This window comes from Triturus cristatus, chromosome 6 (genome assembly GCF_964204655.1).
Source record: "Triturus cristatus chromosome 6, aTriCri1.1, whole genome shotgun sequence".
Taxonomy (NCBI): Eukaryota; Metazoa; Chordata; class Amphibia; order Caudata; family Salamandridae; genus Triturus; species Triturus cristatus.
In genome coordinates, this window is record NC_140589.1 from 1,321,998,425 (window position 1) to 1,322,286,782 (window position 288,358).

Here is a 288,358-nt window from a genome sequence, read left to right on the forward strand (position 1 = left end):
GGTGCAAAGAGGAACATTGCCCAAGCCTGGGGGGCCTCGGCTCTGCCTACTCTGGAAGCATGGAAGTCGGATATGGACTGGTGCATGTTCAGTGAAAAAACTGTATTCGTCGCTCAGGGCTGCCCCAAAAAGTGGTCCAAGTTGTGGGGACCCTGGAACTCATATAGAGGGGACATTTGTACTCCACCACAGCAACTTGCCCTAGACGAACGTCTCTCTCCTTGATTTGTCCTAACTATGTACACTGTGGGTAATCAATGTCAGAAACGGCCGTGCCTCAGCAGAAATTGTATTGATGCAATGTATATTTGTAAGCCGATGACTGTTAATAAAAAGATTTATTAAATCTATATTAAGGTCTTATTCCAACCATTAGCGTACCTTCCGTAAACGGTATAGTTTGAAGCAGATGAACCCTCAGAAGTTGATTTAGTTCACATCCTTTTGTTCCATCAGGATCAGTTTCTGTTGGGGCTTACAGTATTGACATTTACAATCTAGTGGTTGGCTATCAAAGCATTCAGAACCCCTTGGGGAATACCTCTTGGATAAGGGAGGTGTAGTCCAACGGTTATATAGGGGTTTTGTAATATTCAGCCACTTGCAGAGCCTTTGCATCCTTCCTGGGATCTACTTCTGGTGGTAGGCACTGTAAAAGATCTACACTTTGAACTTCTAGTTTTAGTAAATAAGAATCTGATATTGAAGTCTTTTTTTCTGGTAGCAATACCATCTGCCAGAAGGCCCGGCGAGATGGGGTCCTTATTCTGAAGCATCCATTTTTTTGGAGTGCTTGAGGATAGGATCATCCTGCGTACAAGATCCTCCTTTCCTACCAAATAAATTCTACAATTTACAAACAGTATAAATTGGTTCTTCTGGTATTTTTTCCTTCACCTTCGAATTTGGAAGCCATGATCTTGAATGGCTTGGATGGGAGAAGGATCATTCTCAGTAACTGGAGAATTTCCTCTTTTAGGGTGTCTTCTTCCTTATTCATAATTTTTGGGCGAGCTAAAAAGGAGCTATGCCATCAGTACACCTTTACAAGATGAGTTTTATCATTGATTGCCTTAGTATACAAAATGACGGGAGTTCCTTCTCCTTTGAGAGTTCTAAGCACATCAAGTAGGGGTATGTCAAAGCAAATTAATCAGGGCTATTTAATGAAGTAAAACGAGGGAGTGGACTCAGAATAATGCAATTGCCTGTTAGTAATTGAAGCAATCACAATTCACAAAGGTAAACTTACACTTTTGTGTAAGTTTATTATCTTTTTGGTATTTGCGAAATACAAATGTAATTTTACTTCTAGTAATTTTACAACCGTGGAGACTCCATAGACAGCGCTGAGAACTTTGTACATAACAAGATAGGTAAGGCCTATCTTTTTATGTGTGGAGGCTCTGCCACAAGTGCATAGTCTCCACAGCCATAAAATGACAATTAGTAAAATTAAACTTGTAGTTTATGATGGAGAACGGATAGCTGCACCTCAGTCTCTTAACAAAATCATCAAATATATTTTCCCATCGGTCAAATGGACCTTTGTTAGTTGATTTGAAGCGTAGTAAGGGATCTAACAATAGTAATACATTTCCAGTTCTGTGGTGTCAATGTGACCTCACAATAAAGACCAAAGAGCAAATAATTCAACCATGAAGATTTATTTTAGAGCATTAATCCAGCCAGTATATCTGTAAAGTAAGAACAAGTTCAGAAGGTATAACAGCAAGTATGAAGACTAAAATGTGCCAATAAATGAAGTCATCATCATCATCATCATCTTCATAACTTTATTGTCGATTACCAAGATCTTAAAAAGTACATCACAAATGTTACATATATTACAACTGCAGAAGTAGATTTTGATAGAAATTGATCTTGGTAAAAAAAGGAGACAAAGAATCAATCAACAATAAAGGTACTTCATTCTATTGGAATACAGTTTAAAAAGCCATGTCTAGATAAAAGCCATAAAAGCAGATCATATAATTAATATCAAAATTAAAATTTAGTGCGAGCTAAAAATTAGGTATATAACATGAGACACTTTCGTATACAGATCCTAAAAGTTTGATAAATTGTAATTCACAGTAGATACTGTGAATTAGGCATATTACACATGTCACTTTGACCGTCTAATCGATACAGTCAGCAGGAATTTGGCCAAGCCAAATGCCACAGTTCTGCTCGTATTAGTTCTGAGAATCCTGAAAACGTCTAGGTAGTGGCCAGGACCACTAAGCCTACACAAGGAAATAATCCACTAGGCCCTCAGGTTCTCATAATGTGGGCAAAAGAATAACCGATGGACTGAGGATTTGGGACTTCCTCAACATGTAGGACAGATGGCATCAGAAGTGGTATTATTTCGCCATTTACTACAGATCAGATTGGTTGGAAGAGTCTTCTGCCTAAATTGGAGAAACAACTTCCGTGCCAGTGACGGAACAATGTCATCTAGGGTATCTTCAAAAATAGGAAAAGGTTTAAAATCTGTGAATTGGCCGGTGAGTGTGCACATAGGGTTGATTGCAGCAAAATCACAATAGATTGCCCTGTCCCTCCTCTCCCCACCTAACGTGGGCCTTGTTTGATAATGGGGTAGCATCAAAATGTCCAATAGGCTGGGAGGGATACCCATCTCTGTCAACACCTTCCAAAGTTTGCCTTGTGGAACCAAAACTAAGGCGGTGCGCAGATCGACGAACGCCACATACAGCTTCCCCCTTTAACTTGAACTTCTTTCCAAAAGATACAGAGGAAACGGAAGACCTGAATGAACTCTTCCAATCATCGTAGGTAAAGCAAGATAGTGCCGGCGTATTTCTCGCCATAGCGGAACACTCACCTCACTCTTCTGTAGCACTACGATAAGATCCCTCACGGCTTACCGGCTCACCGGCTCATCGGCTTACCTGCAGAAGAATGGTGGAGGGACTGGACACAGATGCAGCCCAGTCAAGTATACCTGAGTTTTGTGCGTCTTCCTGACGGCAAGTGGAGGCGATCAACAGGCCTGGAATACTCGCACACGAGGCCTCGGGGTCGTGCGCTGTGATTATTGTGGCAAAAAGACGGAGACCTGGCCTGAATAGCGTACTGGCCGGAAGGCTCACCCGATCTTTGCACAACACCTTGAGATTGTGGGCGAGTCTCGCAGCTTCTGTCAGCTACATCCTTGCTCGGAGGACAAGAGCTGCTACAACTGACATCAGCAGGATACCTGGAGGCAAAGGAATGCCTCCAAAAACATTGAGGCAAGTAAAAGCAACTTTGGGGTTGAATCTAGCCCAGCTACAGGGACCGAGACAGAAGTCCCAACCAGAAAATCCCGACGCTATCGCAGGTAAGCCCAGTGAGTCTCATACCTTAAAAAAACAACAGAATAATATGGTGGCTGGGAAGCGGAGGAATATAGTGGAACGGGGGCAAACTGGGGACAAGAAAATAACCGCACCGAAAATTGCAGAGGATCTACGGGCAATATCGGATGTAGATAATGTAACCACCATCCCTTTCCCTCCCCAACCGTCCATTACAGACTTATTTAAGGCAAAGGAGGGACTAGGTGGTCAGACGTCCAGCGAGTCTCTAAATAAAACTGACTTTGTGACATTTGAGGCAAACCCAAGCAAAAATGCTAGTGACATTATTGGAGCACAAAGGGAGGAGGTTTTTGAAGGAAACTAAACTACATATAGTGGGCCGGATAATGAAATGTTATTAAGGAATACCTCAAGGATGCCCCCTCAAACTGGGGTCGGGGATCAGGTAACAGCAGTCAATCCAGAAAGTACCCCGAGAAGTGGACCGCAGGGTGGCACCAGAGTTGAACTTCACAGCACGGCAGACTCGCAACTTCATGAGCAGTTTCTTCAGCCTGTAGGCTCTTACAGTACAGGTTCTGATGTTTTACTAGGAGCAGATATCATATCTCATGGTACAGATAAATTGTTTTCTCTTACGGAGAACTCGCATTCAGGGATGTCTGAGTCAGGACATAGTGATACAGAGGACAGCGTATCAGCCTCTGGCCTCTGCTGAAGAAACTGTTCTCGGACCTGACAGTCCTCAAGAACTTCAGACTCATCTCCCTCCTCCCCTTCCCAGCCAAGGTCATTGATAAGGCCATCCATGCCCAACTGTCTGAGTTCATCAAAGTGAACCACATCCTGGACACCTCCCAATCCATTTCCAAAGCAACCACAGCACAGAGACCACACTCCTCGACCAGGGCGAGACCACAGCCCTCATCCTACTAGACCTCTTGGTCGCCTGCGACACCATCTCCCTCCGCACCCTAATCACGAGACTCTATGACGCCGGCTTCCATGACAAGGCTCTGGACTGCATCCAGTCCTTCCTCACCTGCCTGAACCAGTGAGTCAGACTACCACAGTTCCTCACAGAACTCACAGAGATCAGCTGTGGTGTCCCACGGTTCGTCGCAGAGCCCCACCCCCTTCAGCGTATACATGGCCACCCTCGCAGTCATCGTCAGAAGCAACAGACTTAACATTGTCTCATAGTCCGATGACACCCAGCTGACCTTCTTCACCAATGAACCCGCAACCCCCAGAACCAACTTCCACAGTAGAATAGAGGCCGTTGCTACCTTTATGAAAGACAGCTGCCTCAAGCTGACTCAAAAAAGACCAAAGTACTCATCCGGGGACCCACCCCGTCAGCTTGGGACAACTCCTGGTGGCCAGCTGCTCTGGGATCTTCTTCCACCCCCACGGACCATGCATGCAACCTCGGCATCATACTAGACTCATCGCTGCGACACCATCTCCCTCCGCACCCTAATCACGAGACTCTATGACGCCGGCTTCCATGACAAGGCTCTGGACTGCATCCAGTCCTTCCTCACCTGCCTGAACCAGTGAGTCAGACTACCACAGTTCTTCACAGAACTCACAGAGATCAGCTGTGGTGTCCCACGGTTCGTCGCAGAGCCCCACCCCCTTCAGCGTATACATGGCCACCCTCGCAGTCATCGTCAGAAGCAACAGACTTAACATTGTCTCATAGTCCGATGACACCCAGCTGACCTTCTTCTTCACCAATGAACCCGCAACCCCCAGAACCAACTTCCACAGTAGAATAGAGGCCGTTGCTACCTTTATGAAAGACAGCTGCCTCAAGCTGACTCAAAAAAGACCAAAGTACTCATCCGGGGACCCACCCCGTCAGCTTGGGACAACTCCTGGTGGCCAGCTGCTCTGGGATCTTCTTCCACCCCCACGGACCATGCATGCAACCTCGGCATCATACTAGACTCATCGCTCACCATGAACCGCCAAATCAATGCAGTTTCCTCAGCCTGCTTCTTCATGCTCCACCTTCTTCGAAAGACATTCAGATTGATCCCCACAGGATCCAGAAAGACGGTCACCCATGCACTCATCACCAGCAGACTCAACTACGGCAACGCACTCTATGCCGGCATCCCCCAGAAACAGCTCAAGAAACTACAGAATGTCCAAGACGCCCAAGCCAGACTGGTACTCGACATCCCCTGCCTCAGCCACATCACGCAACACCTCTGACAACTCCACTGGCTCCCAGTCAACAAAAGAATCAATTTCAAGCTTCTTACTCATGCCTACAAAGCTCTACACGAGGAAGGACCAGCATACCTAACATTCCATGTACCCGCCAAACAACTCCGATCCTCCCAACTCGCATTTGCCTCTGTCCTCATGATCCACAAGACCAGAACCGGAGGAAGGTCATTCTCCTACCTTGCCGCCAAGACCTGGAACACCCTTCCCCTCCACCTCAGGCAATCCGCTTCCCTGAACCAATTCAGGAAGGACCTCAAGACCTGGCTCCTTCAATGTTCCTCCACCCAGACCAACCAGCAGCCCCCTTCCCCTAGAGCCTTGAGCCCCACACGGTGAGTAGCTGCGCTATGCAAAACCCTGATTGATTGACTGATTGATTGATTGAACTTGTCCTTGAAGATGACCATGTGCAATGAGCTTTTGAATTGTGTTGAGTTCTGTATGGAATTTAAACAATAAACCATGCCATTTATACAGATTTAAAATATTTAATTTAGTTGTGCGATACCTTAAGATAAGAATTTGCTTTTCCTCCAATGTTTCATGTTTTCTTTTCTTTTTTTAAAATTCTCTTTATTTTGATTACAAGAAAACCAAAATGCCCAGTACAATGGGCACATATATCTCATCGTTCACGGGTAAGATACAAGCAATACTAGAGTCAGCAGTATGGCATACACAATCAAGGAACCAAAACCAAGAGACATCTGATTGCAACAGCTTACCATTACTGTTCAAAGCGCACATCTTAAACAACTCCACTACCCTCTCTCACTCTCCCACTGTCATTTCTTTTACTTTTTTAAACTATGCCTTACAAACCAGCAGCTGCAAAGCCAGTCGCTGAATACTCACTTTATAAAAGCGAGACCTATTAGCTTTGTGTAATCATTACGAGGCAGCAAATAAGGCTCATACAACTAAGTGGTGCCAGATGCTGGCTGTGCTGAGTTTGTTCTATCTATGTAGTACATATTTGTAAAACTTTTTTAAAAATGTCAAACTTAGTCTTAAGGGCTCCACTTTATTTTGCTTAATCAGGCCCTACAAAAAGTCTGACATGCCTGGGATAGATACAACACCTGGTGGAGGTACTTTGCTAGCTTGGTTTAGGAAAGAGTAGTACACTTGAAGTAGCCGTGCACTGCACAGAGCCACACAAACTAATGGTAGCCACCTTCTGTTTTGCTAGCACAGTTTGTACACTTGATATGTCATATTAGAAAGAACTATTCCCAGCTTTTTGGCTGTCATTCCACTTACTGGATCTGGCAAATCCTAGGCACAATATTTTAACCAAAAGTGTTCTTCAAAAGCATACACAATTTCATCAGCTTCCCCTGTTATTCAAATACTTTGTCAGTACGTATATGTACAGTGCACAACTAGTTTAGGCAGCGTTAAATAGGATCAAGTAATACACCAAATTGAATCTGCAGTAGGAATTACATGTAGACAGCAACAAACGTTTTTATTTTTTAATATGGTTTTTGACGTTATTTCTATTTTACAATATACATTTGGCTGCCTTATTTTTATTATGTAATAAGCATCTTGGCAGTGGTGTTATTTATCTGTGCAGCATGCTTCTGCGCGAAGAAAGGCTCTGTTGCTGGAAAAGAAAAAGATACACATACATAAATAAAAATTTCTGTTGGGGGTTAAAGAAAAATGGAAAACATTTTTACATTTATAGGTAACTTGAACCCTAGACATAAGATAATCATGATCAAACAGCAATAGTGATTCATGAACTGCATTGAACAATTACATTACTTATATTTCAATACATGCAAGGGTTAGAACTAATTTGGCTTTCAGTACACCTCCTTCACAAGTAAAAACAGGATACGTGTTAACATTTGTCTTGAATTCTTATGATCGTTATGAGGGCTCAGTTGCACAATAACTCAGGACCAAAGTTTACGCTATTACAGTGTAGACCCTGAACAGCAGAGCTCCCCAGGCTTCCGAGCTCCTTGTCAAGTTTCCCCTATCCATGCATAACTAACTGCTATGGTGTAGGTTTTCAACTTTCCATTCTGGGATTTGTAGTTCTTGTTTATGATTGGCTTTTTGATTTGATATTTTATAGAGCACAAATGCCCAAGGGCGTCTAGGCACTGTGCGGGAAAAAAGGTTTGCCATGCATATCAGAGACCGTGGCTTCAGTTGTAAAACAGCCAGGTTTTTAGTGATTTTCTAAAGGAGACTAATGTGGGGCTGAGTTTGATGTCCATAGGGTGACAGGTCCATAGTTTCCCTGTGCTCAGAACAAAGCTTCTGCCTCCCCATCTAGCTTTATTGTATTTGGGGGTTTGGAGGTGTTTGCTCTGTGATGATCTTAAGTTTCTGGATGGATGGTACCAGGTGAAGTGTTATTTCAGGAACAAGGGACCGGTCCCGTGCAAAGCTTTGTAAGCCAGGCATAAGGATTTATCCACATAAAACCAGGAGTACACTTCTCAGAAGTCAAAGACTTAAGCCTATACAGGAGTAGCTAGTCAAGCCTGAACCAAGGATGCTTGGCAGTTACAAGGAAATGGCAGGGTGTTAAGGGCCTGAAAAGTTTGGGATGGGTGGAGATACTTGATCTCATGATTCAGCAGCTTACTTTTCTAATCTCAGAAAGTGCTAAAGATTCAGGGGCATATTATCAAGAAACAGTGTTAAAATTATCGCCGCTTTAGCTAAAGCGGCGATAATGTGCTTGATAATATGCCATTGGGAATTCCCATAGAAGCCCATGTTCTGGTGTCAACATGGGCTTCTATTGGAATTCTCTGCGGCATTATCAAGCCCATTATCACTGCTTTAGTGGCAGTTTTCTGCCGCTAAAGCGGCGATAATTTTAACGCCGTGCTTGATAATATGCCCCTCAGTGCCTTACCACCAAAATTTGCACTGGTGAAAACTTATTCCACACAACTTTTCTCTTTGTGAAGATCATATGTTCTCACTACTTTTTAAGTGAACAATATCGCAGTATGTTTGAGACAAAACCATTTTCCTCTGTAGTTTATTGCACGAGTATTAAAGATAGTGTAAAAATAGGTTTAAAAAAAAAAAAGCCAATTATGGATTAAGATTAGTTGAACTTTCTGTGGTCCTTTTTAAATATTGTATAAATAATACATATGTAAAATAAGTTTTCACAATCCATCTATAATATGGATACAAGCATCAACATGCCCTGCAAAGTCAATAGGTCTGTCTATCATGTGGAAAGGAGGGAAAGAAGAGGAAGAAGTGGGCGCTGGTAGGCGAGGACTCTGATGTAAAGATGAGCTAACTAGACAGGGCTTGGAAGAATGGAGGAGAGTGGTGAGAACAGCGGGTAACGGGATTGTCATGGAGCCATTTTAGTTTAGAGATTAGACACTTAAATTCTGTAGGGGGAGGAGCAGGTAGTGTGAGATGAGGATGGATATGGGACAAGCATTTTGAAGGACAACAAACCATGCAGGTGGGGGTCAAAAGTCAACCATGTGCCTCACACCCCTCCATTGATATTCCCTGTTGCTTACCCTTTCTCTCTCAGAAACGTAATAGATCTGGTTTAAAAGTACAGGGCTGCTCCTCTGGAACTTCCCAGATGTGCCATGCCATAGTGAGTGCTGTGAAGACACAAAAAGAGAATGAGGAAACACTCAGTCAAAGTATTGTGCCACTGTCAATAAGCACATTGCCCACTCCAAAATACCACTTTCTTTTCTCTAGTCTACATGGTTTGCTCTGTATAAGCTGTAGAAGAATTGGAGGCTCCCGTAGACTCTCTTTTGTCATGTTGTTTGCAGAACCCACTTTAGATTGTATGTAGTGAAGTAAACCTGTACAATGCCAGTTGATTTTCCAGCACATAAGCATTCCTATGACTGCTTAATTGGGTAGGAAAAAGGAACAAATGATGGGCAGAAAGCTGGACAATGCAGGCATTCACCCCATCACAAAGATCTGGGTTAAATCCATTGTTCTTTTGCTCACCACGCCAACCCAGTTTGGACCAGCCATGTGGGTAGGCCAGTTGTTAGAAATTAAAGGGATGAAAGATACCATTGCTAGACAAGCTGTCACCAACCAATTACATGCTCACATTGTAACTTATGACACCCTAGACACTAATAAATCACAAATCCCAAACTTTTCTTCCTTACAGGCAATGAAAGCCCCACTCTAAAGCAATTGCCATTTTTTCTTGGGTGTTTACACCTTTTTCCATTGATTTTTCACCATTAGAAATGATCATTCTGATGCAAGAGCGATATTATCTTACATAGTTCATATGTAATCACACTAACAAGGAAAATTAAAACTCATTCAGTAACAGGGGACTCATTAATGCACCACCCTCTGCAACAAAATATGACGGCAAAAGCTGACAACCTTTCCCATTATTTAAAATTAATAAGGAATGAATTTTTCCATAACAATACATCGGAATTCTGCTTAAAACATGAAACAGCAACCACAGCAGTGAATATCTGTGTCAACTTGTGAGATTCAGCTAAGGCTTCCAAAACAAGTTGATTCTTTTCAACCACTCTGGCTCATCTTTCTACACTATCACTGGTCTGTTGCACACATCATTGACCACTCCGCTGCATGGACTTAAAAAACATAGCCTTACCTTCCACATGATGACAAGTAGATTTACTTGCAGGTCACAGGAAACAATTCATCCATGGCTCCAAAACAGAAATCCTGGTGCTGAGACACCACTCCCTTACAAATACTGGCACTCTGACATGCCCAACCGTCTTTGGGGACATTGTTCCATAAAAACCAAAGTCAGATTAATTGTTTTTGTATAGCTACAACCCCCAGTCTCAACTGACAGAAGCAGTGGTCAATGTCCCTTGCTACTAAATATAGCTCCTCAAAAAAATCTTGCCTCACATCACAAAACATACCACCCCTGGAGGTAGGAACATCAGTAAATGTTACTACGACAATTCCCTTTACATCACTCCTACTGCCAAACCAAAGTACTATGAACAACTGAAACTTGCCGTTCATCGTTCACCATTCACACTTTTGTCCACATAGAAAAGCATAGATCAATCACTCCTCAATAAAATAGTCTGACTTTGTCTAACCTTCAACTGCCATTAAGGTTCAACACCCTTATATCTACAGAATAAAATCATGTGCCACCAGCTTACCATCTAAGATTCAAAGAAATCAATCTTCTAATGGACACTGGAACCAATGGTAGAAAACACTTCAGAGTCACTAGCTTTCAATTAATTTTGCAATATCCTCCTTCCACACACTCATAATACCACTAGTAACATGACCTTCGGGATTCAAAACTCACCTTGATCAATTATTGCTTTCACAACCACTTATCAATACAATTTAAAACAATAAGAATGTTATGCAATAACAGTCATCCCATAAGACATGTCTTGCGGAAGCCTAGAAACAGTTGACATGAAGTGAGTGCTTAACTAAACAAATAAACATAAAAGTTTCTCACGAATCATGGTGTGAGAATTAAGGGGTTATCTTGGACTTGGTGGATGGAGATGACATTGGTCTGAGTTAGATAAAATAGGAATGTAGGGTCAGATTTATCAAGGCTTTGTGTGAGTACAAAGTCAAAAAAAGAGATGCACACCGGTGTAAAGTCATGATAAAGCATTACATTTCAGTGCAAACATTTATTTGTGTGGAAGGTTGACTAAAAATAATGCAAAGTAGCTTTTTGTGTTACTTTGCATTACTTTGCGTCAAGGGGTGTTTCATGGATTGTACATGGTTGTTCCCATGTAATTACCCTAGGAATTTAGCACAGAGCCCCATCTATTAACAGTTGTAGGCATGAGTTTGCACCAAACAAATACGCCTCCACAAGGAAGGCACAAAGTAGGAGAACATCTTTTTTCTCCAAACTGTTCTATCATTGCATGTGTGTATAGAACACATACAAAGTGGCAACGTTTAAAAGTAAGTCTAAGCAAAGGATTTTGTTCTGGAGGATTATCATTTCTGTACAAACCCCTCTGGTTGAAATGTTTCTGCATGGTGCTCGGCAACCTTAAAGAGAACGAGCATTTGGGAAGATGGCAGCAGTGCATTATCTTTGTCGATATGGCACTGCCCAGCTCTCTTCCTTCCACTCAACACACCACATAAACTTTGCTTGCCCCTTAGAGCTTAATGGGAATTTCAATGTTGCAGAGAAAATAATAGTTTAGAGATGTAATCATTTGGAAAGGTATAAAAGATTGCAGAAGATTTTAAGACAATTTACTGATAAAGAATTGTAACAACATGCACTGGGAGGGGAGAAAGGAAACACTCACACATGGACCTGTCCACTGATCACTTACCCTCTGCCTTCCTGAAGTGTGATTTATAAGGCGACACACCAGTGTGATGCTGCTCTCTTGTGTTTCATCTGAGGTGCGTGTGTCTGGCAACTGTAAAGATTCCAAAAAAAAGTGTCAGGCAAGACCACTGCCAACAGCCACAACAGAACCCTTTATTCTTACATGCTTGTAGTCCTTCTATTGTCATGTAATCGACTTTTGAAATAACGACCTATATATATATATCGGGACCAAAACACATTTTTGCCACTATCAGAAATGAATGAAATATATCATAGAAAAACTAATTTAGTGTCGTAAAGCAGTTTTCTGATCATAGGGCTGATGCTTTAAGGCAGGACAAGAAAGCTTTAGAATGACCACCTATTGAACAAAGCCTGAACATGGCATGTTTGATGTGTCTTGGGAGTGGTCAAGCAAAATATGTCTTTGCTATTTATGGGGAAAACTCAGACATCGTTTCCTTCTGTGCAGAAAACCATAAAGAAGATGCAGGAGTTAAGATGAAAATATACAAAAGAGGTGGTTTCTGGCCGTTTGCAATCATGCATAAAGATGAAGCACCCAGGGTGGGCTAGGAGGGATGGAGGTGACATCAATGTGGCAACTGTAGGTGGCTAAGGTTGTCCAAGGATTTCGACTCTGATCTGAGTGCCTAAGACAGGCTTCTTTGATCACTTATGGAAAGAAAATGGGATGAGGGATGATGGTGTTTTAGAACATTCAATGGTGAAGAATTAAAAAAAACTATTGATCTAGGCCATTCCATTTCAGCTAGCATGGAAACATTAAAAAACAAGCTAATTCCCTATCCACTGATTACCTCTCACTTATTCTTTGACTTTCACTATCATAAAGTGCAAAGCTTGTGAGGCCAGATGTATGACAATTCCATTTTGCAAATCGAAAATTGCGATATTTAGCAACTCGCAATTTGCGACTTGCAAAATGGAATGTACAGCAATGTCTGAGACACTGTTTTCAATTCTCAAATGGGTCGCAAGGGACTTGCCTTATTAATATTCAAGAGGCAGGTCACAATTTGCGACCCATCGGGAATGGCCTGCAAACACAGGGATTTTGGCCTGTTGGTGACAGCAGACTTCAGTGTCTGTGTTTGATTTTTCAATAAAGCAAATTCAGCCCATTTTGGGAGTGGCTTACCACCTGCTTGAAGTAGGCGGTAAGCTACGAGTGTTTTGCAACCACAAATGCCGTCGTAAAACAATATTACATACCATTCTGACTTACTACTAGGAAGGGACACCCTTGGCATGCCCCTTGCTAATAGCAACTCGAAAACACTATTTTGCGGGTCACTGACTCGCAAAAAAGCATTTGTACATACCACCACACTTTCTTGCGGTCACAAACGGGCCAATTTCACGTTTGCAACCCTTAAAACCATCTGGCCTCTGGTCTATTCCACTGCAAGTGCAGCAGGATTGGGTTCTTGCTGTGAAAACACACAAAAAAGCATTAGCCAAGATTCAGTTCAAGGGCAATTTCCTCTATCCACACACATACATTCTCCCTCTCTCCACATGGGAATACATTTTGCTTTTCACTGGTGTGCAGCCTACAGGTGACCGTCTAAGTGGGAAGACAGCTCATGTTTAAGTGTGACCACTTTGTGAGATGATCGATGATTACTTCTAGCAAATGTGGTACAGTGCCTAAAATTTTTTTGGGATTATGTGTAGCCTAATTTATTTATTTACTTAGTGTGAACAGATTAAAAATGGAAATTAGATTGTTGTTATGTGAGAAGAAACATTTCAGGGAAAGGTAACATGAGCAACCATTTATCCAGACATAAAGGGAAAGACAAAGGAGGGTGGTCCTGATCAGCAATAATCATGCAGTAAAGCCATACGCCTCAGTTATAGTGCAGCTGAGGAACTGGCGCAGATAAGAAATGTGGTCTGGGGCTACATGGCCCAGCAGCAGAAGAAGTCCAGCTACCCAACCCCTCAGTATTACTTTTACCAGGTAAAGTGCTCCCTTCTTTGCCCTGTGTTCCATCATGCACTGATTGGGTGCAGCCTTCTCCTATTTTAACACCACGACTTCTCCTAAGTTCAAATTCCTCCACCCAGATGTCACCATACAATTGGGTTCCCACTTCATCGTAGCCTACCCATGCCCCTGCACACTGCCACAATCAACCCCAGACTTACGTATACCACTCATATGGCACTGGCCTCTTCATCCATTCATATTGATGTACTTTCATCTTGCCACCTATTCATGGACTCAGTTACTCTACAACCACCCAAGCACTAGCTCCTTGATGTAGGCACCATTTATGTTTAATAATCAGCAGTCAAACTTTTTGCAGTTATTTTTTTAAACATAGAGGGACAGCTTCCTCTTCTGTCCCTGTTTAAAAACCACTAACTTCACTGATGTGCATACCCCTCAGTGCCCTTACATACTCAGAGCATTTAAGGCTTTTGTACTCTTAGTATGTAACAGTGGCACCAAATGGTAGGTACTGCAGTGCATTTGGTATTTGGTAGCTCTATTTCTTAGTGCAAAATGCACTCTCGCATCCATTTTGGTTGAGGGGTTGCATTTAGCAATAAGAAAATAGCAGCAAATGCACACTCCAATCCACCACTGAATTCCACAGAATTTTACTGTAATCACGCGGAATCAAATTCTGCCAGCTCTGCCCGCACAATACATAACTGCCTGACTAAAAAATTTGGCTTTGCAACTTCTCCATAAGGAAGACTGGCAGGCTCGGCAGAGTGTGCTACACTTAGCTAACTTGGAAGGTATGAAGGCAATAGCTAGAAAATATGGAAATTACAAAGAATTGTTTTTGATTTTTTTAGCTGGTGTGCGTGTCTTTTTCTCTTTAGATTTATAATTTCCTGGGGTACATAAACAAGGATCTAGAGTAAAGAAGTAATGATCCATGTGTTAGAAGACACCTGACTATTTTGGAATAGAAAACCAGTGATTACTTCTAGCAAATTTGGCAGAGTCTAAAAAGAATATTTTGAGGAATGTGCAGCCTAATTAATATGTTTACTGTGAATAGGTTTTAGAATAGAAAAAAGACTGATGGTATGTGAGAAGCCCATTTAGCCAGAAATAAAGGTAAAGACAAGGAAAGGGTTCGTGGGTAGCGAGGATCATGCTGTGAAGACAAAAAGCCTAGGTCTTTGGAGGAATGGGTAACATCAACGTATTGAAGGCAAGTTAGAAAGAGGGGTGCTGAGGGTGTATTATGCAGCTTTTTCCTCTACAGATTTGTGATGTTACACTATCTTCATCCACATTTAGATGGCCTACAGGAAACTCAGCTCTTGAATAAACAGGCCTTTGTTCCGGATGATTTCTGGTATCAAGTCGTATTCACAGCTTGTTTCATTTCTCTCAGAGAGGGATTGCCGTACTGGTTCAGAATAAGAGCTAGACACTCATCAACCACGGTATAGATGTCGGTGGATGAAAGCTCATAGCAACAGTCAAGAGGGGCCAATTATGCATTATGCCATGTGTATTATATACGGCCAACACTGATGATCCTGTGGTCTTTAATAGTCTGCTTTCTGAGCTACATCAATGGTCGGAACCATTGATTATTTGCTGGGTCCTTAATCCATTGATAGACCCCTATTTTAGTAGTCGAGGGTTAAAATCTACTTCGAGAACTTCCTAAAGCTCAAAGGAAATGGCTAGGGCTGCTTTGTTGCAGGTAATGGAATATTATGCTCTGGTGGATGTCTGGTGATATTGTCAGATGACAGAACATGGGTTTACATATTTTTCAGCCGCTCGTAAATCTTTTTCTCGAATAGATAGGTTCCTTGCTAGCCACACTCTTATGTCCCATCTTGGGGCCTGATTATGAGATTGGCAGTGCACCGCACCGCCAAACCTGTGGTCAGGCTGCCCGCCAGATTACGAGTATTTCTTTGTCTGGCGGGCTTTTATTTGACATTCTCACAGAAGTGCCTCAGAAAATGGGCACCACAATTGGAACCCCAAAAACAGTTCCTGCATGGTATGGCATGTAATCACCATGCTGTGCAGGAACTGGGGTGCGTGCACACAGGGAGGCACATGTAGTGCCCTATGCATGCACCCCATGGCTCTGAGGCACAAGGGAGCCCTATGTGGGGCCCCCTTTGTTTCCTTTCCACTACGTTTTTCAAGGAGGAGCAACCACCATGAGAAATGCAGCAGAGAGGAAACTTGCAATATGCTTGGCGAACCACAGCGGTTCCATGAAACATATTGTGGCCTCAAGACCACCGCACCACCACCAGGGAACAGCGGTTCCCCAGACGCTGCTGAGGGGCATTGGCGGTCCGACCATCCCAATTGTAATAGAGCGATCAGAAGACTGCTGCACCCTCGCGAGTCTGGCGGTCTGTGGACCACCATACTCTTAATAAGCCCTGTTAGAAATGGGGGTCTCTAGTTGGCAATGGTTTGCACCTTTGTCCAAGTAGGGACCCTTCTTCCTAGTCAGGATAAGGAAGTTACAATCCTAAAATAACCCCTGCTCACCCCCTTGGTAGCTTAGCACGAGCAGTCAGGCTTATCTTAGAGGCAGTGTGTAAAGCATTTGCACATAACCAACAGTAATACAGTGTGAGCATCACAAAAAGGACACCACACCAGTTTAGAAAAATATCCAATATATTGATATACTTAGGACAAGACCTAAAACGCTAAAAATCCACAATACAGTACTTCAATCTTATCTTATCAAAATAACCTTGAAAAACAGTTCCTTGAAATTGATAGCTCCCTCTGGGGCTATCACGGCGTCATGAACAAACAAATCCAAACAGTTCTGGATGACCGCAGCGTCGCGGACCAACTACGGTGTCAGGCAAAACAGTACCTTTAGAAATGGAGGGCATCGGCGACCTCTCGTTGAGCTCTGAAAGCAGGGCGTCAGCAGGCGTCGGTTCTGCAGGTCAGTGCAGGAGTCGTCGGGCCCTTGAAGTCACACGCGTTGCAGATCGAACTCCTCATGGTTGAAGTCAGGAGCGTTGGCAGGCGTCGGGTTCTGCAGTGCGAAGTGCAGCGGTATGGCGTGCGATGCCCTCAGGGCGCGGTGCGAGCAGCGGCTCGTGGTGGCATCAGATGGCGTGGTTGGTGAGACCAGGGTCATGGTGCGAAATGATGCGGTGCTCGTCGTGGTGCTGGCAGGTCACGGTGCAAGCAGTGTCGTCGTCGCTGCTGAAGAGCTGTCGTCGGCTGACAAACTGGAGTCGATGGCATCGGCGTCGGTAGGCCAAGGCTGCTGTGCAGGATGAGGTTGGTGCGTCATGTAACTTTACGAGCGGTCCCATCGAACCGCGGTGCAGGCAGCAGCGTCGATTGCGGCATGGAGGGGCGGTGTCAGGGATACCAAGGCAATGTCGTGAAGCGAGACAATACGGAGTGCGGTGCCCACAGGTCGCGGTGCGAGCAGCGGTTCCGTGGTGGTGTCAACAGATGTCATCGGTGAGACCAGGGCCACTGTGCCGTGTTGCGGCAGTGCCCTCTGCAGTGCCTTCAGTACACTGAGTCGGCAGCGGCATCGTAGACAGCGTCAGGTTGCTTTTATCTTCTGTTGCAGCACAAAACACACAGTCCCCACTGCTGAGGGCATAAGAACTTGAAGTATTTGCTGTTCCTGAGACTTCTTGAACAGGGGCAAGCTCTATCTCAAGCCCTTGGAGAAACTCATAAAAATAGATTGCAGAAAGTTCAGTCCAGTCCTTTCACTGCCCAAGACAGAAGCAGCCACTGCAGGCCAACACAGCAAAGCCCACAGCAAAGTGGTAGTTCCTACTCACAGCTTCTCCAGCTCTTCTTCTTGTCAGTCTTCTTGGTCCAAAAGAGTTCTAAAGTTCAGGGGTTTGGGCCCCACTTTTTATAGCCCAAAATCCTGTGTCCTCACAGGCAGAGAGTGTCTGTGCCCAGCCAGAACCAGTTCTGTCCTCTCTGGTGCAGCTTTCTGGCAGGAGGTAGAGACAGCATTGTCAAAGGCAGACCAGGCCCATTCAGGTGAAAGGAAATCTCCCCCCCTACTCTAAATGCAGTCCAGGTCTATTCAGCCCTTTCCTGACCAGCCTAGACTATCTGGAGCCACTGCTGCACCCCAGCCCCTGTCATCCAAAACCCAGAAAGTCAATCCACAAACCCAGCAGAGGCCTACTGGATGGCTGAGCAAGAAAATACCTACTTTCTAAAAGTGGTATTTTCAAACCCAAAATGTAAAAATCACCTTCACTAAAAGATGCATTTTTAGGTTCTGAGTTCAGGTATACTAAACTTTATTTTTCCACCTAGTTCCCAGGGCCAGTTATGTTTATAAGATGTTGTACACAAACTCCCCATTCTGTCCTATGGGAACAGGTAGCCTTGCAATAGTGAAAAACGAAATTGGCAGTAATTCACTATGAGGACATGCCACACTCACCAGGGCATGTCCTATCTTTCACATACACTGCACCCTGCCCACAGGGGTACCTTGGGCCTATCATAGGGGCGACTGACGTGTAAGAAAAGGAAAGGTTACGGCCTGGCAAGTGGGTGCACTTGCCAAGACGACATGGCAGTGCCAGACTGCACACAGGCTCTGCAATTTACGGGCTGTTCGTGTAGGTGGCACAATCCAGTGCTGCAGCCCACTAACAGCATTTGATTTACAGGCCCTGGTCCACTCAGTGCACTTTACTAGGGACTGACACATAAATCAAATAGGCTAATCACGGAAACACCAATCCATAACAGATTTTACCACAGGAGCACTTGCACTTTACTACTGATCAGCAGTGAGAAAAGTGTGCAGAGACACTAAGCCAGCAAAAACAGAGTCAAAACCGGGAGGACAGAAAGCAAAAACTCAGGGGAAACACACCAAAAGATGCCAAGTCTAACCAGCCCCTTAGTAGCTCCTTGAACCCTAGGGTTATATCGGATCACAATTCTTTTCCCCATCACTCTTTTGTCCATCCTGACAAATCGGACATAAGCAAATGTAAGCATGTCCAGCATAGGAAATTGGACATGGAAGATATAAGTTGGTGAGCTTTGCTGTCATTCCTAAATGTGCTCCTTAGTGTAGACCAGTTGATGCCATTATTTTGATGGTCAGTGTTGGAAGCTTCAAAGTTAGTGACACCCAGTTAGCCATTAGTGTTGCCATAATTCATTATAGAAGGAAGATAATGAATTCCTCATCTATTTATTTGAACAAATTTCAGTATCTAGTGGTTGAGAAATAAAAATAGCATTGTAATCTATTTTGAAATTCTGTAAAAATGCATCCTGACATATAAAATGAAATGCTAAAATGGACATTTATGGCGCATGTGTTGGAAGATTATGATTGGCTCATATTGTATTTTTAGAGAAACAAGGAAAGTTGAAATTACTCCTTATAGCCTGCCAGTTATGACAGATCATCTGACCAAATTTAAATCTAATCATGTTGAAGTATTTTAGAGAATAAAATTGAAATATATTGCTTTTGTTTACGATGGATCAGTTGCTTTTCATAGTTAATCAGACTTGGATTACATACAACTGATGTGGTATCACCAGTAATCAGACAGAATACAGATGTGCTGCCCAAAAAAGAAGCACTGTAGACTGGTCATCCTAGGCCTCTCTGCCCTTTGCCTCTTTGCCCTTAGAGGATATGTTTTTTCACATGAGAATCTTATATATTTATTTTGAGTTAAAATTGTTAATTCATTCTTGTTTTTTAATTTATGAAGAGCAAGCATCTTGCCACTCTTCTGCATATGCATAGAAAAGATGTGAATGGCTATCCTGCTACAGGAGTGTTCGCTCATCAAAGCATCTCATTATTTCTGCGTATCTCTAAATTGTTGTGGCAGCACTTGACTTCGTGAATGTTTAGCTTGAAGATATTTTACCATAGCGGAGCTCAGCATCCTGAATTGCATAATCTAAATTGGAAGATTTTCCTTCAGATTTCAGCTCTAAATGTGTCTCACACAAATTACATGTAACAGAAATATACATCCATGGAGGATAAAGGAAACACAAAAATATATGATTAATCCCCCCCACTGATATTCCCTCTTATGTACCCAGTCTCCCTCAGCATTGTACAGTATGACACTGAACATCACCGAGCTGCTCCCCTGTGTAATTCTGTCTTGGAATGGCCAGACTGATAGCTCTAAATACACAGAAAAGAGAGCCAGGCACAACCCAGTACAAGACCCACCTTCATTAACCTCCATCTCTGCCCTCCACAAATGATTCCTCTCCTATCACTAGACCACACTTCCCAAATCACTCAGCTTAAGTAAGGAATGGCTACATAATAATCAAAGAAGTCTTAATGACATTATGTGGAATAGCAGAGAGAATAGCATTTACCTGGAATGCTATTGGCATCAGTAATTGTTATAGATTCACTCACTTTGAATAGATCTTAACATTAGAAGAGAATCCCATATCATCCACATATAACACACCAATGTTGACCTTTGCACTTCAAAGCAGTACCTTCAAGGGGGATGTTACTGAAGCTACAAGATGCAAAACATTCAGAGGGCACAAGGTTATCACTTTGCAGCCATAACTTCAGTTCTGCAATATTCAGAGGTCCCCTCTTCTCTCTACACACTGGCATGTATCAGAACCCCAGTACAATTACTGTGATCCTTAAGGATTCTTAATGGAGATGCATTAGATGGAGAGGCCATTGAAGGCAGTTCAAATAGACCAATAAGTCTATGGAGAAAGTGATCAGGTATTACTCCTGGTCAAATCTTTCTTTTGACCCATGAATTCAACCAATTCACTGAGGTAGATTCAAGTATTTTGCAGAGAGATGCAAGGTATGCTGGAGGGAATGAGGGGTTTTGCTTATTGTTTCATAGTTTAGTGAACCAATTTTTGTCAGTCTTTTACAAGACCCTAATATACAGAATAGATTTGACAAAATCAAATGTGGTGCTGAACAGTTCTAGAACCTTCAAAGGACTATTGTACTTTCTATGTCAGTAGGGCAATGCTACATTGTTGGAGAAAGGCGCCCACAAGTGGACAGTAAGTATGGCCTGTTAGTTAAAAAAAACAGGAGTTATATGGTTTCTACTTGTTTTCCTGGTGGATTTCATTGTATTTTAATGTGTGCATGTGTGTGAGTGTGCATGCTTGTGTATGAATGCTGGGTATTCTTGACTTATTGAGAAGTGCCATGGTCTGATGGGTCTGCCATAGAAAATGAAACTGGAATGTGGCTGAGAGGGATTGGCTAAACATGTTCTTTAGGATATTCTTCAATATTTCGATTTTATGTTTGTTAAGATGTCTATTATGTAGATGCTAAAGGTAGGACTAGGACTTTCCAGGAATTGCTATGTGAACAGAGTATCCTAGAGGGTACGGATATTACCAGGACAAACATGGCATTCCATTTGTCCCCTTATATGTGATGTCACTAGGGACAGGAATGTTTAAAACAGCAAGCATGGAGGTCAAGGCAAAACAGAAATCTTAGAAGCTTATCATATCCAACGCAAATTTCTATTGTTTGGGGCACTGCTGCAGGTGATACGAAAATAAATATGTTGTTAATCAATCTAGCCAATTATTATGTTTCAAGTAGAAAGTACTGCTAGGTCAATGAAAAAACATTTGTTTAAAAAGTGTGTCTTAAGATAAGTGAGCATGAATCGCAATGAGTGACTTTTGGTCAAGACATTATTAGAAAGGCAAGGAAGAGGTGAATGTTAGTTGTCATGCTGAACAACTACACTAGAGGCCATGTCTTCATCGTTAGCTTGAGAGGACAAGGAAACATTCAAGACATGGTTCCAATTCAATTACTAGCATCCTCTCCCATCTACTATTTCTCTCCCAGCAGCATGATGTATGAGTGTAACCATATGGGTGCTCCCATGTAGCATTACACCTGTGGCAGGCCAAATGGGTAGCTGCGAAAGATACCAAAAAAAGGCATTAAGCAAAAAAGACTTCAGAAGCTGACTGCACTAAACATTATTACAACCCCTTTCCTCTCAGATCAGTCTATAGACCCCAATCTTGGATAATTAGAAAGATAATCACAGGGCGTTAGAAAAGTTTTTTTTAAAGCCTGTTTTGTGATTTGTCTAGAAAAGGCAGCTTTTATAATTTCCTGTAGTTTGAATTTGCACAAATATCAGGAAAAGACTACAACCTATCTCTAGCTCGAGATATATCTAAATTTACCCCCTCTCTCTCTTTTTATATATATGAATATATATATATACATACTCATATACATAGCACACAATGCAGTCACCATTATGTAGTTATGGTGTAGCCAAATGCTCCATTGAAAAGGCTTTTTCAGATTTCACCAAGAACTTGGACCCTGCAACAAATCTGGCAAGATACAGTCCACCATGCCAAACAGTGTTTTACTAAAATTCCTTATGCATAATCAAGCATTACTTTTTATTTCACTGCAGGCAACTAAACAGTATAAGTCAATATTTTACTTACTATTGCCAATAAACATTTGTTTGTTTGAAATCTATCTTTTTTTGAAAAGTTTATTACCCCCAAAGTAAATATGTAAAATAAAAAATACATAAAAGGTAACACGTAAAATGGTCCGATATGCTATAGAGAGGTTCTGGTGACGTCATATGCCAAGAAGGGTGGGAGGCCAAGTGTTTTGCAAACATCAAACAATGAGTTTTTGTCTGAAATAGGAATGCCACTCCCCATTGGACTGACAAACGTGTTGTCCCTGTTATGTCAAAAATGCTGTCACTATTTACAAACAAGCATTTGCAAGGCAATAGTTCTCACCTATGGAAGGGTGTCTTTTGCATGGGTAAAGCACTGCAGGTAGACAGCAGGATCAGTATAGCTGTGCAGTGGGCAGAGGGATTAAATGGCATCGGTGTTAGTGAAAAGACCTGGGAAACCCCACAGAGAAAGGGATGGGATCATCTGATAAAAAATATGAAAATATGTGACTAGCGATTTCATCTCACAGGTATTAGGTTTGGGACAGTCGGTCACATGTCAGGCGAGGTAATGGCTTGTTCAAAAATCTCATCATTGCCTTCCATAGTCAATTTCTGGAGGCAGCACATCGTGTGAGTATAAAGGCGTAAGCGCAACAAGTAATGGCTGGATAGAACACAATGAGTCCAGTATGTTGGGGACAATCAAAATGCAATAAAAATATAATAATAACGAAAACATGGAAGACCTAAGCCCTCGCGCTCCATGAGCTGCCGTCTCCGCACCCACATGTAGTGGGTGCGGAGATAAAGGAATCCCTGCTGGATACGGTGCGTCTACTGCTCATCTCCGCCATGAATCACCGGCGCGCGCTCCTGTAGGCACTTGTACGTTCTACGGTGCCTGCCGCCAAGTTGCCTGTGCTTTAAGTTGATGAACACATTACTCTGGAGTAATTGATTGCAACCTTGGCCAGGAGTAGCCCCTCTCACCCTTATCTCTTCAACACCCCCAGCAAGCAGCGCATTAATCACCAGACGAGCACAGCTGACTGCTTCCAAGCCGGGCCTCGGGATGCTGATATGGGAGCCTCGGACAGCAGCGCCCCCTGCCACCTGAGCGCGCAGCCTTCTTCAAAGGAGGAACGTGCCAGCTTCCGGGTGAGGAGCAGGCAGCAGCTGCATGAACACCCCCTCAGACACAGGCATGGCATGTGAGCACACAAGTGTTTACACAATTTTCCACATCAATCCCACATTGTTGAGCTTTTGTTCGTACTGACTTTTTTGTTGTTGCAGCATTTCAAGTCTGGGAATATTCACCCTCCTTTCCACTGAAACACGGCCTCACACCGGCCACTACGCCTGCTTGGACTTGAGCTGGGAGTTCTGCACAGCCCGGGGGTTGCGGAAAAGCTGGATGATGCACAGGTTGAGCACCCGGTTCTGCAGCAGCGGGAGTAGCACCCCGTCATCCATAATCCACACGTCCTTAATGACCACGACCGGGTAGCGGCGACACTCAGCCTCCAGCTCCTGCAGGGGGCGGGGTGGGCAAGCCCGCCGGCACTCCGCACCGTCCAGCAACCCCAGCTGGGCGCGGGGCTGACTGGCATGCGAGCGTGCACATGGGCTGTCTGGGCGGGGCGCAAGCTGACAGAGATGCCGTGAGCGTGCAGGCTGCACATCGGCTGTCCAGCCCGAAGCTACACCGTGAGCGTGCACATCGGCTATCTGGGCCGAAGCTCAAACAGATGCCGTGAGCGTGCACATCGGCTGTCTGGGAAAGTGCACATCTCCTGTCCCCCTTCCAAACTCAAGTCGACAACAATAGATCTCGCTAGCGAGCAGCTGCTCTGCGTCGCTAGGCGAGACGTAAAAACAAAAACAAATTATGAGGCGACTGCAGGGCAAAAATGGTGTACTTTTATTTTGTAATGGATTGTGAACAGTACAACTGTCAAATGAGGTTTTAGTTTGTAAATGGTGATGTGGATGTACACATTCTGCAGATCTAGCAAGTAATAATAAATATAATCTCTGTTTCATTGGCAGAATAGTTGCAAGCTCACCTTGAAAAGTGGTTTTGATTTGATAAATATGTTTACTCTGCGTAGGTGCAGAAAAGGGATGTGAAGGGCGTATGGGATTGTCTGGAGGAGTGAAAGAAATGATGAGAGGCAGACTGTTTTGCAAATTGTGCATTGTAACTATTCATTTATGTAAATAATTGACTAATCCTTGCAAAAACAGCATTCATTTACCATTGATAAACCTTCAGAAAAAGTAATTACAAAACCCATAGACCATTAAGATTTGGATGCTGTAAAGAAGAGATTAAACAGTTTTGCTTTAGACGGGGGGATAGGGCAAGGTATGAGATTGGCTGTGTAGGCCATCCACCATTGCCAGAATCCAAGTAGATAAAATGTACTGGGACAAAGAAAATACTCAAAAACATGGTGGCCTGTGAAATCCTGTTTCACTTACTCTTTCGCCAGTGTAAATTAGCAAGCTGTTGTCCTGCCTCATCATCGCCTCTGTGGTGGGCCAGCGTGGCTGCTGAAGTGGTAAAAGATGGCATGAGGCAAAACGTACTCCAAGGCCCACTTCCATTATCCACACAACACCATGTCCATAATAAAAAACCTTCATCAAAGTGTTTAGCAGTGCCTGCGTTTAAGAAGGTGATCAAATGCACCTTTAAATGCTAAGTTTATCTACCTGATGCAATCTCATGAATTTTATGAGAAGCATGTGCATATTAATGTAGAAATATGGATGTGGTTAAAACTAGAGAACCAAAAAATATTTAATGTGTATGAAGATCTATACCTATTGAACTATTTACACTTTATTTGTAGGTTGAGTAGGTAAGGGGGAAGTGCCTGAAAATGAAAAAGGGGGATACTGCAAGAAGAGTGACCTCTAATCCAGACATAAGGGGAAGAAGAGGAAAGGGGGAAGAATTTGCCAGAAAAGAAGCTTAGGGGACTAGTGAAGTGGGCTTAATGACAGTGCAACAAGTGGAGATACTAAGAAGATGGTGTAAGGTTTAGAGGTATTATTGGTTGTTGAAAAATGCTAGGAAAAGGCTTGTTTAGAGACTGGCGGGTTAGTTATGGATTGGGAACAGGGTGTGGGAAATAAAAGTTAAAGTGGATCCAATGTTAGAGAACATGCATGATGGGCAACTGAAAGACCCAAATACCTGGCTCCTATTCCTCCATTAAAATACTTTTTCACTTACCAATACTCTTCCAGCAATATGATGTGGGATGCTCAAAATCAATGAAAAACTCCTCTGTCTCATGCGGTGTCTAGAAAGGCATTCAGGAAGCTGTAAGGAATCCAAAAACGACTTCAGCAAAGATATAGGCCAACTCTATCCTCCACTAATAAGGCTCACATTCCTGCTCTGCCCACAACTTTGTATGTGACGATATCAAATTATTAATATTGTCCTACCATTTAATAACAAAAACATTAACCAAAATATTGAAAATGTAAGTATATATAAATAAGTATAGTATTCTAAATGCACAGTAACAGTGCTTGATTATATATATTTATTATGTGTATATCATCAAATTATAAACACATACACATCAGTCAGTCAGTCAGTGAAATCACTTTATTCGATTCTTATGTAATAAGATTCTAAAAATACAGATGTACAGAAAAGAAGAAACAATCATCATTATGTTAGAAAAAAAGAATAGCAGTTAAAAACATCCATTAAAACATCCATCATTGTGCCAAATGTTGAAAAAGACAAATAAAAATATCCTTTTAAAACAGAATAAAACATACAATACATACATAAGTATTGTGCAAACGCCTGGTCTTCCAGGAAAGAAGTTACAAAAGATGCCATTGAGTAACAAACAATGGGATCAGGCAGTGATTGTAGAAAATACATTCCTGAGCGGCATTGTGTAAAATTAAAATGAGTGGCAATATGAATCTCTTACGGTGTTACACGTAAAACATTGCATAAGAAAAAGATATGCAAATTTGATTGGGTGAAAACTCCGTCACATGGGCAAGGAGGAAGATCATGTATTGAGAAAATTCCTGATGGATAGGTTAACATAAAAGGGATCAAATTCAGACGAAACGTTAGTAAAATAAACCTATGGTGAGGGTTGGTCACAGTAAGTAAGTATGAGGCTGTCCCTTCCTGGTCAATCGGTCATCCAGATAGGATATTCACTGATGCTTTTAAACAGTTAGTTTTAAATCTCTCAGTTGCCCTTTGTTTAAAAAATGGTAGAGCAATTGATTGGTGAGACAAATAAGTGCTTCAAAGGTTTGCTTGGAATTTATAATTTATTAAGAAGATTGCGGTGTCTTTTATATTGAGAGTGTGTATGGCTAGCTCAACTGGTAATCTTGCAATCAAAAAACAAAGAAGCAGAAGTGATTCACATAAAATCTTCCTCATACATTTTGGCTATGTGTATATGTTAGTATTTCATAAACTACGCTGTCTTGATAAATATACATTGTAAATAGTCATCTGTTTAAAGAATCAATTAGTAGCCTTTATTAACCTCGATGAAACAGCATTCATTTGAAGTTAACAAACCTTTGGAAACTTTATTGTCAAAACTCAAATAACATAAAGATGTAATCACTGTTGGGTAACTCCATTGAAGGACGAGGCAGTAAGATAAGACAACGTACGACCGAGCAGATTGTGTAGCTGGTTCTAGAGAGGAACAGGTGGTAAGAAATGACTGGTTTTGTCGACAACACATTGATAGAAAACAAAAGATCAAATGTACTGAGGCAAAGGAAATACTCAAACACATGGTGAAGGAAATACTCAAACACATGGTGTCTTTTTTTTTTTTTTTTTTTTATTTTTATTTTTTTTTTTTTTTTTTTATTGAACAGGCTGGTGAGTACGACATACAGTAATACATGTATTTGTTCACAAAGGGGGAGGAAAAAGAAGGGATAATAAAAAATAAAAAAGAACGAAAAGAGAAAAGAAAAAAAAAAAAAAATCCAGACAAGTAAGCAAGATTAAGCTCAGAGAAAGAGCAACACTATTCCATGAATTCACCCCAATTCTTTTCAAATTTCATCAAGGAGCGAGTCCCCCTAAGATTAGCTAATGAAGCCTCCATTGAGTAAATCTCGGTTACTAATGTCCACCAATCCCACACCGATGGTGGGTCAGGGCAGATCCAGTCTCTGGCGAGAGTTAGTTTAGCACAAGACATGAGGATTGAAGCCAGAGCATCCTGAGAGAAAGGGGTGGGATTGATATCTAATAAGACAAAGGAGGCAGAGAGTAAGGGGAGCTGAATTGACCTAATTTCAAGAACTTTGCGAATGTCTGACCAGTAATCCTTAAGAGTGGGACAAGAGAACAGCATATGTACCAAATCAACTGCGTGGGCCGAACATTTAGGGCATTTGGTATGGTCGTTCGTAGCGTTGTTGGGGGACCACCTGGAGATGATTTCTGGTGTATAATATAGCATGCAAGTCGTTCTAAATTGCTGTAGCCTCAGGCTGGAAGAGTGAACACTACTGTTAATATTAGATAGGGAACGTTCTATATCTTTCGAAGTGACATTTATGTCTAAGACCCTGCTCCATTTGGCGGCTAATTTAGAGCAATCATTTTGTTTGAAGTTGGTTAGAAAACTATAAGTATTACTTATTGCTGATTTGGTTGTTGAGGAGTAGAAGTGGGTCCAGATATCGGAGTCTGTAGTCTCGGATATTCGTTTTTTGTTCACCAGGTAGTCGTGTATCTGTCTGTGCTTATATCTCATAGATTCCGAGAGGCCATAAAGCAGTTTAAGTGTATTAAAGTCCAGAAAACCTTGCATGCCATATAGGTCCCCTAAGAGCCTAATGCCCCGTCTTGACCAGCTTTGAGCACTATGTTCATTGAAAATTTCCGGGAGACCCGGGTTCCCCCACAACAATAGTTTTGAGTGGTAAAAAGTAGTTTTACAAAAAATAAGTATGTTAGCCCATATCTTTGCAATGTCTCTTGCGGTCTTGAATTTTACTCTTTTAAAGTAGTTGGGGTCGTTCACTCGTAATAAGAACAAGTTAGCGTCTTGCTTTAGCATAAAGGAGTGAAAAAAAGATGTTCCACCTTGGTTTAATAACGAACGAAAGCGGAAAACAAAAGCAGACCAAAAATATAATTTAAAATCGGGAAAATTAAGCCCTCCCACGTTTATGTTGTTTTTCAAAGAATTCAGTGACCTCGTCGCTTTTTTGTAGCCCCATATAAAGCTACTGAATGCGCCGTCTAGTTGTTTAAAAAACAGGTTGTTTAGGGCCAACGGAATAGAGCGAAATAAGTACATGAATTTGGGTAAAACCTTCATCTTGATTAAGTTGATTCTGCCGATGATATTCAGTGGTAGTCTGTGCCATTTTTTTAATAGTGAAATGGTAGATTTAACTAGTTCATTATAATTAATGTTGTTAATTTCTTGAATTTTGGCCGTTAACTTAACACCTAAGTAAGTGGCACTTTTACAGATCTCCGGAACTGGGACGGCGGGAGTATAGTTGGTTATGATTTGGGTCTTCTGTATGTTGAGCCTATAGCCAGAGACAATCCCAAATTTTTCGGCCTCAGAAACTATGCCTTGTAGTGCTGCCACAATATCCTGTGAGTAGACCGCGATATCGTCGGCATATGCAGTTATTTTTAGTGTTTGGTTGCCAGACCTGAAAGGAATAATTTGGGTTTGTAACTGAAGAGCGTGCAGGAATGGTTCCAGTGAGAGGGCAAATAGAAGAGGCGAGAGAGGGCAACCCTGGCGAGTGCCTCGTAGAATTGGAAACTCTTTGGATGACAAGCCCCCATAAGATGTATAAGCTATTGGGTTGTCATACAAAGCCTGTATAGCTCGTAAGAAATGCCCCCTCAAAGCCCAGCTTAGATAGGACACACCAGAGGTAGTCCCAGCCCACTCGGTCAAAAGCCTTCTCGGCATCTAATAAGATCATGCCGAGTGGGGTGGATTCTGTCTCTGCTACATCAAATGCCGTGATAGCCATATTTACGTGTGCTGTTGTGTCCCTCCCTATTATAAACCCGTGTTGTTGGGGGTTAACAATTAAGGGCAGGAAGGGAGACAGTCTTATAGCTAGTATTTTAGCGAATATTTTAGCATCGGTATTGATCAAAGATATAGGTCGATATGACCCTCTCTCCTCTTTTGGTTTGTTCTTCTTCGGAAAAAATATTATTTTTGCCCTATTCCATGATTTTGGTGCCTTTCCATTGCGCCCAACCGCTTGTATAACCTCCAGTAGCAAAGGCCCCAATTCAACTATGCAAATTTTGTAAATCTCCAAAGGGATTGTATCCTCCCCTGCAGCCTTCCCTGCTGGTAGTAGTTCTATTGCCTGATGTAATTCAGCTCCTGTGATAATATCTGACATCGATTCTTGCATAGTGTTAGACTCTGGATTGGTTAAGAATTTATCAACATAGTCCTGGTTTACTTCTAATTTGGGAGTGCTTTCTGGAGTATATAGTGTGCTGTAGTAGTCCGCGAATTGTTCTACTATTTCTCTCTGTTGGTTGAAAATGTTACCATTACTGCCCCGGATACTTGTGATCCGTGTATGGGCTCTATCCTCAGCAACCTTGTAGGCGAGAATTTTGCCAATCTTGTCTCCGCTTTCATATTGTGAGATCTTGTATTTATGAATGTTTGCGCTGCTCTTTTGGATGAATTTCTTTTTAGCCTCATTCTTAAGTGAGCAGAGTTTGAGGCTGATCTCTGTAATCCCAGGTAGATTTAATCGGAGTGCAGAAGCCAAGGTTGCTTCTTGGGATGCAATTTCGGAAATAATCTGTGCCTTATGCTCTCTGTGTTCAGTGTTTTTCCTGATTACATAAGCTTGGGTGAAGCCCCTAATAGCCGCTTTGCATGCGTCCCAGACTATGAAACAAAAGGTAGTCTCGATGTTAATATGGAGAAATTCGGTCAGATGTAATTTAAGCTGTGACACATATTGTGCGTCTGAGAGCAAGTGCCTGGGAAAGGAAAAAGGTCTAGGAGGAACCCTGATGTGTGGTATTGTGATTGCTAGGATTATTGCGTTGTGGTCTGATGAAATTCGAGGGCATAGGATCATCATGCTTTATTTTAGTAGATTGTCGCTAATTAGTGCCATATCCAGCCTAGAGCAAGATCTATGTGGTGCCGAATAGTAAGTGTATCCTGGTGTATTCGGATGTAAATATCGCCAAGCATCCTTAATGTTGTGGATGCGACAGATATCGTGTATGGATGACCTGGTTTTGTGCATCCTGTGAAAGCTTCCTGAATAGGTTGTATCTATTTTGTAATTCATTATGCAATTAAAGTCCCCCATAATAATGGGTTCTCCGTCCCAACCCAGGAGTTTTATGTTCAGTAAATCAAAGATGCTTGGATCATCCGTGTTAGAACCATATACTACACAAAGAACATACGTATAGTTATCGAAGCGGAGTTGGACCATCGCCAGTCTTCCATCTTGACTGTGAAAGGTCTGCAGTGTTTCAGATTTGAATCTTTTGTCTGTGAGAATAGCCACACCTCTTGTAGAGAGCCCAAAGGTGGAACAGACCAGAATTTGGTAGCCCAGTTGTTTAAGTAGTTTTTTGTCTTTGCCGGCAATGTGTGTTTCTGAGAGTAAGATAAAATGAGGGTTGTGTAGCTTAAGTTCTTCTGAGATTAGCATTCTCTTGTTCTTGCTGTTGAGCCCTGCTACGTTCCAAGCCATTATCTTTATTTCATGCATTGGTGAATAATTGATTTTTTCAGCCTAAAAACGGGCACCGTTAAGTATGTGTTATTGCTCAAATATGAGGTCGTATATAGAGACCGAAAAGACGGCACTGATTTATCCTCAAAGCATTTTTCCTCAGCAGCCTGAAACATATTTTTATTAGTTTTAACCCACCCAAACCCCCCCACCACCCACCCCACCCTGATTCTCACCCCCAAGGGGGAAGAACCGCCCTTGAGTAACAGCTGCCGCTGGTAGGGCAGCGCACAAAGCAGAACAACCAAGAATGCCCCCCCCCCCACAATCCCTCTCCCCCAATGCTCGCAATAAGGCCTAACGAATCTCTACAGAAAAACGGTCCTACAAAAAAAAAAAAGAAAAGAAAGATTTTTGCTAAGACATTGCTCAGACATTGTAAGATCTAAATCGTGCCAAAACTAGAGATGTATGCTTCCGCTTCTTTGGCGTCATTGAAAAATTGAGTACGACCATTTTTAATGACCTTAAGACGGGCCGGCTCCTGCAGAAAAGCCTGGCCCCCGCCAGATTTAATGGGGTCTATCAGTTTGATTGAAACCAAAGTACTGAGAGAAAGGAAATACTCAAACACATGGTAAAGGAAATGCTCAAACACATGGTGAAGGAAATGCTCAAACACATGGTGAAGGAAATACTCAAACACATGGTGAAGGAAATACTCAAACACATGGTGAAGGAAATGCTCAAACACATGGTTGCCTTTGATGTCCTGTCTCACCCTTTCGCCAGAATAAGGTAGGAGGCTTCGGTTCTCTCTCATTATTGTGTCTGTGGGGAACCACTGTGGCTGCTGTAAAGGTAAAAATTGCATTAGACAAAACATACTTTCAGGCCCACTTTCACTTTCCACACCAAACTCTCCCTCCAGGACCACAATGAAAGACTCTCATTAAACTTTTCAGTGGTACCCAACTTTAAGTAGGACCATGATCACAGAGGGTGTGTTGCCAGCAACCTAGTGTCTAGTAAATCATGTGAAGTAGGAGATGACAATATTATTTAGCTGTAAAGTCATATCTTCAGCCATGGTACCCTTCGGGTTTTAGAGGCTTTAAAGATCTCTAGTGTCAGAGCAGTGTATTTGGCTAGTTTGCCTATAGACATTCCGAAAGTATAAATAGACTGACTGAAGTATTTTTCTTTCAGACAAATAATGCACACAAATATGTTTAAAGTGAATTACAGCGAGGATACATGTTCACCTTGTTAGGATGTAAGGGAGTGGACAGGCTCATATCCAGTGGAAAGAGGTGGATCCTAGTGAAACATACTAATTCAAAACAACAAACATAAATTTGTAAGATTAATGAAAGTCATATAATTTTGCAGAGAAAGGTGAAGATTATTTTGACGAGCAAAGTGGGGCACGTTTTCCTGAACATTATCCTGGCTATGCAGTGTGTGCTATTTATTGGTACTACCTTCATGCATCTTTGTTCTTTTTTGGAATTGCACTCTGATCTCACTGCCCATATGCATGTGTTCACTAATGACTAAGAGTGTCCTAAGAGTTCTCATCTAGAGCTGAATGTAAGGTATTATCCACTATTGTCCACTTCAAAGTTTGTTAACATTGGTTATACCATCTGCTGAGAGCATAACACAATAATTGACTACTATGTATGTGAGGGGATAAGAAAAGGAGAAAGGCAAATTAAGAGCTTTTACTACTGAAAATGTGGAGAATACATCCACTGTAACAATAACTGAATATGGAAATCTTGAGGATTTGATACCATGCATAGAAAATATATTTTTGGTAGAGGAGCAGCTTGTGTAGCTAGTTATAGAGAGGGACAGGTGGCAAGAAATTATTGGTTTTGTCTACAACACATTGATAGAAACAAAAGATCAAATGTACTGAGGCAAAGGAAATACTCAAACACATGGTGAAGGAAATTCTCAAACACATGGTGGCCTTTGATATCCTGTCTCACCCTTTCGCCAGAATAAGATAGGAGGCTTCGGCTCTCTCTCATTATTGCGTCTGTGGGGAACCACTGTGGCTGCTGTAAAGGTAAAAAGTGCATTAGACAAAACATACTTTCAGGCCCACTTTCACTTTCCACACCAAACTCTCCTTGCATGACCACAATGAAAGACTCTCATCAAACTTTTCAGTGGTACGCAACTTTAAGTAGGACCATGATCACACAGAGTGTGTTTGCCCGCAACCGAGAGGCCATTAGAATGTCGGGCGGATCGCCACTGCCCGCATGGCGGTAGCAATCCGCCCGACATTCTTTCCCGCCCTCATGCCATTCTCACCCCGCCATATTACTATGGCGGGAGGGACCCCGGCGGATGGAAGGACCGTCCACCGGTTTTCCGACGGTAGGCAATCCGCCCAATTGCCTACTGGGTGGAAAAGCTGTTAATATGGTGGCGGTGTCTGGTAGACACCACCATCCACCGCCATCAATATTAGAATGCAGGCGGGGACATGCCTTTCTGTGGTGGCAATTCCGCCACAGAAAGGCATACGGTCTTCAACATTGGGGGCCCGTAGAGGGCCCCCAGGGATTCTGGGGGGTGGGGGTGCACATGGGGGGTACCCCCTGCATTTCAATGTACAGCATGACAGGCACCACGCGGTGCCTGTCACGTTGTGCATTGACAGGCACAACTTGCTTTTGTGGCATTGCGGTGGGCGGTGCTTTCAGCACTGCCCGCCACAATGTTACAAATGCGGGATGCGCCCGCCAGTGTGGCAGGCGCATCCTAATTGTAGTTGCGGGACTGCCGCATGCATTGCGGGTGGTCCCGTTTCCCGGGGGTATGGCGGGCGGACAAAGTCCTCCTGCAATACTAATGACCCCTTTAGTGTCTAGTAAATCATGTGAAGTAGGAAATGACAATATTATTTAGCTGTAAAGTCATATCTTCAGCCATGGTACCCTTCGGATTTTAAAGGCTTTAAAGATCTCCAGTGTCAGAGCTATAGATATTCCACGAGTATAAATAGACTGACTGCATTAAGTATTTTTCTATCAGACAAATAATACACACAAATATGTTTAAAGTAAATAACAGCGAGGATACATGTCCACCTTGTTAGGATGTAAGGGAGTGGACAGGTTCATATCCAGTTGAAAGAGGTGGATCATTGTGAAATATACTAATTCAAAACAACAACCGTAAATTTGTAAGATTAATTAAAGTCACATAATTTTGCAGAGAAAGGTAAAGATTATTTTGACGTGCAAAGTGAGGCACGTTTTCCTAAACATTAGCCTGGCTATGCAGTGTGTGCAATTTATTGGTACTACCTTCATGCATCTTTATTCTTTTTTGGAATTGCACTCTGATCTCACTGCCCATATGCATGTGTTCATTAATGACTAAGAGTGTCCTAAGAGTTCTCATCTAGAGCTGAATGTAAGGTATTATCCACTATTGCCCACTTCAAAGTTTGTTAACATTAGTTATACCATCTGCTGAGACCATAACCCAATAATTGACTACTATGTATGTGAGGGGATAAGAAAAGGAGAACATGCATTAAGAGCTTTTACTACTGAAAATGTGGAGAATACATCTATTAGCACCCCTATAGGAAGGCCAAAAAGCCAATTGCAACTGCTGGCTTCCAGATCTTCCCTAAACCTGGAACACAGGCAAATAGGAATGCTTAGTGTGACCATTCTACTGCCTTAGACTAGCTGGGCCAGTTTCAGCATTCCAGAGAGAATTCTAATAATTATATTAATCAAAAAAGTGTCCATCCACTGTAACAATAACTGAATATGGAAATCTTGAGAAATTGATACCATGCATAGAAAATATATTTTTGGTAGAGGAGCAGCTTGTGTAGCTAGTTATAGAGAGGGACAGGTGGCAAGAAATGATTGGTTTTGTCTACAACACATTGATAGAAACAAAAGATCAAATGTACTGAGGCAAAGGAAATACTCAAACACATGGTGAAGGAAATGCTCAAACACATGGTGGCCTTTGATATCCTGTCTCACCCTTTCGCCAGAATAAGGTAGGAGGCTTCGGCTCTCTCTCATTATTGCGTCTGTGGGGAACCACTGTGGCTGCTGTAAAGGTAAAAAGTGCATTAGACAAAACATACTTTCAGGCCCACTTTCACTTTCCACACCAAACTCTCCTTGCATGACCACAATGAAAGACTCTCATCAAACTTTTCAGTGGTACTCAACTTTAAGTAGGACCATGATCACACAGAGTGTGTTTGCCCGCAACCGAGAGGCCATTAGAATGTCGGGCGGATCGCCACTGCCCGCATGGCGGTGGCGATATGCCCGACATTCTTTCCCGCCCACATGCCATTCTGCCCCCGCCATATTACTATGGCGGACGGAACCCCGGCGGACGGAAAGACTGTCCGCCGGTTTTCCGCCGGTAGGCAATCCGCCCAATTGCCTACCGGGCGGAAAAGCTGTTAATATGGTAGCGGTGTCTGGTAGACACCGCCATCCACCGCCATCGATATTAGAATGCAGGCGGGGACATGCCTTTCCGTGGCGGCAATGCCGCCACGGAAAGGCATGCGGTCTTCAACATTGGGTCCCGTAGCGGGCCCCCAGGGATTCTGGGGGGTGGGGGGTGAACATGGGGAGTACCTATGGTACCCCTTGCATTTCAATGTACAGCATGGCAGGCACCATGCGGTGCCCGTCACGTTGTGCATTGAAAGGCACAACTTGCTTTTGTGGCATTGCAGTGGGCGGTGCTTTCAGCACTGCCCGCCGCAATGTTACAAATGCGGGATGCGCCCGCCAGTGTGGTGTGCGAATCCTAATTGTAGTTGCAGGATCGCCACATGCATTGCGGGCGGTCCCGTTTCCCGGGGGTATGGCGGGCAGACAAAGTCCACCCGCAATACTAATGACCCCCCTAGTGTCTAGTAAATCATGTGAAGTAGGAAATGACAATATTATTTAGCTGTAAAGTCATATCTTCAGCCATGGTACCCTTCGGATTTTAAAGGCTTTAAAGATCTCCAGTGTCAGAGCAGTGTATTTGGCTAGTTTGCCTATAGACATTCCACGAGTATAAATAGACTGACTGCATTAAGTATTTTTCTGTCAGACAAATAATACACGCAAATATGTTTAAAGTAAATAACAGCGAGGATACATGTCCACCTTGTTAGGATGTAAGGGAGTGGACAGGTTCATATCCAGTGGAAAGAGGTGGATCATAGTAAAATATACTAATTCAAAACAACAAATGTAAATTTGTAAGATTAATTAAAGTCACGTATTTTTGCAGAGAAAGGTAAAGATTATTTTGACGTGCAAAATGAGGCACGTTTTCCTAAACATTAGCCTGGCTATGCAGTGTGTGCAATTTATTGGTATTACCTTCATGCATATTTATTCTTTTTTGTAATTGCACTCTGATCTCACTGCCCAGATGCGTGTGTTCACTAATGATTAAAAGTGTCCTAAGAGTTCTCATCTAGAACTGACTGTAAGGTATTATCCATTATTGCCCACTGCAAAGTGTGTTAACATTAGTTAATACCATCTGCTGAGAGCTGCTATTTCTTTGTCTGTTGCTGCTTATTGATTGTTGTCAAAGATCACATCTAGTCTTTAGTCATAGCGAGGGACTGCCCTTCCAATTCATAATTCAGCCTGGTAAGTTTTTAGGGAATTGAGTTTAACCTTTGTTTAATATGGTGTCAATACCTGCTTGACTTGTGTCAATACCTGCTTGAAAGAGCGTTGGTCATTTGGCTAAGTATATTTGTGTAACACGAGGGCCCAGCCTGCAACATCCGGCCACTTGGTTCCTGATCACCTTCTTCGTCTATAGTCAGATTGCTTCTATTTGAGTGCCCAGCTTTCAAGCCGTAACACCCACTTGCTCCTCAGTGCGATCACCGGCCCACAGCGATCTCACTTCTTCGCTTCCCCCTGCTTTGGGAAGGGTGCGATTGCGGAAGCTTAGGAACTGAGATGGGGCAAGTATTTGAATATGAAAGAGGACTAGACACCCTCAATTGGAGATTTGGGGCAGGTTGCCTGACAGCATTGGTGGAGTCCAAGTGCAACCCTTACAACCCAAGATCCAGGCTAATCTGGACTGGGAGGGTCTAACAACCTTGACCCAAGTCAGGGCATTCCTTGACTTGACTGTGCATTATAGGAGCTTTGTGAAGGGGGTATGGATCCATTGTGACACCCCTCACAGAACTCACCTCCAAGAAAATGCCCAAGAAAGTAAACTTGACAGTTAGCTTTCAAAAGGCTTTTGACACCCTGAAAGAGGCAATGTGCTCAGCTCCCATTCTCAAAGCTCCAGACTAAACCAAGCAGTTAATTGTGCAGACTGATGCCTCTCAGCTAGGGATAAGAGTGGTCCTATCCCAATGATGATGACCAAGACCAGCTGTGTCTTTTATAAGCAGGAGGTTACTCCCCAAGGAGCAGCTTTGGAGTGCCATTGAGAGGGAGGCCTTTCCTCTGGTTTGGTGCCTGAAGAAGTTGAATCCATACCGGTTTGGTATTCACTTCACAGTTCAAACTGACCACAGACCTCTTAAATGAGTAATGCAAATGAAAGGTGAGAATCCCAAACTTTTGTGGTGGTCCGTCTTCCTACAGGGAACTGACTTTACAGTGGAACACAGACCTGGGACTGCCTATGCCAATGCAGATGGACATTGAATGTTCTTACACTTAGACAACTAAGAGTCTCTAGGGAAAGGTTAGTCTCATCCTCTTTAATTGGGGGTGGGGGGGTTATGTAGGAAAGTGCCTCTTTTTGCATGGTTAACCCCCACTTTTTGCCTGATGTTTGGTGTTTCTTGACTAAGTGTGCCCTGGGCTCCTGCTAATCAGGTACCTAGGGCCTGTGTTCTTTCCCCAAAACTGTCAAAAAATACAACGAAGAGGGACCCTGAAAATGTAAATGGGAGGGGAAGGTAGTCAGGGAAATATCAATACAAAAAACAGGAACCCATTCCCCCCACTGACACAATATATGTAGGCAATATGTCCATAAATTGAACTGTGTCCACAGACCCAACAAAAAGAATTTTTTTAATTATTTTTCACATTTTGATTTATTTTTCTAAAATGATGCTGTACATACTACTATAGCTGTTGTAGCAAAATTGCTGCTGGTATTCAATTAATACATATACATCAGGTACATTATAAAATAGACTTTAACACAGTGGATTTTATAAAAGGAAAACAATCATGTGTGCAAACCCAACTGTAATTGAACAGCCCAACAATGTTTAAGGTTGATTCACACCAGTCAAAACATCTGCAAAAAATACAAAATTATTAAGAAAATACGACATAACCAAGACAATGAAGCGCCGACGCGCGTTTCGGAGATCCCAAGCTTGTAAATGAGCTCCTTCTTCAGGGCTCAAAATATCTTTGACAGTCTCAGTAAGGTAAACCAGATCATTTCTTTCAGAACTGAATAATGATTTACATGTCGGGTATGAAGCAACAAAGTACGTTGAGGGTCTGTGGGACACAAAACCAAAATTAGAGTTCCCCAAAACTGTACCTTTGCTCCCTCATTGGCACTCCTCTGGCCGACATAAAAGTCCCAAGTAAAAGGTTCCAGAGGCATCAAGGGCCTTGTACCCAGAGAAAGTCTGAGGCTGCAGCATATATTTTGCCACCCTCAGAGACTCCTCCCCTTACCCATAAACACTTCCAGTGCAGTCTGTGTGCCAGGGGGAGACCCTAAAACTACAAGTCATCAGGGCACACATCCCTGTGTGCCATGCCCACCAAAACACTGCCTGTGGCATAGGTTAGTCACCCCTCTAGTAGGTTTTACCGCCCTAAGGCAAGGTGCACTATGCCACAGGTGAAGGCACATTGGCATGAGCCCTGGGCCCCTACAGAACGTGTGCCATTCCCAGGTATTGTAAGTGAAGTTATGCCATTTTAGACCATGGGCTGGGAGTTTGGCACCCCAAACTCCACAGCTCCATGATTGCTTTGCAGAAGACTGAGAAGTTTGCTATCAACTATCTCAGCCCATTAAACTCACACTGATGCTAGTGTTGGATTTAATATAAAATGCACTCAGAGGGCATCTTAGAGATGCCACCCCCTAAAAAACGACCTAACTCTAGTGACCTGGCTAAGTGGTTGCTCACCCGCTGCCACCCCCAGACATGTTTCTGGACCCCTGAGTCGAGAGCCTCTCACCCTTGGGGTCCTGAAACAAAGTACATCCTGGGAGGAGGTGCCAAGCTTCCTCCCCTAGGCTGGCCAGGGTCCACGAAGGGGAAGCTTCAAAGGCTTGCTACCTTTGATAGTTGAGCCTGCCTTTTGATGCTCACAACAACTGGCCTCCACTGGTTCCAACCCCCACTTTGGGAGGGAGAATCGACAGGAAAACCAAGATAGGAGGAGAGTGTGCCTACCTTTGCCAACTCCACCCCTCAGGTGAAGGAGAAGAATGACTGAAGAGCCATGCTGAAGGAAGAAGAGGGGAACACCAACGGCCTGCCCCGACCTCGACCTGCTTCAGCTGAATCCCAGCACCAACCAGAGATCTCGCATTGAAAACCCAAATCAGCACCCTGCACCTGGCCGCCTCTGTGCTGCAGTGTGTGCACTTTGTGTGCTAACTCTGATCCCCCTTTGCCCTGAGCTTAACCCTAAGAGCTTTGCTCCCTCAACCCTGTGGCTTGCCCTAGAGTGTCCACCAACCAACAGCCACCTTGCCCCATGGCTGACCTAGTGCCGCTGAGGGTGCTCTTTGAGTGCATCCTTGACCCTGGGGAATCCCTTGTTCTGATCTCAGAAACTAAACCCTCAAGACCGATTGCTCACCTGCAAACCGATAACCACATTTTCTTCCATAGGATTGCATTGAGTGTTTTTCCTCTGAAAATGTTTTAAGTGTTGAGTTGTATTTGTATGGAAACCTAAGTCACTGTGGTTAAGGTCAAAGAGCTTTACTTACCTTTGTCTTGGAAATGTCCCAGTGTGATATCTAGGCATCCTACATTGAGTAGAAAAATTAATCTATAATGTACTCTCAAGAGTAATCTAAATATTAATCCTAAAGTAAATACAAATATCTATTGTCTTTAATTGTTTTACAAGCCTGTAACAAATTCAATTTCATCCAGCTTTCATATTTGTATCAACCTGTTTTGAAAGGTACAATTTTACTTACCTGTACCAAGTCCTGCTTGGTTCTAAAAATGAAATACAACTAAAGAAATATTTTTTATACAAACAATTGGTCTGAGTTTAGTCTTTGTGTGTGTGACATAATTTCTTGGCTGAGTGTGTAGAGTAAATGCTTAACACTACCCTCTGATAAAGTCTTACTGCTCACCCTCACTACCACAAATAGAGAGTAAGGCATTATCTATTTTTACTTCTGAAAGCCTTTGGGGGTCCACTGGACTCTGTGCACACTATACCTTACTTTGGTATAGTATATACAGAGCCAGCTTCCTACAGTAGGCAGAGTGGGTGACCCCCAGCACTCCAGTATATCTCTAAAAGCCACCATCAGGACATAGCTGCAAAAAAATAGGGCACAGCGGTCCAGGGTTTGTTCACCCCACTTGCCTAATGAGCCCACTTGAGGTGTCAGCCTCACTTCTTAGCCCAAAACATCCAATATTCTATCACCCACAAATTTCCACCAGGCCCCAGTTTTGGACATTGCCTCAGTGTGTGCATCAGGGTGCCCTTCTTGCGGTAAACCCTCAGGCATTGTTCATCTGTTGCCCGACCCATACGGAACAGACGGGTCCAAGTTTAGTATGCCCTATGCAGGAATTTCAATTGGATCAAGCAGAATTCCGCCTCCATCGCGACCTCTCTGGGATACCGACATGCCTGCCCCCATTCATCATCATCCAGTCTACCCAGATCCCACTCCCATCTTTCTCTCAAAGATTCAAGCGATGGAAGGCTTTTACTCAAGAGTGTGGAGCAGAACTGGGACACTGCATGCTCTGTCTTTGGGCACCCAGCACCCTGTATTCCATGGAAGACTCCTTTTCCACCTCCCATTTACCTAGTATGAATCGCATCTGTTGTAACTTCAGAAATTGACTGCCTGACAGCTCATATTCAGCGTGCAAATCAGTAAACGGGGTCACTGCATTTTCCCTCCATATGCCACTAAGTTTGGAGATCCCCAACACGTCCCATTTTTGATTTCCCTCTATCTCGCAGAAACCACAGAGTGGGTCTGAGGCCCAAATGGTGGCCGCTAATGTCAATCTGCCCCGCCACCCCAGTGTTACATCGCCCCCCTTCCATATGTTGACCACTGTCTCCGTGATAAACGGGATGGAGTAGCCCTCTCCCTCCGTAGAGTCAACAGAGGTATCCCTCTGGGGTCATAGCAGTATGCTCCGCCCTCAAGGAGGGTTCTTGTTGGGATAAAAAGGCCCAATCATTAACAGTCAGCAGCGGTGAGGCCCAGTAATAGAGCCAGAGGTGTGGGAGGGCAATGCCCCCCTCCATCTGGCGTCTTGTCAGTAGCAAGAGGGCGATTCTTGGTATCCCACATCCCACAGCAGCACTCTTGTGGCATTGTCCACCCTGTGGAAGATGGCATCCGGGACTGGGAAGGGGGTATTCAGCAGACTGTACAAAAAGTTGATAAATAGATCATCTTATAAAGGGCCACTCAACCCAGGAGTGAGATTCCTCCATCTCTCCACATCCCTCTGATAGGCCTCTAGGATTTTCACCAGGATTCCCTGCAGGAACAAGTTCCGGTTTGGTGTCACAAAAATACCCAAGTATCGTAACCCCTGGGACGCCCATCGGAATGGGCAATCCATAGCCCAGTATGAGTCTCCCACTTCCATAGAGAAGGCCACAAACTTTTGCCATTTAATGCAGAACACCGCATACGTACCAAATCTCGAGGATGAGGAGAATTCTCAGCACAGACCACGGCATCCGCAAGGTAGAGGAGGATATCATCAGCATATAGTGAAACATCATCCTCACAGCCCAGGTCCTTTCGGAGGTCCCATATTTGTGCATCTATTCAGATCCACGATGCCAGAGGTTCAAGAGCGACCATAAAATGGAGAGGTAAGAGCAGACAGCCCTGCTGGGTGCACCTGTATAGTCCAAAACTTTCTGTGAGGTCCCCATTGTCTAGGACTCTTGCCACCGGGTCTTTATATAGTAGGCCAACCCAGGATACGATATAGGATTCAAATCCCTAATTGCAGAGTATGGTCATGTTACGGAGTCAAAATCCTTCTCGGCTTCCAAGGTCAGAAGGACCCCTGACACTGCAGTGTGCCAAGCAGCCCATCAATATCTGCAGATTATGACTCATGGCCCTGTCTGGCATAAATTAACAAGCGAGTCAACCACCTGCCTGAGGTAGTTTGCTAGAATCTTGGTAAGGATTTCCGTTTCTATGTTAATCAATGAGATGAGCGTCTAAGAGGCACAATCATCTATGGGTTTCCTATCCCTGTGGATCAGAACAGCTGTGGCTTCTATAAGGTCATGCGGAGAGGTGTCCATCTCCTTGGCTGTGCTAACCATAGAGAGGATTGGCTTTGCCACTTTAGATGTTACATTGTTAGAAAAACCTGCAGGGAAGCAGTTAGGGATGTGAGTTTTGCTATTGCTCAGTTGGGAGATAACTGCAGCCATCTCACACTCCTTGATTTTCCCATCCAGTGCTTCCACCTTGTCAGGATAAAATAACTATTCTTAACTGCACATTTACTTAACTTGACTATATATACATCTCTGTTTTTAGCTGCTCTATCTATGGCTGCCTCATCTTCATTTCACTTCATGCCTCTTTACATCACTCTGCAGGTCTTTTCCATCTAATATTTTTCCCCTTGTTTCAGTTTCTTATTGTTCTCTTCCTCCTTTCTCCTTATCTCACTCTGAGCTAAAGTCTGATCATGAAAAAACAGAGTCTTGGGTCCCAGATATGCTGGTGATCACCACCAGCACAAATCTAGTGCTAGTACACTACACTTTAACGCATCCTTGGTATGTTGTGTGAGTGTTAATTTCTCGCCCTGCTTACCAAGTCCTTTTGTCAATTGAAGGTTCAAACTTCCTTCAGAGATTTTGTTCAGACTCAATGGTATAATATTAATGCAATACAATACCTGAACGCCTCCTGTAGGGTGACAAACTGTCTTGGTGTTTGTAGTATCTGTCATTAACCCCAGCCTCTGTGGGGTCCCTGTCTACTCACCTTGGGTGGTTCCTTGGGGTCCCAGTGATTCTACGTGCTCTAGACCTTGTCTTGATCTCAGTTGTGACTGTTATACCACTATTTTAATATATGGTTTGGTCTCCCCCTGGAGCCCACTGTGTATTGTGCTACTTACAATTGTTCTATTGATTACATAGTGTGTCCTTTGTGTTTTAGCCTCGTGTAGAGGATAGTAGAGAGTGTTATATTAATAAATACATATTTTTATATAACTACTGCGTGGTTCCCCTTCATTTATTCATTCAGGATTTGATATTCTGGTAAAACAAGCTGCTTTACATTCCTTCAAGATTAAGCCTGAAGGAGGCTCTCCACAGCTACCACTAGGATAGCTTCCATGACCTCATACATCATAAGGGTCGATTGGACTGGTGCAAGGTGCCGACTTTAATTAGTGGACCGCATATACCATGCCAACTTTTCACAGAGTTCATGTGTTTAACAAGGATGGAGTGAACCTACTTGAAATTTTGTAACTGATAATCTAGAGAGTGTACTCCCAGTTGTGAAGTTATGCTTGAATGAAAGAGTTAACAATTATGTTGTTGAGCTCAGACATTCCAAAAAGCATACCTGCTTATTCTAGCATTTTGATTTTTCTATGTTCATGACAATAGAGTACTCCAACTGTCCCACTGTATCTATTTCATAAACCCATTCCATTATTATTGGGGCCGGAGAATTTTTCTTGGCTCTTGCAATGATTTATCAGGCTACATTAATTAAAGCAAAGATGCTTCTGCCATTATTTTTAAAGCAGCATTTAATGTGTTGTCACTCATTTACCAGCACCTAAACCCAAGCACACTCTGGTCTTTTTTGTTTTTTTTAGATATTTTGATTGTGGTCGTAAGTAAGACACAAAATAACATATTACAAAACAAATCCCTCAGTTGGTGGTGCGACAGTTGTAAGACATAACAATCAAACAATCATAGAGACAATGTAGCTGGCTGCATGAAAAAAAGGAATAAGATCAAGGAAAGAAAAAACAAGGAAAGTATATACTATGGAGATGGGTGGTAATTACCTGCCTGCCAATGCACCAAACAGCCCCTAAACTGTGCCCATATCTTCCTAAGCCAAGCATGCTGGTCATCATTATCGATAATCAGGCTATCCAATAGGCCTATATTGATAAATTCATGCCACCAGAGCATAGCGTTGGGACCCTGGGCCAGCAACCAATATCAAGCCAGAATCAATCAAGCTAGAGAGATAGCACAGAAAAAAATTCCACTTAGGTGGACTGGTACACAAGGTGAATGACCCAATAGAATGAATTTAGGGTCCCACCTCATGATAGTTATGCAAAGCATATTCAGCTTAACAAATATGGTCTGCCAGTTCTGAAAAATAATAGGACAAATGACGAAGATATGAACTGACTCTGCCCAATCGCCAGAATATCGAAAACACTTTGAGTCCTGCCTCAAATTCATAATAAATAAACGATAAGGAGTCATTGATAGATTTGAAGTGATGAGTTTTAACCCAGGAGACATTCTGAACTGTATTTGATCAAATATTTTCATGTCTTATTTCATCAGGAATAACTTGGACCCCAAGATGTCGGCTTCAGTTATCAGCCAATGTCTGAAAAATATCAGGCCATTGTTTGATCTGTGCTGTCAGGATCATTTGATACACCTGACTAATACTCTTCTTAGGTGGGCACTGCCTCAAGTATTCTAAAAAGGCGTTAGCAGAACAATTAACGTCTTCCACCCTCGAAAAATACCCAAGCAAGGAAGAGAAAATCACTGTGATAGTATCTCGAAAGAGAGAAGATGGTCACCCTTAAAGAAAGAGCCTAAAGTAAGTATGCAGGATGCCTGCCAGCAGTTGATCACATTTTCGTGCAGTTAATGGGAAAAGTTAGGATTATAACTTATATAAGAATATGTGTTAAATAATGTGATCCCCGATATGTGTATTTTCGGATAAGCTTAAAGAGAGTCAAAGAACCCCCAGAGACTTAAAACGTATCTGCTTGAAATAGACAGTATCGATAATGCCAAAGTGTGGGGTGATATCGGCTACCCAAGAGAGGAATTCCGGAAACAAACCGCCTAGTCTCCATGGTTTGCACCCCAATGCTTTTACTAGTTGGGACATAAATGCTGACAGAAAGTAGATACGTAAATCTGGTAATTAAAGTCCACCCTCCAGTCGTGGTCTTTGTAACATAAGTATGTTAGCACTAGTCTTTTTATACCCCCAGATGAATTTTTGCCAGATGGCCTCTGTCTGTGTAAAAAAGTCTTTGGCTAAATACAAAGGTATGCTCGAAAAAGGTATAGGTAGCAAGGGAGAACAATCACCTTGATTAAGTTGCATTGACAGATTAGACCAATGTGAAAATGATGCCACTTACTCAATATCTCCTGCGTTCTACCGGATAGTACGCCATAATGAGATTCCCTTACATCCTCCATTTTCACAGAGACTTCGATCCCCAGGTAGGTCATCGACTTGACCAGTCACCTAATATCCCAAGAAGGGACAGTCTGGTGAGGACCAGGGACTTATTAAGGTTTAGTTGTAGCCAGAAATAACCCCACACTCATTAGCCAATTTTTCAATAGCTACCATAGAATTCTCTGAGCAGAGGTCATGATGATAATGTCGTCAGCATAGGTAAACACTTTGAGCTCCAGTTGATGGATCCGTAGCAAAGGAATATCCCTCAAGCTCTTGAGGGCTTGAATTTAAGGTTCTATATAATGTGCAAAGAGCAAAGGTGTAAGTGGATTTCCCTTTATGGGTGCCACAATTTATCTGAATTAGGTCGGTAGAAGACCCTGAACATAAGACCCTAGCCTGAAGATTCTGGTAAAGCTGTTGAATCAAAGTAATAAAGTGCCACCCAAACTCTTACACAGCCATAATGGCCCTAAGAAATGGCCATGAGCCCCAGTCGAAGGCCTTTTCAGCATCTAGCATTATTGCTCCGACCGGATTTCCCTGAGCACAGCCTGCCTCAAGAGCAGTGATAACAATATAGACATGGGTGGTGTTATCCCGCACTGGAACAAAACCACAATGATTCTCATCAACAAGATCAGAAATAACCGTAGCAAGCCTGTTTGCTAAAATCTAATTATAAATCTTGGAATCAGTCTTAATCAAAGAAATAGGCTGATATGAACCACTGAGAAAGGGATCTTTCCCTTTCTTAGGAAAGATGACAATTTTGGTCATAGTCCATGACACAGGAACCTGCCCAAGTAATTCGAAAGAGTTGAATAGATCATGGAGAAACGGCACTGCAGGATGTGACAAACTAACATAGAAATCTAATGGAAGTTGATCGGTGCCACAGGCCTTGTGTCGTGCCAGCTAGTCAATAGCATCTTAAACTCCAGAGACTGATATTTGACCTTCTAGCTTATACTATTGTGTAGTAGACAGTTTCCAGTGATGGCGGACCCAAAGAAACGGAACGATCTGGTCCGTGAAAGGGACCAATTCTTATTCATACAACTTCTGATAAAAGCTGTGGAACTTCTCTTGCATAAAGGGAGGATTGGTCACAATAGCCCCTTGAGAGTTCTTAATTCCAGAAATAGCAGATGCATTAGCTCTATCATGGACCCGGAAAGATAACACTCAGCCCATTTCTTGGATAAAGAATTGTGATCTGATATAACCCTAGGATTCAAAGACACTCTCTACAAATATGGACACCTTGAACTCACAACTTGTGCAAGTCGATAAGGTTCAGGAAAGCCTTCCAACTGTCACGGGAGCAGTCAAGACCCAGATCTCAGGACAGGAAGTTCAGATGACCATGCTCTCATCAAGGGTCTAAGATTTGGGGAATAAGTCTCACCGGAATAACCTCAGGATATTAGGGATCCCCAAGGGGTCAGAGAAACAATCCTAGAGGCTATATAGTGTTGTTGTTCCGGTAAGCCTTTCCTACACTGGGGGCTGGGACATAGACAGCTTGATTGAGAGAGCTCATCATTATCCATTCTCACATCCTCGTTATTCACGGGCCATTCTGATATATGTGGGTAACTTCCTCCTCCGTTAGGAGATAAACAGGGCAGCTCGTCCAAGATCACCAGTGAAAGCAGCTGCAGTTGACTTTTTTGTTCGATCAGATTTCTCTCGTAGACTGTAGTTCGGCGTTGGCAGCTGAGAGAGCATATCCCGCACTACAAAAGCTTAGAGCTTCGGTTTCATTACTGGAACCTGCAATCCTGTGCATCCAATATGAGGAGCAAACGCATTCATGTTTTGAACAGCCTGAGGTTGAGGAACTCTTGACCAAGTCAGTGGGGGGAAATAAGGAGACTAATGGATCTGGCTGATTCTGTTTTGTCTTTTTCTTCTTGATTCTTTTTCCTTCTCGGTTGTTATAGAGTGGTTTATTCAGTCTCTTGGGTATGCCTTCTCTCTTTTTTTTAATTTATCTTTTCTAACGGAAGCTTTAGGTCTGCAGGGTCAGCTGACACCTAGCTTTGATTTCATGAATGTTTCATGAGGGTTCTTTATTTATTGATTATGGCTGTCCTTTGGGCAGGAGTCTCGGGTGGTCTCTGGCCTGCCCTGCCCCTTTTGTTCTTTTTCCCACATCCATCCAAGGGTGCTCCAGGGGAAGGGGAGTTTATGTACTCATGTCTACTGCAGTGCTAGTGGTATTCTTTTGGCAGGGGGGTGGTCAGCCCTTTTTTCTGGCCTTGCATGGAAGGGATACGGTTGGGGGGAAGCTGTGGGTCATTTTTGTCTTTATACTGAATTTTTCTATGCAATTGTTGGTCAGGTTGCTGGAAAAAAATGAGGCCTTATGGTCGTGGACGGTAAAGTTGGGACAAGGAATGATTCTGTGCTGTTGTTCTCTTTCAGGGTGTCCTGGTTGTTCGATCAAGAATGTCCAGGTTTTCCCAGGGGTGTGGTCCTGACCAGCATCTTCATATTCTTTGGTGGAATATCAATTGAATGTAGCTATCTTATAAGTGAACATTATTTAAAGAAGTGCTACACTACCATAAACAGGCCTCTCTTCTGAATGATTTCTAGTATCAAGTACTATCCTCAGCTTATTTCACTTATCTCAGAGAGGTATTACTGGCTCAGGATCATAGCTAGACACTCATCAACCACTGTACAGATGTGAGTGGACGATAGTTCATAGCAAAAGTCAAGGGGGGACAATTACGCATTATGCCATGTGTACTCTATGGAGCCAATACTGATGATCCTGTCATCTCTACTAGTCTGCTTTCTGAGATACATCAATTGTCAGAACCATTGATTACTTGCGGGGAAATAACATCGTCCCTAACCCATGGATAGACTCCTCATTTAGTAGTTGAGGGCTAAAGTCCTGTTCGAGAACCACCTAAATTGCAGCCTCAGGATCACCGGAACACTGCCAGGGAACAGCGATTCCCTGGCGGCTGCTGCGGGGCATTGGTGGTCCGACCACCCTAATTGTAATAGGGTGGTCGAAGACTGCTGCACCCCCAGAGTCTGGTGGTCTTTAGATTGCCAGACTCTTAATAAGCCCCTTGGTATCTCCTTTATCCCTAGGGTTATATTGGATCACAATTCTTTGTCTCTTCACTCTTTTGTTAATCATGACAAATTGGGACTTTAAAAAAACTAAGCATGTCCAGCATAGGAAATTGAACATTGAAGATATACGTTGGTTAGCTTTGCTGTCATCCTAAATGTGCTAGTTTCTGTAGACCAGCTGATGCTAATATTTTGATGGTCAGTGTTGGAAACTTTAAAGTCAGTGACACCCAGTTAGCCATCAGTGTTGCCATAATTTGTTAGAGAAGGACGATAATGGATTCCTCATCTATTTGAAAAAATGTCAGTATGTGAAATTTCTTGCTTTTGTTTACGATGGATCAGTTGCTTTTCATAGTTATTCAGAGATTTTTTTGTTTACTTACAACTGATGGGGTATCACCAGTAATCAGACAGATTACCGATGTGCTGCTCAAAAAAGAAGCTCTGTAGACTGGTCATGCTAGGCCTCTTTGCCCGGCTTAGAAGACATGTTTTTTCACATGAGAATCTTATATATTTATTTTGAGTTAAAATTGTTAATTCCTGCTTGTTTTTTAATTTATTAAGAGCAAGCATCTTGCCACTCTTCGCATATGCATAGAAAAGATGTAAATGGCTATCCTGCTACAGGACCTTTCGCTCCTCAAAGCATCTCATTATTTCTGCGTATCTCTAAATTGTTATGGTAGCACTTTTCTTCGTGAATGTTTAACTTGAAAAATGTCATCATAGCGGAGCTCAGCACCCTGAATTGCATATTCTAAATTGGACAATTTTCCTTAAGATTTCAGCTTTAAATGTGTCTCAAACAAATACCATGTAACAGAAATACATCCATGGAGCATAAAGGAAACATGAATATTCCCCCCACTGATATCTCCTCTTACTTACCCAGTCTCCCTCAGCATTGTACAGTATGGCACTGAACATCACAGAGCTGCTCCACTGTATATTCCTGTCATGGAATGGCCAGACTGATAGCTGTAAATACACAAAAAAGAGAGCCAGGCACAACCCAGTACAAGGCCCACCTTCAGTAACCGCCATCTCTGCCCTCCACAAATGATCCCTCTTGTATCACTAGACCACACTTCCCAAATCTGCTTAAGTAAGGAATTGCTACACAGTCATCGAAGAAGTCTTAATGACATTATGTGGAATTGCAGATGAAATAGCATTTACCTGGAATGCTATTAGCATCAGCAATCTTTATAGATACACTCACTTTGAATAGATCTTAACATTAGAAGAGAATCCCATACCATCTAGATATAACACACCAATGTTGACATTTGCCCTTCATAGCAGTACCTTCAAGGGAGATGTTACTGAAGCTACAAGTTGAAAAACATGCAGAGGGCACAAGGTTATCACTTTGCAGCCATATCTTCAGTTCTGCAATATTCAGAGGCTCCCTCTTTCCCGTACACACTGGCATGTGTCAGAACCCCCAGTACAATTACTGTTATCCTTAAGGATTCTTAATAGAGCATTCAGTATGCTTTAGATGGAGAAGCCATTAAAGGCATTTCAAATAGACCAATAAGTCTATGGAGAAAGTGATCTTGTATTACCCTTGGTCAAATTTTTCTTTTGACCCATGAGATCCATGGCGGCAGATTCAAGTATTTTGGTATATGCCACGTATCATTCAGAGAGATGCAAGGAATGCTGGAGGAAATGAAGGGTTTTGTTTATTTCTTTATAGTTTAGTGGACCAATTTTTGTCAGCCATTTACAAGACCGTAATCTACTGAATAGATGAGCAATTCAAATGTGGTGCTGAACAGTTCAAGAACCTTCAAAGGACCATTGTACTTTCTATGTCAGTAGGGTGATGCTCCATTGTTGGAGAAAGATGCCCACAACTGGAGAATAAGTTATATATTTTCTACTTGTTTTCCTTGTGGATTTCATTGTACGTTAATGTGTGCATGTGTGTGAGTGTGCATGCTTGTGTATGAATATGTATTTTTATTTTTTGCAAATTAATTCTGCTTATTTACATTTGCCTTTTTTTGGGTTCTTTTTCAGTAGATGAAAGAAACATCCTGCCTGAATAGCAACTGGTTAAAAAAGTGTTTCTACAGCTAGAATTTATAGCATGGGGAAAAAAACAATCTGTCGGAGGCACTGGTGTTGATGATTCTTGGCAATTTGTTGCTTCCATTAGAGGATTCACATTGCCCACCCACGGTAAAATACTGTCTTTCCCATAATGGTAATATTTCTTGTCAACTTGTGGTCAGACATGGTATAATGCCATCCCCTAGTAACATGACGGCCCTGGGGCAATAAATCCTGGCATGTTTTGGGCATCCGTGATCTCTGGCAGTACGATAGTCCTTGGAGAATGCTGGGTATTCTTGACAGATTGAAAAGTGCCATGGTCTGATGGGTCTGCCATAGAAAATGACACCACAATGTGGCTGAGAGGGATTGGCTAAACATGTTCTTTAGGATATTCCTAAATATTTCTATTTTATGTTTGTTAAGATATCTATAACGTAGATGCTAAAGGTAGAACTAGGCCTTTCCAGGTATTGCCATGTTGTCAGAGTATCCTAGAGGGTAGGATATTACCAGGACAAACATGGCATCTCATTTGTCCCCTTATATGTGGTGTCACTAGGGACAGGAACGTTTAAAACAGCCAACATGGAGTTCAAGGGAAAACGAAATTCTTAGAAGCTTATCGTATCCAACACAAATTTCTATCGTTTGGGGCACTGCTGCAGGTGATATGAAAATAACTATGTTGTTGAACAATCAAGCAATCAAGCCAAATATTATGGGTCAGGTAGAAAGTACTGCAAGGTCACTGGAAAAAATGTTGTTTGAAAAATGAGTCCCATAATAAGACATTATTAGAATGACAAGGAAGAGGTGACTGTTAGGTGTCATGCTAAATAACTACACTAGAGGCCATTCCTTCATAGCTAGCATGGGAGGACAAGGGAAACATTCAAGACATGCTTCCAACTCAATTATTAGCCTCCCATCTCACCTACCATTTCTCTCCCAGCAGTATGATGTATAAGTGTAACCATTTGGATCATCCCATGTACCATTACACCTGTGGCAGGCCAACTGGGTAGCTGCGAAAGATACCAAAAATAGTCATTAGGCAAAAAAGACTTCAGAAGCTGATCGCACTAAACATTATTACAACCCCTCTCCTCTCGGATCAGTCTACAGACCCTAATCTTGGATGATCTTGGATAAGTAGAAAGATAATAACAGGACGTTAGAATAGGGAATTGTGTTTACCTGTATATATATATATATATATATATATATATATATATATATATATATATATATATATATATATATTCACTTAAAAAACCATAGGTTTCACACATGTTATAGTTAGCTGGACATTTCACTCATAAAAAACCATTGAAATTCCCACGTTATAGTTAGTTCAGATAACTATAACTCGCGCGACCGCCACTCTATCACAAGGATGATGTCATCAGTGATGTCATGAGTGATGCTACTGTCCATGTCATGAGTGATGTAATATGTGACGTCATCAGCAGTGGATTGCGGCGCGCGAGTTATAGTTATCTGAACTAACTATAAAGTGGGAATTTCAATGGTTTTTTACGAGTGAAATGTCCAGCTAACTATAACATGTGTGAAACCTATGGTTTTTTAAGTGAATATATACATATATATACACACACCTATATATATATATATTCACTGAAAAAACCATAGGTTTCACACACGTTATAGTTAGGAATTAGCATTTAAAAAACCTTGCAAATTCACTGAAAAAACACATGTTATGGTTAGCTGTACATTTCACTCGTAAAAAACCAATGAAATTCCACGTTATAGTTAGTGCAGGCAACTATAACTCACGCGACCGCAATCCTCTGCTGATGATGTCAGATATTACATCACTGATGACATATGTGTCTTTATGAAAAATAAATATTTGTAATATATGTATAGCTAAAGATACAGTATTAGCATCAACAGAGGATTGCGGTCGCGTGAGTTATAGTTGCCTGCACTAACTATAACGTGGAATTTCATTGTTTTTTTACGAGTGAAATGTAGCTGGACATTTCACTCGTAAAAGACCATTGAAATTCCCACGTTATAGTTAGTTCAGATAACTATAACTCGTGCGCCGCAATCCACTGCTGATGACGTCACATATTACATCACTCATGACATGGACAGTAGCATCACTCATGACATCACTGATGACATCATCCTTGTGATAGAGTGGCGGTCGCGCGAGTTATAGTTATCTGAACTAACTATAACGTGGGAATTTCAATGGTTTTTTACGAGTGAAATGTCCAGCTAACTATAACATGTGTGAAACCTATGGTTTTTTAAGTGAATTTGCAAGGTTTTTTAAATGCTAAGTTATGTATGTATTATATTTTTTATATATTTATTTTACAATAAGCTACCTATGTATATAGTTATAGATTGACTGTATCCTGTAATATGGAATGGCTCGTTTAAAATGGTTTTTTTTTCTTTAAGGTTTCTCAACGTGCGCGCACCGTGCGCGCACCCCGCGATTTTTGGGAAAAAAAATAAAATGTTTTTCTCACCCTTCGGGGTCCTTCAGGGACCCTCTGACAAAGGCTAGGGGGTCAGGAACTCTCTACCCTGCCCCCTTTTTACGTTCTCCATCTTTCTTTTTCACTGTCACACACAAAACACACAAAATGGCGGGCGACACTTCCTGATTTCGACCGATTTGAATGTTGACTGACATGTAACCACCAATCAGAATTACGCTCGCGCACGTTATGGTGCGCGCACGGTGCGCGCGCGGTGCGCGCACGGTGCGCGCTTATAGATATTTATGTGCTTTTAAATGCAATTTTTTCAGGAACTACTGAACAGATTGACACCATATATGCAAAAGGCACATGCCTGACCTGAGGACTACCTCTTTACCAAATTTCAAGTAATTCTGTTCAGCCGTTCGGGCTGTACCTTCGACTAAAGGTCCTATGGGAAAATGCATGGGGAAAACGCGTTTTGGGACCCCCCTTTTTTCTCAGCTCCCGCTTGACGAATCACCCCGAGACTTTCAGGGTAGGAGCTGAGCGGAGCGCCCCATTAGTTTTGAAAATTTCGCAAGGATTCGTCAACCGGCGCCAAAGTTATTCAAAATAGAATTTTCAGATTTCCTATGAAAACACGGTCCTAACTATAACTATCTACTGGCGACCGCCAGTAGATAATATATATCACCTACTGGCTGTCGCCAGTAGGTAGTTATAGTTAGTGGTAAAAAATGGCATGAGGCAAAACATACTCCAAGGCCCACTTCCATTATCCACACAACACCATGCCCAAAATGAAAAACCCACATCAAAGTGTTTAGCAGTGCCCACATTTTAGAAGGTGATCACATGCTCCTTTAAATGCCAAGTTTATCTACCTAATGCAATCTCATAAATTGTATGGGAATCATGTGCATACAAATGTAGAAATATGGATGTGGTTAAAACTAGAGAGCCCAAAAAATTCCAATGTGTATGAAGATCTATACATATTGAACTATTTACACTTTAAATTTGTAGGTTGGGTAGGTAAGGGAGGAAGTGCCAGAGAATGAAATGGGGAAGCTAAAAGAAGAGTGACGACTAATCCAGACATAAGGGAAAGAAGAGGAAAGGGGGTAGAATTTTCCAGAAAAGAAGCTTAGGGGACTAGTGAAGTGGGCTTAATGACAGTGCAAAAAGTGGAGATACTAAGAAGATGGTGTGAGGTTTAGAGGTAATATTGGTTGGTGAGAAATGCTAGGAAAATGTTTGTTTAGAGGCTGGTCAGGTTAGTTATGGATTGGGAACAGGGTGTTAGAAAAATAAAATGTATAGTGGATCCAATGTTGGAGAACATGCATGGAGGGTACTGAAAGACCCAAATACTTTTTCACTTACCCATGCTCTTCCAGCAATATGATGTGGGATGTTCAAAATCAATGAAAAACTCATCTGTCTCATGCAGTCTCTAGAAAGGCATACACGAAGCTGTAGAGAATCCAAAAATGACTTCAGCAAAGATTAAGGCCAACTCTAGCCTCCACTAATGAGGCTCACATTCCCGCTCTGCCCACAGCTTTGTATGTGAGGATATAAAATTATTAATATTGTACTACCATGTTATAAAATAAACATCACCACATATTGAGAATATAAGTATATATAAATAAGTATAGAGTTTTTATTCGGCACATCTGCAGTCCTTGAATATAAATATATGTATTATGTGTGTATCATCAAGTTATACACATTCACACAAACATTTATATATATATATATATATATATATATATATATATATATATATATATATATATATATATATATATATATATGTATATATCGATATATATATATATATATATATATATATAGATATATTTAAATATGCCTGGGTACATGGGGTACAGCGGCTAGACAAATATTCACTCAGTATGGCCCTTTCTTTTGGGTTGTGTATCCCTCTGTTCAAAATACATCTTTGGAAAACTTCCCTGGGAAATAATTAAGTCCATGTAAACCTTTTTAGTTTTGCAGGTTTTGATGAGTCAACATCACGTCTGGGGAATCCCAGAGATATGATCTAAAGAGGCTGACAGAATCTAATGTCAGGTGTTCTCTTGCACTGGAATGTTTATCTACAATGTGTGAAGTTGCAACAGTCACTAAAGTCTTCTGAGTATGATAATCTAAGAGTTTTCAAAAGACGACAGACTAGATACACACATTGCATGTTGTGCGCATGTGCATATTTTCCTAAGATGTCTCTAGTTCGCTTGTAAAGACCTTGGTAGTCCAGTGACATCTTATGATGTTTGCAGGATTCCACAAGCTCCTCGAGTGACTGGGCCTAGGTCAGCCCAGCTGTAGGACGCTTCCTATGTTCCGAGGTATATTTATCATGCATTAAAAGTTACTCTGGCAGAGTAATCTCATTCATATTGCAGCTTTGGATGCTAAGCTTCAACACTGGTATGAGCTTCTTCTCTGGTTCTTCAATGCAATCTTCATTCCCGAACTTCCTACCAATCTAGTCCATGGCACATTTTTCTGGGCTTTCAATACCATATCCTGATGTTAACATTAAGGATTCCAAAAAGTTTGGTGTTTCTGGCAGAGGCCATCGAAGTAACTGCGTGGACTTCTGAAAACATTGTATTCCAACTCTTCATCATAATTCTCCTAGACTTATTTGCAAAATATATGTAAAGGACTCCATATTTCCACTTGTGAATGACATTACGATGTGTGCCGTCATTAAATATGCATTTACAAAGAAAGGGAAAGTCCATATTTACTTTTGCACAGTTTGTACAAGCCATCAGTCTGGGTCTACTTCAATAAGAGAAAGCATGCTTTCTGGTGGTGATGAGATAAACAGTTTCAAAGGTTTGCTTAGAATTTATAAGTTATTCAGAAGATCGTTCAACCGCAGTGATTCTCAAAAAATCTTCCTCATACATTTTGGCTATGTGTATATAGTAATATATTTTTTTTCCCAACTGCTGTGATGATGTGTTGCACTCTTTGTAACTGTTTCCTTTGATATGTATTTGACACTCGGCTAACCTTGACCATCCGGAATTGTGAAGCGCTCTGATATCCCTCGGGATCATGTTCGCACTATATAAAACTTTATAAATAAATAGTAGTGTGGCATGAACTACGCTGTCTTGGGAAATATACATTGTAAATAGTCATCTATTTAAAGAATCAATTATTAGCCTTTATTAGTCTTGATGAAACAGCATTCATTTGAAATTAACAAACGTTCGGAAACTTTATTCTCAAAACTCAAAGCTGTAATCACTGTTTGGTAAAATCTTTTGAAGGATGAGGCAGTAAGATAAGAGAATGTATGACAGAGCAGCTTGTGTAGCTAGTTATAGAGAGGGACAGGTGGCAAGATATGACTGGTTTTGTCGACAACACATTGATTGAAACCAAAGTACTGAGAGAAAGGAAATACTCAAACACATGGTGAAGGAAATACTCAAACACATGGTGAAGGAAATACTCAAACACATGGTGAAGGAAAAACTCAAACACATGGTAAAGGAAATACTCAAACACATGGTGAAGGAAATACTCAAACACATGGTGAAGGAAATGCTCAAACACATGGTGGCCTTTGATGTCCTGTCTCACCCTTTCGCCAGAATAAGGTAGGAGGCTTCGGCTCTCTCTCATTATTGTGTCTGTGGGGAACCACTGTGGCTGCTGTAAAGGTAAAAAGTGCATTAGACAAAACATACTTTCAGGTCCACTTTCACTATACACACCACACTCTCCTTTCATGACCACAATGAAAGACTCTCAACAAACCATGATCACACAGAGTTTGTTGCCAGCAACCTAGTGTCTAGTAAATCATGTGAAGTAGGAGATGACAGTATTATTTAGCTGTAAAGTCATATCTTCAGCCATGGTATCCGATATAAGTTCAAAGGCTTTAAAGATCTCCAGCGTCAGGGCAGTGTATTTGGCTTGTTTGCCTATTGACATTCCATGAGTATAAATAGACTGCATGAGGTATTTTTCTGTCAGACAAATAATGCACACAAATATGTTTAAAGTGAAATAACAGCGAGGATGCATGTTCATATTGTTAGGATGTAAGGGAGTGGACAGGTTAATAGCCAATGGAAAAAGGTGGATCCTAATGAAATGCACTAATTCAAAACAACAAACGTAAACTTGTAAGATTAATGAAAGTCACATAATTTTGCAGAGAAAGGTGAAAATTATCTTGACATGTGCAGAATGAGGCACGTTTTCCTAAATATCAGCCTGGCTATTCAGTGGGTGCTATTTATTGGCACTACACTCCTGCATCTTTATACTTTTTTGTAATTGCACTCTGATCTCACTGCCCATATGCGTGTGTTCACTAATGATTAAGAGTGCCCTGAGAGTTCTCATCTAGAGCTGATTGTAAGGTATTATCCACTGTTGCCCACTGTAAAGTGTGTTAACATTAGTTAATGCAATGTGCTGAGAGCATAGCACATTAATTGACTATTGTGTATGTGAGGGGATATGACAAGGAGAGCAGGCAAATAAGAGCTTTTACCACTGAGCATGTGGGGAATTCATCTATTAGCACTAGACCTCTTCCCTCACCACTATAGGAAGGCCAAATAGCCTATTGCAACTGCTGGCTTCCACACCTTCAGTGAACATGGAACACAGGCAAATAAGAATACTTATTGTGACCATTCAACTGCCTTGGACTAGCTGATCTACTTTCAGTATTCCAGAGAGAATTATAATAATTATAATAATCAAAAAAGTGTCCATCCACTTGAACAATGGCTGAATATGAAAATCTTGACAAATTGATACCATGCATAGAAAATATATTTTTGGTGATGTTTATTCACTGACTATACTAAGTAACTAAGACAACAAATATTCATACAGGGTGTACAAAAATGTTTACTTTGATGTTCCTCATATTAGCTAGACATAGATTCCCTTCAAATGTGTTGCCACGAACAACAGGCATTCACTCCACACTGCCTCTCAGCATCAATCAATCAGTAGATTTGTAGAGCACTTCTTGTCACCTGTAAGGGTATACAGGCAATGGCAGGGTCCAGTTGAGTAGACGAATAGCCAAGTCTTCAGGGACTTTCAGAACTCTGGAACAGATGGGAATGTCCAGAGATAAAGAGGTAGCTCATTCCATGTCTTCATTGCTAGGTAAGAGAAGGAGCAACCTTTGCATTCTTCCGGTGAGGAGAGGCGATCCATCTGAGAGCAGCTCCTTAGATGCCTCTGGTGTGCAGCCTTGTGATGAGTGTGTGGTGGGAGCCGTCTCGTAGGCTGCCGAGCGGTCTTGGAGGATCAGAGCTGCAGTCTCTTCTCAGTCAAGTAGGGCTCGGATGTCGTCAGTAGCCGCCATGAGGGTTGTCATTGGTTTTGTGGTTGCTGCTGAATCCAGATTGGGTGGAGTCGAATATAAGGTTCCGTTCCAGATGTGAGGAGCATTGTTGGTTGATGGCTTTTTCTAATACTTAGGCTGGGAATGTGTGAAGGGAGATTGGTTGTCAACTGTGGATCTGCCAATGGTTTCTTTAGTAGAGGGTTAACGTTTGCATGTTTTAGTCTTTGGGAAAGGTGGCTGTGGCAATTGAGGTGTTGAATAAGGGAGCGTGTAGGTGGCTGATGTCATTACAAGACCGACGGATACCATTATGCAATCACCTTTTATTGCTGCCCCAACATTCTGCCCTTTAAAGAACAATAATACATCATAAAGCAATAGAATGGTCAGACAATATGTATGTCCAGGAGACACAGTCATCATCCTCTTTTATTCGCTGCTCCATCACAGATAAGTACTTCTGCTATTTCTTTGTCTGTTGCTACTTATTGATTGTTGTTAAAGATCATATCTAGTCTTTAGTCATAGCGTGGGATTGCTGTTCCAATTTATAGTTGGTCCTGGTAAGTTTTTAGGGAATTGAGTTTAACCTTTGTTTAATATTGTGTCATTACCTGCTTGACTTGTGTCAATACCTGCTGGAAAGACCACTGGTCCTTTGGATGGGTATATTAGTGTAACACGAGTGCCCAGCCTGCAACATCCAGCTTCTTGGTCCCCGATCGGCTTCTTCACCGATAGTCAGACTGCTTCTATTTCAGTGCGGGCTTTGAAGTGGTAACACCCACTTGCTCCTCAGTGCAATTATCGGCCCACAGCGAACTCACACCTTTGCTTTCCCCTGCTTTGGGAAGGGATGCGATTACAGTAGCTGCGGGTCTGCCATTGCATAAGTATTTGAATAGGAAAGAGGACTAGACATCCTCAATTGGAGATTTGGGGCAGGTTGCCTTGCAGCGACCCATCAGCAAGAACACATTGAACGGCAACCATGTTGAAGCTCATCTAAAAGTCCTCTTTTGTTTGACTTTTAAGTCGCTTGGCAGCACGCGCAAGCACGGCGTGTCGCCAGGTAACCACTCGTGTTTTAAGAGTATACATTATAACAAGCAATCAGCAGTGTTTTTTTGTCCTTTTTCCTGTAGTATAATTATATTGGTTTAGAGCCTCTAGAGAGCTCATTTTGTCAACCGAAGCCACAGCAGTGCCCGAGCTTCCCCTATTGGTCTGATTAAGGTAAATTTTTCTGGAAAGCTGAATGAAGTAGAGATTTTGGCTAACAACTTCTATTCATATTGACCCTAAAGGTTACATCCCTTTTATATTGCCCACAGGGTTTATATTGTTGTCAGCCTGGTTTTAACATAAGGGATTATAAAAGAGGTCTCCAACTCCCAGGTTCGCCCTACTTTTGATCTAGTGGGGGATTCGATTAAGACATTTCTGGAGGAGGAACTTAGGTCTTTGGTGAGAGAAGCAGTTGGCACTGCACTTGTAAAGAAGAAGAGGGGCACCCTTTGAGAGAAAAAGTGATTTTTCTTGTGTGAGGAGGATTCCCCTTCTACCTCTAATACCTGTAAGAGGGGTAAGGATTCCCAAAAGTGGAGGCATCTTGATCAGGCACAACTAGTGCCTATGGCGCTGGTAGCCTGGGCACTACAATAGATGAAGGAGCTGGCAGAAGCCCAAAGAGAAGAGTTCACCTTGGTAGGGCGCTGGGAAAGGTTGGCCGTGGCAGCATGCTGAAAAAGAGTGACTTTGATGGCACAAAGGAGTTGCAGGACGGACAGAATTCCTCGGTTGAGGAGGAAACTATGGAGAGTGATGACTTAGTGTGGGACGAATACGTCTTTGACCCTCAGGAATGCTCAGAGCTCTTTCAGAGCCTGGATAACGAGTTGTATCGGGCATCTACCTCTGCAGTGGTGAAGGACCCCGTTGTGGGGATATGTTTAATACTAATACAATAAAACAAAAGCAGATTGCTCAATAGTGGCCCATTAAACATGTAATCAAATTTTTGAAGCCATTAGTCAGGAAATCTTTGGATAAAGATACTCGTAATGTATTGAGGGCTGAGTTCCCCAGGACATCCACTAGAGATAAGACCTGTACTACACCGAATTTAGATCCTGAACTTATAACCTTCTTGCTCAAGTTTGGTAAGGACTACTAGAAGGGGATTGAGAAGTGCCTGAAGCAGTGTCAGGACAAAGTCCTTGATATGCTGGGACCTTTGACTCGCTCACTTAATATGGAGGTGGAGGCCGTAAGCAAGAATACAAGGGTTAATTTAACTTTTTGAAAGACTGGGACTAGCTTGCCATTTGTATGTTCAGGAACGCAAATGTGGTCCTGATTACTGAGAGGAGAAAAGTAGTCCTAATGAGGATGATCTCCAAATTAGATTATTTCTCCACCAGAAATGACATAGGGGACCCAAACAGACTTCTCTGTGAGGACAGGTTTGTCAAATCCCTAGGAAAGCATGTTTCATGCTTTACCGCCTTTAGGATGGCTCAGACCAATATAAGATGTGTATTCAACTCAAGGACTGTTTTTGGGAGGCCTGACAGGAGGGGACTAGCTGTCAGTTGTGAATCATTGAGGTCCCAATATTACCCCCAAGATACCAGAAGCTATGCAAATTAGGGTATGTGTAACCACCCCAACTGAAGCTTCTTCTCTCAGAGAGGGAGGAAATCAAGATCCTGTGGCAGAAGAGCAAGACCTTAAGGGACGGGATCTCAAGGTGCGCTTAAGTGGTTCTTCCTATGTTAAAGTTAGGGGAAGATTGAGATTCTTCACCCACAATTGAAAGAAAATAGCAGGAGACAGTTTAGTTCTAGAGACCATAGAAGGTTTCAGCCTAGATTCCTGGGGATTCCCTGTACAATGCACACAGCTACGGGATTTGGCCTCAGATGCAGAAAATATGAATTGATGGACACAGAGGTGGCAGAGATGTTAGAAAAAGGGGATTTGATTCAAGTTGTAGAATCTGAGGAGCTGGAAGGTTTCATGAGTACGGTTGTTTTTGTGAAAAAGAAGGACAAAGCGTCCTGTAATAAATGTAAGGGACCTAAACAAGTTCCTAGTCTAGAAGGTTTCTAAAACCCTGTTCTTTCACATATGGACTATTAACTTTTATATATCAGCTGTCTCCGCCGGACTTGTATTTGTTAATAATTTTGCAATCGGGAGTGACCCACTGATCAGGAGAGTTACAAAGGGCGTAAGATTAAGAAGACCCCCTAACACTTGTTCTGAATCATTATAGGACATTAGTCTAGTTTTCAGTTTATTTACTTCTTGGGCAGGTAATAATTATCTCTTTCTTGGACAGATATTTCTGAAGTTAGCAGCTTTACTTTGTCTAATTTATTTTAAAAGGATTTCTGATGTTAAATCATTAGAGACTTCAAATAGATTCCATTCTCCTGAAGGGGCACATTCTGACATTTGGAAAAGGACTAAAACAATGTCTGAAACTGTTTTTTATCCATATTTACATGAGTGGAAAAAGCTATGTGTGGTGAAATGTATGAGCTCATTTGAGAAAAAGGTGCTGGAGTTTAGGGCAGATGGTGAGAAACAGTTGTTACTGTCTTACGTCAAACCCTATAAGGCAGTCCCCACAGCTACTTTAGCTAGTTGGGTGAGAGTAGTAATGAGTGAAGAAGGAGTAGACCTTTCCAGGTTTGGTGCCTTTTCCTCGAGAGGTGCAATGGCTAGTAAGGTTTTCTGGACAGATAGCTTACTAACATATATTTTAAAAGCAGCAGATTGGTATAATGCAAGTACTTTTGCAACATTTTATTTAAGACCTCTAGAGCATGTGAGTTGTGCGCCAATGAATGGCTTTAAACTTGCAAAATGGTAACCTTCGGTGGCTAACGTTATCCCTCCCTCCTCACCCTAAGAGAAGAAAAGAAAACAAATGTTTAAAAAAAAGAATGAATAAGATAACAGTAGTTTTTAAGTTTGTTAACAGGCTTATAAAGGATAGTGTTATAGCATCAAGAGCTCATATTTCAATTTGAAGACAGCTTATTATAAAGCTTGACAGAAAATGAAGATGTTATATTGTTTTGTCACAGGTTAAAGAGGATGATGACTGTGTGCCCTGTATATATATTTTGTTTCAACATTCTATTGATTTATGATATATTATTGTTCTTTAAGTGACTGCATGTTGGGGCAGCAATAAAAGGTAGATGCATAATGTAAGCCTCCATTATCTTTAATGAAATCAAGATTCTTTTTTCATGTTAATTGGAGAATCACCATTCTGGCTTCACCTAGGTTGATGGTGTGGTGAGGGCATAAGTCAGTTGGGATCCCTGAGTGGACCAAGTTCATGATGGAGGTGTGGTCCTTTGAGGCGAGCTGTCTCCATTCAGTTAGTCGGATGTCTATGGTGGTAGTTGGGTCTTTGTGTTGCTTGAAGAAGTCAGTGGCCTTGGGCTGGGGTTTGACGTTTCTGTAAATGTTGCAAGGTCGTTTCAGAATTCCTGTGACGGGGTAATGCTGTTTGTTGCAGCTGAGGGGTTGGAGAATTCTTTCACGATGTTAAAGAGTTCTTTGCTGTTATTGGAGCTTCATTTGATGCGTGAGGCTAAGGTATATTTGTTAAATTCTCTCAACTGTCTGTAGTAGAGGTTGAGGGTTGTTTTGAATGCGGTCTTGTCAGTTGTTTTCTTGCTGGTGCACAATCTCCTTTCCAGTTGTTTACAGTGCTGTTTAGTTGTTCTTAGGTCTGCAGTGTATGTGCTACCCTGCTTAGTGGACTGTCTGTGGCTTGTTGCCAATGGGTGCAATGCTGTTAGTGCGGTTGGTGATCCAATTGTTGAAGTTTCTGATCTAGGTTGTTGGAGGACATGATGTGGGTGGATTTGAGAGTATTAATCCATGTGTCCTTTGAGACTTTGATCCAGCTGCGGGTGGGGGCATTGGGCAGACTGGGGACAGCAGTCATTGAGCTGTTGATTTTGAAGTGAATGATAGAGCGGTCACCCCAGTTCCGTAGGGTGGATGTACTTGATGCAGTCGCCGGAGGTGTAGATTGGGTCTAGTGTGAGGCCTGCAGTCTGTGTGGGGTCGTGAACGAGTTGGGTGAGTCCAATGTTGTTCATGCTGTCGAGGAGGCTGGTAGGTGTTTATATCATTGTGGTCATCGAGATGGAAGTTGAGATGAAGTTCAGATCAAAGACAAACATAAGGTCTTTTAACTGGAAATTTTATCTACCCAATACAGTCTCATGAGTATGAGGAGCATGTGCATATAAATTATAAAATATTCATCTGGTAAATTTAGTTAGCCAAAGAACATCAAACCCTCCTACAACGTCCTTGAGGGGTTTATTGCAAGGCTGACTACAAATCTAAATATTGACACTTTTGACTTGATTGTCCTTGAGATCCCTTTTTTGCTTTACCCAGTACCTATGGAATTGTCGCCTGTTCTGGGCCAATGGAGGTCTACTGAGTGTGATCTTAAGCCTTATCAGGCACCAAACTGATCAAAGGCATTGTAAGATCACCATCAGAAGCTAACACATTTATTGAACTTATTCACTCTACAATGGTAGGTACTGGATGTGAGGAATGAAATGGGAGAGCAGATTAAGAAAGTAAAAACAAAGTGATTTCTGACCGACCTAATATGTGAAAGAGGAAAAGGGTAAATCCTGCTAGGAAATCTTAGTGGCATGGTGAGGTATTATGGGCTGACAAGGAATGATAGAAAAGGGATTGTGTAGAGACTGGATTGCTTAGTTATAGATTGCAAGAAAGGGTTTGAGATGAGATTGTATTTAGGAAAGATTCAATGTAGGAGAAGTGGAAATAACATAACTACTGAAACACTCAAATACACATCTCCTTTCTATCCATCAAAATACCTTTACTCTTACCAATCTTCTCCCAACAACATGATGTGTGGGTTTGTATAACAGTGAGAAGCGTCTCTGTCTAATACTGGTTCTACTTCTAGGAGGCAATACAGGAAGCTGAAAATAATATAAAAAGGATTTCAGACAAGATCAAGGCCAAGCCCATCCTTTAGCAATGAGACCCACACTTGCTCTATGCCTACAAAAAAACACCCCTAACTTTGTTTGTCAGAATATCACATTTTAAATTTTGAGCTGCCATAATATTGTAGAAAAACATTTACATAAAATATTGATAATTAAGATTATAAACCTTAATTTAGATTACTTATTATTATTCTAATACCTACACTCCTTTATGATGTATATATTACTAAAGTACCTATACATGGAGTTGTGTTCATATGGCACTATTTTGTACACACCTACAAGTGCTTGCATCTCATCGGTATTTGGACAAAATATTGGAAACACATGTATCGTGGAACAAAATACCATAGTATCAAAAATATCAAGAATATCATGTAGCTCAGTTTCTAAGCGTAAGTAAAGTTTTACTATAGATACCTTCTCATATTTACCAAGATGATTTATATTTATTTATAGATAGATAGATAGATAGATAGATAGATAGATAGATAGATAGATAGATAGATAGATAGATAGATAGATAGATAGATAGATAGATAGATAGATAGATAGATAGATAGATAGATAGATAGATAGATAGATAGATAGATAGATAGATAGATAGATTTATCTTCAAGGTATGGAGATTTGGAGTTGGGAATAGTACATTTATAGTTACCTAGTTGCACTTACCTACTAGATAGTCTTGTCCTCGATATTGTTGGCACAATAGTCTGTCCACACGATATTTGTGTTTCTGGTATTGTCACTAATCAATCTCTTCAAATGTTCTTCCTGAAGTGACTTTTAATAGGAAGACTGTCTTGTGAAATATGCGTTGTAAATATATCTCTGTGTAAAGGATGGGTCAGTGGCTTTTACTACCCTTGCTAAAACAATATTTGAAGTTTATAAATTATTGAAATACTCAAACAGACCCTCCATAATCTTTGCAATTTGTAATAAAATCGCAAAATGTTCAGTTTTGTAAAAAGGCTGCACTTTTTACAAAAGTGCCCACTAAATTTGGGAATGTGATCTGATGGTTTTTTTGAGTGAAGAGCAGTGCTTAATTGGAGCCAGTGCTTTCCAGCGCTCAGCACCAGCACTTAATTGGTTTCCGGTGCTCGGCACCAGCACCTAATTGTGAACACCATACTTAGAGCAGTCCATCACATGGTGGCTCTGCTTATCTAATTTAGAGATGAGCAGAACAACTGTAGTTTAGGACTAAAATATACATTAAAATTGCTAATACCTCCCTCCCCAGCCATTCCTCTAGCTTTTGGGACCTGGAATAATCTGAACTGTTACATTTACATGCGAGAGAGATGGTCAGTAGTTGTTTTAGCTGCAATGACAAGGGCGATGGGTGGTGCAAGCTGCAGCGGCCTCCTGGTCAGAGCCCTGGCACTTAATATTTGACAACTTAAGCACTGGTGAAGAGGCTGGAATAAGGTTGTGAAAACGTAATTGAAAGGGTCGTGAAAACATAATTTACAGATATGTTTGCCTCTCAATTGCCAACGTTTTGGAAACTAGGACATCTTGTGGCCAGGGATGGAAATTGATTTCAAATTATCTCAATTATAAACTTCAAAGGTGAACTAGATTGTACTTTTTTTTTAAATAAAAAGGAATTGGAGGTACAAAATTAAAACGAAGGGAAAGTGAAATGAGCATGAGTCACAGGAAGAGAGTTAAGATGCTATAAGTCATGAAGCGGAGATTAACGTCTCAAGGCTCTGGACAACTTACAGTCCTCATTTAGTGGCCATGGTGAGTGAGTCTGATTTGGTTGGCCACCACTTCCTGACCTGAGTTCTAATCAGCATTAGTGTTGTTTAGTTTGCATTAACCTGCGTAGAGTAATTTCTCCAAGAGGTCCATTATTTGTAGTGTGACGTCATAAGTGTACTCATATGTTCATTCATTCTCACCCACAGCCAGGGCCATGACACAGGCCCCTACAGCCCATGTTGTGCAGGGGGCCCCAGTCCTTCTGTCTTCCTCCATTCAGCCAAAGGGCAATTAAAATCTGTGGGATAAGGGAGACTCAGGGGCCCTTCATCACATTCTGCAGGGGGCCCATCATTCTGCGTTATGCCACTGACAGGTTATAGTAGGGTCCAGTTAGTTGAATCTTTCTCATAAGCTTAGACTTTGGAATCGGGAGAGAAACATGTTCTATCCCCCATGCTAAACATCTATAGGATTCCGTTGGATGTCACCTGCTCGCGCAATCTAGTATTCAAAACTGGTTGAACTGGTTAATTGGGGAATCGCTATGGAGCAACAGCGGTGCATACATTTCATCACTTTATAACACCCATTTAAAGAAATATTAGCTTATTTGCTTAAAAAGAGAAACAAGTTAAACTACCACAACACCTCTTGTATATATTTATTACCCAAGAGAGTTCCTAATACCATCTGCTTTATACTATGTTTTCCTGATATATTAATGTTGCAAAATAAGGAATTGCCTTTTGCACAAGTCTCATTAAAGCATGAAATGTTAGTGGTATGTAAACATGTTTAGTGCTTTGAAGCTATACTATTATGACAGCGTTCTACAAATCTCCTAAAAGAATATATAAATAAATAAATACGCAAACAGAAGAGATTGTTTTCCTTAGTAGCACATCTTAAGTGGAGCAGAATTCAGTACTTACCGATTGTAATCTAGGGCCCACAGCTAATGTTGCAAACGGTGAGCAAAGGGGGGTATTATCTTATGCAGAATAGCACAATAAGGTGCTGCAAAAATGCTGACAAATTCCCAAATTTGTGCCACGAAATTTCCATATTTGTGTTCAAAATGTACTAATCCATGCCGCAATTTCCTGGGGGATCTGCTCAAAGAAGACATATGATGGATGACTAACCAAAGAACACTGTCCATGTTTTTATCCCATAGGTTTCTAGTCTGTTTAGAGCACTATCTTATTTGCATGCAATAAAAACAATTCTCCATTTCAATAATGCCTAATATTGCTTTTGATTTACTTGTCTCATACTTTTCACATTCTTCATGCAATAGGACTATAGTCTAATGAACCGTGCCCCGGCGATGACAGACAAGAGAGTTAGAGACAACTTTTCCCCTTGTGTTTCGTCAGCATGTCTTGAAGACAGGGAGCAAAAAATGCATGTGGATCATTGGACATCTCCTGAAGGTGCTAGGATGGAAAATGTACGGCCAATCTAGGAGCAATTTACTCCATGGAGCATTTTGGTCTCTTGATCTCTGCCACAATCCTTAACATATCACAGCTGATTGGCACCGGTCGCAGGATTGGATTGGAAATTCAAAGCTGCATGGGTAAAACATTTCATGCTATCACGGGTCTCTCTCCTCTTGCTCTCTTTCCTTCCATCTAATTTTTTTGTCTTCTCTGTACTCACTCACCCAAATTTCTCTCCAACTTCGTTCCATCTGTGCTCTTTCCATCGCCTCTATCTCCTTTCCTTTTCCCTTTCTCTGCTTATGACCCCTCTATAAATGCTGAAATATACCCTGAGGAGCTAGAGAGTGAAAGGCAACGTGGGCTTTCTAAGACTGGTCTCCAGTGGCTCCAGCTCCTCCTCGCTTTACCTCTACACCCACGCCGTATTATGGACATAGGCGCGAAGGGCAAAGAAGCTGTCAGGAGGCACACTGAAACTGTGCCACAAAAAGGTGGTGCACTCTCCTCTGGACCCCTCCCAGCCATGCCCTTGCAAGTGGGTGCAGTCACTCACTGCACCCACTTGCAAGGGGATCTCTACAAGAAGCTATATAATCCCTCTTAAAAGTGCAGGTGGGTTGCTACCTGCACAGTGAAACACAGAGAAACTTTCAAAAAGCCACTCTGTATTTCACTTGAATACGCTGTCCCCACAGCACCACAAGTTCTCAGCTGCCCTGAGGATAGCGGTTTCTTCATAGAAGGGCCCACTTTTCCTGTTTGCGCACGGCACACCTATTGAAAGGAAAAGTGTACCCTCTCTGTAATGGGTTCTAGGAGGGTTATTATATCTATGGCACTATGCTTCATTATCTATGAAACTGCTGATTTACATGCAATTGTATTGTTCTCAAAAAGAACATCCTTAACAGAGCTTGAAATTGGTGGTGGTGTTATTAGAGATCAGACGTCGATGACAACCCAGGCATATTAGGTTGCACTAAAAAGTTTTCCTTGGTGTTTTTCAAAATAGACAGCCATTTTTACATCGTAGATGAGGTATCCTTGACCAAACACATGCACTGTCTCTATCAAGAGGACTGTAAGCGTGAATCACCGGCCAAAAGATAGAACTTTCAATTACTGCTCTATGACCACTCTAGATCTGAGATATCCTCTGGAGTGCTCAGGGCCTGGGTGTCCAAATATGCTTTTTGTATATCTACGGTACAAATGTCTTCTCTTGATGGTAATATGGACCTCAGAGTCACCATCACCAATAGTTGCCCTTTGATGAATCTGTTCTCTTCTACCCCCATTTCGGTGAAGGTGTGAGAAATAAGGCGAGGTAGAAGAGAGAGCATGTGGGGAGGGATAACTGTACCTTTCATCCAGATATGACGGGAAAAACAGGAAAAGGCAATTGGTGTCCAACAAGAAGCAGTGGGAGGCATGCCCTAAGTATGAAGCACACCTATATGGTTAGGAAGGTTCTATGTGACACTTGCAGGGAATGTCACGTGGCAGTAGATAGGAAGATGAACTGAGAAAAGTAACGTTTTTTTTTATTTGAATTTGATTTGATAATAAAAAGGCATTGATGCCATGTTGAGGACGCATGCAAAAGATACCTTTGGAGACTAGGGTCTTTTGTGATCACGCATAAGCCAGGGACTAAGGATGACATTGAGCTTACAGTGGGTCTACTAGCAGATGACAATAGTGGCAGATTGTTCATTACTCGCATCTCCTATCCACTCACACCCCCTTCCACTTACCCTTTCAGGTTGGCCACCATAAGGTACAAGACATCTATTTTGGAATTCATCCTGTGCAGATCCCAGCGGCTTCTGTGAGGATACCAAAAGAGGGTATCAGTCAATCAGTCACGACCCTAAGATCCAATCCAGGGACCACCATATACCCACACTTCCTTCCTGAAGACAGAAAATGTATCTCTTATGCTTGTTCGAGAGTCCCATGGATACTCTGCCTGATCAGTAAGTTGATCACAGACTGCGGATATTCATCATAGTCATTAGGGATGATACATTAAATAGAAATGTTTATTATTCCAGCCCAGCTGAATATAGTTTTGTTAAGGAAGCAAAACGAACAATGATAAAGCCAATAGGTTTGGCTTGCATTTTGAATCCTGACTAAAATATTTTTTAAAAGCCTACTTTTATATATAATGGATTTATGTGATAGAGAATTCAATGTATCTGGAGGTCAGTGGGGGCTGTGCCGCTAAGGTGGAGAAGCCTCACCCCACTGCTTTTAAGCAGTGTTACTAAAGGAAAAATAAAATGATAAGTAAATGTTATTATTATTTTAATTGTTCCAGCTGCTTTGCGAGCGGGCGGGTGGGGCTGCTCTGCTGTCAGAGCAAGGCAGGGGAGGAGTGATGCGACACTGAAGTGCAAATGATGCTATGGCAGGTCCTCTGGCGCCCGGCCAAACTGTCATGCCATGCGCACATTCCATGTTTTCTGTCCAGGCTGCATTACAGCCTGGGTGCAGAACATGCCCAGGCCCCTAGTCCCCATCTAAGCGCCAAACCACGGCGCTCAGACCAATCACAACGCTGTATTGCAGTGTTGTGATTGGTCAGGGGATCCTGGGTGCTTACCAATCACAACACTGACTTGCAGCATTTTGATTGGTCAGGGGAGCCTTGGTTTGCTTCCTTGTTTCTGTTCCGACGCAGAGGAGAAACGGAGGTGGTGATAAGGTACGGTTCGGTTTTTTTATTTATATTTTTTTACATTTTCTTCCCCCCCCCATGCATGCCAGCCGCCACTTCATGAGTTTGTGTATATTTTAAAACACTCAACACTGCATAGGAAGCAGAATAATACACTAAACAACTATACCCTAAGGTGTAAGAGAAGTATTCCATTGAGTGAAGCTAACACCTGCTCTATGTATATTTTGAAGAACTGGTAATAATATGTACTTGAAACAGCTGCAGTTTTAACCCTGTCCTAATGACTCCAAGCAGCCATTTTAAAGTGCTGAAATCAAATCGAAGGGAGATAAACATGTGAAAGTAAAAACGGATTTTACAGATGTATATACACTAAAACAAATGCAGATACCATTTTTCTAAATACAATAAGGTATCTGAAGAAGGCCAGGAAACAGAGCTTTGTGTTGTCCATCATAAATCAAACCACAATATGTAAGCAGAAAATGCGGCAGTGGCAACACTTAGGCAGCATAGAGAAACAATGGCCTTGTGAGGTAAGCGGCATGTGACAATGCATCTATAAGGAGGCTGACCAGTATGAATAGCCACATTAGGGAAACGCAATAAGAACAATTGATGGACAGAATGCAGAACAATGTCATACATTCACCCCAGAACAGAGATCTGGGCCTAAATCCATCATTGTTTTGCTCACCATGTCATTCCAATTTGGACTAAGCCGTATGCAAATCAGTCTTGACCCTGCGCCCAATGGGAACAGTCCAACCCAAACTGCCAGGCCAGGTCATCCCTGGACTGGAAACAAGCATCTTAGGACCGGTTTTGGGGTTTCACCTCTCTTCAGCCATGATAGCTTGACTCCAGTGGCATGGAGAGCACGGATCCGCGTCTGGGTATACCCGTCCCACTCAGGGTGACAAATGCAAAAAGAACAATTGATGGACAGAATGCAGAACAATGCCATGCATTCACCCCATGACAGAGATCTGGGCCTAAAGCCATAATTTTTTTGCTCACCAAGCCATTTCAATTTGGACCCAGCCATATGCAAATCAGTCTTGACCCTGCGCCCATTGGGAACAGTCCAGCCCGAACTGCTAAGCTAGGTCCTCCCTGGACTGGAAACAAGCATTCCCACAGTATTGCACAGAGCCTTGTGCTGAAATGTCTTACAAATAGCGATCAGCAGTACATGAATACCCTCAGTATATTTTTGTGCGTCACAGCACAGGTTTTTTATGAGGCCATAATGATTATTTTTGTCTGATATAAACTGTAGCTGCACACTAAAATGGCTAAATACCACAAACCTAATTGCTGATGTCTCAGTGTACTGGAGTAATTGTGCCAATGTACGACATTGTTCCACAGAAATAATGCACATCTACACACAATGCCAGGGGAAATAATTTATCAAGAATAGTGTGCCAGGAGAGATGGGTGACGTCCAGGGACACAGAATACCAAAGAGGGCTTTCCCACGTTGTGTGGAAATGTAAACCTATTTTTCAATAAGAAAATGAGGGGCATATGTACTAGGCCTTATCGCCACCGGAGCGTCACTTGTTCGAATGCTCCGGTGGCCTAGCACCATTTTCCCATATTTACAAGGTGGCGCTAAGCCACTTAATCTGGCTTAATGCCACCCTGTAAATATGCCCCTTTCTGCCACAGTACTCTGCTGCAAAGGGGCATGCAATGGGTTTTGCAGTGGGCGCTGCGTATTCCACCGCAACACCCATTGCTTTTTGACACTGCCCCGATTTAAAAGGCTGAGGCAGTGCCAAAAATAAACGCCAAAGAATACCTGATCTTAGAATGACGATACGAGGAGAAAATATTAATTTCATTCATTTCTTCTTGTTTGTTGATCTTTCTATCTATGTGTCCTGCATTCTTCAGGACGCATAGAAAGAGTAAATTACCATTATTGATTGTTTATGTGCAGGATAGTTTATGTTCCTGTACATAAACTATTCCCCCTGCAGCTCAGGCACCCTTGCCGCATGGTGGCAGGGTGCCTGGTCTGGTGCTAGGCAGCTTCTCTTGCACCAGCGCTAGCGGAAACACAGGGGTGTGCCCTATTCCTGTAAATACGGCGCATCCCAGCGTTTAAAAACAGAGCGTGGCGTTGCCAAATTTGGCGTAGCAACCCACTCGGAAATCTTTTTAAATATGCCCCTGTGAATTCAAGGGGAATCTCAGGTTAACGATATAGCCACTAATGAATGAATGAATACGCCTTTTTAAAGCGCATGGCTACCAAAGGCCTCCCAGCGCTAGTGACAGTACCAATCACCCATATCTGCACTTGCTGTTATTTGCACTCCATGCAAAATAACATTTCACCAGCTACATCGCTCTCCATACACCTTTGAACAATTCATATTTTGGCTTCTTTTGGAGTTTTTTGTTGCACCCTAATTTCACATTTTTCAGCTACACGTTTATTGTAGTTACGTCAGTAACACAAAGCAACAACTGTGTACTCGTCTGATGTTGGAAAAATTGATACACAGAGACTATTATTAAACTGAGTATCTTTTCATTCTTTTTTATTCTTTTGTCACCTGTGAGCTCGGCAGGTTGTAAAAAGCGGGCCTATTAAAGTTGGGTTGGGACGATCTTGCTGTGAATTTTTCTATATTATGTTTGTACGTGAAAATAGTTGTTTTAAAAATGCAACGCGAACCGTGCATCTGTTTATATGCATTTTGCACTGTTTACAATGTATATCAATAACTCTGCATTTCTCAGAGCATAATTTACAAGTTGCCATTGAGCTGAGGTTACGCCGTTCAGTTTCTGACTTGTGCTGTCTGAAAATTATACAGAGACTTTGAAGAATTCATGGGCAATGGGCAAGTTTAAACGGTGGAAACGCATTAAAAAGGCGCTTGGTTCTGCACTGAACCCTCGCAGGCGTAAATGGAATGGCCTCAGGTTCCCTCAGGCAGCCCCTCCTGGAAAGAGGGCTCTCAAAACCCACATAATAAAGTCAGAACTTTAAATGGAGAAGTCACAGATCTGAACACTGCAAGTGTTTGCAGTGTAAAAAACGACTTTGCAAAGCAAATGAAACTGTACCCCTCAATCAACCACTCACAAGAGCTAGTGCTGATTTATGCACTCCATAATGATGGCAGCAGTAAAAGAGCAAAACAATTTCTAAAAGCAGGAAATATACACAACCACAAAATGCATTTGACTGATATCAAAACATGACAAACATTTGATCAGGCCAATACTTAAAGGAATCTCTACCACACAGGCAAAGGGCTGTCCCAGAATCCCTCTCCATTTATCATATGGTGTGTTGACATGGGGTCTTAGGTAGACAGACCGAAAAAAACATCGTTTGAGACTGTCAGTCAAAGTAATGGCCTCAATTAAGGAATGTTTCAAACTAAATATTCAATTGAATGTGGGTCTGCAGGAAATGTGAAAGAATGGCAACAATATATTTGAAAAATCCCGCAAAGGGTTTTCTCCATGCCACCCTTGCCTCCAGGAGGATCAGGAGAAAAGGCTGCTCCACATCCCTCACACTGTGGGGGTTTGAAGGGCCCTGTGTTATGCCTCTGAATTCCATTGAACCAAACAGGACTCTCAAAGCAGTAAGAGCAATAGCGCCAAATATTAAGAAATATGCCTAACCAAGTGCTGTCGTTTGGAGAGCTCAGCCCATGAATCAGATGAGCAGCCATCCTAAACCACTTTCACCTCTCATCAATATGATCTAGACCAAAAGAAGTCCAACGATGTGTCTCCTGTGCCCTATTCAATCCCATGCCACACTGGGCGATGTTGAAATTGGCTTGAGACACGCTGAGATCCCCTAGACTGAAGAATATGAATTTCAACAGCATGCATGTAAAGGTGGAATCCTGCTTCTTTCTTGTCCCTGCAGGGTACCAGAAGGCTAAGTCCCCCTCAACCTTCTCCCACCTCCACCCATTGATCCTTCATTGGTTTTGGTTCACAAAGTGGCAATGGTAGAGTTTGAAAGGCATAGCATTGTTACTCTGTTCTGCTCTCAACCAAGAAACCTGCCCTTTAATACCTGCATGGTCAAGAGAGTACTCATAAAAGCATTTCACAATCACATTCTAGAGCTTATTCCATAACATTAATACACTATAGAAACTTTGGCAAACTATTCAGTTTGTCTCTCTACATAATCTTTGTGCTAACCGGGAAATTAGCACTCTTAATAAAATAAAGTAGGCATCTTAGATCCTGATAAGCATGTTGTAAACTGCTGCCCCTTCCCCTAAATGTTAACTCGTGACAAAGGCTCTCTGGTGGACACAGCCTTATACGACTTACCTCAATACCAGGTGCTTGATCTCCTGCTTCCAGTAGTTTTCTTTGAGTTGTCTCTAGAGAAAAGCAAAAGATATTTAAAATTAGCAATTACTTTTCTGACCAGACAGTAGGCCCTTGGTCTTTCAGACTGTTTTATTGAATTATTGTCTTTGTTTTCAGATCATCACCTATTATAGGGTTTAATGCAAAACAATCTATGAACTATAAATGGAAATGTTTCTCACCTGTTCACAATAACTCTAATATTTATACTTTATAAATGTCTTCTGTGTTTACTATGAGACACAGTAGCTAGTAGGACCTTGAACTGTGCCATAGCAGTGCAACAAGATGAGAGTGGCACAGATATGCGGCATGCATGCGGAAAAGTGTCTTCTCCCTATTGCACCCTAGTCTTCTTAAAGAGATCACGGCACAATTCACAGTCAGAATATTACAAAGAGCATATTTGCTGACCAAACAAAGCTAGAGGTAGAGATCAGTAGCATGGTAAGAAACCCTCCAAATGGAAAGAAGAGGGCCAGAATGCTCACAGACAGGTGTTGGAAAAACAAGGGCACTGAGTGCTGTTCATGCCGAGAGGCTGCATCGGAAATCAGTTTGTAAACCAGAAGCCATCTTATCAGGAACATCACACCAGCGAGGGCATATCCACACATAGAAAGTTGTCTAACAGTTCTCAAAGTCGAGCACCTAAGGTACATTTTAGAGACAACCCCTCGCTAGGACAATTGGAGGTAGACCAACAGAAATGATTTAGCAACTGTTTGAACTGAAAAACATTGGGGTAATCAATTTTCTGGTATTCAAATGTTGATAATTTCCTGCCTGATAGTCTATGCTTATTCTGTGGTTTCAAAAGTTTCAAAAACATTGGACACTCAATCTGGAAAAAAGAATTCAATGATGATGAAGCCCTGTGGTGACTTGTGCGTGATATTAAATCATATTAACATAACATAAGCTAAGACTATTGCTTTATGTTCATAAATATACTGCCAAGATGCAAACCATGAGTATTTGAGATCTGTAACCAAGATGCTCTTTGGCAGGGTAGAATCTAGGCTGAAACTGAGGTGCATGTAAATAGGAACCCAAAGACTGGAGCGACGAGGCAAGAGGTAGAGAATAAAGATTGTTAAGTTAGGCTTCCTAGATATGTACCAGACTGCCAACTTAGATCAGATTAAACTCTCTAAATTCAGGCAGATAAACCATAGCAGTCCAAAGCCCCTTTCATCAGCGTTTGAGGATGTGTTCACCATCTTCACATTTGACAAAGTACTATAAAACAAAGATTTACTTGTTTGCATTGCACTGAATTTTGGCAATAGCTTTCCTGTTTAACATCAAGAACTAGTTTTGATGGAAATCATACAACTGATCAGATACAGTAAAGAGTATGGCAGTGGAGGCATTAACAGAGAATGTATGGGCATAGGCATGAGCAGAGGAGACATCAACAAATGAGGAGTCTATAAACAGCCATTGTTGGAGAGACTGCATAGCTGCATGGGCAATGTGCAGACACAAAGAAAGAAGGGATGAGAAAATAGAAGGTGTATGGACAGAGGAAGCATTTATAAGGTTCTGAGGAAAGTTATAAGTAACAGAATGAGCTTAGAGACAAGAATAAAGGTAATGCTTAGAGGATCCATGGACAGTGGAGATGCATTTATGTGACTTATCAGCAAGGCATGGGTAGAAAGGCAATAGCAGTGGTATGGGCATAGGTGGCACTAGCACGGCACAAGCAGAAGCAGCATCGTCAAAGGAGGCAATATAGAGATATGTATGGAGGGCATGTCCCAAAGCAAGGGTGAATAGTACAAGACAGTGACCAATAAACAAGTTCACTTTTTCAATTACAGTTACATTTGTAGACTAAAAATAAATGGGGTTTGAGGATTTAGGATTTACCAATCCTGCACTCACCAAGCAGGAGGAGGAGGTCATTTGCCATCTGCTTTGCTGCTCGCCCTTTGTGAGACAGAGGTTCCTGGGCAGAGATCTGCCAAAGAAAAGGAGACAAAATTTTGTGAGGGAGCGATTATTATTTATGGTCCCACATACCGTAATGTGTAGAACAAGAGGATCTCTGATACTGTAGATAACAGAGCTGTATGTAGATAAGACCTTCCTCACATCCCCAGCTCTCTTTTTAGGAGCCTAAATGCCTATTTATCATCCCAAATATTTTGGTAACTCTGGGTCTAAAGTGTTATTCGCATTCTAGGGAACACTCGTTATAGCCAGAATTTGGAGCGGGGTAACAGTCAAGAATTACAGATTGCGGCACCCGGTATCCTCAAACCAGTTTGCAGCCAGCTCATAATGAGGCCATAGTGGAAAATAGCAGGCAGTTGAGGGGCTAATGCTTAAACAAATGAGCAACCCTATCATGATGTTGGGCGATCAAAGGGTTTGTGATGTCAAATCAACTACCCCTGAGCATTTTGACACTTCGATGAGTGTCATGTGCGTGTGCCACTGTTTTTTAAAAGCTGTTTTCAATCAATTGCTGAGTGTGAGAAGTTGGCCTGGCATATGCTGGTCACTAGTTATAGTGGCCACCTTGCACCAGTCCAATTCGACTCTTATGGTAGATAGGTTTAAGACAACCTTTTAAAGAAAGCTATCCTAGTGGTAGCTGTGGAGGGCAGCCTTCAGGCTAAGTCTCAGAGGAATGTAAAGCAGCTTGTTTTACCTTATAATCTCTTGAATTACAAAATGAAAGGGCACCACACAGGAATATATATCAAACATATATGTATGTATTACTAGACACAATCTACTAATCTCTTTATGAGATTAGAAGCCAGGTACACATTCAAATGTCAATGTTTCACAATAAATTAAGCACAAATATGGCTGGAGCCCTAGGGGCGTACCAGACCATATACTAAAAAAATGGTATAAGAATGTCGACTTGCAAAATGACAAGGCCTAGGGCCTGGGGAATCGCTTGGGCTTCACTACTGCAGTGTTAGCAGGTAAGTAACAGGCCCACAGGAGACGCGTGCAGTGTGTGAACACAGCCGCGGGTTCCCAATTGATTACAATGGAGCAAGTCGCGGTTTGATTTTTAAAGTTTTAGGGTACTTCGAGGAAGTCAACAAGCAAGCCACTTACAGGGTAAGTAATTCGAGGGCCAACACACACTAGGGCACTGGAGTGCACGAGTTACCTCACCCAGGGAAGCCGGGTGCATAGGTGTCTTTTGGTGTCGGGTTGCGTCGCTGTTTTCTATGGAGACCAAAGAAGACTTGCTGCTTGCGACAACTGAAGAAGTGTCCGGTGGAATTCAAGGGTGGATTCAAGATGCAGAAGACCTGAAAATTGAAGGGACAGTGTTCAAAGTCACTTGCCAGTGACCGGTGGCCAGGAAGATGGATGACCACAGATGTTGGGTGATTTCAGGTCATCGATGGTGTTTTGACTCTTCGCTCACGAGGTCCAGGAAGGATTGATGATGACCAGCAGCTGGATTCGGAGTGTGCCATGACGTCTGCAGCTGATGACAGTGTCAGCAACCGGATTGGAGCCAACAAGCCTTGGCAACTGCAAGTCTTGTGTAGACTGAAGAAAGTCGATGGTGCAGACCAGCAAGGTCTGAGGGACTCACCCAGCAAGGGTGAGTCAGGGCAGGCCTGGAGCAACCAGAGGAGCCCTTTTAGTTGATAATAAAGTCTTCGGGGGACCCACTAGCCAACGGACAAGTGATCACAAAGACGCCTCTTCAGGAAATGCTTCACAGGAGCCCACGGTCACTCAGGACGGGGCAGGCCTCTGATTTTCGCTGCAAAACCTGCTGGAGGCTTGGGCCATAACTGGTCCAAAGTACAAGTTCGTAGAATGCCGTGAAGGGATTGCACTTGACAATAGTGCACGTATTGCTGTTGCTCGTCACTCGTGGGGTCCACTCACCACAGCTTTGCTGGGGACTCACGATGGCAGTCGAAAAGTCAGGAAATCCACTTCCAGGGCAGCAGGGACTTCGAACTCCGGCGGGAGCGGGAAAGTTTGCACCTGTTGATTAAGGTTTTTGGTGCCTGCCAAGCAGGGGAGTCACTCCTTGACTCCAAGGTAGATTCTTCTGTCTTCCAAAGGTAGTGGAATGTCAAAGGGCCAGGATTCTTCTTTGTAGAGCATCGTCCAGGGTTATCTGATTTGCAATGGCAAAGCTTGCTATCTTATAGTGAAGATAGGGGAGGGACTAGCTCTATGACCACTCCTCTAGGAGGGTCAGGGTAGGGGGTGGTTACACCCACTTCCCTTTGTCCAGTTTCGTGCCAGAGCAGGGACAGGTAGCCCCTGAACCGGTTTGAGCTGGCATATGCACAGGGGAGCCCACTGCTCCCCCAGTGCAAGATTTCAGAGGACTCTAGGAGTGCACCCACCTAGCTCCAATACACTAAATCCTGTCTGGAAGGTGGTGACACCTCCCTGTGACAGGATGCCTTTTGTTGGGCCTCCTCCACTGCGAGTTTCAGTCAGCAGCAGGAGGGCAGCCCAGTGTCTGTGCTGGTGGCATCCATTTTGTGATGCCAGGGCTCTTTCAGATTTCTGTCGTTTTAGTACAGTGGGTACATGTCGTCCCCTCTAGAAGGGTGAGATCATACTCCCACACCAGTTACTGGTGTGGGGGTATGATTCCAAGTTGTTTGACACCAAACACGACATCTTTTGATGCAGTCATTCCAAAGTTAGCATTTACCGTTGGGTTATAATGCACTTAAGAGTATATGGTTTAAACGCATCCACAAACAGCCATAGAGAATAGACTCTGGTAGCTGCAGAGGGGTCCTGCTCATGCAGAGGCACCCCCTCACATAGTAAACCAAGCACCCTGCCCTCAGGATTGATAGGGCCTGCCATAGGGGTGGCTGATAGGTTTATATATGTGTGTATGGTGAGATATAGGAACCTATACCTCAGTGAGGAGTGCTAATACTACCTCACACAGGCTGCAGTAGCAGGCCTGTGGTGTCAGATTGAGTCTGCTTCCCAGGGGTGGCATAATACATGCTTCAGCACCTGGTAGGCCTGTGAAGTACCAATGCCCTAGGTACCTAAGGTACCATATACTAGGGGCTTCAAAAGGTACCACAGTATCCAATCACTAGTGCATCTAATATGCACACTAAGTCGTTTAGAGAGAACAGAGAGACTGGGGCCCTGATTAGCAGGGACCCAGCCAGACTATAGCCAGAAACCAGTGTATACATCAGAAAAAAAGTGAGGGCAACATAAGTGCAGATCCTACTCTCCTACACAACCCCCCCCCCAAACACAGGGACATTAAACTAACCTTGACCAGTTGAGTCTTGATGTTCTAAGTGGAAATACCCTGAGAGTCCATCTGCATTGGCATGTTGGGTCCCAGGTCTATGTTCCACTGTATAGTCCATCCCCTGAAGGGAAATGGACCACCTGAGCAGTTTAGGATTTTCACCTTTCATCTGTTTGAGACATAGGAGAGGCTTGTGGTCAGTCTGAACAATGAAGTGAGTGCCAAAAAAGTATGGCCTCAACTCTTTCAGGGCCCACACCACAGCAAAGGCCTCCCTCTCTATAGCTGACCAACGTTTCTCTCTAGGGGTCAGCCTTCTGCTTATGATAAGCTACTGGCTGGTCTTGACCTTCATCAATAAGTTGAGACAGTACAACTCCCACACCCAGCTCTGAAGCATCTGTTTGAACAATGAACTTCTTTTTGTAATCTGGACTCTGCAAGATGGGGGCAGTGCACATTGCCTGCTTGAGGTCATCAAATACCTTTTGACAGCTAGCTGTCCACTGAACCTTTTTTGGCATTTTCTTAGAGGTCAGATCATTTAAGGGGGTCACTATATATCCATATCTCTTAACAAACCTCCTATAGTACCCAGTCAGGCCTAAAATGGGTCTAACCTGTGTCTGGGTTGTTGGAGCTACCCATTCCATGATGGTTTGGATTTTGCTCTGCAATGGTTGAACCTGGCCTCCACCCACAAGGTGGCCCAGGTATACAACCTGACTCTGCCCTATCTGGCACTAAGTGGCCTTGATAGTGAGGCCTGCTTTTTGCAGGGCCTCCAAAACATTCCTGAGGTGGACCAGGTGATCCTGCCAGGTGGAACTAAAGAGAGCAATATCATCAAGATATGCTGAGCAAAAAACTTCCATACCAGTCAGAACTTGATTCACCAACCTCTGAAAAGTGGCAGGTGCATTTTTCAAACCAAAGGGCATTACCACAAAGTGATAGTGCCCACCAGGGGTTGAAAATGCTGTTTTGGCCTTGGCATCATCAGCTAACTTGATTTGCCAATAGCCAGCTGTAAGGTCAAATGTACTGAGATACTTGGCTGAGGCCAAAGTGTCTATTAGTTCATCTGTCCTTGGAATTGGGTAGGCATCAGTCCTGGTGACTGCATTGAGGCCTCTGTTGTCAACACAAAACCTCATTTCTTTCTTACCACCCTGGGTATGAGGTTTTGGCACAAGGACTACTGGGCTAGCCCAAGGGCTATCTGAGGGCTCAATAACACCTAGTTCCAACATTTTCTGGACTTCAGTCCTGATACAATCCCTGACATGGTCAGGTTGCCGGTAGATTTTACTCTTTACAGGCAGACTGTCTCCAGTGTCCACCTCATGGGTGCACCAGGAAGTCTGACTTGGGGTCAGGCTAAACATATGTCTAAACTGTTGCAGAACTTGTCTGCATTCAGTTTGCTGATGATCAGTGAGGCTGCTTGCCAAAGCAACACCATCAACTGACCCATCATCAGGGTTCTGGGAGAGCAGGCCAGGGAGAGGGTCACTCTCCTCCTCCTGGTACTCATCAGTTGCCATGAGCAAGCCCATTCCAGCCCTGTCCACATATGGCTTAAGTCTGTTGACATGGAGCACCCTAAGGGGGCTCCTGGGAGTTCCAAGATCCACCAAGTAGATGACTTCTCCCTTTTTCTCAACAATTGTATGGGGGCCACTCCATTTGTCCTGGAGAGCTGCTGGGCCACAGGCTCCAACACCCACACTTTCTGGCCTGGCTGATAAACAGTCAGGACAGCCTTTTGGTCATGCCAAGCTTTTTGTAATTCTTGGCTAGCCTCAAGGTTTTTAGTTGCCTTCTTCATGTACTCTGCCATCCGGGAACGGAGACCAAGTACATAGTCCATCACATCCTGTTTGGGAGGTTTGAGAGGTAACGCCCATCCCTCCTTCACCAGACATAAGTGTCCTCTGACAGGGTGCCCAAACATAAGTTCAAAAGGGCTGTAGCCAACCCCCTTCTGTGGAAGCTCCCTGTATGCAAACAGAAGGCAGGGAAGTAAAAGGTCCCATTTTCGCCTAAGCTTTTCTGGGAAGCCTTTAATCATTCCCTTTAGGGTTTTGTTGAATCTCTCAACTAACCCATTGCATTGTGGGTGATAGGGAGTAGTGAATTTGTAGTTGACACCACACTCCTTCCACATTGCTTTTAAATATCCTGACATAAAGTTGGTATCTCTGTCAGATATGACCTCCTTAGGAAACACACTCTGGAGAAAACTTCAATGAGGGCTCTTGCTACCACAGGAGCTGTGGTAGTCTTTAGGGGTATAGCTTCTGGATACCTGGTGGCATGATCCACTACCACCAGTATAAATCTGTGCCCAGATGCTGTTGGAGGGTCAAGGGGGCCAACAATGTCATTCCCTACCCTTTCAAAGGGAACCCCCACCACAGGTAGTGGTATCAGGGGGGGCTTTGTTGTGCCACCTGACTTGCCACTGGCTTGGCAAGTGACACAGGAGCGACAAAGCTCCTTGGTGTCCTCAGACATGTGTAGCCAATGAAAATGGGGAACAAGCCTGTCCCAGGTCTTGTTTTGGCCCAAGTGTCCTGCCAATGGGATGCCATGTGCTAGGGTCAAGAGGAACCCCCTAAAATTCTGAGGTATTACCAACCTCCTGGTGGCTCCAGGGATAGGGTCTCTAGCCTCAGAATATAGGAGCCCCTCATCCCAATAAACTTAATGGGACCCACTAGCACTCCCAGCAGCCTCAGCAGCAGCTTGCTGTCTGAGGAGTTCAAGAGAGGGGCAGCACTGTTGCTCCTTACTCAGATCTTCCCTGGAAGGTCCCCCTACACCAATAACTCAACCTGATCAGGCTAAAGCTCCTCTGAGGCAGTTCCTTCTTCAGGCTCTGCATCTCCTCCCTCAGGAGGGGAATCTGAGATCTGAGACAGAGGGGAAGGCACTGCCATAACCCTACTGCTCCTCCTCTTGGGTAGCACCTGGTCCATAGTTTCAGGAACCAGAGCTGGTTCAGCTTTATGCATTTTGGCTTGTGACCTGGTCACAGCAAATACCTCTGCAGGTATGCCCAACATCTCAACATGAGTCCATAATTCTACTTCAGACCAGGCTGAAGTCTCCAGATCATTACCCAACAAACATTCGACAGGGAGGTCTGCACTGACTACTACCTTTTTGAGGTCAGTTTCCCCTCCCCAGGAGAAATTCGCAACTGCCAGACTATGGTTGGTCCTGACATTGCTTGCATTGGTCACCTGGTACATTTCCCCCAGGATGATCTGTGCAGGGTCCACTAGATCCTCTGACACCATGGTAACACTGGCACCTGTGTCACTGAATGCCAAAGCCTTTTTGCCATTTATGATAGGCTGCTGTTTGTACTTGCCCAGATTACTGGGGCTCACTAGGAAGGACAGATCAAGGTCTCCCTCACAAACTAGCAATGCCTGTGTTGGTACTCTGACTAGGCCAGAGTCCACATCAGAACCCAGGGTCAACCCTACTACACCCTTATTCTGATTATTACCTCCACCAATGACTGCACTAGGGGGAACAGTTGCCTTAGGGGCTGGAGTGGCGGTGGTTTGGTCTTTGGACTTGGTACAATCAGAAGTCCAGTGCCCTTTCTGTTTACAGAATTTGCACCAGGCATTCTTTTGGCCTTTTCCCTTTGTAGACTGTGAATCCCCACCAGATGCAGATTTTTGGGGCCCTTATGAAGACTTCTGGTCTTTTGACTTATCCCCACCTTTATCTGAGCCTTTAGGATCTTGCTTCTTAGTGTCACCCCCTTGGTTCTTGGTTTTCTGCCTCACCCTGGTTCTGACCCATTTGTCTGCCTTCTTTCCCAATTTTTGGGGAGAGGTCAGATCAGAGTCCACCAGGTACTGATGCAACAACTGGTTTTGGCAATTATTAAGGATCTGTTCTCTCATTATAAGATTATACAATCCCTTAAAATCAGTTACTCTACTACCAACCAGCCAACCTTCTAGAGCCTTGGTTGCACAATCAACAAAGTCAGTCCAATCCTGAGTCTGTGCTTTCTGGGTATCTCTGAACTTCAACCTGTACTGTTCAGTGGTTAAGCCAAACCCATCTATCAATGCACTCTTCAGGGCTTCATAGTCATTAGCATCCTCTTCTCTAACAGTGAGGAGCTTGTCTCTACCTTTATCAGAAAAGGAGAGCCACAAGATTGCTGCCCACTGTTTCTGGGGGACCTGTTGAACTTTACAGGCCCTCTCCATAGCAGTTAGTTATCCATTTGTGGATATCATCCCCACTCTGGTAGGGAGGAACAACCTTGGACAGGTTCCTATGGTCTGGAATATATTCTCTACCTTTAGGGACACTGTTGCTGCCACCAGGGGTATCTAACCCCTCTTTCTTAGAAGCTCTCTGGAGCTCAAATGCTTCTCTATCTAAGGCCAATTGCTTGGTTCTGAGGGCAAACCTAGCTTCCTCATACTGGAGCATCTTGTACCTTCTTTCAGAGGAGGACTCTCTAAGAAAGTATGAGTTCCTCTGATGGTCAGAATCCTTGTCAGAGTGATAGGAGTGGTTAGATTCCCTTGATAGGGACCTAGGCATCTTCTCTGCTCTGTCAACTCTCTTAGGGAGAATTCCTCTGTCCTGTTCAGACCTTTCTGGGTCTGGCCCTTCAATCACAGACTCCAGGTCATCTTGATTTTCATCATCAGACCCAGAGAATATGGTTGACCCACCCCCTGATCCAGATCCACTAGCTCCTATAGCTAGTCTAAGATCATCTGCTCCTAACAGATCTATCAGGTGTTGGGATGAGGGACTCCGTCCTAGCTTCAGGTGTCTTTCAACAGACATGGCCTTCAAGTCAGTGTAGGCCATGTCCTTGTACTGAGGCTGGGTGGACCAACTGGCTCCACCTTTTAAGGACTTTCTAGTGTTGTGCAGTGTTGTACTACCTACACTAGTTTGTGGCCCACTGAACCTACCTTGAGCTGTAGCAAGGGTGTGCTATCCCTTCACAAACAGCTCTAAGGTCAGTAGAACTTATTGATACTAAGCTTGACTTTATATGTACCTTGAGTACCTTTAGTGGTTTTCAGTTAGTAATTCAAATAGAGATTTTCTGGTAAACCAATGGCAAACTGTAATCCCACCGCTTCCACCAATGTGAGAAGTTGGCCTGGCATATGCTGGTCACTAGTTATAGTGGCCACCTTGCACCAGTCCAATTCGACTCTTATAGTAGATAGGTTTAAGGCAACCTTTTAAAGAAAGCTATCCTAGTAGTAGCTGTGGAGAGCAGCCTTAAGGCTAAGTCTCAGAGGAATGTAAAGCAGCTTGTTTTACCTTATAATCTCTTGAAGTACAAAATGAAAGGGCACCACACAGATATATATATCAAATATATATGTATTTATTACTAGACACACTCTACTAATCTCTTCATGAGATTACAAGCCAGGTATACATTCAAATGTCAACGTTTCACAATAAATTAAGCACAAATATGACTGGAGCCCTAGGGGCATACCAGACCATATACTAAAAAAATGGTATAAGAATGTCGACTTGCAAAATGACAAGGTCTAGGGCCTGGGGAATTGCTGGGGCTTCACTACTGTAGTGTTAGCAGGTAAGTAACAGGCCCAGGGGAGACGCGTGCAGTGTGTGAACACAGCCGCGGGTTCCCCATTGATTACAATGGAGCAAGTCGCGGTTTGATTTTTAAAGTTTTAGGGTACTTCGAGGAAGTCAACAAGCAAGCCACTTACAAGGTAAGTAATTCGAGGGCCAACACACACTAGGGCACTGGAGTGCACGAGTTACCTCACCCAGGGAAGCCGGGTGCATAGGTGTCTTTTGGTGTCGCGTCGCGTCACTGTTTTCTATGGAGACCAAAGAAGACTTGCTGCTTGTGGCGACTGAAGAAGTGTCCGGTGGAATCCAAGGGTGGATTCAAGATGCAGAAGACCTGAAAATTGACGGGACAGTGTTCAAAGTCACTTGCCAGTGACCGGTGGCCAGGAAGATGGATGACCACAGATGTCAGGTGATTTCAGGTCATCAATGGTGTTTTGACTCTTTGCTCACAAGGTCCAGGAAGGATTGACGATGACCAGCAGCTGGATTCGGAGTGTCCCACAACATCTGCAGCTGATGACGGTGTCGGCAACCGGATTGGAGCCAACAAGCCTTGGCAACTGCGTCTCGTGTAGACTGAAGTAAGTCGATGGTGCAGACCAGCAAGGTCTGAGGGACTCACCCAGCAAGGGTGAGTGAGGGCAGGCCTGGAGCAACCAGGGGAGCCCTTTTAGTTGATAAAAAAGTCTCCGGGTCCCACTAGCCAATGGGCAAGTGATTGCAAAGACGCCTCTTCAGGAAATGCTTCACAGGAGCCCACGGTCACTCAGGATGGGGTAGGCCTCTGATTTTCACTGTAAAACTTGCTGGAGGCTTGGGCCACAACTGGTCCAAAGCACAAGTTCGTAGATTGTCGTGAAGGCATTGCACTTGACAATAGTGCACGGTCCCCGGGTATTGCTGTTCCTCGTCACTCATGGGGTCCACTTGCCACAGCTTTGCTGGGGACTCACAATGGCTGTCGAAAAGTCAGGAAATCTACTTCCAGGGCAGCAGGGACTTCGAACTTTGGCGGGAGCGGGAAAGTTTGCAACCATTGATTAAGGTTTTTGGTGCCTGCCAAGCAGGGGAGTCACTCCTTGACTCCAAGGGAGATTCTTCTGTCTTCCAAAGGTAGTGGAACGTCGAAGGGCCAGGATTCTTCTTTGTAGAGCGTCATCCAGGGTTATCTGATTTGCAATGGCAAAGCTTGCTATCTTATAGTGAAGATAGGGGAGGGACTAGCTCTATGACCACTCCTCTAGGATGGTCAGGGTACAGGGTGGTTACTTCCACTTCCCTTTGTCCAGTTTAGTGCCAGAGCAGGGACAGGTAGCCCCTGAACCAGTTTCAGCTGGCATATGCACAGAGGATCCTACTGCTCCCCCAGTGCAGGACTTCAAAGCACTCTAGGAGTGCACCCACCCAGCTCCAATACACTAAATCCTGTCTGGAAGGTGGTGACACCTCTCTGTGACAGGATGCCTTTTGTTGGGCCTCCTCCACTGCGAGTTTCAGTCAGCAGCAGGAGGGCAGCCCAGTGTCTGTGCTGGTGGCATCCATTTTGTGATGCCAGGGCTCTTTCAGATTTCTGTCGTTTTAGTACAGTGGGTACATGTCGTCCCCTCTAGAAGGGTGGGATCATACTCCCACACCAGTTACTGGTGTGGGGGTATGATTCCAAGTTGTTTGACACCAAACGCTACATGTTTTGATGCAGTCATTCCAAAGTTAGCATTTACCGTTGGGTTATAATGCACTTAAGAGTATATGGTTTAATCACACCCACAAACAGCCATAGAGAATAGACTCTGGTAGCTGCAGAGGGGTCCTGCTCATGCAGAGGCACCCCCTCACATAGTAAACAGAGCACCCTGCCCTCAGGATTGATAGGGCCTGCCATAGGGGTGGCTGATAGGTTTATATGTGTGTGTATGGTGAGATATAGGAACCTATACCTCAGTGAGGAGTGCTAATACAACCTCACACAGGCTGCAGTAGCAGGCCTGTGGTGTCAGATTGAGTCTGCTTCCCAGGGGTGGCATAATAAATGCTTCAGCCCCTGGTAGGCCTGTGAAGTACCAATGCCCTAGGTACCTAAGGTACCATATACTAGGGGCTCATAAGGTCCACAGTATCCAATCACTAGTGCATCTAATATGCACACCAAGTCGTTTAGAGAGAACAGAGAGACTGGGGCCCTGATTAGCAGGGACCTAGCTAGACTATAACCAGAAACCAGTGCATACATCAGAAAAAAATTGTGGGCAACATAAGTGCAGATCCTACTCTCCTACGAGTAAATACTTTTCATGTTAAAATGCTCTGTTTATGATTGTGCTGCTGTGCAATTGCCAATGAATGGCCATATATTATGGAGGCTCCCTCCATCTCAAGAGTCGCACCTCAACAAGGCTGTGTTAGTCAGGCGCAGCCAGCACAGCTAACCACGATGGGGTGGAGAGGCGGTGGGGCAGTGGGGCGGGTGAGGGGTGAAGTGGACAGACGACTGGATAGAGAAAGTAAAACAAAAAATAAATAAAACCTCTTACCTTGCGCTCGCTGCAACGCCTCATCGCGGTGGCATTGTTTCTTTTTTTATTTTACTTTCACTATCTGTCGTCTGTCCACTTCCCCCTCACCACCGCGGTTACCCGTGCCGACCGCGTCTGGTGTCAGTACCTTTGTCACTGTAGAGCTGAGGTCAACTGGTGAGCTCTCCTGCTCTGCCCTGCTGCTGCTGACCTTCTATTCATGGAAACACCTGACTGCCCAAGGAGTTCGGACAAGCTGCACCAGTATATGAAAAAAATATTTGTACCACTTAACAGAGACTGTCCATGATCAACCTCCATGTACGGGTGGACTGAGTGCTAACTCTGCCAGGTGTGCACTCACCCTTCTGTGTAAACATATGCTTATTTCACCTCTGTAACTTTCCCTCCATCTGTCATTTCACAGTATACACTATTGTTCATCTGACTTAGCATAGAACATGGGTCAGTCTGTACCCTGAGTGACTTGAGTACCATTAGAAGTATTCCTAAGCCACATACATAGGTGATCCCCTGATAATGCTAATCTATGCAGACGTCTAACACCTTTGCTAGCAAAATTGAGCTTTTTGCCCTTCTTGGACCTAATGTTAACTTCCTCAGCAAGGGAGACGTCTAGTCATGCTATACGACATCATTATCAAGATCTTTCCTTCCTGCACACCAAGCTGTTGAGTCAGTCTCATTAGCACATTTGGGTTTGCAACTTCTATCAAAAACCTAACCCTCAACTTGTAGGCAAACCGGTTTTAGGCAAAAGCTCTCGATATGAACACTGAGAATTTTAATATTCTTGTGTTAATGCCTTTTTTAAGTTCCCCTCTGGTCATCATCTCATAGTGATTGGGATCAGATACTGATTGTGAACAGTATGGTACTGGCCATACAAATCTGGTAAGTGGATGAGTATTCAGATCCTGGCCCTTAGCACAATATTAACCCATCGCTTCTTATGAGAGCAAATCACATACCGCGAACTCTGACCAGTTTTTCCAGAAGTATCAGTACTCACAGCCCTTCTTTATGATAATATTGGTCTCTTTCCATTTAGAAACAAATAGATCTTTATTGAAAGTCAACATTTGGTTACTAACATCACAGTGACAGCAATCATTACAAAGACTGTGAAAAGTATATTATGATTATAAATTGGGTCCTCAGTGCTGCTACTTTGTAGAACATTTACAATTTGACCACAACAGATGTGCTCTTTTCAAAATCTTGAGTAATTTTAGACTTTCATCCATTAATACATTTGCCTTAGTTCACACCCTGTCGTACTCACTTAAACATAGTTGTTATTGATCTAGAGGGTGTTAGTTTCAACTCTTCAGCAGTGAAGCCAGGTGTTGACCTTCTTTACCAAGTGAATTGAGATAAAGAATATCTTTGTCTTTCCTTGGCTGTGGACAAGGGAATAATGTGCTCATTCTCCTTCTATAGACCTAGTGACTGACATTCTGAGATCCGTGCTATGATAAAAGTGGGTAATGACATCACTCACAAGCTAGGGAAATTATAGGTGATATTCTCATCACCTTTGGAGACAGCGGATTACCTTTGAAGTGTTGTACTTTAAAGACAATGAGTGATATTTTCAACACTCTGTGATGGAGATAACAGGGGACTTTTTAGTGCCCTCTCATGAGAGGTGTCAGTGAATGGGCAGGACTGGAGTCCACATCTCTACAATGTAATCAGTGTTTGTGGCCTTCACACCAACTGGTCATCTTTATTGTTCAGAAGATACTGTGATTTCATGGTAGAAGAGTCTCCTCCAAAAATTCCCTTACCATATTGTGCAGTGCTGCAAACCCTTCCGGTAAAAAAGCCTCCTTGCAAGCTTTTGTGACACCAGCTCTAAGGAAGTGTTCCAGAGGCTGAATGGAAAAGAACATGGAATTAGTACGGGGGAAGCCTTTAGAAAGAGATCCCTCAAATCACTCATCCATATGGCTTTCAATTTCATTTACCACATTCATTTCCAACTATATTAAATGATTACAGCTCATAAAATACAGATATTGACTAACTAAGCAACTCAATCACAGCCATCTGCTGACACCACTTGGTCATGGCCTCTCCTAGTGACGAATAAGCACCACTTTAGAAAGTAGAGGAAAGGATCAAGCTCCATCTTCAGGAAAGAGTTCAAGGCCGTCAAGGGGACTGAAGTAATCTAGATCCTTGTGGTGGACAGGTGATCCGCACTCACAAGAGAGTCAATGATTGACCGTCTTCGTGGGAATTTATTTGTCTCCTTGTAGGAGGACAGGAGCTTAGAGTCCTAGGTGAGTGTATTGATTAGAAACTTTATGGAAGTTTTCAAGGTCTACAGAAAAGGCTCATTGGGATCATCTGTGGAGCAGCGGTGATCAGAACTCTTAGGGGAGAGGTAATCAGTATCATCACGAAGGAAGAAGTGATCAGAAGCTTCACAAGGTAGGAGAGTATTATCTTCTGTGGCAAGTGGGGTTCAGGATCCCAAGAGATTTGATGCAAATACCCAAAGGGGGGAGGTGATCAGAATTCTCAGAGGGTAGAGTTGATATGAATCTTAAGATAGAAGTTGATGATAAGGCTGTTCCAGGGGAGGGGTGATCATAAACTGCATATGGTAAGTTTCCAAGCTTCTAGATGTTTTCTATAGGACATTTACAAGGCACATGTGAACTATAGCGATTAAGAAAACATACAAGGACAGATTTTTATAAAATGTGAAAACCTTTTTCAAAGTATATAAACCATCTCATGAAAAATAAGGTAGGTGTTGGTCCAACGTTGGCGGTTAAAGGGGAGAAGTGATCTGGATCCTTAGTAGGGGCCTGTGATTAGAATTCTTACGGGAGATATCAAGTACAATTGTACCAATAAAACTAGTTGGTTCTTGTTTCTGTCTCAATATGGGGATTATAAAAAAAGGAAAAATAGGTTATACATACAAAGTTGTGAACAAGTTTGTTTTTAACTCCTAGTGATGCAGGAAGGATAACAAAGGGAAGGAGGAAAAAACGGAATGGTCTTGATTTCAATTTTTGCCGTTTTTACACAATGATTCTCCAAAAGCATTACTTTCTTCTATGTAGTGCTGCAACAGCCACACGGGAAGGCAGTTTCTGAGAAATGTTTTGAAAATTAAAGGGTTTTAAAAATAATGCACCCGTGTAAATAATTTCTGTAATTCCATAGATTCCATCTGCACTACTGTGACTTTCATTATAAGTGGCCTATCATAATCTGGTATTTCCCTGTGAATCTGGGAAGGGCAAATAACAAGGAATCTAATTTTGCGGGCAATAATATATGAGAGTCACATTTCATTTACTGTACGTGTTTTTCCCAAGGTTTTTGATGAAACACAATAGAGCTGCCATACTCCTCCAGACCCCATAATTCCAATGAAACTAGTGCCATCAGAATTAATGGGCCACTTGTAATGAGGGCCCAACTATGATATCCCAGGTGAAAGAAAGAGAAGACCCAGAAAATTACCACTCAGATCTGTGCCCATGGTCAGATGTGTCAAAAGCTACAGAAAAATCCAGGAGATATTTGAAAGACATGCAGAGAATAGCCCCAAACACAACATTCTCTCACTAGACACCCCCTTATGATTGTGATTCTCTGCGATACATCATGGACATAATTCATACAGACATACAGTAGACATTACTATGGGGTTCATTTGCCCCAGACATACCTTTATCAGGCCAAAGGTGTTCTCTTTCGGCAGGCTTGCCTGAAGGTATAATACCTCTCGAAACACCCTTGGTAGTTCCAGGGCCAGCTGGTCTGGGGGAAGCAGAGTCACCATTGTGCCAAGTGTCAGTAGCACCTGTTCACGGATCTACAGGAAATAACACAGAAGAGGGTACATGCCTCTGACCTCAGTATTTGTGAAGCAAGGAGACACTGATTTTTATAGTATGGCAAAATTGTACTTGTGGTGGAGAGGCATGTTTATGCATTGTCCTTAAAAAAAAGTCATGTCATGAGAAAACCTGCATGTTTTTACATTGTCATAAAAAAGTCATGTCATGGGAAAACCTGTACTCATATGCCTGCATTCAGGAAGTTCTTACCACCGTCAGAAGTTAACATTTCTTTCCTAATTGGAGAAGTCACAGTTTCTTGTTTTATTTATCCCATGTTACAATCCCTTTACAGAGGAAACCAACTTGCCCCATATTCACAAGATCCATGTACTGTGATTGCATCCCATGTCCAGATTCAAAGTATTACTTTCTGGTAATGGTTAAATAGTATTGTTGACAACTTCTACACATGAAAGACAGCATACGCCTATGAGAAAATTCAGACGTGAAGGGTAGAATGGATTAACCTAAACCATTTGTACTTAGGGTTGAATTCCAATCCATCACTCTTTTGCTCAGTTTGCAGCTACAGATAAGGATCAACAGTATGCAAATCAGCCTTGGTCCTTCTACAATAGGAGCATTCCATCTCAAACTAGTACGTTTGCACTGAATGTGAGTATATGCAAATGCAGACCAATTTCTGGTTGACTGAGCCTCATTAGTGCCGTTCTGCACGAGGCCTATGGCACAATTGACTTTCCCCATCTTAATGCAGACATCATGATCAGCACTTAGGCCATCTCACTTGGAAAAACAAACAAGCATTTGCAATGCAATAGGTCTCGCATTATAAAAGTGTGAGCAGTTGGCATTGCTAATAATAATGCAACACTAGCTATTGGCATTGTAAATTATGCCATTTACTGACTGACTGACCATTTATTTATGTGTTTGTTTTATAAAATAGATAAAAAAGGCATTGTCATGAACAATGACATTAGCTGAAACTTTTGCAAATGTGAGACCTATTGCATTGCAAATGCTTGTTTCAGTACTGCAGGCTTTTTAAAGTTTTAGTCACTACTCAAAATGAAATTAATTTTATCAGCGTTGCCAGTGCTCCTTTATGTTTAATGCCCTAAATGAAACACAATGTTCTAAGCAGATTTCTAAACAGCATCTCCAGCCCCGATCACAATGTCTCACTTCATGCTGGACACTGGGCACCCTGTTTTTATGCAGCGCCAAGACGGGGTGAACTAATGCACAGACTGAGTCTGTCAGCCTCCAAGGCTCAAAGCATTCCTTGCAACAGTCTGCTGTGTCAAGGTATTGCCATGTGTTCAGCACACACTCCGCAACAGCAAGTGGTTTCAACGTTGGGGGTGACTTCCCAAACTTTCCCGAGGTTTTCATCGTGTTTGGTGACAGCGTATTTATGCTGGCACCCAAAAATCTGTTTGTGGTTGTGTGTGTGGGTGTGTGGTTGTGTGTGGGTAGTTGTGTGTGGGTGGTTGTGTATGTGTGGTTGTGTGTGTCTGGTTGTGGTTGTGTGGTTGTGGTTGTGTGGTTGTGTGTGTGTGTGGTTGTGATTGTGTGTGTGTGGGCGGGTGGGGTGTGGTTGTGTGTGTGTGGTTGTGTGTAGTTGTGGTTGTGTGTGTGGTTGTGTGGTTGTGTGTGTGGTTGTGTGGTTGTGTGTGTGTGGTTGTGTGTGTGTATGTGTGTGTGTGTGGTTTTGTGTGTGGTTGTGTGTGTGAGTAGTTGTGGTTGTGTTTGTGATTTTGTGTGTGTGTTTGTGGTCGTGTGTGTGGTTGTGTGTGTGGTTCTGTGTGTGTGTGTGGTTGTGGTTGTGTGTTGTTGTGGTTGTGGTTGTGTGTTGTGGTTGTGTGTATAGTTGTGGTTGTGTGTGGTGGTGTGTGTGGTTGTGTGTTTGTGTTATTGTGTGTGTGGTTGTGGTTGTGTGTGTGTGGTTGTAGTTGGGGGATTGGGGAGGGCAGAGGTAGGGAAGGAGAATGGAAGGAGGAAAGAAGAGGAAAGGGGATGTAAAATTAGTGAGAAGTGTGCCAGGAAGACAAAGAGAGCGATAGAGAGAGATAAAGAGAACAGGAGGTTCAGTGGGGATAGAATATGAGAGAAGAGAAAGAGAAGGGGAAGTGAAGTGAGGACAGCAGTAGGAAGGTGTCGGATTTAGGAGGGGACTAGATGGGGGCATACTAGAGGAGATGAAATGGGATCTAAAGATGATAGAAGGGGGGGAGGAGCCTAGCGCACAACCAAGATGGCCGCGTAGGTGCAAGGCTCCCGAGGACCTCCGCAAACTCCTACGTTTATCCTGCCTTCATCCTGAATCGGTTGAGGGGACTGTGTCGGTGAGCCTGAGCCGAGGTGGTACCCGTTTTCCGTTTTTGAATCGGACCCCGGGTGCCGGGGTGAGCGCCGGCCGAAGGTTGCGGCCTACTCCCCTCCTGACCCCGGATTCGAGTTTGGGGGTAACCCAGTGGCGAAGTGAACAACAACGGCGGGCTGGGCCTGGCGAGTCGCGTACCCCGCACTTTCACTTTCGCTTTTGACTCCCCCTGCCCTCCTCGCAAGTGGGATTACGGCGCTTCTTTGTGTCGGGGTGGCCTCGCTGGGAGACCCTGCCTGCCTGCCTGCGGTGGCCCGCTCTGCCGTCCTGGGGTGACCCCCGGGGCTCTCGGCCTTGATTGCTTGCTCTCCACTGCGTAGCTGGTGAGGGCGCGAGCCACACGACGATGGCCACGAAGCAGGATGGGGATCGGTTGAAGGCCAAGTCTACCCGGCGTGGCACCGCGCATCAGGCCAACATTATGGACCGCTACACCCTCCCGAAGGGGTCTCCCGGCGGATCGCACAAGTCCTCCGAGTGCCCCTCGGATGCCCCGGATTTGCCTGCGGATCTGACTTTGCAGGATGTTATGGGCGCCATTGCTGAGATGAAGACCTCAGTGGGCCAGCAATTCGACACCTTGGCACATAAACTCGACGCGGTCCTCATCGATGTCAACCTTGTTAGAGCCGATCTTTCTAAGACCAATGACCGGGTCGACTCTTTGGCCCACACCGCGTCGGGCCTCACGACTGAGGTAGTGGCCCTTCAGACGGAGGTGCATCGGCTCCGTCAGGCAAGTGCGCTCCTGGATCGGCGCCTGGAGGACTCCGAGAGCAGGGCCCGGAGGAATAATATCCGCATTATTGGAGTGCCCGAGGGACGGGAGGAGTCGGCGGCGGATCTCTTTGTGGAGGACCTGGTCTCTACCCATCTCCAGCCTAAGGGGCTGAGCAAATTCTTTGCGGTGGAGAGGGCCCATAGAGTTCCCGGAGGCAGGCCGAAGGTCGAAGCCCCTCCGCGGCCTCTTATTGCCCGTATTTTTAACTTTCGGGACAGGGATGCGATTCTGCAAGCTTCCAGGCTGCAAGGGCCGATTAAGCTGGAAAACATGGAGGTGAACTTTTATCCTGACTTCACGCAGGCGGTCCAGAAGCAGAGACTGAGTTTCCTGGCTGTCAAGCGGCGGCTTCGGGACATGAACCTAAAATATGCCATGCTCTTCCCAGCCAGGCTGCGGGTGGAGGCGGATGGTGGCACTCACTTTTTTGACCGTCCTGACATGGCCGGGGACTGGTTGGACACTTTGACTGGGGGACATGGTCGGGATGGAGGGGGGGCGACGGGAGGTGGGCGCTCACCGGACCGGGTCTGAGGTACTGATACCGTGACTCACCCCGGATGATGCCACTTTTGGCCATGCTTAGGGTCTTTTGCCTATTGTGCCTTGTTTCTCCTTCATGGGAGGTTGTGCTGGGTCATGAGGGGGTTCTCCCTCCTCCTCTAGGGGGTCTTAGTAGTTTCATTTACATAGGTGCGACAGGCACACTGCAAGTTGGGGGGGCTGTTTGGGCTCATGCAGGGGTGCAGGGAGGGGGGAGTTTTGTTGGGGCTGTTGGGTTGGGGTTGGGTATTGTTTATTTGTACCACAAGGCAGATGTATTGTTGTGCTACTTCTACAGTACTCCCTGGGGGGAGATGGCTCGACTTCGGCTATGATGGGGGGTAGGGGACTGAGTCTTTTGTCCTGGAATGTTAATGGACTGGGGGACAGGATAAAACGGGGTGTGGTCCTGCAGTTTTTAAAACGTATTTCTCCCGATATAGTATTTCTGCAGGAAACACACCTCATTGGAAACTCCTTTCGTGCTATGAATAGACGGGGGTATCGCCTTGTAGCCCACTCGGGCTTCACCTCTGGTTCGAGGGGCGTGGGAATCATGGTTAAAACTTTGCTCCCGTTGGAAATGGATGAGGTGTTCCACGATGACAGGGGACGATACACGGCTCTGGTGGGTAGATTGGAGGGTAGAGTGATTGTTTTAGTTTCTGTTTATGTCCCGCCAGGGTTGCAAACAACTACTTTCGCTGATCTGGGTCGCCTCCTCCTTGGCCTTCCGGAGGGGATTCTAGTGGTAGGGGGAGATTTTAACGCTGTAGTCTCCGGTACTGAGGATCGTCACCCTCCTAGGGATCTCCCCCGTGCCCAAGCGTGGTTGTCCGGCCTCTTGGATACATTGGGGCTGGTGGATTGTTGGCGGCTGAAACACCCTACGCAGATACAGTACACCTTTCACTCCGGGGCTCATGGCAGTCTTTCAAGGCTTGATTATGTTCTGATGCCAGCGGCACAGGCGGGGAGGGTTGGGGAGGTATGACATTTGGCGCGGGGTGTTTCGGACCACTCCCCGCTCCTGCTGCACTTCGACATTGTCCCGAGGGGGGAGGGGAGGGTGGTCCCGGTCAATCCCTGGTACCTGCGTGACCCCACAATTCGCGCAGATTTGGTTAAATCTCTTGAGCGGTATTTGAAGAAAATGTGGGGTCTGTATCGTCTGCGGTCTCTCTGTGGGAGGCATTCAAGACGGTAATCCGGGGGGAGGCCCTGTCCCTTATTTCCCATTCCCGGTGGCGCGGGCGGGAGGAGGTGACCCGTATTGAAACTGAGATAACTGAGTTGGAGGGTGATCTGGAATGTGGGGTGACGGACGACAAATTACATGCTCTCCGACTCAAGCAGGCGGACTATAAGGCCCTCGTCACGGAGGCAGCCAGGGGCCTCAGTAGAGAGCAGCATGGGAGACTGTATGATGTGGGTGATAAGGCTGGTAAATTGATTGCGTGGCTGGATAAAAAGGAGAGAGCGAGTCGAGTTGTCCCGTTGATTGAGAAATTGGATGGTGTGTGTGTCACTGATCCCGGTGAAATTGTTGATTGCTTCGCAGAATATTTCCGTGGGGTGTATTCCCCGGTATCTTCCTGCTCGGAAGAGGATTCCCATGCTCTGCTCAGGGATATTGCGCTGCCTTCCCTCTCGGAAGAGGATAAAGTGTCGTTGGACGCCGCCCCTACATCTGAGGAGATTGCCCTCGCCATACGTTCGGTCACTTCCGGCAAGGCCATGGGTCCTAATGGCCTTCCCATCGAATTGTACAAGCTGCGACCGGATACGCTGGCGCCACATCTCCGTGCTATGTTCCTCGCGGCCCGTTCGGCGGGTTCTCTCCCGCTGGACCAGCGTCTGGCCACTATCGTGGTTATTCATAAGGAGGGGAGGCCGCGGGATCGGGTCACGTCTTAAAGGCCCATTTCTCTGTTGAATGCGGAGCCCAAAATTCTCGCCAAGGTGCTGGCTAATCGGCTGGTTAGCGTGGTGTGCGATCTGATTCACCAGGACCAGTCCGGCTTTATCCCTCATCGCAACACCGCGCTTAATCTGCGGCGTTTGCATGGGGTGCTCGCGCGGGTCCCGTTCATACGAGAGCCGGCCATTTTGGCGTCCTTGGACGCCACTATGGCGTTCGACACGCTTGAGTGGCCATATATTTGGGCGATGCTGGCGAAGTTTGGTTTTGGCCCGGGATTCATTGGTTGGGTGAAACTGTTATACTCCGGACCTCTGGCGCAGGTGGTGGTGAACGGTAGAGTGTCGGCTCCGTTTGAGCTGGGCAGGGGTACGCGGCAGGGCTGCCCGCTGTCGCCGCTCCTCTTCGCGCTTGCCCTGGAGCCCCTGGCGGAGTGGCTGCGGTGGGATCCTTCCATTCGTGGTCTCCGTTGGACCCCTGAGTATGAGGATCGCGTATCCCTTTACGCAGATGATATCCTTTTATACCTTGCTTCCCCGCGTAAATCGCTGATTGTAGTAGTGGATGTTTTGCATTCCTTTGGCCGCAATTCTGGCCTAGTCATCAACTGGGCTAAATCCTGTGTGAATGTCCTCTCCGGGGAGACTCCTATCCTGCCGCGGGGCTGCCCTATCCAGGTCGCTCCCCAGGGATTTAAGTACCTGGGTATCTTTATCACCTTGGACACTGAGGCCCGATATAAACAAAATTTGCGCCCCCCCCTCCAGCGCCTGAAGGAGGACGTGGCGCGTTGGAGGCGCGCTACTTTCGCGAGGTGGAGAGTCTGCAGCGCCACCTATTCTGGGATGGGAGGCCGCGTATCGCCCTTGCGAAGCTGACACTCCCGTGGTATGACGGGGGAGTCACACTCCCAGACATCAAACGGTACTACTGGGCCTCCCAGCTGGCCGCGATAAACCACGGCCTTTACGGGCCCGCTCTAAACCCGGCCTTTGAGATGGATAAACTATTACTGCCGGGTGGTGACTATAATCGGGCGCTTTATTCTCGATCGCTCGACGCGCGTCTGACGGGCCCTACGCGGGTCATGGTACGGGTGTGGCACGCGGCAAACTTGGCGATGGGGTGGAAGGATCGATTGACCCGGGCGACGCCACTGTATGCCTCTGAGCGGCTGGGCTCCCTGTGGACCTCGAAGGGCTTTGAGAAGTGGGACATGATAGGCATTAGCAGGGTGGGCGATCTCTGGACGAGGGGGGGATTCAAAACGTTCGATGTGCTGCAGACGGAATTCCAGTTGCAGGACAGGGAGTACTTTCGATATCTGCAGGTCCGTCACGCGCTGGCCTCCGTATTCCCGGATGTTGCCTCCATCCCGGAGTACTCCCCTCTGGAAGATAGAGTGCTAGATGGGCACTTGATTTACAAAAAGCTCATCAACGATCGCTCGGGACTGTTGACTAGCCTTCGTGAGGCGTGGGTCGCCGATGGATTGGAGCTGGACGACGAGGACTGGGTGTCTGCGGTGGCCTCCCCGAAAGAGGTGGCCATACCGGCCCGCCTTCGCTTCGTCCAGCTCAAATACTCCATAGGGTCTATGTTACGGGGCCGGGTCTGATGCGTATGGGATATTCCGTGGATGGGTTGTGTAAGCGTGGGTGTGGTTCCTTAGGGATCTTCGTCCATATTTTATGGGAGTGTCCGGAGGTGGCGCGATTCTGGCGTGGTGTGCATGCGGTGTTGTAGGCGGTCACACATGTGCCGCTGCTTCCTGAGGCGAGGAGGTGTCTGCTAAATGTGTGGGAGCCGACTGATTACTCAGTGCCGCAGACGTGGTGGGTGACTCTGGGCTATATGGTGGCCAAGCGTGACATAGCGCAATTGTGGGGCTCCCAGAGGTCGCCAACGATCTCGGCATGGAAGGACAACGTGGATTGGTGTATGTTTCGGGAAAAAGTGGTGTATGTCGCGAGAGGTAAGCCTGGGAAATGGGTGAAAGTATGGGGCCCCTGGAACTCCTACCGTGGCGGAATTTGTACCCCGCCACTGACGCCTGATCTGGCACTGGCCCCGTCTTCCTAGTCTCCTTCTCTCCTTGGTTCTGGGTACTGAATCCACTTTGTTTCCGCTCCGGCCTGTCCCCCCCCGCTTTTCCTGCGGATCGGTAGGGTCCTCCCCAGGGGAGCTCATACTGCTGCTTCGACTTCTTGCTGCCTTGTGGATTTGTTTGTTATTTCTTACATAAAAATGGAACCGCCATCTGTGGGGTCCGGACGGTGTGGCCGCCAACGTTTTTTCTTTCCAACTCCTGTGATCTCTCTCACGCTGCAGCGTGTGTTTCCCACTTGTATTCTATGCTCTTATTGTTTGCTAGCGGCCGGCCCGAAGGTTGTAGGCCCATTTTTGTATCTCTTTTGACTTCTGTAATAAAGGTTTCAAAAAAAAAAAAAAAAAAGAAGATGATAGAAGGGCGGGGGGAGACGAGTGAACATCGATGGAAAAATAGGAAGATGGAGGGTTGAGACCTAAAAGGTGATAAGATGAGGCTGGATCGGGAGGGGCGAGTACAGAAAGAGCAGAAGCTGTGAAAGGAGAGAAAAGAAAATAGAAATGGAAAAGCATGTGGAGGGGGCAGGAAAGAGATGGGGAGGTGAGAGAATAAAGAGTGGGAGAGAAGGACCAGGAGAAAAAGATGGAAGGTGGAGAGAAGAGGGGGGAGTGGCTGAGATAAGGGTGAGGATGTAGGTGGAAGAAAGAAACTAAAAAGAGATTTGGAGTGGAATGAGACTAGAGGAGAGGGAGGCTGCAGAAGAGAGGGGCAAGAAATAGATAAGGAGGGCGTGGGGAAGCGAGGCCAGAGTACAGGGAGGCTGGAGAGGGGGCAAGAAAGAGATGAGGAGGGTGAGGGGGGTAGCGAGGCCAGAGGAGAGGGAGACTGGAGAGGAGGGAGGCAAGAAAGAGATGTGGAGGGGAGCGAGGCCAGAGGAGAGGGAGGCAGTAGAGGGGGCAAGAAAGAGATGGGAAGGGGGGAGGCCAGAGGGGAGGGAGGCTGGAGAGGAGAGGGGCAAGAAAGAGAGATGGGGGAAAGCGAGGCCAGAGGAGAGGGAGGCTGGAGAGGGGGCAAGAAAGAGATGGGGAGGGGGGAGGCCAGAGGGGAGGGAGGCTGGAGAGGAGAGGGGCAAGAAAGAGATATGGGGGAAGCGAGGCCAGAGGAGAGGGAGGCTGGAGAGGGGGAAAGAAAGAGATGAGGAGGGTGGGTGGGGCAGCGAGGCCAGAGGGGAGGGAGACTGGAGAGGGGCAAGAAAGAGATGGTGAGGGGGCGAGGCCAGAGGGGGGGCAGGCTGGATAGGAGGGAGGCAAGAAAGAGATGTGGAGGGCAGGGAGGGAAGTGAGGCTAGAGGAGAGGGAGGCTGGAGAGGGGGCAAGAAAGTGATGAGTAGGTTGGAGGGTAGTGAGGCCAGATGAGCTGTGAAGTATCCAGACTGTCCTGAGGGAAATAAGGTGCGAGGTCGGGGTGAGGCCAGAAAGAGTGGAGAAGGGAGGATGGAGAGGGGTGAGAGTAGATGAATATGTGGCGGAGGGGTAGAAGGACGCTGCAAGGTGAGAAAAGAACATCGGTAGATGAGGAGAGGGGTGAGGGAGAATAGAAGGAGATGAGGACAGATAAGCAGAGGGAGAGAAATTAAGGACAATGAGGCGAGAGTGGAGAAGATAACGAGATACAGATGAGATGATGGCAGTGGAGACGAAAACAATGAGATACAGATGAGAGGATGAGACGGAGGCTGGAGAAGTGAAGGGCATGGAGGATGGGAGAAGGGTGGGGGAGCAAGCATGGAAAAAGGGAGAGAAACGGCTTCCGAGGGAATAGTGGAGAGGAGAAGAGGAAGGCCGTGAGGCGTAGAGGGAAGAGGTGAAAGAATGAAATGTGGAAGCGTAATAAGGGAAGAAAAGAAACTGAGGGAGGGGCCTCAAGGGTGGGATATTGTAAGAAATGGGTGGCAAAGAGAAGTGATGAGAAGGAAGAAAGTGGAGGAGAGAACATTAAAAGAGAGTGCTGCTCTAGAGGGGACACGAGGAAAGGGAGTACAGGGCATGAAAAGGGTGTGTGCACACTTAAGAGTGTGCACCTGAAGATGCGTAAAGGTGATGAGAGGGAGCAAAGGGAGGGCTGGGGAAGTAATGATGTGAAAGAAGTGAGACGTAGGCTGAGATGGGGGTAGAGGAGTAGGTGCAATGGCATGGTATAATGAGGGGGAGTGACGTAGGAGAGAAGGAGCGTGAGAGAGAGGTTAAGAGAGGGACGTGTGGTGGTGTGCATCAGGAGGTACTGGGACAAAGGCAGTCAGAGAACGAGGGAAATGAGACAGACCACGTGTAGAAAGAGACAGCAAAGTGGGGAGGATGGTTATAGGTTTAGAGGCGGCGCAGGTAGAAATGTGGGGAAAGAGGTGAGACGCGGAAGGACTGCATGGTGCACGCGGGAAGGAGGGGAGGAACAAGGGAGGGGAAGGAAGCACACTAGGTGGAAAGGGGGCAGGAGATATAACGAAAAAGGAAGAACAAAAACAGAGATTGGATGGGCAAAGGAAGAAAGAGGCGACACGCGAACTGGAATAAATAAAACTAATAAGGAGGAAACTGGAGGAAACAAGCATTGGCCACGAAAGTCATCGCGATCACGATAGCTGCGAAAGTGATCGCGATGATGCGCTAAAACACGCAAGGAATGTGCGCGCAAGCGCGTGTGCTTGTTGCGTGCTCTAGCAAGCTGGCTAAAAAGCTGGGGGGAAAATGCTACAGCCGGCCACAGCTTGCACGCGCCCGCGCACATGCACTGCAAGCTGTAGCCGGCGGTAGCATTTTTTGAAGCCCTCACTTAAGGTCTCGCCAGACCAGCGCCCAAGCGCTGGGTCAGGCGAGACCTAAAAATTGATGAATGGAGTGCTAGCTTTAATCTGAGCCATTGGTAATTAATAGGGATTGAATTTAAGTCCAAAGTCTTTTGTTGACTTTGCTACTAAAGACAGTGACTAACCACATGGTATCAGTCTGAGCCATCTTCCGGCAGTAGCAGCCAAGACCTGTTTTATTTTTCTCAGTGAAGCACCGTAGATGCTCACTCACTGATAGCCGCATGCTTTTTATTACCACTGTTCATGCAAGAGAGGGGCATCATGATCCTCACAAGACTCCATCTTTTGTGAATCATGGTCCCTTCCTCAAAGGATTCATGGTGATAAAAGGGATATTATATTTGACACTTTTGCACATTTTTATAATGTATGTGGTAATGGTGTCTCGGTACATAACAGTAGCGTGCTTTGTCTCCCTCAAGAACCCTTTCTGACTTGAAAACTTACCTTGCATTTTTCCTTGATGTTCATGCATTGTATGTCAAGATAGGCCTTGCAGATAACATAGCCATTCAAATACTGCGGAACAAGCTTTGCTTCTGTGCTCCGGGCGAATGCCCAAGTTAAGGATTCAAAGGCTGCAGAGAAAATACAAATCAGTGCTGTCCAGTTCCCACTTATGCTATCTCTATACCTGATGCGAACCCTACTCTACTAGGAAAGCCATGGCCTAATGTCCTATAGTATACTACTAGCGAGTGCATGTCCCTGTCTTGGTTTCAGCTTCAGATGGCATGAACCTCTTATGCTGCCATCCATGAACTATGGAGAACAGAGGGGGTGATGTGCATTTAGCCTTGTATAAATTATACAGTGGGACTAGCTACTTTATCGTTAATCGAGGCCTTTATAAATACCACTACAATACAATACAGAGCAGGTAGGGATATGAGGTCAGTACTCCTTGAAGTGAAGAAAGTCACAAGGACATGCACTTTCTAAAATTTGTGTCATTTTCTTCATTCTCTACTCATGCGCCAGGAAGCTTCATTCTAAAACTCACTCTCTGATGCAACAGTAACATTAGACACACACCCCCTTAACCCTGCCAACTTCCCCTTCCCCAGAATGCATGCTTGTTTCATAAAAATAAAAGGGACGGGTGAGCAGTTTTTAATGACTTTTGACACATCTTAATACCTCAGCTGTTTCTCAAAATAGCACAGAGCATATACATTTTACATATAATGTACAGAAGCTATTCATTTTATGAAGAAAAGCTAAATCGTTTCTCAGAGATGGATTTAACACCCAGAAGATTTTGGCAAAATTCTCAGCCAAACTCTGCGGCCTTTGATTAAAATGATTCACACAATTATATAAAATTATCTCTGGTGGTTTCTAAAACATTGACAGAATTCCTGCAGTGGGTGCTCGCTCCATCCAGTTTCAGAGAAGCTTCCTAATACTAGTTTATACTTACCATGGCTGAAATACCAGCAGTGAACAAAAGTTCTTGCTTTCCTCATGATGGGTAGAAAGCGTTCAAGGATGAAACCCTCAGAGTACTTCATTATGGATACTGTGAGGGGACAACAAAAAACACAGCTCAGACTGTTGCATAATGGAGTCAAAAGCCTGTGGTGCCTGGGTGTATACAGGTACCACAGCAGAGAGTCCTGTTGTGCCCTTCAAACTGAAACATACAACAGATAGATCTTAGGAATGGGGTGCACTTTGAACTGACATGGGTGGGACTATATAAAGGCAGAGCCTTGGGGTGTACGTTGAAATGAGATGCGTGGCACAACAGAGAGAGAGTGCAGCCTTTGTGTTTCCTTCGATCTGACCAAGGTGGCACATAAAGATTTAGAAGAGTACTGTTTTTAGTTCCTTTCTGGAGACTAGCTGGGTTTCCTTGTAGAAGATTCTTGGAAATGGACAGCCAATTCCCTGAGGGTCAAAGTCTGAATGGAGGTTCTTTTCATTCTGTGATCTCACAATAGTATCTGGTTACTGGTGGTTCATGTACCAGCGGCCACACTTGTTAGAAGGGTTGCTCATGAATTCCCTGGGCCCTAAACACGGGGGCATCCGTTTCCCCAAAATTAGAGGTCACTAAGTAAAACTGAAGGGGAAGAGGAGGAGGGGCTAATGAGTATCAATGAAAACACAGAGAGAGTACCAATCACAGGGATTCAAATTCTGCTAGAAATCATATGGATGAGTAACTTAATGTAAAATGTTCAAGTGAGACCGGCAAAGAAAAGTCCTAAACGGGAAGTCTGAAGCTGAGTACCAGATTGGATCATACATTTCTGAGAAGCAGGCAGTAAGCAGGCTGGCGGCTCTACAGTCTTTATCTGCTGTTAAACTTTATGGTTCTAAGTTGAACTTCCAGAACTAATGAGGTTGAGATTTTACAGGGTGGTACTCTCCTAACCAGAGACCCATGTCTGTAGCTATCACTACCCCATTGTGCTTTGAATACAGTCTATTTTTGATTGTGTTATCATTGTACCAATAGTGTCCAACAGAACTTAATCCATATCCCACTTCACTTAGCATGGTCTTCCCTGATGGAAGGATCTTTCAAATGCCTGGCAACTTACCATGACCTTGAATGACTTGTTGTAGGCACAACGCAACATATGGATGTGGGATGGCCTCCATCTCAAAAAGAGCCAGGATGTTCCTAAGTGCCACATTGGGAAGCCAGCGAGCAAGCTCCACCATCACTCTGCAGCCGACTTTCTCCACGTCTGTGAACTCAGACAGCTGATCAAGATGATGAGAGATCAGTTAACAATGAAGACTGAGTACTTTAAAAAACAATCCCTAGTATCAAACCAGCAGACCATAATCTTTAATTCTGTAGAATGTAAAATCTAAACCAGAGGCTGGGAACATAGCTGTAGTCAAATACTAACTGCGGTGTCAAAAATCCCTTAATATGATGTGTATGACTGCAGTTGGGAGACCATGAGCTCAAGATCCATCACCAATAAACCTTGAATACAGTGCCAGAAGATAGGAGGCCTGTATAGCCCAAGGCACAATGCATGTATGTGTGTGCTGCATGGAGTAACTGCACTGCAATAGTACAATGAGTGCAGTGTGTGTCAGAAGATAGATGGCCTATGCAGACCAAAGCACATAGCATTTATGTGCATGATGCATGGTGTAACACATTGCAGGGATGAGCACTTAGGATATTTTTAATAAGATGTTTCAAAGGTGCACTCAAAGCATAACACAAAATTACTCAGCTCAATTGTTCACACATCCCTTAGTAAATGTTATAGGGCTTATTTACAAGCCCCTTGCGCCAATTTTGCGTCATTTTTAGCAAAGGAAAAGTGACATACGGGTCCCGCAAGGGGCTTGTAAATAAGGCCCTATGTGCCTGAATTCTGAGGAAGAAACATCATAAAATCTAGGAATACTATATAATCTGGTAATTTGCTTTTTTAATAATTCAGTGGGCTTCTTCTTTATGAGGGAATAAATCCTGTAAACAAAATTTAGGTGGTCAGGATCGCTACTCCTCACTACACTCCTCATCACTCCTCATCTCTCCTCACTACACCTCGAAAAGGGGATGTTTGTAAAACGAGTGATCAATGAGCCCACTGTAGCATCTGGGGTTTTGGGGGAAGGAACCTTGTCACCTGAAGGATGGCAGATATGACTTTGGGGGAAGGTATCTTGTCACCTGAAGGATGGCAAATATGACTTTGGGGGAAGGTATCTTGTCACCTGAAGGATGGCAGATATGACTTTGGGGGAAGGTGTCTTGTCACCTGAAGGATGGCAGATATGACTTGTTATTGGGTTTTTTGTTTGTCTCTTTGTAAGATTAGTCAGTTCACTTATCCTAGACAGTGAAGCTTATTATCTATAGTTTCCTAAACTAGGGAAACCTCAAAAGGGGCTGATACAGGTCTAGATGTAAGTGAACCTGCAATACATCTACCTGACCATGTCTATGCATTGCTAACTTGTTGCACGTATTGACAGACAAAACATTGACAAGTATATAAAGGTATAAATATAGATATTTCAGTTTTGTTAAACTCCATAAACACGTACCTATGACATTTGTATCTTTGCTGTACATGTATGTTGAGTTAAATCCATAATTACTAATTTACACTTCCACAATATTTGTTTTTTTTATATTTTTGCTATGATATTCTTGTAGCAAATATTTTTATAGTTAATATTGTGACATACAATCTTTTATGCAGCTAGCCTACATAAGATATATTTTATACTCTATCAATGCATTAATACATGCTCTGACCACTGAAACATGAATGCTAGCATGAATATACAGCAGTGACTTTAAACCTTAATTGAAACTAACGAGAACTGCCGCACATCCCTTATCTAGGTATTCCTAATTATGTCTAGCGCATGGTGCTCCTGTCGTGATCTAATCGCCCCTGTATCTCTGAAAAGAATGTGTAAAGTCAGAAATTTCCTGAATTTAGATGATCTGGTAGAGACTTTAACAATGTTTCCAAATGTGTTACTTAGAAGCATCTACTTCTCTAACTCCACAAAAATAATTGACACGGTGGAGAATTAATCCTGCCAATTTATATGTAGATAAACATGTGTTAGTAGTGTAGGGATCAAAACATATTCAGGAAAATCTGAGAATAGCACTTATTTCTTGCCCCTTGTGCTTCTAAGTAATTAGTGCCCAGAACGCCACAGAGACGACAACTCGCCCCTCAACACCTCTACACTCTCGCCACTGAAACGTACGCCCTTGTGAGACATGGACACCCCCACCTTCAAGATACAGGTGATCTATGAGGTAGGCAGTAATCTTAACCCTCCTTGGTTTGCAAGGCCACCAGCACAGTATATCACAATACCTATGGCACCCCTCTCCCAGAAGATCAGAAGCAGCAGTAATACAACCTGCATGCTCATAACCTGCAGATCGGCGGTCAAGCATGCAACAGAGTTGGCAGAAACAATCCTGCACTACAACATTGACATCAGATTCAATCTTCCTATCCTATCCTCAACCTTATTATTATTATGCAATCTCTAATGCATGCAGCTACCCCAGAGTGTTAACCGGCGCAGCATAGCGCACAGGTCTGATGAGATAAGCTCTAATAACCAGGATTTCAGACCCTTAAGAAAGCTCAGGAGTGAATTACAATTCCTTGAAGCTGAGGGGAGATAGCTCCACAGTTTAGGGCCTAGATTTTCAAAGGAGCGGACTTTCATGCGGATTAGACAAAACCTTGGTACAGAGAACAGTGTTTGATTTGAAGATCTTAGAGAGCGAGTTGGCTGGTAGGGTAGGAAGTAGGATCTGCTTCTTATGGTTACCCCCACTTTTTTGCTTGATGTTGCACTGCTTTGCATACTCTGAATGGGATCCTGCTAATCAGGACCCCATTTTATCTGCTTTCTCCTTTAAATTGTTATGCATGTACTTTGGTACACTCCAGATTGGATACTGGGGTACCCCTATGAGTCCCTAGTATATGGTACCCATGTACCCAGGGCATAGGTACCCCAGAGGCCTCCCATGGGCTGAGGCATGTATTATGCCACCAATGAGAGGCCATGCAAAATTGAACTACAGGTCTGCTACTGCAACCTATGTAAGCTGGTACTTGCACCACAAACTTTATATATAGGTTCACTATATCTATAGGTCACTACACTTAAAACTTATAAGTCACCCCAATAGCAGGCCTTAACAATACTGAAGGCAGGGTTCTTGGTTTTACTTGAGAGGGTGCCCTGCTTGAGCAGAGCCCCTCTACAGCCTTCGGAGACCATTCTCCCGGGTTGTCTGTGACTCAGCGGGACAGGTGCATTATAACCTTGCGGTAAATGCTATCTCGAAAATAGCATAGAAACATATCGTGTTTGGTATCAAACACCTTGGAATCATACCTTCACACCGGTAACCGGTGTGAGAGGTATGATTCCACCCTTCTGAAGCGAGCTTCGTGGGGTCACTGGTCTATATGGAGCCAGCCTTCTCAGCCCAGGCAGCAGAAAATGGATGCTGCCGACCAAAGACACATTTCTGCCCTCCTGCTGCTGAGCCAAGCTTGAGCAGAGGAAGGCAGCACAATAGGCATCCTGTCACAGGGAGGTGTGACCACCTCCCAGACAGGATTTTGTGTATTGGGACTGGGCGGGTGCACTCTGAGAGTGCCTGAAAGTCTGCACCTGGGGCACATTTGGTGTCCCTGTGCATAGTCCAGCTCAACCCAGTTCTGGGAACCGTTGGCTCCTGCTCTGGTGCAAAACTGAACAAAGGACATGGGTGTAAACACCCCTCTGTCCTGACTCTCCCCTAGGAGGGTCCCCCAAATCTCTCCAACCCTCTCTCGTGGGTACAAAAGAGCTTACCTGACTGTAGCTCTTTAGATTTTACGTGGCCAAGATTCTACAAGAAAGAAACCACTGACCTTCGACTGTCTGGACACGCTGGACTTCGCTGGACTTTGACTGGGCCCAACTTCGACTCTTTCCAAAGCTTTGTCTGTGCACTTGCTCCATACAGGCTTGGTGCAGGACCTGTGGTGCACTAAGGACAACTGCTGAATCTCCCTTGGGGTGAAGGAATCACTCCACTGCATTGGCAGGCACCTCAACGCAACTGACCAGTCTGCTGCTCCTGTGCTCTTCTGTGGACACTGAAGACTCCAGCAACACAGGAGGTGGGTTTCAAAGGTCCCTGAGGTTGATCGGCCCTGTCAGCAAGTTTGAGGTCAGTATACTTCGTGGGGACTATATACCCTGAACCCCTGTGCACAGAGTCTATTTGCAAGTGCATGTGCTTGTTGGCAATTCCTGAGCTTGTGCATTGAACTCCCTGTAGTCCTGATCCTGAGCAGTATTTCCACCAAAGAACTCCTGCCTCCTCGCACTGAGTGCTCTGTGGGCTGGTGCTTTGTAATCTTGTTCGAGGTCCCCTCGCAACTCCTGGTCATTCGGCCTGTGGGTCCTCCTGAGGATCATTTTGAATTCTGTTGGGCTTTCCTGGTTGCTCTAGATGTGCCCTGATTCCCATTGTTTGGTGAGTCCCCTGAACCTTGATGGTCCACGCCATAACCTGCTTAACCTTCTTTCGTGGGTTGCTTCTGCCAAGGCTTGTTGGTGCTCCAGCCGGACAATGACCCCTCAGCACTCGACATCCTTTGTGTAACAGCTCGCATGTGGCTCCTGGTCATCGTCAACATCTCCTGGTCCTCGTGGCTGCAGAGTCAAGCATCCCTTCTTCGCACCTGAAGCACCCGAAATTGGTGGGCATTCGTCTCCCAAGCCCCTGGTCACTCTGAAGTGACCCTGACTCTGTACCCTCTGCTTTCAGGTTCCTTTCTTCCAGAATCCCGCTGGGATTCCATCGGACCCTTTTCACCTTTACAGCAGCAGCACTTCTTTGCAGCCCTCCATTGAGAACGACGGCGGTTTCCTACACCACTCCAGACCTATGCACCCGGCTCCTCTAGGATTGGTAACTCAGGTACTACGGTATCCACGGGTGGGGTGGCTCTCCAACCTCCTAAGTTCCAATGGGGTTTCCTCGAAGTCCTCCTAGAAGGGTCCTTAAACTGTAAAATTGCAACCTCGACTGCCCCATAGAATTGTACGGAAACCACTTTGAAGAGTGTCTTATGGCAATTTTGCATGTTCATGATTTTTTTCAGTGTAATAGTTAAAGCAGGCATGATAGCCTTTTAGAGAATCCCCATACATAATCTTGCAGTCTTCTGCAAACTATTTCCTCCTCGTCTAACGCTTGGCAGCGTTTCCTTTCTGCTTTAGGTGCATCATTAAACCAAGGGGCTGGCAGGTGAATTCTGCCTACACGTATTAATAGTAGTTGGCAGATTAGAATCAATGGCCTCAGTGAGCCAGTGACACATTGGATCTTAATCTAAATAGATATGTTGTTGTAGAGTAGTTTTAGTATAAAGCAGTTGCTCATTCAGTGCAGATTAGAATCAATGGCCTCAGTGAGCCAGTGACGAATTGGATCTTAATCTAAATCGATCTGTTGTTGTAGAGTAGGTTTAGTATAAAGCAGTTGCTCATTCAGTGCAGCAATATTGAGTTTAGGCCAATTTCTGGATTCTGGTTGCAATTTTAGCCACGCTGTGGAAAGGAAAGAAAGGGGCTTGACGTAAAAGGCACAACCAAGTGGTCAGACCAGCAGAGTGGATGGGGAGGCTCTATCTCTAAGTCCTTTATATTTGAAAAAATAGGATCTAAAAGATGCCCAGCCACATGCGAGGGCAGTGAGTTAGTAAGTGCCAAATAAAGTGAATTTTAGATCCTCAATCAAAGAAGCACTTTGAGTTCTCTTTGAGCCATCTAAATGAAGATTTAGGTCCCCAAGTATCGCAACATTTTCAGTTTGCAAAATGTGGATAGCCAGTAGATGAGGTTGAGAGCCGCTCAATTTCCCAGCGTACTCCGGGGGGTGGAGAGGGTAATCATAGCTCTGGAGAACAAACATTTAGGAGTAAAAGCAAGTGTAAAGATCAAGGCCTCACAATCAGAGATCAAAAAATCTTCAATTTTACAGTGGTACTCCTTCTTAAAAATAATAGCAATGCCTCCACCTATCTGGTCTTGCCTATCTATCCTTACTAAGGAAAAATTGGCAGGTAGTGCCATAATTATATCCGGTAAAGACTCAGCATGTAGCCAAGTCTCGGTAAGAAATGGGGCATCAAGGTTGTGGGTGCAACATCACTATGACAGAAACAGATTCCTTCTCCTTCCCATCATTTGAATATCTCAGCACTAGCATAACGCCTAAAGGCAATAAAGTACCAAAATGTCAATTCCTCTACCACCCACCAGGAAACACGCATCCCCCTTCAGCGAACAACTGTTGGATCTGATAATGAATTGCTGTCTCTCCAATGCCAACAACATAATATTAGGAGACCTCGACCTCCATTGGAATGACGAGAAGGACACACTACTCCAAACTTTAAGCTAACTCTTACTCAGCAAAGATCGGATCCAATATTGCAAAGGCCAAACCCACAACAGAGGCTCAACCTTAGACTCCATCATAGCCAACAACAATTCAATAACCATTGACAACATCCTGCCAGTCGACAGGTCAGATCACCACATCACCCTGTTTCACCTGAACCAAACAGAAGCACCTCCAAACCAATCTCAGAAGTCTCTCCAATGGTCCAGAAACATCAATCAGATACCCCTTTCCGATCTGGAAGAAAGAACGATGTCACCCCTCCCCCGCAAGCTTACCATTGAAAAACTTAAAACCCGCTACAATTAGACAATGAAAGCCATCCTAGACCAAGTAGGCTCATGAAACTAAAAAGGATCAGAGAGACATCACCAAGATCCTGGTTCAATCACTGACCTCAACTCGGAAAGCAGACAACGAAGAGCTGCAGAAAAACTCTATTTCAGGATATGCAAAAATCCCATACTAACAGAGATAGCCACCTTCTTCCGTAGTATGCTTGATAAAGCAAAACACCTCCACAGAGAGCTTTTCAACATCATCAAACAGCAAACCTACCAAAGAAGCCCCTCTTGTCTCCAAAGAAAGATGCAACAACTTTGCCAAATTCTTCAACGAAAAAATCATGGAGATCGAACTCTCTCTAGGTGGCCAAACGTATATGTTCACCGGCAATCCCCCACCACATCACAGAGGTTAGCAACTCTTCTACCTACTTACCGACCTCGCCGGCAGTGGCTTCTCTACTTTTGACCACTGGACTTTACCAACACACAAGGTCCTACACAGCACCCAGGAGTTGGAAGACTTTCCACCCACTCACGGAAGAAGACATCTACAAGGTGATCGTAAAATCCAAACCTTCCTCATTCTAGGCAGACCCTCTTCCAGCCTCCCTGCCTAAAAGTCTCAACCACACTATAACCCCTCTCTGGACCAAGATAATAAACAGCTCTCTCATTAATGGGACTTTGCTTGACTGCCTCGAGGAGGGCCAAGTCACTCCTCAGCTAAAACAAAACAGGGGCAGACCCAGAGATCCTCAACAGTTTCCAACCTCCCCTTCCTGGTAAAAACTATTGAGAAGTGTGTTCTCTCCCAATTCAACCAATACATTGACAGCAACAACCTATTCGATTCCACCAAACCGAGTTTGGGAATGGATGCAGCATAGAAACAGCTATGATGAATATAACAGATGATACATATAATTCTTTGGATGCAGATAAATGTCGCCTGTTCATCCTCCGTGACCTATCAGTGGCCTTCCACACGGTCGACCACAAACTACTTTTGAACTCACTACAACAACGAATCACAGCAGATGGCATGGTTACCATCACCCAAGGCATCTCACAAGGATCTGTACTCTCACCTTCAATAGCTACATGGAGCCCCTCACCATAATACTTAAACAAACTAACATTGCCTACCACCAATATGTGGATGACACCCAATTATACCTGGAAATATGCTCTTTGGATGACGTACGCCAGCTGAACGCTACTCTTGCACAAGTGCAAAACTGGCTGACACATAGCCACCTTAACCTTAACCAAGAAAATACAGAAATTCTCCTTTTCTCCAATCACAGCCAGCTCCCCAGACATAAGAATCGCTAAATAACCTAGATGCCCTGAAATTCAAACGGACTACGGCAGACTCCACTAAATCTCTGGGGATCACCCTGGACTCAAATCTGAACATGAGCACTTACATAAAGACTACAGCAAAGGGTGCCTCTACAACCTAAAACTCCTTAACAAAATTAAGCCCTTCCTCCCACCAAATGACACATCTGCCACGGAATCAATAGTTAAAGTGGCTACCTATCGAAGCATACTGTTGCTTTAGCAATGCCTGCATGACCCATAAAGTTGTACACATTGGTAAACCAGCATACCTCGCTTCAAAACTCACAAAGGCAGGCTAAACAAGAAGTCTAAGAAGCTCCAATAAACTTCTCCTCATCCCCCTAAAAAACACAAGCAAAAAACCCTCTCTCGCTCCTTCTCAGGCAATGCCCCCAAAATCTAGAACTCTCTCCCAGTAAATATCAGAACTAACTCTTACTTTATGAGTTTCAAAAGACAACTGAAAGAATTATTGCTCATTCAGCACCTCAACAATCCAGGATAGAACCTCTAACTCACTCTGGAACTACCACTTCATTCTATCTTGTTTTTGCTCAAGGACTATTCACTGACTTGACTCTCGTCACTCTATGTATATTATACTGCTACTGACTGATAATGCCTTGACAATGATGTTAAGTGCTCTGATACCCTCAGGTCTAGCCAGCGTCATAGAAAACTCTTTAATGAATAATCTATTAGACTTGGACAGCTGTACAAACATGACATAGCTGAGTTGAATCTAGCTTGTAACAGGCTTTATGCTTTTCCCTCGTATCAGTCCACACCTGTCACAACTTGCTTCAGGCAACATACCGGCTGCTGCAGGAACTTTAAGGAGGCTTGAGAGATGGACACAATATTCTTGAAGTCAACTGTCTCACGCTGGAGGATGAGGAGAAGTATTTCCAAAACTGCCAGCCTTTGCTCCCATAGGAGCTGAGATAAGAAAGAAATGTGGTTTTAAACATGACTGCTCATAACAAGTGTAAGAAGCCCACTTCCTCAGTTCTTACCATTGCCTTCCCTTACCCTCTGCCAGTGGAGGTGGTAGGCAAAGCTGTACTCGCATGAGCAGACTTACTTTCTTAGAACACCCCAAATAGCGACAACAGGAGATGGCTGTTTTATCTGGGTAGCACGTAGCACAGACATCCAGTATTCGTAGGATTGTGGGTCTGTCCATCTCTTTCAGATACTTCATCTTTGGAACTGTGGTAAAATACAGAAAAAAAGAAACATGCTGAATTCCCCAAATAAAAGATGTTTTTATCCACCAGAATGTTTAGATCAATTTATCTCTCCAAAATGTATTTTACTTTAAGACTCTAGGGGCCTCATGTAGGTAAATAAATTTTACCGGTTCGTAAATACCGAGCCGTACCGAATCGGTAAATTAGAATCGGTAAGTTATATGTAGGTAAAAATTCGGTAACAGTTACCGATTCGGTAACATTCGGTAATTACGAATCGGAATACACCGAATCGGTAAATACCGAGGTGGAATCCACCGATTCGGTAAATACCGAGGTGGAATCCACCGATTCGGTAAATACCGAGGTGGTATTTAGCGATTCGGAAAATACCGAGGATACTACCACCTACCCTTAACCAAGTAGCCAATATCACAATCATGCCATCATAGAAGGTCTCTCAGGCTTGAATAGGGGACCCCATACCTCAAAGATCAGCTCAGTGAAATCACATCACAGGAGCATCAGGAGTCTCCTCGCAGGAAGGCTCGCCTTCGGTCTGAATAATAAACATGATGTCTGTGATATTAAAAGCACCAACTTTCAGGTATGTGCAGCTGCGCGTGTGCCATGGCTAAATCGTGGGTCGAACAACCCAGAGTGGAAAACATGCATTGTGTAAAATTCCAGACTGTGTGTCACAGCATGTACAGACCAAGGTCGCTGCGCAGTGCTTGGGATGGGAACAACATAATGCACTCGTCTGAAGGAATTTTCGAGTCATCAGTTTATTCAAGAAAGAACATGTAAACGCAGTGTCGTGTGCAAAGACACAAATATGGCTACATAACATTCAACGCGGTCATGCCAACTGAACAATGCATGTTCGTATGCAGGGAGAACTCACTACACGCCCCCTTGAGCGAAGCAATATGTAATAGGCAAGAAAAGAGAGAAAGCAGAGTTCAGTTCGGTCAGAGCAGGACAGGGCATAACCAATGCAGCGCCAAAGTCCTACAGTCCAATTAATTGCAGCATACAATTGTAAAAAACACAATGCATATATAGTAAACAACTCAAGCAGACCATCAGGAAGAGAAAAACGAGAAATAAAAGAAATGAATGTCGCGCCAGGGTGCTGTCCAGTAGCACAGGCGCAATGGACGACTATCCAGTCAATCCATGAATGTATAGGCAGCATATGTGGCCACGGCTTCCAACAGCCAATCGTTTTCAGGGCCACTAAAAGTCTCAGCCATCCAATTGAGTAAAGAAAAGGAACATACGTGTGCTCCAACCAACGGAGCCTCTAGCACAATCTGAGGGCACCCGGAATGTTCCTCCAAATAGCTCATGGACAAGAAGTCGTAGGCTGCCGCTGAGATGTCCCAATTACCCAGGATACCAAGCGCCGCTCCACACTCCATGATCCGGACACCATAACAGGACAACTCGTGAGACACTAAGGGCCGCATCAGTCGATCGAAATCCGGCACCGGAGACAGCATGTTGGTCAAGCACAAATCCAGAGGCCATTCAAAGGGACAATCCAGGCAGTGCAATACAGGTTGTACGCAGGTGAAGTAGGAATACCTGAAGGATAATCCATAAGCCAGGCTCAAAGTCGCCAATGGCAAAGTACCATAGAAGTCAAGCATCCTATCACGAAGAAGATGCAGACGGGACAGGCGCTCGTGTGGCACAGAAGGAGCAGCCATTCCGTAGTATGAAGAGTAAAAGCAGCACACCTTCCACCAGCGCCAGATGCAGCGGAACACCTCCAAAGATGCTCGGGAACAGTGAATGTAAAATGCCGAAATTACACAAATAATAGTGTGGAAGGAGGTCACGAGACCCGAGCCCCACATGTTCACACAAATTGAGCCAGGCCGGTCGTGGACGAGGCATTGATAATACATTGGATCAAAGAGCCGAAATGCAGGGGGAGGTCAGTATTCAGAAGCGCCTGTTCCTCAGTGCGCGTAGTAGCAACGTGAAGGACAAATATTTCACGAGGGAAGTCAAAGGCACCTGTTTGTGGGACAATGGCGCTCTATTCTGCTCAACTAGTTGGACTCTGCTTTCAAGGTTGGAATCGAAGGTCAGATGGAAACATCCCGCCGCCCATGCGGGGGTGGAATAAGAACAGTTTTGCAGCAGACAACTTCATGCGAGACAGTTATGTACGGGATTACCACTCACATCCCGCAGCAAACATCATTTATCATATTTAAATGAATACCGTTTGCAAGCACAGTGAAAGAAGGTGTAATCACAGGCACTGGGATGGATGTATGACGTTACAACGCATGCTATTACAACGCATACCTTTACAACGCATTTTTTACAACGCTAGTACTACTACAACGCATTACTTTACAACGAATTCTCTTACAACGCCAAACCTATATAAATACTGAAAACAGCTGTTACAACGAAGTATATTACAACGCATACCATTACAACGCGATATTTTTTTTTTTTTAATTAAAAGTACAATAAAATCTGGCACGGGATGCAGGGAAATTAGGGGTTTTAGGGTGGGGAAGTGTATTAAAACGTGGGGAATAACTGTACGTAAACCGCCTGAAACGCATTACCAAATTAATACTCGGGTATTAAAATTAATACTCGAGTATTAAAATTAATACTCAAAATTCCCCAAAAAATCCGTTTTCACACATTACTAAGCTTTTAAAAAATAACGAAACAATAAATAACAGAACAAACACATTTTTAACATGATTAGATCGCAAAGTAAGTAAACCAACTGAAACATAACACACATACACCTAGGCGCCATTTTACCCATCTCACTTGTAAAACTTGTCCTACCACAGTTTCTATGTAAACAATACCAAAAGACATGTTCCAAAATGGATGCCAAAACGGAGCAAATGAATGAAAACAATATTTGTTAAAAAGCATTTTGTAAATTATCATTTTCCACAGTAAAACAAAGCATTAAAAAAAACACATCGAACGCAGTTTTTTAAAAAATTAATAGTGACACAGAGTAAAACTTATAAATACAAGGGAGACACCATTTTGCACTCAGTTGATTATCAACTAGCAGAGAGAGCAGACGTAATAAGCTGACCCTCTGTCACCTGCACTGCGACCTCCTCAGAGAGAGCACAGAATTCACTCGTGAAAGCATAACAGCAGAACAACTACTAGTAAGTTATTAATATATTTCTAAACGTTAGTTTTTAGAAAAATATATTTTCATAACCCACAAAAAATATAATTTTAATTAATAATAAAAACTTTACAAATCTAATGTTTCAATATATTATCAACAAAATTAAACTCAAAATTAAAAGAAGTTTTTTATTTTCCACAACCAGAAAATCGGAAGATTTTGACATTCCTCATTAGCTGCACCTATTTTGGCATCCTCACCACGTTAACGATTGTCAAACTCAATTGTTCAGGTAAATGTTATTTATGTATAATGGTTTTACTTGTAAAATTTATTTTTATATAAATTTTCTAAAGTCATGTTTGGCAAAGGTGTTTTTTTTTTATTACTCAATCTCACCACATAGTAAACGAAAAATTACCATGATGCTGGAGTAACAATTTCTAATAAGACTTCAGTTAGTTACCACATCTGCAACAGCGTTTCATATTACTAGGGCAAATATTTGTATTCTAAGTCCATGAATGTTCTGCTTTTTACTAATTTAGTAACAGTTTCGAAATTACCTGTTATGTTTTAGTTGAAAAATGCATCAAATGTCTAGTATGTTTACTCTCACCAATTGTTACTCATACTCCTTTTTCATATTACCAAAGTGTGTTATTTTTTTTTTTTTTTCCTAACCAACGTTGACAAAGGAACAATTATTTTTATTTTTTTTCCACCAGAGAACATCTTTTCCCCCAAAAAATTTCAACCTCCTACAAGCATAAGGTTAAAGGGACGATAACAAAAAAACCACTGGAAAAGGTATGTAACCTTTTCCATTTTTTTAGTACTATACATTATTAATCCTTCCTTTTGCAATTATTCCTCCTCTAACGGACCAAATTTGAAAACTAATGGATAGTTTAGAGAAACAATATACTATTTCTACTCTAGGAAGGAGCAACATTAGGGATATTTCTGTGTAGTGTAGGGATACATATCTCTATTTCTACAGCAGTAAGGTGCATTGATTAGGACAGTGTCATGTAGTACTAGTTATATTGTATGTCAGTATAATTTTAAAGATACTCAGTTTCAACATTTGTAACCACCGTTAATTATTTTTTTTCCTCTTTTTTTTTTCCCAAAGAAAACAACTTTAAATCACAACTAAAATCTTGAGCCAACAAAGGAAATCATCTTCAGCCACCTCATCCAGAAAAGCGAGTTCTACGAAACAAGGTATTTATTGTCAGCACGGATTCTTAACCTTAAAAATACTACACTAACTATAACATTGCTAAAGTTTTCAAAAAAAAAAAAAATGCAGTTATGATTACATTTCCCCATTTAAGAATTATATTTTATGTCTAAAGGATGGTTTAGCATTACGGAAATTGTTATGTGCTGCAACTTATATCACATGTGCGATTTTTAAAGGAAATTTTTTAAAAACACATTTCTCAACATCATTCTGTTTCCAAATTTTTTTCTTTTTTCACTTTTCCAGACATTTATTTATCGATTCCACAACAAATCACCTTGTAAGTGTCTACACAAGCCTACACACCAATACCACTGAACAAGAGTCAGCAAGAAAAGCAATTTCAAAAGAAAAAGGTAATTTCAAGCAACATTGTAAGGTGCAGCAGATTTTAAAATGTACCATGCTTTAGAGGTAACAATTAACTATTCAAAATCCAGGAAGGTGCAGCAGTAGGGAAAGTGTTGGATAGTGTAGGGGTATCAATTTACTATTCTAACTCCAGGAAGGTGCATCAGTAGGGAAAGTGTTGGAGAGTGTAGGGGTATCAATTTACTATTCTAACTCCAGGAAGGTGCAGCAGTAGGGAAAGTGTTGGATAGTGTAGGGGTATCGATTTACTATTCTAACTCCAGGAAGGTGCATCAGTAGGGAAAATGTTGGATAGTGTAGGGGTATCAATTTACTATTCTAACTCCAGGAAGGTGCTGCAGTAGGGAAAGTGTTGGATAGTGTAGGGGTATCAATTTACTATTCTAACTCCAGGAAGGTGCATCATTAGGGAAAATGTTGGATAGTGTAGGGGTATCAATTTACTATTCTAACTCCAGGAAGGTGCAGCAGTAGGGAAAGTGTTGGATAGTGTAGGGGTATCAATTTACTATTCTAACTCCAGGAAGGTGCATCAGTAGGGAAAGTGTTGGATAGTGTAGGGGTATCAATTTACTATTCTAACTCCAGGAAGGTGCATCAGTAGGGAAAGTGTTGGATAGTGTAGGGGTATCAATTTACTATTCTAACTCCAGGAAGGTGCTGCAGTAGGGAAAGTGTTGGATAGTGTAGGGGTATCAATTTACTATTCTAACTCCAGGAAGGTGCAGCAGTAGGGAAAGTGTTGGAGAGTGTAGGGGTATCGATTTACTATTCTAACTCCAGGAAGGTGCAGCAGTAGGGAAAGTGTTGGATAGTGTAGGGGTATCGATTTACTATTCTAACTCCAGGAAGGTGCAGCAGTAGGGAAAGTGTTGGATAGTGTAGGGGTATCAATTTACTATTCTAACTCCAGGAAGGTGCATCAGTAGGGAAAGTGTTGGATAGTGTAGGGGTATCAATTTACTATTCTAACTCCAGGAAGGTGCATCAGTAGGGAAAGTGTTGGATAGTGTAGGGGTATCAATTTACTATTCTAACTCCAGGAAGGTGCTGCAGTAGGGAAAGTGTTGGATAGTGTAGGGGTATCAATTTACTATTCTAACTCCAGGAAGGTGCATCAGTAGGGAAAGTGTTGGATAGTGTAGGGGTATCAATTTACTATTCTAACTCCAGGAAGGTGCTGCAGTAGGGAAAGTGTTGGATAGTGTAGGGGTATCAATTTACTATTCTAACTCCAGGAAGGTGCTGCAGTAGGGAAAGTGTTGGATAGTGTAGGGGTATCAATTTACTATTCTAACTCCAGGAAGGTGCAGCAGTAGGGAAAGTGTTGGATAGTGTAGGGGTATCGATTTACTATTCTAACTCCAGGAAGGTGCATCAGTAGGGAAAATGTTGGATAGTGTAGGGGTATCAATTTACTATTCTAACTCCAGGAAGGTGCATCAGTAGGGAAAGTGTTGGAGAGTGTAGGGGTATCAATTTACTATTCTAACTCCAGGAAGGTGCATCAGTTGGGAAAGTGTTGGATAGTGTAGGGGTATCAATTTACTATTCTAACTCCAGGAAGGTGCTGCAGTAGGGAAAGTGTTGGATAGTGTAGGGGTATCAATTTACTATTCTAACTCCAGGAAGGTGCAGCAGTAGGGAAAGTGTTGGATAGTGTAGGGGTATCGATTTACTATTCTAACTCCAGGAAGGTGCATCAGTAGGGAAAGTGTTGGATAGTGTAGGGGTATCAATTTACTATTCTAACTCCAGGAAGGTGCTGCAGTAGGGAAAGTGTTGGATAGTGTAGGGGTATCAATTTACTATTCTAACTCCAGGAAGGTGCATCAGTAGGGAAAATGTTGGATAGTGTAGGGGTATCAATTTACTATTCTAACTCCAGGAAGGTGCAGCAGTAGGGAAAGTGTTGGATAGTGTAGGGGTATCAATTTACTATTCTAACTCCAGGAAGGTGCATCAGTAGGGAAAGTGTTGGATAGTGTAGGGGTATCAATTTACTATTCTAACTCCAGGAAGGTGAATCAGTAGGGAAAGTGTTGGATAGTGTAGGGGTATCAATTTACTATTCTAACTCCAGGAAGGTGCAGCAGTAGGGAAAGTGTTGGATAGTGCAGGGGTATCTATTTACTATTCTAACTCCAGGAAGGTGCATCAGTAGGGAAAGTGTTGGATAGTGTAGGGGTATCAATTTCCTATTCTAACTCCAAGAAGGTGCATCAGTAGGGAAAGTGTTGGATAGTGTAGGGGTAACAATTTACTATTTTTACTCCATGAAGGTGCATCAGTAGGCAAAATAATGGATAGAGTAAAAGTTATGTTGTCAAAAAATCGTAAATTATATCATGCTAATTTTTTTAACTTTTCTCCTTTTTTCAGATAATGTCTAGCCTTGGAGCAGCCAACTACCTTAAATCCAGGAAGGGCAAAAATTTGTTAAACCATGGTGGATACATATATAGTAAGGAAAGAATAAGTTTAACTAGAAATCATTGGAGGTGCGTGCAGTACTACACTACCCATTGCAGTGGCAGAGCGGTTACTGTTGATAATTTGGTTGTGAAAACCACTGAACATAACCACTCTGCCTCTGCAATGGATGTAGAAATCAGAGAGACAATAAATGAGATGAAAGCAATTGCAAGCACCTCCAATGATTCTACAGGATCAATTTTAAGGGAGGTTGCACAGCATGTCCCCAGTCATGTTGCTAGTAACATGCCTATAATACCCAATTTGAGAAGAATTATTCAGAGACAAAAGCAGGCAAGTAATATTCAATTGTCTACACCACATACATTCTCTGACATTAGAATACCTCATGATCTTTCTATTTCTTTTTCTGATGAACCTTTCCTTCTGCATGACAACGAAAACCCTCAGAAACGTATTCTAATTTTTAGTACCCCACGTAACCTTGCTAAGTTAGAAAGTAGTGAAATTTGGATGATGGATGGGACGTTTAAAAGTACACCCCATCCTTTCACTCAAATTTACACTATACATGCTAAAATTAACAATAGTTTAATTCCCTTAGTGTATAGTTTGCTACCTGATAAGACTTCTGCAACATACACTGAACTTTTATCAGTGATTAAAAGCAAAACATCTGCAAGTCCTCGAAAAATAATTATTGATTTCGAATTGAGCATGATCAATGTGATCACCAAAACGTACACGGATACCCAAATTCAGGGATGTTTCTTCCATTTTTCGCAGGCATTTTGGCGTAAACTACAGAAAACATCCCTAGTTGCAGAATATTCTCGGGATAGCAAACTACAGTTTGAACTTAAAAAATTAACTGCACTTTGTTTTGTTCCTCCCGATAGTGTGGACGAGTACTACACTGCAATTATAGAATCTGTTTATTATACGAGTAACGAGGATAAATTGGCACCCATTCTAAATTATTTTGAGGACACATGGATTGGACACCTAAGCAGATCGGGTCGCAGGAGGGAGCCACGATTCCATGTGGAGTGGTGGAACTGCTACACGAGTTGTTTAGAGGGAGAGGCCAAAACAAACAATGCCATTGAGGGGTGGCATAACTCCTTCAATCATACAATTGGAAAACCACATCCTAACTTCTACTCATTTTTGGAAACTTTGAAGAAGGAGCAAAGTTTCCAAGAAATGAGAATAGCACAAACACTCGCAGGTAGTCTAAACCCACGAGTAACAGTCAAAACAAGGGAAATGTCTGAGAGACTATTGGCAATTCTGCAACAGTTTTCGTTGTGTGTGGCTATAGACTACCTGGAAAATCTATCTAACATTCTTTCTTTTTAAAACAATGAATGTACTTACTTTCCTGCTTTGCTTTAAATTATAGTAATTTTTAAAATTCAATTGGCATACAAATTTTTTTTTTCTAATACTTTTTTCAAACAAACAAATCGGGTTTTTTTTTTTATTTAATACAAATCTTCATTTCCACCATAATAAACCAATTAGTACAAATTAACTGTTCCATCGAATTTGAACCACTTTTCATTATCGGAACTCCATTTTCTCAAATTACCGAAAAAATCCAATTTAAATCCCGTCAAAACCAATCACCAAATTTCAAACAGATGTATAATATACAAATCAAACCATATTCCGAAATGCACTTTGCAGCTGAATCATCATTTGTATTTCAGTTTTTCATTTACAAAATTTACAAGTACGCACAATTTTTGAACTTAGAAATGAAGTTCGACAGTACGTATTTTACTTCGTAAATAAACAAATCACCTGTCTGAACAGTAACTTTTAATTTTGTAAGAGTTACATACTTTTTTTAAATAACTAACTTACTTTAAGCGACCCGACATAGTCATGTATTAATGACCTTAATGTGGACATGTTTAACAACATTTAAGACATCTATTAGTTTTCCAGCAACCTCCCCTTATTCTTTCCTTAGTATATATGTATCCCTTTTAAATGTTTAATCTATAATATCAACTGAAAACATTTCCTACCTGGACGCAGATCAGCTTCCTGCTGCTTCCTCCTCCGATGCTCTGCAAAATGGCGCATTACGTCGACGCTCACGTCCTTACGTCATCGCGTGCATCTCAATTTATGGCGGACTACTTTTTTTAATTCTACTGTAAATAAATGTTAATATCTGTAAATAAAATATATATATTTTGTAATAAAAATCAAACTTACTTTGAAAAATTTATTAAAAATATGCTTATTTTTTTCTTGATTTTTAAAACAAATAAAAATGTGAAATCAAAAATTGTTTACTGTCATTATTTTAAATTAATTTTTCTAAACACCAATATTGTAATTAAATAAATGTAAATTAACTAAATATGTTCCTTACCTTGACTCTATTTTCTTTTCCCTTCAAAACTTTCTCTTACTTCACTTTCTGTACCTTCTTTTCTTGTTCCGCGGGTTGTATATTCTAAGGCTGCCAAAATAAATGAAGGACAAAGACGCTCATAGACTACAATGGAAAAGCGTGGGAATTTATTACAAAAAGTAAGTTATAAATGTTTTTTCTAATTTTAAAACTTTATTAATGATACATTTGTAAATATATTACTCTTTTAATTTTTATATTATTTTTTTTATTTTAAAAATAAAATTATATTATTTTTATAATAATTAAACAAAAAATACTCTTCCATTACTTTCAAAAAGGGCACTGTCTTTTGTACTTATAAATACTCTAGTCTTTTCATATGTGATAAAAATACTCTAGTATTTTAAATTAGGTACTCACTCATATTTATTTAAATTATAATATTAAATACTCCATTATTTTTTTTTAAAAACACATTCAATTTAGAAAAATACTCAACTCTTAAATTTGGTAATTATTAAGTATCATCTTTTAATATTTTAAAAATCTTTTAGTTTTTTAACTATCCAACAAAACATTCCTACTAAACTAAATGGCCAAGTATAAATATTAAAATACTCAAGTATTAATTTAACTGCTATCCAACCAAGCATTACTACTAGACAAAATACTCAAGCCTTAATATTTTAATTAACTACTCACTTTTTAAAAATTAATATTGCTTTATTATAAATAATTAAAATACTCAAGTATTAATTTAACTACTATACATCCAAACATTTCTACTAGACAAAATACTCTAGTATTAATATTTTGAAAAACAAATAAGTTTTGTCAAATCACAAATGCTTTTTTAAAAATAATTAAACAAGATAAATATTTATTTAAATGGAAACACAAAGAAAAATAAATGCGTTGTAATAGTATATGCGTTGTAAAAGTACTTACCATATAACATCTTGCGTTGTAAAGCCATGCATTGTAAATGAATGCGTTGTAAAGGCATTTTCACATAATGCGTTGTAAAGGTATATGCGTTGTAACAGTACTTACCATATAATGGCACGCGTTGTAAAAGCATGCGTTGTAAAAGTTTTTGCGTTGTAAAAAATGCGTTGTAATAGCATAGCGTTGTAAAAGTTGCGTTGTAAAGGTGGTTCCCCCACTGGGATACCTCGTAGGACGCACGCCGAAATCGGGGCTTGTACATTGCATGCGCCGTGTACTTGCATGTGCCCATTGTCTCATGCATGAATCCTAGGAGTGAGAGTGCTAGTGCTAATATCTATAACGGCTTAGGCCTTCTCCATGTTCGCTTGGTCAATGGCTCTCAGTCTGGAGGCCGCCTCACTGTGCGACAACTTGCAGACCTCGTTGTACATAGCATACGCGCACCTTTTGGTTCTGCCACCCACGGGACCTTTCACAATAACATTCCATTCGGTATGCACATTGATGGAGTGGGTGGACTTCCTGATCCTGTAGATGTGCTCTGTGTCAGCTGGTGGACAGAGTGGGATGTGTGTCCCATCAATGCAGCCAATGTAATGGGGGAATGAATTCCTGAAGGAACGGGACAGGCAACTCTGGGATACACCACCCACCGCAGCTGTCACCACCTGCGAAATGCCGGATGCCAGCAGATGTGGGCTGCAGAGCACCTGCACATGTGGGGGTATGGCGTGCGCCCTTCTTATTGGCTGGTCCAGGAGTGGGTGTAGGTCCCTGCTTAAGTCCATGATGGTTTCGGGGTGTAGCCTGTACCTCTCATGTATCTCTGCATCAGTCAGCTGGAATAGTGTGATGCGCTGTCTGTGGATGCGTTCCTTCCGTCGCCAAACCCTCAGTCCTGCTGCCTGTAGATGTAGGCGCATTGCAATGACGTGCATGGCTGCCAGGCTGTCCACGCTGTTGCATTTTGGGATTGCTGAGCTGCACTGCTGTTGGTTACCACCTGCTTTCAATCCGTGTTAATTACCGACTCTTATTTACCGATTTTCCTGGATTTCTTATTTACCGAGTGCTCCTACATGTCATTTTAATTATTTCCACTTCATATTTACCACTTCATGTTTACCGATTCGTTAATTATGTATTCGGTAACTATGAATCGGTATTTACCGCCTCATATTTACCGAAAAGTGGTTTTTGGACTCCTACATCTCACTTGTCTGTATACCGGTCGGTAACGGCATATTTACCGAAATTCGGCCGTTACCGACCGGTATTTCGCTACCTACATGAGGCCCTAGATCTTTAACTTAGAACCAACAAGACACAAAGAAATAATCAATTTTCAATCCGTGAAATAGCAAGAGTATGGTTTTGTCAGGAAGCCTTTGCCTTGGATCATAATCTTGCATATTTAGAAAGCCCCATGTACCTAGTAAAGATCTCTTTCTATAGTGCATCTGCCAGTGCGCTCATGCCCTGTAGGTACAACTGGATGTTGAGCAAGCACCATGTTCTTTTGTCCCGCTTGGAATCCTTTGTTTTTCACAACCAAACTACAAAATCATGACCTAATTAGAGGAAAACTAAAAGTATGTGGCTCTGATGTCCAATTATTTTTCTCTGTGCATCAGGCAATTGTTTGCCTTTCATGCCTGAGTAAACATGCCTTAAAGACTCTACATTAACTGCGTTGATGTTTACTAGATCAATACTGCGGCTTTAAGGGCTTCCAACTGCGGAGAACGGAAGGGCAGATCGATGGAGTTTACAGCTTGAAGGATAAGAGATACATTGATCTGCAATGTATAAGACATTTTACTCTACAGCCCAACAACCTGGCAGAAAGTGCTTAAGGTAAAGACATTATTTCCAATATCATAGAAGATTGAGACTTTAAACAGCTCCAACCATGTAGCTGGTAACTGAGTGGAGCATATATTCCTGATAAGTTCTGACATGTTGATACCTTAACACAGACAGGCTGGCCAAGAAGGACATCTTACAAAATGCATCATGTTGGATGGGATGTGGTTGTCTGGTATCTTGATGAATATGTTCCCAGAATATTCCCTTTATCTGCCTTATTTAAAGACACTGTAGGCTTCAGGGTATGAACACACTGTAGAATGCTTATCTAAGGTTCATCTCCATGTTGGTACAGATCTTTCGGGCCTGTGAAATCGTTTGAAAAGTAGTACCATTGCCTCATGTGCCAGAGAACCCATTTTCTATTGCAAGGTCATTGAATTGATAGGTCTCATCTTTTGAGGATTCTACTTTTGAAGCCAAAGCTCCTAAAGGCAGGGAAAGTACACAACTCAGTTTGCAGGTGGTAGACGAGGGTTATGCTGCTTCAGCAATGGCAGTGCCTTCTGAAGGTCTCTGGCTCCAAAGACAGATAGGAAATTTCAGATGGATATTATGGCCCATGAAACACACTTCTGGTTTTACATGAGGGATGGCAGCAGGCCCAGGTGCTCAATTATTTATTGCGACACAACATTGAAATTACCTGCCTCTAGGAGACACACTTATCTAAGTGTGACTCCGCCCCTATGGCAGCTAGCTGGGGTGCCCATAGATACTTCTCTAATTATAGTAGTTATGCCAGAGGCGTCGCCATCCTAATACATTAGAGGATCCCTTTCAGCCCTGGTAAAGTGATAGAAGACAGCGAGGGCCGGTTCCTCATTGTCACGGGTACACTACTGGGCCACCTTATTGCCCTCATAGGCGTCTATGGCCCAAACGCAAACACTCCTGAGTTTTTTCACTCCCTACATGTGCACTTGTTGAAATTAGAACCTAGCTGGATTATTATGGGTGGAGATTTCAATTTATTGTTAGGCCCTACACTGGACAGCACCTCCGAATCTCCTGACACCAAACCACGTTCCCGACGTGCCTTGCAGGACATTTGGCGACAACTTTCACTGATAGACAGAGAAAGAAAACATAACCCCATCACCACCTCATATACTCACTATTCTGGTTGCTATACCCAGAGAGACTACTGGTTAGTCTCTCCGGGTATAGCTGGCTGGTTCAGGACACTGGAGACACTGCCCCGGACATACTCTGACCACTCTCCGGTAGTTCTGCTGCTGGCTGTTCCCCGCCCCGGGGGCTTCGAACGGCAGTGGCGGTTTCCGAGCAGAGCACTGCAGGATGAGGTATTCAATGCTGAGGTGCGAGAGGCCATCGAGGATTACTTTGCCATAAATACTGGTTCGGTAGATACTTGGGCGGTCCTCTGGGAAGGTTTTAAGGCGTATATCAGGGGGGTTTGCATTGCCAAAAATGCGGGTGTGCTTAAAGACTTGCGTACCACACTGGCTCGCATTGAGCGGGATAAATCGACATTAGATGCTGAGCTGCTCACGAATGCCTCTGTTGAGACCGAAAATTGGCATCTGGCTCGCTTGGTAGAATTTCGAGAGGCCGCAGACAGAGAGACGTTGCACTTGGCTAAGCACCAGACTGCTAGAAGATACGGGGAAGGCGAGAGACCTGGTAGAGTTCTGGCACAAATGCTCCGCCCCCTGTACAGCAAGGCGTACATAACTGAGATATGCATCGCCTCAAACCAGCCAGTCTATTCCACCCCTGAGATTCGTGACACTTTCCTTGACTATTTCAATACCTTATATAGCTCCAGGACTAGTGGCGATCTTCGCAAGCAGGAAAACTATTTGTCAGAAATTGTTCTAGCGTACCTAGAGAAGGGTATGCAAGATTTCCTGGCATATCCGAAACGGACATTATGGGTGCCATAGACGCACTTAAGGCTGTGTTAAAGTTTGTGATTTGAACTGAGGCACATACACCTGGCTATACAATGGTTTCTCCTTTGAGAGTGGGTAGAAATGAGAGAACAGTGCAGAGGGGAGAGATGAAAAAAGGACAAAGCAGCTCATACTACCAGTAAACTTTGTTGATCATCCTACAGCCTTAGGGGCTTTATATAGACCCACATTGAGAGGTTTGTCACCACTTATGTACACAATGAGTAATCACACATACAATCAGAGGAATGAGGAGACCCAATCATGAAAGACTGCACATGTGTACTAAGGATAATATTGTATGCACTCCCTCCACTGGGATGCATCCCATGACTATTAATCAGCTATCACAAACCAGTGTCATGGCCGCGTCATAGAAACAGTAATCACCCAACAGATTCTAGCACTGTGCTGGTGAGCAACATCCAAATCCAAACACCTCTCAGCGGACTTTTGTCACAAGTCTCTTGCGTAAAAAATCATACCGGGTCAGGGAGTTTCAAACCTACCCACATGGAATCCTAGGAAAACTTCTCAAGAGAATGCCTTTGTCTGTCACCTGACAGGGAGAAGAATCCTTTTGGAGAGGTGAAGATTACAGGAGATTCCTTTTTAGAGTGGGTTGAATCACTTGACATAGGTTACCGGTTATGGTAAGTTTCCTTCAACTTGGGCCGGAGAAAATAAGTTCACTAATGTTTGGTGCCAATAAATTTCCTTTTCTTCAAAGAGTGTGCAGAGGTTCCATGTTGCAAACTGTAATTGTGTTTATTGATCTTCAGGTTCTTTTAACTAGATGCCTTATGTTGGACGTTTCTACATCATATATTGAGGGAGAGGGGGGTTTATCTACCTGAGAAGGTGTCTTAGTTATGCTAACCACTGGCATTTAGTGCCAGTGAAAGTTTCTTTTGCACTAGGTACCGGAATTGTAATGTTTGATTAAAAGTTTACTCCCTGATCGCATTGTTTTTATTGGTCATCACCAATGGATTACAGGCTTGAATATCTATTCATAGCTTATCAAAACTCAATCTAGTTTAAACTAATTCCAATGAAGAAAAAAAGATTGATCTTACTTCCATCCTGGACCATGCGGGTACAACATTGGGAAAAACAGCACCTTTTCTGAAATATTAGAGAGAAAAGTGGTTACCTTTTCATACATAGAATTAATGTTCATACATTGTTATTAATTAGCACTTGTACAGGTTTGAATCTGTTAATAGCATGACATTGCAGTGTCTTTCATTGGTCTAAACTACCAAAAGCTTATATTTCTGCACCTCATTGTTTGCTTTCAGGAGGTAGCATCTATTCTCTGCAACCAGCACTTGCTCTCGGTTAGTCTTAAGGTTAAACACAAGGCTCTCATAGGAACTATACTGCGATGTAAGCCTGGCCTCACCTAGCCTGCCCAGCCCTGAACAGTGTGCCATGTAAAGAAGGCACAAGGGCCAAGTTAGACCCCAAAATGTCAACTGCCATTAACAAGCAACAAGGCCAAGCAGAAAGCAAACCCTCACATTTCAGAGAAGTAAAGGCCCTGCCAGAATACAAATCATTAGTAACTGCACATCAACCCTGCTCATGCATACACACTCTTCCCTCTCATAAAGAAGCTACCAGATCCTGAGAGACATTCATGGGGGAGCCAAAAAGAAAACAGCCACCAAGTGAAACAAAATGTGTGCTGCACTGCACTGCAATTTGTCTCTAACAAAACACACAAGTCCTGAATTCAGTTGGTTATTGTTTTATGGTACTAAGTATGTGTAGGTGATCTAAGACTAGTTTCTTGTCAGAGTGTTCTGCATTATTGTTCAAATGCCTCCAGTAGCAAAACCAAAGTCATCTGCTTGGCATATCCAGAAAATGCTTCTACCTGTGTCTCAATATCGCGGCTATGAAATACAAAGGCATGCAGAGCTAGGCAGTGTCCCCATCGCTGCCAGTGAGAACGTGAGATAAATATGCATTATGCCATTGAGGAGGTGAAACACATTCTGCATCAAATATCTAGCTTTGTATTTTAGATCCCCATAAATCCACCAAATGATAACAAATGCAAAACAGAAAAAGAGGCCATGTCAGCCACAAACCTAACAAGATTTGACTAACAGCCATGCCTCCATCAATCAAGTACCAATTAGGATTGCCACCAAACCAGGGCAAACATGCGGATAATTTACCAAAGGACCAAAGGGAACACTGACCCTTCTCTTTCAACAATAAAGCACCTTTGTACTCTGAACAACAAATTGATACTCACCCTTAACATTTTGAAATTGGCTTAAATTAATCAGTTCGTAGATTCCTGGAGATGGCAGATGGGGCATTCAAGAACAGGAAACTGAAAACAAAAAATACAGCATGAAATAAATACAATAGTTGACAATACCTTTAGAAATACATTTGCGCATTTTGTAGGGGGCTGGTTCTGTATATACTATGCCAAAATGAGATATAGTGTGCACAGAGTCCAGTGGAACCCCAAAGGTAGGCAGAGGTAAAAGTAGATAGCACCTTACTCTCTATTTGTGGTAGTGTGGGGGAGCAGTAAGGCTTTATCAGAGAGGTAGTGTTAAGCATTTGTTGTACACACTCAATCAACAAATGATTGTCACACACTCAAAGACTGATCTCAGACCAATTTTGTTTGTATAAATATATTCTTTTAGTTATTTTGTTACTTAGAACCAAGCAAGCCTGGCACAGGTAAGTGTTTTATACTTTGCAGTAATCATACAGGTTGAATTGCTACTGTAATCAAATTAATGTATGTATATATAAACAAATGCCCTGGAGCTTTTTCAGTACGCACTCGCTGCATGCCAAACCTCTGGCTTTCACTAAATTCACTCGACCCCTGCATCGTGGTGGAAGAATGCCTTGCCTGACGCGTTTCAGGGCTTGTTGCCCCTTATTCATAGGCTGTCACGAGTCAATGGGAGGTGCTCCTTTGCACCCATTGGTTATTCGCTCTTAGTGAGCTGATCTCATTGGATGCCGCTCTGAGTGAGCTGTTCTCATAGGATGCTGGGACTTGTATTTCCCTGGAGCAATTTCAAATACCCTGCGTGGGTTCCGTTTGTACTCGCCTTTATTAAAAACCATTTCTCCATCCTTGAGTAGGATCCACGAGGCACAGGTGAGTACATTACGTATGGCATGCAGCGCTGAAAAGGTTCAAAGTAGTTTTGATCCCCAGCCTCTTCTTTCACAGTAGCGAAGATGGTGCTGTTCTGGCGCGGCCGGACTCCGCGTTGAATAGTTGAGTAAACAAATGCCCTGGAGCTTTTTCAGTACGCACTCGCTGCATGCCAAACCTCTGGCTTTCACTAAATTCACTCGACCACTGCATCGTGGTGGAAGAATGCCTTGCCTGACGCGTTTCAGGGCTTGTTGCCCCTTATTCATAGGCTGTCACGAGTCAATGGGAGGTGCTCCTTTGCACCCATTGGTTATTCGCTCTTAGTGAGCTGATCTCATTGGATGCCGCTCTGAGTGAGCTGTTCTCATAGGATGCTGGGACTTGTATTTCCCTGGAGCAATTTCAAATACCCTGCGTGGGTTCCGTTTGTACTCGCCTTTATTAAAAACCATTTCTCCATCCTTGAGTAGGATCCACGAGGCACAGGTGAGTACATTACGTATGGCATGCAGCGCTGAAAAGGTTCAAAGTAGTTTTGATCCCCAGCCTCTTCTTTCACAGTAGCGAAGATGGTGCTGTTCTGGCGCGGCCGGACTCCGCGTTGAATAGTTGAGTAAACAAATGCCCTAGAGCTTTTTCAGTACGCACTCGCTGCATGCCAAACCTCTGGCTTTCACTAAATTCACTCGACCCCAACTACTTTGAACCTTTTCAGCGCTGCATGCCATACGTAATGTACTCACCTGTGCCTCGTGGATCCTACTCAAGGATGGAGCAATGGTTTTTAATAAAGGCGAGTACAAACGGAACCCACGCAGGGTATTTGAAATTGCTCCAGGGAAATACAAGTCCCAGCATCCTATGAGAACAGCTCACTCAGAGCGGCATCCAATGAGATCAGCTCACTAAGAGCGAATAACCAATGGGTGCAAAGGAGCACCTCCCATTGACTCGTGACAGCCTATGAATAAGGGGCAACAAGCCCTGAAACGCGTCAGGCAAGGCATTCTTCCACCACGATGCAGGGGTCGAGTGAATTTAGTGAAAGCCAGAGGTTTGGCATGCAGCGAGTGCGTACTGAAAAAGCTCCAGGGCATTTGTTTACTCAACTATTCAACGCGGAGTCCGGCCGCGCCAGAACAGCACCATCTTCGCTACTGTGAAAGAAGAGGCTGGGGATCAAAACTACTTTGAACCTTTTCAGCGCTGCATGCCATACGTAATGTACTCACCTGTGCCTCGTGGATCCTACTCAAGGATGGAGCAATGGTTTTTAATAAAGGCGAGTACAAACGGAACCCACGCAGGGTATTTGAAATTGCTCCAGGGAAATACAAGTCCCAGCATCCTATGAGAACAGCTCACTCAGAGCGGCATCCAATGAGATCAGCTCACTAAGAGCGAATAACCAATGGGTGCAAAGGAGCACCTCCCATTGACTCGTGACAGCCTATGAATAAGGGGCAACAAGCCCTGAAACGCGTCAGGCAAGGCATTCTTCCACCACGATGCAGGGGTCGAGTGAATTTAGTGAAAGCCAGAGGTTTGGCATGCAGCGAGTGCGTACTGAAAAAGCTCCAGGGCATTTGTTTACTCATATATATATATATATATATATATATATATATATATATATATATATATAGCTTTTTTTTCTTTTTTTTTTCTTTTTTCTTTTTTCTTTTATCTAACAGATTGATAAATAGCCACTGGTTTATGGTTAAGAGCATATGAGATTCAGCAAGTTCAAGTGAACAGCCGTCTCTACAATATTACTTCTACTCTTGAGTATTAGCATCACGAATCGCTTATTTGATTTTAGATAAAATATCATGTGGATAGTACATTAGATAATGAATGACAAGATAACATATTGAATAAATTGATTGTTTGGTACTACACCAATTATCTAATCTCCATCTATAGAATTTCATCAGTGCTTAAAAAACACACAAAAGTAAATGCGTACTATACCATGATCTCTTTTGAATTGTATGATGGATTAATTGTATGAATCATTTCCTATACTCACATTAGGAGTTGGTAAACTGATTATAAGAACACAAATATAAAGAAACAATTAATACTGTTTAAAACTTTATTAACAAACCTAAACTGAACAAGCACATATGTTAATGTTTAAGTGTTTCTTTTATGTCAAGTGTGCACGCTGCGTCGTGCTTGTATACTGCACCTTTAAATATTTGTGAAATTCACCTAAGGTCATGTGACCAAGATCTCGGCTGAGATCGAAACGCGTTGTTTGTCTGCCAAAATAAACCCGCACTATTAAGGAATGAAGAACTGGTGTGGCTCGTCTTTTTTGCACGATTTGCAGAATTCATATTCGCATATATATATATATATAGATACATACTTTAATTTTATTACAGTAGAATCACTGGTAATGCAATGCTTTGTAATATTGTACACATACTTCTTATTGGCTTTTCAATATGATGTCAAATACATTACTTTACAGATTACTTTTCTTGCACAGTGTAGTATACCTGGATACTACACTGGAACATCTCCTGTTAACAGGTAGCTAAAAGCAATTTGGTTTTTTGGTTACAGTTTTAGAGCCTTTATAGATTTTCCAACTCCACACTTAGAATTTGTTTTCATAGAAAACAGTCAATGTTATCCTAAAGGAGAAAATAGTGTTAACGGTTCAGAAGTAAGTACTTTGTTGTGGGAGTTGGGTTTCTGTGGCTAGACTCAGGGGTCCCCCAGGGTCGAGGATGCTCTCTCAAAGCACCCTCAGTGGCACTAGGGCGGACGGGTGCAGAGTGCTGAGTCCCAATGTTATCCAACAGGGGATAGGGGGCCTCCGGTTGGTGACTGCTCATGAGTAAAGCTCCTGGACTTAAGCTCCGAGCAAATAGAGTTTAAGTTTGCCCCAAAGGTGCACCCTCAGCAGCACGAGGGCGGCCGGGTGCAGGGTGCTGGTTTGTCGTCGGGTGCCCTGTTACTTTGAATAGGGTATTCTCCAGTTTGAAAACACACTGCAGGCTCGGGGACGAGTTGCGTAACAAAACTTGAGGGGACCTCCCTGCATGTTACTGTGAGGGGCCCCCTCCGGATTAAATCAGGAGCTCTCCGCCCAGAGTTTTGTGATAAGGGGCCCCCTTGATCTTGGGGGCACCTCCTGCACCATGCCACTGCTCATGCTCCTCACTCATATTGCCTGTCCATTTACACCACACTTCTCACACTATCTGTCCACGTGCCCCAGGCTGTTCGCACTGTCAATGTACCCCAAGCTCCTCTCTCTGTCTGTCGATGTCTGTCGATGTGGCCCGGGCCGTCGCACTGTGTGTCCATGTTCCCCAAGCTGTGCTGTGCCTGCACCCCTCACTCTGTCCACGTGCTCTATACTCCTCACTGTTCATGTGCCCCGCCATGCCCCTGCACTGTCAATGTACCCTAAGCTCCCCCGCTCTCTATTAGCCCCCAGGGCACTCATATTGTGCACCCCAAGATCCTTATACTGTCTAAGATTCCCGGGCTATTCACAAAGTATTTCCATGAGCCAGTAGGTCCTCACGGGTTCTGCCCAGGTGTCTCTAGCTTAAGTGTTCCCCACACTGTCTGGCTATGTGACCCGACACAGCAGCCTAGCTATCCATGATGTCTCGCACACAATTCCCTTGTGCTCCAGGCCCCACGTGCCGTTTTCCGTGTGCTCCAGGCTCCTCTTTACACTTGCCACCTCGGGCTCTGTCCATGTCCCCAGCTCCTCACATTCTGCTTCCAGGTGTGCTAAACGTGGGCACCAGGCTCCTCGTGCTCTCTGCTCACATGCTCCCCACTCCTCCTCCCCATCTTCCCTCTAGGTGGCGAATGTCAGCTGGATTATACCACCAGGGGTTGTCCTCCCCTTGCAGTAAGGCTGTGGCCCTCCCCAGAGTGTGTGTCTCGTGTGAGAGCATTACTCTGATGCTTGTGACGTGGAGGGTGGGCCCCTCGCAGACCTGTGCTGCAGCTCGTGGCGCTGCTCTGATGAGTGCTTGTCACTTGCTGCTGCATGTGTCTAGAGTGGCCTGACTGGTGCCTTGGTGTATGCTGTTGTCACACCGGCGTGTCTCCCCCAGGCCGAGCCCATGGATAATAGAGCATAACATTCAGTGGATGCTTTATGTTTCCCACGCAAACCGCTGATGATTTATCTATCTCGGAAGGATGAAAGTCTGAACGAATCCACCAAAATTCAAACCTGTGAACAAATGGTTACACACTGTAGCCTGCAGGGTACGCTTCAATCCCCTGAGAGATCCCTCTTAAATTAAGCTCCAGCGCGAGATCGCTAAGCAGTGTCCCTCTCGATAATAGCAGGCGGTAAACAAGGAAGAATTGCACATTTTAGCTGTCATTGTTCTGGCATCCCAGAGCCAAATAACAGCCTTCACACCCATCCTACACATTTTCATTGCTATGGTGAGAAAATATGTGGAAAGGCCGTTGGTTGATTTTAGAGGCATGTTCAGTGCTACCAGTCACCCCTTCTCCTCTGCCCGTCACTGTGCTCTCTGGGACGGATCCTGCTGTGGGAGCCCCACTCCACTCAATCAAGAAAAATGAGCCTTCGCAAAGTCAAGTTTGGTGAAAAGTCTGGGGTGATTTGTGGCTCGATGTGATTGCAAATACCTCTGCAGTAACTGAGGTTATCCTTAGATTCTTTGGCCACCTATCCCCCACCCAACCTCACACACACACTCATCACCCGCCCCACCCAACTCTTTTGAAGGGCCTCTTAGCCCCAAGATCAGGATGGGTCAGAAAATAAGCCCAGTCCCAAAATAAAAGTGCCCCCCATTGGTGAATTAGATAGCTAAAGAAGTGGCCCACATATGCAGATCAGGGCAGTTCTGAACTTGTAAATACACACTGTATAAGTGTTTTGGAATGTATGTGAGACTGCATGGATTTGTGCTTGCTGCAGGCAATGTTTGTAGATATATCAGAGTAATCAATGGCATACTGGCCCTCCAGCCTTTAAAACAGGCCCACAAACAGAAAACACCAGCCCACACACTGACCAGTCATGCCACCCTCCTGGCACAGCCAGATTGCCCTATAGGCCAGTCCGACCATTCTTAACCCCAGGTCACCGGGTGGTCTGCTCGCTAGGGATACTGGGGTGGTGCATGAGCATCACCCTGTGTATGACGGGTGATGCATGCGCAGGGCTCTATTCTCTCAGGCACACGCCCTCAAAGCCATTGGCCAAACCATCGTGCGGGTCCAGGGCTGCCCCAGAGTGCCATGGTGTCCATACCAGTGATCGCTGATACTGACGGCAGCAGAAGACGGGAATGGCACCTACCTGTGTGTCCTGGACTCCACGAATCCTCGACCGAGAATCCTGTAGTGAGACGCTGACGGGAGGTGGTAAACCCCTACAGGGTCTGTATTGGGATCCTGGGTCCCCAACAGTGCGCTGCAAGGAGTGAGGGGGCGTCCTGGGGTCGGCACCGAGACAGTGATGGGATTTGGGGACAAGGCGTGAACAGACACCACTGTTTTGACAATGTTAATTAACCAGCAATGGCCTCACTCACCGTCTCAGTGCCCCCGGCACGCCGGCGCCGCCTTACGTGCAGTTTACACTACATGAACATTCCAGACAAGCTCTGCCCTACCCAGAGGCTGAAGACTACGAAGCTGCACAGCATTTGATTTATTTGATAGGACTGGAGCGCGCAGCAGCATAACATTCAAACTACTTCAACGTCCCAGCGTGGTGCGCAGACCCTGCTCTCAATGACTACTGGTGGTGCAATTTACTGCATGATTTAGAGTTTCAGTTTTAAAAAACGTTGTTTTATTTAACAATTGCTGTGTAGGAGTACAGTTTAACCAACAGCCCTTCCAAGTATCACGCATCAGGCGTGAGACTAATGCATTTCAGTGTGGTGGTCCGCATCACCGCAATGAAATGTGAAGTCACGCATTATGGTGCCTCCTTTGTGAAAGCGGAAGCGCTGCTAGTGCACCTTTATTAACTGAATTCATAGCTGCCAAGGTTTCTGATTGCTATGTGTGACATTTTCCTAATTTCAGTGTAATTGTGAGTGATATTTCAACGACTATGATTGACACTTTCTCGCAAGCAAAATCCAGCAATAGAGTTGAGGGAAACCTATAAATATCAGAAATTACACCCATTTGAGCAACAGGAAACTCTGAGAAGAGCTTAAAACTGCTGCAAAGCACGAGAAATGGAAGGGGTGACTGCAGTTCTCAGTAACAGAGGGCAGACACTGCAGCTGCTCAGAAGATGATCTTATGAATCTGATCATTCATGACCACGCGATAGCCTAAAAAGCAAATTTTAAAGCATAGCAAGTGCAGTTAGGAGATTATACTGTCTCTCGGTCTCAAGCACGTACTCATAGCTGGCAAGTTTTCTGACTTCTTATGTGTCACATTTTCATGATTTCACTGTACATATGAGTGACATTCAATGGTAACATGAGACAACATGTGTAACACATAGAGTGGCACTTTCGCAAACCAAGCAATGAAGTGCATTGACAGAAATACCTATCCGAAATTACACACTTTCAAGTAATGAGAAGTTTAAAAAAGATACTGAAACTGCTATAGAATACCTGAAAAGGAGGTTCACTAACCTCCTGCCTCGTTCTAAGATGATCGTACTGTCATCCGTCAGGGGCTCAGTGAGGCAGTGAGTGTTGGCATACATTGCACTCAGCTGCTGTCCTCTGACTCTGGCCTCAATACTGGCGGCTCACTTAGGATTGCCACTTCTTGCAGAAAAAATACCGGCCACCATTCCATGTTTTAACAGTTTGTTAAGGCCTGGACTTGATTTTTAAGGGACCTTTATTTGAAATTGTCCGTATTCGTTTTTGATATGCACTTTCTGTCTTTGTTTACGTCATCAGTCGGAGGTCATTAGGACAGCTTGACTTGGGAGCGCATTTTATAATGTTTTCTTATCATATGCACTGTTAAAAGTATGAACAGCTATGGGTAAAATACCTTTTGTGTCTGCCAGGATATTAAAATGCTTACTGTACTGGAGTCGCGCTTCTAGTGCTGTTTTCTCTGATAATGTAGCTGAATGCTGCTGCTGGGGCAGGCGTGGTAGGCTGAGGCAGAGGTTATAGTTACTGGGGCTCAGTGCTGCAGAGAGTTCTGGCATTCATTACACTCGACTGCTGTCATTTAACTTTGGCATCAATGCTGGTGCTCACTGCACAGGACAGGCTGAGGCAGGAAATTGAACATCGAGCCCATGCACTAGTTGGAAATGTGTTGCTGGACCGGCAGAAAAACAATTAGATCATGATGCCATTTAGCCAGCGTATGCCGACTGGGCCCCCTGGCGCCTACCCTGGCATTTGCAATCATAATAATAGCATGATCATGCATTACAGCACTTTGGGCGTCAGGCCGCGCTCTGTTCCACGTGGGACCTGGGCGGGGCCAGGCCGACACTCGAGTCTCCATCAGGATGTGAGAGGCCCCAAACACGGTCGGATGTCATCATCAGCTGCCTAATAATTATATAAAAACACTGTTAGATTGAGTCAGTGGATTCACTCGAGCCAACGATACCGGACATTAAGTCAGACAGACAGACAGACAAAGCAACTTTATTCGATTAATTAAAATCATAAAGTACAATGCATAAGTACACAAAAATAAAAAGAGGTATGTTATCATAAAAAAGTTAAAATACCAGGCCAATCAAAATTCATTCAAAATAGTTGATGGCAATGTTTTTTTTTCTGCAGTGAACAGCAGCAACAAGAAAACTAGCCACACAGAAAATAGTCCTATCATCATCCAGTAATTGAAGGTGTAAAAGGGCTGGTCTAACCTGGAAGAAGCCCTTTTCCCTCAAAAGAGGGACTAGAAACCTCCTCCGTAGGTCGTTATAAGAGTCACAAAACATGATAAAGTGCATAGTGTCCTGTGTAGAAAAATTGTCACACTGGCACGGGCCCATCTCCTCTAATTTACACCAACCAGAAGAATTACCTAACAAAGAGGGGATTAAATTAAAACAAAATCTGGTCAGGAGCCAACGGTGGTAAGGTTTAGTCACAACACTTAAATAGGGCTCAATCAGTAAAGTGGAAATGGTTAAGTAATGGGCTTTAACCATAGGTTTTTGTAACTCTAGTTGCTCCTTTTCTAACATTGCTGAAGTAAAAAAATATGTTTTCACCCAATTTACATCTTCTTTTTTAATACTTGCTGGAGTGTTATAAATTTCAGGGCGCCCTAGTTTGTAAAACATAGACTTAACATAGGACAGCCATGGGATATTACTAGCGTTATCCAGAGCAACACAATCCTGCAAAATCTCATGGTTCAGGGTCAACTCCGGGTTTAGCCATGTTTTAATCCAGCAAACTAATGAGGCCAATCTCAATTGATCAGTCACATACCCCAACCCTAGTTCCTGATGAATAGAAAATGTGGGGGATGATTGGGTCACAGACAAGAGTGAGCGTAAAAAGTTATTTTCCGCCAACTGCACCCCTGTCGCAGGTTTATAACCCCAGATAGCAGCACCATATGTGGCACTAGCCAGACATTTAGAGCGGTAAATGGCGAGAATAGCATCAAAAGGTCTGGATCCCAACCGCTTTGAGAACCCCAGAAGTGCTGAAGTTGACCTAACTACTGCATTTTTCTTGGCTTTAAATTGAGGGTCCCAAGAACCTCTTTCATCGAACAAGACCCCCAGATACATAAAAGAGGACAGTTTGGAGATCTCTACTCCATTACAGAAAAAAGTTCTGTCTATTCTGGGTTGTTGGTCGGTTATCATAACATGTGATTTGGACATATTCACCACCAGGTCCAGGGATTTCATATGGGCCCCGAATGCATCCAGAAGTCTCTGGAGCCCTACAGCAGTCCGGGATAATAACACGGCATCGTCCGCGTAGAGGAGAACCGGGACTGACTTATTTCCTATACGGGGAACGTACAGACTGGCCTTATCTAGGGATCTATCTAGGGCGTTAATATAAAGAGTAAAAAGTAACGGCGCCATGATACACCCCTGTCGGACTCCTCTAACCGATTTAAAAGGTCTAGAACATTTACCATCCCGAGTAACTCTAACTACAGCTGAGAGGTTCTGATGTAAATCTGCTAAGAAATGGACCAGACACGGGTCAATGCCCATGTCGAGTAAGATGGACCACAGCTTCGATCTGTTTACCAGATCGAAAGCACTGCTGAGGTCCATAAAAGCCATTAGCAGGGAACCTTTTTTAGCTATTGTATACTTGCCAGCCAATAAATGTAGGTTGAGACACTGATCCGTAGTGCCTCTACCTGACCTAAAACCATATTGAAGGTTAGACAACACCCCGTTGTCATTGACCCAGTCTGAGAGTTTTGCCAAGATCACCTTACCCAGAATCTTAACGACATTAAGTCTAGAGAAGTGGTGAATCAGTGTAGACGAGGCTGAGGCAGACTGAGGCACAGGTCAGTCACATAGGTCACAGCCAAGCAGCCTCAGGCTGGCTGTATTATAAAAAATAAAAAGAACACTACAAAGTTGTTTACTCACGGCTGCACGGCGCAGGTAGTCAGCCTGTCATATAACCGTAGACATAGCTGCACCAGATCACACACCCAGCATCCACTCATTCACAGAGCTGAGCTGGGGCGACTCTGCTGAACTTTAGTGACAGGAGCAAATTAATTACCAGCATAAGCAGCAACTAAAGTCATTGACACTCCCCAGACACTTACTTTTTTGCAGCGAGCAGGGCAATTTGGTAACTTTGATGTGACAAGCCGCAACATTACAACTGGACTTGGACTAAAACCCACCGGCACGACCCTGCAGCCAGCAGATGGCAACCAATGGAATCTCCCAGGTAATCATGGTTTCGGACGGCTGGTCATGTGTGCTAAGCTGTGGGCTCCAGCTGCACCGTGTGCTGCTGAGATTCAGATTACCCGGGTCAGTAGCCAAAAGTCATTAACTGCAGCTGCCGCAGTGCGCACGCTCAGATAACTGAAATTCAAGCACATTCATTGGCCAGGCAGTCACTGACTCCTGATGACGTCACTTGAAATGTTGCGCGCGAGGTCAGAGTCAGTGAAAATTCAATAGTGTTTAAATTAGCGAGAAACCGCCCAGACCCAAAGCCTGCCCGGACCAGCATGCACCCGGGTGACTACGCACTGCCTAAAATTCTGCAGCGACTTCTGTGTGCTGAGGGGGACCCTCGAACTTAGGGGCCCCCGCAACGTGGGGAATGCGGGGGCCTTTGTTACACCCCTGCCGGGGACGAATGTCTTCTGGGAGCGACCAACACTTGGAGAGGTAAGTTGGGATGCTGGGAGTTGACTAGACACCGTCGGTTGGGCCACTCAAGGCGTGGGGCTTCGAGTGCAGGGGTGTCTTTTAGGGTCGGATCTTCTTACAAGCTCTTGTTCGCAGTTGGTGGAACCTTCGGATTGAGGCTGCACGCGTCGGCTGGAGGCTTGAGGTCGGTCAGGGATCGCTGGATCATGGGTCAGGATCGCCGGGGAGAACTCCTCTTGATGTTGGGCCACTTGAACTCGGGCCGGGGACGTCGGGTGCAGAGTTGTGCAGACTCACGGATTTGGCCGGAGCTGGAGTCTGTTTGGTGAACAAATCCGGTGTTCACGGGAGTCAAAGTCGTTTACTTGGAAGGGAGGGCAGGTCCTCTGGGTTCTTGAGGTTGCTGGCTGAAGAACAAACCGTAGTTTCGCTTCTGCAGGTTCAAGGTAGGGACAGGCCAGTAGGGCTGGGGCCAGGTCAGTAGGGCTGGGGCCAGGTCAGTAAGCGTCCTCCTCTTCTAAGCTCCGGCACGGCTGTTCGGTCCTTCTTCTTTTCTTCTTGGTCGTTGCTTGTCTGCCTTCTTGGTTCAGGGCTGCCCCCTAAATACCGTATTTAGGGGGCGTTTTAGGGGTCTCGAGGTCAGGAGCCAATGGGCTACTGACCTTAGGGTGACTACACCCTTGGTGAGAACAATCCCTAACCCTGATTGGGGAGTGCCTGCCATGGCAAGATGGCAGACACTCGGTCCATGGCAGGCAGTAAGGGTATTCAAGAAGACCTGGAGCCTGAAAGAGTGGCCCAGGTGCCTGCCTTAAAGAGAAGAGGCAGGGGGTGCAGGAAACCAGCCCCCAAAGTTCCCACGGTTTAGGAGGAGGCAGACCTTGAGGGGAATGCCCTGGAACCAACAGGGGAGCAAGTAGCTGAACTGCGGGACCTGCCTGAGCTGACCCATTGGCAGCAGGAAGGACAACCCTCCAGGGAAGAGTTCTACAAGGAACAGAAGAAGTGCCCTTCTCTTGTGAGTTTGCGGCAACAGGTCACAAACCAGGCAGCAGGTGATCAGTCTGGATCCCATTGGATCTACTGGGAGAATGGTCTCCTGTATAGTGAGTCTAAGGTTGATGAGCCTGGGTCAGCCCGTGCGCTAGTGGTACCCCAGCACTTCAGAGCTTCCTACTGGGTCTGGCTCATGGCCTTTAGCAGGACATTTGGGGCAAGACAAGACCTTTGGACAGCTTGTCATCCACTTTTATTGTCCCCAAATGCGCAAGAGTTCAGATACTCATTGCAGGAACTGTCAGACTTGAGGTATTCAGGTCATTATGGTATGATTAGCGCAGTATATCTAATGACGGTATGCTTAGCCACGGTGCATTGGAAGGATCGAAATCCCCGTTACGTTTAGCATGACAAAAGGGCCGAGAACCAAACTGCCTCCATCTTGGATTGCGGCTCTTGCTCTTAAGAGTCACGTGGTCCTCTTACACACCATCTGCCTTTCCTTTTCATCGTAATAATTAGGAGACAGGCAGAGTTGCTGAGAAGCAAGGTCACATCTGCTAAAAGGGAGTATCAAGCGAATTCCTCCAGACCTGGGACGAGAAGGGAGTCACCCTTCCGACCTTCTCTGTAAAGATAGTAACCCTTTGTATGTGTAACCGAAACTAGAAATAGGCATGAGCTCATTAGGGGTGCCAGGACTAGCTGGTACTTTTCCACATATAAGGTTTTGTATGCTGTGCTGATAAATGTATAAAAGTGTTTTACTGTCAAGGAGCCGGCAGTCTTCCTCGGCGCACCTGATGGGTGAGGATCGACGAGGCTCCTCTATATAGAGATCTATGATGAAAATAAACGTTTGAACCTTCCACGTTGCCAACTGCTCCTTATTTGATGGATATTGCGGGCCAATGGTAAGTGTGGCCCTTGGAATAATTATTTGAACACATCAGTTGGCGACCACGAAGGGACCCCGTGACAGGGTCAACCCCCCCCGTATTCGGGTGGTGGGATTGGGGGCGTCCTGACCGGTCGACGGGAGAAGGAGCCTGAGGATTTCTCCCACCCTGCGTGACTTTTCGGTACGTCCCCTGCTGCTAGTCACCCTTCACCGGGGTCCTGCGGGCTTAACCCAGAAAATGGACTAAGTTGGTCAGGAGGAGTTGGCAGCGGAGAATGAACATTCGTATCTGGGTGCACCCGGTGAGTATAGATTGATTTGATTTGATTTGACGCACGCGTTGTAACTGTGCATTATGTTTTGTTAAAGCACGCGTCGAGGACGGTGTGCTGTTTGATTGATTTTAAGAGCATTCGTTGAGAACGATGCATTTGTCTTGACTTGAGCACTGGTTGCATTTGTTTGAAGCTCGCGCTGGACAGCGGTTCGTTGATTTGAAGACACGCACCGGAGAGTGGTGTCTGGTTTGATTAGGTTCGCATTTACAGTGATCTGATTCGAAGTACGTACTGATGATATTGGATTGATTAGAAATAGCGCGCCGGAGGAATATAGACGGACTGCACGTGGAAGGACCTGTGACCTGGACTGGGTAGCCACAGGCCATACTCCCGACGAGGCAAGTCCTTGTTGGAGAGGGGTCGGTCTTAGTGGTGAGCCAGGAGGGTGACCGGAAATTCCCGCGTGCGGTTTGAAACCTGGATCGTGAACCAGAGTCGACGGGCTTGGTTCTCGGATATTGATTGTATGTTGTGTCCGATTGTTGTTTTATGTGTACATGTCTAAAAACTAACCAAAATGTCCTGTTTCAGTAAATTGAATTGTTTTGGCTGCTGCTGCCGCGCAAGTGACTCCAGGTTAGCTGAGAGCCAACCCGCCCCACCGGAAGGCAGTCCGAGACATTTCATGTATGTCAAGCATGGAATCTCTCCTTTATTGTTTTGCACTCTGTGGCATAAGTATACTAAGGGTAATGAAGAATTACGGTGGCCCAAGACTGGTTCGTTTGATGAAAAGAAAATTGCGTTCCTACAGGAACAATTGTTTTCTAGGCGGAGCAGGCAAGCCATGTTCGATGCTCTAATTGCATGGCAGAAGGAGGCTAAGCAACGGTGAATAAGGGAAGAGAAAGTAGCTAGAGCCAAGGCAGGACAGAATGTTACTCAGAAGGCTATGGCCTATGACCGAGAAAGAGTAGAGAAAGGATTGGATTGCATGAATCGCGAATTCAGACTAAAAGTTGATAAAAGTTATGTGACCCGCCCGAATGCGGAAGATGAAATAGAGGATCTGTTGGACACCAGGCCACCGCCCCCTTATGTGCCCCAGAGACTATACCCCGAGGTGACAAGAGCCTCGGCCCCGACCCCAGATACGTCCCTGGGGGTCTCGGCTTCGGCTCCCCCGGCCAATACTACCTCTCCCTCCCTGCCAAACCTCTCCCAGTTGTCGGCATCTGTGTCCGACGTTATAGCCCTGTTACCTAATTTACTTTCGACAGCTGCAGCCGGGACCCCTCAGCTGCCGACGGGGTCAATGTCTTCCCCTTCTGTTCTACCCTCCTCCTCCGCTAGCACAACACCAGTAGCAGCTGTGACTACTCCGGTACATCCGACCAGTCTGGCGGAGGGGAGGAGGTTGTTCACTCGTTCTGCTTTGGGAACAGAGGAAAGGGCAGCTATTGCCACACAAGCATCCCAGTGGATGCGACATTCTATTTATACCCTTGCTGATATCTGGAGTACCATGAGAGACTACGAACCGGTAATGCAACAGCATGCCCTGGAACATATGGCTAACCGTCTCATCTCTGTATGGGAACAGGTACACCAGGAAGGGAAAGCTCCGGCCATATTGTATGATATCCTTGATCAGACTCACAAATCTCGACTGACACCCGAAGACGTGTATGGGAAGGTGCAGACTTTGGTTTCTTATAGAACTCGTCTGCAGTCCGCCCTTCCCGCCGGATCCTCCCAATTCCCCATGCGGGAGGTACACCCTATCTTCCACCCAGAAGTGGCCGCAGTGGTAGATGACCACGGTGTCATTACCCGTCCGGGAATAGATGCCCGGTTCCAGGAACAATGGGTCTATACCCCTTGGAAGCGGAGTGAGGTATTATCCTTGAAAAGTCAGTTGCCTGATCCTAGAAAAAACCCCACTGCCTATTATAAAGAACTGACCGAAGCCGCCTCGTCAGCAGTAATGACGTTGGCGGATATTGAATTATTCTTCGCTCTACTAGTACCGGTGGATATTTGGCGCCAGGTACATGACCAGGACCATGTCACGGAGTTTGGTGGGACATGGGACCAACTGAGAAACTGGGATAGAGACCGCAAGCCGGGGAATAAGCCCCGACCTGAGATATTGACTCTACCTGAAAAAATAATAACATATATGCATTCCTTGATCCCGCCCAGAAAGGTAGATTGGGACAAGCTGACGGCCTGTAAACAAAAGAAGGATGAGAGTGTATCTGATTTCTTCACAAGGTTTGAGGGAGTATTCATTGATTTCAGCGGGCAGGACCTGGCTACGGAGGGGGGTGTACGTTTATTTGTTAATAGATTTGTAACAAATTTGCTACCCGAGGTATCGGCTAGGCTACAGGCAGCCGAGAGTACCTGGACGACCACCACGCCTTCCACGATATTAAGCATGGCTCAGTATTATGAACATAGGGAAAATGAGAGCAAGGATAAGACAGAAAGAAAGTCAAAGGATCTGAAAACACGAGTATTGTTACAGCAGGTGGAGAGGGGTAGAGGAAGGGGGAGAGGGGTACAGAATTTCGTTCTGAGAGGGGCGGGGCCCGTGCACCCGACTGGGCGAACGGATCTCGGCATAAATCAATGTGCTTTCTGCAAGGAGGAGGGGCATTGGAGAGCTCAATGCCCGTTACTGCATGAACAGAACGCTGCTTCTAGGGGACGTGGAAGGGGTAGAGTAAGTGGACATCGAGGTGGATACACGAGACAGGAACAGGCGGCACGAGGTGAGAACAGTCAGAATTATTTCGATCAGAGTCAGGGTAAACAATATTACCATGACTGACGTGTGACGGAGGGAGACATTGGGTACACCCAAGCATAGGATAGCCAAGGGCAGAGTAAGGGGCATGTGTCAATCCCGATAGATCAGGCTGGACCTTATGTCCATGCACAATTGCTGGAGGCATCAGGTAAGTTTTTGGTTGACACAGGGGCTATGAACAGTTCTGTTTCACGTGCCTTGGTCCCGGGGGCTGCTCTGTCTGGCCAGACTAATGTGTCCGTGGGGTTCTCTGGAACTCCAGTGGTAAGCCCCATTTCAAAACCACTTTCCCTTACTGTGGGACCAGTAACGATTGAATCACCTTTCCTCCTCACCTCCCAGTGTGGGGAAAATCTCCTGGGTATGGATATACTAAAAAGATTACATGCACGCATCTTTTGCTCCCCCGATGGAGTTTATCTAACCATTAGGAATCCCTCTGTCCCCTCCATTCAATGTTTTGCAAAAACTGACTCCTTACCCCCTGAGCTTGCGACACTCCCGAGGAACCTTTGGGCCCTGGGGGACACTGATGTGGGGTACTTACCAATTCCACCGGTGTCCATCACTTTAAAACAGAATGCTCGATTGCCAAGGATTCCGCAATACAAAATAGCCCCCGAAGGTGAACGTGCCTTACTGGCCATTATTTCCGACCTGATTAAAACAGGGGTGGTGGAAGAAACGGCGTCCAATACCTGCAACAGTCCGATTCTCCCGATTCTTAAACGAGCCCCTGTACCCCAGTCTCCTGATTATGCTAATACCTATCGATTTGTGATTGACCTACGAGAAATCAATAAAATTGTGGTACCCCAGTATCCTGTGGTGCCGGACATTAATTCCATCTTAACGATGATTCCTTCCACTGCCACATTTTTCTCGGTGATTGATTTAAAGAATGCGTTCTTTAGCATTCCCATTCATCCAGATAGTAGACATTTGTTCGGTTTCTCATTAGGAGGCCGCAGCTTTAGATTCTGTCGCGCCCCCCAGGGGTACACCGAAAGTCCGAGCATATATAGCCAAGCCCTGAAAAGGGTATTGGACTCTTTGCAATTGCCGCCAGGTAATGTCTTATTGCAGTATGTTGATGACCTCCTTGTGGCTTCTGATACAGAACAGGGTTGTCGTGACGCCACGGTAACCCTGCTGCGACACCTGGCCACCCACGGTAACAAGGTGTCACTTTCTAAATTTCAATATTGTCGACCGGAGGTGACCTATCTCGGTCATCTCCTGTCGAAGGAGGGAAGACGGTTGACTTCTGAGCGTATCGCAACCATAACTAACATGCCTGTCCCCCGCACGCAACGTGATGTCCGCGCTTTGCTTGGTATAACCTCCTACTGCCGCCAATGGATTGCTAACTATTCTCTCTTGACTAAACCTTTCCTGTATCTCACTACGAAGGATGTGCATGAACCTTTACCGTGGACTGACGAATGCCAGAATGCTTTTTCCGCTCTGAAAACTGCTCTTTGCTCTGCTCCTGTGGTTGGCACCCCTGACTACCGGAAGCCTTTTGTGCTCTACGTGCATGAGGTGGACGGTTGTTCTCTTTCAGTGTTGACACAAGACTTTGGTGGTAAGCAAAGGCCTTGTGCATATTTCTCGGCGGTTTTGGACAATGTCGCCAGAGCACTTCCCAGTTGTCTGAGGGCTGTAGCGGCAGTTGCCAAAGCAATCAGACAATCGGAAGGGCTAGTCCTGAATACGGACCTGACAGTGATGGTGCCTCATGCTGTGGACGTATTATTAAACAGGACGCAGACGCAGCACTTAACTAGTGCACGTCTTACAGGGTACGAATTGACCCTGTTTGCACCTCACATAACGATCAAACGATGTGTTAATTTGAATCCTGCCACGTTGTTACCCCTCCCTTCGGAAGGTGGTGGACAAGACACACATGATTGTATCTTTCGAACTGAAGAAGAAACCAAGGGTCGGATAGACCTGACTGACACCCCACTATCTGATGCCCAAGGGGAGTTGTATGTAGATGGGTCATGCTTCAGATTACCGGATGGTAAGACAGCTGCGGCTTATGCGATCACTACTCTACAAACGGTAGTTGAGGCGGCGAAGATACCATACCGGTCGGCCCAGGCAGCCGAATTGGTTGCATTATTCAGGGCTTGCGAACTAGGAAAAGGTATCAGGCTGAACGTCTACACCGACAGTCAGTACGCGTTCGGTGTAGCGCACAGCTTTGGGAGGTTGTGGGCAGAAAGAGGATTCCTGACATCCCATGGTGAGAGAATAAAGAATGGACCACTAGTTGAACGGTTATTAGCCGCATTAACATTGCCCAAGACCCTGGCTATAGTCAAATGCAGTGCACATAAAGTTATCACTGATGACGTGGGGAGGGGAAATTTCTTTGCAGACCAGATCGCGAAGGAAACGGCCCGGTCTGACACCACTTCCATGCTTGTAGTAACAAGAATGATAGAAGCAGAGGTTTTTAATAACACCATAGATAGTGTGAAAGAGCTGCAGAAAGAGGTGACCCCGGAAGAACTGACATACTGGCAAGAGCAAGTGGGGAGGCTTGATGAGAATGGGTGTTGGACCGATCTGTCAGAGAGGTGTAGATGGTTACTGCCGAACGCTTTTGTAAATGCGGTGGTAACTATGACACACGGACCTTCGCATGTAGGAGCTCAGGCCATCTGTGCCATATTGGATTCTGTTTGGTATAATGTCAATATCCCCAAGACAGCTAGGAACTTGGTCCAGCATTGTATAATTTGTCTCCAACATAATCCTGGGGTTAGTATCCCCGTCCTAGCAGGTAGTTTTGCACCGCCCACCTTGCCTTTCGAAGTACTCCAAATGGATTACATACAGCTAGAGCGAGTTAACAATATGAAATACGTGTTGGTGGTGATTTGTACCTTTAGCAAATGGGTAGAGGCGTACCCCACGAAGGAGAACACTGCCTTGGCAACTGCGAAGGCTCTGGTAAAAGAGTTCTTTCCTCGATATGGATTGCCACGGGTAATTTGGAGTGACAATGGGACCCACTTTAATGCTAACTTAGTTAAGTATGTATGCAAGGGCCTGTCCATCCGGCAGAAGTTTCATGCCGCTCGACATCCCCAGTCAGCGGGTCTAGTTGAAAAATATAATGGAATTTTAAAATTGCGATTGGCTAAGCTTCAGGACACGACGGGATTAAAATGGCCCGATCTCCTCCCCCTGGCCCTGTTGTCTGTTAGAACTACTCCCCATTCACGGAGCGGTATCTCCCCTTACGAAGTCATTTTCGGCAGACCTGCCAACGTATGGGGAGTACCCCGGCCCAAATCTTTCAGGGACATTGAATATCCTATGTTGACTGATTACTTGTATGCTCTGACTAAAGATCTTCGTTCCATTCATCAACAGATATCTGCCACACTGCAGCCCCTGCCGGAGGGTCCTGGACACGGCGTAGAACCAGGACAGTGGGTCCTGGTCCGAAACTACCAACGGAAATCGAGTTTGGATCCGCGCTGGTCCCGGCCATACCAGGTGCTCCTGGCCACGCGAACAGCGGTGAAAGTCGAAGGGAAGCAGCACTGGATCCATATCTCCCATCTTAAGCGAGTTCCTCTCCCATTGCCAAGGGAGCAACTGGACCAGGAGGAAGGTCAGCCGACTCAAGGTGAGCCCAGCACAGAAGAGTCACTTTCCCCGGACACCCGCAGAGAGGTTGACGGGCGAGGGGAGAGTGCTGAGGGCGTTGAAACCCCTTTCTGTCGCCACCCAATCGTCCAAAGTGAAGCATCTGGTTGGGAGCCCAGCTCCTCATCTGACCCCATTGTGCCCACCTTGTTCACGAATCCTGAAACCCCTGGTCGGGATCGATATCACCTGCGGCCCCGAAAGTAGACGAATCCCAGGTCTAGCCTCGGCAAGTGCAGCTGGAGGCCGCCGCAGAGACCTGAGGATTGTCGGAACACTGGACTGAACTCGTTGAGAGCATGGAACTTTAAGTAAAGCTCTGTTCAGAACGAAGATAGAGACATTGATTAGACGAACAGGGGCCCAGGTGGAGGTCTCTTTTCAACACGAGTTGCGTCAAGTGTGACTCCAACGCGAGAAGTTTTTACCCTTTTTCCTTTTTGCTTTTTCTGAACAATAGGAGTCTGCCTGTGAGGCTCTAAACGGACACAGGAAAGAAGCACCCTCCGGCAGGACGGACTGCTTGTAGACCCCTTTTTGCCCGAGATTATATTGGACTTTTAGTGAGGAAAATGTACCCTTTTGCTCGTTTTGTCCCTGAAGACGGGCGTCCCATGGTACCCCGTGCTGTTCCCCCGCATTTGCCAATGTTCTCTTCATGGAGCTTGCGTGTTAAAATTGTTTTCATTTTTATACTGATGGTATCATTTGTACTATGCTTAGGTTTGTTCATATATTTAGAGTTTCGTCATCCTGTGCACACCCTGATAAAGTCTACTCCTGCCCCTAAGGAACATCATTTCCAGACTTTTGCTCCTCATAAAGAAAGACACCAACAGACATATGTACATAATGCTTTTATCGAAATGTTGCACCAGACTCATAGCTCCACAAACGTTACTGATTGTTGGGTCTGTGGGCTTCTCCCGTCAGTGATGCATAAGCAAGATTTGTTTATATCAGTGCCTCTGTCTTACTTAGGTAGTTGTGAAGCTTGGTTTAAAATGTTATCCATGTTGTACGAACACTATACTATAGATGAACGTCGATTCTCAGAGAAGGATTACGCCTTGATTTTAGCATATATAGAGACACACCAAGGTTTTACCCCTAATGCTGAAGGAACGGATGGTACCCTTGACCCCACCGCCTGCATGAATGTATATACCGATCATGAAAATGATACCTGGCTGAGGGATGAAGTACTGGACTTCATGACCTTCAACTTTACTGAATATTTCAAATACTTTCAGGAGCGAAATGTCTCAAATGAAAAAATCATTCCGGTCCCGGTATTGAATACATCCTCCTCTTTCTGTGTGCAGGGGATGGGGCATTTGTTCGTAGGATATAGCAGATGTAATTACACTTATAGGTTGCAGACATACAGTAGCCCCTCTACACTCACCCCTCCCAATGTTTATTTTGTGTGCGTTGAAAACGCCTACACCTGGTTACCCAGAGGGTGGATGGGTAGGTGTTACTTGTCTTTCCTTTACCCACCGGTGTACATAGCTCCTTCTGATTATCATAAGTCTCATTCCTTAAATCGGCGGAGCCTAACAGCCGAAGTTGCCCGTAATGATGCCACTGATCAAACCGACACCCCAGCACAACATTTTGTTGATATTATAAAAGGGGCGTTGCCCATATGGGGACCCATCCTCAATAGTAAGGAAGTTAGGAGGTTATCCAGAGTGGTGGAAGGGGTGGTTAATACTACTGCAGGGATATTAACTAATATCACAGTAGAGCTCCAGGCGACCCGGCTCGTGACCCTTCAAAATCGTCTTGTTTTAGACGTTATCCTAGCAGATCGTGGTGGAGCCTGTAGGGTCATCGGCAGTTCCTGCTGTGTATATATACCTGACTCCGCCCCTTCCGTCCATCTAGCTATCCAGAAACTGCATCGACTAGCCTCTGAAATTCACACTGACACTGGTACTTGGTCCTTGTCCGGGTGGTTCTGGGATTTGGTGACCGCCTGGGGATGGAAGTTATTTATGATTCTCTTGGGGGTGGTAGGATTCCTTTTCACCTGTTGCATTTGCCTACAATGCGGGCCGGCCTGTTGTGCATATTGTGCTACTCAGGTTCGCCGATCCATCCCTAAGCCCCCGTCCAACCAAACCAGGATCGATGCTCAGCGGACTCAGAAGGAGACGCATGATTTAATGCAGATTGATGAGGGTATTTTTGAAGACTGACTTCGTTATTAGTTATACTGCACTAAAAGGGCCGTTCTGAGGTATTCAGGTCATTATGGTATGATTAGCGCAGTATATCTAATGACGGTATGCTTAGCCACGGTGCATTGGAAGGATCGAAATCCCCGTTACTTTTAGCATGACAAAAGGGCCGAGAACCAAACTGCCTCCATCTTGGATTGCGGCTCTTGCTCTTAAGAGTCACGTGGTCCTCTTACACACCATCTGCCTTTCCTTTTCACGGTAATAATTAGGAGACAGGCAGAGTTGCTGAGAAGCAAGGTCACATCTGCTAAAAGGGAGTATCAAGCGAATTCCTCCAGACCTGGGACGAGAAGGGAGTCACCCTTCCGACCTTCTCTGTAAAGATAGTAACCCTTTGTATGTGTAACCGAAACTAGAAATAGGCATGAGCTCATTAGGGGTGCCAGGACTAGCTGGTACTTTTCCACATATAAGGTTTTGTATGCTGTGCTGATAAATGTATAAAAGTGTGTTACTGTCAAGGAGCCGGCAGTCTTCCTCGGCGCACCTGATGGGTGAGGATCGACGAGGCTCCTCTATATAGAGATCTATGATGATAATAAACGTTTGAACCTTCCACGTTGCCAACTGCTCCTTATTTGATGGATATTGCGGGCCAATGGTAAGTGTGGCCCTTGGAATAATTATTTGAACACATCAGACTTGCCAGGCAAGTGGTAAGAGTGGGAGGAAGCAAAAGGCCCCTCTCCAACCGTTCCCTGTAGTCAGCACCCCCTTCGAAAGGCTGGGCATTGACATTGTGGGGCCACTGGATCCCAAGAAAGCCATGGGCAACAGGTTCATCCTGGTCTTGGTGGACCATGCCACCCGGTACCCGGAAGCCATCCCTCTCAGGACTGTGATGGCCTTCGTGGTGGGACGTGCGTTGATAGGGATTTTCTCCTGTGTGGGGTTCCCCAGGGAGGTGGTGTCAGATCGTGATCCCAACTTCATATCTAATTATATGAAGTCCCTCTGGCAGGAGTGTGGTGTAACCTACAAGTTCACACCTCCTTATCACCCCCAAGGTAATGGGCTGGTGAAGAGATCCAACCGGACCCTAAAAGGCATGATTATGGCTCTTGAGGAACCTATGAGGCATAAGTGGGATGTCCTCTTGCCATGCCTTCTGTTTGTTTACAGAGAGGTGCCACAGAAGTCCTTAGGGTTGAGTCCCTTTGAAGTGCTGTATGGTCTCCCTGTAAGAGTACCTCTGAGTTTGGTAAAGGAAGGCTGGGAGAAAGCTCCCAGTAAACCTCCCCAGGATGTATATAGCCACATGCTGGCCTTCAGAAACCAAACCAGGAGTTTCATACAACTCGCTCAGGCAAATCTGGAAGCCAGCCAGGAGGAGATGAAACGGTGGTACGGTCAGAATGCCACTCTGATTGAGTTTCAGCCTGGTCAAAAAGTTCGGGTCATAGCCGCTGTGGAGCCTTGTGCGCTCCAGGATAAGTGGACCTTACCATTTGAGATGGTGGAGTGCAAGAGTAATGACACCTACATGGTAGACTTGCGGTCTCCTAGGACCCCCTTGCCGGTCTTGCATGTTAACCGCCTGAAGCCCCAATTGGAGAGGTCCGAAGTGGGCCTGCTCCTAGCAACAGATGATAGAACGGAGGAGGAGACTGAGCCTCTTCCTGACCTCCTGTCTGCAACAGAGCAAGATGGGTCAGTGGAAAGTGTGAACCTCTCTCCCGCCCTGACCCCTGAGCAGCAAGATAACTGTCGCCAACTGTTGGGACAGTTTCCTGATCTGTTCTCCCTGACTCCCAGTGTCACTGATTGGTGCGTCCATGATGTGGACACTGGGGACAGTCCTCCTGCAAAGCATAAAACTTACAGAGCGACTGACAGGGTGTGAGCTTGCATCAAGGAGAAGGTCTCCAAGATGTTTGCGTTAGGGGTGATTGAGTCCTCTAACAGCCCTTGGGCCAGCCCAGTGGTCTTGGTCTCAAAAGCTGCTGCGCCTGGTGCCACACCCGAACTCCGGTTCTGTGTGGACTACCGAGGACTCAATTCAGTCACCAGGACTGACGCGCACCGCATCCCCAGAGCTGATGAGCTGATTGATCGGTTAGGCGCTGCCCGGTACCTCAGTACGTTTGACTTAACATCTGGGTACTGGCAGATCGCCTTAACTGATGGGGCCAAGGAGAGGTCAGCATTCTCCACACCAGATGGGCACTATCAATTCCGGGTTATGCCCTTTGGGATGAATAATGCCCCTGCCACCTTTCAGAGGTTGGTCAACCAGGTGTTGGCTGGACTGGAAGATTTCAGTGCCGCCTACCTGGATGACATCGCAGTGTTCAGCGCCAGTTGGGAAGAACATCTGCGCCACCTCTGAGAAGTGTTGATGGCGCTGCGGAGGGCATGCCTCACGATCAAGGTGAGTAAGTGTCATATTGGGCAGGGTTCCGTGGTGTACTTGGGACACCAGGTGGGGCGCGGTCAGGTGGCTCCCCTACAGCCCAAGATTGAGACCATCCTGGCTTGGGAACCCCCCAAGCCCCAGACAGAGGTGAGAGCCTCTATAGGACTCACAGGGTACTACAGGAGGTTTGTCAAGGGGTATAGGACAGCATTGTTGCACCCTTGAAAGAGCTGACTTCCAGGAACCAGCTCAAGAAAGTGAAATGGAATGACACCTGAAGACTGCCATGTGTACGGCGCCTGTGCTTCAGGTGCCCTATTTCTCTAAAGAATTCATTGTGTAGACAGACGCTTCAGAGCATGGTGTGGGGGCTGTACTTTCACAGATGAATGAAGAGGCCCTGGACCATCCTGTAGACTTCATTAGTAGGAGGTTACTTCCACAGGAACAGAGGTGGAGTGCAATTGAGTGTGAGGCATTTGCTGTGGTCTGGGCACTGAAGAAGTTGAGACCATACATGTTTGGGACTCACTTCCGGGTTCAGACAGACCCCAGGCCCCACAGATGGCTGATGCAGATGAGGTGTGAGAATCCAAAGCTGTTGAGGTGGTCCATTACCCTAAAGGGGATGGACTTCACGCTGGAACACCGTCCTGGTACAGAGCACGCCAATGCTGATGGTCTGTCCAGATTTTTCCGCCTTAGTGAAGAGAACTCCCAAGAGGTAGGGTAGTTCTCCTCACATTTCAGCAGGAGAGGACACGTGTTAGACCTAGCAACATTGGCGTGGGTCTCCCTTCCATTTCTTTGCTGTTGCCTCCTGTGTTTTTGCTATGTTTTTGCTGGTCTAGATGCTTTGGACACTTTGTCACTGCTATTCAACGCCAAAGTACAAGTGCTCACTATTGTAAATTGATGTAATGGATTAGTGACTCCATGATTGGCTATTTGATTTACTTGTCAGACCCTAGTACAGTGCACCATGGTTGCCCAGGGCCTGTAAATCAAATGCTGCTGGTGGGCTTGCAGCACTGGTTGTGCCACCCACAGAAGCAGCTTGTAAGTGTGGCTCCGGCCTGCCATTGCAGAGCCTGTGTGCAGTCTGGGACTGCCATGTCGACTTGGCAAGTGCACACACTTGCCAGTCCCTAAACCTTCCCTTTTCTACATATTAGTCACCCCTAAGGTAGGCCCCAGGTACTCCTGTGGGCAGGGTGCATTGTATGTGAAAGGTAGGACATGCCCTGATGTGGGTGGCATGTCCTGATAGTGAATTAAAGAATCAACAAAGGTACCATCAAAATAGAAGAAGAGCAAGCATGTAGAAAATAACAGTTAGGCTTTACTGTAGAGAAAGACCCATTAGGTTTCTAAAAAAGCCCTCACTCACCAACCTGTTTGGTGACATGCTTCATCATAGGGCCCCACCAGGAGTGGCCGAATGCCACCCTAGTGTGCTGCGACGCCAGTTTACTGCTCAAATGATGCAGCTGAACTTAGGCACGCTGATGGCCAGAAGGGTAACTCGCTATGACATTTCTGATGAGGTAGTTTGCATTGTTTCTTGACCTCAACACTGAGCTTTATAAAAAGCCAATGTCTGTTTTTATTTAATGCACTTTATTAATCACAGAACGTTATTTTTAATAGCAAGAGATTGCGTTTTGCCATTTCAATATATTCTATGGCCTTATGCTTCTAAAATTGTACAAGGAGGGAGTGTGGCCAAGCAACATCGCTGGTAGGACGTGAGCCCTTTAGCTCCCGGCCAGCCTAGGATAATAATCCTTGTATCCCGCATCAAATTCTTCTCCTCGATACCGGTTTGTTGTTCCCCCGATGCTGTGAATGCCTGTTGACACCCGCCTCCGATCAAGGTCAGACGGCAGCCCTTAACAGCATCCTGGGTCCGTGCGGCCACAGCATGGAGAAAGGTTGCATGGTGAGGCCTGCAGCAAGAAGCGGAGCCGTGGAATCGAGTGATAGAAGAGGCCCAGCGGGGCTGCAGGAACCTGCACTCCAGTGGCCGGGGCTTGTCGACCACCCATCGCTGCTGAGATCCACTCCCGCCAGTGGCACGGGACCGGAGAGGAGGTGAGAGGGCTCAGTGCGGGTAGGACCCATATTGAAATCCTGTGTTGGTGATTGAAGTCTGGGCCCAACAGAGAGAGTGCCTGAGCTGGGGGTTCTCAGGAGGGAGCCCTAACAGAACGCAGGGACAATGCCTGACCGAAGTTGTCCAATCGCTGGTGGAGCCCTCCAGAAATCCTGCTGTTCGCATTGCAGAGGGGTTGACCTCTGCACTGGAAGACGGGGGCCAAGCTCCTCGCCAGGTGCGGAGGGCACATCACCAGATGGTGAGTGGCTGGAAGAGCATTGAGCGGTGCCCCAGGCCCTGCCACATGGTTGGGGGCCATGGGAGCTGCGTGGAGTGTGCTCACTCATCCAGGTACTTCGATTGAAACTACTGCCATGACTGGTGTAGCGAGTGGATGACCCCGCAACAGAAAGCCATAACACATAATTGTAGTAATGAAGACACGCTGGTATGTTGTAATCCAAGTAGGTTTATTCAGGTAAATAGACAAGTCATCATTAACAGGTATATAAGTCCTGTAAGCTGATATCAACAGCCCCACCACGAGCAGCCTGCTAGCTGCTTAGCCCCTCTCACCAACTGTCATCACTCATCCAGTCACACAGGCATTTCACACATAGCCCACACACCAACATTCCACTCAGAACACTCACACAGGCTGAGCAGCTAGGGAACAGGATAACATAGGGGAGAAACCATAACATCAGAATACTACAATAATGGACCCAGGTCTGCTTGCCCTATAGAGGGGCTGATCTCATCCTGCTCCTAACTGCATTACTTTGCCTGAGATAGGTCGTGGGGGCCCCAGATTGCACTTGGGCCTTAGCGTGTGGCAATTTGTGACTGAGCTCACCTCCACTCCTCACCGCCCACCTGGATGCTGTGAAGCTGCACAGAAATTTGAAGTTGGGGCTGTTCAACGCCGCTGTTCGTCTGCATACTTGGGTGGGCGTGGGGGGCGACCCCAGGTGTGGCATTGAGGCCGTAGCCTAAGGTGAAAGTATGGCACTCACTGCATCGCTGGAGATTAGGTCACGCTGAGGAGGCCGACAGCACTCATGGGGAAGGACAAGGCAGCGAAGGCTTAAGTGCCCAACACCATACCGCAATATACTACCCCGCATCAGCTTACCCAGAGGATAACGTGGCAGGCGGACACACAAAATGTCCGTGACAAACCAGAAGGGGATGAAGAACTCACTAGAACAGAAGCTGGCAGCCATACAGGGATCACGTACTGCCCTGGAACATAAGATGGAAACAGTCTCTATTGACGTCCACCTTCTCCGTGCAGATGTACGGAAGGTAGCTGATAAAGTCAAATCAGCATAGGGTAATATCACTGAATTACAGGGGGAGATAAAGTCCCTCAAACACCAAGTTGCCCAACTTGACTCCATCACAGTGGACTGAGAGCAACGGGACAAGGACGCAGAAGGGCGCTCTCATCAAAGCACCATTCGACTCTTAGGCTTCCCAAAAAGGCAGAAGAACTCTTCACGGAGCAATTTTTTGAAAACTGGGTGAAGACAGAATTTAGATCAGAAGGCCTCTCCAAATTTTTTGTGGGGTAAAGAGCTCACAGGGTCCTGGTGCCACCTCTTCACACGGAGGCGCCTCCTCGGGCACTCACTACTAAGATCTTAAACTACTGTGACAGAGACTGTATCCTTTGGGCAGCGAGGGAGGGGACTGTCACCCAGTTTGGCAGTGCCAAAATTGTCACCTACCCAGACTATACAAAACAAGTGCAGGTATGACGTAAATCATATCTCAGCTTCAAGCAGAAATTGAGGGCTCTCAATCTTCGGTACATGCTCCTGTACCAACCTAAGCTTAAAGTTCTACATCAAGGGAAGGCCCACTTCTTCGAGCGACCGAAAGACGTATGGGAATTGATTGAGATTGGGGTGATCCTCCATACTCCCTGTCGGGTGCTAACCACTCCAGATGTGGGGTACCCGCATTCACGAGCCTTCTAGACAGCCCCAGGATAGTGCGATCAGCCTTCACTCTTGCACTCTGAGACCTTGAAAAATCATGATCATCGAGGTTGGGACTAGGCAACTTTCCACCATAGACCGACCAACTGAAGCATGGGATGCAGAATCGCTGGTGCAACCAGATGGAGCGGACACAGATTCCTCCAGTCAAGTGCAGGACATTGTACCTGATACCCTAATTGGAATGGTGGGCGAGACTGAGGGTCTATGACCAAAATGTCTAGGGCTATATGGGGAGATGGGGTTGGATTGTGAGTTGGGTGTCCAGTGGATGTGAATTTATGTACCAGTTAAGGTGTATGGCATGGTGCTGAAGAGTCATGCGTGGGGTGGATGGGGTGTGCCTAGTATTCTCCGGGTCGCGGGTGCATCCAATTTCTATTAGTTCTGTAGTTTATCATCAAATACTTTATTTAGCTCAATTGAACCATAAAAGTCGGAGCAAATATAAGAAAACCACATACAGTATTAAGCTTCATAAATTTGAGAAAGATACCTCCTAAAAACACTCAAAACAAGTTTTAAAAGACATCTGAAATGAGATCGTATCTATATAGCACTTAAAATGCAATGCAAAACAGCATGTATCACGGTTTCATTTTCCAAGCAGTGCAAATAATCAAAGTTCTGTAGTTATACCGTGTGCCACGCCTTGGTGTTTGTGCGTGACAACATATTCATTGTGAAGATGGGAAGTATGATTCCATGAATGCCAGGCTGAGATGCTGTTTGACAGTTGGGTGTTTAGTCAGCTCCTGCTGGACTTGCCAGGGATGCTGTGTGAGTCCTGGCATGCATGATTGGTGGACATAGATAGACATATGCTTGTGCTATGTTTGTCCGAGGGTGGGTGGGGGAGTCCTATTCACGTTGTTTGTTTACTTTTACAGTGGTTCATCAGCATTGGAGAGGTGGGTGGGGTGACGATGCATGGTACACATTCACCTCAGGAATGGGGGGCATTTACAGAGTCCTGACCTGAATTTCTGGGGATTGGGCTCATATGTAAAGAGATACCAGATGCTCACCTTTCTTAAGTGCCACAAAATTGACATTGCATGCCAGCAGGAAACTCACATGAACGATGCAAGTGCCACCACACTAGCCAAGAAATGGATAGGTCAAATTTCCCATTCTTTCTTTTTCACATACGCCAGAGACACATTGATCTGGTTGGCCCAGGAGTCCCGCTTTCCCTCACATACATGGAGACGGATGTGGGGCAGATACTTCCTCATACAGTGTTGCCTGGGAATAGATCTGTAGAGTGGGAAGCACTCAAGGTAGTGCTAAGGGGCCATGTATGGGACTGTCCTGTGGGGTCTGTGGACAACTCCAGGCCGACCTGTGTGAGTCAGTGCAGATGTTTGCTCTGAGCCATGTGATGCATACAACTACTCTGGCCTTGCTTCAGGATAAACAAGACATATGGGGATGTATCTCTGACATCTGGGACAGACTAGACAAATACATACACGTTAAAGCAGTATCGACAATAATTGCATTGTGAAGGCGATAAATCTGGGCACTTATTGGTCTGGATTTCGAGTAGGGAGCAGTCACCCCCAATTCTGACGAGTTTAGTCTCTCCGAATGTGACCAGGGTTACCTCCAGGGCGGGTATTGTGGAAGTGGTTTGCACACACTTACAGCGCGTATATATAAGGTAGATCAGAATGTCAGTGCGAGTATCTACTCCCCTTTTTTGGAAGGGTTGGCCACTCCTGAGTTGGAACGGGTCTCTTCTGAGGAGATGTATGAACAGTTAATACTACAAGGTGCTTAACATGCTTCCACGGGCCAAGACGCCAGAGGGTGAAGGGTTTCCGACTGAGCTTTATCAGGCATTTTCAGCCACAATAACACAGGGCCTGTGAGAAGTTGGTCTGATATATGCTGTCCACTAATTATAGTTGGCACCTTGTATCAGTCCAAACAACCCCTTATGGTGAATAGGTTTAAGATAACCTTTATTGAAAGCTATCCTAGTGGTAGCTATGGAGAGCAATTATTAAATCAATGAGGACATTGTTCCGAGTTGGAGGTGAAATTTTTTTATATACACCTGCTCAACGAATAGATAGAAAGATCAGAAAGTAGAAAAGGGAGACGAGGAGAGAATGGAAGTGGGAGCAGCCTTCAGGCTAAGTCTTGAAGGAATGTAAATCAGCTTGTTTTACCAGTCTATAATCTCTTGAATGACCAAATGAAAGGACAACCACACCAGGTATATATTTAAAATATATGTGTTTAGGATAAAACACACCCCTCCAGTCTCTTTATGAGACTGGAGTTCGAAGTACTACAAGTTAGCAATCAACAGTAATAGCACAAATACACGTTTGGGCCTTAGGGGCGTACCAAACCATATACCAATAAAGTGGTATAAGAACCACGACTGAACTAGACACAAGGTCTAGAGCCTGTAGAATTGCTGGGACCCGAAGGAACCCCCCCATGGTAGTGATGCAGGGGACCCACGGGGGCCGTGTGCAGTGTGTAAACACAACCACGGGTTCCCGTTAGCTTCTATGAGCAATGTCGTGGTTGGAAAATTAAAGTTTAGGGACACTTAGAATCGAGTTAGGACCAAACCCTTTTGGACTTAGGCAGTTCTAGGGCTAGCACCCACGGGAGCACTGGAGTACTCATGTTACCTCACCCAGGGAAGCCGGGTGCATAGGTGTCTTTTGGTGTCGCGTCGTCGGTTTCAATGGAAGCTGGTGAAGAAGTGCTGCTGCCGTGAAGAGGAGAAGTGTCCGAATTGATCCAAGCTTGGATCTAGGATGGAAGGAACATGAAAGAAGAGGGGACAGAGTCTGGGTCACTTACCAGTGACCAAGGGCAGGATGGACCAATGCCCACAGATGTCGGGTGCTTCAGGTGAGTTGATGGGTGTCTTGACTCTTCAGCCACGAGGTCCAGGAGGTGCCGATGACAACCAGGAGCTGGATTCGAGCTGTCCCACAAAGTCTGTCGAGTGCTGTGGTGTCGGCGACGAGATTGGAACCAACAGGCCTTGGCAACGGCAAGTTACTTGAAAGCAGAGAAAGGACGTCGGTGCAGACCAGCAAGGTCTGGGGGACACACCCAGCAAGGGTAAGTTGGGGCACATCTGGTGCAACTAGAAAAGCCCAATCAGAAGAGGAGTTGCCTTCATGGGGACCTACTAGCCAACAGGCTAGGGATCGCGAAGGAGCCTCGAGCGGTCGCATTTGAACCTGGCCCACGGGTCACTCGTGGAGTGGAGGCCAGCAATCTTCGGTGCAGGAGGTGCTCAAGGCTGGGGCTACTCAGAACCCAAAGCACAACTTTGAAGAAGACCCAGAATATAGTGTTGCTGCAAAAGTTCACGGTGTCCAGGGGTCACGGTTCCACATCACCCACGATAGCCACGGGCCTCAGCTTAGCTGAGGACTCACGGTAGCCTCAGGGAAGTCTGGAAATCCACCTCTGGTGATGCAAAGACTTCGGCGTACGGCGGGAGCTTCAGCGATGCAGACCGGTCAGTTGCTTCTTTGGTGCCTGCCAAGCAGGGGAGTCACTCCTTGACCCCAAGGGAGATTTCTTCAGTCTTCTAAGCAAAGTAGAACGTTGAAGGTCCAGGATATATATTGCAGAGTTTCGTCCAGGGTAATCTAAAATCTCAAGGACTGGGTTCTCATACTTATACAAAGTTTGGGGGTTGGACATACTCTAGGGACCCACCTATGGGAGGGTTTGGAAAGAGGGGTGGTTACACCCATTTCCGTTGTCCAGTTTCACGCCAGAGCAGGGGCAGGTAGCCCCTGCAACCGGTTTGAACTGGACTATGCACAGGGACACCAAGTCTGCCCCCAATGCAGGACTTCAAAGCACCAGAGAGTGCTCCCGCCCAACCCCAATACACATCTGCCTGTCTGGGGAGGTGGTTACACCTCCCTGGGACAGGAAACCTATTGTCCAGGCCACCCCTGCCAGAGTTTCGGTCAGCAGCAGGAGCCCAGACCTGTGTCTGTGGCAGAGGCATCCATTTTGTGATGCCAGGGCTGTAGAAAGTCCTACCGGGTTAGACCGGTGTGAACATGTCTCTCCCTCTAGAAGGGTGGAATGCTACCCCCACCACCAGAACTGGCGGGGGGGGGGGTAGTATTCCAAAGCGTTTGACACCAAACACGACATGTTTCTGTGCAGCCATCCCAAAGTTAGCATTTACCACGAGGTTATAATGCACTTAAGAGTATATGGTCAGGCTGCACCACAAACAGCATCAGAGGAGGTACTCCGAACGCTGCAGAGGGGTTCTGCTCATGCAGGGGCACCGTCTCACATAAAAACCAAGCACTTTGCCTTCAGGATTGTTAAGGCCTGCCATAGGAGTGACTTATAGGTTTTATATGTGTGTGCAATGGTAGTGATATAGGTAGCTTATACCACTGTAAGGGATGCAAGCACGCCCTTACCCAGGCTGCAGTAGCAGACCTGTGGTGCCATTTTGGAGTGCTTCCCAGGGGTGGCATAATACATGCTTCAGCACCTGGTAGGCCTCTGAGGTACCTATGCCCTAGGTACATAGTATACCATATACTAAGAACTCATACGGCACTCCAGAATCCATTTAGAGATGTACCTAATGTACATGGAAACCATTTTAGAGAGGAAGCAGCTAGGCTGGGGTCCTGATTAGCAGGGCCACAGCCAGACTAAGGTCGGTAAACAGTGAAATACCAGCAAAAAGTGGGGGTACCTATGTGAAGCAGATCCTACTCACCTACAGGGCCTCCTGGAGGTTTTTACTGAGGCTTCAGAATTGGGTGTTTTACCTTCTATGATGCGGGAAGGTGAGATCTGTATGCTGCTTAAACGGGGGGTGACGCTACTGACTACAGCATTCAGACCTCCCACTATAATAAACACACACATGAAAATACTACGCAAGACACTAGCTGTTCCTTTATCGCCACATATGCAATGTTTGGTTCACAAGGACCAGTGTGATTTTATCCCGGGAAGAAGCACCAGCATGAACTTTAGGTGTCTGACGCATGTTTTACACAAGACATTCAACGAAGAACTTGCGCTTGTGTCGATTGATCTGGAAAAGGCCTTCGGCACTGTGGATTGGGGTTATTTACACCAGGTGCTTCAGATCATGGGTTTTGGCCCTCGGTACTGCGGTTTGGTTTGGCTCCTCTATACAAACCTGACTGCAAGGGTAAGGGTGGGGCAATGGCGCTCGGAGTAGTGGACACTCATTGGTGATAGCGTTATTAGCTATTTGGGCACACCAGGAACTACACGACTGGGGCATATGGTTGGGTGAGGTTCAACATGTCATTTCCCTATATGGGGATAAGGCTTTGTTAGGTCTCGCCTGACCCAGCGCATGCGCTGGTCTGGCGAGACTTATTGAGAGGGCTCTAAAAAGAGCTACCAGGCCAGCCTAGAGCTACAGGGCATGTGCGCGGGGGAGCGCACCGCGCTTTACCACGATTACTTTCACTTTCGCGGCCGCACGGCCGCTTTGATGTTTGATCGCGATCGCCATCACTTTCGCGGCCGCTTTGCATAGCCAATAGGTCTCGCTTTTGGGACCTTATAAGTATTTAGTTATGCAACTGTTGCATAGCTAAACCTTTTATAAGGTCCCAAAGGCGAGACCTATTGGCTATGCCAATGCTTGTTTTATCTTTCCTTCCCTAGGGTCACCTTGCCGCAGCTTCTAAAGCTGCTAGATGATTTTGGAAACATCTCGGGTCTTCGTGTGAACTGAAATAAGTCCTTAATATTCCCACTTGTTTCTCTCATAGGCATACCGGTGTATGATGTGTGTATCGTTTACCTGTTTTGGAACTGCGGTGTGAATTAGAGCAATTTCTGTATTTGGGAGTCCTTGAGGACATCAGTAACTTTTTGGACCACCTTGCCCCTCTCCCTAATGGTCCGGACGGCTATTGCAAAAATGGTGTTCCTTCCACGAAGTCTCTACGTGCAGCAAACCTCACTTTGTCCCCTACTGCACACAATTTAAGCAGCTCAACTCCCACTTAAATGTGCCCCTCTGGGCGAGCCGCTCAGCAGGGTAGCTCTGATGGCCTTAACCAAACATTATGAAGATGGGGGATTGGAAGTTCCGGGTCTAGAATTATATGACGATGCCACACATCTTCAACTTGCGGTTAGGTGGCTTGATCTGGCTGAAAATTGGGAAAATAGGCTACTGTCGGGCAGTGCAGCAGTGGGCCGCTTACCGTAATCGCTGATGGAGGGGGCTGGGACGTCTGTGGACACCTGTACATAGTGCGACAAACAGCTTTTATCTGCCAATGTTTCATGCAGACCATCTTAAAGCGGGCCCCATTCCACAGGCAACTTGACATATGGACATTAAAACCAATTAGTCAGTTATTAGGCAATATATCCTTTCAAGCATGGCAGGAGGGTGGGTGAGCGCTTTTTGGAGACTTGTACCCTGGAGAAGCATTCATCACTTTTGAGGAGGCAAGCCAGGAATTCACGCTTGGCCCTGGTCACTTCTTACGACATGATAACCTGGCCGACGTAGCTAGGACCACCTGGCCTTCATACCCTGAGCCCCCGTTCCCACATAAACACTTGGAGTCTTACTGAAATGTGTCACTGGGCGTCACTTAATATCCTTGCTATCCCTTGGCATGTGGGCAGAGGGCACAGCGACCCTTCCCCGGGAGGGTTTCACATGGGATTTGGACCTCGACACACCACTGTCTGACAGGGATTGGACACAGGTTAAGGAACTAACACTTACTGTCTACAACAATGCTTGATTTCAGTTGGTACACTGACATTTCTTTTACAAGACCTACCTCACACCTAGGGCCCTTCTTCGTTTATCCCCTATAGCTGTCCCCGATGTGGTGCAGACAGTGCCGACTTTACGCAATATAATTTTTCACAATTGGCATTAGTATTGGCTAGACGTAGGGTTGCCATTACATGGATGGGTCACCGAGCACCTGAGATAATACACTGGCATATAATGGAGTGGTCACTAGCAGAAGAAATTCATATGATGCTACAGAGATGTGATGACCAGTTAGCAGAGTATCTAACAGATTGGAGAGACTTATGTGGTGTGCTCCTAAATACAATATCGGATTGGCCCTCTTCGGAAAGTGAAGGGGCAGACGGTACTGGGAAGGAATGTATGGATGAGGGTCCACAAAGGGACGTGCTGAAGGGAAGGGGGATTACAGTCCTGTGGGGTGAGGCCCTATGTCCTATTGAGGAGCCTAATGTGTCTGGTGGTTTCAACAGTGTCATATGTAAAATTGTTCTTGGTTTCTGTGCTCACTGTACTCACCACAACTTGCTGCCTGGTTCTCTGTACTGTGTTATAAAATTGTAAAATAAAGGTTTAAAAAGGAAAAACATCCCCCTACTTTTGGTGCAACTGTGCAGAAGCTAGAGCTTAAGAAGGCATATTGTTTCAATAATGGAGCAAGGTGAGGGCCATGAACCGTTGTCCTCAAGCAATGAAAGAGGGTACATTTGCGGGAATGTGTTAGTTGGCCTTCAATATGTTTTTCCCCCAAGATGCGGCCTTTGAAAATTCTGTCCCACCCTCCGTATTATCATGAGGCATCTGTTTGAGTAGCATATTTTGTGATATCCACAAATAGGTTTTGGTGAGACAGGCCATGTCGTGACCGATAGGAACAGTTCATTGATCCTGTCTAACTGGACTCCAACCTCCTCTTATCATAAAATTGTATTTTCTTGTAAATCTGCACTTTTTTTGCTCATTTAGGTATCATTCCTTTAAATTCTGAGGCAATCAGCAAGCTTTGGGTGTGCAATCTTCAAAGAATCTCCTACATGCTGAGAGGAAGAGAAACTTTACCTCACATCCTATATGCCTGTCAATTCTCTTCTTCTGTAAAGAAATGTCATACCTAAAATAGCACAGTTTTCAGATGAAATGAGGATTAATAAAAAGAGAATTAAAAAACATGTGTTCACGATATTTTTTTTACAATATTCCCGTCTGTAAAAGAAAAGATGGTTGTTTGGGGAGAAGCAGATAGGAGAGCTGAAACTATCATATCCTATTCCTCTCTTCAGACATCTATGTGTTTTGAAACTGTTCATTTTCTTTGATGCATTGGTCAGAATGCATTAATTCACTTATTCTCCCTCATACATTTTGACTCTCATTGTCTTCCCAATTTCCCTTCCTGTCTCCCTCACTTGATCGTCCATTGTGACATCTTTTCTTCCACACTTGTTATTTACTTATAATACATACAGTTCCCATTTCTCACTTCCATTTGTCCTCTTTGTTCTTTTACTGCAACTCTGCATGATTTTAGGCTGACTACACTGTGAATAGAAATGTTGTTTTGCATGCAATTGTATAACCGGGTCACCATTTTATTATTTAAATATTTGTTTGAGAAAAAAAACTCAACTTACTTTTGTGAAAATGTGACAGCGTTCAGTTTTCACACGGCCAAGCAACTGTCCAAAATACCCCAAAGTGAACCTTTTTTCTACACCAGTGAAGCTGCTGCCTCAAGTAATTATGAGCTTCAGCCTTGATAGCTGGGGATCTCTCTCAAGAAGTTTGAGTTTTATAGATCAAGCTCTACAAAACAAAACAGTTAGTTAGGAACCACGGATAAAAGTCTCCAAGAAAACAATAGACTCTGAAGACCAATGTTTCTGTCCTACATATCAGAACAACCTGTGAAACCACCTACCTCACCCCTCTCTGGGCAGAAATGGTCACACAGCTAGATTTAGGCACATTGAGGGACGGGGGGAACTCACCATGACATGGCTGATGAGGCCATTTCTATATTTCCTTGATATTCACAGTGAGGTTTGTAAAAAGCCAATGACTAAAGACTAATAAGCATCTCCCTGTTTTCTGTCTTTACTATACCTTATATTTCGGTGTTATTCTTTAGTTCACTCTGTGTAAAGCACAAAATGATATTTTTTGCAAAAAAGGTATCTTTTTCTCATTTCAGTGAATTATGTTTAACCATGTGTTTCCAGAATTATAGAAAGAATATCAGTCTCCTGTTATGGCCATTGCATTACAAATGCTGGAGGCACTATTCCTTCTCACACTGACAAAAAAGCAGCAAGAGTTGCCCAGGGCTAAACTCCCAGTTTTGCTTTAAACCTCGTGGGTTTTTTTGAAACATAAAACATGAATATTGTTAACGGGGCAAGTAGAGGTTCATTAACCTCTGTTCTCAAGCAATGAAAGTGGTTAAATCTCCCAAAAAAGTGTTAGATGCCCTCAGGAGTCTTGTCTTCTATGGCTCAGGCCACTCATTCTGTCCCTCAGTAACATTATCAGGCACCACCTGTTTGAGGAACATACATGCTGAGATACACGGAGATGCCTTTGTTCTTTAGCAAGGGTGATCTTGCAGACTCGATATATTAACACCAGACGCGAATGCTTCACTGAACCTGTCTGATAAGTCTACAACCTCCCCATATCAGTAAATTGATTTCCTCAATCAAGTACTCTTTAGTAACCGAAAGGCAACATAGAGCGCTCTTAAAAAAATCTTCAATAAATCAGAAACTTGCGTGCTCAACATTGTAGGTTATTTCTTTAGTTTCTGATTTATCCAAATGGATGAGTCTGCTACTTCTCAGCACAGGATGAGCCTATTAAGAATAAGGTCTTTGAAAGATACAGACTGCCATTCCCAAAAATAGGTTACTGACTCTCACAAGAGGACAGATTCATTACACAAAACTCTACAAAACAAGAATATGGATTGGAATCCACAGAGGTAGATTGACAAGAATTGATAGACTTCAAATACCAGTGTTTATGTCCTAAAGAGCAGAGCAACCAGAGAAGCCTCCTTACTCTTCTCTGTCTGAGGAGAAATGGCCGCACAGTATAGTTTATGCTGACTAGTGGGACAGGTGGTAAATTCCTATGACATGGTTAATGGGAGTATTTACATTGTCTCCTTGTCCGGGGGGCATGGGCAGGCCTAGGACCTTGAAGCTCTGGAGAACCCGCCACCATTTTGCAGCCTACCTCCGCCTCCTGAATCTTTCTCGGAGTGCCAACGAAGGAATCAGCACACTTTGACCTCCTGGGGCCGGCTATCCAGCCTGTTTCCTGCTGCGAGGAAGTGGCAGGGTGCTTCGGGTTGCAGTAGTCATGGGCTGATGCGGCCCTCGGAAGCCCCGTGACGACAGGGGTCGGGGCGAGCCTGAGGCCAGGGCCAAGATTGGGCCTGTCGGCTGCCCCCTAATAGAGGTAGGGCCATCTTCATGTCCTCCTCCTTCGAGGCCTGGCTCTGGGTGCTCACGACTATCGGCAGCAGGCACCCTGCTGCTGGGTGACACGAGGCTCCAGATTACGGCGGTGAGCTACTTGCTCTGTCAACCCTGGTGCCCCGCGGCTCCTCTCCTGTCATCCATGTCCCTGCAGGCTCCTCTGGGTTACCAGCTCTGCGGCAGATGGGGCCACGTGAGTCCTGTTGCATGAACGCCACTCCTGTCATCACACTGATGTCCCTCTGCATCTGCCTATTTCCCACCATGTGTGCAATCCAGACTGCAGCTGGAAGGATGAGAAGCATCATGCCAATATTCATTATCTTACCAGACCTAGCATGCCTCTCTGCTCCCGTGCTCAATTTTACTTAACAGGCCCTATGTCATTTTCCATATATAGATTCTACTGACCATTTGTTCCCACCATAGGAACGCACCTATAGTTTTACGAGACCGGTCTTGTACATAGTGGCCTACCCACAATCTACTTACCTCGTTTGGCGATGACCTGCTGATGTTTGTCCTCGCTTTGCTTGGCTGGCACTCTCTGTTCCTCTCCCCCTGTAACGTTAGCACCTGGCATAGGACAGTTCTACTTCCAATGGGGCGCAGCAATCCCAAGCAGCACCTGCTGTCTTTTGATGCGGCCAAGACCCCCTTGCGTGGGGCGGGTAATGGTCCCCAGGGGGATTCCCTAAGATAATCTATGGCGGGCGCACCGGCATTGGAAGGCACAGTGGCCATAATGGCTGAACTGAAAGCCAACTTCAAATCAATTGACTCTCGTTTCGAGGCGCTCTCAGCCTGGCTGGAGAGCATGCACAAACGTCTTGACCAGCATGAGACTCAGCTCAGTGCCACGGAGTAGCATGTCTCCAACCTCGAGGATGTCAGTCCCAGGACCAACAAGTGTATCGAGAAGTTTAGGAGACTACTCAAGACGGTGGCCGCTAAAGCTGATGACTTGAAGGTATGTTTGCATTGGAATAATATCCGCATTGCAGGAATAGCAGAATCTACCAATACTGGCCGCATGAATACCTATGTGAAACATCTACTCGAGGAACTCTTTGGAAGAGAGGCATTTTCGTCCACATTTGCAGTTGAGAGGGCCCAAAGAACACTTGGCCTGTGACCAGCACCTGGCACTCGGCCACGCTTGATCATCGTGAAACTTCTTAACTATCATGACTGAGACACAGTTCTACGTCTTGCATGTGACAGGGAGCAAATACAACACCAGGGTGTGACCATATCTTTTTTCCCAGACTTCACCCCAATTGTGCTGGAGATGCGCCATATATTCTGTGATGTTAAGCGCACACTCCAGAAAACTAATATGTCCTATGTATATTGTACCCTCCGTGACTATGAATCCAAATTAATGGCAACTATCACTTTTTTGACTCTCCTGCTAAATCTACAAACATCTGTTAACAGTAACATTTTGGGTCCAGATCACAGAGCGGTGGGGAGTCTTCTTCTCCTGCCTCCCATGACCAGGCAGACCTGTGAATCTCCTCTTTGCCTGCTCATGTTTGCCACCACACTGCTGTGTCAGATTGATTATTACTGGATTCAGTTGTGTAACTAACTACTGTGGCTGCATCGGCATGCCACCTGTCTCTTTTACTCATGTTCTAGATAAGGCGATAACACTGAGGTGCATGACCTGGAACGTAAGAGGACTGACTAATCCTCAGATGGGATGGCAGGTGTTGTCCTACCTGACCAGACACAGTACCCAGTTGGCCTTCCTACAAGAAACCCATTGTGCTCTGAATTCCCCCAATCGCTATGTATCAAACTAGCGGGTAATTACTTTTTTGCTAACTATAGCACATACTCCAGGGGTGTCTGTATCTCAATCCATAGCGCAATCCCTTTCAGGGTGCGTGAACTCATTGCGGATCCAGAGGGCCACTATTTGTTCGTTTCCAGCACACTAGCCACCACATCCCTTTTACTGGTCAATATCTATACCACTAATGTGAATACACCCGATTTCTTTTTGAACATTTCCACACATATTACCCGTTTGTCTGCAGTCAGCATAATAATGGGGAGCGACTTGATTTAACTCTCTGTACTTCCCATTAACTAGCTGTTACCAGACATGTGACCAAGCCCCAATCTACACAGGTGCTTTCATCTCTTTTGCAAACCTTTCACCTCGCTGATGCCTTGTGCCCCAGATATCCACTCAATATGGCATATACTTTTTATTCTGCTCCCCATGGTACATGGTCACATATTGACCATTGGTATCTTACCCCGACTTGTTGCTTACGATTACCGATGCTGAGCATCTCCCCCAGACCTTATCAGACCACTCTCCGGTGCTTTTGACCCTTCACTTCCACAACATTGTGCCACCCGTCCACCAGGCGATTCCCTACAGGCGCGTTTCTGGACAACATTTTTCGAGTGGAGGTTTGTGATGCAGTTGTGGAATACTTTGCGCTCAATACTGGAACCGTATCACAACATTGGGTACTCTGGGAGGCTTTTAAAGCTTATATCAGGGGAGTTTGCATTGCCAAGCACTCAGTAGTAATTCGATCCATACATGGGGAACTAGTGGCAATTGAACGTGCACTAGAAGAACTCGACGCACAGACCTTGATTGCTAACCGACTTCCCCACCCCTGGTGTTGCACTGATGCGAGGCACTGCTCTACGAATTTCATGATCTGGCAGCTCGCAAGGTGAACCGTCTGGGCAAATATGCACGGGTGTGAGTTTACGGTGAGGGTGAGAGACACAGCCTCATGCTAGCTAGACTGCTCTGCCCCCCATATCAGGCTTCCTTCATCACGCACTTACAGCTGGATGATGGTTCCTAAGTTACACATAGCAAAGACATCTATGATGCCTTCCTCTCCTATTACTCTCATCTGTATACGTCCTGCAGCTTTGCGACTGATGAGGTGCTAGATGATTATTTAGCAGAGGTAGCTATGGTATGGCTGTATGAGGGACACCAACAGTTCCTCACCTCGCCCATCTCCTATGACGAGATTTTGCATGCCATTGACGAGCTTAGCGGCACTCGCGCCCCAGGTTTGGATAGCTTCACAGGTGATTTTTACAAGGCCTATAAGTCTTTATTGATCCCTCACCTGCTAAAAGTCTATGCAGAATCATTAACACAAGGAATTCCCCCCCACAATGCGTGAGTCGGTGATAACTCTTTTACTTAAACCAGGCAAATCTCCACAGAGTTGCACCGCATACAGACCCTTGTCCCTGCTAAATCACAACAACATTTTAGCTAAGGTCCTTGCTACTCGCCTCTCCCTTCTTATGGACAGCATAATCTCCCCATTGCAATCTGGATTTGTTCCAAATCGCTCTACATTGGTTATTCTCCAAATTGTATTCGGTGTCCTTAACCAAATAACTCCTGATCACCCGCTACAGCAGTTTTACTCAACGCCGAGAAGCCGTTTGAGTCGCTGGAATGATCCTTTTTGCATGCTATGCTACGGAAACTGGGTGTGCCAAAGGGCTTCCAGGACCTTGTCTGTCTACTCTATACTGCCCCATGGGCCCGACTCAAGGTGAATGGCGCATTACCCGACCAGTTCACACTCTCACGAGGCACTAGACATGGGTATCCTCTCTCGCCCCTATTATTTATCATCGTCATAGATCCCCTGGTGCGTAATTTCCAGGAGTGCCATTAGGCATGCGGATTGCACTTCCATCATGGCCCCCTTTTGGCTTCCCTATATGCAGATGTCGTAATGCTCTTTGCCAGAGACCCGAAATTCAATCTTTCTCCCATTCTCCGAGAGGTCATCCGATTTGGGGTATTTTTGGGACTTACTATTATAGTAAATCTGATTTTTTTCCAGTGGCGGAGGCCACTGTCCCCTGTCCCCTTGAGTTTCTTCACAGTTGTGCACAGATTCCCCCAAATACCTGGGCATCTATCTGCATCAGGACAACGCAGAGGTCTTCGACCTCAATTATGGCCCTGCTATCGATAGGCTTTTATCCCAAATCGATCAGTGGATTAAACTCCCCTTATCCATTGCTGGCAGAATTGCCATCATCAAGATGGTGGTGTTACCTCGGTTTTTCTATCTATTTATTAATATCCCCATAGTCCTGACGGGCGATTTTTTGACACTTTGTGTAGCATGCTCATACGGCTAGTCTGGGCCGGTAAACAACCAATAATTAGCTGGCAAACATTAACCTTGCCCTACGTGCGGGGGATTTGGCGTCCCTGACTTCTATCTCTACTATCTTATAGCACAGGCTCAGTTTGCATTTTATTGGTACCACCCGGATGCTCGCTTGCAATTCCTAAAGCCGGAATGGACTCAGGCCCACCCATATCCCCTTTCAACCATTATGCCGCAAGGCCTCTCCAGGACTCCATCAGAAATACAGATGGTCCCTACTATACACTGGGCCTGTACCAGACTCAAACGTTACCTGGGCTTTGACTTATTATATTCCCCACATAGTCCTCTACCAGATAATCCTTGGCTTCCGATGACTGTGGAGGCATTCACTGAGCAAACATTGGACACGTGTTGGCTTCACACACTGGGCAATCTCTTTGTTGACAGAGGGGATTGATGTGTCCTATATGGACAGATTCATTCTGCATTGACTATTCAACACCGTGCATGCTACACTCACGTCCTTTCCTACGGAGCCTTTGGACTTCCCACCACCTACTATGGTAATTATGTCCCCTGATAATGCCTATTTGGTTTATCTATTATACCATTCATCTTTCCTACTGAGACCTGACCGGGTGGGGGGGGGCTTGGGTTGCATGGGGGAAAGACTTGGGGAACCCCCTACTGGACGTGACATGGTACTATTGTTATGAACAGGCACGGTTTGTCTCCAATAACCTTCAACACAAGCTAATGCACTTTAAATACCTACACTGAGCATATACTACCCCACATCTCATCGCAAAACTGACCCTGCCAAATCGAGGCGGAACATCTGGCCCGTAACTGTGCCCTGATACTTTCTTATTGGGAGGAATTGTTTAACATTTTATCGCAGATGATTGATTTTGCACTTACTGCGACCCCACTAATGGCATTATTAGGCTATGTTAAGCTATTGCCTGCAGGAGTCTGACGTTATTCCGCTATTGCTCTGTTATTGGCTAAACGTTAGGTGTCTCTGCTCTAGGGCAGCCCTACCGCCCCGACGGCAAAGAGGTGGAATCGTGATTTGGTATATTGAGATACCACGAGTGATCTATATGCTACATTACAACCACCAGCCTCCAGACCCAAGAACATATCGCAACAACTGCAAGACTATTTGCTGTTTTTCCCTATTGCTATAGAGGGACCCGAGCATGGTTGATGCATACTCCACTGAGTTCAACGCATGACTGGGAACATACATGTATTCATTGTGATGACTCTGGTGTTTACTTCAACATGGCCACTATCGGGTTGCCCTTTAAGTTGGTGAAGCAGTGTAGCTGCCTGTTCTTCTTCATACTCCATCTCATGCTCTCTCTCCACTTATTGATTTGTTCACGTTGACTTTAATAGGTGTAATTTATTTCATATATAATGTGCACTGGCATGAATTGCTTTATGTATTGTATGTGCTGATAATTATTTTGTATCTCTTCAGTCCCTTGTACATTTCCTTTGTGCTTCTTCTGTATTGTTTCATTGTTATAAAACTGTATAAATAAAGTTTTAAGCTACAATGTCTCCTTGCTCTTAACAATGAAGTTTATAAAATGCCAATGATCCTGTGGACCAACTGGTCTTTCACAATTTTATCTAGCTTTTTTATTATATATTCTAATCATAATTTTTTCTTTAATGTACTTTGTGAAGTACAAAACGTTGTTTTTAATAGCAAAAGGCTTATTTTCATCATTTAAATTCTTTCTGTTTGGCCATATGCTTCTAAAATTGTACAAGGAATATCCCCCTCCTGTTTTGGACATGTGCACTGTAAATGCCAGAAAGGCTTAAAAGGTTGTTTCAATAATGGGGCAAGATGAGAGTCATCAATCATTGCCTCAAACAATAATAGTGGCTAACTTATGAAAAAAAATTGTTAGATGCCCTCGAGTATGTTTTCTTTCATGTTTACCCTTTCAAATTCTATCTCTCGATAACATCATTAGGCACTACCTAACAAAGTAGCACACATGCTGTGATACCCTTGGATAGGTTTCAGTGAGAAAGGGTGATCTTGCAGACTCAATATAGTGAACGGTGGGAAAGGTCACTGATCCTGTCTTGCTAGACGCCAACCTACTTTCATCAGCAATTGTAGTTTCATCTGCCAAACGCTCTGAGGGGCAACACACAGTACCTTATTTAACTCCTCAATAAATATGTAATTTCTTTGTTCTGTTAGTCACCATTCCTTTACTTCCTGATTAAGGCAATCATTAAGTATACTCCAGGTATCCCCATCTGGAAGAAACACATCCACTCTGAGAGAGACATGTCCCTTCCTGTCGCCCTCACTCAAACACTCCCACTGCTATGCCTTTCTCTTTTCTTCCCAATGTATTATTTATTTATAATGCACACATGTCCTGTAATTAGACCATCAAGGTGCACATAAAACAAATAAAAACATACATTTTAAAGAATATTATAAATCAAAAATAACAATCCTAAAATAAAATATTATTTAAATTTAATTATTTTTTCTAGATGAAAATCAGATCACATGATGCCATAAATATTCTTTCAGAATGAATATTATCACATTTCCACATCTTTAGCTCACTGTTTCATGCCCCTCTTCTTCTGTTCACTCTGCCCCTCTACATATTTCTTGGGCACGCCAATACATTGCCCTACTTTATTTTGCTACCCGGCATCAACTCTGTCCATTATCCTAGACATGCTGACACTCCTCCTTCGTCGCACAACCCTCTCCATCCCTCCATGACCTGCCTAAACAGACCATGCGACTCTGATGGAAGACTTTGGAATATAATTAAATTAGAGAAAGTGGCTACTCCCACAACCTACCTGCATGAAACAGAGCTTCTAAGACGGGCTTTAGATCATGCTGTCAAACGTCCTGGTCCCCATCTCCCACATCAATTGGTGAGAGAAGGAGGACTGGAGAAGGCGAAAGCACCCTGGGTGTCCTAGTAGTATTCTAGACGTGGTACAATGGAAACAATATTGGGTTTTGCAGTCAGCAGTAGGTAGTGTAACATTTATACTACACCTAATAGACTAGCCAGACACATAGCCTGCTGCTAGTTACCACAGCCCTCCTTGACCCACATCTAATGATGGGACAAGAAGGCTCTGTTGACCTGATGCAGTAGCCTCAAAAGAAACACGTCTGTAGTTGCTCGCAATGTCTTCTGTTGGCCTTATTATCAGCCGAAAGAAAAAAAAATCCTAGTCATTGTTCAGCAAGCCCTCGAGCAGCAGAATGGATAGCCCTACTCCTGCAAACATCCAACTAGTCCAACTTTGACACGACCTACTTACACTACTCATGCCACCCTATGCCAGCATGAATAATACCAAATGCAAGACTACAGTGAGCAAGTGATGCGAGTTACCCTTCTTTCCGCAAGTGGAGCTCATCACATGAGAAAGATTTGAAAACATTCAGTCCAATAATGCCTCTTCAGCCCATTTTTCTTTAGAATTAAACGTTCTAAAACGTCTAAAGCTCTGAAAGGTCTGGTGAAATACTCCAGCACTTTCGTGGGGTGTTTGGGAGGAGAAAGTGCTCGTCTCTAACACAGGGAGGTATCAGACTCCATGCAGAGGGTACACTTAGATTGGTGTTAGAGGCACTGGTTTCGAGAGGCTGTGGCCACTCTACCAACCATACAGTACAGAGAGGGAGAGCCAAACATGCCACCACACCCCACAACCCTGCACCTACTGCTTTTGTGGGCAGCTGTGTGCATATCCAATCCAATCAATAGTGTTCTGTGAGTAGGATTCCCACTTCTCTGTCCATGGTTCACACAGTTCATTGAGTGGAATTTCAGCGCCAACATGCGGATGGTGGCTGATCATGTAAAAAAACATGGCTGAACATTTGGGTCCTTTCTACATTTAAAGTAATCAAACACTAAATAACCATAAAACAATGGCATATTAACATCTCATATCCCTAGAGCTAGAAATAAGTGACACTGAAGGAAAGCTGTAGAGGAACTCACCCTCTAGCTACTTGTAATCAGCATTGAATGTGTTGAGAGAACACTCATACACAGGTTAACTTCGGTTCTCTAATACATCCACCACAAGGACAGTACAGCCAGCACAGCTCCTCTCACTCGCGAATCTCCTTGTTGCCAAGTGCCCATCACATTCCAAAGATCATGATGTAAACAAAGCTCCAAGGCATTACATCACCTTAGGGAGATAGTACAAAAAAGGTGAGAACAGGCCATAACACACCCACCTCCCAACAATAACAACCGACAAAAAACAATAAGCTAACAAAACAAACACATGCTAAAGATTCTATAATAGCTCAACAGAAAACAGGTACCATAATGTCATCATAGTATAATAATACAAGAAATGATGATAGGAACACTAAATTTGGATAATAACCAAGCGGACACAGGATTTGCAAAAATATGATGACAGGGAATAACATCAGACATTGGGGCATATTTAACAAAAACAATTGTCAATGCGCAGATTAGCTCCAAAATTGCTAATGCCGCGCTCCGTCACTTTAGAAACGCAGGGATGCACCGTATTTACAATAAAACAGCACATCTCTGCATTTCTCCCTGCGCTGGCGCTATATTCAGCTGCCTAGTGTAGGAAGCTGGCTCAGTATGTACTATACCTAAGTGAGGTATAGTGTGCACAGAGTCCAGTGCAACCCCAAAGGTAGGCAGAGGTAAAGTTAGATAGCACCTCACTCTCTATTTGTGGTAGTGTGGTCGAGCAGTAAGGCTTTATCAGAGGACGGTGTTAAGCATTTTTTGTACACACTCAGTCAACAAATGAATTTACACACTCAAAGAATGAACTTCAGACCAATTGTTTTTGTAAAAAAATATTCTTTTAGTTATTTTATTTCCTAGAACCAAGCATGCCTGGTACAGGTAAGTGATAAGTACTTTGCAGTAAATATACTGATTGTAACACAGTTTGGATTGCAATTGTAAATGCACTTTGTTTTGAATTTCAGTATTGTTTCTGAGAAATGCAATGCTTTGTAAATACAGTACAATTACTTTGTAGGATTTTGAGTCATATTACAGGTAAGTTACTTTTGAGATTACTTTTCTTACACATTGTAGTATACCTGGATACTACACTGTGACATTTCCTGTAAACAGGCAAGTAAAATCGTTTTTGTTAGTTAGTACGTTTTTAAAGAATTTCTTTAGGTTTTCAAACTCCACACTTAGAAACTTTTCCAAGAAAAACAGTCAATGTTATCCAATGGAGGAAAATAGTGTTATCGGTTTTAGGTCAAGTATTCGGTAGTGGGAATTGAGGTTCTGGGGGTAGACTCAGGGGTCCCCCAGGGTCAGGGATGCACTCTTGTTACATCCTCAGCGGCACTAGGGCAGCCGGGTGAAGAGTGCTGAGGCCCAATGTTATCCAATGGGCGATAGGGGGCCGGGTTGGTGGCTGCTGATGAGCAGGCCATTTGGTTGTGGGAGCAAAGCTCCTAGACTTCAGCTCAAGGTAAATGGGTAAAGAAAGTAGCAACTAAGGTGCACCCTCAGCGGCACTAGGGCGGCAGGGTGCTGTTTTGATGTCAGGCGTCCTGTTGTTTACAATGGGGAACCTCCGGTTTGCAAAGGCACTGCAGGCTTGGGGACGAATGTCTTATGGGTGCAACCACCACTTCAAGAGGTAAGTTGGGATCTTGGGGGTTGGTTAGGCACCATCACTTGGACCACCCAAGGCCGTGCGGCGTTGGGTGCAGGGGAGTCTTTTAGGGTCGGATCTTCGCGGTTGGGGGGATCTTCCGGATTTAGGCTGCAGGCGTCGGCTGGAGGTTTGAGGCAGGTCAGGGGTCACCGGTTCTCGGTTTAAGATTGCCGGGGGGACCTCCTCATGGTGTTTGGCCACTCAAGCTCAGGCAGTTTACGGCGGGTGTAGAGTGGGGCAGATTTGCAGTGTTGGGCCGGAGCCAGAGGTTGGGGATGAACAAATCCGGTGTTCACAGGAGACACAGTCTTTGTGGTTGAAGGCAGGCAGGTCCTCCGGGGTTTTGGGGGTTGCTGACTGCAGGCCACACTGGGATTTCGCAGGAGCAGGTTCGAGGTGGATACAGGCCAGTAGGGCTGGGGCTAAGTCAGTGGGCGTCTTCCTCTTGTCAGCTTCGGCATAGCTGTTCGATCCTTCTTTTTCTTTTCTTGTAGTTTCTTCTGGTCTGAGGAAGCAAGGTTCAGGGGTGCCCCTAAATACTAGATTTAGGGGCGTTACAGGTAGGTAAAAGGTTGGGACCAATGGGTCTCTTCCCTGGGGTGGGTACACCCCCTATTACGCCACCCTCCAGTGGGAGGGGGGCATAAGCCTTTCCCTGGTTGGCTGAGTCCCCCCATTTTCAAGATGGTGGGGATTTAGAGTCGTGCTTCACCTCGCCTTCCCCACCTGAGGGGTAGAGTTGGCAGAGGTGGGCACACCTCACTTCTTTTTCCAGCTGGTTCTTTCCCGCTGGTTCTCCTGCCCAAAGTGGGGGTCAGAACCAATGGGAACCAGTTGCTGAAAGCAACAAGTGGCCTGGGAAAGCTCGCAAAGGCGGCAAGCCTTTGAAACTTCCCCTTTGTGGACCCTGTCCATCCTGGGGGAGGAGGCTTGGCACTTCGTCCCAGGATGTGCATTGTTTGTAGGCCCCCGAGAGCAGCAGGCTCTTGACCCAGGGGTCCAGAAACATGTATGGTGGTGGCAGCTGAAAGCAGCCACTCAGCCTGGACACTAGTGGTAGGTTAGTTTTCGGGGGGTATCTCTAAGATGCCCTCTGTGTGCATTTTTCATTAAATCCAACACTGGCCTCAGTGTGGGTTTAATGTGCTGAGAAGTTTGATACCAAACTTCTCAGTTTTCAGTGTAGCCATTATGGTTCTGTGGAGTTTGTATTGACAAACTCCCAGCACCATATACTCTTAATGGCAGCACTGCCTTTACAATGTCTAAGAATGGACTTAGACACTGCAGGGGTACAGGGCTCATGCCCCTGTACCCTCACCACTGGTATAGTGCACCCAGATAGAAGGGTGACTGATCTATGTCAGGGCAGTGGGTTGTAGGCGTGGCACACAGGGATGTGTACACATTCGAAAATTGGGGCGACAACTCACCCCAATACCGGACGCACAGCGAGTTGCCACAAAGTTATACCAACTTTATCAGTCTTTATTCCAATGTAATCCAAAAATATGTTGCTAGACCTTATACAATGTTCATCCTTCGTCACTTGAGAGGCCTCATATGTTAACAATATCCTTAATGCAGGGGAAATGCCATCAGGCCTTATTCCAAAGCATGGAGTAAACATACGTATTCCTCATTAATTCATCTTTAACACCCAATACATTTCGGGCCTTTCCTGGCCCTTCATCAGGGGTACTATATAAATTCAAAACATTACAGGGATGTGTGCCATGTCGACTCTTCACTTTGTTCTGCACAAACACACTCAGCCTACAAAGGCAGTGCGTGAGTGTGAAGGTATAGGAACTCTAAGGGTGGCACAAAAAGTGCTGCAGCCCTTAGAGGCCTTCTCTCCTACAGTGCCCTGGGTACCTGTGGTACCATTTACCAGGGGCTGACCTCTGGCTAGATATGCCAATTGGGATTAGGCTTCACTGCAGTTTTAGGGAACGAACATAGTCCCTGAGTACCTGGTAAGCAGGAGCCCAGGGCACACTCAGTCAAAGCACATCAGCAATTCAGCAAAATGTGGGGGCAACCATGCAGAAAGAGGGCACTTTCTCACCTCCCCCCCCACATGAAAGAGGATGAGACTAACCTTTCCCTAGAGAGTCCTCATTATCTAAGTGGAAGAACCTGGAAAGTCCATCTGCATTGGAATGGGCAGTCCCAGGCCTGTGTTCAAGTATAAAGTCCATTCCCTGTAGGGAGATGGACCACCTCAATAGTTTAGGATTTTCACCTTTCATCTACATGAGCCATCTGAGAGGTCTGTGATCAGTTTGAACTAGGAAGTGAGTACCAAACAAGCATGGTCTCAGCTTCTTCAGGGACCAAACCACAGCAAATGCCTCCCTCTCAATAGCACTCCAATGCTGCTCCCTGGGGATAAGCCTTCTGCTTCTAAAAGCAACAGGTTGGTCTTGGCCTTTATCATTGGTCTGGGATAGGACCGCTCCTATCCCTAGCTCAGAGGCATCATTCTGCACAATGAACTGCTTGGTATAGTCTGGAACTTTGAGAATTGGTGCTGAGCACATAACCTCTTTCAGGGGGTCAAAAGTCGTTTGACAACTAACTGTCCAGTTCACCTTTTTGGACATCTTATTCGAGGTGAGTTCTGTGAGGGGAGCCACAATGGACCCATACCACTTCACAAACCTCCTGAAGTACCCAATCAAGCCAAGGAATGCTTTGACTTGGATCTGGGTTTTTGGAGCTGCCCAGTGCAGGATAGCCTGGATCTTGGGCTGTAAGGGATATACCTGGCCTCCACCAACAATGTGGCCCAAGTACACCACAGTTCCCTGTCCTATCTGGCATTTGGATGCCTTGATAGTTTGCAGGGCATTTAAAACCTTCCCAAGGTGGATCAGGTGATCCTGCCAAGTAGATCTAATGACAGCAATATCATCCAGATTAGCTGCACTAAAGGACTCCAATCCAGCAAGGACGTGATTCACCAACCTCTTAAAGGTGGCAGGGGCAGTCTTTAAACCAAAGGGCCTAACAGTAAACTGATAATGCCCATCAGATGTGGAGAATACTGTCTTTTCTTTTGCTCCTGGGGCCATGACAATTTGCCAGTACCCTGCAGCTAAGTTAAAAGTACTTAGAAATGTGGCTGCACCCAATGTATCTATCAGTTCATCTGCTCTTAGGATAGGGTGAGCATCTGTCTTGGTGACAGAGCTGAGCCCTCTATTTAGTCCACACAGAACCTCATTTCTCTTCCACCCTGTGGATAAGGTTTGGGGACAGTTTGTCTGCCAGTGGTCAAGGAAAATAGCTTTGGATACTGCAGCAAGACTTGCTTGCAATCAGTCTACTGTTAGGCAGAGAGAGTGTCTGAAAAGACAAATTCATCCACTGACCCATCATTTGGGCTGTATGAGTGGAGGTCAGGGAGAGGTTCACTCTCTGTCGCCTGATCCTCATCAGTCACCATCAGCATGGTGATATCAGCCCTGCCATGATAGAGTTTAAAGCGGTTCACATGGATAACCCTTTTGGGTGTCCTGCTTGTGCCCAGGTCAACGAAGTAGGTGACCTCACTCTTTTTTTTAGGATAGGGTAAGTGGGCCACTCCATCTGTCCTAGGGAGCCCTAGGTGGCACTGGCTCCAAAACCCACAAATGGGGCCCTGGTTGAAATTCTACCAGTGCAGTTTTTTGATCATACCAGTGCTTCTGAAGCTCCTGGCTGGCCTCAAGATTTGTGGATGCCTTTTCCATGTACTCAGCCCTTCTGGACCTTAGGCCAAGCACATAGTCCACAATATCTTGGTCCTCTCAAAGGATGGCCAAAGAGAAGTTCAAAGGGGGTAAACCCTACTCCCTTCCGTGGCACCTCTCTGTAAGCGAAAAGCAAGCATGGTAAGAGGACATCCCATCTCCTTTTGAGTTTTTCAGGGAGCCCCATAATCATGACTTTCAATGTCTTGTTGAATCTCTCAACAAGGCAGTGGTTTGTGGATGATAGGGTGTAGTAAACTTGTACTGCAGTCCACACTCTTTCCACATATGTTATGGGTAAGCAAACCAAAAGTTGGAATCTCTGTCTGAAACCACCTCCTTAGGAAACCCTACCCAGGTGAAGACACCAATGAGGGCCTTGGCTACTGCAGGAGCTCTAGAAGTCCTACGGGGAATTACCTCAGGATACCTAGTGGCATGACCCGCTACCACTAGAATGAATTTGTTTCCTGATGCTGTGTGAGGTTCAAGTGGACCCACTATGTCCACACCTAACCTTTGAAAGGGTACCCCAGGCACTGGTAGTTGAATTAAGGGGGCCTTTGGGTGGTTGCCTGTCTTGCCACTGGCTTGACAGGTGACAACGGAGCTGACACACTCCTTCACCTTCTGAGACTTCTGGGGCCAGTAAAAGTGATTAACTAGCTTTTCCCAGGTTTTGGTTTGCCCAGCTAGAGGGATGTCATGAGCTAAAGTTAGGAGGAACTGTACCTCTGAGGCACTACCACTCCCCTAGTGGCTCCAGGGTTGGGGTCGCTGGTCTCAGTGTACAGTAGTCCCTCTTCTCAATAAACTCTGTGGGTACCACTTACATCTCGCTTTTCCTGTGCAGCAGCTTGCTGCCTCAGGCATTCCAGAGTTGGACAGTCCTGCTGTCTCAGGCACAGCTCTTCCCTAGAGGGTCCCCCTGGGCCTAAGAGTTCAACCTGGTAAGGGTCAAGCTCCATGGGCTCAGTTCCCTCCGGCGTTTCCAATTCCACTCCCTGAGGAGAGGGGTCCTGATCCTTTTGCTGTACAGAAGCTGGTTCCCCAGTCTTCTTACCTTTCCTCTTGAAAGGTTGGGCCATACTTTCAGGCTCCAACACTTCTTTTTCACCCTGTTTTCTGCTCTGGGCTCTTGTTTTTACACACACCATCTCAGGGATATCCAGCATTGCTGCATGGGTTTTCAGTTCAACCTCAGCCCATGCTGAGGTTGCCAGGTCATTGCCAAGCAGACATGCAGCTGGTAGCTTTGGAGAGACCACTACCTGTTTTTTGCCAGTAACCCCTCCCCCCACCCTAGTCTAATGTCACCATAGCCATTGCATGGTTAGTGGTAACACTGTCAGCTTTGTTGACTGGGTAAGTTCTCCCAATCAAGTATTGCTCAGGGGAAACCAGTGTATCTCTCACCATAGTGACACTGGTACCTGTATCCCTCAGAGTTTCTATCCTAGTTCCATTAATCCAAGGGTACTGTAAATACTTCTTTAAGTTGGGTAGCCACACAGCTACAGTGGCAAACTCATCTTCCTCTTCTGAAACTAGAACTGCTTCAGTGTGCAACTCGATTTTCTCTCGGCACACTGTTGATCCCATCTGGAGACTTGCTACACCAGGAGTAGCTGTAGTTGGACTAGGAGGCTTCTTGTTTGGGCAAGCAGCATCTCCAATTGTGTGTCCCAACTTCTTACAGTTGTTACACCAGGCCTTTAAAGGAACAAAGTTCTTTCCCCCTGTACCATCTGCCAAACGCTCTGAAGGGCAACACACATTACCTTATATAACTCCTCAATAAATATGTAATTTCTTTGTTCTGTTAGTCACCATTCCTTTAGTCCCTGATTAAGGCAATTATTAAGTGTACTCCAGATGGCCCCATCTGGAAGAAACACATCCACTCTGAGAGACATGTCCCTTCTTGTCTCCCTCACTCAAACACTCCCACTGCTATGCCTTTCTCTTTTCTTCCCAATTTATTATTTATTTATAATGCACACATGCCTTGCAATTAGACCATCAAGGTGCACATAAAACAAATAAAAGCATACATTTTAAAGAATATTATAAATCAAAAATAGCAATCCTAAAATAAAATAATATTCCAATTTAATTATTTTTTCTAGATGAAAATCAGATCACATGATGCCATAAATATTCTTTCAGAATGAATATTATCACACTTCCACATCTTTAGCTCACTGTTTCATGCCCCTCTTCTTCTGTTCACTCTACCACTCTACATATTTCTTGGGCACGCCAATACATTGCCCTACTTTATATTGCTACCCGGCATCAACTCTGTCCATTATCCTAGACATGCTGACACTCCTCCTTCGTCGCACAACCCTCTCCATCCCTCCATGATCAGTCTAAACAGACCATGCGATGGAAAACTTTGGAATATAATTAAATTAGAGAGAGTGGCTACTCCCTCAACCTACCTGCATGAAACAGAGCTTCTAAGACAGGCTTTAGATCATGCTGTGAAACGTTCTGGTCCCCATCTCCCACATCAATTGGTGAGAGAAGGAGGATTGGAAAAGGCGACAGCACCCTTGGTGTCATAGTAGTATGCTTGACGTAGTACAATAGAACCAATATTGGGTTTTGCAGTCAGCAGTAGGTAGTGTAACATTTATACCACACCTAATAGACTAGCCAGACACATAGCCTGCTGCTACTTACCACAGCCCTCCTTGACCCACATCATGATGGTACAAGAAGGCTCTGTTGACCTGATGCAGTAGCCTCAAAAGAAACACGTCTATAGTTGCTCGCAGAGATACCCTACTGACTCCCAAGCTACGTACTACAGCCTTAGACAGAATGATATGTGTTACTACCTATTGTACCAGAAGCAATGACATCAAAAGGATAATTAATGGACATTGGGGATTGATCTCAGACACTATAGAAATACAAGAACCACCCATGCATGCTTTTAAAAAAGCTAAAAATATCAAGGACCAAGTTGTCCGTTCATTACTAGACATGCCATCCAACCCGACCATCCAAACAATGTGGAATCTACCAGAAATAATGGGTCACTACAAGTGCACAAAATGTAAGGCGTGCTCAATGTGCATGGAAACCAAAACCTTTGAATTCAAAGATCATACCATCAATCTGCAGGCACATACTAATTGCAACACCGCAAACGTAATCTACGCCATTCTGTGCCCCTGCAACCAACTATATGTGGGTCAACCCGACAAAAGGTGAAGACACAAATCCTACAGCACTGTAGCAGGATTAGGTGCAAGACAGCGGGAGCACCACTTGTGGAACATTTCTCTACCAACATGCACACTCCAGAATCTATCAAATGGCTAGTGCTAGAGAAGGTATCTCTTGGCCAATGAGGAGGTGACCTATGCCCTATCCTTAACATCAGGGAATGTAAGTGGATGCACCGACTGGACACAGTGATGAATGGTCTTAACGAGCAAGATGCCACCTATGCCCAAATGGCGGATCTACATGCAGAATAAAGCTGATTACCTTGACCTTTAGACTAATACATACAGGATCGACACTAGTCTTTAGCTACCAATCCAACATATCATATAGATGCCATTTTATGTATCAGGGAACATTAAAAACATGATGTTACTCCAGCTTTCCCCTCTCTAGGGCTAATCCTTAAGAAATAAGCATCTTTCTCAAGGTATATACAATGACTAACTGCACCTCTCTGTCTCCCAATTCGATTAATTGTAATCCTCAATGTTGAATATGTAACGCATTATATCCAAATACAATCAGATGTGGTAGAGTGCTCACCATGTATGCCTATCATGCACATACACGCTCTCTACCAATGATCATATATAGTCTGATGTTTGCCGGCTTCGTTTTAATAATGCTTGTTATAACGTTTGTTGAACAGCGAATTTGTTACTAGACGTTGCTCGACATTTGTGCAAATTGAATATAAACAGTTCTGTGTAAAGGTTGATACCACTTAATCACGACGGATATTTCAATGCGGTATGAGATAGTACCCGTCAGGTATGCTTACTGTACACAAAATGTGTTCCCAACTAATGATCATTTTACAATGTGTGCTTTTGTAAATAATGCATGTATAACATTTGTCGATAAGCCAATAGGTTAGTAACATTTATAGAAAGTGAACCCTACTACTTGGAGCTAAAGGTCAATATACCCTATTCACTACAGACATTTTCCACCACACCTTAGAACTATAAATGCTCGAGATCATTAACTCTAAACACGCCAATTCGTGACACACCTACGCAGGGCCGGTTCATGCCTTTTACTGCCATGGAAACGAGCGGCTCCGTCCCAGCACCCTAATACACGCACCCTCCTTCGTATTGGCCAGACGTGAGGCGAGCCCCCAGGAACAATCAAGCGACTGCACCTCTGGGTGCACGCACGCCGTGGTTTCTGCCTACATCTAGCGTGAGCACACTGAGCAGGCTCATTGTTCGAGCTACCCAGCCACGTTGAGGAGGTATGTGCTTAGCTGAGATTTGCCATGTCTTTGCGTAATCCAACACCGTGCTAAATCCCTTCTTAATGCAAAGACCAGCACACGTTATTCGGTGGTTCATTTGCATATAATGGATTTTAACATCACTACGATCGACACATCATGTCCGCTTTTAAATATTCTGTCAGATGCTATCCACAACGGGAACTCTTTACTTTAAGGTATATGTTCCCATTTGTAAAACGCGTCTTCGGCGTTCATTGTCCCGTTTAGTAAGGGATTTTTTTAATCACCACTCCGAGCCTTTTCAACATCACTTAGATCTTCCATAACGATCGATATGCCCTGTTGAGCACTGCTTACACTAACCATTTTGCCAGATGCTACCCACATTTGGAAACGCGGGTTCGGTAGTTTACCCGCGTTCAGCATCTCACATAGTAGGAGACTGTTTAACACCGCTTTGAGCTTTTCAACATCACTTGGATTTTCCGATGTGGCAGAATATATGAGTGCCATTTCTTTTTGATTCCCACTTACTAACTGACCAGCGCGTAATTGACATTTCTGCACAATGCAATAGCCCTTATGACGCCCTTCTCCCTTCCTCCTTCAGACCCTGATCTGGATTCACTCCATCTTTTGCACCGGGAGAATGACTACCCCGTTTGCAAGATAAGCAACAGAAGTGAGTGTGCTACCCTTTTGTCTCTCCTATGTATGCGGAAATCTTCCGCCCGACATGTACTTCAATTAAAACAACATGTCTCCCTTTAGATTTTCAGGAGCCTCTTGAGAGCCCATTAAGGATCGTACATTGCCCATCCTTCCTTACACAAGTAGGTGTAATATGTCTCACCTACCTGACTTTTCACCACTTCTACTATATCATTGCACTGAACCAATATTAATTATTCTTAGGTGCTCAGCCCAAGAATTTGTCCTGATGAAGACCCCGACATGAGGACACCACTCACCCTCCATCTTGCTGGGGTCGAAACGTAGACTGTTTTACCCAAACACCCACGAGCTCATAGAATGGAATAAATAAATTGAAAACGTTCCTATGAGCAATGTGTGTATAGGAACTAACAGACCTTTAATAGGCTGGAAAGGTCATTTTGTATATAATTTGAATTGTGTCTTTGTCACAACACCTTAACCCTGTCCCTCACTCGCCACTCCACTACCATTGCCCCATCTTCCTTTCTTCTCACACTGAGAGCACTGTGAGTACTTTATTTATTACCAATGTTTTGGAACTAATACATTGCGACCCATTACTGCTTTGATTGACAATCGCATTTAATGCTGGTGTTACCTATGGAAATTAAATTTCTGTTTTTGAGTTTGCTTTTGAATCTATAGTGGTGAATTGTTTTCTGTTGTTTTGTAATTCTTATGAGAAATAGAACTACCTCGACCATTCTTTTCAACGTACTGTAATACTGACCTAGGCCGGGTAGTTTTTACTTGGGGTCCACCCCGTAAAAACTTATCACATGTAAAAAGGCATGGCTGGACATTTGGGTGCTTTCTACATGTTAAGTAATCATATCACTAAATAACCATAAAACAATGGCATATTAACAACCAGCTTCCCTAGAGCTAGAAATAAGTGACAATGAAGGAAAGCTGTAGAGGAACTCACCCTCTGGCTACTTCTATTCAGCATTGAATGTGAGAACACATACACAGGTTAACTTCAGATCTCCTTGATATATCCACACCAAGGACAGTACAGCCAGCACAGCTCCTATCACTTGTGAATCGCCTTGTTGCCAAGTGCCCACCACATTCCAAAGATCATGATGTAAACAAAGCTCCAAGGCATTACATCACCTTAAGGAGATAGTACAAAAACGGTGAGAGAAGGCCATAATATATCTCCCTCCTAACAATACCAACCAACATAATCCTAACCTAAAACAAAAGGATAACAAAACAAACACATGCTAAAGACCAAAAGGATATACCATAATGTCATCATAGCATAATAATACAAGAAATGATGATGGGAACAGGAGGTTTGGATAATACCCAAGAGGACACAAGTTTTGCTATAATATGGTAATACAGGGAATAAAATCAGACACGGGCATATTTTGAGAAAGTGGCAAAGCGTAGGTTAGCTCCAAAATTGGTAACGCAGCGCTCTCTCACTTTAGAAATGCAGGGATGCGCCGTATTTAACATAATACAGCACACCCCTGTGTTTCTCCCTGCGCTGGTGCTAAATTCAGCTGCCCTTCAGGCACCCTTGCACCATAGTGCAGGAGTGCCTGTGTTGCGGGAATGATTGTTTATGTGCAGGAAGGTGTTCCTTCCTGGACATAAACAATCCAGATTGGTGATGCGCAACTGCTATGTGTGCTGCATCTTGCAGCACATATAGAGGTTGCAAATCGTCATTTTTTTAATTATTGTATATGTGCAGGAAGGGACTTCTTCCTACAAATAACCAATCATTCATAGCAATTTCCTGTTTCTATGTGTGATGCATATTGCAGCACACATCGAAACAGCAAAAACGAGGAGAAATACGTTCAGAAATAAAGCATTTCTCCTCGTTTCACCATGTTAAGACCAGGTATTCCCTGGTCTTAAGTTTGGTGCTGCCTACGTTTTACACCACCGTTCGGTGGAACGCCCACCGCAACACTGATTGCCCACCCCTTTCATGCTGAGGCTAGCATTAAAAGAGGTCTTATTTACAAGGCAGCGTTAAGCCACGTTAAGTGGCTTAACACCGCCTTGTAAATAAGGTGAAGCCCCTATCGCCAAAGGAACGTCACAAAAAGTGACCTTCCAATGGCAATAGGGGCTTGTAAATATGCCCCCTAGTCCTTGAGGTATGTGGGTCTCCTCCTGTTACAAGTGTCACGGGGTGAGTCAAACCAGTAGGCAAACCATTGTTCAGAAATTGCACTTCCCCCACCCTAGTCAGGACTGACATCCCAAGTACTAGTGTCATATGTTCTATATAGGTCCTATTGTAATTTTCCCTATTTTAGCCTAATTGTGCACGACTCAGGCCGCATTACCTTTATACATGTTACTACATAATCATGTTTGCTTTTTTGCCACATTATATTTTCACACAGAATCTGGAGTTGTTTTCTAGTTCTGTTCTTTCCTGGTATTTAGTCTGCACAGCAGACAAGGTCAAACAACAATATCCCTTGTTATTTTGTTCTGGTCAGTCACTCGCACCTAGACACAACACAAAAATACAGCTGTTGTTTATGAACATGTGAACCTTGTCATATAGGTATGCACATCACTGTAACACAGAGAGAGAAAAAGATATTTCCAGAGAGATCACAGCTGTATCTGAGATGTAGAATGTTCATTTGTGTATGCTAAGGTACGCGGTCCGCTGCTAAGCCCAGAGATCTTTGCTGTATAAACAGTTTTGATTCTGTAGAAGGCAGGAGAGTTAAGCTATATTGTCTTATAATATGACAGTGCTTTTTATAGTATATGGTTTATTGACATTGCTGATTGTATTTTTGCTAGGAAGTTGTTTTCTAAGTGTGGCACGTATACTGCATTTCAGAGTACGATAGTTTAAATAAACATTTCAAACTTCCTTTGTCTCTCTTTAATATCTTACTGTGAATGAGTACGAGTGTCTTAGTCAAAGGGAGTGTCCTGTCACGGTGATCCCTGGGAGGATCGGGCGTGTTGTTTTCTGGAGTGTCAATTCACTTGTTCCTCTGATAATGAGTAGGAAGGCAAGTGAGGCACTATAGCCGGTCGGACTTGGACTCATGATACTGGGGTGGTATGGTGACTCAGTCCCTAACTACTGATGTTCTTTTGTCCCAAGCATAGTTCTGTTACTAAGCAGAATCCCTGCAACATGAAGCTGCCAACGTTTGATCTGGCACTTACTTGCGGTAACCCTGCGTAGCGCTTATGCCTTTACACAGTACCCTTACACCATCCTGCAGAGACGTCCGTGGTGATTGGAACTTATCCTCCATAGTTTTTAGGGAACACTTACTTCTGCTGTTTTTTCAGCTTGAATATTAAAAGACTTTTACCCACGTTTGTGCTGCCTTTTTTAATCCTTTGCTTGTAGATTATGGCTGTAGTCATTGAGGCTTATTGCCGCCCGGCGTTTACTCAACACTTACTGGCACATGGAGTCCCTAATGCTGGAGGTCCTGTGGTTTTTGTCATAGTAGCGGATGCAGCGTACCGCTTTGAAGTTTTCTATTCCTGGGTCACTTTTCCGGCTGTCAACGCTAATGATAATATCTTTCATATTTATAATGTGTCAGCGAATGTTTAATTCTTCTTATGCACGTCATGAAATTCCTCCCACGGTCTGGGAACACCAGACTTGGTTTAATGGCGCCCTTCCCCATGTTCTTGCCATTGGTTTTATGGGCCCCTTAAGTATTGACAGGGCCACTTGGCCTACTCTTGCAGGATTTACACCTCAACCAAATGTGGCTGATCCAGAATTTGGCTGAGTTGCATGCGTTATGTAACCAGATTGTTCTTTTACATCAACGCCTAATACAATTTGTTTACCGTGCCTTTTTAGCAGGTCCGATAGGACTGATGCTACTGCTCAGGCACACCAAGCTCCAGGACTGGTTATTACTCCAGTGATTGTGAATTCAGTTATGGGCAAACACCCATCTAATTGGGAGGACATCCCATTTTGGATTGCCTAGAAAATGTGTCAGCATGATGCTGTATTTCCGTTTATGGGTCCACAGGAAAAACGTAGAATGTTAACCATGTGCTTGCCTATCGATCTGGTTCTCCATTTAGCCGACTGCAACACCCGGGGGACTGTGTTTGTCTCACTCTTTTCGTCATGTAACCCTCTCTCATGCTGAAGTTTCTTGACGATACACTACAAGGAAAGAAAAACATTTTCCTATTCAGGCTTCAGTAAGCCCTCGGGCAGCAGGATGGATAGACGTATTACATCAAACATCAATGCAGTTCCTTATTTTCCCCTCCCTAACCCAGCCAGAGACAATTGCAAAGTTTTATGTAAGAACTGATGAAACAAAAAAACCAGAAACAGCAACTTTGCCAAATTATTTGTGACAAGGTGGTAAACATTCAGTTTTTATACTACAAAGCAAGTAGCCAATATTCAAAGTAATTAGCCCTGATATCACAAGTAGATTGTATTATATTCTAACAATAATCTCAAGAACATCTCACCAACTTGTGTGAAAAGTTGACAATGCTCCACTTTCAGAATCCCTAGCAAAGTCCAAATTCAAAGCAAATATCCAAAATTCCACAAAGCAGACCTTACCCCGCAGGGGTATAGCTATCTCCTCTCAAGAAGCAATGAGGCTCTCAAGATGGATAAGGTCTCGAAAGACATGAATATCATCTCCGACAAGAGGTTTTGTGTCTCATAAGAAGATGGATTCTTCAGACCAAATTCTACAAAATGAAATGTGGATCAAGCTACAAAGAAGAAAATCTACAACAATAGGTAGACTCTGAATACCAATATTTCTGTGAAAAAGCGCAGAAGAAGCAGAGAAGCCTCCCAACGTGTATCTTTCAGAACAGAAATGGCCACACATCTCAATTTAGACACATTGAGGGACAGGCGGTTACTAACTATGACATGACTGTACCATATTTTCTTGACCTTCGCAGTGAGGTTTGCAAAACGCCACTGATTCTGTGGGCCAACTGGTCTTAACCTCTTTTCTTTCTTCTTCAGTATATGTTTTAATATACACTTTTCACATTCATTTATTCTCTGTAAAGCATAGAATGTTGAACAGAAAAAGGTCTCGTCCTAATTTCAATACTTATGTTTGGCCATATGCTTTTAAAGTTAAACCGGAATTACAGGCATCCGGTAGGCCTGGGCCAAAATTCCGTTCCGTTCGCGGAAATTGCGATAATTTGGCATTTTCGCGTTTAGCGGAAAGCACGAAAATGTCAAAATTATCGCATTCCGCAGCTTAGCAATAATTTGTTTCTTGCTCGCGCTGTAAAATAATACATTCTCGTATGCGCGCGATCGCCTTACCTGAATCCCCGCGTTCGCCGACAAGTTTTCCCGATCCGGTCGCGTTCTCCACGAGATGTTGGATTGTTGGTAGCCATTTGCGCTGTCTCGCGACAGTTCGCGCCCGCAGTAACGTCATGCGTTGCGCGATCACGTCTTTCTTCTCGCGATCATGCACCGCGAGACAAGTGAAAACAAGATGGCCGCGCCCGCGAGCAACCGCATGGGTAAGTTGGCGAGCCGCGACCACGCACAAAACACCTCGAACGGGCGGGAAAAAAACTTCCCCATCTTCGCGATATTTCCGCGTGTTTGCGGAGATTTTTAACATTTTCGTGATAATTTGCGAAAGTGAATTTCGCAAATTCCGCCCACCCCTAGCATCCCGTTCTTGGCATGTGCGTTGAAAATGTGAGAGACATAGGGCCCATTTATGACTCTAGCAGTCTTTGAACTGCCGTTGCAGTTTGACGATCCGACCACCCACTACCCTGGCAGTCCGACCGCTGGTATTGTGAGCAGGGCGGATGGACCGCTCCCACGCCAAAGTGTCTGCTACCACAGTGTCAGCAGTGGCTCATAGAGCCGGTCCTGGCATTTCCACGGCGGGGCTGATCACGATCTGCTTTTTATGGAGGGGCCATCGCCATGAAATGGTCAGAAGACAGGCAGGTTTTGAGGTGCAAACATGTCTCTAAGGTGAGTGGGCCATTGATGTTACTGGTGCCAGCTGTGTTTGCTCCCATGCCATCAACCCTGTTGCACGCACTCCTTCTCCACTGGACCGTGCTGCAGAAAAACAGTGCCAACGACCGCCCGGGGGCATAGCAGCATGGTTGGCATTGGCTGCAGGCTCTTTTCTAGAGCCACAGCATACCGCCGCCATGACTGTGCCACCTACACACCACCAGCCCTGCGGTGATGTTGTAATGCGTCAGTCGGGATGACGCCTCCTTGGCAGCGAGTTCCAGACTGCTGCCGTGACAGCCCCGCAGTGTGTCCGCCCAAAGTTCATTTTTCAGCTCACATCATATAATGAGTACAGAGTTCTCGGTGACTAAACTCAAGGTTTCATTTTTAACCAGGAAATACTTTTCAAGTTTTTAATCACATTCTCAATAAAATAACATTGCAATGTTCATCGACCCCTGACCTAAGCCACTGCAAGTGGGTAAAAGGAGACCTGGACAAAAAAAATTATAATGCTGGGAAAATATATTTATATTCCACATTCCACAAGTGTTTGCACATGGAAGGCTTTTTAAAGCAGAAAATGTCTCACAGACATACATTTTCTGCTCAAACCTATCTCCTGTTGATATCATTTTTTATGCAAAGTTCATACTTGCACGAAAATAGTCCCACAAGTACCTGCAAAACTTGTTTTGTTCAAAAATCATAGTTTAACAAACGTTTAATGAAATTTTGTAAACAAAATACACAATTTTATGCACGTCTTTATGACAAAAAAGCCACAAAATGTGTTTGATGTCCTTAAGTGTAGTATATAATGCATGGTTTGTCTTTCCCACATTTTCTAGTCTAACCATGGCATCACCAGGGACCACCTGTTAGCGTATCATATGTTCTGTGATACCCATTTGTAATTTTGGTAGAGAAAATGTGTCAATGTAGGCTCAATATGAGCACAGTGACTTCTTGGCATGGTTCACCGGACCTCTCTGATTGGACCTTGCATTAGGCTCTATCAAGCGTTCGGAAGTTTCCAAAAGCCCAAATCAGGGATTTATTAAGCTCCTTGTTAAATATGTAACTTCTTCACTCATGGATAAAGGTCATTGCGTTACATTCTGATTAAAGCAATCATTTAGAATGCTGAGACCACTCCTCGGAGCAGCCCTCATTCAGAGAAGGTGACATCGCCTCATTTTATCTTCTGCATGTTAATTGCCTTCTGCTGAAGAAACACCACATCTCCAAAACGTGAACACTGTCTGAAAAATCTATTATTCATCAAATAGAAATTGAAAAACATGTCATCATAATATTCCTTTTTCCAAAATGGCAATCTTTAACTAAAAATATAGTGGTGGAGGGAGGGGCGTCCAGAAGGAGTGGCGGAACAGCCCCACCCTACCTGTCTCATCACATCTCAGTGTGCCACTCTTCTTCATTTCATACTTCTGCTTTGACCCTATTACTCTCACTCACAATCTCTCACTGCCATACCTTTGTCATTTTCCCTACTCTTGCTGTCAGCTATCCATCCAAATGTATTTCTCTTTCCCCTTTTCTTCTACCCCCTCTTCTAATGTCTAGGTCATCCCTATCAATTACACGTATGTATCTTGCTCTGACAAATTGTCTCACGTGTAAATGTTCTCATCCACTCTCTGACTCCCTCTTCTTCTCAGTTCCTTCGGCCCTCCCTCCATTTCTTTGTCTAACTTCCTCAAACCCTTTTTATATCAAGAAGGGTACAGAACAGGCCCATCAACACCGCTTCACCACTGTTACAGGCCAAGTGGGAAGCAGAAGTGATGAGGTGTACACATATTCATGGCATGTCCCTACCCCCATGCAACTCTGACAATCCATCTGGGAAATTATACATTGAAATGAACAGTGGCTACTTCATCATTATACCTGTATGAAAAGATGTGAACTCTGAAAGTCTTTAGATCGCAAAGCCAATGAAACAAGTTCCACAAACTAGATATTTTTCCCGTCCTCACACAGGCAAAGCCGCTGCCTCCCAGGATTATGTTGTTCATATATAACCATATACATATATATATATAAATATATTTCCAGAGTTTTATATAGCGCAGACTTGACCCTAAGGTATCAGAGCGCTTTACATGAGCACCAGTTGCGTTACAGATGGACACATCCATTTTTTGTTAGGCACGGGGAAATTAAGTGATTTGCCCAGAATCACAGGATGTTGGGCGTCCCTGCCGAGACTCGATCCCAATTCCCCAGCGTCTAGGCCACATCCTCTCCCCAGAGAGTATATATATATATATATATATATATATATATATATATATATATATATATCCACTTCTCTTGTTTTCGCTGCAAAGACCCGAGCCACTTGCAATGGCGGGCCACGGCGGGGCAGCGGCTCCCACAATTCCAACGATATCGTTACGGCGCTTTCACAAGAACAATGCCATGGCCACACAATTCATCTCAGCGTGTTTTTATTTTCACGATCTTATGTCACTCTACGCGTTTCGGAGATCACCTCCTTGTTCACGAGTAAGGGCGTACATACAACAGCTTCATTTAAATTAATCATGTGACACCAACATAGTAAACAGTGAAGACAGATTCTTAAATGCATGGTTTTCGGAGCTAGGAAAACAGACTAATAAGTCGAAAAAAAGTAAAAATGTGCAGTGTTTGTGAATAATTGATATTATGCTGCCAAGGAGACTTATCATAACAGCGATCAAAAAATACATTTTTCTCGCAATAATGGTCAAAAAATACAATTTTATACGCCAAATCTAAATCAAAAATTAGCAATTCCGTAATGCCCCAGTGGGCACACAGTTTGTCTTAAATCAGCAACTACCCCATCAGTAGTTACAAATTGCAGTTAGTCAGGCCCAAGTGGGCATTAGATAATACCTCTCAGGATTATCAAAACATAGAAGTAAAATATTTGCACTAAATACTGAGACTATGTATTCTTGTTAAAAAATATTGTAGTCTTCCTTAGAAATGTCCTCACAATCTGCACTTGAAAAAGAATCACATCAGTCGTATCCAACTCTCTCTTAAACCACATTAGAGACCTGCAGACATAATAAAAAATAAGGTGTAATTAAACAGTGGAAAAAATAACATATTGTTTACATAGCCAAATAATATTTTAAAAGAAATCAGCATAAAACTAGTTTAAAAACAGGATAGAGCAGTACATCTGTTTTTTACTCGGGTTTCAACGGTTTCAGAAAATCATTACAATGATTAGCCCAGGTGAACAGCTAACCCTTCATCCCCATTGTGTCCTGCCGGTTGCATAGTATGGTATTTTATAATCATTCTCGACTCAAGTCTTCTTAGTTCTTGGATTCTATCACCCCCTCTCTCTCTTAACAAGAATACATAGTCTCAGTATTTAGTGCAAATATTTTACTTCTATGTTTTGATAATCCTGAGAGGTATTATCTAATGCCCACTTGGGCCTGACTAACTGCAATTTGTAACTACTGATGGGGTAGTTGCTGATTTAAGACAAACTGTGTGCCCACTGGGGCATTACGGAATTGCTAATTTTTGATTTAGATTTGGCGTATAAAATTGTATTTTTTGACCATTATTGCGAGAAAAATGTATTTTTTGATCGCTGTTATGATAAGTCTCCTTGGCAGCATAATATCAATTATTCACAAACACTGCACATTTTTACTTTTTTTCGACTTATTAGTCTGTTTTCCTAGCTCCGAAAACCATGCATTTAAGAATCTGTCTTCACTGTTTACTATGTTGGTGTCACATGATTAATTTAAATGAAGCTGTTGTATGTACGCCCTTACTCGTGAACAAGGAGGTGATCTCCGAAACGCGTAGAGTGACATAAGATCGTGAAAATAAAAACACGCTGAGATGAATTGTGTGGCCATGGCATCGTTCTTGTGAAAGCGCCGTAACGATATCGTTGGAATATATATATATATATATATATTCCAAAACCCAACTTCACCAGGTTGCCGAACACTTCAGCGGGTGCTTCCGTCACGGTAGGTGACTCCGTCTTGTTCCACAACAACTTCAAAACACACGGAGCACTCTCGGGATCTTTAAAAGTGGTTTATTTTAGCAAATGCATTTCGGTATTTCACCTTCTTCAGTGCCACAAATCAACCGATAATTCTGCTAGCTTCCAACAATTTAAACAATCTTCACTCCATTGGCGTGGCTTCAACCAATCAAGGCGGCACATCCCTCATTGGGCAAAGATAGCGGATAGGCGGGGACTACATATCCCATGATACACCGACATCATCATAAATGTCCGTTATCTAAGCTTAAACATTGTGTCTTTTTCATAATTTTGCCAATCACGTTTAGCCATGATTTTGAAGCCTAATTTAATGTCTCGGAAGCTGTGCATAGTCCCTTATATATATATATAATCTAGGGCTTCAAAAGACCTGGACCTGGACAAGTGTTGATGAAACAAGGCTTACACCTCATACAAGAGTTTTTCTTATTTTCAGGCAAATGGACAATATGGATCAGCATCTGCCTATAGAGAGGTTCTCCAAAACTACAGTGGATATTGGAAAGAATAATAAACAGGGGGACTTCGCAAGTGGTATCCCTCTAGGCACGAGAGGTCTCTCAGGTAGCTGTGAAGCAGAGGTCAGAGAGGATTCTGTGATATCGCTGAAAGACGATTTATAATGTCTTCTGCTCACCCTAGTGAGATTTAGAAATGCTAATCATGCTACAGGCCAAGTCTGCTATAAAATGATAGTCCTAACCTCAAACAACAAAAGCACAAAAGTGTAAAATAAAGAGTATAAAGACTACCACTTCTACCACTTTAATACTGATTTGGCTCATCAGGGAATTAATAATGCTAATTTAGTGAATATTAAGACATAGATGAAAAACGTTTTTTTTTTGTTAAACTCTGACTAATTATATCGCTTGTTCAACTTTAAATAATAATGCTAGATCACTTGAAAGTGCTCTACATCAACTCACCATACTCTCTCTAAATATATCGCCCTTCCATTTTGAAATATAATTAGCCATATTTTATCATGTTTGTTTTAGTCGGAACTAGGAACAGCTAAGCACTGCTTAATTTGTAAAAAAATGAATATGGGCAATTAAACAAATGTGTTCTTAGGAGATCACCCCCCACTGACATGCCCAAGTCCATCTTTGACCCCACCCACCTACACCACTTATGCCACCGTATGCCTGCATGAATGATACCTACTGCAAGACTGCAGCAAGCAAGTGAAGTGAGTTAGCCTTCTTTCCACAACTGGAGTTCCCCACATGAAAAACATTTGAAAACATTGGGTCCAATAATGCCTTTTACAGCCCACTTCTGACTTACACGTTCTCAAAAGTTTAAAGCTCTGAAAGCTCTTGTGAAATAGCCCAGCACTTTCAAGGTGTGTTTGGAAGGAGGCAGTACTAGTCTCTAACTCAGGGAGGTATCAGACTCCATGCAGAGGGTACACTTAGATTGGTGTTGAGTGCTCAGCTTTAGAGAGGCTGTGGCCACTCTACCAACCATACAGTGCAGAGCGGGAGAGCCAAACATACCATCACACCCCACAACCCTGGACCTACTGCTTTTGTGGGCAGCTGTGTGCATATCCAATTTAATTGGTAGTGTACTGAGAGTTGGATTCCCACTTCTCTGTCAATGATTTACAAAGGTCATTGAGTGTAGTTTCAGTGCCAACAGGTGGCTGGTGACTGACCATATAAAACATTATAGCTGGACATGTGGGTCCTTTCTACATGGTAAGTAATCATATCACAAAATAATCATAAAACAATGGCATATTAACAGCCAACATCCCTAGAGCTAGAAATAAATGACACTGAAGGAAAGGTATACAGGAACTCACCCACTTGCTATTTCTATTCAGCATTGAATGTGTTGAGAGAACACATACACGTGTTAACTTCAGTTCTCCTTGATATATCCACACCAAGAACAGTACAGCCAGCACAACTCCTCTCTCTCTCATGAATCGCCTTGTTGCCAAGTGCCCATAACATTCCAAAGATCATGATGTAAACAAAGCTCCAAGGCATTACATCACCTTAGGATATAGTACAAAAAAGATGAGATCAGGCCATAACACTCCCACCCCTCAGCAATACCAACAAAAAACAAGCAAAAAACAATAAGCTAACAAAACAAACACATGCTAAAGATACAATAATAACTCAACAGAAAACAGATACCATAATGTCATCATAGTATAATAATACAGGAAATGATGATAGGAATACTAAATTTGGATAATAACCAAGCGGACACAAGTTTTGCAATAATATGATGACACAGGGAATAACATCAGACATTGGGGAATATTTTCGAAAAACAATTGTCAAAGCGCAGATTAGCTCCAAAATTGCTAATGCCGCGCACCGTCACTTTAGAAACGCAGAGATGCGCCGTATTTACAATAATACAGCACATCTCTGCATTTCTCCCTGTGCTTGGCTATATTCAGCTGCCTAATGTAGGAAGCTGGCTCTGTATATACTGTACCAAAGTGAGGCTTAGAGTCCACAGAGTCCAGTGGAACCTCAAAGGTAGGCAGCGGTAAAGTTAGATAGCACCTTACTCTCTATTTGTGGTAGTGCGGTCGAGCAGTAAGTCTTTATCAGAGGACAGTGTTAAGCATTTGTTGTACACACTCAGTCAACAAATGAATTCACACACTCAAAGACTGAACTTCAGACCAATTGTTTTTGTATAAAAATATTCTTTTAGTTATTTTATTTCCTAGAACAAAGCAAGCCTGGCCCAGGTAAGTGATAAGTACTTTGCAGTAAATATACAGATTGTAACACAGTTTGGATTGCAATTGTAAATGCACTTTGTTTTGAATTTCAGTATTGTTTCTGAGAAATGCAATGATTTGTAAATACAGTACATATTCTTTTGTATAGGATTTTGAATACAATTACAGGTAAGTTACTTTGAAATTACTTTTCTTACACAGTGTAGTATACCTGGGTACTACACTGGGACATTTCCTGTAAACAGGTAAGTAAAATCGTTGGGGGGTGTGGCTAGCTGGCCAACATGGTGGACACGGATTCCTAACGCTCCGGCCAATATCTCGTTATCCGACAGAGTTCTCCTACCTGTGCGCCATCCACGCTGGCAGTGCATGGCATCCCACTGAGGAAGAGCTGCTGCAGCCAGACGGTGCCCGTTTGAGCTGCCTCCATCACCGTAGCAGCGGCTGCAGACGAGAGGCCTAGCACGGCTCCAGCGTGGTGAGGCCGAATGGCGGCGCCCTCTGGAGGGGCCTGGCTGACCACGCCGCGACTGCCGCTGTGCTACTGCCACGCCGGAGGGAAGGGTGCTCACGGCTTCCCCCGCGCCTGCAGATCCTGCAGGAGAGCCAGCCGTCGCTGTGCTGCAGCTGTCGGCGGTGAATCACCCGGCGGAGGCTGCCTGAGTCTCGGGGGCCTGGTGCTGCGCGACCTGTGGGCCGCTGGAGGGCTACGGGCCTGCGCCTGGTAGCGGTATCCCTGGTGGGAGGCGTGCGGAGCGGGGGGCTGCCCCAGTGGTGCTGGCTGGAGCCGTGGGGTACTGACGGACCCTCCGGAAGGCAGCGGGGCCTGGGTTGGAGCCGTCCTGCGTGCAGAGTGGTGGCATCGGCGGTGGCAGGCAGGGAGTAGCGGCCCGCTGAGGAGACTGCAGACAGCCCGCCGCGGAGCTTGCAGCGGGCGGCCCCTGGAGGATCCTGTCCCTCGGCATCGGCTGGGTGCTGGAGGGGAGGCGTCTGGCGGGAGCCGCTTCAGAAGCAACCAAGGTGAGAGACGCTCTCTGGGACCTGGGCATTGCTGCGAGGTGCAGACTTCCTGGCGCTGCCTTCACGCCTGGCCTGTGTCTTCTGGATCTCCTGTGCTGCGGAGCGCGGAGGCTGCTAGGCCGCACCGGGGCCTGCTGGTGACCATCCCCCTGAGGAACTGACACTCATCATCTGGGCAAAGGGGGCGATCGGCCTGTGGTGGCGGGGACGTCTACGTAGGCTGCATTGACTCCCTGGCCCGGTTCTGTGCCCCAGAGACTTGGAGGTTGTTGCTACGCCTGCGGGGGAGGCCACAGAGAGCATCCTTATAGGGGACAGGCGGCTGCCTCGAGCAAACCACTATCCTTGGAGTGCGACACGCACCTGGCCCTTGGCCTAGACGCACACAATCTCACTGTCGGCCCATACAGGTCACCTCCTCGTGGCAGGCGCGGGTCCGTGGGCACACGGTTGCGGCTCGCGCGCCGTCTCCATGAGATGGATGCGGCTGACGGGCGGGGGACGCCTGCAGCCAGCGACTGCGGCTCACTGCTGTGAAGGAGGCGAGCATTCCGCCACTACCCTACCAGACGGAGGACCCCCACGGGTGTGGACCTGCAGACAGGGGCCGCATCAGCCTGCTACAGGTGGGGAACCTGTCCGCCAAACTGCCGTGAACCTGGTGTGCTGGCGGCCCTCCCTGTTGGGGTCACACTCAAGGCCTCCTCCGGACACATCCTTTGAGAACCGCACGCTCAATGGTCGGCCGGCCTCTTTCCCGTGCTGCGGGCGCATCTACACCATCCGCGCACTCACTCCCCTGGACGCTGGCTGCGAATGCCCACAGCACAACAACTGGTGATGGGCCGTATACGTGCCAAGATGCAGCAGGGGCCGCTGCGCACGAGCTCTCTCGACCCTGCGCACCTGAGAGGTGAGAGCGAAGCAGAGCCGATGACCACAGCGCTCGCAGCCAAAATGCACTCCGTCCTTGTAGCAGTGGAGAAAATAGGGGCCGCCTTGGACCACACCAGGACATCCCTGGAAAACAGGATTGACAAAGTCACCTCTGACTTCACGCACCTGCACGCAGATCATCGCAAAGTAGCGGACACAGTCACCACCCAAGGGCACACGCTCAAGGAGCTGCAATCGGTCACTCACTGCCACGCCGCTGCCCTGCAAGATATGTTGGATCGTATACATGTCCTGGAGGACAGAGCAGAGGATGCGGAAGGGCGCTCTCGCCACAACAATATCCGCGTGGTGGGACTGCCGGAGGGCGAGGAGGGGTGGCACCCGGAACGATATGTGGAGACCTGGCCGGGAGCCAGACCGCGCCCATTTCTGTTCAAACTTCTCAACTATAGGGACAGGGATGCGGTGCTACGAAAAGTCCGGAAGATGGACGACCTCACTGTGGGCGGCAGCCAGGTCGTGGTCTTCCCTGACTACACCGCTCTTGTGCAGCGCCGCAGAAACAACTTTACGGCAGTGAAACGTCAGCTCCGTGAACTAGCACTGCCCTACTCGCTCTTGTTCCCTGCCAGGCTGCGAGTGGTTGAGAAAGGAAAAAACCTGTTTCTTTGATTCACCCACGGAGGCGTGGGACTGGCTTGAGGAATTCGGACTATGGACGGGAACAAGGTCGACTGCTTCTGGAGATGGCACCTCGCCGGGAAGATGGGAAGGCTGGCGCAGACGACGCAGGACCACCCGCGGGACCGCGCCCAGGGCTGTGGCCCCAACCCCGGAGAAAATGAGACTGGAACGCCAGCACGTACTTGCAGCGGTTACCACGCTTGCCAGCCTGACTCCCACGGATTGTCTGAAACCCTACGCACAACACACGGTGGTGGTGAGAGGCTCCTCATCACCGTCAACTAAAATTTCTGATTACCTTTGCTTGCCGGAGGTCACCCCGCAGACTGCAGATGGTATCCTGGACTGAGGACACGAACATGCTGCACTATGCGGCGCATCGCTCACGCAAGTAGCTTATTGTATGTTGCTATGGCTCTGCTCATGACCTATGCGGGGCGAGGGAGGGTTGGCAGTGTCATTGCTTGTATGTGCCGGATGCGCGCTAACAGGGAACCGCCCAGCTTATAACCGGATGCCCCTTGCGCCCCCCGAGAGCGACTGGTTTGCGCGAGGCAGTCTCTAGCTCCACACCTGCACCTCACTAACCCCACAAGACATTTTAGTGACACTCCCCGATGGCGCACTGCGTAATTGTGTGGTAATGGGGGGAGAGCCACTGCAGTCTGTTACCTACACACACGCCCCTCCGAGTCACAACCTGACCTAGTTTCAACCCGCGCAAAGTTGCGGAAGTTTGGACGGACACACGAGCAAGGTTCGCCCCAGCCGTTATGTTTTACATAGTTCATACACTGTTCTTGTTACCTCAGAACGGTGCCTACGCACCTCGCCGAATCCCGAGCTCACTAAGACATACCCCACCCCCGGCTTCCTCAATGACTACCCACACTAGTGATGGCGCGGGTTAACATACTCACATGGAACATACGTGGCATGCATACCCCCACATGGCGATACTCCTTCTTCGCCTACCTCCAGAGACACTCAATCGGAATCGCCCTCCTGCAGGAAACCCACATGACACAGCCGGAATTGAACAGACTGCGGAAGCGTTGGAGAGGGCGGGTGTATGGCACAGTCGATTCAGCTCACACCAGTGGCACCCTCGTCTGGGTTAGAGCAGGTGTCCCATTCGTTGACACGGATGTGGTCATAGACCCTGACGGCAGGTACACCCTCGTACGCGGTACACTCAATGGTCAACCACTCTTGTTGGCCTCGATCTATGCTCCGAATGTGGTCCAAGTGCCATTCCTCACACACCTGTCACTGGCGCTGACCCCTTATGCTGGACTCCCCTGGTTGCTGGGAGGAGACTTCAACTCTGTGCTTGATGTACATCTCGATAGATCTTACGCCCCCTTCGGAAAATGACAGCCATCTCTACAGCGCAGGCGCTCCAGGACTGGCTCTCCCACTGGGCGATACTAGATATCTTGCGGACCCTTCACCCCACTGACCGTATTTATTCCCACTACGCGGCGACGCATGATCTCCATGTGCGATTAGATAGAGTGGTAGGGTCCCAATCTTTGCTGCCGCTGGAAGCGAAATCAGAGTACCCGGGGCGGACGTATTCCGATCATAACCCCCTGTGAATACATTCTCGCGTGCGCGCGATCGCCTTACCTGAATCCCCGCGTTCGCCGACAAGTTTTCCCGATCCGGTCGCGTTCTCCACGAGATGTTGGATTGTTAGTAGCCATTTGCGCTGTCTCGCGACAGTTCACGCCCGCAGTAACGTCATGCGTCGCGTGATCACGTCTTTCTTCTCGCGATCATGCACCGCGAGACAAGTGAAAACAAGATGGCCGTGCCCGCGAGCAACCGCATGGGTAAGTTGGCGAGCCGCGACCACGCAGAAAATACCGCGAATGGGCGGGAAAAAAACTTCTGCATCTTCGCGATATTTCCGCGCGTTTGCGGAGATTTTTAACATTTTCGCAATAATTTGCGAAACTGAATTTCGCAAATTCCGCCCACCCCTAGCATCCTGTTCTTGGCATGTGCGTTGAAAATGTGAGAGACATAGGGCCCATTTATGACTCTAGCAGTCTTTGAACTGCCGTTGCAGTTTGACGATCCGACCACCCACTACCCTGGCAGTCCGACCGCTGGTATTGTGAGCAGGGCGGATGGACCGCTCCCACGCCAAAGTGTCTGCTACCACAGTGTCAGCAGTGGCTCATAGAGCCGGTCCTGGCATTTCCACCGTGCGGCTGATCACGATCTGCTTTTTATGGAGGGGCCATCGCCATGAAATGGTCAGAAGACAGGCAGGTTTTGAGGTGCAAACATGTCTCTAAGGTGAGTGGGCCCTTGATGTTACTGGTGCCAGCTGTGTTTGCCCCCATGCCATCAACCATGTTGAACGCACTCCTTCTCCACTGGACCGTGCTGCAGAAAAACAGTGCCAACGACCGCCCGGGGCATAGCAGCATGGTTGGCATTGGCTGCAGGCTCTTTTCTATCAGCCACAGCATGCCGCCGCCATGACTGTGCCACCTACACACCGCCAGCCCTGCGGTGATGTCGTAATGCGTCAGTCAGGATGACGCCTCCTTGGCGGCGAGTTCCAGACTGCTGCCGTGACAGCCCCGCAGTGTGTCCGCCCAAAGTTCATTTTTCAGCTCACATCATAAAATGAGTACAGAGTTCTCGGTGACTAAACTCAAGGTTTCGTTTTTAACCAGGAAATACTTTTCAAGTTTTTAATCACATTATTTATTCTCAATAAAATAACATTGCAATGTTCATCGACCCCTGACCTAAGCCACTGCAAGTGGGTAAAAGGAGACCTGGACAAAAAAAATTATAATGCTGGGAAAATATATTTATATTCCACATTCCACAAGTGTTTGCACATGGAAGGCTTTTTAAAGCAGAAAATGTCTCACAGACATACATTTTCTGCTCAAACCTATCTCCTGTTGATATCATTTTTTATGCAAAGTTCATACTTGCACGAAAATAGTCCCACAAGTACCTGCAAAACTTGTTTTGTTCAAAAATCATAGTTTCACAAACGTTTAATGAAATTTTGTAAACAAAATACACAATTTCATGCACGTCTTTATGACAAAAAAGCCACAAAATGTGTTTGATGCCCTTAAGTGTAGAATATAATACAAGGTTTGTCTTTCCCACATTTTCTAGTCTAACCATGGCATCACCAGGGACCACCTGTTAGCGTATCATATGTTCTGTGATACCCATTTGTAATTTTGGTAGAGAAAATGTGTCAATGTAGGCTCAATATGAGCTCAGTGACTTCTTGGCATGGTTCACCGGACCTCTCTGATTGGACCTTGCATTAGGCTCTATCAAGCGTTCGGAAGTTTCCAAAAGCCAAAATCAGCGATTTATTAAGATCCTTGTTAAATATGTAACTTCTTCACTCATGGTTAAAGGTTATTGCGTTACATTCTGATTAAAGCAATCATTTAGAATGCTGAGACCCCTCCTCGGAGCAGCCCTCATTCAGAGGAGGTGACATCGCCTCATTTTATCTTCTGCATGTTAATTGCCTTCTGCTGAAGAGACACCACATCTCCAAAACGTGAACACTGTCTGAAAAATCTATTATTCATCAAATAGAAATTGAAAAACATGTCATCATAATATTCCTTTTTCCAATATGGCAATCTTTAACTAAAAATATAGTGGTGGAGGGAGGGGCGTCCAGAAGGAGTGGCGGAACAGCCCCACCCTACCTGTCTCATCACATCTCAGTGTGCCACTCTTCTTCATTTCATACTTCTGCTTTGACCCTATTACTCTCACTCACAATGTCTCACTGCCATACCTTTGTCATTTTCCCTACTCTTGCTGTCAGCTATCCATCCAAATGTATTTCTCTTTCCCCTTTTCTTCTACCTCCTCTTCTAATGTCTAGGTCATCCCTATCAATTACACGTATGTATCTTCCTCTGACAAATTGTCTCACGTGTAAATGTTCTCATCCACTCTCTGACTCCCTCTTCTTCTCAGTTCCTTCGGCCCTCCCTCCATTTCTTTGTCTAACTTCCTCAAACCCTTTTTATATCAAGAAGGGTACAGAACAGGCCCATCAACACCGCTTCACCACTGTTACAGGCCAAGTGGGAAGCAGAAGTGATGAGGTGTACACATATTCATGGCATGTCCCTACCCCCATGCAACTCTGACAATCCATCTGGGAAATTATACATTGAAATGAACAGTGGCTACTTCATCATTATACCTGTATGAAAAGATGTGAACTCTGAAAGTCTTTAGATCGCAAAGCCAATGAAACAAGTTCCACAAACCAGATATTTTTCCCGTCCTCACACAGGAAAAGCCGCTGCCTCCCAGGATTAGGTTGTTCATATATAACCATATACATATATATATATATATATAAATATATTTCCAGAGTTTTATATAGCGCAGACTTGACCCTAAGGTATCAGAGCGCTTTACATGAGCACCAGTTGCGCTACAGATGGACACATCCATTTTTTGTTAGGCACGGGGAAATTAAGTGATTTGCCCAGAATCACAGGATGTTGGGCATCCCTGCCGAGACTCGATCCCAATTCCCCAGCGTCTAGGCCACATCCTCTCCCCAGAGAGTATATATGTGTGTGTGTGCGTGTGTCTATATATATGTGTCCTTGGATTACTTCTTACCAAGTGGTCTTCTTCGCTATATATATATATATATATATATATATATATATATATATATATATAATCTAGGGCTTCAAAAGACCTGGACCTGGACAAGTGTTGATGAAACAAGGCTAACACCTCATACAAGAGTTTTTCTTATTTTCAGGCAAATGGACAATATGGATCAGCATCTGCCTATAGAGAGGATCTCCAAAACTACAGTGGATATTGGAAAGAATAATAAACAGGGGGACTTCGCAAGTGGTATCCCTCTAGGCACGAGAGGTCGCTCAGGTAGCTGTGAAGCAGAGGTCAGAGAGGATTCTGTGATATCGCTGAAAGACGATTTATAATGTCTTCTGCTCACCCCAGTGAGATTTAGAAATGCTAATCATGCTACAGGCCAAGTCTGCTATAAAATGATAGTCCTAACCTCAAACAACAAAAGCACAAAAGTGTAAAATAAAGAGTATAAAGACTACCACTTCTACCACTTTAATACTGATTTGGCTCATCAGGGAATTAATAATGCTAATTTAGTGAATATTAAGACATAGATGAAAAACGTTTTTTTTTGTTAAACTCTGACTAATTATATCGCTTGTTCAACTTTAAATAACAATGCTAGATCACTTGAAAGTGCTCTACATCAACTCACCATACTCTCTCTAAATATATCTCCCTTCCATTTTGAAATATAATTAGCCTATATTTTATCATGTTAGTTTTAGTCGGAACTAGGAACAGCTAAGCACTGCTTAATTTGTAAAAAAATGAATATGGGCAATTACACAAATGTGTTCTTAGGAGATCACCCCCCACTGACATGCGCAAGTCCATCTTTGACCCCACCCACCTACACCACTTATGCCACCGTATGCCTGCATGAATGATACCTAATGCAAGACTGCAGCAAGCAAGTGAAGTGAGTTAGCCTTCTTTCCACAACTGGAGTTCCCCACATGAGAAACATTTGAAAACATTGGGTCCAATAATGCCTTTTACAGCCCACTTCTGACTTACACGTTCTCAAAAGTTTAAAGCTCTGAAAGCTCTTGTGAAATAGCCCAGCACTTTCAAGGTGTGTTTGGAAGGAGGCAGTACTAGTCTCTAACTCAGGGAGGTATCAGACTCCATGCAGAGGGTACACTTAGATTGGTGTTGAGTGCTCAGCTTTAGAGAGGCTGTGGCCACTCTACCAACCATACAGTGCAGAGCGGGAGAGCCAAACATACCATCACACCCCACAACCCTGGACCTACTGCTTTTGTGGGCAGCTGTGTGCATATCCAATTTAATTGGTAGTGTACTGAGAGTTGGATTCCCACTTCTCTGTCAATGATTTACAAAGGTCATTGAGTGTAGTTTCAGTGCCAACAGGTGGCTGGTGACTGACCATATAAAACATCATAGCTGGACATGTGGGTCCTTTCTACATGGTAAGTAATCATATCACAAAATAATCATAAAACAATGGCATATTAACAGCCAACATCCCTAGAGCTAGAAATAAATGACACTGAAGGAAAGGTATACAGGAACTCACCCACTTGCTATTTCTATTCAGCATTGAATGTGTTGAGAGAACACATACACGTGTTAACTTCAGTTCTCCTTGATATATCCACACCAAGGACAGTACAGCCAGCACAACTCCTCTCTCTCTCATGAATCGCCTTGTTGCCAAGTGCCCATAACATTCCAAAGATCATGATGTAAACAAAGCTCCAAGGCATTACATCACCTTAGGATATAGTACAAAAAAGATGAGATCAGGCCATAACACTCCCACCCCCCAGCAATACCAACAAAAAACAAGCAAAAAACAATAAGCTAAAAAAACAAACACATGCTAAAGATACTATAATAACTCAACAGAAAACAGATACCATAATGTCATCATAGTATAATAATGCAGGAAATGATGATAGGAATACTAAATTTGGATAATAACCAAGCGGACACAAGTTTTGCAATAATATGATGACACAGGCAATAACATCAGACATTGGGGCATATTTTCGAAAAACAATTGTCAAAGCGCAGATTAGCTCCAAAATTGCTAATGCCACGCACCGTCACTTTAGAAACGCAGGGATGCGCCGTATTTACAATAATACAGCACATCTCTGCATTTCTCCCTGTGCTTGCGCTATGTTCAGCTGCCTAATGTAGGAAGCTGGCTCTGTATATACTGTACCAAAGTGAGGCTTAGAGTGCACAGAGTCCAGTGGAACCTCAAAGGTAGGCAGCGGTAAAGTTAGATAGCACCTCACTCTCTATTTGTGGTAGTGTGGTCGAGCAGTAAGTCTTTATCAGAGGACAGTGTTAAGCATTTGTTGTACACACTCAGTCAACAAATGAATTCACACACTCAAAGACTGAACTTCAGACCAATTGTTTTTGTATAAAAATATTCTTTTAGTTATTTTATTTCCTAGAACAAAGCAAGCCTGGCCCAGGTAAGTGATAAGTACTTTGCAGTAAATATACAGATTGTAACACAGTTTGGATTGCAATTGTAAAAGCACTTTGTTTTGAATTTCAGTATTGTTTCTGAGAAATGCAATGATTTGTAAATACAGTACATATACTTTTGTATCGGATTTTGAATACAATTACAGGTAAGTTACTTTGAAATTACTTTTCTTACACAGTGTAGTATACCTGGGTACTACACTGGGACATTTCCTGTAAACAGGTAAGTAAAATCGTTGGGGGGTGTGGCTAGCTGGCCAACATGGTGGACGCGGATTCCTAACGCTCCGGCCAATATCCCGTTATCCGACAGAGTTCTCCTACCTGTGCGCCATCCACGCTGGCAGTGCATGGCATCCCACTGAGGAAGAGCTGCTGCAGCCAGACGGTGACCGTTTGAGCTGCCTCCATCACCGTAGCAGCGGCTGCAGACGAGAGGCCTAGCACGGCTCCCGCGTGGTGAGGCCAAACGGCGGCGCCCTCTGGAGGGGCCTGGCTGACCACGCCGTGACTGCCGCTGTGCTACTGCCACGCCGGAGGGAAGGGTGCGCACGGCTTCCCCCGCGCCTTCAGATCCTGCAGGAGAGGCGGACGTCGCTGTGCTGCAGCTGTCGGCGGTGAATCACCCGGCGGAGGCTGCCTGAGTCTCGGGGGCATGGTGCTGCGCGACCTGTGGGCCGCTGGAGGGCTACGGGCCTGCGCCTGGTAGCGGTATCCCTGGTGGGAGGCGTGCGGAGCGGGGGGCTGCCCCAGTGGTGCTGGCTGGAGCCGTGGGGCATTGACGGACCCTCCGGAAGGCAGCGGGGCCTGGGTTGGAGCCGTCCTGCATGCAGAGTGGTGGCATCGGCGGTGGCAGGCAGGGAGTAGCGGCCCGCTGAGGAGACTGCAGACGGCCCGCCGCGGAGCTTGCAGCGGGCGGCCCCTGGAGGATCCTGTCCCTCGGCATCGGCTGGGTGCTGGAGGGGAGGCGTCTGGCGGGAGCCGCTTCAGAAGCAACCAAGGTGAGATACGCGCTCTGGGACCTGGGCATCGCTGCGAGGTGCAGACTTCCTGGCGCTGCCTTCATGCCTGGCCTGTGTCTTCTGGATCTCCTGTGCTGCGGAGCGCGGGGGCTGCTAGGCCGCACCGGGGCCTGCTGGTGACCATCCCCCTGGGGAACTGACACTCATCATCTGGGCAAAGCGGGCGATCGGCCTGCGGTGGCGGGGACGTCTACGTAGGTTGCATTGACTCCCTGGCCCGGTTCTGTGCCCCAGAGACTTGGAGGTTGTTGCTACGCCTGCGGGGAAGGCCACAGAGAGCATCCTTATAGGGGACAGGCGGCTGCCTCGAGCAAACCACTATCCTTGGAGTGCGACACGCACCTGGCCCTTGGCCTAGATGCACACAATCTCACTGTCGGCCCATACAGGTCACCTCCTCATGGCAGGCGCGGGTCCGTGGGCACACGGTTGCGGCTCGCGTGCTGTCTCCATGAGATGGATGCGGCTGACGGGCGGGGGACGCCTGCAGCCAGCGACTGCGGCACACTGCTGTGAAGGAGGCGAGCATTCCGCCACTACCCTACCAGACGGAGGACCCCCACGGGTGTGGACCTGCGGACAGGGGCCGCATCAGCCCGCTACAGGTGGGGAACCTGTCCGCCAAACTGCCGTGAACCTGGTGTGCTGGCGTCCCTCCCTGTTGGGGTCCCACTCAAGGCCTCCTCCGGACACATCCTTTGAGAACCGCACGCTCAATGGTCGGCCGGCCTCTTTCCCGTGCTGCGGGTGCATCTACACCATCCGCGCACTCGCTCCCCTGGACGCTGGCTGCGAATGCCCACAGCACAACAACTGGTGATGGGCCGTATACGTGCCAAGATGCAGCAGGGGCCGCTGCGCACGAGCTCTCTCGACCCTGCGCACCTGAGAGGTGAGAGCGAAGCAGAGCCGATGACCACAGCGCTCGCAGCCAAAATGCACTCCGTCCTTGCAGCAGTGGAGAAAATAGGGGCCGCCTTGGACCACACCAAGACATCCCTGGAAACCAGGATTGACAAAGTCACCTCTGACTTCACGCACCTGCACGCAGATCATCGCAAAGTAGCGGACACAGTCACCACCCAAGGGCACACGCTCAAGGAGCTGCAATCGGTCACTCACTGCCACGCCGCTGCCCTGCAAGATATGTTGGATCGTATACATGTCCTGGAGGACAGAGCAGAGGATGCGGAAGGGCGCTCTCGCCACAACAATATCCGCGTGGTGGGACTGCTGGAGGGCGAGGAGGGGCGGCACCCGGAACAATATGTGGAGACCTGGCTGTGCGACCTCATGCCACAGGGCACACTGTCGGCCCAATTTGCGGTGGAAAGAGCCCACCGTGTACCCCACAGAAACCCCGACCGGGAGCCAGACCGCACCCATTTCTGTTCAAACTTCTCAACTATAGGGACAGGGATGCGGTGCTACGAGAAGTCCGGAAGATGGACGACCTCACTGTGGGCGGCAGCCAGGTCGTGGTCTTCCCTGACTACACCGCTCTTGTGCAGCGCCGCAGAAACAACTTTACGGCAGTGAAACGTCAGCTCCTTGAACTAGAACTGCCCTACTCGCTCTTGTTCCCTGCCAGGCTGCGAGTGGTTGAGAAAGGAAAAAACCTGCTTCTTTGATTCACCCGCGGAGGCGTGGGACTGGCTTGAGGAATTCGGACTATGGACGGGAACAAGGTCGACTGCTCCTGGAGATGGCGCCTCGCCGGGAAGACGGGAAGGCTGGCGCAGACGACGCAGGACCACCCGCGGGACCGCGCCCAGGGCTGTGGCCCCAACCCCGGAGAAAATGAGACTGGAACACCAGCACGTACTTGCAGCGGTTACCACGCTTGCCAGCCCGACTCCCATGGATTGTCTGAAACCCTACGCACAACACACGGTGGTGGTGAGAGGCTCCTCATCACCGTCAACTGAAATTTCTGATTACCTTTGCTTGCCGGAGGTCACCCCGCAGACTGCAGATGGTATCCTGGACTGAGGACACGAACATGCTGCACTATGCTGCGCATCGCTCAAGCAAGTAGCTTATTGTATGTTGCTATGGCTCTGCTCATGACCTATGCGGGGCGAGGGAGGGTTGGCAGTGTCATTGCTTGTATGTGCCGGATGCGCGCTAACAGGGAACTGCCCAGCTTATAACCGGATGCCCCTTGCGCCCCCCCGAGAGCGACTAGATTGCTCGAGGCAGTCTCTAGCTCCACACCTGCACCTCACTAACCCCACAAGACATTTTAGTGACACTCCTCGATGGCGCACTGCGTAATTGTGTGGTAATGGGGGGAGAGCCACTGCAGTCTGTTACCTACACACACGCCCCTCCGAGTCACAACCTGACCTAGTTTCAACCCGCGCAAAGTTGCGGAAGTTTGGACGGACACACAAGCAAGGTTCGCCCCAGCCGTTATGTTTTACATAGTTCATACACTGTTCTTGTTACCTCAGAACGGTGCCTACGCACCTCGCCGAATCCCGAGCTCACTAAGACATACCCCACCCCCGGCTTCCTCAATGACTACCCACACTAGTGATGGCACGGGTTAACATACTCACATGGAACATACGTGGCATGCATACCCCCACATGGCGATACTCCTTCTTCGCCTACCTCCAGAGACACTCAATCGGAATTGCCCTCCTGCAGGAAACCCACATGACACAGCCGGAATTGAACAGACTGCGGAAGCGTTGGAGAGGGCGGGTGTATGGTACAGTCTATTCAGCTCACACCAGTGGCACCCTCATCTGGGTTAGAGCAGGTGTCCCATTCGTTGACACGGATGTGGTCATAGACCCTGACGGCAGGTACACCCTCGTACGCGGTACACTCAATGGTCAACCACTCTTGTTGGCCTCGATCTATGCTCCGAATGTGGACCAAGTGCCATTCCTCACACACCTGTCACTGGCGCTGACCCCTTATGCTGGACTCCCCTGGTTGCTGGGAGGAGACTTCAACTCTGTGCTTGATGTACATCTCGATAGATCTTACGCCCCCTTCGGAAAATGACAGCCATCTCTACAGCGCAGGAGCTCCAGGACTGGCTCTCCCACTGGGCGATACTAGATATCTTGCGGACCCTTCACCCCACTGACCGTATTTATTCCCACTACTCGGCGACGCTTGATCTCCATGTGCGATTAGATAGAGTGGTAGGGTCCCAATCTTTGCTGCCGCTGGAAGCGAAATCAGAGTACCTGGGGCGGACGCATTCCGATCATAACCCCCTGTGAATACATTCTCGCGTGCGCGCGATCGCCTTACCTGAATCCCCGCGTTCGCCGACAAGTTTTCCCGATCCGGTCGCGTTCTCCACGAGATGTTGGATTGTTGGTAGCCATTTGCGCTGTCTCGCGACAGTTCACGCCCGCAGTAACGTCATGCGTCGCGTGATCACGTCTTTCTTCTCGCGATCATGCACTGCGAGACAAGTGAAAACAAGATGGCCGCGCCCGAGAGCAACCGCATGGGTAAGTTGGCGAGCCGCGACCACGCAGAAAATACCGCAAATGGGCGGGAAAAAAACTTCTGCATCTTCGCGATATTTCCGCGCGTTTGCGGAGATTTTTAACATTTTCGCAATAATTTGCGAAACTGAATTTCGCAAATTCCGCCCACCCCTAGCATCCTGTTCTTGGCATGTGCGTTGAAAATGTGAGAGACATAGGGCCCATTTATGACTCTAGCAGTCTTTGAACTGCCGTTGCAGTTTGACGATCCGACCACCCACTACCCTGGCACTCCGACCGCTGGTATTGTGAGCAGGGCGGATGGACCGCTCCCACGCCAAAGTGTCTGCTACCACAGTGTCAGCAGTGGCTCATAGAGCCGGTCCTGGCATTTCCACCATGGGGCTGATCACGATCTGCTTTTTATGGAGGGGCCATCGCCATGAAATGGTCAGAAGACAGGCAGGTTTTGAGGTGCAAACATGTCTCTAAGGTGAGTGGGCCCTTGATGTTACTGGTGCCAGCTGTGTTTGCCCCATGCCATCAACCATGTTGCACGCACTCCTTCTCCACTGGACCGTGCTGCAGAAAAACAGTGCCAACGACCGCCCGGGGCATAGCAGCATGGTTGGCATTGGCTGCAGGCTCTTTTCTAGAGCCACAGCATGTCGCCGCCATGACTGTGCCACCTACACACCGCCAGCCCTGCGGTGATGTCGTAATGCGTCAGTCGGGATGACGCCTCCTTGGCGGCGAGTTCCAGACTGCTGCCGTGACAGCCCCGCAGTGTGTCCGCCCAAAGTTCATTTTTCAGCTCACATCATATAATGAGTACAGAGTTCTCGGTGACTAAACTCAAGGTTTCGTTTTTAACCAGGAAATACTTTTCAAGTTTTTAATCACATTATTTATTCTCAATAAAATAACATTGCAATGTTCATCGACCCCTGACCTAAGCCACTGCAAGTGGGTAAAAGGAGACCTGGACAAAAAAAATTATAATGCTGGGAAAATATATTTATATTCCACATTCCACAAGTGTTTGCACATGGAAGGCTTTTTAAAGCTGAAAATGTCTCACAGACATACATTTTCTGCTCAAACCTATCTCCTGTTGATATCATTTTTTATGCAAAGTTCATACTTGCACGAAAATAGTCCCACAAGTACCTGCAAAACTTGTTTTGTTCAAAAATCATAGTTTCACAAACGTTTAATGAAATTTTGTAAACAAAATACACAATTTCATGCACGTCTTTATGACAAATAAGCCACAAAATGTGTTTGATGCCCTTAAGTGTAGTATATAATACAAGGTTTGTCTTTCCCACATTTTCTAGTCTAACCATGGCATCACCAGGGACCACCTGTTAGCGTATCATATGTTCTGTGATACCCATTTGTAATTTTGGTAGAGAAAATGTGTCAATGTAGGCTCAATATGAGCTCAGTGACTTCTTGGCATGGTTCACCGGACCTCTCTGATTGGACCTTCCATTAGGCTCTATCAAGCGTTCGGAAGTTTCCAAAAGCCAAAATCAGCGATTTATTAAGCTCCTTGTTAAATATGTAACTTCTTCACTCATGGTTAAAGGTTATTGCGTTACATTCTGATTAAAGCAATCATTTAGAATGCTGAGACCCCTCCTCGGAGCAGCCCTCATTCAGAGAAGGTGACATCGCCTCATTTTATCTTCTGCATGTTAATTGCCTTCTGCTGAAGAGACACCACATCTCCAAAGCGTGAACACTGTCTGAAAAATCTATTATTCATCAAATAGAAATTGAAAAACATGTCATCATAATATTCCTTTTTCCAATATGACAATCTTTAACTAAAAATATAGTGGTGGAGGGAGGGGCGTCCAGAAGGAGTGGCGGAACAGCCCCACCCTACCTGTCTCATCACATCTCAGTGTGCCACTCTTCTTCATTTCATACTTCTGCTTTGACCCTATTACTCTCACTCACAATCTCTCACTGCCATACCTTTGTCATTTTCCCTACTCTTGCTGTCAGCTATCCATCCAAATGTATTTCTCTTTCCCCTTTTCTTCTACCTGCTCTTCTAATGTCTAGGTCATCCCTATCAATTACACGTATGTATCTTCCTCTGACAAATTGTCTCACGTGTAAATGTTCTCATCCACTCTCTGATTCCCTCTTCTTCTCAGTTCCTTCGGCCCTCCCTCCATTTCTTTGTCTAACTTCCTCAAACCCTTTTTATATCAAGAAGGGTACAGAACAGGCCCATCAACACCGCTTCACCACTGTTACAGGCCAAGTGGGAAGCAGAAGTGATGAGGTGTACACATATTCATGGCATGTCCCTACCCCCATGCAACTCTGACAATCCATCTGGGAAATTATACATTGAAATGAACAGTGGCTACTTCATCATTATACCTGTATGAAAAGATGTGAACTCTGAAAGTCTTTAGATCGCAAAGCCAATGAAACAAGTTCCACAAACTAGATATTTTTCCCGTCCTCACACAGGCAAAGCCGCTGCCTCCCAGGATTAGGTTGTTCATATATAACCTTATACATATATATATATATATAAATATATTTCCAGAGTTTTATGTAGCGCAGACTTGACCCTAAGGTATCAGAGCGCTTTACATGAGCACCAGTTGCGTTACAGATGGACACATCCATTTTTTGTTAGGCACGGGGAAATTAAGTGATTTGCCCAGAATCACAGGATGTTGGGCGTCCCTGCCGAGACTCGATCCCAATTCCCCAGCATCTAGGCCACATCCTCTCCCCAGAGAGTATATATATATATATATATATATATATATATATATATTACCTACTGGCAGTCGCCAGTAGGTAGTTATAGTTAGGACCACGTTTCCATAGGAAATCCGCAACATTCTATTTTGAATAACTTTGGCGCCGGTTGACGAATCCTCGTGAATTTTTCAAAATAGGTGGGGCGCTACGCTCCGCTCCTACCCTGAAAGTCTCGGGGGGATTCGTCAAGCGGGGGCTGAGATAAAAGGGGGGTCCCAAAACGCGTTTTTCCCATGCATTTTTCCATAGGACCTTTAGACAGGGCTACAGCCCGAACGGCTGAACAGAATTACTAGAAATTTGGCAGAGAGGTAGTCCTCAGGTCAAGGAAGTGCCTTTTGTAGGTTTGGTGTAAATCTGTTCAGTAGATTCTGAGAAAATAGCCTTTAAATCAATATATATATCTGAGCCAGCTTACGGTGCGCTTACGGTACGCTTACCGTACGCGTACGGTGGCGTGCGCGAGCGCGATTCTGATTGGCTCTTAGATCTTAGTAAACATTCGAATCGGCCGAAACCAGGAAGCGGCGGCTGCCATTTTCTCTCTCGCACTGAGAGTGATGTTTAAAATATAAAGCACAAAAACATGTAAAGGGGCTGTTTAGACAGCTCCCACACACATAGCAATGTTGAGGGAGTCCCCAAAGATCCCCCAAGGCCAAAAACGGAATTTTTATTTTTTCGCTAATTTCGCCGATTACGCTTACCGTACGCGTACGGTAAAAAAATTTTTAAAAAAAAATGTATCCACACTCTCCCCACCCCGTGTGCAATTGGTGCCCGAAGGGCACCTATTGTGCATGGCTTATTAAACATGAGTTAAAATAAAATATTTTAAAAAAAAATTATAAAAAAAAAAATTATCCACACTCTCTCCACCCCGTGTGCAAATGGTGCCCGAAGGGCACCATTTGTGCATGGCTTATAACATATACGAAAAATTAAAATATTACCTTTCAAAACGAAGTGCATCATATGTCCTCCATGTGCGCACGGTGCGCGAAGCGGAGCGCACCGTGCGCGCACGGAACGAACTGCGTTAAGTGGGTGCGCACACCACGAATGGCGTAAAGTAACTTAGCATTTAAAAAACCGTACAAATTCACTGAAAAAACCATAGGTTTCACACACGTTATAGTTAGGAATTAGCATTTAAAAAACCTTGCAAAGTCACTGAAAAAACCATAGGTTTCACACATGTTATAGTTAGCGGAAATTTTACTGATAAAAAACCAATGAAATTCCCCCGTTATAGTTAGTGCAGGCAACTATAACTCACGCAACCGCAATCTTCTGCTGATGACATATGTGTCTTTATGAAAAAAAAATATTTGTAATATATGTATAGCTAAAAATGTATGGAAGAAGACATGGGCAAATAAGTGTCTAAATACAGTATTAGCATCAGCAGAGGATTGCGGTCGCGTGAGTTATAGTTGCCTGCACTAACTATAACGGGGGAATTTCATTGGTTTTTTATCAGTAAAATTTCCGCTAACTATAACATGTGTGAAACCTATGGTTTTTTCAGTGTATATATATATATATATATATATATATATATATATATATATATATATATATATATATATATATATATAATCTAGGGCTTCAAAAGACCTGGACAAGTGTTGATGAAACAAGGCTAACACCTCATACAAGAGTTTTTCTTATTTTCAGGCAAATGGACAATATGGATCAGCATCTGCCTATAGAGAGGGTCTCCAAAACTACAGTGGATATTGGAAAGAATAATAAACAGGGGGACTTCGCAAGTGGTATCCCTCTAGGCACGAGAGGTCTCTCAGGTAGCTGTGAAGCAGAGGTCAGAGAGGATTCTGTGATATCGCTGAAAGACGATTTATAATGTCTTCTGCTCACCCCAGTGAGATTTAGAAATGCTAATCATGCTACAGGCCAAGTCTGCTATAAAATGATAGTCCTAACCTCAAACAACAAAAGCACAAAAGTGTAAAATAAAGAGTATAAGACTACCACTTCTACCACTTTAATACTGATTTGGCTCATCAAGGAATTAATAATGCTAATTTAGTGAATATTAAGACATAGATGAAAAACGTTTTTTTTTGTTGTTAAACTCTGACTAATTATATCGCTTGTTCAACTTTAAATAACAATGCTAGATCACTTGAAAGTGCTCTACATCAACTCACCATACTCTCTCTAAATATATCGCCCTTCCATTTTGAAATATAATTAGCCTATATTTTATCATGTTAGTTTTAGTCGGAACTAGGAACAGCTAAGCACTGCTTAATTTGTAAAAAAATGAATATGGGCAGTTACACAAATGTGTTCTTAGGAGATCATCCCCCACTGACATGCCCAAGTCCATCTTTGACCCCACCCACCTACACCACTTATGCCACCATATGCCTGCATGAATGATACCTAATGCAAGACTGCAGCAAGCAAGTGAAGTGAGTTAGCCTTCTTTCCACAACTGGAGTTCCCCACATGAGAAACATTTGAAAATATTGGGTCCAATAATGCCTTTTACAGCCCACTTCTGACTTACACGTTCTCAAAAGTTTAAAGCTCTGAAAGCTCTTGTGAAAAAGCCCAGCACTTTCAAGGTGTGTTTGGAAGGAGGCAGTACTAGTCTCTAACTCAGGGAGGTATCAGACTCCATGCAGAGGGTACACTTAGATTGGTGTTGAGTGCTCAGCTTTAGAGAGGCTGTGGCCACTCTACCAACCATACAGTGCAGAGCGGGAGAGCCAAACATACCATCACACCCCACAACCCTGGACCTACTGCTTTTGTGGGCAGCTGTGTGCATATCCAATTTAATTGGTAGTGTACTGAGAGTTGGATTCCCACTTCTCTGTCAATGATTTACAAAGGTCATTGAGTGTAGTTTCAGTGCCAACAGGTGGCTGGTGACTGACCATATAAAACATTATAGCTGGACATGTGGGTCCTTTCTACATGGTAAGTAATCATATCACAAAATAATCATAAAACAATGGCATATTAACAGCCAACATTCCTAGAGCTAGAAATAAGTGACACTGAAGGAAAGGTATAGAGGAACTCACCCACTTGCTATTTCTATTCAGCATTGAATGTGTTGAGAGAACACATACACGTGTTAACTTCAGTTCTCCTTGATATATCCACACCAAGGACAGTACAGCCAGCACAACTCCTCTCTCTCTCATGAATCGCCTTGTTGCCAAGTGCCCATAACATTCCAAAGATCATGATGTAAACAAAGCTCCAAGGCATTACATCACCTTAGGATATAGTACAAAAAAGATGAGATCAGGCCATAACACTCCCACCCCTCAGCAATACCAACAAAAAACAAGCAAAAAACAATAAGCTAACAAAACAAACACATGCTAAAGATACTATAATAACTCAACAGAAAACAGATACCATAATGTCATCATAGTATAATAATACAGGAAATGATGATAGGAATACTAAATGTGGATAATAACCAAGCGGACACAAGTTTTGCAATAATATGATGACACAGGGAATAACATCAGACATTGGGGCATATTTTCGAAAAACAATTGTCAAAGCGCAGATTAGCTCCAAAATTGCTAATGCCGCGCACCGTCACTTTAGAAACGCAGGGATGCGCCGTATTTACAATAATACAGCACATCTCTGCATTTCTCCCTGTGCTTGCGCTATATTCAGCTGCCTAATGTAGGAAGCTGGCTCTGTATATACTGTACCAAAGTGAGGCTTAGAGTGCACAGAGTCCAGTGGAACCTCAAAGGTAGGCAGCGGTAAAGTTAGATAGCACCTCACTCTCTATTTGTGGTAGTGTGGTCGAGCAGTAAGTCTTTATCAGAGGACAGTGTTAAGCATTTGTTGTACACACTCAGTCAACAAATGAATTCACACACTCAAAGACTGAACTTCAGACCAATTGTTTTTGTATGAAAATATTATTTTAGTTATTTTATTTCCTAGAACAAAGCAAGCCTGGCCCAGGTAAGTGATAAGTACTTTGCAGTAAATATACAGATTGTAACACAGTTTGGATTGAAATTGTAAATGCACTTTGTTTTGAATTTCAGTATTGTTTCTGAGAAATGCAATGATTTGTAAATACAGTACATATACTTTTGTATAGGATTTTGAATACAATTACAGGTAAGTTACTTTGAAATTACTTTTCTTACAAAGTGTAGTATACCTGGGTACTACACTGGGACATTTCCTGTAAACAGGTAAGTAAAATCGTTGGGGGTGTGGCTAGCTGGCCAACATGGTGGACGCGGATTCCTAACGCTCCGGCCAATATCCCGTTATCCGACAGAGTTCTCCTACCTGTGCGCCATCCACGCTGGCAGTGCATGGCGTCCCACTGAGGAAGAGCTGCTGCAGCCAGACGGTGCCCGTTTGAGCTGCCTCCATCACCATAGCAGCGGCTGCAGACGAGAGGCCTAGCACGGCTCCCGGGTGGTGAGGCCGAACGGCGGCGCCCTCTGGAGGGGCCTGGCTGACCACGCCGCGACTGCCGCTGTGCTACTGCCACGCCGGAGGGAAGGGTGCGCACGGCTTCCCCGGCGCCTTCAGATCCTGCAGGAGAGGCGGACGTCGCTGTGCTGCAGCTGTCGGCGGTGAATCACCCAGCGGAGGCTGCCTGAGTCTCGGGGGCATGGTGCTGCGCGACCTGTGGGCCGCTGGAGGGCTACGGGCCTGCGCCTGGTAGCGGTATCCCTGGTGGGAGGCGTGCGGAGCGGGGGGCTGCCCCAGTGGTGCTGGCTGGAGCCGTGGGGCACTGACGGACCCTCCGGAAGGCAGCGGGGCCTGGGTTGGAGCCGTCCTGCGTGCAGAGTGGTGGCATCGGCGGTGGCAGGCAGGGAGTAGCGGCCCGCTGAGGAGACTGCAGACGGCCCGCCGCGGAGCTTGCAGCGGGCGGCCCCTGGAGGATCCTGTCCCTCGGCATCGGCTGGGTGCTGGAGGGGAGGCATCTGGCGGGAGCCGCTTCAGAAGCAACCAAGGTGAGAGACACGCTCTGGAACCTGGGCATCGCTGCGAGGTGCAGACTTCCTGGCGCTGCCTTCACGCCTGGCCTGTGTCTTCTGGATCTCCTGTGCTGCGGAGCGCGGGGGCTGCTAGGCCGCACCGGGGCCTGCTGGTGACCATCCCCCTGAGGAACTGACACTCATCATCTGGGCAAAGCGGGCGATCGGCCTGCGGTGGCGGGGACGTCTACGTAGGCTGCATTGACTCCCTGGCCCGGTTCTGTGCCCCAGAGACTTGGAGGTTGTTGCTACGCCTGCGGGGGAGGCCACAGAGAGCATCCTTATAGTGGACAGGCGGCTTCCTCGAGCAAACCACTATCCTTGGAGTGCGACACGCACCTGGCCCTTGGCCTAGACGCACACAATCTCACTGTCGGCCCATACAGGTCACCTCCTCGTGGCAAGAACCGCACGCTCAATGGTCGGCCGGCCTCTTTCCCGTGCTGCGGGCGCATCTACACCATCCGCGCACTCGCTCCCCTGGACGCTGGCTGCGAATGCCCACAGCACAACAACTGGTGATGGGCCGTATACGTGCCTAGATGCAGCAGGGGCCGCTGCGCACGAGCTCTCTCGACCCTGCGCACCTGAGAGGTGAGAGCGAAGCAGAGCCGATGACCACAGCGCTCGCAGCCAAAATGCACTCCGTCCTTGCAGCAGTGGAGAAAATAGGGGCCGCCTTGGACCACACCAGGACATCCCTGGAAAACAGGATTGACAAAGTCACCTCTGACTTCACGCACCTGCACGCAGATCATCGCAAAGTAGCTGACACAGTCACCACCCGAGGGCACACGCTCAAGGAGCTGCAATCGGTCACTCACTGCCACGCCGCTGCCCTGCAAGATATGTTGGATCGTATACATGTCCTGGAGGACAGAGCAGAGGATGCGGAAGGGCGCTCTCGCCACAACAATATCCGCGTGGTGGGACTGCCGGAGGGCGAGGAGGGGCGGCACCCGGAACAATATGTGGAGACCTGGCTGTGCGACCTCATGCCACAGGGCACACTGTCGGCCCAATTTGCGGTGGAAAGAGCCCACCGTGTACTCCACAGAAACCCCGACCGGGAGCCAGACCGTGCCCATTTCTGTTCAAACTTCTCAACTATAGGGACAGGGATGCGGTGCTACGAGAAGTCCGGAAGATGGACGACCTCACTGTGGGCGGCAGCCAGGTCGTGGTCTTCCCTGACTACACCGCTCTTGTGCAGCGCCGCAGAAACAACTTTACGGCAGTGAAACGTCAGCTCCGTGAACTAGCACTGCCCTACTCGCTCTTGTTCCCTGCCAGGCTGCGAGTGGTTGAGAAAGGAAAAAACCTGCTTCTTTGATTCACCCGCGGAGGCGTGGGACTGGCTTCAGGAATTCGGACTATGGACGGGAACAAGGTCGACTGCTCCTGGAGATGGTGCCTCGCCGGGAAGACGGGAAGGCTGGCGCAGACGACGCAGGACCACCCGCGGGACCGCGCCCAGGGCTGTGGCCCCAACCCCGGAGAAAATGAGACTGGAATGCCAGCACTTACTTGCAGCGGTTACCACGCTTGCCAGCCCGACTCCCACGGATTGTCTGAAACCCTACGCACAACACACGGTGGTGGTGAGAGGCTCCTCATCACCGTCAACTGAAATTTCTGATTACCTTTGCTTGCCGGAGGTCACCCCGCAGACTGCAGATGGTATCCTGGACTGAGGACACGAACATGCTGCACTATGCGGTGCATCGCTCACGCAAGTAGCTTATTGTATGTTGCTATGGCTCTGCTCATGACCTATGCGGGGCGAGGGAGGGTTGGCAGGGTCATTGCTTGTATGTGCCGGATGCGCGCTAACAGGGAACCGCCCAGCTTATAACCGGATGCCCCTTGCGCCCCCCCGAGAGCGACTAGTTTGCGCGAGACAGTCTCTAGCTCCACACCTGCACCTCACTAACCCCACAAGACATTTTAGTGACACTCCTCGATGGCGCACTGCGTAATTGTGTGGTAATGGGGGGAGAGCCACTGCAGTCTGTTACCTACACACACGCCCCTCCGAGTCACAACCTGACCTAGTTTCAACCCGCGCAAAGTTGCGGAAGTTTGGACGGACACACAAGCAAGGTTCGCCCCAGCCGTTATGTTTTACATAGTTCATACACTGTTCTTGTTACCTCAGAACGGTGCCTACACACCTCGCCGAATCCCGAGCACACTAAGACATACCCCACCCCCGGCTTCCTCAATGACTACCCACACTAGTGATGGCACGGGTTAACATACTCACATGGAACATACGTGGCATGCATACCCCCACATGGCGATACTCCTTCTTCGCCTACCTCCAGAGACACTCAATCGGAATCGCCCTCCTGCAGGAAACCCACATGACACAGCCGGAATTGAACAGACTGCGGAAGCGTTGGAGAGGGCGGGTGTATGGCACAGTCTATTCAGCTCACACCAGTGGCACCCTCGTCTGGGCTAGAGCAGGTGTCCCATTCGTTGACACGGATGTGGTCATAGACCCTGACGGCAGGTACACCCTCGTACGCGGTACACTCAATGGTCAACCACTCTTGTTGGCCTCGATCTATGCTCCGAATGTGGACCAACTGCCATTCCTCACACACCTGTCACTGGCGCTGACCCCTTATGCTGGACTCCCCTGGTTGCTGGGAGGAGACTTCAACTCTGTGCTTGATGTACATCTCGATAGATCTTACGCCCCCTTCGGAAAATGACAGCCATCTCTACAGCGCAGGCGCTCCAGGACTGGCTCTCCCACTGGGCGATACTAGATATCTTGCGGACCCTTCACCCCACTGACCGTATTTATTCCCACTACTCGGCGACGCATGATCTCCATGTGCGATTAGATAGAGTGGTAGGGTCCCAATCTTTGCTGCCGCTGGAAGCGAAATCAGAGTACCTGGGGCGGACGCATTCCGATCATAACCCACTGCGGTTTCAGCTCAGCTAGTACGCCGATCGGCCTCCCATACCCAAATGGCTGCTCCAACCTGCTGCGATGGGGGACCCCAAATTCCGCTCCTCGCTAGGGACGGCTATCCTTAAATATTTTGATCTCAACGAAAACACAGCGTGTAACCCGTTAGTGGAGTGGGAGGCCCTCAATCAACGCTTAGGGGTCACTGCTTGGGGGCCACATGGAACATATGACAACAGCTGGTGCAATTACTCACCCGCCTTGAATCCCAACTGCTACAACACAAGCACGAAGGGGAGGGAGGTGGCAGGCATGCAAACCGCTTGCTAGACCTTCGGACACAGCATGCGGCACTTCTGGAGCGCTTACAGTGTCACACCTACGCTGTACACACGGCCTGCACACACGCCACGGCGGATAGAGCGGGCCGCCTGCTCGCCTGGCTCCTGAAACAAGTGTATACTCGCGCCCCGATTGCAGCTATGCGCACGCCGGAGGGGGACCTAGTACACACGCAAAAGGAGGTTCACAGGGTTATGGCAGACCACTACATGCAGATGTATCGGTCTAAAGTTGCTTGCATGGGCCAGGACCTGGAGAAGGTCTTTGAACAGGCCCAGTGACCCACGGCATCTGACGCACACCAGGAGGTACTCAACTGCCCCCTCACGCTGGAGGAAATAGGCGATGCGATCTCCTCCATGGCGTCTGGGAAGACGCCGGGCCCGGATGGCCTACCCACCGAATTTTACAAGGCCTACTGGGAGTATCTTGTGCCACGCCTTCACACGCTATACGTAAGAGCACTTGAGGATGGCATGCTACCCCCTTCGATGTGCGAGGCCTACCTGGTGTCTTTGCCCAAACCAGACCGAGACCCCTCAGACCTGGGATCCTATAGGCCGCTAGCGCTCCTCAACGTCGACTGTAAGATCCTTGCCAAAGTTCTGGTGGACCGTCTGGTGCCAGTGGTCTCTGATCTGGTCCACAGGGATCAAAACGGCTTCGTACCCAAGCGAAGCACGTCGCTGAATCTGAGGAGGTTTGTCAGGGTGGCTGCGGACAGCCTGCGGGAGTGGCCACGAGCAGGTTGCTTAATGCTGGACCTGGAAAAGGCATTTGATTGCCTGGAGTGGTGCTACCTCTCGGCACTGCTGATGCGCTATGATCTGGGACTGGGCTTTCTGCAGATGGAGGGCCTACTATACAAAAACCCCACGGTTAGGGTGCGGCTGGGTCCATACATCTCGCACACCATACCGATCTGCAGGGTCACCAGGCAGGGGTGCCCACTCTCGCCACTCCTGTTCGCCTTGGCGATGGAGCCTCTGGCGGCGACATTACGCACGACGCTGGGAGATGGCATACCACTAGGGGATGCAGTACACCAAGTGTCGGTATATGCTGATGACCTGTTGGTATAGGTGCGAGACATAGAGGATATTCCAGCCCAGTTGGCCCGCACTCCTACCGGGTGAACGCCTGTAAGTCCTGTCTTTATGCGTTTGATGAAGGGAGGCGTGATCTGGGCTATACCCTTAACGGCACACGGGTACAGTGGAGAGGGGACACATTTCGATACCTGGGGCTCCAAATTTACCGGCAGCCGGCAGACCTGTTCATGGGCAACCTAGGCAGGGCCTTCACGGCCATTAAATCACAGGTGCGCTTTTGGGGTACGTTGCCGTTAACGGTCACTGGTAGAGTAGCGCTTTCCAAAATGGTGATTCTCCCGCGGTTACTGTACTATTTTGCTAAACTATCTCAACTACTCAGAGATCTCATCTGGGGGAACAGCAGGCACAGGATGTCACTGGCGAAACTCTATCTCCCCACAGACCAAGGGGGTCTGGCCGCGCCTTGCTTCGAACACTACTACTTAGCTGCTCAGCTGCCGTGGACAGCCCGCTGGTTAGCGGATAGGGGTCGGGAGGACACTGCCTCCACACTGCCACAATGTTCTCTAGAGCAGCTGCTGGCGCTGTTTCACCCGGCCACAAAGTCTGCAACGCCGACTCCGCATCTCCTCGCGGTGGCATATCGTTGCTACCGCAGGAGCCTGTTCCTCACTAGAGCCTTGGTCCCCTATGCACCGGCAATCCCATTAGAGGGCTCCCCTAGCGGGACAGGAGCGCTTACCTCCCTTGCACTTACACACTGGCGGGACGCAGACATACAGAGCTTGGGAGACCTGTACCGCGATGGCATGCTCATCCCGTACGACTCTGATTGATGACAGGGGATTACCACTGGGACAATTCTTAACCCACCGCTCATTAATTATGACCCTGAACGCTAAATGGGGGACTTGTCCACAGAACCCAGCCAACACCTCACCATACAGTATCTCCACGTTATGGGGCGAGGCAGGCGCCTAATCCGTTGGTTCGCGGTGTCACTGTGCATACACTCGGCGATCACCCTGGAGCCTCTCCGACACAAATGGGAACTCGACCTGGGCAGACAGTTATCAGACAAGGAGTGGGAAAGGGTACTGAAAGGCCCCGTACACATACCCAGAAACATGAGACTCCAACAGATACAACTGTTTGTTGTGCACAGGGCATATCTCACACCTGAGGCGCTCAATAGGTACTTCCATCGTACAGACGCGATGTGCCCTAGATGTGCGGAACCAGGGGCTGATCTCGTGCACATGCTGTGGAGTTGCCACAGGCTACACACATACTGGCACACAATCGGCGAGTCGCTGTGCGTCAGCACAGGTCGCGACATACCCTTTGACTGGACTGTCTACTTGCTGCACCACTTCCTTAGAACTCCGGCCACCAAAGTGACATCCCGGTTTCTTGACCTGGGAATCGCAGTCGCTAAGCGACTTCTGACCAAGAGGTGGAAAGCGCAGGGCATGGAGGTGCTCTCTCTCCGCATGGGCCGGAGCGGAGGGAACCGCCATTCGCCGGGAAGAGACACTGGGTAGTGGAAGGTATCCATAGCCACACAGTGGGAGGGCTTGCTGCAGGCACTTCAGCGCACCGGGGAGGCATGCCCGGGGGAACAACCGGAGGAGTCCACACCCAGGGTGGGAGGTGGGGGTCATGCCAGCTCGCAGCCATAGTGTTCCATGCCAGACGATCCCGAGTAGGCACATTGGGTGAACGCAACTAGCGCCATGATTGGGGAGCACCAGCCAGACCGCTAAATAGCGGAGTGCGGCAGGGGACCGTCTATGTTGAGGTTGTTGGGTTTTGACTGTTTTACCTAGTTGATGCCTGATCCGCAGTCCGCACCGATTCACTTGGAAAACTTTATGCGTTGGACTAATCTCGCTATGCTCTCACTGCATCGAGTCCTGTCGTGTCCATGTAATCAGCCAACCACGGGACTCATCCGCATCCTGGTGCAAAGACTATCCTATAGACCATTGAAATGTTCCCACTTCATGTACCAGAATTATGTTTCCCTTGCTGGTATGTGATCTGATGCATAGTTCATTACAGAAGTGTATAGCTTTTCATATACATGTAACCTAAAAAAGTCAATAAAACAGAGTAAAAAAAAAAAAACAGGTAAGTAAAATTGTTTTTGTTAGTTAGTAAATTTTTAAAGAATTTCTTTAGGTTTTCAAACGTCACACTTTGAAACTTTTCCAAGAAAAACAGTCAATGTCATCCTGTTAGACCTGGGGATTTCTGGTTGGCTAAGGCTTGCGCCAAAGCCAGGCAGAAACCACCACTCTAGTCAGGGCAAGGAAGTTACACGCCAAAGATAACCCTGCTCACACATCCTATGGAGAAAAATAGTGTTATCAGTTTTAGGGTAAGTATTCAGTAGTGGGAGTTGAGGTTCTGGGGGTAGACTCAGGGGTTCCCCAGGGTCAGGGATGCACTCTCGTTACACCCTCAGCAGAACTAGGGCGTCCATGTGCAGAGTGCTGTTTCAACATCGGGCGCCCCGTTGTTTGCAATGGGGAACCTCCAGTTTGCAAAGGCACTGCAGGCTAGGGGACGATGGTCTTCTGGGTGCGACAACCACTTCGAGAGGTAAGTTGGAGGTTGGTTAGGCACCGTCGGTTCGACCACCCAAGTCCACGGGGCATCAGGTGCATGGGTGTCTTTTAGGGTTGGATTTTCTTACCAGCTCCTCGTCGTGGTTGGGGGCACCTCCTGGATTTAGGCTGCATGCGTCAGCTGGAGGTGTGAGGCAGGTCAGGGGTCATCGGATCTCGGGTCAGGATCGCTGGGGGGGACCTCCTCGTGGAGTTTGCCCACTCGAGCTCGGGCTGTGGACGGCGAGTGCAGAGTGGGGCGGATTCGTGGTGTCGGGCCGGAGCGAGGGGTTGGGGATGAACAAATCCGGTGTTCACGGGAGACACAGTCTTTGTGGTTCAACGCAGGCAGATCCTCTGGGATTTTCGAGGTAGCTGGCTGCAGGACAAACCGGGAGTTCAAAGGAGTAGGTTCAAAGTGGAGACAGGGAGGTAGGACTGGGGCCAAGTCAGTGGGCTTCTACCTCTTGTTAACTTCGGCACGGCTGTTCGGTCTTTCTTCTTTTCTAGTAGTTTTTTCTGGTCTGAGGAAGCAGGGTTCAGGGGTGCCCCTAAATACTAGCCTTACGGGCGTTACAGGTAGGTAAAAGGTTGGGACCAATGGGTCTCTTCCCTGGGGTGGGTACACCCCCTATTATGCCACCCTCCAGAGGGAGGGGAGCATAAGCCTTTCCCTGGTTGGCTGAGTCCCCCCATCTGCAAGATGGTGGGGACTGAGAGTTGTGCTTCACCTCGCCTCCCCCACCTGAGGGGTGGAGTTCGCAGAGGTGGGCACAACTCTCTTTGTCACTTGTTTTTTCCCGCCGCTTCTCCCGCCCAAAGTCGGAGTCAGGAACCAGTGGGGACCAGTTGCTGAAAGCAGCAAGTGGCCTAGGGAAACTTACAAAGGTGGCAAACCTTTGAAGCTTCCCTTTCGTGGACCCTACCAATCCTGGGGAGGTGGCTTGGCACTTCGTCCCAGGATGTGCATTGTTTCTGGCCCCCAAAGCAGCAGGTTCTCGACCCAGGGGTCCAGAAAAATGTCTGGTGGTGGCAGCAGAAAGCAGCCACTCAGACTGGACACTAGTGGTAGGTTAGTTTTCAGGGGGTATCACTAAGATACCCTCTGTGTGCATTTTTCATTAAATCCCAGACTGACATCAGGGTGGGTTTAATGTGCTGAGAAGTTTGATATCAAACTCCTCAGTTTTCAGTGTAGCCATTATGGTGCTGTGGAGTTCGTATTGACAAGCTTTCAGCACTATATACTCTTAATGGCGGCACTCCACATACAATGTCTAAGATCTACTTAGACACTGTAGGGGTACAGGGCTCAAGCACCTGTACCCTCACCACTGGTATAGTGCACCCAGCTAGAGGGGTGACTGATCTATGCCAGGGCAGTGGGTTGTAGGCATGGCACACAGGGATGTGTGTCATGTCGACTCTTCACTGTGTTTTGCACCAAAACACGCAGCCTGCAAAGGCAGTGTGTGAGTGTCAAGGTACAGGACCTCTAAGGGTGGCACAATAAGTGCTCCAGCCCTTAGAGGCCTTCTTTGGTCATAGTGCTCTGGGTACCTGTGGTATCATTGAACAGGGGCTGACCTGTGGCCAGAGATGCCAATTGAGTTTAGGCATTGATGCAGTTTTAGGGAAAGAACATAGGCTCTGGGTACCTGGTCAGCAGGAGCCCAGGGCCCACTCAGTCAAAGCACATTAGCAATTCAGCAAAATGTGGGGGCAACCATCCAGAAAGAGGGCACTTTCTCACACAACACCCCCCCCCCCCCAAACGAAAGAGGATTAGTCTAACCTTTCCCTAGAGAGTCTTCATTTCCTAAGTGGAAGAACCTGGAAAGTCCATCTGCATTGGGATGGGCAGTCCCAGGTCTGTGTTCCACTATAAAGTCCATTCTCTGTAGGGAGATGGACCACCTCAACAGTTTAGGATTTTCATCTTCATTAGCCACTGGTCTGTGATCAGTTTGAACTAGGAAGTGAGTAAGAAACAAGTATGGTCTCAGCTTCTTCAGGGACCAAACCACAGCAAAGACCTCCCTCTCAATGGCACTCCAACGCTGCTCCTTGGGGAGAAACCTTCTGCTTATAAAAGTAACAGGTTGGTCTTAGCCTTTATCACTGGTCTGGGATAGGATCGCTCCTATCCCTATCTCAGAGGCATCAGTCTGCACAATGAACTGCTTGGCATAGCCTGAAGCTTTGAGAATTGGTGCTGAGCACATAGCCTCTTTCTGGGTGTCAAAAGCCTTTGGACAACTAACGGTCCAGTTTACCTTTTTGGGCATCTTCTAGGAGGTGAGTTCTGTGAGGGGAGCCACAATGGACCCATACCCCTTCAGAAACCTCCTGTAGTACCCAGTCAAGCCAAGGAATGCCCTGACTTGGGTCTGAGTTGTTGGAGCTGTCCTGTCCAGAATAGCCTGGATCTTGGGCTGTAAGGGTGTACCTGGCCTCCACCAACAAGGTGGCCCAAGTACACCACGGTTCCCTGCCCTATCTGGCATTTGGATGCCTTGATAGTTAGGCCCGCAGTTTGCAGGGCATTTAAAACCTTCCCGCGGTGGATCAGGTGGAGCCAAAGACAGCAATATCATCTAGATAAGCTACACTAAAGGGCTCCAATCCAGCAAGGAGTCGATTCACCAACCTCTGAAGGTGGCAGGGGTATTCTTTAAACCAAAGGGCATAACAGCAAACTGATAGTGCCCATCAGGTGTGGAGAATGCTGTATTTTTTTCTGCTCCTAGGGCCATGCAAATTTGCCAGTACCCGACAATTAAGTCAAAGGTACTTAGAAATGTGGCTGCACCCAATTTATCTATCAGTTCATCTGCTCTTGGGATAGGGTGAGCTTCTGTCTTGGTGACAGAGGTGAGCCCTCTATAGTCCACACAGAACCTAATTTCTCTCTTTCCACCCTATGGATGAGGTTTGGGGACTAGAACCACTGGGCTGGCCCTGGGGCTCTCAGAGGGTTCAATAACCCCTCGATCCAGCATCTTGCTGACTTCAGCTATGATGCTTTACTTGACTTGATTGGACTGTCGATAGATTTTGTTGTTGACAGGTGAACTGTCACCAGTGTCCACATCATGGGTACACCAGTTTGTCTGACCAGGGGTCAAGGAAAAGAGCTTTGCATACTGCTGCAAGACTTGCTTGCAATCAGTCTGCTGTTGGGCAGAGAGGGTGTCTGAAAAGACAACTCCATCCACTGACCTATCTTTTGGGCTGTATGATAGGAGGTCAGGGAGAGGTTCACTCTCTGTCTCCTGATCCTCATCAGTCACCATCAGCATGGTGATGTCAGCCCTGTCATGGTAGAGCTTAAGGCTGTTCACATGGATAACCCTTTTGGGTGTCCTGCTTGTGCCCAGGCCCACCAAGTAAGTGACCTCACTCTTCTTTTTGAGGATAAGGTAAGGGCCACTCCATATGTCCTGGAGTGCCCTTGGTACCACTGGCTCCAAAAACCACACCGTTTGCCCTGGTTGAAATTCTACCAGTGCAGCTTTTTGGTCATGCCAGTGCTTCTGAAGCTCCTGTCTGGCCTCAAGATTCTTGGATGCCTTTTCCTTGTACTCAGTCATTCTGGACCTAAGGCCAAGCACATAGTCCACAATATCTTGTTTGGGCTCTTGGAGAGGCTTCTCCCAACCCTCTTTTACCAGACACAGAGGTCCCCTCGCAGGATGGTCCCACAGAAGTTCAAAGGGGGAAAACCCTGCTCTCTTCTCTGGCACCTCTCTGTAAGCAAAAAGCAAGCATGGTAAAAGGACATCCCATCTCCTTTTGAGTTTTTCAGGGAGTCCCATAATCATGCCTTTCAATGTCTTGTTAAATCTCTCAACAAGGCCATTGGTTTGTGGGTGATAGGGTGTAGTAAACTTGTACTGCACTCCACACTCTTTCCACATATGTTTTTGGTAAGTAGACATTAAGTTGGAACCTCTGTCTGAAACCACCTCCTTACCAAACCCTACCCTGGTGAAGACACTACTGAGGGCCTTGGCTACTGCAGGAGCTGTAGTAGTCCTAAAGGGAATTGCCTCAGGATAACTAGTGGCATGATCCTCTACCACTAGAATGAATTTGTTTCCTGATGCTGTGGGCGGTTCAAGTGGATCCACTATGTCAACACCTACCCTTTCAAACGGAACCCCAACCACTGGTAGTGGAATTAAGGGGGCCTTTGGGTGGTTACCTGTCTTGCCACTGGCTTGACAGGTGACACAGGAGCTGACAAACTCCTTCACCTTCTGAGACATCTGGGGCCAGTAAAAGTGGCTAACTAGCCTTTCTCAGGATTTGGTTTGGCCCTGATGCCCAGCTAGAGGGATGTCACAAGCTAAATTTAGGAGAATTTCCCTGTACGTCTGAGGCACTACCTCTCTCCTAGTGGTTCCAGAGTTGGGGTCGCTGGCCTCAGTGTACAGTAGTCCCTCTTCCCAATAAACTCTGTGGGTACCACTGACATTTCCCTTTTCCTGTGCAGCAGCTTGCTGCCTCAGGCTTTCAAGAGTTGGACAGTCCTACTGTCCAAAGCACAGCTCTTCACTAAAGGGTCCCACTGGACCTAAGAGTTCAACCTGGTAAGGGTCAAGCTCCATGGGCTCAGTTCCTTCTGGGCTGTCCAAGTCCTCTCCCTGAGGGGAGGGGTTCTGATCTTTTTGCTGTATAGAAGCTGGTTCCCCAGTCTTATTACCTTTCCTCTCAGAAGGTTGGGACATACTTTCAGGCTCCAACACTTTTCTTCGCCCTGTTTTCTGCTCTGTGCTCTTGTTTGTACACACACCAACTCAGGGATATCCAGCATTGCTGCATTGGTTTTCAGTTCAACCTCAGCCCATGCTGAGGTTTCCAGGTCATTGCCAAGCAGACATGCAGCTGGTAGCTTTGGAGAGATCACTACCTGTTTCAGGCCAGTAACCCCCCTCCCCAGTCTAATGTCACCATAGCCATTGCATGGTTAGTGGTAACACTGTCAGCATTGATGACTGGGTAAGTTCTCCCAATCAAGTATTGCTCAGGGGAAAGCAGTGTATCTCTCACCATAGTGACACTGGCACCTCTATCCCTCAGAGCTTCTATCCTAGTTCCATTAATCCAAGGGTATTGTAAATACTTCTTTAAGTTGGGTGGCCACACAGCTGCAGTTGCAAACTGAACTTCCCCTTCTGAAACTAGAACTACTTCAGTGTACAACCTGATTTGCTCTTGGTACACTGTTGATCCCATTTGGAGACTTGCTACACCAGGAGGTGCTGTAGTTGGAATAGGGGGTGACTTGTTTGGGCAATCAGCATCCCCAGTTAAGTGACCCAACTTCTTACAGTTGTTACCCAGGTCTTTAAAGGATCAAAATGCTTTCCCTGTACCTATTATTGGACTGGGAAGAGTTTTGCGACCCACCCTCGTGTGCAGATTTTTTGGGGCCCTTTAGAAGACTCTGGCTCTTTATCTTGGGGATTCTCACCACCTTTCCCCTGGGGAGGTTTTGTAAGTCCTTTCTTTTGGTCACCCCGAGTGGTTGTTTTTGTCACCCTTGTCTTGACCCAGTGGTCTACCTTCTTTCCCAATTCTTGGGGAGAAATTAAACCTACATCTACTAAATACTGATGTAACTTTACATTAGCACAATTACTTAAAATATGTTCTTTCATAAACAAATTGTAAAGGCCATTGAAATCATGTACGTTGTGTCCTATTAACCAACCATCTAGTCAATCCAGGATTGGTTTTGGGTTTTGTGAGCCCCCCTGAATCTTATTCTATATTCCTCAGTTGTGAGTCCAAATCCCTCAATCAGAGTTCTCTTCATGAGGTCATAAGACCCAGCATCTGCCCCAGAAAGTTTCAGGAGTCTGTCTCTGCAGTTACCAGAGAACAGTTCCCAAAGGAGTGCCCCCCAGTGTAACTTCTTCACTTTTCTCATTTCACAACCCCTCTCAAAGGCTGTGGCCCGTTTTGTGATATCATCACTCTATTCATATTTAGGGACATTCCCTTTGGGGATTTTAGGATCATAAGATTGCTCTTCATCCTTATTAAGTAAATTGATGCCACCATTGATGGGTGCTAGGCCCATCTCTACTCTCTCTCTCTCTCTCTCTCTCTCTCTAGAGCCAGCAACCTGGTCTCTAGATCCAGTCTTTTGGTCAACCTTGCTAAAAGGCTTTCCTACTCATTCAGTCTCTCCTCAATGTCCTCAGTAGTGCCTGACCTACCTGTGTGTAATCTAGGTTCTGAGATGTTGATTCTCGGAGTCAGGGCCACTGGGGGCCTTTTCTCCCTATCAAGTGGGGGAAGTTGACCTACCTGGCCATCCTCTCCCTCTTCTTCCTCATCTGACTGGTCTTCACCGGTTTCAGATGGGTGGTCCTTAACATATTCAGCCAACAGCTCATGGAGCTTTTGTTTGGTGCGATGGGACCCCATGGTTATGGTTTAATTTTGCATAGAGACCATACCTCCTTGAAAGATAACTGAATTGAAGGGGTGAGGTCAAGCTCCTCACCCAGGTTCTCCATGACATTGTGGTTATTTTTACTAACAGCTGGGTTCTTGTTTTGAGACATTGTGGAAAAAAAGATTCTAACCCTTCTAACCCTAGCTAAAGTGACATTTTATTTTTCTAAAATTCTACAGGTACTCAACCAAGGCCCTAACAAGACTTTTAGTAATTTTGCAAAAATGGCAATTTGAAAAAATCTGAATTCTAAAGACAATTTAAGAGTTCTGTCGTGTGATCAGGCGGTAACCAAGTAGTCCAACAAATGCTAAGTTGTATATCCCACCACTCATCCACCAATGTAGGATGCTGGCTCTGTATATACTATACCAAAGTGAGGTATAGTGTGTTCAGAGTCTAGTGGAACCTCAAAGGTAGGCAGAGGTAAAGTGAGATAGCACCTCTCTCTCTATTTGTGGTAGTGTGGTCGAGCAGTAAGGTTTTATCAGAGGACAGTGTTAAGCATTTGTTGTACACACTCAGTCAACAAATACATTCACACACTCAAAGACTAAACTTCAGACCAATTGTTTTTGTATAAAAGTATCCTATTAGTTATTCTATTTCCTAGAACCAAGCAAGCCTGGCACAGGTACGTGATAAGTACTTTGCAGTAAATATACAGATTGTAACATAGTTTGGATTGCAATTGTAAATGCACTTTGTTTTGACTTACAGTATTGTTTCTGAGAAATGCAATGCTTTGTAAATACAGTACATATACTTTCTATAGGATTTTGAGTAAAATTACAGTTAAGTTACTTTTGAGATTACTTTTCTTACACAGTGTAGTATACCTGGATACTACACTGGGACATTTTCTGTAAACAGGTAGGTAAAATAGTTTTTGTTTGTTAGTACCTTTTTAAAGAATTTATTTAGGTTTTCAAACTCCACACTTTGAAACTTTCCAAGAAAAACAGTTAATGTTATCCTACGGAGGAAAATAGTGTTATCGGTTTTAGGGTAAGTATTCGGTAGTGGGAGTTGAGGTTTCTCGGGTTAGACTCAGGGGTCCCCCATGGTCAGGGATGCACTCACGTTACACCCTCAGCGACACTAGGGTGGCCGGGTGCAGAGTGCTGAGGCCCAAGGTTCTCCAGCGGGGGATAGGGAGCCTCCAGTTTGTGGCTGAGTGCTGAGGCCACTTGGATGTGGGAACAAAGCTCCTAGGGGCCTATGCATCAACAATGGCATTTGCGATTCCCTATTAGCGAAAAATAAGGAATCGCTAATAAGGAATAGCAAAAGGCTATGCATGTAGGAATCGCTATTCAAATAGCGATTCCTTAATATTCCTTAATACCGAATCGGTAATACCGAATCGGTAATAAGGAATACCTACCCATTCATTCCTATGGGCTTGGAGGCCCATAGGAATGAATGTAAAGCCAGTCTGTATTAGCGATTCGGTATTACCGAATCGCTAATAGCGGGAGCACTTTCAAGGGTGCCAGGGTGTCAAAAGGACACCCTGTTGCACCCCTGAAAATTATATGTGCACATATGTTGCACACACACATGCTCTAAGGGCATGTGTGTGCGCAACATGAAACTTAGAAAAATGCACAAAAGTGCATTTTTCAAAGTTTTTGCAAATTACCATGCAGTTCATCTTCATGGTAATTTGCTCCCCCTATTAGCGAAATCGCTAATTTTTTAACTTTGATGCATTGCATTTAAGGAATCTCACTTTGGGATTCCTTAAATGCAATCGCTATTTAAGGAATCGGTATTTAAGGAATCCCTATTTAAAGAATCGCTATTTAAGGATTCCTTAAATAGCGATTTCTGCTTTTGGGTTGATGCATTGGGATTGGGTATTTTTTACATAATACCGGGAGCTATTACCGAATCGGTATTTTACCGACTGGATTTTGGGTTGATGCATGAGGCTGCTAGACTTTAGCTCAGGGCAAATGGGGAAACAAAGTAGCACCAACTGTGCACCCTCAGCAGCACTAGGGCGGCCGGGTGCAGGCTGCCGTTTCGACGTTGGGCACCCTGTTTTTTCCAATGTGGAACCTCTGGTTTGCAAAGGCGCTGCAGGCTTGGGGACGAAGGTCTTCTGGATGCGACCACCACTTCGAGAGGTAAGTTGGGATCTTGGGGGTTGGATAGGCACTGTCGTTTGGACCCCCAAGGCTTCGGGTGCAGGGGTGTCTTTTAGGGTCGGATCTTCTTACCAGCTCCTGGTGGCGGTTGGGGGGACCTTCCGGATTTAGGCTGCAGGTGTCGGCTCGAGGTTTGAGGCAGATCAGCAGTCTCCGGATATCGGGTCAGGATCGCTGGGGGGACCTCCTTGTGGTGTTTGCCCACTTGAGCTCGGGCCGTGGCTGGTGGGTGCAGAGTGGGGGGGATTCATGGTGTCCAGCCGGAGCCAGAGGTTGGGGATGAACAAATCCGGTGTTCACGGGAGACACAGTCTTTGTGATTGAAGGCAGGCAGGTCCTCTGGGTTTTTGAGGTTGCTGGATGCAGGACACACTGGGATTTCCCAGGAGCTGGTTCGAGATGGAGATAGGCCGGTAGGGCTGGGGCCAAGTCAGTGTGCGTCTTCCTCTTGTTAGCTTCGGCACAGCTGTTCGGTCCTTCTTCTTTTCTTGTAGTTTCTTCTGGTCTGAGGAAGCAAGGTTCTGGGGTGCCCCTAAATACTAAATTTAGGGGTGTTACAGGTAGGTAAAAGGTTGGGACCGATGGGTCCCTACCCTGGGGCGGGTACCCCCCCTATGTGGGAGGGTGGCATAAGCCTCACCCTAGTTGACTGAGTCCCCCCATCTCCAAGATGGCGGGGACTGAGAGTTGTGCTTCAGCTCACCTCCCCCACCTGAGGGGTGGAGTTGACAGAGGTGGGTACACCTCTCTTACTCACTTGTTTTTCCCGCCGGTTCTCCCCCCCATAGTGGGGATCAGTTGCTGAAAGCAGCAGGTGGCCTGGGGAAGCTCACAAAGGTGATGGCAGCTGAAAGCAGCCACTCATCCTGGACACTAGTGGTAGGTTAGTTTTTAGGGGGCATCTCTAAGATGCCATCTGTGTGCATTTTTCATTAAATCCCACACTGGCATCAGTGTGGGTTTAATGTGCTGAGAAGTTTGATACCAAACGCCTCAGTTTTCAGTGTAGCCATTATGGTGCAGTGGAGTTTGTATTGACAAACTCCCAGCACCATATACTCTTAATGGCAGCACTCCACTCACAATGTCTAATTTGGACTTACTCACTGTAGGGGTACAGGGCTCATGCACCGGTACCCTCACCACTGGTAAAGTACACCCAGCTAGATGGGTGACTGATTAATGCCAGGGCAGTGGGTTGTAGGCATTGCACACAGGGATGTGTGCCATGTCGACTCTTTACTTTGTTCTGCACCAAAACACGCAGTCTGCAAAGGCTGTGTGTGAGTGTCAAGGTACAGAACCTCTAAGGGTGGCACAATAAGTGCTGCAGCCCTTAGAGGCCTTCTCTGGTCACAGTGCCCTGGGTACCTGTGGTTCCATTTACCAGGGGCTGACCTGTGGCCAGAGATGCCAATTGGGTTTAGGCTTCAATGCAGTTTTAGGGAAAGAACATAGGCTCTGGGTACCTGGTTAGCAGGAGCCCAGTGCACACTCAGTCAAAGCACACCAGCAATTCAGCAAAAAATGGGGGCAACCATGAGAAAGAGGACACTTTCTCACATCTAGCATCAATGCAGGCACCCTTGCACCATAGTGCAAGGGTGCCTGCATTGAGGAAATGTTTGTTTATGTGCAGGAAGGTGTCCCTTCCTACATATAAACAATCCAGAATGGTGAGTTGCAACTCCTATGTGTGCTGCATTGTGCACACATAGAACTTGCAAATCATTTTTTAAATTATTGGTTGTGTACAGGAAGGGACTTCTTGCTGAACATAAACAATAATTATGGCAATTTGATGTTTCTATGCATGCTGCACAATACAGCACACATTGAAACAGCAAAAACAAGGAGAAATAAAGCATTTCTCCTCGCTCCACCATGTTATGACCAGGTTTTCCCTAATCTTAATTTTGGTGCTGCCTTTACGCCAACCCTATAAATAGAGGGCAGTGTCAAAATCAATGGGTGTTACGACGGTGGAACGCCCCCGGCAACACCCATTGCCCACCCCTTTCACGGTAAGTCTAGCATGAAAGGGGGCTTTATTTACAATGCTGCGTTAAGTCACATTAAGTGGCTTAATGCCGCCTTGTAAATAAGGCGAAGACCCTATCGCCTTAAAAAAGTCACAAAAACTAATGTTCCCGTTGCAATAGGGGCTTGTAAACATGCCCCCTAGTCCTTGAGGTATGTGGGTCTCCTCTTGTTATGAGTATCACAGGGTGAGTCAAACCAGTAGGCAAACCCTTCTTCAGAAGTTGCACTTCCCCTGCCCTATTCAGGATTTACATCACACATACAAGTGTCATGGGTTCTATATAGGGCCTATTGTAGTTTTTCCTATGTTAGCCTAATTGTGCACCACTCAGGCAGCATTAGCTTTGTACATGTTACTACATAATTACACTTGCTTCTGTGCCACTTTATATTTTCACACAGATCCTGCAGTTGTTTTCTAGTTCTGTTCTTTCCTGGGATTTAGTCAGCAGACAAGGTCAAACACTGATGTCCCTTGTTATTTTGCTTGCACCAAGCACAACACAGAAATACAGTTGTTGTTTATGAACATGTAAAACCTTTCATATAGGTATGCACATCACTGTAACACAGAGAGAGAGAGAGTTTCCAGAGAGAAAATCATGGTTGTATATGAGATGAATACTATTCATCTGTGTATGTTAAGGTACGGGGTCCACTGCTAAACCCAGAGATCTTTGCTGTATAAACAGTTTTGCTTCTGTAGAAGGGGAGGGGGAGTCAGCTATACTGGCTCATAATTTGACAAGGCTTTTCATAATATACGGATTATTAACAATGCTGATGGAATTTCTGCTAGGAGGTTGTTTTCCGATTGTGGCAAGTATGCTGCATTTCACAGAACATTCGTTTAAATAAACATTTCAAACTTCCTTCGTGTCTCTTTCATATGTTATTGTCTACAAGTACGAGTGTGTGAGTGAAAGGAATTGTCCTATCACCACAATCCCTGAGACGGTCTGGAGCGTTGTGTTCTGAGTGTCAATTCACTTGTTCCTCTGGTTGTAAGTAGGAGGGCAAGAGAGACACTACAGCTAGTCAGACTCGGGCTCTTGTTACTGAGGTGGTATGGTAATTCAGTCGCTACCTACTGATGTTCTATGGTCCCAAGCATAGTTCTGTTCCTGAGATGAATCCCTGCAACACTAGTACCATCCACATCATGCAACACACCACCAGCACTCCCCCCTGACCATGAGATTCTTCTTGCAAGACGCGACATGCTCCACATTTCATGAAAGCAGTTGGAGCCTTGTCAGGTCCTACGGCCCAGGATGCACAGTTTAAAAGAACATAGACCATCCAATGAAGTCAACCAGTATCTTCTCGTTTAATCCAGTTTTATTCAATTTGATTCCAGTTGTAATCCATACTTTTTCCCAAGCTTTTTGTGTGTTCAGTCTTATTAAATAGTTCCATGAGTGCCAATATCGGCTTTGCTCCTAGACAAGAAAGATTCACAATCTATATAGTTCCATGTGAAGATGGTAATCCATATAATCCAACGTAAAGGTGGTAATCCAAAGGCATTTTGGGCGGATTCGCCCTTCCTCAGGGGTGACTACAGAGAAAAACTACACATTTATTTAAAATAATTTCACATACTTAATTATTATTTAGGTCGCTATTATGCACTGATGATAGCTCTGACTTTTTTTGTTTTATTTAGGAGGTTGGATGATACGTGGTTCTCATGTGTATGTTTTTCACTGTAGTTACCCCTGAGGAAGGTGGAATCCACCGAAATGCATTGGGATTACCACCTTTACGTTGAATTACATAGATTACCATCTTAAATAAATAAAACAAGAAGATACTGGATTACTTCATTGGATGGTCCATGTTTTTTTAAGCTGTGCATCCTGGGCTGTGGGATCTGACGAGGCTCCATTTGCTTTCATGATACATTAACGCGCCCAAACAGACTGCCTTCCAGGGTGGCATGCCCCATATATTGCTTTGAGCAACTAATATGTTGAAATACATTTCAATTAGGAGTGTATTCTACCATTTGTCTTTGATATATAATTTTCCGTCCACTGTGCCATTTGCACCCGCCTTCAAGATTAAAGTTTTGAAAAGTGTTGTGTGGCAAAGTCGGCTGTCTTTTGAATCTAGGACATTCAGGACACCGGAGGTTCACTTTCAGATCCTAGTTCAATGAACTGAGAATACGAGCAGCTGTTTCTGCTGTGATTGCATTTTCTAGCAAACATCTTGGTCCTAATTATTATGGAACTATAATTTTATTGGTTGTAATATGTTTGCAGTTTTTGTTTTATTACATAAAAATGTAATGTTGTTGAGCAGGATGTTACTTTTGGGCATGTTGGAAGGAATATTTTGTTTTTCACTAGGTTTTCCTTTTAACCCCTTCAGTGCTCATGACAGAACAGTTCCGTCATGAGCACCAGTGGGCGTGTGCTCATGATGGAACCGTCCCGTCATTGCACCCGCCCATGGGAGAAGCGCTGGCTCTCTCCCCATGATGGGCAGCCCATCTAACCCCTTCAAACAGAAATGGCAGCAGAAGAGTTTCCGCTGCCACTCCCGATCCCGCCCCCTGGCAATCCCATTACTTCAGCACGCATGGCTCACGCCAACGTCATCAGGAGCCCCCAGATGCTCTTGAAGTCATTTGATTCCAGGCATCAGAAAAGGAGGTAGGTGTTTCCTGCTCGGGGGGGGGGGGGAGTGGGGTTCTTGGTGCTCAGAGGCATCAGGGGAGAGCAAAGAGTATTTCCGCTCCCTTGATGTCTCTTTGCGAGGCATTCCTGCTGCAAGATCGCGCATTGGGTCACGATCGTGCAGCAGCAATGCTACTACTAGCACTAGGGACTCTTTTTTACAGAATCGAAGCGACCCCTTGGACAAGGGTCACTTCCTATTGGGGGCATTTGCTGTTGGTCATTTTCTGCCCCTTGAAGAGGGGTAAGAAAACCCAACTAGCACCAGGAATTCTAGATGTTTGTGCATGGGGCGATCTCTTGGGCAAAGTTCGCCCCACATTTTTTTTTATACTTTTGGCCATTTTTTGACCCTCGGGCGGATTGGCCCTATTTGAGACCCATCTGCCCTCGGAGGGGGTAGAAAACCTACTAGCACCAGGGATTTTCTTTTTTAGTAAATGGAAGCAACTCCTTGGGCAAGGGTCGCTTCCAAAGGGGGAGCATTTTGTATCTGCTGTTTTCTGCCACCCCTGGGGACAGATCGGGCCTATTTGAGGCCCATCTGCCCCCGGGGGGAGGGGGGGGGGCAGAAGACATGAGTAGCACCAGGGATTTCTAATGTTTGTGCACGTTTGTGGCTGGGGGCAATCCCTTGGATAAGGATCGCACCCCAAACTTTCTTTTGAATACTTGTGGCTGTTTTCTGCCCCTACCCAGTGGCAGATCGGCCCTATTTGAAGGCCCATCTGCCCCCTGGGGGGTAGAAAACCCACTAGCTCCAGGGAAATAGTTTATAGTGAATGGAAGCAACTGCGTGCCAAATCCAACCAGTATGTGTGCGTACTTGAGGAATAGATTGTTGTGCAGTAATATTTGTCTTTTCTATCTTTCTCTGGCAGGGGGTAGTTTGTCTCTTTTTGTGAATGTTTTAATGTGTTGCCTCCGCGACTGGCGGTGTGAATCGTCTTGTGTGTATCACATACGAAAGGTGTGTGAATGGCCTATAAAGTGGTTGGGGCCTTGACGTGGCTTTACAGCTCGCGAGCTGAGAGTCACTGTTCAGTTTCTGTCCTTTCAATTATTAACAGTGCATTTCATTTTTGTGTAACCTCATGTTGAAACCAACCTGTATGTGTGTGTGCTTGAGGAATAGATGGTTGTGCTGTCTTTCTCTGCCAAGGTGTACATTCGCTCTAGTGAAAATCTACCAACTCTAGATATTTTTGTAAACTAAGCACCCAGGGGAGTGCATGTGATGTCTCTTTTGTGGATACCAACAAGTTATCTTACATCCAATGACCTGCAAACCAAAACATTTGACTAATGTCACCTTTTCCTTGTAATATTGTGCCATAATTTTGCAAATTCAGAAAGAAACCACAAATATCCAACTACCCAGCATTTCCCCAAGTCTCCCGATAAAAATGATACCTCACATGTGTGGGTGGGCCAAGTACCCGTGGCAGGGAAGGGTGAAAAATGTATTGTGGAGACATCAAAATTATCTTTCACAAAACAACCTGGTTTTGCAAGATGGGCACCTGCGTTTTAGGTCCCGGGCTCGGCGGACATCTATGGAAACCTACCTAACCCCGATATTTCTGAAAGCTAGAAAGCCGGGGGAGTCCAGAGTGGTATGGTTTGCATGGATCCCCCAAAGCTTTCCTGCTCAGAATCCTCTGTAAACCTCAAATTTAGCCCCCACCCAACGTTCCCTCAGATCTCCCAATAAAAATGGGGCCTCACTTGTTTGGGTGAACAAGTACCCGCCGCAGGGAGGGGGCTAAAACGTGTTGTGACTCTCTTGCAAAACCAGGTTGTTTTGTAATACATTTTCAAAATAGGATACCAGGTTGTTTTGTGATAGATCATTTTGATTTCTACACAACGCGTTTTGGGCCCTTCCCTGCCGTGGGTACTTGGCCAAACCACAAAAGTGAGGTACCATTTTATCAAGAGACTGGGGAAAATCCTGAGTGGGTGGAAGTGTGTGGCTCCCAGCAGATTCCAGAACTTTCCATCACAGAAATGTGAGGAAAATGTGTTTTTTTACACAGTTTGAGGTTTGCAAGGGATTCTGGGTAACAGAACCTGGTGAGAGCCACACAAGTCACCCCATCCTGAATTTCCCTGGGTTTCTAGTTTTGAAAAATTTACCGGTTTGCTAGGTTTCCCCCGATGATGGCTGAGCTAGGGTCCAAAATCCACAGCTATGTACATTTCTAAAAAAGGCTTTGTTTTCTGTGGAAACACGTGATGTGTCCACGTTGCGTTTTGGGCCGTTACCTGTCGCGGATACTAGCCCTACCCACACAAGTGGTGTACCAATTTTATTACGAGATTTAGATAAATGCAGGGTGGGTAGAAGTTTGTGGCTCTCTTCAGGTTCCAGAACTTTCCATTACAGAAATTTGAGGAAACAGTTTTTTTAAATATATTTTGAGGTTTGCAAGGAATTCTGAGTAACAGAACCTGGTAAGAGCCACACAAGTCACCCCATTCTTGGATTTCGCAGGAGGTCTGGTTTACAAAATGCACTGGTTTGCTAGGTTTCCCTAGGTGCCAGCTGAGCTATGTTCCAAAATCCACAGCTAGGCACAATGTGCAAAAAGAGTCTGTTTTCACTGGAAAAATGTGATGTGTCCATGTTGTGTTTAGGGCTGTTTAGGGCTTTTGCCTGTCGCAGGCACTAGGCCTACCCACACACGTGAAGTACCATTTTTTACGAGAGCCTTAGGGAAACACAGAATTGTAAAACAAGTGTTATTACCAATTGACTTTCTATGCATTTCTGTTTTCCAAATGTAAGACAATGTGTAAAAAAGAAGCCATTTTTAAAAATGTCCTCTAATTCACAGGCTAGTATGGATACCCACATTATCGGAGATGTGCACATAACTACTGTTTCTAGACTACATTTTGTTCCCCTTTCAGAAATACATAGGTGTCCTTGATACCTATTTGTCACTCTTTATATTTTACCAAATAAATTGATATATACCCGTTACACAATGAGAACCCATTGCAAGGTACACATCAGTTATTGGCTCTGGGTACCTCAGGTTCTTGGTGAACCTACAAGTCCTATTATATCACAACACCAAGAATCCTCAGGATGCTGGAAGAAAGGGATGCAAAGTTGACGTAGATACGTTATGTGGAAAAAAGGTTGCAGGGGTCTAAGCGCAAACGACCCCAAATAGCCCAAAAAAAGCTTGGCAGAGGTGAAAAAGGATTAGCAAAAAAAGGATTAAGCACCAACACCCTTGTATTTTGTTTATATTTTCATGGTTGTTTGATGTCACGTGACGTGGATTTATCACATGAAGAATTACCAAAGTCCGACACATCACAGTGTTTTTTTAGAACATTCAAGATGTATTTTAACATGCACGTGTTGTTTGGCAGGTGCCAGATTTTTTGGTGATGGAGGTAAGTCACTGGTAGGCTGGTGCATGGTTGTTTTCTGGAATGCATGTTTGTATTCACTGTTCACTAACTGTTGAACTTTGTGGTTTTTGGGAAGGCATTGTGGGAGAGAGAAAGCACGGAGCATGTAGCATTTACATTAAGCACTGGATTTAAAGAGTTGGGGCATAGCACATGGTTTGCGCAGTGGCAGTATCGGAATGAGCATGTTTGTTTAGTCAGGGACACTACGATTGAGCACAAAAGTAGGGTCACGTAAAGCAGCATATGACTTTTTGTTTTAAGAAGGTATATTAGTTTGTAATGTTCAGTACATAATTTAGGATTAACCTTTTTTGTTAGGGCGTAGATGTGTTATTTTAAGTTATTTCACATACTTGATTTATTTAGGTCGCTATTATGTAATGATGATAGTGCTGATCTTCATTTGTTTCATTTATGAGGCAGTATGATACATGGTTTTCATGTGTGTGTTTTTCACTGTGGTTACCCTTGAGGTAGTACGAATCCGCCCAAAATGCATTGGCATTACCGCATTTACGTTGAATTATTTGGATTACCATCTTCACTTTGAACTATATGGATTGTGAATCTTTTGTGTCTAGGAGCAAAGCCGATATATGCACTCGTGGAACTATGTAAACAGACTGAACACCCACAAAGTTTGGGAAAAAGTTTGGATTACTTCTGTAAAAAAAAGAATAAAACTGGCTAAAACAAGAAGATACTGGTTGCCTTCATTGGATGGTCTATGTTCTTTTAAGCTGTGCATCCTGGGCTGTGGGACCTGACCAGGCTCCAACTGCTTTCATGAGACATTACCGCACACAGACAGAACACATTCTAGGGTGGCACACCCCATATATTGCTTTGAGCATCTAAAATGTTGAAATACATTACAAATAGGAGTGCATTCTACCATTTGTCTTTGATATTTGCTCCACATTTCACAATTCTGAAGTTTCACTACATTCCTCATGACTGCAACAATGCCGAAAGACCTTGAAACTTGGATCCACCCTTGGCACACCGCCTCGGTCTCTTCGCAAACGCATCCTCCCCCAGCTTCCAATTCCTGCGAGTAGCACCAAATCTGGCATCAAAACGTTCTTTAAAACTCCGCTGGTGGTGCACCACCTTGTCTCTGTTGTGGCTTCCCCCATTACTTTTCCACGCCAACCACTTGGGAATGAGCTTTGAACCAGCTATATAGCCTTTTAATCTTTGAAAGAGCGAAATCGTAATTCTCATGTTAGGAGCAATACAGTGTGCCCATAAACTGTCTCTTAATAGCTCTCCAATGGACCCCCTGCCTGTTACTGCAGCTTGAGCACAATTCCGTAACCAGACTATTAATTTTCTCTATCAGGCCATCGGCCGGTGGGGGGTGGGGGGGCGGGGGGATATAGTGCTGTTCGTTGATGCTCGACCGACAGAAGCAAAGTGGACACCATTGTCCATAACAATAACTCTTAGTATCCCCTCACAACTAAACACATACTTGAACTTGAGGAACGCCATTATACTTGTTGTGGTTATAGAATAAGTAGAACATGCAGACACCTATTTATAGGTATAATCAACTAACACAAGTCTATATCTTTCACTGGGGATTAACAGATTGAAAGTGCCAACAATGCCCAAACCTATCTTATACAACGGCTCCTCTCGCATTTTACAGAAAACAAAAGTGTTGTCCTTACCACGTTAGACTTGTCACTGCTTGGGCATAACCCACAATCTTTCACTAGACTCTCTGTCTGTCTATCAAGTCCCGGCCAACAATAGCTGTCCCTCACCCTTGCTTTGTTGAGATGGTCTTCATGAGTCAAATTCATTATTTTGTCCTTCAAAATCACTGGTGGAGCTAAGCGGATTCCTCTGAACGACTTGCCATCCATGATGCTAGGCTCCTCCTTCACTCCCAAAAATGTCTTGACCTCAACTGCAAATAATTTAAGTTCAGGTCAACACTCCACTACATTCCTTTTCGCCTCTGTCCAAACTCCAACTTCTTCTCAAGCTTCACCCCATTCAAACTCACCCAGTAAATAATCTTTCACCCACAACACCGGAGTCTCAGGATCAGAGAGAATATTGTCTATAAGGTAGCACGCCCTATATATTGCTTTGAGCAACTAAAATGTTGAAATACATTACAAATATCTTCCATTTGTCTTTGATATATGCTCCACATTTCACCATCCTTAAGTTTCACTACCTTCCTCATGACAGCAACAATGTGGAAAGACTTTGAAACTTGGATTCATCCGTGGCACACCACCTTGGTATCTTCACAAATACATAATCCTCCAGCTTCCAATTCCTGCGAGTAGCACCAAATCTGGTATCAAAACGTTCTTTATAACTCCGGTGGTGGTGCACCACCTTGTCTCTGTTGGGACTTCCCCCATTCTTTTTCCGCTCCAACCACCTGGGATTGAGCTTCGAAACAGCAATATGGCCTTTTAATCTTTGAAAATGCAAAATCTTAATTATCATGTTAGGAGCAGTACAGAGTGCCCATAACTTCTCTCTTGATAGCTCTCTCTCTGGACCCCCTGCCTGTTACTGCAGCTTGAGCACAATCCCTAACCAGACTATTCATTTTCTCTATCAGGCCATCGGCTTGGGGGGAATATAGTGTGGTACGTTGATGCTCGACTAACAACCTTCCAAGGAACTTTTTCCTCTCATCAGAAGAGAACTGGACACCATTGTCCGTAACAATAACTCTCGAAATCCCCCCACAACTAAACCCATCCTTGAGGAACGCCATTATACTTTTTTGTGCTTATAGAATCTGTACAACATGCAGACACCTATTTAGAGGTATAATCAACTAACACAAGTACATATCTTACACTGGGGGTTAACAGATTGAAAGTGCCAACAATACCCAAACCTGGCTTATACAATGGCTCCTCCCGCATTTTACAGGAAACAAAGGTGTTGTCCTTACCCCTTTAGACTTGTCACTGCTTCAGGATAACCCACAATCCCTCACAAGGCTCTCTGTCTGTCTATCAAGTCCTGGCCACCAGTAGCTGTCCCTCACCCTTGCTTTGTTGTGATTCAGACCCATATGGCCTACATGGGCCAAATTCATTATTTTGTCCTTCAAAGCCACTTGTGGAACTAAGCAGATTCCTCTGAACGACTTCCCATCCATGATGCTAGGCTCCTCCTTCACTCTCCAAAATGTCTTAACCTCATCTGCAAAGAATTTAAGTTCAGGTCAACCCTCCACTACATTCATTTTCAACTCTGTCCAAACCACTTCTTCAAAAGCTTTACCACATTCAAACTCACTCAGTGCAGATTATTTCACCCACAACACCGGAGTCTCTGGATTAGAGAGAATGTTGTTTTCCAAAGGCAATCTGTATAGAGAATCCACAGCAGCATTGGGAACCCCAGAAAGGTATTCCACCTTGAAGTTAAAATCCGCTACACCCTCTAGCCATCTCCTGATCCTGGGAGTGGCTTTTTCAGAACCTCGTGCAAAAAGATTTTTGGAGGTACCCTTATTGATCAATCAGGGACAGGGTCAATAGTTCGGGAAAACACACAAAGTCCCAGAGAAAAGAGAACTATAGCTCAAACTATCTAGGACCGTCTAGACTCAAAAGTTGTGGTGGCACAGAAATGTAACAATTTATACAATATACAATAGAAATCAATTGTAGTGAGTCAAACATATATAGAGAACTACAAACCACAACTTTTGAGTCTAGACGGTTCTAGATAGCTTGAGCTATAGTTCTCTTTTCTCTGGGACTTTGTGTGTTTTTCAGAACCTCTATACATAAAGATCTGCACTAAGGGCTTAGGATCAGACCTCCAGGTAAACAGCAAACCCCAAAGGAAGAACTTGATGTGGTGAACAGCCCAAACGCATGCAAGTGCCTGATGCTCAATGGCAGAATATCTTTCTTTGGCACCTTTGAACGAGCGTGAGGCAAAAGCTATCACCCTTTCCTCACCATCCACAAATTGGGTGAAAACAGCCCCTAGACCCTTAAGGCTAGCATCGGTGGTTATAAAAGTTCTTTTAGGTACATCAAAATGCCCCAAAGTGGGCATGCTTCAAACCACTTCCTTAATGCTTGCAAAAGCTTCCTCACATTCGCTTGACCACTCAAACGTGAACCCCTTTTTCAGCAACAATCTCAAAGGCATTACTATGCTTGCAAACCCTTGAATGAAGTTTGAATAATATCAATCCAATCCGAGGACGGACCGGACACCATCCATGTCCATAGGAGCCGGAGCTTTAGTGATGGACTCAGTAAAACTCACCGTAGGCTTGATACCCTTTCCAGAGATCGTGTGCCCTAAGTAGGATACAGTGCCAACTCTAAATTTACATTTCTCACGCTCCAAATTAAGTCCACAGGTCCTTAGCCTCTCAAACAGTTGTCATGGGCCTCACTGTCCTTACCGTAAACCAGGATGTCGTTGTGGATGAACAGTACATTACTGATGCTTTCCAGGGCCCTCTTCATTAGCCTTTGGAAGTAGGCAGCGGCTAAAGCTAGGCCAATAGGAAATCTTTGTGCAGCACCACTTGATGTTAGGCCACAGAAAGGTCCATCACACCAAACATCTGAGCTCCATTTAACATAGACAAGGTTTCTATGATGTTTAGAAGAGGCTGTTGGTCCATCCAAATACATTGGTTCAGATCTCTGAGGTTCACACACATCCTAATTTTGGACCCATTGTCCTTGGGGGCCAGGACCACTTTGGCCAACCATTCCTATAACTCAACCTCTGCCACAACATCTATGCTCATGAGCTTATCGAATTTCTCTTTCAAAGGAGCCACCATTAGGCTAGTGACCTTTCGCATTTTATGGACAACGGGATTGGCATTACTCTTAAGGATAATCCTGTGCTCAAACCCCTTAACAGGCCTAAACCTTTCCTAAACACATCAGGAAAATCTCTCACCACATCCTCATCCTCGCTGATGATGAGCAAACACATAACTTGATCAGTGGCATAAGGGTTAACAATGATCCCCAAGTTTTCTAATGTCGCCATCCCAAAAGATAGTCTCCCCGTTTGGCCATGTAGCTCTTACCAACCATTTCATACCCTTTAAAGTTTATGCTCCTAATGGTGTAACCCAAGAGATCAATCTTCATCCACCATAACCCCCAGGTGCGATATCTTGTGTACATAGTTTAATGTTGTCCTTACCAAAAATAAGTTCCCGATTCTTGTCCCCTATGAGGGTGAATGGGAAACCAGAATCTGCTAGGACAGTGATCTCTTCATCATCCAAAGATATATGACATTTGGGCATTTGCGCATGCCCAACATCCATTTCCTCACTTGTTTGACCCCCACATTGATTCTGTGACACTCAAAGAATGGCACATTAATACACATCCGGTTGATCATCCACAGCTTTTACATTCATGTTCTTGCAAACTTTCACCATGTGTCCCTTTTTCCCACAACATGCAGAACGTGAGATTTCTGGCAATGCAATTCAAACTTGAGGAAAGATGATTGGTGTTTCTACTTTTGTAACATCTCATCTTGGATGCCTCCTCGGAATCTCTGGTCCCAGACCACTTGGTCTTAGTATTTCTAGAACTAGACTTGAAGCTTGCAACTCCTACCTTATGTACTGACACGTGATGTTCATCCTCATCGTTAAAGTTCATGCATAAAGGAACTAACAGGAAGTTTGTCTTGAATTTCCTTGACCCATCCCGTAGTATGCTCAATGCCTCAACAGTTTCCACTGCATCCTTCAGGGTGGGATTCATTGAGTGAAGCTTCTCCTGCACTCTTGGAGTGTTTGTGCAATGCACCAGTTGGTCCCTAATCAAAGATTCTGTTAAATCCTAAATTCACGAGTGCGCACCAAGCTGTTGAGAGGAGTTATATAATTACCCACCTTCTCTGTTTTGCCTTAGGCTCTGGAGAAAAATGTATTTCTTTCTATAACTAGGTTTATGAGAGGTCCAAAATGCTTCTCTATCATCTGCAACAACATCGCAAAAATGTCTCTAGGATCCCCTTCAGCATCCCCCACTATAACTTCATCTAGGCTTTCATATATATTACGGCCCTCAATTCCAGGTGGTCGCGCGCCAAGGCTGTGTGCACCAGAATTCAAATGCCACTGAGCACCGCTTGGCCAACGACAGGGTAAAGGAGAAAATATAATGTTTTACGCGCCCCAAACTGCAAAAGCAAAAAAGGCTTATCACAATCAAGTTCAGTCAAAAGTACCTTGAAATGACCTACTGTGGCACACACACCCTCCGGCTCTACTTCAAAGCATAACAAGGGAAATCAGGTCAAAGGCAGTTCCTTGACTCTATCCATCACAACAGTATGCAGCTTGTAATACCTGTGTATGCAGGGTTCTTTAGTGGTGGGTGCTCCATCTTGTTACCAGTGTTGTGAAAACACTCATACACAGGTTAACTTCAGTTCTCTTTAACATATTCACCACAAGGACATTACAGCCAGCACAGCTCCTCTCACTCATGAGTCTCCTTGTTGCCAAGTGCCCATAACATTCCAAAGATCATGATGTACACGAAGCTCCATGGCATTACATCACCTTAAGGAGTTAGAACAAAAAAGGTGAGAACAGGCCATAACAGAATACATAGCACTTCAGCAACACCATTGTAAATATAGCATTAATACTACAAATATTTTGTAGTGGTTATCTAATCTGTAGTTATCTAAAAAATCTGGTAATTATTCATATCTTTTCGGACTACGTTTGAGCTCCCTTTGTTTTGACTCTTAGGGCCAGATGTATCAATGCTTTTTGCGATCGCAAATGGGCCGATTGGCAGAAACGGCCCGGTTGCGAACGCAAAAATGCGTTTGGCAATGTATGAAACATTTTGAATTCCGCAATATGGGTAATCACAATTATTTACGATTACCTAAATTGCGAATCCAGTTAGGGAATTGCAATTTGCGATTCCCTAAATGCAATTCTTGTAACTATTGCAAATTGCGAATTAGCATTAAGGAATTGCAAATTAATTTGCAAATTCCTAGAAAAATTCACTTTTTTGCATTTTTCTAAGTGCCATGTGGCCCTTAGGGCATGTATGTGTGTCACATGTGCACACATGCATATTTCAGGGGTGCAACAGGATGTCCTTTTGGCACTCTTGCACCCTTGAAATTGCATGCGCAATTTGCGAGTACCTGTTGCGTACTTGCAAATTGCGCATGCCCATAGAAATGAATGGGAAGCCATTCCTTATTTGAAACTTGCGATTTGCGAGTCACAATTAAGGAATGCGCAGGAATCGCCAAATGTTTGCAAAAACCTACATACATTGCAATTTGCGAGTCTATAATAGCGAATCGGTAAAATTCCCTATTATAGGCTCACAACATCCAATGTTGATACATCTGGCCCATAGAGAATTAAATATGGATGTTAAGCCTTACCACATAATCAATCATTAACCTTCCCCCAACCTTAATGATACAGGATGTCACTCAATGTTGCTGGGCCCTAATCATTCTGTAAAACAATCTCTTCCCAACTATTTTATGTCATAAAATAATTGTCATTGCATTAATTAAATTCTTCGGGTTTCAAAGTGAAAACGAACCTTCCTTAATCATGAACTTTGCATTCGAACAAGAGTTGAGGCACTTTATAGCTACATTCAAAATTGTGAAACTGTGCTTTTCTTAATTTTTCTATATGTGAATTTTCTTTTCCCTTTATTTACAAACATTACACTCTTGCGATGGGAGGCATTCAACTGGTTGCTATTAAAGTATTGGACAAGTCCATCATGACTGGTGTCAGTGTTTTGCAATTTCAACAGTTAAAAGGAAAAAGAAGATGTACCCACATTATTGAATTCAAAGAGTGAAAAGACTGTGCCTTTCTTTGCTTTTAGTCCAAGAGCTCATTGGAACCTCTGCTACATGGGGGTAGGTGGGTATAGGGCATGCATAAGGCACCAGTATAACAAACTCCTGAAATACGATGTAACTTCCCTCTATCTACATGAAATAAATTGGAGAATTATTTGAGGGTGGTGAGAACCCACTTCAAACATTAATCGCAATCCTAGGCAGGTGAACTAAATAAACCTGTGCTTAAACTTGTGATGGCTTGATACAAAGCCAGCCAACTTGGAAGCTGGGAAACCAGGTTTGAGTCAGGCAGGAGGTTCAAACATCCTGTGATTCTGGGTAAATCACTTAGTCTCCCTGTGCCTGGAAATGATTGAGTCCAACTGTAATGCAACTGGTGCTCATGTAAAGTGCTCCGATACCTTTGGGTCGAGATCGCACTACATCAAACTGCAACAAAAAAAGTCAGGCTTAATTTAAAGGCAATGTGTGAAGTATTTATGCAGTACTGAAATAGCATTAAAGTGAAAACAAATAACATAATAAAAATCATAAAACAATGTATAAAAAGAAAGTACATTTTAATGAACAAAATGACACCACAATGACACAAATCTAATAAGTAGAACCAGAGATATGAATCTTTTAAACTTTGAACTAAAAATTGCAACAAAAAGTGCAAAGCCTCAACCATGGTTATCTAGTCGCACCAGATCGCGTCAAAGTTAAAAGTTAAGGCAGAACATGATGGAGCCCAGGTTGGATACAAGTACCAGGTTTGTCCCTGTGAAAGTTTACATTCTGACATAAAAACGTTTATGAGGAAAAAGTGGTCGTCAATGAGTAGTCGGCAAGGCAATCTGCAAGCTGGTTCTGAAGTGGGGCTCAACAATGGTAGGATCCTAGAGAGCAATGTCATGGTGTTTTTGTCAACAAAGGTGGAAAAGCTCTGAGCAGGAGAAGTTCAAAGTCTGTGCTCAGGAATGCCTTGATGTCGATGGGTTGTTGCTCGGTGTCAGTCCTGATGAAGCCTTCTATTTTCAAACTTAAAAACCTTTCTGAAATCAGACCTTCTTCAGCAGGTAAAACCAGCAAGCTGAGGCCGACTGGCGATTAAACATTAACGGCTGCGGTTTTGAATGGCAATCCCAGTCTCCGTTGGTTCTCGGGCAGAAGTTTGGCAAAAAGTTTCAAAATCCCAGCTTTTGCAGTGGGCAAAGGAGAAGTACACTCGAACAGCAGCCAAAGGTCCAGATCCTGGGAGCACAACTTGAGGGTTAGGACTCACTCTTGCAGAGAACAGCAGCAGGGTCCAGGGCAGGTCCAGTTGGAACTGGTCAGCTGGGCATCTGCAGGGAGAGAGGCTTTGGAAGCTTGTTGTGTCCCTATAGCTCAAACAGGAGGCGAGCTAATGGACCCCTGGAGTCACTTCCAGGTTTCCTGGGTTCAGGGCAAGCAGGTCCAGTCTTTCTGAAGATTCTTCTGACAGCAGGGCAGTCCTTCTTCTGATCCACAATGGCTCTGGAGTGTTCTGAGAGGGGTCAGGGGCTGCCATTCTTATACCCAGTGCTGGCCTGTGGTTGGTGAAAGTCAGCAGGGCAGTCATTCTGATTCTCCACAGATCCAGGTATGTTCTGAGGTGGTACTGGGGTTGCCACATTTAGGCCCAGTGTCTGCAAGTGAGTGGTGGAAAACACCTGACCATTACCTAAGAAATGGGGTAAAAGCTCCCAAGGGTGACCTTACCCATTTTTGCAGTATGCCCTGTGTATTTTACTGTAAACTATCCCACAGTGCCCTTCTGTTCCTAAATCCAACATGGCAGAACCCTTCTTCCCCTGGTCAGAGCTTCCTGTGCCCACCCAGAGGAGTCGCATGATAATGGACAAACCGGCCCTTGTGGTCACTCCTAATCAGTTCTCTGGCAGCTCTGCCATCCCACTAGGTTTGGTGCCAAGCTAACTAGGAAGACAAAGGGAGGAAGGCCTAGATGTGAGCTACACCTGCCAGTGACAGGGTAGGCCTTTTTGAAGCTCAGGAAGGGGTTGAGCACAGTCCTCCAGTCCATCCTGCTCAATGAGGAAACATACCTCTCCACACCCAAGCCTTTGTCTACTGTCTTGGGGAAATCCACATCTCCCCACCGGGCAGCACTTCAAAAGTCAGGTGACACTGGGCACTGGTTGAAAGGCCCTTTTAGCTTAGGCAGAGAAACGGCAATCATCTAAAAGTGTAATTTCTAAAAATAGTAAATATAAAATCTGACTTGACCATTAACTTGGATTTTAAATAACTATTAATATTAGTTTGATATCGCCTACTTGGGGGACTTGGATCAAAAAAAGAAGGCTAGACTAGCTCACAAATTCTACCCAAATCATTCTTATCCCAATATGTGTCTCTCTTCTTTGAAAAAATGGCTGGAGTAATCAACAGTGGGATCAGTGGTGGCTCCTCCTCTGAGTAGTTCAAAAAGGAAAAATAAAATGATAATAAAGCAAAGGTATTATCATTTTATTGTTCTGTACTGGCTCAGTTAGTTTACATTCTAGGGGGCAGATTAACAAGAAAGTTACTCGGTCCGTGCTGAAAGCCATTTGGCTGCGCCGCACTGAGTCACTTTCAAAGCATAGTGATGCAAAATATTTACAACAATATGTTGCATCTCTGTGCTTCCCCCTGCGCTGGCGCACAAACTGCAGCCATGTGCCGGTGCAGGCACCCTTGCACCATAGTGCAAGGATGCCTGCGTTGTGGGTAGATTGTTTTTGTTCAGGAAGGATTCCCTTCCTGCACGAAAACAATCTGAAATGCCGTTTTTCAACTTCTATGTGTGCTGCATTCGCACACCTAGAAGTTAAAAAATGTAATTGTTCCAATTAATGTTTATGTGCAGGAAGGGACACCTTCCTGTACATAAACAATCGTTAGAGGTGATTTCCTCTTTCTATGTGAGCTGCAGAATGTAGCACGCATAGAAAGAGAAAAACAAAACGAAGAGAAATGAATCTTTGCGCCTCCCTAGGCCTGCCCTGGGGAAGCGTAGCATTCACACGCATTTCCAGATTTACGATTCCTTATAAATCTGGAAATGTGTCTGGTTCCATGGGTGGCTTTTCCTTTCCTTGTAAATATGGAGCAGTAAAATGCGCCTCTGGTACGTCACAAAAAGTGACGCACCGGTGGCGCAAGGAGCTTTTAAATCTGCCCCTAGGTGCAGGTGGGGCTGGGCTGGCCAGAGCAGGATGGGGCGTGGTGGGCACTCTCTAAGTGTGCATGATGGTTTGGCCGGCCATCTTGTGCACTTAGCATATCTAATCCGACTGTATTGCACAGCCTGGTGGAGAACATGCACAGGCTCCCACTTTCTGTCTGAGCGCTGAACCATGCGACTCAGCCCAATCATGATGTTGCTGTCATACTGGTGACAGCAGCGTCGTGATTGGCTAGGGGAGTTTGGGAGCCTGTGTGCTTTTCTTCTATTCAATCCCCCTTGCCCCAGCGCACCACCCCATGTCGGTAGCAGCTGCCACTGAGTGGGATAGTCACACACATATTTCACAAGGAAATGTGGATTGTTAGTGCTTGATTTCATTTACAAAGGAACAAATTGGTGAGCAGTCTAATAGTGGCATCCTGAAAGGGGCTGATGATTTGAGACTACTCCAACCTCCAGAGGAAGACCAATTACTGAAGGGCTTTTTGGAAGAGTTCTGCAATTTCCTGAGGAGGCGTCAAACAACTCTAAGACAATGTACTGGATCTCATCACTGAGTAAGGTCAATTCTAGGGGAGGACTCAACAGCTGGAGAACTTGGCACGCTGATATCATAGACTCCTACAAGATAGGATATCACATGCATGTGGATGATATAATGTTCCACTTCAAGCTTGAGGATGATCACGGCACCATTCTCAACTTATTTCTTTGATTATTTTCTGATTCAACAGTGAAAGCAGAATAACAGACTCTGACTAGAATAACAAAAAATGGATATTGTGCTCCGGTGCAATATCATTTCAGCTGCCTCCCCTGTACCTGAACCTGAACCTGATGAACTGGGTGCCCCACAAATTTCCAGTAGAGAAAGTACGCAATTTTGGTGTGATCTTTGTTGGAGATCTTTAATATGTCCCCAGATAAATGACGTCTCCAAAGCAGCATAACACCATCTATGTCGGCTGAACGGTGTCCATGTTCATGTCACTCCCAAATTATAGCAACAACCTATAAACTCCCCCCCCCCCCACCCCCAACCATGACCAGTCACTCTCAGAGATTCAGATGCTTCCGTACTAAGCAGCTTGCTTGCTATGTGGCTGAAAATGACACAATCACATCACAATGGCATAGGGTGGTTTCCAGATGTGGTGGTCTCATAGTAATCTGCCAGGAACAGTCTGTAATTTAGGTTTCCCAGCTTGGATTGCTTAAATGGAGCTGCTATCATGCAGGCCTTAAACAGTGGTGCTTCAGGAACAATAGCATGCAACTCTGGTATTTAGACAATGTCATGATGATATAAATGTCCTCTCTCAAGAGTGGTAGTATGATTATGATTACACTACAGGATACCCTATTGCCTGAGACAAAATCAGATCATAGTCATATGAGTTGTGATTCCACTGGGCGGGCTGCAACTTCAAAACATAGAACTGCAGCTCTACAGGGATGTTTAGTAAATAATTGGCCTGGGACACATTCTTTGAAACATGTAATAGAAGAAAAATAAGAGCATGGATTATTAGCTAATCACATTTTTAATTCTTTATTTGCTTTTTTGAATTTGTCAAAGATGTCATGCCACTGAGAGGTATAGAGTGATGAAGAGCCAGTGTAAGAGATTATCTTGAGGGACGGAAGGCAACTGCCCTCTACTAGGACAATAGCAATTACTTGTTTGATACCACCACACCTCTGTCTGTAAGTGCTGCACATAAAAGATTTTATTATAGAATTTATGATACTCCGTTTATTGACCTCGAAATGGTAGACGGCTGAGTCAAATTTATACCCTCCTGCTTAAAGAAAGAAACTTTAGACTGATTTGACTGCCTGTGTTTCCAAACCCCACCACACACTCCAAACTGCCTGCGAGGGGCAAGGAGGACTAAATAAGACGGTTATGCTTTGTGTTTTTGTGCCGAAAAATAAGAAGAACTTCATAAAAGTGTGTTACTGTGGAGCTGTGAAGCACGATGGAGGTTGAATTTGGTGCTATGGGCCACTTAGACACTGAGAAATTTAGCAGTTTTGGGTCACACTCAACAGCTGACTTGTTCTTCACCGCCACCTCAACTTTTATTAGAGTCTTACATGTCTGCCGACAATAGCACATGCTGCATGACACTAATGAGGGATGGGAAGAACTGCAAAAGAAGTCAAACATTGAGGCAGAGAAAGAAAACAAATGAAGAAACATGGAAGGAAGTAGACATTTAAACAGAGGGAAAAACATAGTGAGATATAGGAAAGGAAGAATGGAGGAAAACCAAGTAAGAAGGGGAAAAGGAATAAACTAGAGAAGAAAAGAAGGAAAAAAAGAAACAGGGAAGCAGAAAGAAGAAATAAAAAAACAAACAAGTAACAAAGGAGAGAAAAACAAGTTAAGAAAAATAAAGAACTAGGGAGGTAAAGAAAAAGAATGAGAGATGGAAAAAAGAAAGTGAGAAGAAAGAAAGAGTGAACATAAGAAAGAAAAGAAAGTTGGAAAAAGAGAACATGAAAGAGGATAGAAAAAAGTCAGAGAAGGAGAAAAGCAATGTAAGGAAAAAGCAAATCATGAAGGATGAGAGATCAGAAGATAGAAAAACAAAAACAATAAAGAAGAAACGAATAAATAATGAAGAAGAAAATAATAGAAAAGAAAAGGAAGTAAGAATGAAACAGAAAGACAGAGTTGTATGAAAATGATTGAGAATAAACAACAAAGGACTATGGTAATTGAAAAAAAATACAAAATGTAGAAAAGTAAGAAATCAGAAAAATAGAAAGAAAAAAGGTGAGAGAAAAAGATAGAACGAAAAGAAACACAAACAAAGAAATTGAAAGAAAGAAATGTTGAGAGGAATGAGAACGCACAAAAGAAAGAATGAAAGAAATTAAAAAAGAAGGAAATAAGGAGAGGAAGACAAAGATGGAAGAATACAACAGACAAAAAAAGATAGGGGAAAACATTGAATGAATCCAAAATATGTCTTAATAGAATGTGACAGAAAAGCAAATAAAACAGAAGCAATTATAAAAGAAAATATGGGAAAAGTATAATGTGAAAGAAAGGTAAAGAAAGAAAAAAGCATAAGATTGAATGGGAGATGAGAAGTAAAGATGTAGAGGACGGGGAAATTAAAAATAATAGAATTTTGAAAAATAAAAAAGTGAAAATGGAGAAGCAAAGTTAGAAAAGGGAACAAATGATGAGAAATACAAGCGTAAGATGGTGATAAAGAAAATACTTCAGATGACAAAGGGATGGTGGAATGAATGGGTAACACAAAGAAAAAACTAAGAACAGAAAAAAGAAAGAAGAATGAAAACGCAAGGGTAAGAATCCCTTTTTTGAGTGCTACGGGACAAGCAGATGCTACGAGGCCCAAATGTGGGTGGAGGTTGAGGGCTTTCATTTTTGATGTCCCAGGACCAGACTCACTACAGACTTTAAGTGATTCAAATACTAACCCTTCAGCATTTGACTCTAAGTGGTAGAGTGGGTTGAGCAGCTAAAGGCTTCTAGTGGGCGAGCAGGTGCAAGGTTTACATGGACACAAATCAAAAAATACTCTTCGTAACCTCACTAAATGATTGTCCAGCCAGATACTCGCCTCCATGAAAAAAATAGCATTTATATAGGAACACAAAGTGAAATACAGCAGACCACAAATAATACACACAGACCTCGTACGGCCAGCTCTCAAGCACTGTCCAGGTAAGATCCAGAGTCGTTCTTCCCTGTCTACAGACTGTGGTTATTCCCCGTTTACTTGAGGCAACATTCAGGCTAGATACTGCTAGTATGAGTCTTAGAAGTTCCACACTTTTCTTTTAAATCAAAGGGGCAGATTTCGAAGCCCCTTGCATCATTTTTGCACCACCGTTGCGTCACTCTTGGTGACGCTGCGGTGGCATTAAAATGCGGCCCATTTACAATGTGACTCATCTAGGGTGATGCGTCACGTTGTAAAGCCATGTGTCACATTATACCTCTGTCAGGTATAATGTATGCAGGGTGGGTGTTCCCACGCAAAAAGGCCTGGTAGAAGTGACGCAGTGAAATCTACAAGATTTCACTATGCCACTTCTAGGAAGCAACTGCGTCAAAACCTTACGCCTGCTTGGAGCAGGCGTAAGGAGTGACGCAGCACAATGAGGATAGGCATTCCCGTGCATTGCTGGAGTTGCGCAGTGCTTGTGACACGACTCCAGCAATGCGTGACCTTTGCACCAACAGATGCGTCACAATTTCTGACGCATCTGTCAATCCTTGCGCCATGGTGCGGCGTATTGTAAAAATACGGTGCATCCATGGTGGCGCAAGCGTTTTTCAAGGTGACGCAGGGAAAGTGACGCATCTCTACAGATGCATCACTTTCTTGTAAATCTGAACCAAAGTTTCTCAGCATCCTAACACTACAGTCAGAGCAAGTTCCCCCATAGGCTCGGTGGCCCGTGATCAGTCTGACCTTTACCCGCTGGTGTAGCAATAAGGAAGGCCCAGGCACGTGTCAAAGGGCCGGTGATGATAAGTAGTGGCATGCGCCCTCTATGCCCCTTCGGTCAAGCAGAAAGTCCTCCTGATTCTGGCGATGCTCAGCATACATGGGTTGCAAATCGAGACGTTTCACTTTCAAATTCTGCTCAATGGCAACTGCCCTCTCTCTTCATTGTCGTCCCCACTTGGCATACGGGGTTCACAAACAACGGCACACAGGGAGACTGTTTCTCCGGCTCACAGTACTGCACAGCGATACCGCCCTCTTCAATCACAGTGATGAACCAGGACGACGGCTCTTCAGTTACAGCAATGCGTCGGGCGACATTCTTAATTTGCAATCCACAACGCTTCACTTTTGCATGCTGTTCAAGTGTGACAGGCCCTAATCTTCACCACAGCCCCCACCTGGCATGCAAGGGTCGCATACAGCAGCACACAGTGGTCAACAAGATCGGTGCAGTGGTTCCGACAGGATGGGAATCTCACACTTCGTTTTAGGGATCCACACGACAGGATGTCCAATGGACCTCACTCTCCTCCAGGCACTCACCTACTCCTCACAGAGTCATCTGGTCTCAGCGGCAGGCAGATGCTGGTGCTCTAGGCTCCAGGGCAAGTGGTCTTGATTCTCCTGGGTGATATCTTGGCACTCAGCAGGGAGACTAAGAGAACTTGGTATCCAGCCCTGGTCAAAGAAGACAAAAGCTGTGCTGAACTTCTCTATGTGGGACATCCAGCCACGGTTTGACTGTTTGACAATTTGGGAGATTCAAGCTTCCGTTTTCATAATCCATTTCCAGACGTAGGTGTGATTTAAAGCCTCAATCTCAGAAGTTTGGGTTGGGGAGGTTGCCTTCTTTGAAGCGCCCACTCCTCTATCCTGTCCTTTCTTGCCCATGGAAACAGTCTGTCACAGCAGAAGCTCCAATTTTGATAGGCCCACAACACCGGCCATGGGAGTGACTCTTGGATAACACCTGAATGCGAGCCTAATAAAAGGCTAAAATGGCCCTAGACCTGCTCTTTATGATTCCCGGTTTCTGCAGTGTTTCTCTTATCAGGCCCCTCATCCTCCTTACGATGTGCCTAGGCATCACTTACCAGTGATCATTTCAGAATCAAATAATTCTTGAAGTGCACAGTAGAGCCTAGCTCTTTCTTCCTCCAGTGTGTGTCCAACCCTGCTCTCAAGAAAGCGACAATCCATAAATCTGTCTGGGATGGCTCCTCCACTTGCTTTTTCAATACCTTGGGTTTCCAATGTGGAACCCACTGACCTTCATCTACTATACCACACAAAGGCACACATACATCACAGCACGCACACTCAGATTAACATGTACTGCACAGTACTACAAACTACCTTGATGTAAGCACACAGCAGTGGAACTTTTGTATAAGTGGGGCGGTTGGCCCCATTCTAGTGACACTAGTAAAAATGCCTGTCCACTCTACTGATCATTATTACAAAACATACGGCATGCTGCCACCACCGTGCTTGTGCTACTTAACTCTTGGTAAGAGCAGTAGCTATTTACCACTGTGAGGGTAGCGATTTGTGCGGCCCTCCTGGTCGAACAAGATCCCAATGTGTGAGACAGGCCTAGGTCATGGCACATACGATGGTCCATGTATGCCCATGACCAAAAGTAGGTACCAAGGATCCAGGTATCACTGCAGCTGAGGCTCTTAAGGTAGGATTAAATGTTCGTCCCCATGCAGGGGACATTTCCTTCCAGACAACAAGGTAAAAGGAGGAAAAGCAAAAAAGAAATGAAATAAAATAAAATAAAGAAATGAACAAAAGTATAAATGTGAGTGCATATCAAAAAGAAGAAAGGAAGAATTCAAATAAAGGCAAAAAGGAGCAGAGAAAGAAAAGTCATTACAAATGATAGAACTAGCGAACAACATGACCACCTCACCCAACACCTCCGCGACCTCCACTTGCTCCCTGTTGAAAGAAGAATAGCCCTCAAACTGCTCACACATGCCCTACATAACACTGAGCCCCAATACCTCAATGATCGAATATCCTTCAACTCACCCAAGAGAAATCTCCGCTCTTCTGACCTCGCCCTAGCCACGTTCACCTGCATCCACACTGCCAGAGCGAGTGGCAGATCCTTCTCCTACCTCGTGGCCAAGACCTGGAACGAACTCCCCCACCGTAACCGATGAAGCCCAACACTGCGCCAATTCAGAAAGGACCTCAAGACCTGTCTCTTCGAATGACCTAAGGAGCTGCTCGCACCACCCTCCCCCCCCGCGCTTTGAGACCCTCACTGGTGAGTAGTATGCTTTAAAACCCCTGATTGATTGATTGATAAATGGAAAGATGGGGAGCGAAATGAAGGGGACAGACAAAAGGTAGGGGAACGATAAAAAGATGAAATATGAATCGAGAAGGACTAAGATAGATAAATATTGAGAACGATATAAAGGAGGATTAGAACTGAGTCACAAGCAATAATGTGGGGGTGATACGAGAAAAATATGGAGAAATATATATGAGGAAGAGCTGTAGATAATCAGGTGAGAACGGATCTGGAAAAACTGGAGGCGAGAGAAACAGAGCTGGGGAACACTGAATGAGATAGGGAAACAGGAACATTGAGGTCAAAGCGACACTGGTTCAGATTGAGGTAAAAAATGTTAGGCATTAAAGCACAGGGGCCATAGCATAAGCCAGCCCTCACTGGTATACTGTCAACATTTTAATCATTTTGATTACCTCTTTTAGCATAATGAAAGCTTTGTAAGCATTTTAGTGGCTCTACCATAATGTGTCCATCCTTGGCATAGTGAGAGCATTCTGAAGTCTCTGGCAAAAGTTAACCTTTCTTTGCATACTCTAGGTAGTCATGGCTTCATACAGGCTCTGGCATTAGACTGTCCTCCTTGGCATATAGTGGCCATAGTAGGCTTTCTGGTGTCCCTGGCATAACATGTCCTTTCTCAGCATGTTATCAGCCTTCCTGGCTTTATTGTGGTCCTCCCAAGGACTGTGGTGGCCATCCCCAGCACATATTGTCTGTCCTTGGTTTCTGATGAGTATCTTGGGATAAGGTGAACATTCTTGTCATTCGCTGGCTATTACTAGTAAATTATGGGCAATTCTGACATGCAGCTTTAACATGTGTGCATGTGAGACAGATTCATTCCATATGGATCTGTAGTACACAAAGTGTTGATGTACTGAACAAGTTGCTATTTGGGGGACTAATCCCTAAAAATTAAAACTTGCTTTTTAGATTGCAAAAGGTTATGTTTTTTAAGTTTTGCATGCTTTTGCCTGGGGGAATTGGGCTTACTTATTCCAAATGAAAAACTGATATTTAGGTACAAATTATTTGGGTACAAACTAAGACAAATGTTTTTTTTCTATAATGTACAAAAAAATTGTATTTCAGTGATAATGTGTTCTTAGTTAACAGCACATTCTGCTGATGCCAAGTTTCTAGGGGCATTGCTGCTGGCTCGATTATTTCTTAGGGTGTCTGAAATAATAACCTTGTCTACAAAGTCGTGAATATTTACCCTTCAAGAAGGTGGGTAATGTTACCCAACTTAGCTGAATAAAACTATTGGCTTTTGACTTCCTGCATTTGGATGTCCTCCCCACCAAGAAAAGTGAGTCATGCGACATCAGGCATTACCTGGAAGAAGGAGTGTTTTACTCACTGCCTCTGAGAGCTCTCTTTAACATTCAATGGAATTTAGGAAAACAAGAGACAGAGCTCCTCAGCAGTCTCAGTTAGTCTAGTCCACGTACTATAGTAAATAGTGCCCCTTACCTCAGGACTTATGGCAGCACTGAAACACTGATACACTGTTGTGGACCTGAGGAGCCACAAGAACATGTGTTGCTGTCCCACAGGAACACTGTTTTTTCTTACTCCCCAAAAAATGATGTGAAGTTGAAAGTTAACTGACTTGTCAACTTTGCACACTCCTACTCATAAATTGTAGTTAACAAAATCATGAAGATTTGTCTAGCTTAACGTCATGAAGTTAAACAAAAGTTGCAAAAGTGTGTCTGTACCTCACAAAGTTCATGATGTTTTGCAAATATCGTGTATAAAAAGTAGAAGTTAAAGGGACAAAAGCCATCAATACCTTCTGTTAGTAGAAAAATGTTAGAGTGAAAAAAAATTATAGACAATTCTCTCATCTCTCAAATCCGTTGAGGTCAAACATTTCCCTCTCATGCAAAGTTGGGTGATAAATAACATTTACAGAGTTCAAGTTGTGTTTGTCACTGAATTTTTCCAACAAATATATTTTTTTTTGTACCCACAATTATGCGTTGTCCAAATGATGTACATTTCAGTTCTACAGCACTCAAAAGATTTGCGCCCATATCCAGCACACTTCATGGGTGACAACATCACTACATGTACAAAAAATATCACAGAATGGCGAGAAACTGTATGTTTCAAGTCAGCAGTGGCTGCTGCAGGTAAGAGAGGTGGGGCCGGCTGCAGGAGATTTCGAGAGACAACCACAAGGGAAAATTAATTATTTATTTAATTTTCCCTTGTGGTCGTCTTTTGAAAGCCAAATCCCCAGCAGTCCCCACCGCCTCACCGGTCTTACCTGCAGCATCCACGGCTGTTCCAAGTATCTTCAATCATAGCTTCACAATTAGAGACATCAATGCTGAATAGAAAGAATATTGGGCTGATTCACAGAAGTAAACTTAGACCAAAAGTCAAGTTTAGACCTGAAGTCTAAGTTTAGATCTAAAGTCTAACTTTACTACTACTAAAGTTAGACTTTTGGTCTAAGTTTAGACCAAAAGTCTAACTTAGACCAAAAGTCTAACTTTACTACTACTAAAGTTAGACTTTTGGTCTGAGTTCGACTTTTGGTCTAAACTTAGACCAAAAGTCTAACTTTAGTAGTAGTAAAGTTAGACTTTTGTTCTAAGTTAGACTTTTGGTCTAAACGTAGACCAAAAGTCTAACTTTAGTGGTAGTATAGTAAGACTTTAGGTCTAAACTTAGACTTTTGGTCTAAGTTTACTTTTGGGAATTTGGCCCATTGTACTTACTAGCTCTTTTCCAACCTGCCATACACCAGTAAGATCCAAAATGTCCTGGAAGTCCAGTTTCCCATTCACAAATGACAATCAGGTTTATGACCTACCAAATACATGAAGATACATTTTTCTGAATGCACAGAGACACTTTATGCCTGCATAGATTACAGCACAACAGCTAGCCTGAGCCTTTTAGATTCATGTGCAGCATTTGCCTGCAGAATACAAAATCACTAATCATCATCTGGAGATCCATGTCATAAAAAAAAGATCACTTCTGTGGCACCCCAAGTCTCGTCATCATCAATGTTCCTTTTCAATATATACAAGAGACACTTGGCAGAGGTAACTGTAAGTTAACAGATCCAAATGTATGGTGATAACATGCAGCTGAATTTTCATTGGTAGAGCAACCTGGAGAAAGACAGAAAAAATAATGAAGGTCGGAAACATAATTAAGTCCTGGATGAAGGAGACTTATCTAGGCTACAATAAGTCCAAGTTAGAGATCCTGAGAGTTACACCTGCAAACTCAATACACCTAATTACATGAAAGGTTCTTTTACTATCACATAAAGTGAAAAAAACAATCTGGTATCCCGGTTGAACTAAACTCTCTTGAACATTGCAAGACAACACAAACTGATGATCCTCTGCAGAGTCTTCCCACTCAACCCGAAATCACAAAAAACATGTTTTTCCTTTCTAGACTTCTATTATAGCATCTACAAGGGTTTTCCACAAATAGATGTCCGAAACATTAACAAATATGCACCCAAATACCTTACTGTGCTTAACCTGATGAATTATAGAGGGTTGAGCAGCTTTGAGGCTGCCCAACATGGAGGGCTATTTGGCCGCTCAGCTAGTTTTTTGACAATAGGTTATTATATTGAGAGAACAGAGAGAATTATTACTAGGCGACGAGAGGGAGTCTGGGTGTAAATACAAATGCAGCTATCTCTTATCTATATCCGCTTAACTGCACAGGACAGCCCCAAGATCTATCTGTTGGGAATGAATACCAATTCTAAGACGTATAGGAGGAAAAATAGACATTAATTGTGTGGTGAGGACATGGAATAGACTGCTGACATTGCTAAATTAGCATATGCTTGGCTGCCATTTTGCTGCTTTTTGCACGCGTTCCTACATGGCTCAGTTCTCGTAAATACTCTGCTTGCGCTTTTTCACATGAGAACTGTCTGCCTTTCACACATATAGCTGTACACTGTGCTCCTCGTCTGCACAGCGTGTTCAAGTTCGAAAAACAATGTATGCTGTTGATTCACTTTGGTCAGTCCCACGCCCATAGACATAACATGAACACAGCTGCACTACTGAAACTCGGGTGCTTTTAATATGGCATTACATGCATGAAAAGGCACTTGGAGAAAATCATTCCAACCAAGAAGAGCTGTGCTTGTCCGGAGATGTAAAATCCTTGCATCTAACTTGGAGGTATGGGGTCCCCCTGACAAGCCTAGAGGTCTTCTATTATTATAATAAACTAGCTCATAGCATGGGAAGGGTGGGAAGGTGCTGTAGTTCTGTTTCCACTATCATTATAATATGGTTTTCCTTTTGTTCTTTATGGAATTGTAACAATGCTGATTATATTGATCTTATGCATTTTGCTGCTAGTATTGGCTCGTGTACTGCATTATAGAGCACGTTAGTTAAAATAAACATTTTAAACTATACCGTGTCTCTGTTTACTCACGTTGTGGACAAGTATGAGTGTTTGAACGAAAGAGTGTTCATATTCCCGCGATTCCTGAGAGGGTCGAAGTGACATGTTCTAGGATGTCTAATCATTGGTAGCTTCGCTGTAGCACGGAGAACGAATGAGACACTATAGCTAGTGGGGTTCTGGGCACCGAGGTGGGTTTTTTGGTACACCACTACACACCAAGGTCCTGGTTTCCTGTGCATAGTTCTGTGTATGTGCAGAATCCCTGCAACATGGCGCACCTAACGTTTGGTCTGGTACTTATTTACGAAGCACTCTAGTAGTACTTGTCCTTGTCCACAATACCCTCGCTTCTGTTTTCCGGTAAAACAGCTGTGACGGCAAAACCTACCTATATTGATGTTTTTTTAGATTTTTTCAAGCTTGATACAATTAAATGGTTTTATTATTCTTTTGAATTACTACCCTATCGTGCTGCCACGCATTAAGTTGTTATTCTTTCTTAGTCCTTATGGCTGATGTAGATACTGCGGCACATAGTCGCACAGCACTCTGTCATCATTTGACTAATTATGGAGTGCCTGGCATGGGTATCACGCTTATCTTTGTGGTTGGAGCTGATCCAGCTTTCCATTTTGAGGCAGGAACTGGTTCGCCCATTCATATAACATACAACTTGCACTAAATAATCTCCCTAGAATATCTCTGGGTGGGCAGACCCCATACGAAATACTCTTTGGTATGAAAATGTTTGTGCCAGACCTTGATGGACTAGACATGGTGGCGGCTGCCGCATCCTTTGACGTAGATAATCATTCTGCTATGTTAAAGAGCCTACAAGAGGCCCGAGACAGTTTTGCAAAGGAACATTTACCCTCTGCCACAGATGCAGCACTGCAGATTCCGGTAGTCGGCTGTGAGAAGTTGGCCTGGCATATGCTGGTCACTAGTTATAGTGGCCACCTTGCACCAGTCCAATTCGACCCTTGGTAGATAGGTTTAAAGACAACCTTTTAAAGAAAGCTATCCTAGTGGTAGCTGTGGAGAGCAGCTTTCAGGCTAAGTCTCTGAGGAATGTAAAGCAGCTTGTTTTACCTTATAATCTCTTGAATTACCAAATGAAAAGACACCACACAGGTATATATATCAAATATATATGTATTTATTTCTAAATATACTCTACTAATCTCTTTATGAGATTAGAGCCAGGTAAACATTCAAAAGATCAACAGTTCTCAGTAAATTAAGCACAAATATGGCTGGAGCCCTAGGGGCGTACCAGACCATATACTAAAATAGTGGTATAACAAACTCGACTTGCAAAAGTAAGAGGCCTAGGGCCTTGGGAATCGCTGGGGCTTCACTGCTGCAGTGTTTACAGGTAAGTAATCAGCCCACAGGAGACGCGTGCAGTGTCTAAACACGCACGCGGGTTTCAATGCGTTTCAATGGCAAATGTCGCGGTTTGTATTTTACAGTTCTAGGGCACTTCGGAATGGACAACAAGCAAACAACTTACAGGGTAAGTACTTCGATAGCCAATGCGCACTTGGGCACCCTAATGCCAGAGTTACCTCACCCAGGGAAGCCAGGTGCAGAGGTGTCCTTTGGTGTCGGGTCGCGATGCTGCTTTCAATGGGAATCGTTGAAGTCTTGCTGCTTGTGTCGTCGGGTGGAGTGTCCGTGGAAATCCAACGATGGATTGGAGTTGCAGGCGACCTAGAAATTGAGGGGACAGAGTTCAGAGTCACTTGCCACTGACCGGCGGCCTTCAGGATAGATGACCACTACTGTCGAGCCTCTTCACGTCGCTGATGGTGTTTTGTCTCTTCGCCAACGTGGTCCAGGAGAGGTCGAGGAAGACCAGAAGCTGGATTTAGAGGGTCCTACGACGTCTGCAGCTGATGGCGGTGTCGGCACTCGGATCAGAGCCAACAAACCTTGGCAACTGCAAGTCTTGTGTAAAATGAAGATCTTAGATGGTTCGGACCAGCAAGGTCCGACGGACTTACCCAGCAAGGGTAAGTGAGGGCAGGCCCAGAGCAACCAGGCAAATCCTTGGAGTAGTTCAGAAAGTCTTCGTGGGGGCTACTAGCCAACGGGCAAGCAACCGCAAAGACGCCTTTGCAGGGAAACTTCTGCAACAGCCCACGGTCACTCGGGACGAGGTAGGCCGCTGTTCTTTGGTTCCAGACCTGCTAGGGACTTGGACAGTAAGTGGTCCAAAGCACAAGTTTGTAGTTCGTCGTTCAGGGCTTGCACTCGAAATCAGTGCACGGTTCCCTGGTATTGCTGTACCTCGTCACTCGTGGGGTCCAGATGCCACAGCTTCGCTGGGGACTCAAAATGGCCGACGAGAGGTCAGGAAATCAGCTTCAGGGGACACAGGGACTTCGGGCTCCGGTGGGAGCGGTAACGTTTGCAACCGTTGTTCAGTCCTTTAGGTGCCTGCCAAGCAGGGGAGTCACTCCTTGACTCCAAGGGAGATCCTTCGGTCTTCTAAAGGTAGTAGAAAGTTGAAGGGCCAGGATTCATCTTCGTTGAGCGTCGTCCAGGTGTAATCTGAATTGCATTGGCAATGTGTGGTATCTTATACTGATAAGATGGGAGGGACTAGCTCTATGGCCACTCCTCTAGGAGGGCCAGGGTAGTGGGTGGTTACACCCACTTCCCTTTGTCCAGTTTCGCGCCAGGACAGGGACAGGCAGCACCTGAACCGGTTTGAGCTGGCATATGCACAGAGGAGCCTACTGCTCCCCCAGTGCAGGACTTCAAAGCACTCTAAGAGTGCACCCACCCAGCTCCAATACACTAAATCCTGTCTGGGAGGTGCTGACACCTCCCTGTGACAGGAAACCCTTTGTTGAGCTCCCTCCACTGCGAGTTTCGGTCAGCAGCAGGAGGGCAGCCCGGTGTCTGTGCTGGTGGCATCCATTTTGTGATGCCAGGGCTCTTGATGATTTCTACCGTGTAGTACAGGGTGTACATGTCGTCCCCTCTAGAAGGGTGGGATCCTACTCCCACACCAGTTACTGGTGTGGATGTAGGATTCCAATTTGTTTGACACCAAACACGACAGCTTTTGATGCAGTCATTCCAAAGTTAGCATTTACCGCGAGGATATAATGCACTTAAGAGTATATGGTTTAACCGCATCCACAAACAGCAGCAGAGAATAGACTCTGCCAGCTGCAGAGGGGTCCTGCTCAGGCAGAAGCACCCCCTCACATAGTAAACCATGCACCCTGCCCTTGGGATTGATAGGGCCTACCATAGGGGTGACTGATAGGTTTATATGTGTGTGTATGGTGAGATATAGTGACCTATACCTCAGTGAGGAGTGCTAACACTACCTCACACAGGCTGCAGTAGCAGGCCTGTGGTGTCAGATTGTGAGTGCTTCCCAGGGGTGGCATAATACATGCTGCAGCCCCTGGTAGGCCTGTGAAGTACCAATGCCCTAGGTACCTAAGGTACCATATACTAGGGGCTGATAAGGTACCACAGTATCCAATCACTAGTGCACCTAATATGCACACCAAGTTGTTTAGAGAGATCAGGTAGACTGGGGCCCTGATTAGCAGGGACCCAGCCAGACTATAGCCAAAAACCAGTGTATACATCAGAAAATAAGTGGGGGCAACACAAGTGCAGATCCTACTCTCCTACACAACCTCCCCCCAAACGCAGGGACATTAAACTAACCTTGACCAGTTGAGTCTTCATGTTCTAAGTGGAAATACCTTGAGAGTCCATCTGCATTGGCATGTTGGGTCCCAGGTCTACGTTCCACTGTATAGTCCATCCCCTGTAGGGAAATAGACCACCTGAGCAGTTTAGGATTTTCACCTTTCGTCTGTTTGAGCCAGAGGAGGGGCTTATGGTCAGTCTGAACTATAAAGTGAGTGCCAAACAAGTATGGCCTCAGCTTCTTCAGGGCCCACACCACAGCAAAGGCCTCCCTCTCAATGGCTGACCAACGTTTCTCTCTAGGGGTCAGCCTTCTGCTTATGAAAGCTACTGGCTGGTCTTGACCTTCATTATCAAGTTGAGACAGTACAGCTCCCACACCCAGCTCTGAAGCATCTGTTTGGACAATGAACTTCTTTTTGTAATCTGGACTCTGTAAGATGGGGGCAGTGCACATTGCCTGCTTGAGGTCATCAAATGCATTTTGACAGCTAGCGGTCCACTGAACCTTTTTTGGCATTTTGTTGGAGGTAAGATCATTTAAGGGGGTCACTATAGATCCATATCCCTTAACAAACCTCCTGTAATACCCAGTCAGGCCCAAGAAGGCTCTCACCTGTGTCTGGGTGGTTGGAGCTACCCAGTCCATTATGGTCTGGATCTTGCTCTGCAATGGTTGAACCTGGCCTCCACCTACAAGGTGGCCCAGGTACACAACCTGACTCTGCCCTATCTGGCACTTAGTGGCCTTGATAGTGAGGCCTGCTTTCTGCAGGGCCTCCAGTACATTCCTGAGGTGGACCAGGTGATCCTGCCAGGTGGAACTATAGACAGCAATATCATCAAGATATGCTGAGCAATAGGTTTCCATACCAGTCAGAACTTTATTCACCAACCTCTGAAATGTGGCAGGTGCATTCTTCAAACCAAAGGGCATTACCACAAAGTGATAGTGCCCACCAGGGGTCGAAAATGCTGTTTTTGCCTTGGCATCATCAGCTCACTTGATTTGCCAATAGCCTGCTGTAAGGTCAAATGTACTGAGATACTTGGCTGAGGCCAAAGTGTCTATTAGTTCATCTGCCCTTGGGATTGGGTAGGCATCAGTCCTGGTGACTGCATTGAGGCCCCTGTAGTCAACACAAAACCTCATCTCTTTCTTACCGCCCTGGGTGTGAGGTTTTGGGACAAGTACTACTGGGCTAGCCCAAGGGCTATCTGAGGGCTCAATAACACCTAGCTCCAACAGTTTCTGGACTTCAGAACTGATACAGTCCCTGACATGGTCAGGTTGCCTGTAGATTTTACTCTTTACAGGCAGACTGTCTCCAGTGTCCACCTCATGGGTGCACCAGGAAGTCTGACTTGGGGTCAGGCTGAACATATGTCTAAACTGCTGTAGCACTTGTCTACATTCAGTTTGTTGATGTTCAGTGAGGCTGCTTGCCAAAGCAACACCATCAACTGATCCATCTTCAGGGTTCTGTGAGAGCAGGTCAGGGAGAGGGTCACTCTCCTCCTCCTGGTCCTCATCAGTTGCCATGAGCAAGCTCATGTCAGCCCTGTCCACATATGCTTTAAGTCTGTTGACATGGAGCACCCTAAGGGGGCTTCTGGGAGTGCCAAGATCTACCAAGTAGGTGACCTCTCCCTTCTTTTCAACAATTGTATGGGGGCCACTCCATTTGTCCTGGAGAGCTGCTGGGGCCACAGGCTCCAACACCCACACTTTCTGGCCTGGCTGGTAAACAGTCAAGACAGCCTTTTGGTCATGCCAAGCTTTTTGGAGTTCTTGGCTTGCCTCAAGGTTTTTACTGGCCTTCTTCATGTACTCAGCCATCCTGGAGCGGAGACGAAGTACATAGTCCACTACATCTTGCTTGGGAGGTTTGAGAGGTAACTCCCATCCCTCTTTCACCAGCCATAATGGTCCTCTAACAGGGTGCCCAAACAGAAGTTCAAAAGGGCTGTAGCCAACCCCCTTCTGAGGGACCTCCCTGTATGCAAACAGAAGGCAGGGAAGTAAAAGGTCCCATTTTCGCCTAAGCTTCTCTGGGAGTCCTTTAATCATTCCCTTTAGGGTTTTGTTGAATCTCTCAACTAACCCATTGCATTGTGGGTGATAGGGAGTAGTGAATTTGTAGTTTACACCACACTCCTTCCACATTGCAGTTAGATATCCTGACATAAAGTTAGAACCTCTGTCAGAGATGACCTCCTTTGGAAAACCCACCCTGGAGAAGACTCCAATGAGGGCTCTTGCTACCACAGGAGCTGTGGTAGTCCTTAGGGGTATAGCTTCTGGATACCTGGTGGCATGATCCACTACCACCAGTATAAATCTGTGCCCAGATGCTGTTGGTGGGTCAAGGGGACCAACAATGTCAATCCCTACCCTTTCAAAGGGAACCCCCACCACAGGTAGTGGTATCAGGGGGGCCTTTGTGGTGCCACCTGTCTTGCCACTGGCTTGACAAGTGACACAGGAGCGACAAAACTCCTTTGTGTCTTCAGACATGTGTGGCCAATGAAAATGTGGTACAAGCCTGTCCCAGGTCTTGTTTTGGCCCAAGTGACCTACCAATGGGATATCATGTGCTAGGGTCAAGAGGAACCCCCTAAACCTCTGAGGAATTACCAGCCTCCTGGTGGCTCCAGGGGTAGGATCTCTAGCCTCAGATTATAGGAGCCCCTCATCCCAATAAACCTTATGGGACCCACTAGCACTCCCAGCAGCCTCCTGACATAAAGTTAGAACCTCTGTCAGAGATGACCTCCTTTGGAAAACCCACCCTGGAGAAGACTCCAATGAGGGCTCTTGCTACCACAGGAGCTGTGGTAGTCCTTAGGGGTATAGCTTCTGGATACCTGGTGGCATGATCCACTACCACCAGTATAAATCTGTGCCCAGATGCTGTTGGTGGGTCAAGGGGACCAACAATGTCAATCCCTACCCTTTCAAAGGGAACCCCCACCACAGGTAGTGGTATCAGGGGGGCCTTTGTGGTGCCACCTGTCTTGCCACTGGCTTGACAAGTGACACAGGAGCGACAAAACTCCTTTGTGTCTTCAGACATGTGTGGCCAATGAAAATGTGGTACAAGCCTGTCCCAGGTCTTGTTTTGGCCCAAGTGACCTGCCAATGGGATATCATGTGCTAGGGTCAAGAGGAACCCCCTAAACCTCTGAGGAATTACCAGCCTCCTGGTGGCTCCAGGGGTAGGATCTCTAGCCTCAGAATATAGGAGCCCCTCATCCCAATAAACCTTATGGGACCCACTAGCACTCCCAGCAGCCTCAGCAGCAGCCAGCTGTCTGAGGGGTTCAAGAGTGGAGCAGCACTGTTGCTCTTTGCTCAGATCTTCCCTGGAAGGGCCCCCTGCCCCCAAGAACTCAACCTGACCAGGCTCAAGTTCCTCTGGGGCAGTTCCTTCTACAGGCTCTGCTTCTCCTCCCTCAGGAGGGGAATCTGGGATCTGAGACAGAGAGAAAGGCCCAGCCTTAACCCTACTGCTCTTCCTCTTGGGTAGCACCTGGTCCATAGTTTCAGGATCCAGAGCTGGTTCAGCTTTATGCATTTTGGCTTGTGACCTGGTCACAGCAAATACCTCTGCAGGTATGCCCAACATCTCAGCATGAGTCCATAATTCTACTTCAGACCAGGCTGAAGTCTCTAGATCATTGCCCAACAAACATTCGACAGGGAGGTCTGCACTGACTACTACCTTTTTAAGGCCAGTTACCCCTCCCCAGGAGAAATTCACAACAGCCAGACTATGGTTGGTCGTGGTGTTGCTTGCATTGGTTACCTGGTACATTTCAGCCAGGATGATCTGTGTAGGGTCCACTAGATCCTCTGCCACCATGGTGACACTAGCACCTGTGTCCCTAAATGCCAAAGCCTGTTTGCCATTTATGATAGGCTGCTGTTTGTATTTGCCCAGGTTACTGGGGCTCACTAGGAATGACATATCAAGGTCTCCCTCACAAACAAGCAATGCCTGTGTTGGTACTCTGACTAGGCCAGAGTCCACATCAGAACCCAGGGTCAACCCTACTACACCCTTATTCTGAGTATTACCTCCACCACTTGCTGTACTAGGGGGAACAGTTGCCTTAGGGGCTGGAGTGGTGGTGGTTTGGTCTTTGGACTTTGTACAGTCAGAAGTCCAGTGCCCTTTCTGTTTACAGAATTTGCACCAGGGCTTCTTTTGGCCTTTTCCCTTGTTGGATTGTGACTCCCCACCAGTTGCAGATTTTTGGGGCCCTTGTGAAGACTTCTGATCTTTAGATTTATCCCCACCCTTATCCGAGCCTTTAGGATCTTGCTTCTTAGTGTCACCACCTTGGTTCTGGTTTTTCTGCCTCACCCTGGTTCTGACCCATTTGTCTGCCTTCTTTCCCAATTCTTGGGGAGAGGTCAGATCAGAGTCCACCAGGTACTGATGCAACAACTGGTTCTGGCAGTTATTAAGGATCTGTTCTCTCATTATAAGATTATACAATCCCTTAAAATCAGTTAAATTGAGGAAAAGTAGGTCGCACACCGCTCGTCACACCAGCAAGTTGCCCCAAAGGACTGTGGGAAATGTAGTGGCGACGGCGGGTACGCCTATGCCACAAAATGTAAATAGAAAAGTATGTGTATGCGTTAGCCATCCCTGGACACGTGTTTCGAGGTAGTTGCCTCTCGTCAGCAGGGAGCAGGTCAATGTAAAGGGGTGCCGCGTGGACTGCCAAATGTAATTAAAAGCAGGTCGAGTACCTCTCCTGGCGCGCAGGTGCAGACTCAAGGCTCGTCAGCCCGTTAGCTTAAGGAAGCCGTTTAAATTGAGGAAAAGTAGGTCGCACACCGCTCGTCACACCAGCAAGTTGCCCCAAAGGACTGTGGGAAATGTAGTGGCGACGGCGGGTACGCCTATGCCACAAAATGTAAATAGAAAAGTATGTGTATGCGTTAGCCATCCCTGGACACGTGTTTCGAGGTAGTTGCCTCTCGTCAGCAGGGAGCAGGTCAATGTAAAGGGGTGCCGCGTGGACTGCCAAATGTAATTAAAAGCAGGTCAAGTACCTCTCCTGGCGCGCAGGTGCAGACTCCTGATAACGATTTTAGCAGCTTACACAGCAACCCCAAACATTTTCCTACTCCCTGCTGACGAGAGGCAACTACCTCGAAACACGTGTCCAGGGATGGCACACGCCACGCATACTTGCATTCACACTCGAGCATAGGTGTATCCGCCGACGCTGACCTTCAGGGACCATTTACATTGGGGGAACACGCCTGGTAGGTGTAGCAGTGTGCGACCAATCTGGTTTAAATTTATATTCAGGCTCCCTTGAGCCGGTGGAGTCGACGGACTCATGGTTACGCACCTGCGCGCTACGAGAGGTACTAGACCTGATAACGATTTTAGCAGCTTACACAGCAACCCCACACATTTTCCTACTCCCTGCTGACGAGAGGCAACTACCTCGAAACACGTGTCCAGGGATGGCACACGCCACGCATACTTGCATTCACACTCGAGCATAGGTGTATCCGCCGACGCTGACCTTCAGGGACCATTTACATTGGGGGAACACGCCTGGTAGGTGTAGCAGTGTGCGACCAATCTGGTTTAACTTTATATTCAGGCTCCCTTGAGCCGGTGGAGTCGACGGACTCATGGTTACGCACCTGCGCGCTACGAGAGGTACTAGACCTGATAACGATTTTAGCAGCTTACACAACAACCCCACACATTTTCCTACTCCCTGCTGACGAGAGGCAACTACCTCGAAACACGTGTCCAGGGATGGCACACGCCACGCATACTTGCATTCACACTCGAGCATAGGTGTATCCGCCGACGCTGACCTTCAGGGACCATTTACATTGGGGGAACACGCCTGGTAGGTGTAGCAGTGTGCGACCAATCTGGTTTAACTTTATATTCAGGCTCCCTTGAGCCGGTGGAGTCGACGGACTCATGGTTACGCACCTGCGCGCTACGAGAGGTACTAGACCTGATAACGATTTTAGCAGCTTACACAGCAACCCCACACATTTTCCTACTCCCTGCTGACGAGAGGCAACTACCTCGAAACACGTGTCCAGGGATGGCACACGCCACGCATACTTGCATTCACACTCGAGCATAGGTGTATCCGCCGACGCTGACCTTCAGGGACCATTTACATTGGGGGAACACGCCTGGTAGGTGTAGCAGTGTGCGACCAATCTGGTTTAACTTTATATTCAGGCTCCCTTGAGCCGGTGGAGTCGACGGACTCATGGTTACGCACCTGCGCGCTACGAGAGGTACTAGACCTGATAACGATTTTAGCAGCTTACACAGCAACCCCACACATTTTCCTACTCCCTGCTGACGAGAGGCAACTACCTCGAAACACGTGTCCAGGGATGGCACACGCCACGCATACTTGCATTCACACTCGAGCATAGGTGTATCCGCCGACGCTGACCTTCAGGGACCATTTACATTGGGGGAACACGCCTGGTAGGTGTAGCAGTGTGCGACCAATCTGGTTTAACTTTATATTCAGGCTCCCTTGAGCCGGTGGAGTCGACGGACTCATGGTTACGCACCTGCGCGCTACGAGAGGTACTAGACCTGATAACGATTTTAGCAGCTTACACAGCAACCCCACACATTTTCCTACTCCCTGCTGACGAGAGGCAACTACCTCGAAACACGTGTCCAGGGATGGCACACGCCACGCATACTTGCATTCACACTCGAGCATAGGTGTATCCGCCGACGCTGACCTTCAGGGACCATTTACATTGGGGGAACACGCCTGGTAGGTGTAGCAGTGTGCGACCAATCTGGTTTAACTTTATATTCAGGCTCCCTTGAGCCGGTGGAGTCGACGGACTCATGGTTACGCACCTGCGCGCTACGAGAGGTACTAGACCTGATAACGATTTTAGCAGCTTACACAGCAACCCCACACATTTTCCTACTCCCTGCTGACGAGAGGCAACTACCTCGAAACACGTGTCCAGGGATGGCACACGCCACGCATACTTGCATTCACACTCGAGCATAGGTGTATCCGCCGACGCTGACCTTCAGGGACCATTTACATTGGGGGAACACGCCTGGTAGGTGTAGCAGTGTGCGACCAATCTGGTTTAACTTTATATTCAGGCTCCCTTGAGCCGGTGGAGTCGACGGACTCATGGTTACGCACCTGCGCGCTACGAGAGGTACTAGACCTGATAACGATTTTAGCAGCTTACACAGCAACCCCACACATTTTCCTACTCCCTGCTGACGAGAGGCAACTACCTCGAAACACGTGTCCAGGGATGGCACACGCCACGCATACTTGCATTCACACTCGAGCATAGGTGTATCCGCCGACGCTGACCTTCAGGGACCATTTACATTGGGGGAACACGCCTGGTAGGTGTAGCAGTGTGCGACCAATCTGGTTTAACTTTATATTCAGGCTCCCTTGAGCCGGTGGAGTCGACGGACTCATGGTTACGCACCTGCGCGCTACGAGAGGTACTAGACCTGATAACGATTTTAGCAGCTTACACAGCAACCCCACACATTTTCCTACTCCCTGCTGACGAGAGGCAACTACCTCGAAACACGTGTCCAGGGATGGCACACGCCACGCATACTTGCATTCACACTCGAGCATAGGTGTATCCGCCGACGCTGACCTTCAGGGACCATTTACATTGGGGGAACACGCCTGGTAGGTGTAGCAGTGTGCGACCAATCTGGTTTAACTTTATATTCAGGCTCCCTTGAGCCGGTGGAGTCGACGGACTCATGGTTACGCACCTGCGCGCTACGAGAGGTACTAGACCTGATAACGATTTTAGCAGCTTACACAGCAACCCCACACATTTTCCTACTCCCTGCTGACGAGAGGCAACTACCTCGAAACACGTGTCCAGGGATGGCACACGCCACGCATACTTGCATTCACACTCGAGCATAGGTGTATCCGCCGACGCTGACCTTCAGGGACCATTTACATTGGGGGAACACGCCTGGTAGGTGTAGCAGTGTGCGACCAATCTGGTTTAACTTTATATTCAGGCTCCCTTGAGCCGGTGGAGTCGACGGACTCATGGTTACGCACCTGCGCGCTACGAGAGGTACTAGACCTGATAACGATTTTAGCAGCTTACACAGCAACCCCACACATTTTCCTACTCCCTGCTGACGAGAGGCAACTACCTCGAAACACGTGTCCAGGGATGGCACACGCCAAACATACTTGCATTCACACTCGAGCATAGGTGTATCCGCCGACGCTGACCTTCAGGGACCATTTACATTGGGGGAACACGCCTGGTAGGTGTAGCAGTGTGCGACCAATCTGGTTTAACTTTATATTCAGGCTCCCTTGAGCCGGTGGAGTCGACGGACTCATGGTTACGCACCTGCGCGCTACGAGAGGTACTAGACCTGATAACGATTTTAGCAGCTTACACAGCAACCCCACACATTTTCCTACTCCCTGCTGACGAGAGGCAACTACCTCGAAACACGTGTCCAGGGATGGCACACGCCACGCATACTTGCATTCACACTCGAGCATAGGTGTATCCGCCGACGCTGACCTTCAAGGACCATTTACATTGGGGGAACACGCCTGGTAGGTGTAGCAGTGTGCGACCAATCTGGTTTAACTTTATATTCAGGCTCCCTTGAGCCGGTGGAGTCGACGGACTCATGGTTACGCACCTGCGCGCTACGAGAGGTACTAGACCTGATAACGATTTTAGCAGCTTACACAGCAACCCCACACATTTTCCTACTCCCTGCTGACGAGAGGCAACTACCTCGAAACACGTGTCCAGGGATGGCACACGCCACGCATACTTGCATTCGCACTCGAGCATAGGTGTATCCGCCGACGCTGACCTTCAGGGACCATTTACATTGGGGGAACACGCCTGGTAGGTGTAGCAGTGTGCGACCAATCTGGTTTAACTTTATATTCAGGCTCCCTTGAGCCGGTGGAGTCGACGGACTCATGGTTACGCACCTGCGCGCTACGAGAGGTACTAGACCTGATAACGATTTTAGCAGCTTACACAGCAACCCCACACATTTTCCTACTCCCTGCTGACGAGAGGCAACTACCTCGAAACACGTGTCCAGGGATGGCACACGCCACGCATACTTGCATTCACACTCGAGCATAGGTGTATCCGCCGACGCTGACCTTCAGGGACCATTTACATTGGGGGAACACGCCTGGTAGGTGTAGCAGTGTGCGACCAATCTGGTTTAACTTTATATTCAGGCTCCCTTGAGCCGGTGGAGTCGACGGACTCATGGTTACGCACCTGCGCGCTACGAGAGGTACTAGACCTGATAACGATTTTAGCAGCTTACACAGCAACCCCACACATTTTCCTACTCCCTGCTGACGAGAGGCAACTACCTCGAAACACGTGTCCAGGGATGGCACACGCCACGCATACTTGCATTCACACTCGAGCATAGGTGTATCCGCCGACGCTGACCTTCAGGGACCATTTACATTGGGGGAACACGCCTGGTAGGTGTAGCAGTGTGCGACCAATCTGGTTTAACTTTATATTCAGGCTCCCTTGAGCCGGTGGAGTCGACGGACTCATGGTTACGCACCTGCGCGCTACGAGAGGTACTAGACCTGATAACGATTTTAGCAGCTTACACAGCAACCCCACACATTTTCCTACTCCCTGCTGACGAGAGGCAACTACCTCGAAACACGTGTCCAGGGATGGCACACGCCACGCATACTTGCATTCACACTCGAGCATAGGTGTATCCGCCGACGCTGACCTTCAGGGACCATTTACATTGGGGGAACACGCCTGGTAGGTGTAGCAGTGTGCGACCAATCTGGTTTAACTTTATATTCAGGCTCCCTTGAGCCGGTGGAGTCGACGGACTCATGGTTACGCACCTGCGCGCTACGAGAGGTACTAGACCTGATAACGATTTTAGCAGCTTACACAGCAACTCCACACATTTTCCTACTCCCTGCTGACGAGAGGCAACTACCTCGAAACACGTGTCCAGGGATGGCACACGCCACGCATACTTGCATTCACACTCGAGCATAGGTGTATCCGCCGACGCTGACCTTCAGGGACCATTTACATTGGGGGAACACGCCTGGTAGGTGTAGCAGTGTGCGACCAATCTGGTTTAACTTTATATTCAGGCTCCCTTGAGCCGGTGGAGTCGACGGACTCATGGTTACGCACCTGCGCGCTACGAGAGGTACTAGACCTGATAACGATTTTAGCAGCTTACACAGCAACCCCACACATTTTCCTACTCCCTGCTGACGAGAGGCAACTACCTCGAAACACGTGTCCAGGGATGGCACACGCCACGCATACTTGCATTCACACTCGAGCATAGGTGTATCCGCCGACGCTGACCTTCAGGGACCATTTACATTGGGGGAACACGCCTGGTAGGTGTAGCAGTGTGCGACCAATCTGGTTTAACCTTAAAATCAGTTACTCTACTACCCACCAGCCAACCTTCTAGAGCCTTGGTTGCACAATCAACAAAGTCAGTCCAATCCTGAGTTTGTGCTTTTTGGGTGTCTCTGAACTTCAACCTGTACTGTTCAGTGGTTAAGCCAAACCCATCTATCAAAGCACTCTTCAGGGCTTCATAATCATTAGCATCCTCTTCTCTAACAGTGAGGAGCTTGTCTCTCTCTTTGTCTGAAAGGGAGAGCCACAAGATTGCTGCCCACTGTTTCTGGGGGACCTGTTGAACTTTACAGGCCCTCTCCATAGCAGTTATCCATTTGTGGATATCATCCCCACTCAGGTAGGGAGGAACAACCTTGGACAGGTTCCTATGATCTGGCATGTAATCTCTGCCTCTAGGGACACTGTTGTTGCCACCAGGGGCATCTAACCCCTCCTTCTTTGAAGCTCTTTGGAGCTCGAAGGCTTCCCTATCTAAGGCCAATTGCTTGGTTCTGAGGGCAAGCCTAGCTTCCTCATACTGGAGCATCTTGAACCTTCTGTCAGAGGAGGTCTCCCTGGGAAAGTTGGAGTTTCTCTGTGGAATACTTTCTCTTCCAGAGTGGTATGACCTGTCAGAGTCCCTTGAGAGGGACCTAGGCCTGTCTCCCACTTTGTCAGCTCTCTTAGGGAGATTTCCTCTATTCTCTTCAGACCCATCTGGGTCTGGCCCTTCACCCACAGAGTCCAGGTCATCTTGATTTTCATCATCAGACCCAGAGACTATGTGTGACCCACCCCCTGATCTAGACCCACCAGCTCCTAGAGCTTGTCTCAGGTCATCTGCTACTAGCAGATCTATCAGGTGTTGTGATGAGGGACTCCTGCCCACCCTCAGATTTCTTGCAAAGCATAAGGCCTTCAGCTCAGTGTAGGCTATATCTTTGTACTGAGATGGGATGGACCCACTGGCTCCATCCTGGTGAGGCATACTAGTGTTGTGCAGTGTTGTACTACCTACACTAGTTGTGGCCTACTAAACCTAGCTTGAGCTGTAGCAAGGGTGTGCTTGTCCCTTCACAAACAGCTCTAAGTTCAGTAGAACTTATTGATACTAGCTTGACTTTATATGTACCTTGAGTACCTTAAGTGGTTTTCAGTTAGTAATTCAAATAGAGATTTTCTGGTAAAACAATGGCAAGCTGGAATCCCACACGCTGCCCACCAATGTGAGAAGTTGGCCTGGCATATGCTGGTCACTTGTTATAGTGGCCACCTTGCACCAGTCCAATTCGACTCTTGGTAGATAGGTTTAAAGACAACCTTTTAAAGAAAGCTATCCTAGTGGTAGCTGTGGAGAGCAGCCTTCAGGCTAAGTCTCTGAGGAATGTAAAGCAGCTTGTTTTACCTTATAATCTCTTGAATTACCAAATAAAAAGACACCACACAGGTATATATATCAAATATATATGTATTTATTTCTAAATATACTCTACTAATCTCTTTATGAGATTAGAGCCAGGTAAACATTCAAAAGATCAACAGTTCTCACTAAATTAAGCACAAATATGGCTGGAGCCCTAGGGGCGTACCAGACCATATACTAAAATAGTGGTATAACAAACTCGACTTGCAAAAGTAAGAGGCCTAGGGCCTTGGGAATCGCTGGGGCTTCACTGCTGCAGTCTTTACAGGTAAGTAATCAGCCCACAGGAGACGCGTGCAGTGTCTAAACACGCACGCGGGTTTCAATGCGTTTCAATGGCAAATGTCGCGGTTTGTATTTTACAGTTCTAGGGCACTTCGGAATGGACAACAAGCAAACAACTTACAGGGTAAGTACTTCGATAGCCAATGCGCACTTGGGCACTGTAATGCCAGAGTTACCTCACCCAGGGAAGCCGGGTGCAGAGGTGTCCTTTGGTGTTGGGTCGCGATGCTGCTTTCAATGGGAATCGTTGAAGTCTTGCTGCTTGTGTCGTCGGGTGGAGTGTCCTTGGAAATCCAACGATGGATTGGAGTTGCAGGCGACCTAGAAATTGAGGGGACAGAGTTCAGAGTCACTTGCCACTGACCGGCGGCCTTCAGGATAGATGACCACTACTGTCGAGCCTCTTCATGTCGCTGATGGTGTTTTGTCTCTTCGCCCACGTGGTCCAGGAGGGGTCGAGGAAGACCAGAAGCTGGATTTGAAGGGTCCCACAACGTCTGCAGCTGATGGCGGTGTCGGCACTCGGATCAGAGCCAACAAACCTTAGCAACTGCAAGTCTTATGTAGAATGAAGATCTTAGATGGTTCGGACCAGCAAGGTCCGACAGACTTACCCAGCGAGGGTGAGTGAGGGCAGGCCCAGAGCAACCAGGCAAACCCTTGGAGTAGTTCAGAAAGTCTTCGTGGGGGCTACTAGCCAACGGGCAAGCAACCGCGAAGATGCCTTTGCAGGGAAACTTCAGCAACAGCCCACGGTCACTCGGGACGAGGTAGGCTGCTGTTCTTTGGTTCCAGACCTGCTAGGGACTTGGACAGTAAGTGGTCTAAAGCACAAGTTTGTAGTTCGTCGTTCAGGGCTTGCACTCGAAATCAGTGCACGGTTCCGTGGTATGATGTACCTCATCACTCGTGGGGTCCAGATGCCACAGCTTCGCTGGGGACTCAAAATGGCCGACGAGAGGTCAGGAAATCAGCTTCAGGGGACGCAGGGACTTCGGGCTCCGGCGGGAGCGGTAAAGTTTGCAACCGTTGTTCAGTCCTTTAGGTGCCTGCCAAGCAGGGGAGTCACTCCTTGACTCCAAGGGAGATCCTTCGGTCTTCTAAAGGTAGTAGAAAGTTGAAGGGCCAGGATTCTTCTTCGTTGAGCGTCGTCCAGGTGTAATCTGAATTGCATTGGCAATGTGTGGTATCTTATACTGATAAGATGGGAGGGACTAGCTCTATGGCCACTCCTCTAGGAGGGCCAGGGTAGTGGGTGGTTACACCCACTTCCCTTTGTCCAGTTTTGCGCCAGGACAGGGGCAGGCAGCCCCTGAACCGGTTTGAGCTGGCATATGCACAGAGGAGCCTACTGCTCCCCCAGTGCAGGACTTCAAAGCACTCTAAGAGTGCACCCACCCAGCTCCAATACACTAAATCCTGTCTGGGAGGTGACAGGAAACCCTTTGTTGAGCTCCCTCCACTGCGAGTTTCGGTCAGCAGCAGGAGGGCAGCCCGGTGTCTGTGCTGGTGGCATCCATTTTGTGATGCCAGGGCTCTTGATGATTTCTACCGTGTAGTACAGGGTGTACATGTCGTCCCTCTAGAAGGGTGGGATCCTACTCCCACACCAGTTACTGGTGTGGGTGTAGGATTCCAAGTTGTTTGACACCAAACACGACATGTTTTGATGCAGTCATTCCAAAGTTAGCATTTACCGCGAGGTTATAATGCACTTAAGAGTATATGGTTTAACCGCATCCACAAACAGCAGCAGAGAATAGACTCTGCCAGCTGCAGAGGGGTCCTGCTCAGGCAGAAGCACCCCCTCACATAGTAAACCATGCACCCTGCCCTTGGGATTGATAGGGCCTACCATAGGGGTGACTGATAGGTTTATATGTGTGTGTATGGTGAGATATAGCGACCTATACCTCAGTGAGGAGTGCTAACACTACCTCACACAGGCTGCAGTAGCAGGCCTGTGGTGTCAGATTGTGAGTGCTTCCCAGGGGTGGCATAATACATGCTGCAGCCCCTGGTAGGCCTGTGAAGTACCAATGCCCTAGGTACCTAAGGTACCATATACTAGGGGCTGATAAGGTACCACAGTATCCAATCACTAGTGCACCTAATATGCACACCAAGTTGTTTAGAGAGATCAGGTAGACTGGGGCCCTGATTAGCAGGGACCCAGCCAGACTATAGCCAAAAACCAGTGTATACATCAGAAAAAAGTGGGGGCAACACAAGTGCAGATCCTACTCTCCTACATCGGCTGGCTACCCAAAGTCGGAGACCTGGTCGGAGAGAAGGTGGAGAACAAAAAAGAGTTTGGCCCCTCTTATCGTGCAACTGTCCCAGTGCTTGGTGTGAAGGGTGCTGGTACAGTAATTTTACCACGACTTCCTGGTCTAAAAGACAACAGATACATCTCAGTGGACAATGTCAAGTTACAATGTCTGGACGATCCTGAATAGTATAACACCGGCTGCATCCTACCCAGCAATATCCAGGAATCCAGTGTTGGGCACATCTGACAGCATGCAGCATGACACTGCCATAGAGATGGAGTCTGTTACTAATCCCTTGCTAAACCCCCTTGCTTCCAGTCATAATGAAGAAACTGAGTATGCTTATCCCACTACCAAGTCATTGCCTGGTTTGCAACAGGATACCCTTAACCAGTCACATTTTTCTTTTGACTCGAACTCCACATCATCATTGGCCCCTACCAAATCCTCTATTCTAGTC

At 45.4% G+C, this 288,358-nt stretch overlaps 1 protein-coding gene across 1 annotated transcript; it reads right to left on the reverse strand.

Annotated features, from left to right (window-relative positions):
* Window positions 1-42,587: 42,587 nt before the first annotated feature.
* On the reverse strand, window positions 42,588-170,735 carry LOC146821371 (uncharacterized). Its single transcript, XM_085609838.1, has 10 exons — window positions 170,645-170,735; window positions 114,584-114,711; window positions 114,316-114,438; window positions 105,474-105,639; window positions 104,345-104,443; window positions 103,369-103,499; window positions 92,236-92,382; window positions 77,016-77,091; window positions 75,081-75,133; window positions 42,588-42,842 (listed from the first exon to the last, which is right to left on the reverse strand). Exons 1-10 carry the CDS (start codon window positions 170,733-170,735, stop codon window positions 42,588-42,590), a joined length of 1,269 nt encoding a protein of 422 aa, XP_085465964.1.
* Window positions 170,736-288,358: the final 117,623 nt, after the last annotated feature.

Excerpts from the sequence above, each read along its gene's own strand:
- LOC146821371 (XM_085609838.1), bottom strand. The coding sequence starts at position 170,735 with ATGCCAGGTGCTAACGTTACAGGGGGAGAGGAACAGAGAGTGCCAGCC. Across the intron at positions 103,500-104,344 it reads CTGCTGGTATTTCAGCCATG|CCTTTGAATCCTTAACTTGG; the intron begins GTAAGTATAAAC and ends TTTTCTCTGCAG. Across the intron at positions 77,092-92,235 it reads ACACCTTTGGCCTGATAAAG|ATCTCTGCCCAGGAACCTCT; the intron begins GTATGTCTGGGG and ends TTTCTTTGGCAG.